This window comes from Molossus molossus, unplaced genomic scaffold (genome assembly GCF_014108415.1).
Source record: "Molossus molossus isolate mMolMol1 unplaced genomic scaffold, mMolMol1.p scaffold_m16_p_8, whole genome shotgun sequence".
Taxonomy (NCBI): Eukaryota; Metazoa; Chordata; class Mammalia; order Chiroptera; family Molossidae; genus Molossus; species Molossus molossus.
The window spans coordinates 14,064,140-14,315,950 of NW_023425402.1; the positions used below are offsets into that span (position 1 = coordinate 14,064,140).

Genomic DNA, 251,811 nt, shown 5'->3' on the forward strand with positions numbered 1-251,811 from the left:
GCTGGCCTCTGAGAACCCACACGTTCCAGGTGCACAGGTCGCGACAAAGGTGCACCCACGACGCCCCGCCCCAGTTTATCTTGAGTCACAGGCAGACTCAAAGACCAGGTTCCAAACCTACCTCCCCATACATACACACTAGCTGCCAAATGCACCCCCCCCCCCAACTGTCCTCCTGCATTTTCCCTTTTAAAGATAACGTCCCACCCCATTCTTTCCCTGGCCTGGCCTCCTCCCTTCCTTTCTCTTTTCTTGTTTTTAAATTGAGGTAACATTGGTTTTTAACGTTGTATAAGTTTCAGATGTACAACTTTATAATTCAACATCGATATATATTACAACGAGATCATCACCAAAAGTCTAGTTTCCATCCATCACCATAGTATTAATCCCCTTTATCCATTTCACCCACCCTTCACCAACCCCCTTTTCCTCTGGTAACCACCGATCTGTTCTCTGTATCTATGAGTTGGTTTTGTTTGTTTCTTTTTTTTTGTATTTCACATTTGAATGAAATCATGTTATTTTTCTCTGATTTATTTCACTTAACATAATTTCCTCAAGGCCCATCCATGTAGTCTCAAATGTCAACATTTCATTCTTTTTTTTTTAATGGCTGAGTAGTATTCCACTGTATATATCTCATCTTCTTTATCTGTTCATCTGACAAAGGACTCTTAGGTTGTTTCCATTTCTTGGATATTGTAAATAGTGCTGCAGTGAACACAGGGGTTCATATACTTTGAATAAATGTTTGTGTTTTCTTTGGATAAATACCCAGAAATGGAATAACTGGATCATATAGTAGTTTAAGCTAAAGTGTTTTTTTGCAGCCCTGGCCAGTTTGGCTCAGCGGTTAGAGCATCGGTCTGCGGTCCAGAGAGACTCGGGTTCAGTTCCTGCTAAGGGCGCATACCTCGGTTGCAGTTTGTCCCCGGCCCTGGTTGGTCGTGCGGGTGGCAACCACTCGGTGTGTCCCTTTCACATGGATGTTTCTCTCTCTCTCTCTTCCTCTTTCTCCCTCCATCTCTATCTGAGCAAAAAAATGGAAAAATGTCCTCAAGTGAGGATAAAAAAAAAAAAAAAGGTTTTTTTGCAAACATTTGGGGATGAAGAATTTAGTATTTTCAGCCAATTCCAAATAATAAATATTGCATATGTAAAATATTACCTATTCTTTTTTTTTTTTTTTTAATTGATTTTAGAGACAACAGGAAGGGAGAGAGAGGGAGAGAAACATTAATTTGTTGTTGCACTTAATTATGCATTCATTGGTTACTTCTTGTATGTAACCTGACTGGGGATTGACCCCGAAATCTTGGAATATTGGGCTGATGCTGTAACCAACTGAGCTACCCCGCTAGAGCTTAAACTATCACCTTTTCTTACTTTCTGTTAAGTCAAACTGTAAATTGATTTACATTCTGTGACATTTTGTTTCATGGCTCAGGGCCTCAGATTTGGGTTACCTAAAATCCATAGGCCCTAACCAAGTAAAACAAAAGACAGCTTCAATATATATCAATGGCCAGAGGACACGGATAATTTAGAGAAAGGGCTGCAATTATTTGGTACAATGTGTAGTAATTGAAGAAGATTAAGCCTGGCCAGTGTGGCTCAGTGGATTGAGCATCATCCCATGGACTGAGAGGTCCTGGTTCGATTCCCAGGGCACATACCCGGGTTTCAGGCTCAATCCCAAGTAGGCGGTGTGCAGGAGGCAGCAGATCAATGTTTCTATCTCTCCCTTCCTTTCTCTCTTAAAAAAATCGATACAAATATATATTTTAAAATAATTAAATAAAGATGATTAAAAACAATTGGATACTTTTATACCTAGTGGAATATCAAAGAATGACATCTTCATGGAGAGAAGAGTTGAAACAAACATTTTTCTGGGTGACAGTATCAATTTATAAAAAAATTCCATTTGGAAAATGATAATCATCCACATGTTCACTCTCTTGAAAAATTGTGGGAGCATTTTAAATGTTCAGAACTTGGGACATGATTAACAAGTCTCAGCACATCCAGCCAGCCATTTAAAAGATGCTTAAGGATTAAATGAAAGAAAGAAAGAAGTCCATGAAATTTCATGTGCACTATATCTTAAAATTAAACAAACAAACAAAAAATTGCCTCTGGGTGAAAAAAAAAATCAAATAATTATTTACTTGAGAAAAAAAATCTTGGTCTTTGAAATGGAAAGTACATTTAAAAGCTACCCAAATCCTATAATTTTTAATCCAAATGTACCACCAGCATTTGTATTGTTTTTAAAAAACAAATTATGGTTATATGGGTAAAATTTTATATTTCTCAAAAATCTTAAGCATCAATATTTAAATAAAACCAAATATTTAAATAAAATTCCTTATCAGTGTGGCCTTTAGCCTTTTTTATTTTGTTTATTTTTTATTATTTTTATCCTCACTAGAGGACATTTTTGCACTTATCTTCAGATAGAGCAGGAGGGAGAGAGGGAGGATGAGAAAGAGAAAGAAACATCAATATGGGAGAGACATATTGACTGGCTGCCACCCTCATGACTCCAACCGGGACAGGGGACAAACTGCAACTGAGGTACATGCCCCTGGTGGGAACTGAACCCAGGTCTCTCTGGTCCGCGGGCAGACACTCTAACCGTTGAGCCAAACCGGCCAGGGTTATTTATTTATTTATTTATTTATTTATTTATTTATTTATTTATTTATTGACTTTAGAAATAGAGGAAGGGAGAGGGAGAGAAACATCAATGCAAGAGAACATCGATTGGCCGCCTCCTGCATGTCCCCCACTAGGGATTTGGCCCACAACTTGGGCAAGTGCCCTGACCAGGAATCAAACCAATGATCTGTGGGTGCATGAGTGGACGTTCAACCAGTGAGCCACACCAACTGGGCTGGGCTGGACTTTAGCCTTTAAAGGCTGCAAACCAATCACAAAAATACTATCCAAACATTCAGAGGTGTGCATTACACCAAAAATGCAAACAACTTTGTTTTAAAACAGGAAAGAGAGACAAACGAAAAAATAGTTTCTGGACAAGAAAAAGAATTTTCTGGGGAGGGTGTGGGTAATCATGTTACACAAATCAAAAGCAAGATCAATTGTTTACATAATTTTTTCCTTCTGTTTAAGGTAATTTTATTAAAGAGCTCCAGAGTTTAATCTTTGAATGGAAATTTCTAAATGAAAGGGTGGGCAGAAATGTTTAAATTTACAAACCAATGCTCTGCTCTCAGTCTTCTCTATTATATATATGAAGAAGAAAGTATTTAACATCACAAGAGTACTTGTCCTTAAATATTGGAAACCAAAGAGTCTGGTAAACCTGTAAACATGATTATCCTGGTCATTTAAAGGTGATATTCCCGCCCTGGCCAGTTTTGCTCAGCGGTTAGAGCATCAGCCTGTGGTCCAGAGAGACCCGGGGTCGGTTTCTGCTAAGGGCTCTCTCTCTCTCTCTCTCTTCTTCTCTCCCTCCCACTCTATCTGAACAAAAAATGGGAAAATGTCCTAGGGTGAGGATAAAAAAAGAAAAAATAAATAAATAAAGGTGACATTCCTGCTCTAGACCGTTTGCTCAGCGGTTAGAGCCTTGGTCTTCAGACCGGAGAGTTCCAGGTTCGGTTCCCACTAAGGGCAGGTACCTCGGTTGCCCCCACCCCTCTACCTCCCTCTCTCCCTCCCACTCTATCTGAAGGTAAATGCAAAAATGTCCTCGGGGGAGAAAAATAAATAAATAAATAAATAAATAAATAAATAAATAAATAAATAAATAAAGGTGACATTCCCCAACAGCATTTGGAGCCCTGAGGAAGTCCCAGGGCTCAGATTTACTCAGAGACGGTTAAGAGGCAAAAGTAAATAGAAAAGAAAGCAATGGTGCCCTGGCCAGTTTGGCTCAGCGGTTAGAGCATTGGCTCTTGGACCAGAGAGTCCCGAGTTCGGTTCCCGCTAAGGGCATGTACCTCGGTTGCAGTTTGTCCCCGGCCCTCGTTGGTCGTACGGGTGGCAGCCACTCGATGTGTCCCTTTCACATGAATGTTTCTCTCTCTCTCTCTCCCTCCCACTCTATCTGAACAAACAATGGAAAAATGTCCTCGGGTGAGGATAAAAAAAAAAAAAGAAAGAAAAGAAAGCAATGGTAAGGGAAAAAAGAATAAATTGCCCTAGGCCCCTTCTCAAATATTTTATATACAGTCAATCCATTTATACATAATGACAAAGAAATTATTTTGCTACCATTTTGGTTGTTATTCCAATTTAACATCATTTTTCATTTTTCCTCAAATTTCTTAAGTGCATTTTAGCACTCCAATATGCAAAAGTAAATAATTTTGTAGGTCTGTTTTTCCTTAAAGTTTAATTTCTTATGGCCAAATTGTAAGTTAATAGATATCACTTTCAGCTCATCAACTTATAGCCAAACAATTAATTACTTTCCTCCTGATTTGGGTAAAATAAATAACAAGTTTATTTATTTATTTTTCAATCCTCACCGGAGGACTTTTTTTTTTCCAGTATTTTGTTCAGATAGAGTGGGAGGGAGGGAGAGAGAGAGAAACATCGATGTGAAAGGGACACATCGAGTGGTTGCCACCCGCATGACCAACCAGGGCCAGGGATAAACTGCAGCCAAGATACATGCTATTAGCGGGAACCGACCCCGGGTTTCTCTGGACCGCAGGCTGATGCTCTAACCGCTGAGCCAAACCGGCCAGGGCTCAAGTTTATTTTAAATAAAGAATGCATTTTCCTTTAAAAAAAAGGAAAAAAGAGCCCTAGCCTGCATGGCTCAGTGGTTAGAGCATGGGCCCACCAACTGAAGGGTTTCAGGTTCAATTCCTGATCATGGGCACATACCTGGGTTGCAGGTTCGATTCCCAGCCAGGTCAGGGCACATGCAGGAGGCAACCAATTGCTGTGTCTCTCTTACCTCTCTCTCTCTCTCTCTCTCTCTCTCTCTCTCTCTCTCTCCTCCCTTCCTTCCTTCCACTTCCTGTAAAAATCAATGGAAAAAATATCCTAGGGTGAGGATTAAAAAAGGAACAGTTAAAAACAAACAAGCAAAACCCAGAATACATTTTCCTACCCAAAGGAGGAACTCGTTTTTTGTTTTTTTCTTTTTTTGCATTTATCTTCAGATAGAGCAGGAGGGAGGAAGGAAGAGAGAGAGAAACAAACCACAACCGACGAGGAACTGAATCTGGGACTCTCTGGTGCGCGGGCTGACGCCCTAACCACTGAACCAAACAGGCCAGGGCAGAAGTAGTTTTCTTGGAAAGGCTCCATACTTAAAAAGCCACCCCATAGAGAGAAGTGGTTATATACACAGATTGCCAACCACAACTGAGCGGATAATTCTTTTCTTTTTTATTGATTTTTTTTTAGAGAGAGAGGAAAGGAGACATAGAAATATTGATGCAAGAGAGAAACATTGATCGGATGCCTCCCACACACCCACCACTGGGGATCCAGCTCGAAACCTGGGCATCTGCCCTGACTGGGAATCAAATCAGGATCTCAGTCCATGGGATGATGCTCAATCCACTGAGCCACACCGGCTGGGTGAGAGAGGATAATTCTTTTCACCTGAGATTTTCCTCAAAGTCTAGGAGTGGTGGAGTAGATTTCCCCCAGAATATTCTGACAGAAGAAAACTCTGGGTTTACTTGCAACTCCCTAGTACAGGGCCTTTGTAAGGCCATTGCGGAAGACCTGTCTGTAGGGTCACCATAAACACAAGGCTCTATTACTTGGCCATGGACATGCCCATTGGAGGCAGTCTGTGTACTAATATTAAGAATGATTATATGAGCCTGGTCGGGTAGCTCAGTTGGTTAGAGTGTTGTCCAGATTCACCAAGGTTGAGGGTTCCATCCCTGGTCAGGGCACACACAAGAATCAACCAATGAATGCATAAATCAATGTTTCTCTCTCTCTCTCTCTCAAATCAATTTAAACAAATGATTACATAGTCTTTGGGGTTCCTCCAGCTCCTAGATTCTATAGACAATAAAGGATGAGGGGAGGAGAGGATCCTTTGTTCTAAAGTCAGTACCTCTATACCTCACTCTTTCTGCAACCAGCAGACCAAAGTGCAGAAGGCTTTTCTTGCTGTCTTGGGCTTTGATGGATGGAATTATCTTACTGAATCCACCTCAGTCCAGAGTCTTGTCCTAAGTTAAAACCCGCTTTGGGAGGAAGCGTGTATGTATACCCTAACCAAACCAAGATCAATGTATGAAGTGACAATGATAAAAAAAATAGCAAGAGCACCCAGCACTCACCCCCTGACCCTGGACTTCCCACCCTGGGGGCACCTCTGTGGAAAGCAGATGGTCTTTAGAAGGAAGCATACGTGGTTGACAAGGGTTTCTAAGGAAGGACCAGACTCCTTAAGTGGTTCAGGGGAAAAGCTTGATGCTCACCTACAGGACAGAGGAGCCCCTGCCTCCATCCCTTGATCCAGAACTGCTCCTGGACTTGGGTAGCCAGACCAGCATTATCCTCGATGACTCCTCATCCCTTCCTTCCCTAGCTGACCGGGCCTCCTTCAGCTGGACAATCCTTCTGTAGGTACGCTAATACCTTCATTCATGAAGAATGGTCCAGTCCTGGGCGCTCAGCTGTGTGTGGACTGAAGACTGGACGGACACAGCCTTTTTGCCCCACCAACTGCACTGAAGAAATTATTTCCTTTCTTTCCAGTTTGGGATGAGTGTGAAGTGGGCACTCTCACTGCTCCCCAGTCCTGGGTCCTTCTGCCAGCTGGGGAAGTGGGCAGGGGGCTGGGAGTATCCTTCCCTGCCATGGGATTGTCCCGAGGGCTGGATCCTAAGGCGGGCGCGAAAGGTTCCTCCGGGACTTGGAGGCAGCGCCCTCCCCTCGGTGCCGGGCCGCGACCCAGCAGAGGCGGGTCCCCACGCTCACCTGCCATTGGGCAGGTGGGGATCGCCGGGCCTCCCTCAGGGGCCAGACTATAAATGCGGGGCCGGTGGCCGCAGAGCCAGGTGCGTTGCAGGATGGTGGACAGTGTGTACCGAACCCGCTCGCTGGGGGTGGCGGCAGAAGGGCTCCCGGACCAGTACGCAGATGGAGAGGCGGCGCGCGTGTGGCAGCTCTACATCGGGGACACCCGCAGCCGCACGGCCGAGTACAAGGCCTGGCTGCTCGGGCTGCTGCGCCAGCACGGCTGCCAGCGGGTGCTCGACGTGGCCTGCGGCACCGGGTGAGCCTGGCCGGGGGGACGGGGATCCGGGGGAAGGGGCCGCCGGACTGCAGCACCGTGGCCTGGCACGTCGGGGGAGCCTCCGCGTCTGTTTGGCCAGCAGGCAGGGCGAGCGCACGGCGAGGCGGACGCGGGGAGAGCGCCCAGGCCAGGCTGACAGTGAGGGTGTGGGTGCAGCCTGTGGGGAAGGCTGCGGCCCCGGCAGCGCCAGAGCCGGGCTTTGGGCCAGAGCCACAAGACATCGGATCCTGCTCCAGCTTCGTTCCTCGGGTGATGCAGTTGTTAACAACTATCATTTGCTCAGTCTTTGTCCGTGTCAAGCGTTGTGCGAGGGGCTTTTGAAACATGTTTTAAAATCCTCACAAAAGCGGAGGAGGTAAGGTAGTGATATCCCATTTACAGCTGTGGAAATTCGGCCTCAGAGAAGTAAAGATCCCCATCTGGTGGAGAGGAGAGACAGCCCAGGTTGGTTAGGGTCTGGATGTGCTCTAAACCACCACGTAGACTATCTTCTGCGCACTCGTTACTTAACTTTCAGGAGGCTCAGTCTGCACCGCTGTCACATGGGGCACCCCACAGGATTGCCATGCGGATTAATGCACATTTGTAGAATGTCTGACTCTGAATGAGTGCTAAAAACCAAAACCTGGTGATAAGAAAGATTTGGCAGGTCATTGGAGGTCAGTGGGGAGGGCCTAGGGAGAGGAAGCAGAGGAATGGAGTCCGATGGGCCTCCTGATCGCCCCTCTCTGCCTCTCATCCCCTGTCCTGCCCAGGGTGGACTCCATCATGCTGGTGGAAGAGGGCTTCAGCGTGACAAGTGTGGATGCCAGTGACAAGATGCTAAAATATGCGCTTAAAGAGCGCTGGAACCGGCGACATGAGCCCGCCTTCGACAAGTGGGGTACGCGGATCCAGCCAGGCAGGCCCTCCCAGCCTGACCACCAGACCACCAAGGACATGGTTCTCTCTGCCTTGGGCTCCTGGGTGGGGTATTTTGTTTTCCTCAAGGGTACAGCCAAATTACTGTCATTTCCCTGAAAAGGGAGGCTTAGGTACCACAATGAAATATCAGGTATGAGGAATTAGTTTTAATTATGTTTATAATGTCTTGTCCCTCCCCACAAATAAAAACCCATAAGCACGGAGTCCTTCCAAACCATGGCTTCCTTCTCTCTTGACCCCCTTCCCCTTCACCCTCCATGTCCATAATGATCCCCTCCCTCTAACTGGATGTGGAGTCCCTGTGTGTGCCTTAAAGGGGAAACTGAGGCAGACCTGCACTTGGTGGAGATGGGTATTGGTGGTACCATGGTGCCAGCCTGATCTCCCCTTCCTGGCCCCTAGTCATTGAGGAAGCCAACTGGATGACTCTGGACGAAGATGTGCCCCAGCCACCAGAGGGTGGCTTCGATGCTGTCATCTGCCTTGGAAACAGTTTTGCCCACTTGCCAGACTGCAAAGGTGAGAGAGGGTGTGGCCTTGGGCATGGCCCTTGCTTTGAGCTATACCTCCTTTCCACAGACCGCTGGCACCTGCTCTCCTGCCAGAGCAGACTATGCTTTTTGCCTCTCTCCGCCTTGGCACTAGCATCCGGGGGAGTAGAAACATGGGAGGGACACTGGTGCTGGAGTCCTGAGCAGACACAGCCTCTGTGCCCTTTCCGGGAGCTCAGGGGACCAGAGTGAGCACCGTCAGGCACTGAAGAACATTGCGAACATGGTGCGGTCAGGGGGCTTGCTGGTCATCGATCATCGTAACTACGACCACATCCTCAGCACAGGCTGTGCACCCCCAGGAAAGAACATCTACTATAAGGTGGGCCCCTGAGGGAGGGCCCAGAGTGGGAGGTGTGATGCTGGGGTCCAGGCCCCAGAGTGGTTGCAGAGACTAATGCAGCCTGCACCCCCACCTACAGAGTGACTTGACCAAGGACATCACGACATCAGTGCTGACAGTGAACAACAAGGCCCACATGGTGACCCTAGACTACACAGTGCAGGTGCCGGGGACTGGCCACGATGGCGCTGCTGGCTTGAGGTATCCACTTGGCTAGGTGGGGGATGAGTTCGGGGAGGAGGGTGCTGGGGCCACCAGTCCTCATGGTTGGTCAGGGTCTCTGTTGCAGTAAGTTCCGGCTCTCCTACTACCCTCACTGTCTGGCATCCTTCACTGAGTTGCTCCGAGCAGCCTTTGGGGGCAAGTGTCAGCACAGCATCCTGGGCGACTTCAAGCCTTACAAGCCAGGCCAGGCCTACATTCCTTGCTATTTCATCCATGTGCTCAAGAGGACGGACTGAGCATGGCCTCAGCTCCCGCAGCCTTACCTGGGCTGCCAGGCTGTCTGGGGAGCCCTACACCAGCAGCTCCACATGCAGATCCTGGCAGTGTGGGGAGGGGACAACTGCAGCTGGGGTGCGAGGATCTGAGTTCAGGCTAATGGAAGGATGAACAATATAGTCTGTGCCTTTTTCAGTTCCTGCATGTCTTGTGTTTGTCTGTAGGATCAGGCTCCTGTGAAGCCCACCCTGCCCTCCCTTGGGGCTTACTCCTCTCAATCTTGCTCTTCCCCAGTGACCACGCCAATCTTTCTGACCACACTGCCAGCAGAGGGCAGCAAACACTTTATTTTCAGCCATAAACCAGGCTCCCTCAGGGCCTGGTGCCAGAACTCCAGGCCCCCACCCCTCTTCCTGAGCAGATGGGCCTTAGTCTTGGGGCTGACCTGGAAAAATAGACAAGGGGTGCCTCTTGGACTCTCTCTGGCCTCCCCCATTTGGCACCCAGGGGATCTCCTGGAGGCAGGCAGCCTTCAGGTGGGTGGACGGCAGCCCGAGGAGCCCTTTGCTCTCTCAGGTCTCTGTGGGGACACCTAGGTAGCTTAGCCACTTTGGTTGGGCTGGGTCCCAGACTGCAGGAGGCTCCTAGCAGGCAGCAAACTTGCGGTGGATGCGTTTGTAACGGAGCAGTTCCTGCTCACTGACTGAGGGCTCCAGCTGGGTGGCGGCCTGCAGCAGGTCCTCCATGGTGAGCAGTAGTGCTGAGCTCTCGGGCTCCAGCCCTATGGGGAGGACAAGGGGTTGGTGAGGCCAGGGTTCCCCTCCCAGCTGGGGAACTCTGGCTATGCTCAAGCAGGGGAGAGCCCTGGGGGAACATCTTGTCCAGTGTCCCCGAAACGTTTAGAGTCCCTCCTCTGAAATCCAGAACCAGGCCTGGTTTTCCCACTAGCTTTTTGGTTGACCTCTGGAGCTGGCGAGTGGCTCACCTTCCTCCAGGTCCCGAACTCTGCGTTTGAGGGCAGCTGTCATGGCATCAGAGCAGAGGGAGTAGAGGTCTGCACCCGTCAGCTGGGGCGGGCAGTGATCCAGCACGTTCACTAGGCTCACAGAGGGCTCCAACTTGAATCTGTTACGGGGATACAGGAAAGAAAGTTTCACCTGGTGTGCCCTGTACTCCCTCAAAAGGCATCCCTGACCGACATATTCTGCACATTGCACTTATTCCCTAACCAGACCAAGGCCTGTGCCCCCTGGGATCTCCAACAGGGAGGGCATACTTGCGTGTGATGGCGCTCAGAACACGGAGCTGGGAGGCGCGGTCCTCGTTCACCCCCACAAACACCAGCTTGTCAAATCTTTAGGGAGACAGGTGGGCATGTGTGTCAGGGAGCCCAGCATAAGGGTGAATGAAGGAGACACAGGATGGGGTCACAGGGTGCGCACCTGCCAGGCCGCAGAAGGGCAGGGTCCAGGAGGTCTGGTCTGTTGGTGGCTCCGATCACAAACACATCTTGAGTGCTATGAAGGCCATCCAGCTCGGCCAGGAGCTGAGACACCACCCTGCAAAGGAGGAGCGAGGGTGAGAGTCCTTGGCCCATCCTCAGCTTCTGCCCTGCCTGTGGTGCCTCTCCTTGCAGGCCTTTCCCACAGGGCCCCCTGCTTAGTCATGCCCTGCGTACCCCTCCATGCAGGTGCCCATTCTCCTCAAGGTCCCACACCCAAAGCCTCTTAGCTTCATTATACTGTCTCAGAACCGGAAGGGCAGGGACTCTGGGTTCTGAAGATGGCTACAGCCTATGTCACATCCCTGTCCCGGACCCCAGACTCCATTCTGGCTCAAGCTCCCACCTGTCCATCACACCTCCAGAGTCTCCACTCCGCCCCCGGCTTGGGGCCAAGGAGTCCAGTTCATCAAAGAAGATAATGCACGGCGCCGCGGCCCTGGCCCTGGCGAACACTGAGGAGAGGGCCACAGGAGGAGCTCAGGAGGGTGTGAAGCCAGGGTACGAGGGAAGAGAACCTGGGTTTGACCTTTCATTACTAGCGTTCCAGATAGTAGGCCCCAGGGCAGGAATGTAACTGGTGGAAAGGAGGACTAGGAATGACCACGAGCAGCCTGAGGGCTGGGGGTGGCACAGGGGCCATCAGGGTTTGGGAAGGACTGGAAGCCCTGCCCACCCACTCACCTTCCCGAACATTCTCCTCACTTTGGCCCACGTACATGTTGATGAGCTCTGGTCCCTTCACACTGAGGGAGAGGGTGTGGGAGGTAACGCTTGTTAGAGGTACAAACACCATCGGCTCGATCTACCCACCATCCCTCCATGCCCCCTCGCCACCTGAGGAAGGTAAGGCTGCACTCAGTGGCTACCGCCTTGGCCAGGAGGGTCTTGCCAGTGCCAGGGGGCCCATGGAGCAGGAGGCCTGAGCGCCTCAGGCCCAGGCTCAGCAGCTCAGGATGCTCTAGAGGGAGCTGGATGGTCTCTAGAATCTCCTTCTTCACTTCCTGCAGCCCGCCCACATCGTGCCAGGACACAGAGGGGATCTAGGAGACGAAAAGTGCATGGCTGGGATATGTGGGAGGGAGCTCAGGCCCCACCCCAAGGGCTGGAGTCTACCTTGGGGGCTCCGACGGCCTGGGAGTGAGCTGACTGCAGCTGCTCCAGGGCCCGCCCGAAGTCCTCAGCCAGGAGGGGAAAGCCAGCAGCACACAGCTCCACCTCATCCTCCTCACTCAAGCCGCCTGCCAATCTGCAAGCAGAAACCCAGGGACGGGGCTGGAGGACCTACCTGAGGCCTCTCCCCGCGCTCACCAGCCCCCAGCCACCCATATTTCCTCTTGTTGCCTTTGCCTTTTTGTGCCCAGTTTTCTTACCCTGAGTTCCTGATCCTGGTGCAGGCTGCCCGGCTGCTGTGGGTCAAAAGCGCATAGAGATCTCCCACCACAAAGCCCTGGGGAATCACAGGAAAGGACACATGAGTAGGGCACAGTGGGCAGGAAACCCTTGGGCGGAGGGTCCCCCAGCTGGAGCAGAGGCTCAGGGTTGATGCCTCGGGGTTTTCTACCCTTACTGCAGGGCAGCAGGTCTGAGCTCCCACAACAGACATGGGGGACCGGCGCTGCCGTGGTACTCACTGCACACCGCCGAGCCAGCTGTGCCAGGTTCACCTCTTGGCCCAGGGGCAGGTGGGCAGTGAGGGCTCGCAGGATGCTGAGCCGCTGCCCCTCTGACAGCACAGGCACCTCCAGCTCATGTGGAAACGCTGTCTGCACGTCAGCAGGCAGGTCCTGGGCCCGGCTTGTGGTGGCCACAACCATCAGTGGAGGGCAGCTGCCGGCAGGGAGTGGGGACTGAGGGCACGAATCCGCTGCAGCCGAGCGAGCATGAGGCAGGGGCGGGAGGGCGGGAGGGCGGAGAGGTGGGTGGGTGATAAGGTGGGACAGGGGGATCAGCACCCCAAGGCTCCATGGGAACACATTGGGAGTTCACTGAGGGCAGAGGCTGTGCTTTTCCTTCAACCTGCTGTTCCCCAAGAAAAACTAGGGACCATATCCATCTCGCTCTGGATACCCCAAGCTCTTTAGGGCCGTCAGGAGGGCAGTCAAATTGGCAGGAGTCGTTGGAGAAGCCATCGAGGGGTGAGGACTAGAGGACGGAATGCTGAAGAGAAGGAGGAGGGCTGGGCCCAGCTCTGTACAATACCTGGTGAGAGGGTCCTCATGGAGGAGGAGGTGACGCAGCGTGGCCACCACACGGGCGTCCTCACCTAGCCCATCACGGTCCCGGCCCAGAAGGTCCAAGGCCGTCAGCAACAGAACCACCGGCCGGCAGCGCCGGGCTCGGGAGAAGGTGGCCTGCAGTTTTGTCTCCACAGCCCCACTGCTGTCCGCACAGAGGCTGGAGCAGGGTACCTGGGGAGGGGGTCCCGGTGGGCCTGTGAGCAAGGCACAGGTGTGACTGGGGCGGGAGAATGGGGGGAGGAGGCGTCGTCAGAAGGTGCAGGTCAACTCTTTTTGAAGGGCAGCGATGGGGGAAGAGGATAGCTGGCCAGGTCCTACCTCTTCTTTACCCTAACCACATTCCTTGGACTGTCCGTCAGAATCTTGAAACCCACTCCTTGAAAGCATCTCTCAGGAGCTGAGCATCATGGGAATATGGCTGACCCACTGGGCTGAGGTGTTAGGGCCAAGCTAGTGGCCAGAAAGAAGAGGGAAGAAGCCCTGGCCAGTTTGGCTCAGTGGTTGAGCGTCGGCCTGCGGATCAGTGAGTCCCGGGTTCGGTTCCCACTAGGGGCATGTACCATAAGGAAAAAAAAAGGGGAGGGGGGAGAATTTGGGCTGGGGAGGGGAAACAGTTGGGGTTCTACCCTCCAGGTACCCTCACCTTCAGCAAATGGAGCCCGAGGCGGCTGCAGGCAGCAGCCACTGCTGTGGTCTTCCCACTGCCCGGGGGGCCCCGTAGAAGGACACTGCCAGTTCCTGTCAGCAGGGCACCCCTGCAACCAGAGGACAGACACTGTCTCCTCCATTCTGCCCAGACTTCAGAGTCTGCCGTAACAGGACCCTGGATCTAGAGCACAGACACCCTGCTTCTCTCTCCGTGAGGCACCCACCCCCAGTGCTGTCTCCACACCACCTCTGGTGCTCAGGCAGGGGCGTGGAGCACATCCAGCAGCCAAGACTAACTCCCCATGTCACCACTGCGTCTTCAATAAAGCCTGGACTCTTGTGTCTGCTCGGGACTGGATTGGAATTAGGGAAGGGTCTGTGTGCGCTCTTGGGCAGAGGTATGGGGAGCTGTGTCCTTCAGGATCAGGGTGGTGAGCACCGGGATGGCTAGTGGGCTCGCCAAGGGGAGGGTAGTTTCAGAGACAACTGTCCCTGGTGGAGATTCTTCCTCCACAGTCAACCTTGGAGGATGGATATTATCCCAGGAGTCTGGGAATCTGCTCACCGGAAGCACGTGGGCTAGTGGCCTGGGCATACTGGTTGGTGTGAGGGAGGTCCCGCCAACAGCACTTCCACCAGGGCGTGAGGAACTACTTGCCTGGCCTGCTGCCCCTCCAGGGGTACTGTGGGCAGGCTTCCCTCACTGCCCGAGTCTGCAGCCTCACTCACCCCGACTGGAGGCGAGGTTTCAGGGCAGCACACAGCTCGGTCACCAAGGCCTCCAAGCCCGGAGGAGATAAGCTGCTCCAGAGACTGGATTCTCCTGAAGGGACCCTTGGAACAGGGCTCAGGGTAGAACCCACCTGCGAAAGGATGGAGGAAGTTTAGTTTCTAAAAGTTGTTTCTGCTCCTTTCCTTAGGTCTACTCATACCCCCAGGGCCTCACCAAGTACAAGGAGGTATGGGTGGTGTCGGCCAAGTAGGCGCTGGTGGGCCCATCTGGAGCTTCCCCAACTGTTTTCTTCACTTTAAAGAACATCTCCTGCCACCTGCAGGAAAGAGGCCCAATGAGTCCCAGATCTAGATTCACATGTCCCTTCCCAAGGACAAGGTGGCTGTCTCTATCACAGAGGTCCACTGCAGGGACAAACTCGAGAGCAGCACAAATAAGCGCCCCAGACGTGGTAGGGACTGCGGTGGGGGAAGTGAGGAAGGGAAAGCAGGTGGTCTTTCTTATCTCCCTGACTGGATCAAACACATCTTGAGGCCAGGAGCTATACCTGTCCTCCGCTTCCCTGACAGCCATTAGAGAGCCTGGGGCAGGGCGGGGGGGTCTCCAGGTAAATGGCCTATCCATCCATTCCACTGGGAGAAGACACTGCTACACTAAGCAATGGTCATCTGGCCATTTTCAGTGGCTTCATAATACAGTCTCTCCCTCAAATACATACCTACCAAGGTCCCCCCAAACCTCAGAGGGAAGAGTCCCTTGGTTCTTATTCAATAATCTACAAAATCTTATTACAGGCAAATTCCTTAATAATGGCACCTAATGATTAATGACTGTTTGGGCTGCACATAAGAATTATCTGTGAGCCCTGGCCGGTTTGGCTCAGCGGTTAGAGCATCGACCTGCGGTCCTGAGAGACCCAGGTTCGGTTCCCGCTAAGGGCACGTACCTCGGTTGCAGTTTGTCCCCGGCCCTGGTTGGTCGTGCGGGTGGCAGCCACTCGATGTGTTCCTTTCACATCGATGTTTCTCTCTCTCTCTCTGTTCCTCTCTCTCCCTCCCACTCTACCTGAACAAAAAAATGGAAAAATGTCCTCGGGTGAGGATAAAAAAAAAAAAAAGAATTATCTGTGAAATTTTAAAAAATCAACATCTCTCACATATTGTATAATTCCATTCAACAGACTGGTGGTTGCCAGGGGTTGATAAAAGGAGGGAACAGGGAGTGATTGCTAATGGTAGGGGATCATGAAAATGATCTGGAATTAGGTTACACAACCTTGGGAATATACCAAAAACCACTGAGTTGCACATTCTAAAAGCATGAATTTTATGGTATATGAATTATATATCTCAATTTAAAAGTTAACATTTTCCCTTCCTTTGGAAAAAATAGAAAGACTACACAGGCCCCAGCTCCACCTGATCCTGTTCCAATAGGTCTGGGGTGGGCCCAGGCGTTTCATTTTTCAAAAGCTCCTCATCACAAAAAGGGCCATGCAGTCCCTGGCTAGTGTCGTAGTGAATTGGGGTTACTCCACCTGCTGCTACTGCTACTGCAGGTGGCAGTTACTAGCCCAATTTTCCAGGTAAAGAAATGATAAACTATTCCTCTCTTCACTCCTCAGGCAGCAAGGCAATGACAGAGCCAGTCTATAACCTTGGCCTCATTAGGTCCAATCAAGGTGCAAATTCCTTTGCTCAGTGTCCTATAGTCACAAAGCTGCTCCCTGTGGCAGCAAAGGGGGAGTGGTGGGAATGCCTCCAGGTGGCAGGAGGAAGCATATCACGTCAGTATTATGAAATTCTGGTAACTACTGTGGTAGGCAGTGACTATGCAAAAAACTAGAACATAAGGAAAACTTTGCGTCTTACTGTCATTATGAATAAACAATGGCTGGGTCTATAGCATAGAATCTCAATCAAGCCCAACATCCTGAGTCAGAGTGCCTATGGCCAGCACTGATCCAAGGAGGGACAGCTCCAGGGAAGGGTTAGGGAGAGACTCCTCTCTTCCGTGGAGGGTGGTTGGACTATTTCACTGAGCACACGAACTTTGGAACATATCTGGACTCTGCTGGGGAACACTGGATCATGTTCCCAAAAGCCACATGGGAGACAGTGGAGCTGGCTCCTGTCAGCCTGGTTGGGGAAGTGGAATGCAGGGCAGAATCTAAAAAGGTTCCCTACCACAGAAGGCTCCCTGGAGGGTTTCTCTTCTCAGGTCCAGAAGACAGAGCTAAAGCACTCATCCTTATCTGTCCTTGGACCCAAATGCCCTTCCCAACCCTGCTTTCCAGGCCCTTTGGGGGCGGGGGGGGGGGCGGGTATGTGCTGAGGAAGGAGACAGATCTCTATAGGGTTAGAATGGCAGGCACTATGGACGGGACTGGCTTACTGGTCTGTCTCAGGACCTAGCGTGTCTTCCTTTGAAAGTACAAAGGGCAGACATTATGTAGTTTTCCTACAGAAAGCTAGCTCATGCCCTGGTCAGTTTGGCTCAGTGGTTACAGCGTCGGCCACAGACCAGTTGCGAGTTCGATTCCGGTAAAGGGCACGTACCTGGGTTACAGTTCGCCCCGGCCCTGGTTGGGGTTGTGCAGGAGGCAACCAATTGATGTGTCCCTCCCACGTCAATGTTTCTCTCTCCCTCTCTCCTGCTCCCTCCCATTCTACATTAAGATAAATAGAAAAATATCCTGGGGTGAGGATTGAAAAAAAAAAAGAAAGCTAGCTCATAGACATTTGCTGTATTTAGGGTGGAAGACAGCAGTGGGAATTGACTGATACATGCCAGAATGGCATTTTCCACCAAGCCCCAGTTGTAGATGTCATCTGGAAAAGCTCAAGCGGCACCATGGGTTACACAGGGTTCTGCCACAGTCCTAAGATGCAGCAATGACCAGAACTGAGCCCTGAAGGTTGGTCAAGAATAAATCACACACTCCAGACAAGGCATCTCTCTCTGGGCAGAGGACCCAGGCCCAAGACCGTGATCCTGATGGCACTTATACCCAAGTTCCTGCAAGCTGGTCCCGCCACCTCCTTGAGATTTCCCTGAAAGTTGGGTTTGTGTGTGTGTTAGTTGGGTTCTCCTAGTAAATCGCTACTGGAAATCAGTTCTGAATAGAGGGACTGTTTGGGGTATCCACATTCTTCCCCCTTCACTTAAGGCCAAAGCAGTCTCTGAATTCCTTGCCTCACCATTCTATTTATTTATTTGTCTGTCTGTTTTTATCCTCACCCGAGGACATTTTTGCATTTATCTTCAGATAGAGCAGGAGGGAGAGAGGGAAGAAAAGAGAGAAACATTGATGTGAGGGAGACACATCAACTGGTAGCCACTCACACGACCCCAATGGGGGCTGGAGACAAAATGCAACTGAGGTACATGCCCTTAGTGGGAATCGAACTCAGGACTCTGGTTCGCGGGCCGATGTTCTAACCACTGAACCAAACTGGCCAGGGCTTGCCTCGCCATTTTAAAGAACCTCTGTGGTCAACAGTCAACCTGTTTTTTTAATTTTTTTTTTTTTTATCTTCACCTGAGGACATTTTTCCATTTTTTGTTCAGATAGAGTGGGAGGGAGAGAGAGGAAGAGAAAGAGAGAGAGAAACATCGACATGAAAGGAACATCGACATGAAAGGGACACATTGAGTGGCTGCCACCCACACAACCCAACCAGGGCCGGGGACAAACTGCAACCAAGGTACATGCCCTTAGCGGGAACCGAACCCGGGTCTCTCCGAACCGCAGGCTGACACTCTAACCGTTGAGCCAAACTGGCCAGGGCTACAGTCAACCTGTTTTAAAGTACTTGGCTTGGTTATGCTCTATTTCTCATTCTCTTGAGGATAAGGAAAGAGAGGGCCTTTTAAGGATAGGATAGAAGCAATCCCTCTCTTCCCCTTTCGGGACATAAGACAGAAAAGCATCAGGTGCACACTCCATCAATTAGGATAGAAATCAGAGCCTGGGTCTCCTTATGCTGAGTATGTGGGATGTATGGCCCAAACAGCATCATGGTTGAGAATGGAAAACAAAGAATTTCACTTGGGTCTAGGCCAGTAAGTTATTTTTTTGTTTTGTTTTGTTAATCCTTACCCAGGATATTTTTCCATTGCTTTTTAGAGAGAGTGTAAGGGAAGACAGGAGGGAGGTGGGAGGAAGGGAGGGGGAGAGGGAGAGAGAGAACCATCAATGTAAGAGACACATTGATTGGTTGCCTCCTGCACTGTCTTGACTGGTGCCAGGGATTGCACCTGCAACCCAAGTGTGCCCTTGACTAGAATTGAACCCGAGACTCTTCGGTCCACAAGCTGACGCTCTAACTACTGAGCAAAACTTGCCAGGGCCATGAAGTTATTTTGCATGCATTCCTTTACCAAAGACCACCATCCAGTTTGAGAATAAAAGCTAGCAGGCAGTGATTCTTAATTTTTTCTCTTATGTCCAGAAAAACATTGAACAACAGAATGTTCTTATGCACAAAATTATTCCATACCACTTGGGAAGAGGGGGTTGTAGAACTCTTGCACCCAGATTAAGAATCTCAGGTGTGAGGTAGGAGGCAGCTGCATACCTGGGCAGTTTCTCAGGGCTTCCTTCCAGGATCTCTATTTGCCCCATTGTTGGCACACACAGAACATCCCCTTCCTGGACTGCCCTGTAACACAGCAGTGGCCCTGGTCAGCTCACAGCGGAAGTCAAGAGCATGTGCCTGACATGTTTGCCACCCTCCCATTCCCACCATCAATATGAAGACTACTTCCCAAAGGCTTACTGCCCACCCAGAGACCCCAAGCAACTTGTCCAGAGAGCAAGTCTGACCTAGAATGAGCTAGAGGAAATGGTGGGAAGGCTAGAAAGGGGAATCAAAAACCAGGGAGGGGTGAAGCAGGATTCTGGTTCTCTTGGAGCCCTCTCAAATCAAAGCAGTTTCTCCATTTAGAATGTCCAGATTTCTCTTCTATTGTCTACCTGATACTCCAAGAGGCGTCCAGCCACAATATTGCTTAAAATGTGGCTTTTTAAAATCAGAAGCTCCATGGTGCCTCTAGGTATGATGGAATAGGATAGCTATGAGAGTGAGAAGCTATCCTCCTAAAAGGGGTAGTCAGCTAACCTGGGTGTCTGAAAGTGCCGGTAAAGAACATGGTCATAATTCCCATTAGTGCTGTAGTGGGGAGAGGACACAATTTCGATGTGCAACTCTTTGGCAAACGGAGGCCCAGGCAGCACTGAGCAGCTTCCTTTGTCTTCAAGGGCACTGGAGCCTTCCAAGTATCTCTATGAAAGAAATAACCACCACCTTATAATCTTCTCCCAAAGAATCAGGCTCTACCTTCTCTCTCAGCAGCCAATATTTCTACTTGTATCCTCTTTCATTCCCATTACCATAAAGCTTGTGGGAGGGTAGCAGAGCTGAACACCTATATCTTCCCTAGAAAACAGAAACTTCTTCCTCTAATGAGCACCAGGAAGAGATTTCTGACTCTGACTTTTCTAATGTTAACTCCCAAAAGTTCCCCAATAAAGATAATCCTTCTGTGATACCTTTAAGTTGGGCCACAGCCATGCAAATGGTAGACATTTAATTCCCACAGTCCTTTGAATGGCACCAGGAAGCCATTAGGATTGATATTAAGTGGACATATATTAAGTGGGGATACTCAGAATTCAGGCAGTGGGAAGAGCATATGAGCTCACTGAAGCTTAAAGGGTTGGTTTATCAGAATGAGCTCCAGTCTGAGTACTCCAGTAGTTTTTCCTCCATTCAGAAGGGAACCCACTTCTGGATCCCATTCATGCTTATCTTATATATATATATTTTTTGTGTGGTATGTGCCCCTAGCGGGAACCAAACCCGGGACTCTCTGATCCGCAGGTCGACACTCAACTGCTGAGCCAAACTGGCCAGGGCCTATTATCTCTTCTTGACATCCCGTGGCCCTAATTGGCTTTGCCAGCATCATCTAACAGGACTTTCTACAGTGATAGAAATGTTCTATATGTACATGTGCCTGATGAGCACTTGAAATGTGACTAACACAACTGAAGAACTGAATTTTTAACTTTATTTACTTTTAATTAAAGAATCACAAAATGGCTAGTGGCTTTCATTCTGGACAGTGCAGGCCCAACCATACATCCAGGTGCTTAATCAAACATTAGAGACTATATTTGTCCCCCCAAATGCAATTATCTTCTTGAAGTAAGCTCCTTAAAGGCAGAAATCAAAAACTTCACTTGGATATATTTAATAAAATATTAAAATTAAAAACCAGGCACCAAAGATAATAAAGAGCCCTCATTTGAAGAAACTTATAGTATATAATAGGAGATCAGACAGATTACATAAACATAACAAAGCAGAACAAAATAAATGCTGCAAAAAAAGACACAAAATGCTATAGGAGGATGTCAGGTTACACTTTTCATGGTGAGATTATGAAAGGATGGTGGCATCTTTAGATGGGCCTTGTAGGAAAGGATGATAGGATTTTAACAGGTAAAGATGAAAATAGGAATTTGAAGCCAAGGATAAGCATGAGCAAAAGCATTGAAGTATCATACTCCATACTACCCAGCGAAATACTGGATACACTACAATTTCGGCAAACACCTGATTAGATTGAGCAGATTAACGTGTGCCCCTGGTAATTTGACTGTGCATCTCACATTTCACCTGAATAGAAGAAAGCCCTTCTCCTGGCCACCACACTATGGAGGATAATGATACTTTGATTGTAGAGAATGAATAAATAAGGATGAGACATGAAGCGAAAAGTCCAAGATCTCCTTAATTTTACAGCTCTGGTTTTCCAATTTGGTTAAAACAAAGACAGGATAAGGAGCATAAGCATTCCTGAGACTGGTCCTATATCCTACCTGAATTCTGAGCTCTCCCACTTCTAGGAGATCACAGCCGAGATTAAAAGCCAGAGTGGCAGGCACGAGGGCCAGTCCGTCAGCGAGGGGCTCTCCCACCTGCCCAGAGCCGGGTCCCAGCCTTTCAGAGAGGTCCCAGTGAGGCTCTAGGACCTGCACCGTGGCCAAGTGTGGCTGGAAAGTGATGGATGACTCTCCGGCCTTGGTCACCCAAACCCATTCGCCCTGGAAGAGGCCGAGGCTACGGAGACAACTCCGGCTCACCCCCAGTGAATCTTCAGTCCCTCCTAGAACTCCCCGGAGTCGCCGGACTGTACCGGAAACGGCGAAGGAGGACACCAAAGGCGGGGGCGGGGGCCGGCTGCTGTCCCCAGTCTCTGGGCCCAGTTTGACCCGCCCACGGAGCTCAGTCACAGCCAGCCGCGTCCCTGGGCCAAGCAGTCCTTGCAACGCCGGCCGCGTCTCCAGCACGCGCGGTCCGGGCACTGGTAGAGCCTCTCCGCGCCTCACCAGCAGCGGCCCGATTCGCGGTCCGAGCCCCGGCCCCAGCGAGGTGCCAAGCAACGCCCAGCCCAGCGCTGGGGGCCGCCGCACGGGCCGCGCCCGCACCCACGCCCCGGAGCCCAGGGCTAGAAGCCGCAACAGCATGCGGCTAACCAGCAGCTGCGGAGGCCCGGGACCCTGCTCTTCAGTTCCCGCTCCCGTTCTCTCCAGGGCCGCCACTAGCAGCGCCGGCCCTGCTGGGCTCTCCCCTGCAGGCCGCAGAGCCAGCACCAGGCCATGCCCCGCCGCAGGCCACGGGCCCCCAGGCGGCAGCAGCACGGCCAACGGGGGTGTCTCGTTCGGGAAGGGTTCCAGGACCCGCAAGACTGCCAGCACCATGGTGACAGGAGACCAAGGAAGAAAGTGGAGGACGCCTTCCGGAGCCCGAGAGCCGTACAGCACGGCGGCGCGCACGCCGTTTCCGCTTCCGTCAGGGGAGGAGCGAGGCAAGTGGGTGGGGCGTCGGGTGCAGCGCGCTTGCTCTGAGGGGGTGAGTTGCGCCTTGGCTTGATCAGAAAGGTACCTAGATGGCAGTGACACAATTACTGCGGTTGCTTAGCCTTTACTCATGCATCCTTTGACATGGTTTCCAGAGATTTGCCCTCCGCGCCTGCTAGGGGTGTAACGTCCTCTCAACTACGTTGCCCCATGGCATGTACTTAACAATTTACTGAATGATCAATGAACAGTCAGCATACTCCGGCCCAACTCGGCCCGCGGCTGGAGCTGTGGGTGGAGTGTTTAGGAAGGAGTCCACTCCTCTGTGCAATTCCTACAGTTCCCACTGTGGAAGTGCAGGCACTGAGGTTTGAGGGTTGTGGGAAGGTTGAAGGAGGGAGTGGCAGGATTATAAAACTGTCTCAGACATGCTTATGGATATGTAGTGCCTGCTGGCTGAATTACTGCATATGATTCATGTAGCCCTGGAGTGCTGGGTGCTGCCACACCTGTTCCAACACATCCTACACAAAACCCACGTTCCAGTGTTTCTTGTCCTGCTTCTTCTACTCCCACCGAACTTGAAGCAAAGCAAAGCAGCTTCGATTTTTCATCCCTCCAAAACCAGTTGCAAACTGTAGATCCACTTCGTGTTTCTACCTTGGGGGGAAGGGGCAGAGAGCAGGCAGAAAGCGGGGTAGGGGGTGGCGGGGTGGGGGGTGGGGGGTAGGGGGGTGGTTTGCGGTTCTGGTTCAAGGCTTCAGTCATGAATACCAAACCAACAACTTGCTCCCACCTGTATTATTACTTAGATTCCATACTTGTTTCCATCTCCCTGGTCTGTAGAAGATACTGGACACTAGTAGGCCACACTTCCAGTTATTAACAATATATTTGTATTTAGGATCCGTGGATTGGTTGGTGGCAATCTACTCTTTCTGGACCTTGCATGCTCTTCCAGCTAACCCCTAACTTCCTCCTTTCCTTCACAGTGAGCACCTTAAGGCAGTCTTCTACTCTGCATATTATGCATTCCTGAAAATGTGAAAGTTGAATATTAGATTTACATATTATAAGGCATTTCCGTCCCTAAAGCGATAAGAAAATATTTTTTAAATATCCGATTATAGTTCCTGGAGGTACCTCTAGTCCTAAACCTGAGCTTGCCCAGCTCCACATCTTTACAACAGCATGCAAGAATGTAGTAGGTAACTGAATTCTCATGGATGAAAATTCCTATTTAGTAATTATAAACTTCTATGTGCCTCTGTCCCCTGCCTCCAAGAGGGACCAAGGACTGGGATGATGGGGGGGGGGGTCCAAAGAGGATATGCCTGCTTTACACAATAGAAGGCAAGCTCTAGGCCTTAGGTGCTCCTTGAGTCCTTAGGAATGGTATCCGGTATCCTGTCTCATTCAGCACCCATACCAACACAAGTATCCATCCACAAATAAATGTCCTTTCCTCCCAGGCTTTCCCCCCAGCAAATAATGGCTGGCATGCAGACCACTCTGTATTACTATGAAATTGTAATTAGTCACTGAGAGCCAAATACTACTTTTGTAAGATAGCCAGAAGCCTTCACTTATTGCTTTTACTTCCACACCTCTTGGGGCTCTTCAACCCACTGTAAGCTTCCTTCTACTCCTCTGAAACTTCCTGCAAAGATCACCCTAACCTCTCAACTATAGAATCAAGGTGATGCTGTTTGATCTTTATCTTATTCAGTCTTTCTTTGGAATTTGATACTATTGACTAATTTTTTTACTTTCGTTGCCATTATGACACTACTTTTCCTCCTACATCTGATAGCTTCCCGGAGTCACTCCTCCCTTTCCCTTACCATCCTCTCCACAATCCAGTGAATCACCAAATCCTCTTGATTCTACACACTTCCCAATTCTGTCCTTTCTTCTACATGCCCATGGCCATTGTCTTAAAATATTGCTCTCCTGAGCAAGGACCACTGGCTCATTCGTGAGCCTTCTCCAGTTTCTTATTTATTTATTTTTTTATCCTCATCCGAGGACATTTTTGCATTTTTTGTTCAGACAGAGCGGGAGGGAGAGAGAGGAAGAGAGAGAGAAACATCGATGTGAAGGGACACATCGAGTGGTTGCCACTCGCACGACCAACCAGGGCGACAAACTGCAACTGAGGTACGTGCCCTTAGCGGGAACCGAACCCGGGTCTCTCTGTACTGCAGGCCGACGCTCCAACCGCTGAGCCAAACCGGCCAGGGCTCCAGTTTCTTCATATAGTCAATCTGCTACTGGAGTCAACTTTCTGAAACACATTTCTCCAGCTGCCTCTAGGTTTGTGTAATTTATTACACTGTATCTTAATAATCTGTTTATACTTGTTTGTGAACTTCACCTGACTGGAGCTCCTTGAGGGCAGGAACTGATCTTATCCATTAGGACATTGGCTTGGGCAGGGTGGGGAGCAAGGAATGTATTTCCCGAGACACTAAACACTGTGTTCCCAAGTATGAAAATCTAGCTGGTTCCCCAATCTCAGGAGGCTTGCAGGAGGAACAGGAACCCTCTTCCCAAATTAGCAACAAACCCGGGATTCTCATCTCATCTCACCCATGCCCCAGCCTGCCAGGTTTCCCTTTTCATTCTTTGCAAGCCCAGTCTAGGAAACGGATGCCCTCCAGTACTCTTGGGAGCTCTCTCCACCAATTTTGCGTATGCAATTAGTGCTACGTTACCCTGAAGAAGAAAGGTACCCTTCATTTTAGGGCTTCTTTCCTTAGGATTGGGCGGGAGTAGCAGAATGGAGAAAGAGTGAGAGCCACTTTAGAATGGAACTGGTTGCAAAGAAAGGACGAGGCCGACGTACCACAGACGCCGGAGTGCGGCACTGGGTCCTAAGCTTGGGCTTCCCCTTACCCCCGCCTCCTTCTCTAAGCTCGACCCACTTTAGGGCGGGACCTCCCACTTTAGCCAATTCTTGGAGCCGAACCCTGGCGGTTTGTACTCTTCCTTTCCAATGAGAAAAAAAGGAAGCAGCTTGGCTTCAATGACCAATCCGACCAGGCGGCGCCTGGTTGTCAGGCAGGTTTGTAAGAGTTCGGGCCAATTGGAGGCGCAGAAACCGATCAACCCGGGCGCAGCGCGCAGGCGGTGGCGAAGAGACGCCAAGCGGGCCGAGTGCGGCCGAGCAAAGCCGGAGCCGGAGCGGGGCCGCAGGAGCTGGGCCGGGTCCGGACGGGCCGAGATGCCCTATAAACTGAAGAAAGAGAAGGTGAGCGTGGCCCTTTTCCTTGCGCCTCCGCCTTGGGGCCTGCGCGGAGCTCTGGGAGGGGCTCGAGCCAGGCCCGGGACAGCCCCATACTGACCCTCCCGTCCGGCCCCCGCAGGACTCCCTGGGCCCCCCTCTGTCCCCGCTGCTGGTCGCACCCCCAGCCTGTGCGGCAGCTGGGAAAGCGCCTTCACCTTGCGCTAGATAGAGTCCCCCCACTTACATCTCCCGACCTACCCCTGGCTCATGGTAACCCCCTCCCTCCAGATCTGCCCCACTCACAGGTCACTCCCCTGCTTCTTCTCCCCCCACCACTCACTTCTCCCATCCCCCACCCGTTTGCTCGTTTGGGACAGCCAGTCATTTGAGGTAGTCCCTCCAGAACTACCCACCCTCCCAGCCCCTTCCCTCCTCTTCTGACCCGCCTGCCTGGGCCTGCACCGGCCTTCCCCACCATTCCCTATAGCCCCTTCTCCCGCCCTGCCAAGCTCCCTGACCTAGAACAGCTCTGCTTTCTCTTCTCCACCAAATCTGGCCTAGGCCCCTCCCTCTAGTTTGTTCTTCACACACAAACTTGTGAGCGAGAACTGAACCTTTTCTTCTGTCCATGGAACCTCAGAATGTCAGTGCTGGACGGGACCTCTGAGTGCTTTCATTGCAATCCAGAGTGGTACAGATGAGGAGACTGAGGCCTGGACAGGGTAAGGGACTTGGCCAAGGTCACACAACCTGCTGGAGGCCCAGCTGCAGTATCAGGACTCCTGACTTAAAGGCCTCTTCTGTACCAAAGTACCCTCTAACAGGCATCAACCAACTCCCAGGTTCATCCAGTCACCTTTCCTTATCTGAGCAGGCTCCTTCCCTTAATCCTACATAACCTTTGCATTTTTCTCTTTTGCACCAGTGCTGAACTCTGTCTTTCCTGGGCCATACTGTCTGCAAATCCAGAATTTACCCTCTCAGATTAGTTTTCCTTCTTACCCCACGGGCTAACCACTCCTGAACACCCTTGCCTTTGTCATGGTGTCCTGATACAGGCTGTTTCTTTCTCTCTCTCTCTTTTTTTAAAACATTTTTAAAAATTGATTTATTTTAGAGAGATAGAGGAAGGGAGAGAGAGAAGGATAATTTGATTTATTGTTCCACTTATTTATGCATTTCCTGATTGATTCTTGTATGTGCCCTGACCGGGATCGAACCCACAACATTGGCATATAAGGGTGACACTCTGACCAACTGAGCTACCTGGCCAGGGCCAGGCTGTTTCATGATACTGCCTTCTTTCACCTTCCTTGTCTACCTCCATACTGCTTTCCCTTGTTCTTCATCCCTGTCTTTCTCTACCCTCTACTTTCTGCTATTGCTGAGATCTGACTCAGAGGTGTGGTTCCTTTGAGGTACATACTCACACAGAGGATGCTAGAATCCAGGTCTAGCCTCCCCCAGCTTCTTCTCTCCTGGGTTGGTTCCTCATGGTGGAGGACAGCTCTAGCCTGGTGTTCTGCACCAACATAAAGCAATCCATTTTACCACCCCAGAGGTGTCATGCTTTCATTTGCCCTCTGATTGGCTGGGTTGCTGGGCTGCCATCTCTGACCTTATTGGTTAAACTATTTATCCTGGCGCTCCTTGAGATCTGCCAGGGTTGTCCCCATAACGTCTCAGGTCCTGATGTTCTGAGAGTAGGGTTGGTGATGGTATACTAGGCACTGAACCTTGTGGGGTACTGAGCTGGTCAGGGTTGTGTGCCCCACCCAGACCCTGTCCTTGGATAGTGGGCATTCTATGGTGCTTTGGGCAGCTTAGCTTTTGATGATACACACACAGTCAGCCACACCAGGGGCTAAAGGGCTCCTTCAAAGAGTATGGAGGGGCATGGAATTCAGAGGAAGCTGGTGAGGTCTCTACCTATCTGTAGTTTTTAGTCCAATGGAACAGATACTGTCTCATCCATTGAAAGCCTTTCTCTACTAGATGATTGAGAAGAAGAAGAAAAAATTTTTATATGTTTAGTGATTTGAGAGAGAGAGACATCTATTGGTTGCCTCCTGCATGCATTCTGACCGGGGAGCGAACCTGCAACCTTTTGGTGTAGAGGATGATGCTCCAACTAACTGAGCCACCTTGACAGTACAGAAGCAGAAATTTTTATTAGACTTGCTAGAATCACCGGTATAAGTATTTGGTTGGAAAAAGTATTGGAATGATCTAGGTACATGGGACCAGGCATTCTGATCCTCTTTGAGGTTTAACATTCTGCTTTTGATTTCCAATTGCACTTGGCCTCCTTCAATGGTTGGCAAGTCTTGAGGAGAAGGGAGCTGACATATGACTGAGGTTTGCCTGGATGGGGTAGGAACAAAAAGGTGTGAGAAGAGGATCTTTATTGCTCATCCATCACTTTACCCCTTTTTCCTTCATCTCTGTTGGCCCCAGTCCTGGTCATCCTTCACAGCTTCTTCCCTGAAGCCTTTCCTGAATCCTCAGTTGGGAGTGAGCTCTCCCTCCTCCCCTGGATTCACATTACATTGGTAGGTCACTTACACCTTTTTTGTGTTTTCTTGGACTGGAATTAATTATGGACAAGTCTTTTTTTCCCCTTGGGATAATAACTAAGTTCCATTTTGGTTTGGCATCTCCCTTGCACAAAGTAGGTGCTTAATGAATGGGTGCTGAGTCAATCCCTCCTCTTCCCTCCTGTTCTGATTTGGGACTTCCACCTTTTAGGTCCTGAGTCAAGTGCCCCTGCTCCCTCCCACTTTCTTCTTGTTCATAATGATAGTAATAACATTGAGCAACATTAAGGTTTTAATGTAAAGACACTGTGCTAAGGGAATTAGGAACCATGATTGTCATCACTTAGTAGATGAGGAGACTGAGGCTCAGAGAGGCTAGTTAACTTGTGTATGATTATGAAACTGGTAAGAGTTGGGCCTGGAGCACAGGGCTGGCTCCGTAGTGCTGCGCACGCTGGACTGCTGGGCTGGGCTGGGCTGGGCTGCAGTGTGTGACATCCCCTGTTCTGCAGGAGCCAGGGAGCGAGAGTGGTGGGCCTGGTCTTCCCACACCCACAGACACTTGGGCAGCTGGGATCTCTCTTAGGTGCATTCCCTGAGAAATATGAGTGAGTGCTATAGGATAGGTGGAGGGGCACAAAAAAGTACCAGGAGCTTATGATCAAGTAGAGAGATGAGACGTGTACAAAGAGGGGTCACCTTTGTCCAAGGGGCCCACATCTGGGGGTCAGTGCAGACAGTCACCTCAGTGTTGTGTCCTTTTCCTCTCCACCCCATGATCTGAGCCACTGCCTGGCCCCTTGATGAGGGGCAGAGTGCCCAACGGGGTCAGTAGGCTGTGGGAGAGTACTCAGCCCAAAGATGGAGCTCCTGCCTGTCAGTGTGACTGCTTGGAGCTGCTCCACACCTGGGAATGGCTTCCTTCCTCCCTGCCCCCACAAAGCCTTCCCCCTACTGCAGCCCACACAGAGCTTTCTTCTCCCTGAAATCCTTTTGCCCCCATAGTCACATCACTTGATTTAACGCTTCTCACTGAAGGGGCTGGGATGCCATGGAGTCACAGAATCTCAGAGCTGGAAGTGATTTCCAAGGCCCTGCAGTCCAGTCTTCATCTAAGGCTCGAAACCCCTTCTGCAGCATGCCTTGGAGGAGGCCTGGATGCTCCCCTGCTTGAATGCTCTTGGGGTTGGGGAGCTTGCAGCCTCATGAGGCAGCCAGTTTCTGTGGAGCTGCTCTGCTCCAGAAGAAAATTCTTCCTTGTTTGGAGCCTCATCCTGTCTTCCTGCCACTTCAGCCTGTGGCTCTTGAGCCTCTGGAGTCACATAGAACAAGCTGCATCTTTTGTCCACCGGGCAGCCCTTTAGTTATTTGTAAAGATCTCTTGCTCCCCCTCCAGCCAGGACTCCTCCCTTCCATTGTTACCTCTCCCAGTTCCTGCAACTGTTGCTTTCTGGACACTGCCAATGTGGGTTGTATTCCCCCAAAGACAACCTAGAATTTGTCTCTCCCAAAGTCTGTTGCTCACAGTTGAACCAGATTTTCCAGAATGGCCCCGTCAGTGCCAAGGACAGGGGTGCTTCCGCGTCCCCCGCCAGCACTCCACACAGGTCTGTTGACTGGATGGAAGGTCAAGAGAGCTGCCGGGGCATCCAGGGCACACAGATGATTTGTTTTGTGCTTACAGTCAGAACTAAATCCCCAAGTCTTTTTCACATTTTTCCCATCTTGTCCCTGTGCAGTTGCTTTTTTTGGCCCGGAGCATAGGAAGAGATGCTGGGCAGGCCAGGGCTCTGAGCCAGTGGCCAGGTTCCCAAGGGAGACTTGGGACTAGTGCTCATTCTTTGTAGTAATTCAGGGCCTTACCCCACCTCTGTCTCTGTCTTGTCCACTGAATAATTCCTGTACCTGTTAGCATTCCTGGGCCCCACTGATTGTGCCAGTATCGCCCTCTCGTCTGGGTGCTATTTATGACATAAAAAAAAAAAGCCTCCAGCTCTTTCCAGATGGCCTCGGGGGGAGAGTGGTGACTCTTCCCCTCCAGCAGGAGAGCCTCAGGCACCCTCTGCCCACTTCAGCCAGAGCAAGTCTGAGCAGCTTGTTCCATCATGCTTTTCCCTTAAGACTTTTCACCCTGGTTGTTGGCAGAGGTACTCCCAGGCCCTAACTCGTACACCGGCCCTGGGAGGTGACAGGGCATTATCATGCTCAATCACTGTGTGTTGGAGATTTCTTCCCAACCAGATTCTAAACTCCTTGGAGGGACTGAATTTCCCTTTGTGTACCCCAACCCCTCCTCCCCTGGGCTAGGTACAAGGTAGGTGCTCAGTGGTTCTGATTGATCGATTGAACTGGACAAAGGATAATTACAGCAAAGACCTAAAGGGTCCAGACAAGGCCTCTCCCTTCCCCTGGCATATACTAACTCTTCCTCCATCTTCTTCCTTCAGGAGCCCCCCAAGCTTGCCAAAGGCACGGCCAAGCCCAGCAGCTCGGGCAAGGATGGTGGAGGCGAGAGTGCTGAGGAGGTAATGAATGTGGGTGCAGCCCTAGTCATGCTGCAGGCACCAGCTCCAGCTGCTGGCTGGCTGGGGGGGTGAGGGCTCCCGGGGGGCAGAAGTTATCTGGACAGCAGGGAAGGAGGCTCCACAGCCTGGGAGACACCTGGACAGCCCATCCAGTCTGCCCTCAGGCCGATTTCCCTTTGGTTGGTATAAACCAAATAAGCTCTCCCATTCTTCAGACTCCCCAGTGACTCCTGTGAAAGTTGTTTCTCTGTCTACCAACTTTGAGTATTGAGAGTTCCTTTTTCCCTTAGAGCAAAGAGCTAAGGGTACCAGGTCCTGGGGAGAAGGGAGGAAGTACACGGGTGCTCAGTGGGGTGGCAAGTGACTTCAGCATGGCTCTGGGTGGGGTAGGGGGTGGGGAATGGCTGGCGTTCCTGTGTTGGGCCTGGCTGGGCCCACTGCCCTTAGTCCCGATTAAATGAGAGCTACTGAAGGACAGTCATGAGCAGAGGTCAGCACAGCCCAGTAATCTAGGGCTATAAAGTAATAAATGGCAATTGGGGAGAGCACTGGAGGGTGGAGAGCCTTAAGGAAGTCCAGAGTGTGTCCATGCAGGTTTGTGAATGTGTTCAGTGGGATGCTCAGGATGGTGGATAGATCTTTTGAAGTCATTGAGCAAGTGCTCGTATTACCCCGGAGCTGGTGATCCTGATTCCTCTGCCTCCTGCTCTATAAACTGTTCAGAGGGATGGAGGAGAACAGGAAACAGGAGCAGGTCTTGTGTGTTTTGGGGAGAAGAGATCAATTAACAAGTGTCTGGGGTTAACTCTGGACTTAGATTTTTCTGGGTATTTCTGATCCCTGTCACCTTTAAAGGAATTCAAGCATTTTTCACACCTGTGGCCTTTGTTTTAGGCCTCCCTTGAGTACTCGGAAGAAGCAGGGTCGGTTTCCCACATTTTACAGACGTGAGAATTAAGGACCACAGACGATAAATTACTCCTTCCTCTGCACAGACACAGTAATCTGATCAGGTCTCTAGAATAGTCCTCATCACTGGGTGTTGTGACTGTTCTCACATGTGTTTCCCCAGCAGACTGAGCTCTGAGGGAAGGAGCTGGCTTCCTCCCCCCTACCTGCGTGCTTGTGCGCGGGGTTCACAGTAGAACAGTAAATACTTCTGGAGAGCACTCCCTCTGGGCTCAGTCTCCCCTTTAGGAATGATGACATCTGTGGAGCCCATGGGGAAGGTAGTTGGGAACTGGCAACTGATATTCAAAGCAGCAAGAGAGACTTAGAAGCAGGATTTAAAGGGACAGAAAAGAATAGTTAGGGGGCTGTTCCCACCTTTTGCCTAATTAATTCTTGTTCAGTTATGAGCTTGATGTCATTTCCTGAAAGTGGCCTTCCTTGATGCCCCCACCCCCACCCTCTCAGGACACGGTCAAGGCTCCTGCTATTTGTACTTGCTCCCCTGGCACCCAGTACCACCCACAGCAGCTCTTAACCGCGGCCGTAATGAACAATTCCGTATGAATTCATTGTTTATGAGTTGGCTCCTTTGTTAGCCTGTGAGCTCCGTGAGGTTCTTGCTTGGTCAGTGCCGAAGGGCCTGGCACACCGGAGGCGCCAGCATTTGAATGCCTTAGTGAGTGAAGACTGGATGAGCAAACAAGCCATTTTCAAATTAGAGCTGGAAGGACCCTTAGAGTCTAACCCTCTCCTTTCATAGGTGGGAAAATGAAGGCTCCAACAGGTTAAGAGATATGCCAAGACCAGCTGCTAGGATTTCCCCACTACCTTTCTGGGCAAATCTGATAAAGGTAGTAGGTCAATATCAAGCCCTCTGGGAAAGGAGTGTTGAGTTCACCTTTGGCTCTGGTTTGTGAAATGCTGCTCAGGGCTTACCTGTAAGGCAGTTGCAGGAATTCTGCCCCATGCTTTCCTAGAAACGTATTCATGTGACCCAGACAGAGGGACAGTGGAAAAGTTGGTGGCCAGGCTGTGAGACCCGTCATCAAGAGCTGTTTGGCACAGTCTGTTCCTTGCCCTTCGTCTAATCCATAATGTTGGGCTCTTACAGCCAAATTTACCCTGTGTTAAACATTGGCTAGTCTTTCCAATGCATCCTAATAATTATAGCAGCCAACATTGATTTTATTGAACAGTGCCTTGTGAATTGGTGTCCTCGGGCAGCCATAACAAATCACCACAAACTGGGTGGATTGTAATAACAAAGGTTTATTTTTTCCCAGTTCTGGAGGTCAGAAGTCTGAAATCAAGGTGTCAGCAGGCCGTTTCCCTCTGAGGTTCTAGGGAAGAGTCTGCGTCAGGCCTCTCTTCTAGCTTCTGGTGGCTGTCCACAATCCTGGTGGTCCTTGGCTTGTAGATGCAGCACTCCAATCCCTACCTCCGTCTTCACATGGCCTTCTCCCTGTGTGTGTGCATCTGTGTCTCTGTCCAAATTTCCCTCTTCTTTTTTTTTTTTTTTTATCCTCACCCGAGGATATTTTTCCATTTTTTGTACAGATAGAGTGGGAAGGAAAGAGAGGAAGGGAGAGAGAGAGAGAAACATCGACGTGAAGGGACACATCGAGTGGCTGCCACCTGCACGACCAACCAGGGCCGGGGACAAACTGCAACCGAAGTACGTGCCCTTAGTGGGAACCGAACCCAGGTCTCTCCGGACCGCAGGCTGACGCTCTAACCGCTGAGCCAAACTGGCCAGGGCCAAATTTCCCTCTTCTTATAAGGACACCGGTCCTATTGGATTTAGGGCCCACCCTAATCCAATATGATCTCATTTTAACTTGATTACTTCTGCAAAGACCCTATTTCCAAAGAGGATCACAGTCACAGATGTTGGGTTGATGTGAATTTGGGGGACACTGTTGTATTCGCTATACTCTACACCAAGCACTGTGCTGAGTACTTTGCATGTATCTAATCTGATAACCTTCTCATTTATTTTCACAACACTCCCATGAGGTCATTCCGTTATCATTATCCCCATTTTACAGATGAAGCTGAGGCTTACCAATGTTAAGAAACATTTACTTGACCGTAAAACAGCAGAACTGGCTTGGGAGCCAGTTCCCCTGTGTCCTTGATGACATGCTACACTGGCTCTGAGATTCCAGAAGACTCTTAGACTGCAAAGAAACCCTAAGAGATTAGGTCAGACTTACTCTGACCTGCTGCTGCAGGCAGGGGTCTTTCTTGGGCTGTCTTTGGAGAAAGCAGTGCAGTGCTGTGGACTTTTCTGTGTGCTGTGCCCTGAGTTCTGGAGGTGGGGACAGAGGGAAGAAATTATTCTTTTCTTCTCCCCCACTTCAGCCTCACCTTCCTGCAGCCAGAGTTGTGACCCTAAAAACACTTTTGGTCTTATCAGTCCTCTACTTAAAAACTTCTGTTGTAGCCCCACCCGGGTGGCTCACTTGGTTGGAGTGTCATCTGTACACCAAAAGGTTTTGGGTTCCATTCCCAGTCAGGGCACATACCTAGGCTGCAGGTTTCATCCCTGGTCAGAGTTCGTGCAGGAGGCAGCTGATCAATGTTTCTCTCTCATATCGAAGTTTCTCTCCCTCTCTCACACACTCTTCCTCTCTCTCCCTCTCGCTCTCTCTACAAATCAATAAATATATCCTCAGGTGAGGATAAAGCAACAAAACACCTCTGTTGGCACTTCATTGTTCACAAATTCAAGTTCACACCACCTATTCTTTTAGCTCCCATCCTGGTTTCGTGTCACGACTCAGGGCCCCTACTGATGTGATTCCATTGACCTGGACTGCTTTATTTCTCTTTCTTCCTTTGCCTAAACTCATGTGTCCCCTCTTCAGGGACATCTTCCCTAATCCTTCAGGCAGAGTTTGTAGCGCAGCCCTCTGGGTGCCCCTGTCCTTTGCTGCCATCTCTGCCTCTGCATTTACCTTGTACGATAGCTGCTTTTCCGGCTGTCTCGCCTCCTGGGCTGAGCTCTTTGAGGGCAAGGCCCATGTCTTATTCACTTTTTTTTTTTTAGTCCTCACCTGAGGACATTTTTCTGTTTATCTTCAGATAGAGTGGGAGGGAGGGAGAGAGGGAGAGAAGAGACATAGATGTGAGAGAGACCCATTGACTAGTAGCCCCGGGCACGAACCTGACCAGGACCGGGGATGAACCACAACTGAGGTATGTGCCCTTGACTGGAATCGAACCCACAACTCATTGGTTCGCTGGCTGACACTCTAACCGCTGAGCCAAACCAGCCAGGTCAAGTCTTATTCACTTTTTAACCTAATGCTTAGCATGATGTTTATTGAATAAATGAAGGAAAGAATTAAGTACAACTAAATAGAGCTCTCGATGTCAGGATAGGAGAGAATGCCTCTGATTTTCAGGGTTTAACTAAAATGATGTTTGGATAGTTAATTCATTATATAAAAGCTATAACATTGCCCTGGCCAGTTTGGCTCAGCAGTTAGAGCATTGGCCTGCAGACCAAAGGGTCGCAGGTTCGATTTCAGTCAAGGACACATACCTCGGTTGCAGGTTTGATCCCTGGCCCTGGTTGGGGTCGTGCAGGAGGCAACCCATTGGTGTGCCTCTCTCATATCAATGTTTCTCTCTCGCTCTCTTTCCCCCGCTCCCACACTGTCTGAAAATAAATGGGAAAAATGTCCTCTAGTGAGGATTTAAAAAAAAAAGCTATGACATTAGTTTTTGCATTTTTCACTGTTTATCTTTCACCTTTCTGTTACAATACTTTCTATGGTGCTTAAGTAATATTTCTATCTCCTACTTTATTTATGTTTAAATATGTGGGTTGAATTATTAACGGTGGCTGTGTTAGGATCCAGCTGGACCAGCATTGGTTCAGAAGGAGAAGTATAGTTGGCAGTACCCTGAGTGTGAGAGTGGTGTGTAAATTCAAAGTGCCACTTGATTGCCGGAGGCCTGAATCTAGGAAGCTTCTTGGAGTTTGGATCCTGTTGAGAATGTAGAGGTAGGAGGAGAAGGTATTTCAGGCAGAGGATGGCCACTATAGAGTCTCAGAAGTGGGAGCAGGCAGGACATGGTAGGGGATAGAGAGCAGGTTGGCCACACTGGCTTTGGTCAGCGTCTAATCATGCTCTGATAGCAGCAGAAGGTTCTCCAAGGGACTCACTTGCCTCCCACTTCTGCCCAGGTCAGTGGAGAAGTCAGAAGCTGGAGCTTTTAGGAGAAAGTGTTGAACATGAAGTGAGTCGCTGGCGTATCCCCATACTCCTCTGGCAAGCGTGTTTCCGAGCAAAGGAAGCTCAGACCGGGGACGCCTCATCGAGTCTTGGCAGCCGGGAGCATTGCTGGCTGGACCAGCTGTCTCTCAGATGCGTCTTGTGTCTGAGGCCTCGGAGCCAGTGGTCCTGATAAAATTGGGGTGGTTTTTAAACTTTGACTTTTTTTTGCCATGTAACCCTCTCTTCTCTTGAAACCTATGTGGAAAATGGTTGGGAAACCACTGATCTAGCCCAACCCTCTCCTCGTTAGCAGAGAAAATTGAGGCCTTGCTTTTCCCTTGCTGGGAGGAGTGCCTCCTTCCTCTGGATGTCCCCTTGGTATGAGGTTCGGGGTGTCTGCATCTATCTAGGAGGATGGAGAGAGACGCGTTTTTCCTGAATTCTGTTCCTTTGCTGCCACGAAGCCCCTCACCTTAGTATCACTGTTTCTTCCTCCCACTCTGCTTCTGCCACTGTCCGGGGCTCTGTTCTGAGGGTTCCCTAGTCAGGACGGGAAGAGCTGTGGGGAGGGGCCTGGGTTTGGTCCCCAGTCAGTCAACCAACCAGACATTTGCTGAATGCCTGTTAGTTGCCAGTGCTGAGGGGATCCATAGTGGTGCAAAGTGGGGTCCAGGCTTTTGAGGGACTAGCCTTCTAGTAAGGAATGACACTTGAACAGACCAAGGAAGAGGTGTTACAGGGGATGATCACAGAGCCAGTGGAACAGACAAGTAGTGTCAGGAGGTTGGGGATGGGGTAGATACCCAAGGCCTGGGGTCATCTGAGAAGGCCTTTTGGAAAAAGGTGCAACTTAAGCTGCAATGCCTTTTTGTGTCCCCGTGTGTGTGTGTGTGTGTGTGTGTATTTTTAATTGGTTTTAGAGAGAGAAGAAGGGAGAGGGAGAGAGAGATAGAAACATCAATGAGAGAGAACATCGATCGGCCACCTCCTGCACACCTGCCACCGGGGATTGGCCTGCAGCCTGCCCTGACCAGAAATCTAACTGATAACGTCTTGGTGCGTGAGTCAATGCTCAACCACTGAGCCACACCGGCCGGGCTTGTTTCCCCATTTTATTTATATTTATTTTTTATCCTCACCTGAGGACATTTTTGCATTTATCTTCAGAGCGGGAGGGAGAGAGGGAGGAAGAGAGAGAGAGACATCGATGTGAGAAAGACACATCAACTGGTTGCCACCCACATGACCCCCAACCGGGTTTGGGGATGTGTCCCCATTTTAAAACAAGGAAGATAATGGACTCTAAGGAACATTTGAGGTGTGCTAATTTTAGGAATTTCCAGACTGCATTCCTAAGATCCAGGGGATGGGAAGTAATTAATAATAGGTACTGTTGTCCTGGCCTGGTTGCTTAGTTGGTTAGAGCCTTGTCCTGCTATCCCAAGGTTGTTTGTTCTATCCCCAGTCAGGCACATAATCAGTGTTTCTCTTTCTCTCTCTTGCAAATCTATATATCTATATCTATATCTATCTATCTATCTATCTATCTATCTATCATATATATATAAAATATATATATATTTTTTAAAGCCCCAGCCAGTGTTTCTCAGTGGTTAGAGCATTGACCCATGCACTGAAGGGTCACAGGTTCAATTCTCAGTCAAGGGCACATACATAGGTTGCAGGTTCAATCCCTGGCCCCATCTGGGGTGTGTGCAGGAGGCAACTGGTCTATGTGTCTCTCTCATATCAATGTTCCTCTCTCTCTCCCTCCTCCCTCCATCCCTCTCTCTCTAAAAAAATCAATAGAAAAAATATCCTCCAGTGAAAATTAACAAAAGTAAAATAAAATGTAATAGGTACTGTTGTCATCCCTATTTTACAGGTGAGGAAACTGAGGCACAGAGAGACTGTATGACTTTCTGCTAATTAATGGCAGGGTCAGGTGTCAAACCCAGGTAGTCAGGCTCAAGTCTGCTGGTCATGGCAGGAGAGGTGTGTGATGGCTGTTTTTGCCCCATTTCCTTCTAGTCTCCTCATTCAGTTGGTGTCTGGGACTGTCACTTCAGGCAAAGGAGAGGGCCAAAGGGCAAAGCTACACTGGACCCAAGGGCTGCCCTGGGCTGGACCCCTGCCCCCTTCCTGTTCTCTGATCCCCAGAGAGGTCACAAGCTCCACATAATTGTCTCTACATAAATTTCAGAGCTTATGCCCTGGCTGGGTAGCTTGGTTGGTTAGAGCATTGTCCCAACACGCCAGGGTTGTGGGTTCGATCCCCAGTCAGGGCACATACAAGAATCAACCTATAAATGCATAAATAAATGGAACAAATCAATGTTTCTTTCTCTCTTCCTTTTTTTCTCTCTCAAAAATCAATCAATAAAATTTTTTTAAAAATTTAGAGCTTACAAAGCATAACCTTTTTGTCTTCCTCCCTTCCCCCTACCCCAGAGGATTTCAGATGTTCCCATTCTTACTGTATGAAGTAAGAGTCTGTGGCCTGGTCGGTGTGGCTCAGTGGACTGACTGAGTGTCGTCCCATGGACTGGGAGGTCCTAGTTCGATTCCCCGTCAGGGCACATGCCCGGGTTGCGGGCTTGATCCCCAGTAGGGGGTGTGCAGGAGGCAGCTGATCGATGTTTCTCTCTCTCTCTCTAAAAAAATCAATAAAAACATAAATAAAAAAAGAGTTTGTGGAGGGCTGGAGAGGAGGTGGGGATGGCAGGTATAAGGACAGGAGGACAGCGTGTCTGTGGTGTGGGTACCCAGCTGGATGTGGCCTCACTCCTCTGGTCCTACTGCAGTCTCTGGTTGGTCAGCCTCTCTCCTCTCCCAACAGGGGTCCCTGGACAGTACCTGTGGGTGGACAGCCCAGCAAATGTCTGTGTGTAGGCTTCTGAAAATGGGCTTCGTGTTCACTTCGGCAGCACATATACTAAAATTGGAACGATACAGAGAAGATGGATGACACGCAAATCCGTGAAGCATTCCATCTTTAAAAAAAGGAAAGAAATGGGCTTTGTGGGGCTCTGACACACATCTGGGAGGAAGTAAAGAAATAGCTTTTAAAAATTAGCTGTATTGCCCTGGCCGGTTTGGCTCAGCGGTTAGAGCATTGGCCTGCGGTCCAGAGGGACCAGGGTTTGGTTCCCACTAAGGGCACGTACCTTGGTTGCAGTTTGTCCCCGGCCCTGGTTGGGTTGTGCAGGTGGCAGCCACTCGATGTGTCCCTTTCACATCGATGTTTCTCTCTCTCTCATCCTCTCCCTCCCTCCCATTCTGTCTGAACAAAAAAATGGGAAAATGTCCTCAGGTGAGGATAAAAAAAAATTAGCTGTATTTAAAAAATATAGGAAAGCAGAAAAAAGTCATCTTATCCTCCTGCTTCCATAGGAGATAGGCTAGACCACAGTGGTGGGCTTGCTCCTGCTGTTTCCTCCCTACCTGGCTTCAGGGTCCAGGTGCTGCAGTATGGGGAGCACATGTATGTACACTTTGTATCACCCTTATTTCACTTAGATAGCAAGCAGTTTTCTGTCATTACATAGTTTAAGGATTTTTGCTTTACCTTAACTTTTTATCACCGTGATAAGCATGAACATGTACATCATTCGGAAAATCAGAGAGTACCTGGGCTACAATGAAAAGGGCAGCCCTGCCTCGGCCACTCTTCCCCCACTGCTCTGTGGCAGCTGCTTTCACCCCTAACTCTCCTTGGAGAGTGACTTCTGTGTTTCCAAATAGGATTCTTTTACTGTTTTTTTTTTTTTTTTTTTAATGATTCTTTTTTTTTAAATACATATTTATTGATTAAAAAAATTTTTTTTTCTTTACTGATTTGAGAGAGACAGGAAGGGAGAGGGAGAGAGAGATAGAAGCGTCGATGAGGGAGAACATCGAATGGCCGCCTCCTGCATGCCCCCCACTGGGGATTTGGCCCACAACCTGGGCAGGTGTCCTGACTGGGAATCGAGCTGGCAACTTTTTGGTGCCTGGGTCAATGCTCAACCACTGAGCCACACCGGTCGGGCAGTTTTTTTAGAGAGAGAGATAGAAATATTGATGCAAGAGAAAAACATGAATTGGCTGCCTCCTGCACGTCCCCTGCTGGGGATCAAGCTCACAACCGGGGCATGTGCCCTGCCTAGAAATCGAACTGGGATCTCCCAGTCCATGGGACGACAGTCAGTCCACTGAGCCACACTGGCCAGGCATTTTTTAAATTTAATTTTTGAGATTTTGATATTACCTATTGACTTAACTGTGGAAAATTCAAATCTCAGTGTCTTATACCTCTGCACAGACATTTCTCCTCCTTTCAGAATGCTTATCACCAATTTTGGGCAAATGACTATGACTGAGTAAATATTTTTCACGGCTGAACCATGTATGATTACATTCAGCACATAGTTTTCATAAACATGCTTTTAACTCCATGACATCCCATTTATTTATTTATTTGCTGTTATAAATAAGGCTGTAAAAAGTACAAACTGTTTTTTTTTAAGTATTATTGATTTTTTTTTGTTTTTTGTTTTAGAGAGAGAGAGAGAGAGAAGCATCCATCTACCTCCTGCATGCCTCCTGCCAACACCACCACCAGGGATTGAGCCCATAACCTGGGCATGTGTCCTCACTGGGAATCAAACCGGCAACCTTTTGGTGCATGGGACAATGCCCAAACAACTGAGACACACCAGCCAGGGCCAAAGCCTTTTTTTATATTTAGGATTTTTCTAAAGCTGTATGTTTAGGAGTTAAACTACTGAGACATGGGGATGAATTTCTTTTTTTTTTTATTCCTTACCTGAAGATATTCTTCCATTTTATTTTCAGACAGAGTGAGAGAGAGAGAGAGAGAAACATCAATGTGAGAGAGACACATCTGGTTGCCTCCTGCATGACCCCGACTGGGGCGGGGATGAACCACAACTGAGGTACGTGCCCTTGGCCGGAATTAAACCCGCAACTTTTCGGTCCGTGGGCCAGTGATGTAACCACTGAGCCAAATCAGCCAGGGCAGGAAATGAATTTTTTTTAACTTTTTTTTTTTTTTAATCCTCACCCAAGGACATTTTCCCATTTATCTTCAGAGTGGGGTGGGGCTGGGGAGAGAAACGTAGATGTGAGAGAGACACATCGATTGGTTGCTTCCCGCACTAACCCGACCAGGGCTGGGGACCAAACAGCAACCAAGGCATGTGCCCTTGACTGGAATTGAACCTGTGACTCTGGTTCACGGGCTGACTCTCTAACCACTGAGCAAAACCGGCCAGAGCTCTTTTAACTTTTAATGGAAGAATGTCACACATTCAGTAAAGTACAGAACTGTAATCTGAGGTGTCTGCTCAATGACTTTTTACATAAAGTATATGTCTCCCAGATATAGTCAAGTTATAAAATGTTGTCATTACTCAGAAGGTTCCTCATGCCTTTTCTCAGTCAGTCAATGTTCACGCACCACCGTTCACCACCCCAGCCAGGCCCTGGAAAGAGAGCCACTTTTCTGACTTCTGTCACCATCAATCCATGCTTTAGTCTTGCCCGTTCATGAACCGGAGTGAACATCTGGTGTGCAGGCAGGCAGTGGGCATCACTCTGGGAGATAGGACATCGTGAGCACTCCCTTCCAGGGAGAACCCGTAGTTATCTCTGACCCTGGCCTTAACTCCTTCAGGGGAGGACATAAATGGACTGGGGATGGGGTGGCCCAGTCTGGGGTGGTAAACGTAGCTTTGGGAGTAGACTTAAACAATTCTCATATTTGACTAGGCCCAGCCCCAGCCGCAGCCACAGCCCCAGCCCCAGCCGCAGCCCCAGTCTCAGCCACCATCATCCAACAAGCGCCCCAGCAACAGCACGCCACCCCCTACGCAGCTCAGCAAAATCAAGTACTCAGGAGGCCCCCAGATTGTCAAGAAAGAGCGACGGCAAAGCTCCTCCCGCTTCAATCTCAGCAAGAACCGGGAGCTGCAGAAGCTTCCTGCCCTGAAAGGTACTTGGAGAAGGTCAAGGGGGCTGGTGTTCCAGGTCTAGGGGACACTGGTCAGTTTGGGGTATTTTGAGGGGATGGGAGTTCTAGCAAATGTGAGGGGAGTGCCACTGGGGCTGAGGCTGCCAGGGGAGCAGGTAGGGGAAAGTCCTGTAAAGCAAGTAGGGCATGGCAGTGAAGGGCTGGGGAGGGGAACCTGACTATTGGGTCCACCTCTAGATTCGCCAACCCAGGAGCGGGAGGAGCTGTTTATCCAGAAGCTACGCCAGTGCTGTGTCCTCTTTGACTTTGTGTCGGACCCACTCAGTGACCTCAAATTCAAGGAGGTGAAGCGGGCAGGACTCAATGAAATGGTGGAGTACATCACCCACAGCCGCGATGTTGTCACCGAGGCCATTTACCCTGAAGCTGTTACCATGGTGGGCACGGGGAAAGGGGGAAGCGGGCAGGGCAGTGGCCCTGGAGAAGCCCAGAGCTCTCACCTGGGCTCTACCCCTCAGTTTTCAGTGAACCTCTTCCGGACACTGCCACCTTCATCAAATCCCACTGGGGCTGAGTTTGACCCAGAGGAAGACGAGCCCACCCTGGAAGCCGCCTGGCCACATCTCCAGGTACCAGGGCAAGGGGCAGGTTGGCCTTGGCTGCAGGGACTGGGGCACTCTGAGACCTGTAGCCGGGGGTATCTCCCAGTCCTTGGGGAATACCCCCTGAGTGGATGCTCCTCTCCCTCCACAGCTCGTGTACGAGTTTTTCTTACGTTTCCTTGAGTCTCCTGATTTCCAGCCAAACATAGCCAAGAAGTACATTGACCAGAAGTTTGTCCTTGCTGTGAGTCCCTGAAGTTGCTGTCCTTCCCCTGCCTCCAGTGCATGGAGTCTGGCCCCACATCCCTCATTCCATTCCCAGCTGCTTTTTCTCCTTCTGCGAATACATTGGGTTTCAGCTATTTCTGTACAGGAGACATGGGGGTTAAACAAACCTAATCTGCCCTTAAGGAGCTTCAGCATAATGGAAGAAAACAAAAGAGCAATAGTTACCTGCCCCACTCAGTGGGGGAATGCAGGCATGCATACTCAGGTATCATCTTGGGAAGAGCAGTGTAATAGAATCACTCTTTCCAGAGACTTGTCCCCATGCCCCCCTCCCAGCCAGGACCCACTGTCACCCCAGCCTCGCCTTCCTCTGCTCTTGCCTCATGTGCCGCCGCTTCCTGCCTGCTTCCAGCTCCTGGACCTGTTTGACAGTGAGGATCCTCGAGAGCGGGACTTCCTCAAGACCATCTTGCATCGAATCTATGGCAAATTTTTGGGGCTCCGGGCTTATATCCGTAGGCAGATCAACCACATCTTCTACAGGTGAGGCCAGGAGCCCAGGCTTAGGAGCAAAGCAAGCACCGCTAAGGTGGGGGAGAAGGGAGGTGGGGGGTACTTCGGAAGGGCATCAGGGTTATCAAGAGACTCGTTTTTCTTCCCTCAGGTTCATCTATGAGACGGAGCATCACAATGGGATTGCCGAGCTCCTGGAGATCCTGGGCAGGTGAGAGGTGGGGGTAGGGGCACACATGCCTGAAAAAGGTCGGGAGGGTTGGTGCACTGAGCTTGGACCAGGCCCTTTGGTCCTAACAAACCTTCCTTAACTCCTAGCATCATCAACGGCTTTGCCTTGCCCCTTAAGGAAGAGCACAAGATGTTCCTTATCCGTGTCCTGCTTCCCCTTCACAAGGTCAAGTCCCTGAGTGTCTACCACCCTCAGGTAGGCTGCCTGCCTTCTGATGATCCTTAACCCTGGCAGCAGAGAAAAGAGGGAGGGGAGGTATTCCAGCTGGGATGGGAAAGCAGAGGGAGTGGGTGGAATAATTCCTGCCTGTGCCTTCCCTTCCATTTTGGGGTCTTGTTTCTGTCACTGACCTCCGTGAAACCTGGGCCCTGCACCTCACCTCCTTTCTACCTCCACCTTTTGCAGCTGGCATACTGTGTGGTGCAATTCCTGGAGAAGGAGAGCAGCCTCACCGAGCCGGTAATGCCCTTTCCAAGCCGCAGCGCCTACCTCCTCTGTCAGCAGCACTTGCCGGTCTCTCAGCGAGTAGTGCTGTAAGCAGGTGCTCAGGAGGGACGTAGTCCAAGTGACATGGCTTCCTCTCTGAAGTAGAAACCTGTGTACACCTAGGAAACAGATCTAAGCCAGAGAAATATGAGCAGTTAGCTGAGGCCATCCAAGCTATGACCACCATGGGCAGAGGGATTGGAGAGGGTGTAAGACTTCCTGGAGAACCAGGCAGGTGTTGAGTTTGAATTTTATCCCTGTGTCCTCCTCATCTCACAGGTGATTGTGGGACTTCTCAAGTTCTGGCCAAAGACCCACAGCCCCAAGGAGGTGATGTTCCTGAACGAGCTGGAGGAAATTCTGGACGTCATCGAACCTTCAGAGTTCAGCAAAGTGATGGAACCCCTCTTCCGCCAGCTTGCCAAGTGTGTCTCCAGCCCCCATTTCCAGGTGAGATCCAGACCAGCATATCCCAGCCCGTCTCCCAGAAACAGGAGGGTCTTTTTTTTCCTCCCCTTGAGAGGGAGAGAGAGATAGAAACATAGATGAGAGAGAACATCAATTGGCCGCCTCCTGCATGCCCCACACTGGGGACTTGGCCCACAACCTGGGCATGTGCCCTGACCAGGAATCGAACCAGCGACCTTTTGGTGCATGGGTTGATGCTCAGTCACTGAGCCACACTGTCAGCTGGGCAGAAACCGGGGTCTTGACCAAAGCAAGCTATATCCCCACTGAGTCCTGCCTGTCCCCACCAGGTGGCAGAGCGAGCTCTCTATTACTGGAACAATGAGTACATCATGAGCCTGATAAGTGACAATGCTGCCCGAGTTCTCCCCATCATGTTTCCTGCACTCTACAGGAACTCCAAGAGCCACTGGAACAAGTAAGGGGCTGTGAGGTGGGGAGGGCGGTGGGGCTCTGGTTTTGGAACCTGTGAGGGTGTGGAAGACCTAAAGGGTCAAGGGTCTCATGTAGTCACTGCAAGTGGGGGTGGTACCCACTGTATGTTGATAGGACCTTGAGGGACTGACTGGGGAGAAAAAGATACCTGTGTGAGAGATCTGTGATACTAAACAGCAGAGCAGTGGCCTGTATTACACCTCTTCTTGCAGTCAGACATTCTGCAACTTTAGAGACTTAACTCCGTGCTGTGAGAAGCTGATGTGATCTTAGTATGAGTTGAATCCTAGTGCTGTAAAAGGCTTTCCCACAGACACAAGCACGCAGTGGTGCAGATGCACATCATGCCACTCGGAGGCCAGCATGTGGGCTAGCGTAGGAAGTAGTGGGAAGAAGGTAGGTCTTGGAGCAGGGGGTGAGGGGAAGGATGGACAGGCAGACCAGTATTTGTAAAGAGCCTGAAATGCCAATCTCAAGTCACTTGATTTGGCCAGAGAGAGGAGCTTGCACTGTATAGAGGTTTGTGAAATGGGAGTAGTAAATGAGAAAGCTTTTAGCAGAGACACCTCCTAGGAGAGAGCAAATCGGGTCCTGGCACTAAGGGTGGGCTCTGGCCTCTTATACCTCATCTTCTGGTTGCAGGACAATCCATGGACTAATCTACAATGCCCTGAAGCTGTTTATGGAGATGAATCAGAAGCTGTTTGATGACTGTACTCAACAATACAAGGCAGAGAAGCAGAAGTGAGTGTCTCTCTACTTGGAGGTCTCGATCATTCAGCACCAGACCACTTTACTTCTCTTTTAAACTCAACCCCCATCCTGTCTTTGCTACCTCAGGGGTCGGTTCCGAATGAAGGAGAGAGAAGAGATGTGGCAAAAGATCGAGGAGCTGGCCCGACTTAATCCCCAGGTGAGGGTTTTCTGCCATTACCCTGAACTTAGGGCCCATCTTAGGTTGGGGGAGGGTTTGTTTGAGGAGGAATAGAGTCAAACCGGTCCAGACTTCTGAAGTGGCTCTCCCCACTTGTCCATGCCTCCTTTCCTCTCAGTATCCCATGTTCCGAGCTCCACCACCACTGCCCCCTGTGTACTCGATGGAGACGGAGACCCCCACGGCAGAGGACATCCAGCTTCTGAAGAGGACAGTGGAGACAGAGGCCGTGCAGGTGGCAGGGCACAGAGGGAGGGGGGAGTAGACATAAAGACAGCTTTAGAAGAGGGAGGAGACAGGAACAGCAGAGCCAAGCAATGGGGGAAACAATGGAATACACTGGGAATTGGTCACCATTCCTCACCTTCTCTCTATCCATACAGATGCTAAAGGACATCAAGAAGGAGAAAGTGCTGCTTCGGAGGAAGTCAGAGCTACCCCAGGATGTGTACACCATTAAGGCGCTAGAGGCTCACAAGCGGGCGGAAGAATTCTTAACTGCCAGCCAGGAGGCTCTCTGATGCGGCTCACCTTCCTTCCACAGGGCCACAGTCCACTCAGCCCTGGGACGCTGCCCTAGCCCTCCACCCTCTGCTCCCCACTGGCTGACTTGGGGCAAGGCAGTGCCTCTCTAGCTACTCTAGGGAGGGTGATGCGGCACTTGAAGCAGGGACGCCCACAGAGTGTTCCCTCTTCTCCCCAAAATGTGTTCGTGCCTCCTGGTGGCTAGTACAGACAGGCTGAGCACCAAGATGCTTAGTGCTCAACTGGGGATGCCTATCCCCCTCCTGCTCCTAACCCCACAGCTACCTGAGGCTGCTCTGAGAAATACACACAGGAATACTATGCTCCTCTCCTCTTCCCTTCATCCTCATTTGAACTCCAGGGGTCTCTCCTCCTCTCCCTCCCCTGCAAAGGCACACAGGGAGCAGCTGGAGATTATTCTCACCAAAGCTATGTCAAGCCCCATTGACCCCTGAAGTCAGTAGCTGGAGGGGTGCCAACCCCCAACAGCACAATGAGGCCCCTAGCCCCAGCAGTGTACAGGCTGAGGGGGCTATATTATTTCCTCTTACCCCCTGCCTGACCAAGACCATGAGGGAGCTCAAAAGGAGAATGGCATAGGCTATGGACAACAGGTAATGAATAAAGGGTCCAGATGGATCAAGAGAAAGGGATGAATGAACACCCTACCCTGTGCCCCCTCTGGTGAGCAGCAGCCCTGGGATCACAGACATGGAAGGGACCACCTGGGGCTGACTGCTTTCCTGTGCTGTTGGTTCCCAAATCTGAGGAAGGAAGCAGGGAGCAGTGTCTTAAGCATGGCTCCCCCCAACACCTATTTATTTCCTTGTTTGTGCTAATGCTGGGCAGGCCCTCACTTGTCCCTTTCAGGCACCATGGAGGGGCAAGGGGCTGAGGAGAGCCACACCCGGGTTCCAGGGGCACAGGCAATGCAGCTTTTGGCTGTGTACATAGGGTGCTTTATTCTCCAGAATGATACATGCTGCGGTGGGTTGGGCTTGGGCCGATGTCCCCATATGTACAGAACTGAATAAAGTGGGTCTCTGAGAAGTCTGATTTGCTTTGATGTGGAAAGGGAGATGGGCGTTACAACCAGGGATGTGCTCAGTCCTATGCTGGTTCCAGTGGAATGCAGGAAAATAAGGCAGCTCTCAAGGTGGTTACTTCCAGGCAGGGGATGCCTGCCGGGCTTGGAGAGCCTTCTGTACCACGTCTTCCCATTGGGCATCTGATATTTCCTGAGCCCAGGCAGGAACCCCTGGTGCAGGCAGGCTTACTCCAGCCATAGTCCTCTTCACCAGCTCTACATGTTCTGAAATCACAGGCAGAAAACAATTAGAGGATAGAAACAATGGCACCAGCTCCCCTTCCCAGTCCTTGAATTAACCCATTGGGTTAGCAGTCACCAAATCTATCTGTTATTTCTAGGCAAGCCTGCCCATTCTCCAAGTCTAGCAGAATAGCATTTCACCTGGATTCTGAAGTCTGCAAAATATTAGATTACACTATCACTTTAGGAACAGGGTGTTGCTCTGTGACTTATATTGGCTCTTGCCAGTCCCTTTCCCCCATAATTATTTCAGAATGAAATAAATTATCTCTTTTACCTGGGTCCATGGGAATAGAGCTGTGATTGCTCAGTGCTGTAGCTCCCTCTTCATCTTCATCCTCACTCTCTAATGGTGGGTCTGGCAAATGAAGCCCCAGGGCCTGAACAGCCAGAGATAAGACAGTTCAGGGCCAGTCCTTCAAAGATCCCAACTTCACCTGCTCAGGAACAATGCCTCTTCCACCATACCTGGATCCGGTCCTGGATATCAGCAACTACATCTTCTCCATGCCCTACTGGTGCCAGCTCCACCTCCTCTGGTTCAGGATCTTGGTTCAGGGGCTGGTAGGAGTAGCCAGCTGGGCCTGCCCCGGTTTCCTCCTGCTCTTCCTCAGGCTCCTCACTGCTCCAATCCCCAGTGCCTTCTGTAGGGCCCTGGTGCGGCCCTAGTTCCTCAGTCTGGTTGGGGAAGATACGCTCGGGGCCCATGGTGTCTCCCCCTAGAACTACTGCTGCCATCCGGGCAGGGGCTGCAAGAACAGGAAGGCAGGATAGGGATCTGATGAAATAAGGTGTACATTCACCCTCCCTCTCATCCAGCTCCTTGTGCTCTTCTGTGTCCACAAAACATTTAAACGCCCCAACCTTCTGCACCCCAGCATCTCCTGGGCCCTCCACTTTTTAAGTCGGCTCTTATCTCGAACCGAGGCCATCGCATTGCTCGGCCATTTCTTAAATAACAGCCCAACCGGAGGATAAGCCCTCTCCCAAAACACACTCCTTCCAGAACCCCGCCTTCCCAGCCCCACTTCTGACTTGATAACTCTGGGGTCGCCAAACAAGCTCCCCCAGACATGGCGTACCCGTTCCTTTCTCCCCTCTCAATGGGGTTCCCCTCTGTACCACCTGACAGACGCCCTTCAGGCCCCGGGAACTGCCCTTAAATGACACCAGCTGCAGCGTTCCCCAGCCACCCCCACCGACTGTGGACGCCGGTGTCTCCGCGAGCCTCACCCGCTCAGAACCCGCGGCCGAACCCGCACCTTCACTTCCGGTGGGGCAGGACGTGCGGGGCGGCCTAGTCCTCCAGCCCCGCCCCGTGCTCATGATTGACGCGAGAGAGGACAACCACTCCGCCCCTTCCCTCCTCCGTCTTCCCCGCCCCAGACAACAAAGAACTACATCGTCCAGCGAGCCCCGCGGTTTCTTTTGACACATCTGCACCTGCGTAGAACCCCCGTGAGCCCCGGTCTACTCCCCAGCACCTCGCGTCCCTCCGAAAACCGGTGGACTACAAGTCCCGGTAGGCTTCCGGAACTGAACTCTGACGGCACGTGCGCACACAGCTGCCCGCCGGAAGAATCGAGCCTGGCTGTGTTTATCTCGTTGGGGACCGAGTCGTCGGTTGGCGCGCAACGGGTTCCAGGCTGCCCGCGGCCCCGCCCCGGCCCGGCCTGGCAAGGTAGCCCGGGATGGGTGGATGTTACAAGGAAAATTGGAGGTGCTGAGGACGTCCTTGCCTGCAGCTGGAGTCGTGAGGGAGGGGCCTGAGAGTGATGAGGTGGGGGTGGGGAGGCAACTAAAGGGATGATGGGAAAGGAGAGTGTTAATGGGGAAGGGCCGCGGGAGGATGGCGAGATGACGGCTGCAAGGGAACTGGTGGCTGGAGGAGGCATTGAGGGAGTTGGAAGGAAGGCTGGGTTATGAAAGGAACGGGGAAGCCAAGGAAAATGGAAGGGGGCTGTCTGGTGCTGTGGGGGAGGGGAGGTTGGGATGACTGGAAGAATCCAGAAGTAGTGTCATGTACAGGGAGGACTATCTCTAGTGGAAAGGGGTCAATGACTGTTAGCTTTTTTCCCCTTAGTCTTAGTGGAAGAGGGAGAAGGGAGGACTGTCGGGTGGTGCTTGGAGTGATGGAAACGAAAAAGGAGAAAACTGCAAAACTCTCAGATTTTAAAAAAAGAGGGCCAGAAATGGGGAGTGAAAATAGCAAGAGACCAAGGAGTGGGTAGGCACACGAAGGCAACTGAAGAAGCGGAGAATGCGACAGTGATGGAGTACGGGGAAAACTCCAAGATAACAGAGGCCCTGAGACTTTGGGGGCTTGTTTTCCATGAGCTTGAGTTGTCCTTCTAAAGAGAAGCTAAGATTCTCTCTCCACCTTTACATGGACTTGTTTCTCTTTGCTCCTATGAATTATTTTCTTTTCTTTTTTTTTGGTAAGTCCTCACCAGAGGATATTTTTTTTTCCGTTGAATTTTAGAGAGAGTGGAAGGAGAGGGGGGGAGCAAGAGAGAGAAAGAAACATGGATGTGAGAGAGACACATCGATGGTTGCCTCCTAAACATGCCTTGATCGACAGGGGCCAGGGATTGAACCTGCAACTCAGGTGTGTGCCTTTGACTGGGAATTGAACCTGCGACCCTTCTGTCCTTTGGCGGACGCTCTAACCACTGGGCGAAACTGGCTAAGGTAGCCCTTATGAATTCTTTACCTTGATGTAGCCCAAGGGGAATAGAAGCTAGGAGGGAAGACAAAGGACTTCTCTTCTTAAGCCCTTCAACCTTCCTATCTATCCACACAAGCCCAGAGCTGAGATATTTTGGATGGAGGACAGGAGTAATGAAGTGAGACTAGTTTCCTGCTGGGGCTCTTTCAGGTTTGGTATGGTGGCTATTTAAAGCCTAACGTGGGCTCTGCTGGTGTGGCTCAGTGGTTGAGCATCAACCCCGTGCCGTGCACCAAGAGATCACCCGGTTCCATTCTGGGTCAGGACACATGCCCAGGTTGTGGGCCAGATCCCCGGTGTGGGGCATGCAGGAGGTGGCCAGTCGATGTTCTCGCTCGTCAGTGTTTCCATCTCACTCTCCCTCTCCCTTCCTCTCTGTCTAAAATCAATAAAGAAGAAATATTTTTAAAAATAAATAAATAAAAATAAAGCCTGGGGTGGGGATTGAGGGAAGTTGGTTGGTGGTTAGGGGACTTTCCAGCCAGCTGAAAGCCATGTGTCTTTTTTTTTGAGGGGCCTCCCTTGAGCTTCTTTTTATTAAAAATTTTTTTTTCTTTATTGATTTTAGAGAGCAAGGAAGGGAGAGGGAGAGAGAGATAGAAACATCAGTGAGAAAGAACATTGATTGGCCACCTCCTGCATGCTCCCCACTGGGGATCGAGCCCACAATCTGGGCCCTGAATGGGAATTGATTCAATGACTTCTGGGTTCATGGGTCAAAGCTCAACAACTGAGCCACATGGGCTGGGCCCCTGAGCTTTTTTTGTGCCTGAAGTTCTGCCTTGAACAGGGAGAAGATGATCCATCCAAATCCAGCAGGTGCCTGCCAGCAAAGGCAGTGCCAATGGCAGGAGGCTTTGCCTGACAGAGCCTTCAAATGTACCCATTATCACTAGGTTGGCAGATTGTTTTAAAGAGATCATGATCTCTTGTACTTGAGTCTTTTTCTTGTCCTGCCCAAGGGCGTGTTTGCTTCCCTTCCTTCCAGTGCACACTCCCACCATCACCTCTTTCAAGGGACCCCTGTGGGAGAACAGCTGCTGGAAATAACTTGTCTCTACCACAACAGCAGGATTGGGGAAGTGGCAGGAGGAGAAAACCCCTCCTGCCCATCCCCACTCCCTTAATCTACAGCAGACACATACCTTCCTGGGTTAAGTTCCTAGTTTTGGCAGCATACCAGGCCCAGCTGTCAAAGGAACTCCTCATGCCTGTGAGGGGCCCTTGGTGACCCTGATGACAACAGCTCAGCTTGACAAGAGCTTCCTATGAGGGGCTAACCATCCATGGTAACATGGAGGTCCCTGTCCTGGATCCCACCCTGTCTTGGATAGGGGGACTTAATCCACTCTAAAAGCCTAAAAGCTTTTCTGCTTGGAAGTACCTATGCCAGCTTTCAATGGACTGTCTGGGGCTGGCTGGGCTATTAATAGCTCTGAGTATTTTGAGATCCCTCTCCCCACCTTAAAGAGCACAGAGATTCTTAGAGAGGTGGCAGTAAGCAGAGCAGAGCCTGAGATACAGGAGAACCCATTAGCCTGGGAAGGGGGCTTGGAGCCTGTGCCAGGCCACAGACAGGGTGGAGCCTCCATGAGTAGGGGGTGATCATACTGAGCCCTTGATCAGCAGACTCTGAGCTGGCAATTGGGTCAGAGTGGCCCCACCCTTTGCTTTTGGAGAACACAGGGCCAGGGCTAGCTTCTTGACCTCAGCAGCTCCTCTGGCGCAGGGCCAGCCACCTGAGCTGTGGAGGGGTGGTGTGGGAGGAACACCAGGGTGACACTTAGAGGCAAGGGTTGGTCCCAGGCAGAATCCTGGTGAGCCAGGCAAAGGCCTTTGTGGGTCTAATTTGTGTGCAGGTAGCAGAGGCAGCAGGCCGTGCCGGGGGGGCATGTTGCTGTAACCTGTGGCCCAGGGGATGTTACGGTGGACAGTGCACCTGGAGGGCGGGCCCCGCAGGGTGAACCATGCTGCAGTGGCTGTTGGGCACCGGGTATTCTCCTTCGGGGGTTACTGCTCTGGTGAAGACTATGAAACACTGCGTCAGATTGATGTGCACATTTTCAATGCAGGTAAGCTAATACTGGGAATATCCCTGGGTGCCCACATTAGGGAGGGGAACAGGTGGTTGAATGAGTTTTGGTGGTGGTCCCTGTGGCCACAGGGGATGAAGGAATGAATATCTGGTTTGGGAAAAGATGGGCAGCTTGGAATGAGGTTCCCAGGGCTGAGCTGAGCTGTTCCCACAGTGTCCTTGCGCTGGACAAAGCTGCCCCCGGTGAGACCCACCATCCGAGGGCAGCCTCCTGTGGTACCATATATGCGGTATGGACACTCAACCGTCCTCATTGATGACACGGTCTTCCTTTGGGGCGGGCGGAATGACACAGAAGGGGCCTGCAATGTGCTCTACGCCTTTGATGTCAGTGAGTATAGGGCTATATTCCTCCAAATGGTGCCTCATGGGACTGGGAAGGTGTCGGCTGGGCTGGGAATAGGGCACCCGGTGTCTAGGAGGAGTGTCATTTACCTGACCTGTCCTCTCGTCTCCTTCAGATACTCACAAGTGGTCCACACCCCGAGTGTTAGGAACAATTCCTGGGGCCAGGGACGGACATTCAGCTTGTGTCTTGGGCAAAACCATGTACATTTTCGGAGGCTACGAGCAGCTGGTAGGTCTGGGAAGAAAGTAGAAGTTTAGTGTGGAAATGAGAAGGAGGAAGGGGAATTGAAGATGGAATGGGAGGCTTTGGCTTGTTTTGCAGGGTTTTTTTTGTTTGTTTGTTTTTTAATATTTTTTCTTTATTGATTTCGGAGAGAGAGGAAGGGAGAGGGAGAGAGAGAGATAGAAACATTGATGAGAGAGAACATCGATCGGCCGCCTCCTGCATGCCCCCCAACTGGGGATTGGGCCCATAACCCGGGCATGTGCCCTGACCGGGAATTGAACCGGCAACCTCTTGGTGCATGGGTCGACACTCAACCAGTGAGCCACACCCGCCAATCTGTTTTACAGGTTTTGAGGGGAGGGATAGAGGGTCAGAGAGTGACTGCTGACCCCATCTTACGTGCCTTCCTTCACTTCCTTTCTCTTCCCACTCAGGCGGACTGCTTTTCCAATGACATTCACAAGCTGGATACCAGCACCATGACATGGACCCTTATCTGTACAAAGGTCTGCACTTTTTCTTTCTCCCAGATCCCCACCCTAAATTGAAGAAACCATAGGAAGCTCAGATAGTGAGAGCAGATCCTCTCCCAGCCTTCAAGCTCACCCTCATCTTTCTACTCCTGCCCAGGGCAATCCTGCGCGCTGGAGGGACTTCCACTCTGCCACAATGCTGGGCAGTCACATGTATGTGTTTGGGGGTCGCGCTGACCGCTTTGGGCCGTTCCACTCCAACAATGAGATTTACTGCAACCGCATCCGAGTCTTTGACACCAGGACTGAGGCCTGGCTGGATTGTCCAGCCACTCCGGTATTGCCCGAGGGGCGCCGGAGCCACTCAGCCTGTGAGTGTCAATGTCCCTGTGGAGTCCCCCCTGCCTATCTGTTGTCCTCACACTCTTGACATTCCTCTGTCTTTCCAGTTGGCTACAATGGGGAGCTGTACATCTTTGGTGGCTATAATGCAAGGCTGAACCGGCACTTCCATGACCTGTGGAAGTTTAATCCTGGTAAAGAACAATGCCTTAAAGGGAAAAACAAGGAGCAATTGAGGGGGGAGGAAAAGAGAAATGATCCTGAGTAGGTGAGCGGTTGAGGCTGGAGAAGTTCATCTGGATTGGGCAGGTATTGAATCTCCATATAAACTTCTCTTTAGTGTCCTTTACCTGGAAAAAGATTGAACCGAAGGGAAAGGGGCCATGTCCACGGCGGCGACAGTGCTGCTGTATTGTTGGTGACAAAATTGTCCTCTTTGGGGGTACCAGGTTAGTAGGAGAGGGGGGAGGGCACAGGGAAGGGCCTGAGTCTGTGACTAACATGGGAGGCATTAGAGCATGAAGGGTCTCATGAGTATTTCCTCCTTCCTTTATCTCTATTTTGATCCCTGTAGTCCATCTCCTGAGGAAGGCCTGGGAGATGAGTTTGACCTCATAGATCATTCTGACTTACACATTTTGGACTTTAGTAAGTATGCTTATTCCAAAAGTACTACTGCCATCAGGGTCCCTGTCTGTGGGTGGTGACATCCAGAACTGAATCCTTTCCTTGGCTTTGACCATCTCCCTCTCTCCCATTCCTCCTCTAAAGGCCCTAGTCTGAAGACTCTGTGCAAACTGGCTGTGATTCAGTATAACCTGGACCAGTCCTGTTTGCCCCATGACATCAGGTACAGTGAGTGGTTGGAAAGGAGGGATGGGTTCAGGGTAAGTGGCAGCACAAACATGACCTCATTGTGGAGGGGATGTTTTTGTTCTGCTGGAGATGTAGCGCACTTGTGGATAATGAAATGGAAGGAGGTGTAGACTGTCGACTGGGTAAATTACATTAAAAAAATTGTTTTCCAAATCAAGCTCAGGGCAGCTAGGCTGCATCACTTCCTGAGATCTGAGCCTATACAGTTGTTTTTGTTAATATGCTGAAAAACTTTGATTAAATCTTAGACCCTAACTGCAAAGTAAAGACATGTTTAGGAGCCTTTGTATCACCTTAGTTCCAGAATTAAGGGAGGTTCTTCCTAGCTACTTCCCTTTTCATTTCATTCTTAGGTCCAAATCAAGCACTGAAAGTACTTGTGTATAGTTATGTTCCTCTGGATCATTTTGTGACATGTCCCTTTCTTTGTATCAGTTCAGTTTAACTCTTATTTGCTGAGGTTCTGTGTGTTCAGTATGTGGTGACACAGTGTACAAGGCTGAACTGGTGGCTCATAGGCTGGCCCAGAATGACATATATGCAAGTACCTAATTCCAAGTACACTATAGTGAGGGTCTTGGCATAAGAAGGCTCTTGGTTGATCTTTGTAGAATGATAGAATTGCCAAAAAAGTGAGGGATTTAATTTTAATATGATAGGATGAGTGGGGAAAAAACCTCAGGTGGGATAGGAGAGCTGAGTCAGGCTTCCTAAAAGGGATAGTAGTTGAGAGCAAAAATGGGCATTCCTGATGTGGGGAGGAAGAGGAGCTGCCTGGTTGGATCTGAACAGAGAGAAGGTAGATTGGGAAATTTATTGAGATGTGTACACCCATGCTTTTCCCCAGGTGTTGGACACAATGTATATATAAACATAAACAGGAAGTCCACCTGAGCTTGCAGGTGAAGTTGTGGGTGGTATTGGATTTGGTGGTGGGTGGGGCCTTGATTTTTAAATTTAGTAGGGCTGAAAGGAAGAGGTGACTGTGAGTAGTTAAGTTTGGTAATTCAGGGGTTGGGGGTGGAGGCTCCTCCTGTTCTTTATGCCTGTCATTGTTGGCCTTCCAGGTGGGAGCTGAATGCCATGACCACCAACAGTAATATCAGTCGCCCAATTGTCTCCTCTCATGGGTAGAAGGAAGTTTTTGCTGCCACCCCTCCTGAGCCGGCTGTTGTCTTCACTGCCCCTGCCTGTCTCTCACCCGCCTGCCCCTTTGGACCCTGGTATACCTCCACATGGAGTTGTTGGACTAGAGGTGTTTTCTGTGCTGTGAACTCAGTGGGGAACTGTGTGGGGAGGGCTAGGTTTCCTCCCTCCTTGGGCCGAGGGCCCCTTCCCTTGGTGCTCTGTCCCATCCACCTCCTTCCAACTGCTCTTGGGCCTCTCCTCTGCCCCAGGCCAGCTAGGCTGTGCTAAGAAGTGAAAGGAATGAGGAGAAGGGAGAAGCTAGCAGTGTCTGGTCCTCAAAAGCTTCCCTCCAGCTCTATTTTCATCCCCTGCCCCTGCTTGAGCCATGAAAATTGATTGGGAGCTGAGAGACTGCAGATGTCGCTATGAAACCTCCTTCTCCCTGCCCTGGGGAAGGCGAGGACCAGCAGATAATCCCGCCCCCCCCCCCCTTCCTTGAGCTGTTGCTGTAACCCTGACGCTGTCAGCCAGCTCAGATTTTATAAAAATGAATTAAAAACCTCCAAACGTATTATCTGTTTCTGTGGAATAAATGGGGATGGCAGGAATTTGCCATGGGGGCAGGGTGCTGAGGCTCTGGCTTCTGGGCCGGGAGCATTCGCAAATCAAATACCAGCGCGGCCTGGCCCTAGTTTCTCGTCGGCGCGGAGTCCAGGGTCCTGCGACAAAAGCGGCCACGTTACCTCGAGTGGGCGTCCCCTTTGGCCCAGGGCTCCCGGGCCGCCCGCCTAGCCCTCCCTGGCCCTGCCGCCCTGCTCTTCATCATCAGGGGTGGGCCCGGGCCCGCCCCCGCCCTCGCCCTCCGGAGTTACCGGAAGGGGTGGGGCAGCACCACCGGTGCGGAAGTAACGCCATTTGTCCGCGCCGCGCCGAGTGAGCCAATGCCGGGAGCGAGCTCCCGTGCCCGGGAGGCCGCGGGCCCTTCCCGCGGGGCCCCGGACGGCGGGGGCCTGGGGCCCAGGGACCTGCAGAAGGGTGAGGACGCGGCGCCTGGCCGCGGGGCGGGGCGGAGGGCCAGATCCGGGCTCCCCGTCTGGCGCGGTCTCTGAGCCTGCTAAATACTCTGAAAGGCCAACACGAGGAGCGTCCCCAACGCAGTGGGAAGTAGCGAGTGAGGGGATGCTTCCTGGGTTGGGATGCTTCCTGAGCAGTTTATTAAGGGAGGATGAAGGACTTCCGCAGGGAGAAGACGCATGCGCGGAAACACTGCGTCAGGAAAGGTATTGGTTGCTGCGGCAGGGTTAGTAGACCAAGATGAAAGAAATTTAGCAAACATTTACTGAGTATCTGTATGCAGGCACAGTTTAGATGCTGAAGATGCTGTAGTCAATAAAGCAGTCAAAAACTTCTGTCCTTGCCTGCTGATGTGGCCCAGTGGATTGAGTACTGTCCCATGGACTGAGAAGTCCCAGTTCGATTCCTGCCCGGGTTGCAGCCTCGATCCCCAGTAGGGGGCGTGCAGGAGGCAGCCCATTGATGTATACCTCACTGGCTGTTTCTATCTCTCCCTTCCTCTCTAAAATCAGTAAAAACATTCTTAAAAAAAAAAGACACGTAAATTAATCTATTAAAAGGCAGTAAAGCGCCCTGGCCAGTTTGGCTCAGCGGTTAGAGCGTCGGCCTGCGGTCCTGAGAGACCCAGGTTCGGTTCCCGCTAAGGGCACGTACTTTGGTTGCAGTTTGTCCCCGGCCCTGGTTGGTTGTGCGGGTGGCAGCCACTAGATGTGTCCCTTCACGTCGATGTTTCTCACTCTCTCTCCCTTCCTCTCTCTCCCTCCCACTCTATCTGTACAAAAAATGGAAAAATATCCTCGGGTGAGGATAAAAAAAGGCAGTAAAGCACAAAACTGTATATTATAAAAGGTTGAATCTTATGGTAAGTGAATTATATCTCAATTTTCCAAAAAGATGATAAGGGCTATGGAGAGAAATGAAGCAAGGGAGGGGTTGCAATTATAAGCAATCAGAGGAGGCCTCACTGAGTAGGTGACATTTGAACAATGGTTGAAGGAAGTGAGGGAGCAAGTGGTAAATGTAGAAAGTGCTCCAAGCAGAGGCAACATCAAGGGCAAAGGAACTGAGGTGGGAGCATACCTTCCTGCTCAGGAACTGTGAGGAGGCCAGTTGATGAGAGGAACGGGAAGGAAGAGATTAAGTACAAAGTCGGGGCGAGGTCTCCTGAGGGATTTCAGGCCATTGTTTACTCTGGGCAAGATGGAAGGCATTGGGGAGTTTTGCATTCTGGAGACATGATCTGAAGTATATTTGCGTGTGGGAGTGATAAGATCAGATTTGCATGTTAGATATCTCAGACTGAAGTGGAAAGCATAGCTTTAAGAGGAGTGAGAAGAGGTTGGGAGACCAGTTAGGAGGCTAATGCACTGACTGAGGTGAGGTGCTGAGAGTATGAACCAGAACATTGGAAACAGTTACTGGACAAGGAAGACAGAGCCCCTTCTGGGGAAACCTGTGAAGGAATCATTTAAAAGGGTGAAAAAGAAGGGACTGTGGCTTGGTCCACCACTGGCCTTACCTATGCATCTTCCTTAGCAGGGTGAGACCCCAAGGTAGCTGGAACAGTTGGGAAGTTAGCTGTCAGTAGAGCACCATGACACCCTGTGCTGCCCAGGACCTGTAGTGATTGGTTGGATGGGGATATTGGAAAGAGTCAGTTACTAAAGGAATGAGGATGGGATGTCTTTCTAGCAGCGGGAGATGCTGAGCTGAGTTGTGCGCCCCCCAATCCTTCACCCCTTTCACAGACACATCTAACATGTCATTTGAGGAACTGTTGGAATTGCAGAGCCAACTGGGGACTAAGACATACAAACGTTTGGTAGCTGGAAACAGCACTAAGCAGCAAGGTTCTAGACCACTCGTCCAAGGTGCATGTGTTGCAGATAAGCACAGGTGAGGAGCAAGGCCTGCCCCAGGAGTTGGAGGATACCTGGGACCTTAAGTAGGTGTCTGCTTTCTTAGCTGGCAGGTGGGAGGCCTTTGACCAAGATTGGAGTCCCCTTGACCTGCCCTTTAATTTCTTTATAGGCCTCTGGAAATGTCAGCCAAGGTCCGGGTACCATTTTTGCGTCAAGTTGTCCCCATCAGTAAGAAGGTGAGAAAGAGGCAGGAAGTACTTTTTCGTGAAAGGAAACTGAACTGTTTTCTTATATTCTTTCTGTTCTCTTCAAAGGTAGCCCGGGACCCCCGCTTTGACGATTTGTCAGGGGAATATAATCCTGAAGTGTTTGACAAAACATATCAATTCTTAAATGACATCCGAGCCAAAGAGAAAGAGGTGTGCTGCATGAGACTGGTTCATGGGTTCCGAGGGGTAGGAAACTAGGGCACAGCTTAGAGTGTCAGGCAGAGGGAACCAGGAGTATAGTGATGGGCAGATTTAATTCTCTCTAATTTGGTTCTTATATTCAAATCCTGGCTCCTCGGTTTATTGGCTGACCATTGGCAAGTTACTTAACCTGGCTTTGCTTTAGTTTTCTAATCATAAGAGAGTAATGCCCGGCCAGTGTGGCTCAGTGGTTGAGCGTCGATCCGTGCACCAAGAGGTTGCCAGTTCGATTCCCAGTCAGGGCACATGTCCAGGTTGTGGGCCCCATCCCCAGTGGGGGGCATGCAGGAGGTGGCCATTCGATGTTCTCTCTCATTCATGTTTCTATTTCTCTCTCCCTTCCCCTTCCTCTCTAAAACAAATAAAAACTTTTTTTTTTTTTTAAAGATAGTAATAATTCTCATCTCATAGTGTTTCTGAGTTAGCATATGCAAACTTCTTAGAGTAATGCTTGGCACAGAATTTCAGCTAATGTTTACAGAATGCTGACCATAATATTCATTTCCCACTCTGGAGCTTGTGAAAAAGCAGTTGAAGAAGCACCGTTCAGGGCAGGAGCATGAGAAACTGCAGCAGCTGCTTCAGCGAATGGTGAGTAGGTAGGAATTATGGGTGGGTGGTAAAAGTAGTTCAAGGCAGGAGGTTATTCATAGTCCCTCCTATTTACCCATCTCACCTTTGCTCCTCAGGAACAGCAAGAAATGGCACAGCAGGAACGAAAGCGGCAGCAAGAGCTGTGCCTGGCTTTGAAGCAGGAACGGCGGGCTCAGGCCCAGCAGGGCCATCGTCCATACTTCCTGAAGAAATGTGAGTGGGGCAAAGCTATTACAGACTAGTTACAGGGACAGGGGTCCATGAGCTCCCTAAGGAAGATGTGAAGGCTGAATCCCATGGTAAATTGGAGGAAAATAGAGATATAGTAGGGAAGAGTTATATTGTAACCATTCTTATTTCCCTTATGGGCAGGGTGTCGCTTTTCTTTTTTTTTTTTTAATGATACAGCAAGGGGAGTGTGTGTGTGTGTGTGTGTGTGTGTGTGTGTGTGTCTACGTACATGCCCCTAGTGGGAACCGAACCCGAGACTCTCTGGTCCACAGGCCGATGCTCCAACCACTGAGCCAAACTGGCCAGGGCTGTGTGTATATTATTTAATTGACCTTTTAGAGGGAGAGGAAGGGAGAGAGAGAGAGTGAAACATCAATTTGTTGTTTCACTAATTTATGCATTCATCAGTTGTTGTATGTGCCCTGACCAGGGATAGAACCTACCACCTTGGCATATCTGGACAACCATCTAACAAACTGAGTTACCTGGCAAGGGCAGGTGTCTTTTTTTATTTCTGCCTACCCCACCACATATGCTGCGCTGGGCACATAGGAGCTCACAGTTGGTTGAATTGAGAAAGAAGAGAATAGTAGAAAAAGTCAGCTTGCTTATACACACTAAAGAACTCTAAACAAGTCATATATCCCAGCATAGTGGTTGAGAATTACTGACTCTATGAATGGGAAAGAGCGGTGCTTCTGCTTTTGCTTACCAGCTTGTTTCCTCCCTGTCCTCTAGCTGAACAGCGCCAGTTGGTCCTAGCTGAGAAGTTCAAGGAGCTGAAACGTAGCAGGAAGCTAGACAGCTTTTTGAGTCGAAAAAGACGCCGAAACGCAGGCAAGGACAGGAGACATCTCCCTTTGAACAAAGACTAATAAGGAACTGTCCTCAGCTTTGCCACTGCCCCAGTGAGAAATGGATCTGTGGGGACAGACTTGGGCTTGGCCTGTTCTGGATCTTTCCCATTCAAGGACAAGGATCACAGCTGCCCTTGAACTATATTGGCTCAGAGATGACTAGAGGGTTCTTAAATAGCTCCAGAGCTGGACAAGAGCAGCTCAGCCTTCTGCCATGCCACACTGCCTCTGCTTGGATCTGATTCATCATGTCCACGTGTCCTCCCATCCTTGCCTTAAACCAGTGATTCTGATACAGAATAAAAAGGGTCAGTGACCTTAAGGCTGGTGGAGGCCATGGAATCTGTTGATAGTTCCCAGGACTGGGACTTTATGTCGGAGCCTGTTAATAAACGTTCTTGTCACTCATCTATTTCTTCTGTTTTTGTGTGGGGGGTGTTTGTAGGCAGCCTAGAACTACTGTCTTAATGAACCAGAACCTAAGGCTCCTACAAAGTGGGAGGTCAGATCAGAGACTCCTATTTAAACCCAAAAGATGAGGCAACCAATCGATGTGTCCCTCTCACATCAATGTTTCTCTCTCTCTCCCTCTCCCATTCTGTCTGAAAATAAATGGAAAGAAATATCCTCAAGTGGGGATTAAAAAAAAAAAAAATCATTACTCCTGGAACTCTGCCACACCTTCTTATTCTAATTTTTTCCAACCCCTTTTCCTTATATGCCTGTGCTCCATCTATGTAACTTCTTCAGATCTACTTCTGGGTCATTATCCCAACTTGGTGATTTACCATGAAGTTCCTAAATTTGTATGGCATATTTTTTCATTTTTAAGCTTTAGTTTAATCAAACCAATCTGGTCCTTTTTGATATTTTCATGAATCATACTTTTCCTTTAAAAGTACAATATGTATATATATTTTTTATCCTCACCCAAGGACATTTTTCCATTGTTTTGTTCAGAGTGGGAGGGAGAGAGAGGAAGAGAGAGAGAAACATTGACATGAAAGGAAACCGAGGTACGTGCCCTTAGGGGGAGCTGAACCCGGGTCTCTCTGGACCACAGGCCGACACTATAACCGCTGAGCCAAACCGGCCGGGGCAAAATACGATATTTTATACTTTGTATTTACTTTTATCATCTGTCTTTGCTGGTTAGATTCTGTTCCTATTGTTCCTCATGACTCTTGCTCATGGTGGTTTATTTCCTGGTGTGCTTTGTGTTTCATTGTAAACTCATAGTCTTGAAATTTTATCTTAAGGAACTCCTTGAGGCCTGGGTTTAAAGTAGTCAAGAAAGAACTGCATTTGCTTCTGCTGGGTGCCTGGAGGCACTGCCAACCTAAGGCCATTTTAAACTGAACTTCAGCTTGAGGATTTTCTAGTCCACATGGGTGGTATGAATTCTAGACCCGAACAGTATTGAGAGCCAGCTATGCTGACATTATTGGGGAAGCTTTTTGTCCGTCTCCTACCTACCCTTGCATCCAAAACAAAAGCTAAGTAGGTGAGTTGAGGGATTGGTTCACTCTTTAAATGATCACCTTTCCCCCCCTGCATGACCTTGACCAGGGTCAGGGACTGAACCATAACTGAGGTATGTGCCCTTGATTGGAATTGAACGCATGGCTCTTTGGTCTGTGGGCTAACACTCTTAACTGCTGGGCCAAACTGGTCAGGGCCAGAAGGGGTGAAGATTTCTAAAGAGGCTGAGAGTTTTCTCAAATTGACATTTATAAACCCTAAGAATTGGGAAGGTCAGGAAATTCCAAGCAGGATTGGAAAAAAATATTAGGTAAATCATAAGACATTAACAGGACACTAGGAAGACTAACATGTAAAAATAATGAAAAGGAAGAGAGGCAGAATCAGAAACTAGGAGGTCTATTGTTTGCTTGATGCTTCTAGGATGAGGTAAAAGGTATTCTGATGCCGAAATGTGAGGTGAAGCATACAGTGGTCTGCCCCTGGCGGCTGTAGCAGAGGGCTGTAGCTATCAGGATGTTTGCCTTGCCCAGAGGGAGTGAGGGATCTAGTGTTGTAGGGTCCCCATGACTCGTGCCAATACTACTTTAAAGCCAAAGAACAGATTTTGGCCCATAAAAGCAGAAAAAGACCATTGAACTATTAGGCTCACAGAAACTGAGGAGGTTGGAGAGGAGCTCAAAAAAGTGTGTGTGGTGCTCCCTTCGGCACACGTATACTAAAATTGGAACGATACAGAGATTAGCATGGCCCCTGCGCAAGGATGACATGCAAATTCATGAAGCGTTCCATATTTTTTAAGTATGTAAATTTATTGAAAAGTAAATAAAATGGATTTGTTCTCGTGTTTTTGTTAAAAAAAAAGTGTGTGTGTGTGCAGGGAAGGGGGGCTGAGCAGTGAAAAGCACTCTAAATTCTACCTTGAGACCAGTGTTGTGAAGATGTCTGCTGCCACCAAAAGTACTCCCCACTTTCTAAAGAAATTCCTGGCAGAGACAACTGATTAGCCAAGCCTTGGTCCCATGGCTGCAAGGGGATGTTGGGAAAGCAAGTATCTGATCTTTTATATGGTAGGAGGTGGGGTCTATCTTACATCTAGATTAATGATAGAGAATTTCCAAGCATGAGAAGAGGGTTCAGATGAAGGGTTGTCAAGAAAACCTATGTCCACTACAAGTTTGTATGGGCTCCCCAAGCCTTCAAGTTGCTCCTTTTCCCTTCAAGGTTGCAGAGGAGACAGTGGAAAGAGCACTGAACTTCAGCTATGCATTTGTTTGGGTGGGTGTTTTTCCATTTGTTCTGTTTTTTATTGGTAACAGACTTAATGAGATACAATTCACATATACCATACAATTTACCCATTTAAAAATGTACAATTCAGCCCTGGCCAGTTTGGCTCAGTGGCCTGTGGTCCAGAGAGACCCGAGTTCAGTTCCCGTTAAGGGCATGTGCCTCGGTTGCAGTTTGTCTCCAGCCCTGGTTGGGTCGTGCGGGTGGTAACCACTCAATGTGTCCCTTTCACGTTGATGTTTCTCTCTCTCTCTCTCTCTCCCTCCCCACTCTATCTGAACAAAAAATGGAAAAACGTCCTAAAAATGTACAATTCGCCCTAGCCAGTTTGGCTCAGAGGTTAGAGCATCGGCCCGTGGACCAGAGTCCCGGGTTCGGTTCCTGCCAAGGGCACATACCTTGGAGGCAGTTTGTCCCCAACCCAGGCTGTGGTCGTGCGGGTGGCAACCAGTTGATGTGTCTCTCACATCAATGTTTCTTTCTCTCTCTTCCTCCCTCCCTCCCATTCTATCTGAAAATAAATGCAAAAATGTCCTCAGGTGAGGATAAAAAAAAAAGTACAATTCAATAGTTTTTAGTATATTCACAGAATCATGCAATCATCACTGACACAATCAACTTTGTAACATTTTCAACACCCCCTAAAGAAACCCCATACCTTCTGTCACTTCCAATTCCTTCCCAGTTCCCCCAGCTCTAGGCAACCACTAAACCACTTTGTCTTTAATTTGGGACATTTCATATAAATGGAATCAATATGAGGTTCTTAGTGTACAAACCAGCTGTAGGGATATAAGGAACTGAGGCTGTGGGGATAGACAGGAGGTCAGGGTAGCAAACTTTCAAGGTTTGTCCTCAGGGATGGAAAGTCCTGACAGCAGACAAAGCCTCAGGTCTTCATTGGTGCTGGCGAGAGAAGGGCAAAGTCTAGACTGCTCACTGGATGGCTGAACTTGGGCAAATCAACCAGGCCAGAGTCTGGGGATGGGGTTAGAGTGTGTGCTAAGGACAGTGGGCAACACAGAAGCTGGGCTGCAGATGAGAACATGCAAAATTTTGAGGACACAGATAGTGTGTTCTTCCCTTAAGAATTGCTGGAGACTTATCCATTGCAGATGAGCAGGTAAGTCCCTGGGAGACTGAGGGGCAGGGTGACTGAGGATGAACAGGGGTTGAAGGAGTGCAGTGAGGAAGACTAGTGGTGTGGAGCTCGGCCCACACAGGAGCCCAGGGGGCAGCAGGAGCACAGGGGTGGAGAAAGACCCATTTTGTTCCATAATTGCAGTGCATGCTGGCCTGGCTATTAGAGCCCAGGAGGCTCTCTGGGTTTCTGGTGGGGAAGGATAGGCTCATAAAGGGCATGAAAAGGGCAAAAAGCTCTGGGCTCTAAAGACTACCTTAAGAATGGGCATGGCCTGGACCAATACAAGAGAGTAGGCCATGATCTCTGGCATGGAGGTGGCCCACTATAGCCCGAGTCTTCTGCCTCATGGAACTGGGTGGACCAACAGGATGGTTCTACTCAGAACCACCAACAGACAGCACACGGGGCCACCCTACTGCAGGGCAAAGCAAGTACAAGCCTTCTGTGTCCACCCTGTTAGTCCTCTGGTTTGTTGCCTTGTCATGGACCCCGATTCTCCCAAGCCCTGACCTCTTTTCCCTTACAGATTCTATTCTAAATCCCCATTTCTCTTTGTCTGACTGCTGTGCCCTCTCTAATCACCTGACTTACCCCTTCACCCAACTCCTTTTTTTTTTTTCTTTTTTATTCCTCACCCGAGGATATTTTTCTAATTATCAGAGTGGGAGGGAGGGAGAGATAGAGACAAACATCGATGTGATAGAGCTGCATCAATTGGTTGCCTCCCACACGACCCAACCAGGGCTGGGGATGGACCGCAACTGAGGTACCTGCCCTTGACTGGAATTGAACCTGTGACTCATTGGTCCGCAGGCTGATGCTCTAACTGCTGAGCCAAACCAGCCAGGGCAACAATTCCTTTCTTTTGTAGCTTTTTTCTAGTCACTTTCTGGCTGCAAAAAACATGGACTCAGGATGCCTTGGTCACTCCTCTCCCCACTAATGGGCCTGCCAAGAGGCAGAGTCCCAACCCTGGCACTGGGTCTCCTAGCCTGACCCACCCTGCCTCACTGTGGGTGGTACCAGCAGAGCCAATCACAGCAGCACAGGCCTGCCTATGGGGCTAGTTGGCATCTGGCTTTGGTGACAGTGGGCAGCTCTGCATGAAGAGGAGCTCGTGGGAGGTGCAGGTCCATCTAGATCTGCTTCCAACCCAGGGCACACATTCAGGCTCCTGGGTGCCTGCAAGGGTCTTTGATCTCACCTTCACTTTGTCTGCCTTACCCAGGGAAGGTGCACTCACTGCTTGGTGTAGTGGCCACAGGCAAAGTCTTCACCATGTCAAACACTCCCGCACCTGGTGCTCGTCAGAATCCCACAGTGACTGGTCCAATTCCACAAAGAGGGAAAATGGAGTCCTGCTTGATAATCTGCCCAAGTTACATGCCATCCAGTGTGTGGCAAGATGGGCTTGTGGCTCCAGCCTGCCAGGTGAAAGCAATTTTGACCACATACCCTCTGAGAGGGGTGGAGACCCATCTGTCCACTTAATCTCTTGCGAGAGGCGGGTGCTAAGTTACACCCTGTTCCCTCCACCTTTGTCCCCACACTGTCATCCTCACCCTAGGAGTGACTCCTGGCGGGGCATGAGAGCCTCGACACCAGAGAGCTCTTCTTCCCTTTAGACAGCAAAGCCGCCCTCCTGCCCCTGCCAGATGCCTAGCAGTCACCACACAGGCCACATACTCCAACTCCTGCATTTTATTTCTGCAGAAAGCCCCAGCCTTGCCTGGCCCTGATCCCATCTGCAGGGCTACCGAAAGGTGGAGAAGCTCTGGGTGACGGTGCAGGAGGCATAGGGCACACCCCGAGATCGAATCTGCAGGGTGTGGAAGGTGAGGGGTGGGTTGGGGCCTGAGGAGCCCGGGTTCAGGGACTCAGTGTGAGGCTCCATCACAGTCACAGGGACTGCATAAGACAGCATCTGGGGCCGGTCATCGTGGCGTCTCACTGTGCCCTTGCTTAAGAGGTGCAAGATGCAGGACAGGACATCAGTGCTGCTGCAGGCAGACCCCCTGCCAAGGCCACTGACCAAACTCCTGGGAGGACATGGGCCCTTCTGCCAAGCCTCCAGCACCTGGTACGGAGAAGGAAGGGGGAACAATAGGTCAGAGACACCCTGCTCACCCATCTAGCTTCCACTCCAAGCACAAACTACCAGGCCAGTAAGCTCTAAGGACACCAGGTGCACCCCAACCTCAATCCTCACACCTACAGGCACCACAGTAAACAAGGCTTCAGATGCGGATCCACCTCCCTCTGTGGACTGCGCCCCCGACCCCAAGCGTCCTCACCTACTGCCCACCCCCACCCACCAGGCAGACGAGCTGGTCAATGTGCAGCCCCTCATCTCCATGGGCCTTGAGGACACGGAGAATGAGGCAGTTCAGAAGGTTTCGTCTCTTCTCCAGGCTCCTACCCTCTTCACCCTCAACTTTCAGGTAAGTCTGAGGTGGGAGGAGCCACACGTTGCCCCTCCTTGGCCTGGGCTCCTCGCTGTCATCTCGAACCTTGAGCACACCTGAAATGAGCACTCGTCAACTTGATGGGCAACCCCTGACCAGGCTGGTGGGGCTCAGGCCCCCCTGCCATGAGTACATACCTCCTGGGACATCCTTTTGCTCGTGAAGGTCCAGGGGGCCTCTTGAAGAGGTGAGAAGCCCGATCGCCTGGTTCAGCATGTCTGCAGAGAGCCCCGAGAGTGCCCGCAGACTCTCCACAGAGACTGCCTTAGAGAAGGGGAGGGAACATTCAGGGCTTCCCCAAGGGGCGGAGCAGAGAGGGTGGAGGGAAGGAGGACAGAAGTAAAAGTTTAGGAAGAAAGGGGAGAGAGAAGGGAGGAACAGACAGCTGGGCCACCTTCAGGTCGTTGAGATACAGCAGCAGCCACATCTGCACGGTGGATACATGCAGGGTCTGGTCCCCAAACTGCAGCTCAGCCCGGCCCAGCCACGTCCACTGCAGCCGCCGTGGGCCCTGCTCCAGGGCAGGGTAGCTCTGACCTGAGAGGGATCAGGGAGGAGGAGGGAGACGAAGAGCAGGGAAAGGAGGGAGTCGGGCTGGTGAGGACACTCCACTGGTTGAGCTTCGGCCCCACTAGCCCCAGCATTTGAGGACACTGGTTCCTGGCCTGAGCCTGCCAGAGCTCAGCCTTCTCTGCTGCCTCCCAGGCATCTGGGAGCCAACCATGTGCATAGCTCTGTACCAGGCAGGCTCTGATTAGTGCCTTTGAGTGTTCCCCATTTTTTTTTTAATCCTCACCTGAGGACATTTTTCCATTTTTTGTTCAGATAGAGCGGGAGGGAGAGAGAGGAAGAGAGAGAGAGAGAGAGAAACATCGACGTGAAAGGGACACGAGTGGCTGCCACCCGCATGACCCAGCCAGAGCCGGGGACAAACCGCAACTGAGGTACATGCCCTTAGCGGGAACCGAACCCGGGTCTCTCTGGAGTGCAGGCCGATGCTCTAACCGCTGAGCCAAACCGGCCAGGGCGAGTTTCCCAGTTTTTAGGGAGACAAAACCATAAAGGAAGGAAGGACAGGGGCTCTTCCTCAGCTGGAGTATCCCTGAGAGAGAAGACAAGGTCTCCTCCATTAGTCTGGAACTCCACGGGTAGGTCCGATTCTCTTCCCCTCCTTTGTGGCTGCCTAGCTCAGGATCAGCCCTGCCGTGGGGAGCTGAGGTTACAGTGACCAACCAGGAGCCAGACACCTACACTGAGGGAGACAGAGCCCTTTCTGGTGGCTTCAGGTGCCTCCTGCCTCCATCCTCCTCACCACCCACAAAGAGAGTCCAGGGTCTTATTTTAAGGACAGAAAAAGCAATAGTCTGGCGATCTGGTGCCTGATGGCCCCACCCTCCACCCCAAGCCTAAATTCTTACCCTTTCTCCTCAGATCCACCCCATCAAAGATCCCAACCTCAGGATCCACCCCAACCCCAGCTTCCTCAGAATCCCAACCTCTTCCCAGCCCCCAGTTCCTTTTGCTCTGCTCCTCACTCTTATTGTAGAAGTTGGAGTATCGATTCAAAGTGCCCCTCAGGTAGGATGGCAGGCAGGTTCTGGGGTTCAGTGTGTGGCAGATGGAGTCAATGGGCCAGCAACGTGATGACAAGACTAGCACAGACACTTCCGGTATTGCCCCTTCATAGTAGAGGTCCTCGTTCTCCTCCTCCTCTCCCTCCCCCTCTTCTGCCACATCTGCAGCTGCTGCTGCCCCAGCTTCCTCGGCTTCCTCTTTGCGTTCTCTCTCATGCTCCTTGCCCCTGGCCTCATGGCCCACCTGAAGAAGGAACACAGGGTTCCCAAAAGCCAGTGGGCCTCCTCTGTTCTGCTCCATGCTGCCCTTCTTTCCTGTTCTCCCATTTGCTAATCCCTTCCCTGGCACCCACCTGTATTTTCTTCTCTGTGTCCTCCAGCCTCAGGAGTTCCTGATCGAGCTGCTGGAGCTGGTAGACATGGAACTGGCGCTGCAGCTCCTCGGAGGTACTCAGGCTCTGCAGCATCTGCTGGGGGAGGCGGTTGGGGAAGCACGAACCGATCTGCTCCAACACGGCCCCCTCCAGCCAGCTGGAGCCCAGGCTCAGGAGACGGTCCGCCATGTAGTGCCTGCAGCACACACAATCCAGGCCTGGCCTCAGTGTAGGCATGTGGCATGGCTTAGCCTCCAGGTAGGACCTGCAAGCTAGCCCTGCCCCTGTCATCTGCCTCCCCCTACCTCCCACTCCCTAGGTCCACACTCACTGGTAGTAATGCTCAAGGGTGGTGGCTACTTCCAGGCCGGAGAAAATCAGAACGGTTTCTAGGCATCGCTGCAATTGCGCCAGCATCTCCATCCCCCGGGCCCCACCAATCCGGCTGCCCTGGATCCGCTGGTCAATGTGCCGGGCAAACTGCTCGCTCACCTGGGCAGTGCGAGGAGCACAGGAAAACCATGAGTGGTGAGTGGGAGCAGTGAAGAGGGTCTGACACAGTAGACAGGAATGGCTCAAAGCTTCATAAATTGGTCAACACTTTCATAAAACTTTTATAAAGTTATTAACAATTGTGCAAATCAATGTTAACAATCAATATTAATATGAAGTGTTTTTTCGTGTCAAGCATGTCTAAAAGTCAAACTAATGAGAAAAATTTATTTTTTAAAGTATTTTTTATCGAGTTTTAGAGAGGAAGCGAGAGGGAGAGAGAAAGAAACATTAATGTGAGAGCGAAACACTCATCAGCTGTCTCCTGCACATCCCCTACTGGAGATCGAGCCCATAACCTGGGCATGTGCCCTAACCAGGAATAGAACTGGTAATCTTTCCATGCACAAGATGATGTCACACCTGCCAGGACTAACATCAATAATTTAATATGAGGAAATAAGCTATGTGAACAAAGATGGTCACATTGCAGCCTTATTCATGACACAGAACAATCGGAGGCAGCTTCTGCCTCATGCTCCCACTCCACCATTCTCTGCTTACCAGGGAGCTTGTCACATTTTATTCTTTATCATTTGCTTAACTCTGTGTCTGAACTACACCAGCCAGGGCAATCTTCAACTCTTATCACAGTGCCTAACACATTTTAAGTGCTTGTTCAATATTTATGGAATAATGGGAATGGAGGAGTAAATTATAGTATACCCATTAGATGGAATTTATGCACAAAGAAAATATGAAGGCAAATAGCAATACTGGAAGAGGCTTTTAATGCAATGATCAAGGAAAACAGGATAAAGCAGTTGAGCTACTCATGAGTAAATTGTTAGAGCATGCATTCAAATAGGAGAAAATATATCAAGATATATTAGAACAGCATGCTACAGGTCACTATTTTTCTTTTTGAATTAAAAAAAATATTGCCCGGCCCTGGCCAGTTTTGCTCAGTGGTTAGAGCGTCGGCCTGCGGTCCGGAGAGACCCGGGTTCGGTTCCCGCTAAGGGCACGTACTTCAGTTGCAGTTTGTCCCCGGCCCTGGTTGGTCGTGCGGGTGGCAGCCACTCGATGTGTCCCTTCACATCGATGTTTCTCTCTCTCTCTCTCCCTTCCTCTCTCTCCCTCCCACGCTATCTGTACAAAAAATGGAAAAATATCCTCGGGTGAGGATAAAAAAAAATAAAAATAAAAAAAATAAAAAATAAAAAAAATATTGCCCGGTCAGTGTGGCTCAGTGGTTGAGCGTCAACCCATGCCCCAAGAGGTCACCGGTTTGGTTCCCGGTCAGGGCACATGCCCAGGTTGTGGGCCCGATCCCCATTGGGGGGCATGCAGAAGGTGGCCAATCGATGTTCTCTCTCATCGATGTTTCTACTTCTCTCTCTCCCTCTCACTTCCTCTCTCTCTCTAATATCAATAAAGAAAAAATTAAAAATACGTTTATTGATTTAAGAGAGAAGAATACGGGGAAGAGAGAGACACATCAACCAGTTGCCTTCCGCATGCTCCCCGACCAGAGATCAAATCCATAACGTGGGTATATGCCCCGACCAGAAATTGAACCCACGACCTTTTGGTCTATGCAATGACGCTCCAACCAATTGAGCCACACTAGCCAGGGCTTTTCTTTGATTTTTTGATAACATGGTTATATACCAATACATGTTGCTTGTTGAATGGGACTGGAAGGATGGGCCATTTTGAGGAGGTGGGGAAGGGAGAGTTTGTGGGACGAGGCCCAGGACTACGGTGAGGGTGGGAGGCTTACGTGGGCAGCTTTGAGAAAAGGGAGCTTCAGCAAGGCCCCAGCACAACCATTCCGCAGCGCCAACAAGAAGGCTGCCCGTGGTCCAAACAGCTCAGAGCTCGACTTCTGCAGATTACTAAACTGCTCACAGTAGCGTGGCACAAAGTCATCATCCCGCCAGTGTGAGGTCAGAAAACTGTTCACCTGTGGGGAAGGGGAAGCAGCGTGAGAAGGCAACCCAACACACCACTGCAGGAATACCCTCCCTCCCTGCACCCGCCCCTGCCCACCTGCTCCTCCACCACTGCCTGCCAACAGCGGGTGAGGTTTTTCATGATGCTGCTGGGAAGCCCCCGGGTAGCCAGGGAACTCCAGTCGTGGCTTCTGTTTCTGCCCTCTGTGGAGACAGAGGGAGGGGCAAAGGTGAGGTAGGGGCAGCCCTTCAGCTCCTGGGTCCCCATTCAAGGCTGAGTTCTGGGGCCTTTCCTGACATGTTGCCACCCCAAATGATGCTCTTGAGTGGGGGTGACACACACTTGGAAGATGAATAGGCTGAGCACATAGGGAGGGGTAGGGTGAGAGGGGGCAGAAGCCACAGTATGTGAGTGGGGACACACAAGGCAATGTCCCTAACTGAGCTCCTGTCTGAATCCCAGGTACTCACTGGGCCGAGGATCGGCTACCACCACAGTGGGCACCTCACAGGGCTCCACGTGCACCAGCAGGTGGGTAAGGCGACGCACCCTCGAGGAGAAAGCTGCTGCACGGCTCTGAGGGTTGTGGGCAGCCTCCCGACACTCCAGGTACTGGTCCAGCAGCCAGCCCAGAGGGCTGATGCCATCCTCATCTAGAGGTCAGGAAAAAGGGGCCAAGGGAGGGCATGTCTCCCGGGCAGTGGGAGAGGCTGGCTGGGCTGGAGTATGGAGAAAGAGCAACTAATGGGATGATACAGGGAAGGGAGGTAGCAAGGCTCCTCCTAACCTTATGGTGTCGGCTGGCACCTGAAAGACATGGGAAAGGAGGTGGCCCCTGGGCTGTGAGAAGAGGGGCACTGATGCACATGTCCCCAAACAAACACACACGTCCCCAAAGGGCCAAGAGCATAAACCAGGTGGCTCTAGGGCAGAGCAAGAGGCCAGTTAGTGGGGCCAAAAATGGGATGATAAAGAGGCTGGGGGTCAGACAGTTACCGGGGGAGGTGATGTTCTGCACCAGGGGGCTGACCAGGGCCTCCCAGCAGGTCTTGCCCAGCGCTTGGGCAGCCTCGTCATCAGGGAGGAAGCGATCAGCAAAATTCTGCTCCTGGCGCAGAGCCCCATTGAGTCTAGGGAAGAGGATGGAGGAGGAATGTGTCAGGGGCTCGAGGCATAAGTGACCACAGTGTCCACCCAGACTAAGATTGCCAGCTCACCTCCAGTAACCAGACCAAATCCCCACTCGGTACCTGACAATTCCCCTAACGTTAACGGGCACATCCCACTCCCAGCCCACCAGAGAAATCTCGTCTTTGTTCTTTCCTTCCCTCTCCAAATTGTGGAACACTCCAGCCCCTCCCCAAGCATGTTAACTCTCTTATGCCCTCCACAGAACCTGCCCAGCAGCCACCTGCAACAGTCTCACCTTTTGTGCACACACAGGCACACACACACACTTGCACACACCTAGAACTCAGGTGCAGGAGGCTCCTGCGGTCCTCTGCTATGTCCTGGCTCCAGGCCTGCGCCCGAACCATGTAGAAGAGGCGTGTGTGACGACACAGCTGCTCCCGGAACACTGGCCAGAACGTAGGCTTGGGGCCCAGGACCTCCAACCCCCGAATGCGCGTGTCAATGCCGCCCTGCAAGGTGCACGGGCCTGTTTCACCTGGTGCAGTTCCTCGGGGTGGGCTGGAGTCAGCCACACCCTCATGCTTCACTCCTGGAGCTGCCCACAGCCCAGGTTGGCGCTCTGGCCAAAGATCTACAACAGCTACAGGGTGCAGAGCCCCATGCCTGGGAGCCACACCCCACACCCCTGCTCGACCTGCTGGCAGCGTTTTATGCGGATCTGGATAATGGGCCAGGAGCGGTTCAGATTCTCCAGGAGGATCACTCTGCTGGCGGATGGCATCACATTGACCTGCGGGAGGGCAGAGAGGGCTGTCACCTCCACCTGTGTGAATGAGAGTGCTGAGAGCACTGAGTCTGTTCCTGTCCCCTTTCTGTGTCCCTCTGTTCCCCAGCCCTGGGATGTGTGGGGTCCTGATGAAAGGGTGCTAATGTCACCCTCACTGTGCAGGGCTTGATGCCATCACATAGGCTAGGGGATAAAGGACTCTACTTTCTATGGGGGGCAAGACAGGGAAGAATGTAGGAGTCTGGGCAGGAGGGTTGATCCTGTGAGGGGTAGTCTAATGACACAGGGGTCCCCTACCGAGTTGAGTTCTGTGTTAAGAGAGCTGGTGCTGTCGCCCCCAAACACCACCACCCTGGCCGGCATGTAGCTCGAGTCTTCACCAGCCACCAGCAGAGTCAGCTGCCTGGGAGCAGGGAAGAGGAGCCAATTGGAACTGGAACCAGTCATATCCTTGTAGACAGAGCCGAGGGGACCCTTTGGTCACGTTCATGGGGGTGGTGCTTCCCCAAAGCCAAACAAGGAAATCATGAGAAAGTGTAGGTGTGGCCAAGCACATGCATGGAGATGTCACCTGATGAGGACGCCCTGGTGCATGTGCACGGTGATGTAGTGGGAGCCGGTGCTGCCGTTGGACTCCCAGTAGGTCTTGGGGTTGCGGTCCGTCAGCTTGTTGGCCCGGTGTGGGTTGGAGGACACCTCCATCTTCTCCCAGCACTTATCCTCCTTCACTTCCACACTGGAGCCTGGAGCAGTGGGAAGGGGTGACAGTCACAGCCTGGTAGGTGTGGAGTGAAAACAGAAGTAGGTGTGGGGACATGGAGTAGTGTGGAGACAGGCACAAACCCTGGCACAGATATCTGAGGAACACGTCAAAGAAGGGGATGTTGATGGGTCGGTGGGATCGTCTATGATCTTCGATCTGGCCCAGCACCATCTGCAGCCGGAACATGAGAGAGAAGGGGCACAAGGAGGAGGGAGGGACAGAGAAACACAGAAACAGGTATGGAGAAAGACCCAGCAGCAAAGGGGCTTCCTCCATAACACTGGCAGAGTAAGTCCAGGTGGGGCAGAGGCACAGAGAACAGCTGCCCCCAGGTTTACTAGACTCACCTGCCTTTTCTAGCCTCAGAGGCACACCCACTGCCTTCCACTGCTCGGGTTTCATGTTCTTACCCAGCTGTGGACCCACAAGCTTCCCTTGTCCTTCCTCCTGACCTGGATACAGCCTCCCAAGATGTTGGTGGTGAGTTTCCTGTAGAGGTGGGCATGCTTCTCACACTTGAACACCATGTCCCGCAGCTCCTGAGCCAGATCCAGCTTCCCCAGGTGCTTTTCCAGGGCCTTGGAGATGGCATCTCGGGCTCCCAGCTGATTCAGCACCACGGCATAGTCCCTGCTCACTGAGGCCAGTTGGTGCAGGAAGGAGATCAGTTCCTGGAGCACCTGGGGGCGCCACGGGAGGTGAATGAAGGGGACAAGGCACAGGCCACAAGGGCATCTGCAGCAGTGTTTACTACACACCCACTGTGGCTGGGTGCTGGGGCTACTGCAGTGAACAAGACAGAGTGAGGAAACAGAGACAGGGATGTGGAGGACATGAGGGCTGGATGGAATGAGAGAACTAAAGACAAACTGAAATAAAAAAGACAGAAGATGCCCTGCCCCCCCTGGTGTTCTCGACTGCTGAGTATGTTTGCAATAGGTGCAGAGAGCACCCTAGTTTGTTTCTTTTTAGGCCCAGCTGTCCCAAGAACCAACTGTGGGGCTACATTTTGAGATCCTCAGGCACTAAGCAGACACCTGCTGGCAGGGAGGGGGCCGAGAGGGACCAGATGCGTGTGTGCACACAGTAAGTCCACCTTGGAAACTGAAATCTGGATGATAGCCAAAGGTGTATACTATAGACAGCCACTGCCACCATGGCCCTAGTTCTAACCCCTTACCAAACCTTCCGTGTCCAGGACGTCTTTGTGGCAGGGGACTCTGGGAGGTGACGGTCCCTTCTGCCTCCTTTATTTGCTTATCCCCCACAGGTTCACCCAAATGGGAGCCACTGAAGGTCTTAATGTAATACACACATAAACTTTTGTGTAAAAATGGAGAAGGTGCCCTAGCTGGGTAGCTCAGTTGGTAAGAGTGTTGTCCTGATAAGCTAAGGTTGTGGGTTTGATCCCCAGTCAAGGCACATACAAGAATCAACCAACAAATGCATAAATGAGTGGAACAAATTGATATTTCTCTTTCTCTCTACCTTCCTTGCTCTCTCTCAAATCAATTGAAAAAAAAAAAAAAGGAACCCTAGCCAGGTAGCTCAGTTGGTTAGAGCGGCATCCTGCTACACCCAGGTTGTGGGTTTGATTCCTGGTCAGGGCACATATAAGAAGCAACCAATGAATGCATGAATAAGTGGAACAAGAAATCAATGTTTCTCTTTCTCTCTCTAAAATCAATCAATAAAAAATTTTTTAAAAAGGACATGGCAAATAAGATCATACATTTGGGTTTGTTCATATGTGCATAAGGAAACACAGGAAGGATATATAAATTAATACAAGAGGTTACCATTCCTTAGTGGTATGTGTGTGGGGGCACTGGGAAAACAGGGATTCAGGTGGGAGTGAGAACTCTGTGTATACCTTGTTATATCATTTTGCTTTGTGAACTATGTAAATATATTACCTATTTTTAAAAAATTAAATTCAATTTATAAAACAAAACCCCCAAAAAAGAAAAAACCCACAAAACCCAAACCAAGGGCACAATGCTCCACTGCGCCCTTCAGAGCCCCACCCAGGAGGTGTGCTTTCAGCATCCCCTGGAGCAGGGCAAGGGTACCTCTCGGTCAGTGTCTGGGGACTGCAGGCAGGCCATGCAGGCGTCCATGGCCTCATGCCAGGGGAGCAGCAGCGCCTCAGGGAAGTCCACCAGCCGCATCAGGATTCTGGGGAGCAGAGGTGGGAGGAGAGATGTGTGGCAAGCCTCAGAGACCCCTCTGCCCACCCCACCTCTCACCACCCCATCACCTCAGAACGGCCAGGTGCAGGGCCTTGTTGGCCGCTGGACTGCCGAGGCTCTGCATCAGCAAGAGGAAGGGCTGGGGCTGCCGCTGCAGCAGAAGCAGAGACTTGACCTCACTCTCCTGGGTCCCCTCTGAACTGAGGGCTTGCTCCAGATCCAGGATAATTTTCCCAGCTGGCCCATAACCCTCCACCAGATGCCGCAGGGGACTGCTGGGGCACTGCGTCAGGGATTCTTTTGCTACAGGACGAGGGAAGTCACAAGGGTTGGCTACCGTTATAGATGTAAAGGATCAGAAAAGGACAGATTCCTAACTCTTATAACTCTCAATCTCCCTAAAAGTTAGGTTTCGTGATCTCATAATGTACTTATAAAACAGCTTCATGACAAATATAAAAGGATATTTTATATCCTTAAAATTGCAAAGAAGCTTCCTGTTTACAAAAAGCAGAACATTGCCCGGCCAGTGTGGCTCACTGGTTGAGCATCGACCCATGCACCAAGAGGTTACCAGTTCAATTCCTGTCAGGGCACATGCCCAGGTTGTGGGCCCAGTCCCCAGTGGGGGGCATGCAGGAGGCGGCCAATCGATGTTCTCTCTCATTGATGTTTCTATCTCTCTCTCCCTCTCCCTTCCTCTCTCTCTAAAATCAATCAAGCAAAAAAAAAAAATTAAAAAAAAAAAGCAGAGCATTTCCCTGTATCTACAAGCATGCAATAATCTGTTTTTCTCTGCACTAGGAAAAATTAAATGTGAAAGGTGGACTTTTTAAGGCTTTAAATGCTCTCAATTTTCTACCTTTACATCTTCCTTCATTTTGTGGAGGGAGCACAATGTCTGCTTCTCTCATTCATTGCTCATCTCTAAGTTTGTTTCTCCCCAAGATGCCATCTCTTCCAGACAGGATTGCAAAAAAAATCAGCACAGACCTCTCTCCTGGGTTCATGCCCTCCTAAGAAGCCATTCTGTCTGTTTGGTGCCCTACCTTCTTCTCTGGCTGCATCTGCTGATTCCTGAGGCTGGGCCTGGGCTTCCAGCAGGGATGGGTAAGCCAGCTGCCCTGCCAGGGCCTCGGGCACATATTTCCTGTAGACACGGCAGTTGAGCAGGTCCCTGAGGGCACTGTCATCGAGTCGCTGTGGCAGAGCCAGCAGCAGGTCCTGGGCCAACTCTATGGGCACGGCCAGCTCAGCCAGGATCTCGTCATCCAGAATCTGCCATTGGGGAGAAGCTCTCACTGCGGGCAGCCCGGCCAGCGCAGAGACTCCAGGGGTACCTGGTAGGGGTGGGGGTCTCTGCATATGCCTTCTCCATCCTGAATCTCTCCTGGCTGGCCCTCCCAAACAGCTTGCCAACACCTCTGAACAATTTTAGACACCCCCCCTGCAGCCCCTTACACTGTCAACTTCCACATCCCATCCAGAGTCTTCCAAATGCTCTATCACAATCTATCCCCTGCAGTGGAGCCCCCCAACTTCTGTGTGCCTCTGGGCCAGCTCTACCTCCTCATTCAGGTTCTCCTGGAGGATCTGAAGAACCTCCTGATGGTCAGGTCCATCCAGCTTCCTGATGAAGAAGAGGAGCTCCCACCACTCAGCCTGAGTCAGATGTTCACTCTCCTCTGTGTCTTCGTCCTCAGGCAACACGTAGGGCACAGCATAGAGCTCTGTCATGGGCTTCCATCGCCAGGAGGTCAGGGCTGGGGAAATGGGTCATAGGGCACAAGGATGTCACTGCCTACCCAGCCAGATCATTGCTCCTGTGCTCAAAACTTACTTCCACTTCCTCTTTGGGCTCACCTACACCCTGGGCTCCACTGACCACTGCCCCCTGGTACTCATCAGCCTCAACCATGTCTCCCATGTCTTCCTGAAAACCCAGAATCTCCAGCATGTGCCAGTGTACCCAATAGGTACGGCCAGTTGATTCCCACAGCACCTGGAAGACATGGGAAAAAAAGAGAGGAAAGGGGAATAGAGAGCTCACTTAACGACTGGCTGTGGCCCAATGATGAGGACATATAGCCCTCAGATGACCCCTAGCCAGGTTTGGAAAAACCTCCAGATAGCAAAACACTGGTATAGGGAGAACCAGGACACACACACAGGAAGCTTTCCCCTATTGGCACTGGCTCTCCCTCTCCGCTCACGTATCCTTGATGGCTTATGCCCCACACTTCCTCAAACACCCTGTCTCCTTGACCCTGACCTTTGGAAAGTCTTGCCATATCAGTTTCTTCCTGGGAGTTTTCCTGACCCCATAGCCTCCTAAACCCAGATTTTCTCAGCTCTCCAAATGGTCCCCCTTTGACCATTTCAATTCCCTTGGGGGTTTTCTCCTTGGGTGGCCTGCCAGAGGCCCCTGCATGGAAACCCCAGCTAAGCACCACCCAAAAAGATCCCTAACAGTGTCCCACCGCCACGCGCTGGCTCACCTGCACAGGGGGCACACCGTTGTTGCTCTGCCGGAACTCGCCCTCGTCCCCAGCACTGATCTCCTCGTAATCTTCCAGCATCCGCACTCGCATCCCTGGCTGCAGTGTATCCCGCACATACAAGGCATAGGTATTGCCACTTGTGAACTCAGAGCGAGGGCGAAACCGCCTTGACCTCCTGAGGGAGGGCTGGGCCTGAGTGGATGGTAGCCCTAGGCCTACATCTGCCAGCTGGGGCTGGAAGATGGAACAGGAGGACCGAGCTGAGGGCCCCTGTCTGCTTGAGGCCCAGTCCCAGCGCATGGCCTGCACCAGCTCTGAGATCAGGGTGCCCATGGCCATGCTGAATTCCAGCTCCAGCCTACCCTTCTCCCTACTCAACTCCTCCGGAGCAGAGCTGTTCTGAGCTCCTGGTTCTGCAGCACTGTCATTCAGCTGATCCAGGAGGGAGGTGACATGCAAATAATGCTTCACCAGGGAGAAGAGCAGCCTTCCTGGGACCTGTAGGACACAACTTTGGCTTATGTTTACTTTGTCCCAGCTTTAGCCCCTGTCTCCACACCATCCTCTACGGACAGGTATAAAGGCCTGGTCCCTAGATCTTCATGGCTCCACCTCAATGCCCCCGACAGAATACCTGTGGCAGCTGAATGCCCTCGAAAGACATGGGGTGTTCAGAGAGTGTGGCCTGTGCAAACAGAGCCAGAAGAGCACAACGGCTGTCAAAATCCAGGTGTTTCTCAATGGCCTCTTGCTGGCTCAGTGACAGAAGGATCTGGGTCCGAGTCCCTGTAACCCACATCCCAATCAGTAACTGCTCCCTAGCCTCAACTTTCCCAGGCAACTCTCCTAACACTCCCTACTCCCTCAGTCCAACCCTTTTTCCACCACACACTAGGAATGACATTTGCCGATTTGCTTCATATATATATCCTGCAAGAGTCTCGTCTTCCTTTGTTTAGAAAGCCAATTATGAGGTGCTTGGGGACTCAGTCTTTCTTTCCTCTTTCTGCAGAGGTGCCCACACCTACCTCCTCACCTCCTTTTCTTCCAACTCTGAGAGAAAAAGCCACAGATCACTTATGTACTGATGAGATCAGAGGCTCCTGCTACAGCATCCTGTGAGGCCCTAAACTGATCCAGCCCCTCTCCTACTCTCCCTCCCCACACAGCTCCTCACCAGCATCATGGGAGGCCAGGGCTTGTATCATCCGGCCTGCGCTCCAGCGAACCTGATAATCGGGACTACTCAACATGTGCATGAGCAAGTCCAGGACCCTTGGGTCTTTGAAGACCCCAGTGAGGGGCTCAATGCTGGCATAGGCGCTGAGCACGTGGACAGTGTGAAGCAGAGGAGCAGGAGGGATGGTGCCCACACACTCCTCCAGTTGCCGAAGGGCCCTCTGAATCAGGGACTTCACATCGGTTTCCATCTCCCCCAGCACAGATTTGTCCAGGGTCCCAGCCTCCCCTGCAGTCTCCTGGGAAGGCCAGATAACTTGGCCATCCTCGCCCAGCATCTTGTGGCAGTTGGCATAGATCTCGTCATTGGACATCCATAGCAGGATGTGCTCAGCCTTGCAGTCCACTTGGTTAGAGCCCCCTTCCCCGTCCTCCCCACGCCTGAGGATGAGCCAGCGGATCTGGTACTCAGGATGCCCATCGTGGCCCACTCGCTGGCGGATCAGCTCATCAGGATAGGCATGCAGGCCGGGCCCCAAGGGCACTCTGAATTCCCTGTAGCGGAGTTCCCCCACCATCCTGGCACCTGGGACAAACAAGGAAAGGGAACAGGTAAGCGAGAATGAGAGGGGAGGTCAGAAAATCAAGGACATCCAGGAGAGGGGAAGCACATGTGGTACCAGCTGTTGGGCTGGGTGGGGTAAAACAGGGCCCAGGAGTTGCCTGCTGCAGGCTGGGTGGGACCAAGCCTAAGTAGAGAAACACTGGGGTGCTTGTTATGAGAGAACACAAAATTTGGGGCCAAAAGGGGGGGTCTAAGGCCCTGCAGCCTAGAGTGGGTTGGTTTGGAGCAGTGTGGTAAGGGGAGTGGAGGCTGGACAGCCATAGAGTTACAAGGGAACCCCAAGGCCCTAGGAGATAGGTGGAGGCAGCCCTGGGAAGGGAGTATGTACAGCCCAGAGCTGGGTGTGTTGCGTGGGGGCTGAGTAGTGAGACCGGAGTGTGATGGGAATTGGTGCTAGCTCCAATGCTTGAAGCACAGGAGCGTGAGTCGCAAAGGAAACGGAACTGGTGGTGGAGCAGGGCGCAAGGCGTGATGGGCTCGGAGGAGGGGCTGGTGGGCTGCAGGGACCATGACTGGAGGCAGTGGAGCAGCAAAGCCGAGGGGGCCCACGAGCAGCACTGGACAAAGTGCAGAGGAGACCCGGTGCATGAGGGACGCAAGGCTTGGTGACCAGGGTCGCAGACCTGAGAAGCCAGGGGTTGAGGAGGGAAAGGGGCGCACAAGGTGGGGGTGAGTGGCTGGGCAGGATAAACCAGAATCCTGAGTCACAGTGGAACAGGGGGACGCGAGGTTAGGTAGGAGTAAGGTTCGGTGGGCTAGTGGGGGGAGGAAAACCCGGGGTAGGGGCAGGCCACCTCAGAAGTAGATGGGAGTCCTGGTGCGAGGCCTGTCCTTCGCTGAGCTAGGGCCGCAGCGCAGATGATGGCGGCGACGCTGGCTGGCGGAGATTTGGGCCGGGCCTGGGTCCCCCAAGGGGGTCGAGGTGGAGAGGCGGGAGGGGGCGTGCCTCCGCAGGACAAGCGTGGCGTTTGGGCAGGGGGCGTGGCGTGCAAGGACGGGGGCCAGGCCACAGCCGCCACCAAGCGCTCAGCTCTGCAGTGGCTGGGGCGGGGCGGGGCGGGGCGGGGCGGGTCCCAGCCCATGGTGCCACTCCCCCAGATCTGGGGGCTCTGCCACCCGCCCAGAATCTGGGCTCATTTCCGCTGCACCCAGCGGAAAGCTAGGGGCCCTGGGAAAGAGCTGGGGCGGAGCCGAGGTTGCCACCTTGGCGATGCACGGCACCTCCTCCTTCGTGCCCCCCTTTCCTCTTCCTTTTCGTCCTTCCTCCTGCCACCGGAAGTACATTCCCTGTTTCCCCTAGTTATAACTGTATAAGACCTTGGAGGTCATTTATTACTCTTCCATTACCTATGAAGGGACTGACAGAAGGGGGGTGGCTGGAAATGAGGGAGTTGCAGGCTTAGTCTTTGCCATATTGTCCTTCCGGATCTCCTCCCCACACATTGGTTTGCTCTTGTGGTTCCCCAGGTCCAGCATGTACCATCTCCCCTCCCAAAACACCAATAACAGATAAAAATGGGGGTCATTTTATTAGAGTTCAGGGATATCAGCTTTGGGCAGCAGCTGAGGGTAGCTTCACATAACTCTTCATTGGGGGCAGTGGCCGAATCTTTCGGCCAGCCCAGCCCCCCTTTCGGTGCCACAGCCCGCTGGAAGGCCTCTTGCCCAGCCAGCGGTTCCGCCCAGCCTTGCCAATGACCCGTTTGTTATGATTGACGTTGGATACTCGGCCTACCGTTGCTATGCACGTTTCCAGCACCTGACAGAGAAAGCAGATGGGAAGAGAATGCACTGTGGGGATAAAGAGCCTGACAATATTGAGGTCAGGACTCTTGGGAAGGTTCTTAACACTCAATGAGAGAAGGGAGAGGACAGGGGAAAAGCACAACATAACAACCTGCGTGCAGGTCCTAAAGGAGTTGAAAACAAAAGATACTGTTCTCTGCCCTGGCTGGTTTGGCTCCGCAGTTAGAGAGTCAGCCCGAGGACCAAAGAGTCTCAGGTTTGATTCCGGTCAAGGGCACAAACCTGGGTTGCTGTTCTACCCAGGCCCTGGTCAGGTCGTGTGGGAGGCAACCAGTCTATGTGATAGATCAATGTTTCTCTCTGTCTCTCTCTCTCACCCTCCCTTCCACTCTACCTAATGATAAATAGAAAAATATCCTTGGGTGAGGAATAAAAAAAAAAAAAAAAGACACTGTTCTCTATTGCATTATGATCCCAGCCTGACTAAGCATTCCTAGTTACGCAGCAGAAAACGACAGACCCAGCTGGGGGCAGTTCCTAACATAAAACACCTGGGAGCTATGTAGACCAGGAAAAGTACATTCCAAAAATTCCTCCTTTGCTGATCCCTCCCACATGTACCCACACACACACCTGCATCTGCCTCTTAGAGGGCAGCTGGATGATGGCTGTCCCATTCACTTTCCGTAGTAGCACACCGCATGTCCCTGGGGAAGGAGAAGCAGCTTTGCCATCCTCCACAAAGGAGGAGGTGGGGGGCAGACTTACAGGGGCCACACCCCACACACTGCCCTTGCTTTGCCCTTTAGGAGCATACACACTGGAATGGGATGCATGCAATGTTTTAAGTCAAAACATAACCAACTCTTCATTCTCATTTTCCTTTTCTTCTTTTCCTCTGCCAGTGGATCAGATGTGGGCCCATGGTTCAGAGAATTGTGACCTGGACTTCCAAATTGTAAGAACCCCCAAGAAGCTCCTTTTTTCATACCTGCAGCTCGGATATATTGGGCCCCCCGGCCTGGCTCACTCTCCACATTGTTGATGAGGGTCCCCACAGGCAAGGCCCCAAGAGGATGTGCATCCCCTTCCCGAGGAGCAACTAAAAGAGAATTTCATCAGCAACAGAACACTTGCGGCCTCCCAGCCCATACACATCCAGTGGCCATCTCTCACCTGCCATTCGGCCTATGTGGTCAGAATTCAGGATTATATCTCCTGCCTGCATGTTTTCTGTGGCAACGATCCAGCGTTTCCGGCTTCCCCCAGCAACCAGAGCTATGTCTGCTGACCTGTTCAGGGTGAACGACAGGTGAGCAGACCATCTAGGCAGCCCCACATCTTCTGAAAAGCCACAGAGCAGTCATTCAGTCATGCCATCATCACCCCACATCCTGAACTTGCCTACAGGGATCATAGCGGACATGGATGACCTTCTCCTCAAAGGGTCCTGGCTTGGTTTCCTGCTCCGGCCGGAACCGAAGAAAGTCAATCATGCGATAACGTTGCTTATGGCCCCCACCAATACCATGCACTCGGATTCGGCCTGTGATCAGGACAGTGAGGGGACATAACTCTGGTCAGATGAACAGGCCTGTACTGGGCAGAGAACAGTGTTTCTAAACATTATGACTCAAAAAGAAAATCATAAAAAAATCTCACAGCACAATGGGGTAGATGGGGATGGGGAAACACATCGACCTTGGTGAAAACATAATTATAAAATCATTAAAATTGTATAAAACTTCCAGATAGCCCTAGCTGGTTTGGCTCAGTGGTTGGAGCATTGGCCTGCGGACCAGCGTCCCAGGTTCGGTTCCCGCTAGGGGCACATACCAAAAAAACAAAAGAGCAAAAAAACTTCCAGATAAATTCTCTTCAAATTACTAAATTCAGTAAGTTTACTGAGGGCCAGGTAAATAGTGCCCAATTTCAACTGTTACCAATTTTTGAAGGGTGTGAAGAAAAATGTCATGAAACTTGCTGTGTGTGCCGTTTTCAATTATGTAGATTGTCTTTAGGAGCACAGACCACTTGTTTGTTGCTTTGTATTCTACTCTTGTTCTTATACACATACTACATGTAGAAGGAGTCCAATAAGTGTATTTTAATTACATTCTGGTGTCTATCAATATACAGAACTAGGGTCCTACTATGTTGTTTTCCTTTACTGTTTAAATCCTCTTGCCCTTGCTCCCACCTGTGTGGTCTCGGCCCCCAGACTTCCTCATCTTCAATGGTACGGTGGTGTACTTGGTACGACTTTTCCAGGACACAAACTTGGCACTAAGGGCCACAGAGGTAAGGAATGGGCGGCAGGGGAGCAACGTCAAGGCAGAGGGCAGGTGGAGGAGGGCATTGTTTGTCACCTGGAGGTAAACATAAATTTCTTTCATTTCAAAGCTAACTGAAGGAAAAGCATCATAGAACCAAGAGAGAAGGCAGAGATCAAGCTTAGCTTGTAGCCCACTTCCTTCTGGAAGTGTCCCACACTAGATGTCCAAAAACTCTATTCTTCACAGTTCGCGCAAATTCCAGTGTGGAATGTTTATCCAGGTGTATGAGTGTTGATTACCTCTCCTCATTTGATCCTTTCACCACTGAAGTATTTCTATAATGGAATGTTCTCCCCTTGATGCATCTACTAAATCTGGCTCAATTCTCCTTCTCCAGGAAACTCTTCCTTCCCTAAACAATTCCCTTCTCCAGAGCTGGTAACTTCCACATATCCATGTATCATCAGCAGCACCAATGCCTTTTGCCCATTTACATTATGTTTCTCTATTAGAATTGTTTCCTTCTTGTATTCCCAGACTTTCAGAGTAGGTTCTGAATTTTAAGTATGCATCTTCCAAATGTCATTAGCAGGACAGGTCCAGAGCGACTTACAACTTTTCTTTTCTGTGATTCACAAATCACCCACTAGGGACCTTGTAATACCTTTACCTTAGACTCCTATTCTTGGTATTTTGCCCTGCATTCTCTAACCTCATCCTTAATGGTTATAATGGTTATGATACCCATTATTATATAATCTCAGGCTTTGAAGCTGACCACCTAGCTCAAATGGCTTGTGTATGACCTTAAATTGCTTATTAGTTTTCTCATATAAAAAAATGGGAATAGCCCAGTGTGGCTCAGTGGTTGAGCATCCACCCATGCACCAAGAGGCTGCCGGTTCAATTCCGGGTCAGGGCACATGCCCAGGTTGTGGGCCTGATCCCCAGTGGGGGGCATGTAGGAGGCGGCCAATCGATATTCTCCCTCATGAATGTTTCTATCTCTCTCTCTCCCTTCCTCTCTAAAATCAATAAAGAAAAAAATAAAAATAGGAATAATAATATAAGGTATAACTACCTTGCAGAATGGTTGAAAAGAGTTCACTTATTTAAAACCTCTATTACGTAAGCCTGGCTTATGATAGGCACCCAATAAATGTCTATTATTGAAACCTGTACAACCAGCTATACATAAAGCACTTTCACCTTCAACATTTCGTCTGAGGAATCCGGCGGCCCCGTGTGATAGCAACAATTATGGAGGAAGCTCATTAGAGTAACTGATCCAAGGTCATGGGGTCGGTGTGACTAGTGACCAGATTCGCATTCCCGCCTCCCATTCCCGGAGTGCCTTCTCCGGCAGCCCGAACAGAAATAGCCTCATTCCGGGGTAAGGTAGGTTACCTGCGCGGCCGGGAGCATGCTCCGGCCAGGGGCGGCGGCAGCCGGAGGCGCCAGACTCAGAGAGCCTAGAGCACGGGTCAGGGCACGCAGAGCCATGAGGGCGGCCAGGCTCCGCTGGGCTCTTATGCTACCATTACTTTTAGCCAGGCAGCCTGGCGCTCCAGGATGACTTTCAAGACACCCCGCGCCGTCGCTCCCTCATGACGTAAAGGAGGCGGAAGAAGAACCCGAGAGCAAGCTGTATACACACCTTCTGCACGTGGCCAGAGCCAATCCTCTGGCGGCTCTTAGGTCGCGTGACTGGGGGGCAGGCTCCGCCCCTCAGAGCCGTCAAAATAATTGCCTCCAGAGGCAGCCATGATTAATTTAAAGGGGCAGTACCGGCAAGGGCGCAGCGAGATCAACAGACAGCTGGTGAGTCTTTGAGAGTAACTCTGGAGCTGAGGGTTGAGGTCCCGCTACCTCTTATTCCCGCACTCTCGGACAGATTACAAACCCCGCCGACTGACCTCACACATCTACAGATTCAAAAACTCCGCCCTCCGCGTTTCTTCCCGCCCCTCAGGGTCCAGACAGACAGACAGACACTCGGCCTGCCCCGCCCCCTGCGCTAACAACTGACTCAGTGACCTCGGGATTGTCAGGCCGCTGAGTCCTCACCTGTGACGCGCACCTCGGTCGTCCACCTGCATCTCCCCCGTCGCCCCTGCCCACCTCACTCTGTCCCCACCCGGGGCCCCAGGGCAGGTCGACAGCCTGGGGCACTCCAACCGCATTCCAAAGCCTGGGAGAACACCTCCCTGCGCCGCGTTTCCTTGTGACCCCGCAGCCGCTCAGCAAACCTGCCATTCTTCCCTGCATCATCAGGCACCTTGAGGTGACTCTCTCCGAGCCTGTTAGCAGGTGGTCATAACAGAGACAAAACCATGGAAGGAACTGAGCCCGCAGGAGTGACCAGGTCTTGCTCCTTACTCTTAACCAGACACGCCCCTTCTCGCAAATCTCATTCCCTTCTTGAGAGAAAATAGCTCCCCAGGCTTGGGGTGAGAGGTTGGCTTGGGGAAGGAGGAGGGACACTGGTCGTCTTTGAAGACCTTCAGGCAAGAGGGGGGTGGGGTTTGTCCTGGGTGGGGCTCTGTGCCAGGTCCTCTGGGTGGCTGTGAAGTGGTGAGAAGGGGTGAAAATGCTGGACTTCTGGACTTTGGGCAGGGCAGATCCTTCTGAGGGCCTGGCTGCTCAACAGGGTTTCTTCCGGGCTCTGGCTTGAATGCCACAGGCTAGGGCTGTGCTCTGTAAACAGGTAAGAGGACTTCAAAGATGAGAAACATGGCCCTTTTGAAGAAGTAGGAAGACAGCCTGAGACCTGAAAGGTGAGAAATAATAGGTTAAAAGCCAGTGGGGAAAGAGTTAGGGAGATCAGATTTGAAGATGCTGGTCTTAGCTCTGTGGGTGATGCAGCCTGAAGCCCTTGAGCCTTTGGGGCCTTCTCATCTGGGTCCTGCGATGAAAGCTCCTGTTTTCTTTTTTTCTCTCTTCTCACTGATTTAATTTTGAAACTTATTCCTTCCCTTTTCCCAAAACCTCTGCACTATTTTCTGCATATTCTCCTGTATGCTATACCCTGTTCCCTTTGCAACTTTCCCCAAACATCTGTGTTGCTTGTAGTGCTGTTTCTCATCTCCTGATTCCGGTTCCTATCCCAAGCTCTCTCTCCAGTTCCTTTTCTGTTTTGGTCCTAAATTCTAAATTCCTCTGTTAGTTCTCAGGACCTTTGTTCCTTTCCTATTCTTTTTTTGTTTAAGTTACTTCCTCTCCCTTTTTCTTTCCCACAACCTTAAGCATTGTGTTTTTAGTGTTGTAGGCTCCCTCCCCACTCCCTCTCCAATTAAAACACACACAGGGTCTCCCATACTCTCTCTCCTCTCTCTTTTTAAATATGTTTTATTGATTTTTTTTGTTTGTTTTTAGAGAAAAAGGAAGGGAGAGGGAGAGATAGAAACATTGATTGTACGCCTCCTACTGAGGATCAAGCCCCAAACCGGGGCGACCTCTTGGTCCATGGGTCAGTGCTCAACCACGGAGCCACACCAGCAGGGTCTCTCTCTTATCTCTTAACTTGGATCCCCTCCACCCTGTAACCAAGGTGCTCAGCCTCTCTTTCTTACTTTTACCTCACTTGAGCTCTGTTGTTTTTCTAGCCCAGGCAAGGTCCTCCAGGCCAGGATGTCAGGCCTGGTGTTGGGGCAGCGGGATGAATCTGCAGGGCACCGGCTCAGCCAGGAGGAGATCCTGGGAAGCACTCGGCTGGTGAGCCAAGGGCTGGAGGCCCTACACAGTGAACACCAGGCTGTACTGCAAAGCCTGTCCCAAACTATTGAGTGTCTGCAGCAGGGAGGCCATGAAGAAGGACTGGTGCACGAAAAGGCCCGGCAGCTACGCCATTCCATGGAAAACATTGAGCTGGGGCTGAGTGAGGCCCAGGTGAGAAGGAGGATATGGTGCCAAGTAACCCATGGAGGAGCAGTTGTCTGATAGGAGGTTTTGGGTCACTTGCGATCCCCTTGTCCTAGATGCTTACATTCATTCATTCAGTAACTATGTGTTAAGCTCCTGCTGTGTGCCAGGCACTACTCTTCTGGGCACTGGAGACACACCACAGAACACAACACTCAAAAATCCTTGCCAGCTTAGAGCTTACGTCTAGCTGGGGGAGGCAAACAATACACAATTAAATTAGTAAATGATTCAGTATGCGTATGCCAGAGTAATTGCTAAGGATAAAGGAATAAAAATAAATCAGGGAAGGGGATTAGGAAGTATGGAGAGAGCATATGATTTTAGACAGGGTGGTCAAAAAAAGGCTTCTCTGAAATGATGATGTTTGAGCAAAGGTTTGAAGATGAAGGAATGAGTCATGCAATAAATGGGGCAAATGCATCATAAGCAGAGTGGACAGCAAGTACAAAGGCCCTGAACAAGAACCTTTCCAATGAGTTCAGTGAGGGGCCAGTGTGGTTCCAGTAGAGTGAATGAGGAGAAGCAAAATAGAAAATGAAATTCAGAGGTAATGGGGTTGGGGAGAAGGGGACAGATGTTATGGAACTTGTAGGTCATCATAAGGATGAGGAGAGGAGTGATCCTTTTAACATTTTAAAAGGATCATCTGGCTGCTGGGTTGAGAATAGACTAAGGGAACAAGGGCAGAAACAGGGAGGCTATTGTAATAATCCAGGTAGGAATTGATGGTGGCTTGCCCAGGGTGATGACTATAGAGGTGGTGAGAAATTGGATTCAGGGTGCATTTTGAAGGTAGAGCCATTGCTCCCCAACCCCACTTCCTGGCTCCTGCTAGTCTTGCCACCTGCCAGTAGGCTCCCCTCCTGCCTATCCCTGAGCACTCCTAGCCAGTGTCTGGTGCTCATAGGATGTGCCCATCTAGGTAATGCTGGCTTTGGCCAGCCACCTGAGCACAGTAGAGTCGGAGAAACAGAAGCTGCGGGCTCAGGTACGGCGGCTGTGCCAGGAGAACCAGTGGCTCCGGGATGAGCTGGCGGGTACCCAGCAGCGGCTACAGCGCAGTGAGCAGGCTGTGGCTCAGCTGGAGGAGGAAAAGAAGCACCTGGAGTTCTTGGGGCAGTTACGGCAGTATGACGAGGACGGGCACACCATGGTAAGCATGTACAGGCAAGGCTGGCGGGGATGGGGTGGGGTTTGGGTGAGGGTGCTGATAGCTGGGAGTCACCACAGACATGGGGTCATTGCTGCATCATCTGCAGGGGGCAGCAGTGCTGCCTAAACTGCCCCACCTAGCAGAATTCAGGTCCTGACCCTAACTCCAGAGACAACAAGGAGGAAAGAATATTCACTCATTCAATCAACATTTAACTAAATGACAATCACATATGCCAGGCACTGTGTACCCCTCTGGGGATGCAACAGTGAACAAGGCAGACAGAGTTCCTCCTCTCCCAATTACAGATTAGTGCGGGGGGAGGGGGGGATAGATAAGCACTGGGACAGTTCCAGTCTGGAATCCTAAGTGCTACAATTAGGGCAAGCATAACCCAGTTGAGCAAGAACCTCCTAAAATTTGCTCTCAAAATGTATGAAATTGCCCGGCTGGTGTGGCTCAGGACTGAGCTTCGTCTCATGGACTGAGAGGTCCTTGTTCGATTCCTGGTCAGGGCACATGCCTGGAGTTGTGAGCTCAATCCCCAGTAGGGGGCATGCAGGAGGCAGTGGATAGATGTTTCTCACATCTATGTGTCTACCTCTCCCTTTCTCTCTAAAAAGTCAATGAAAACATATTAAAAAAAAATAAATGTATGAAATTTAATCTTCATTTAACAGGCATTTATATATCTTTATGCCTTACGCATAAAGATGTATATAGGGGCCCTGGCCAGTTTGGCTCAGTGGTTGAGCGTCGGCCTGCAGACCAGAGAGTCCCAGGTTCAGTTCCTGCTAGGGGCATGTACAACAACCACAACAACAAAAAAAGATATATATAGGGGACATGAAAGAACAAGAAAAGAGAGTCCCTGTTTTTTTTAAGCTTATAATGTACCTGAAGGACATGACTTAACACATGAGAACGTATGTGACAACACAAAGCAGCAAGTGCTCAGTGCTGGTTGAGTGGTTCAGTTAATGCGGGAGGAATTGCAAGGAGATAGGTTCCTGGGGACTGGAATGGTCTGAAAAAGAGTCACAGAGGAGGCAAGGAACAGGGATGGGAAGATTTAGGTTGGATGTTTTAAAAATATATTTTTATTGATTTTTAGAGAGAAAAGAAGGGAGAGGGAGAAAGAGATAGAAATATCGGATGTTAGAGAGAACTATCCATCAGCTGCCTCCTGCACACCTCCTACTGGGAATTGAGCCTGCAACCTGGGCATATGCCCTGACTGGGAATCGAACCAGTGACTTCTTAGTACATAGAGAGGCATATGATTTTAGACAGGGTGATCAAAAAAAGGCTTCACTGAGCCACCCCGGCTAGGCTTAGGTTAAATTTTTAAATTTAAATGGTTAGGAGTGTAGATGGATTTTGCGGGATGATGAAGGAAAGGGAGGGGCTTTCTAATTTGGGGGGATGGAGGGTGTCATTGATAAGGCTCCAGGGCTGGAAAGTTGGTCTATTCCAGGGAAAGTGGGATGATGGCCCTGACTGGTTTGGCTCAGCGGTTAGAGCATAGGTCTGCGGACCAGAGAGACCTGGGTTTGGTTCCTGCTAAGGGCACGTACCTCAGTTGCAATTTGTCCCTGGCCTTGGTTGGGGTCGTGTGGGGTGGCAGCCAGTCAGTGTTTCTCTCTCACATTGATGTTTTTCTCTCTTTCTCTTCCTCTCTCTCTCCTTCCCGCTGTATCTGAAGATAAATGCAAAAATGTCCTCGGGCGAGGATAAAAAAAGAAAGTGGGATGATGTGCATGGGACACATTGGCGAAGCTGGGCAGGAAGGTTAGAGGTGTTTGTACAGGGCTACAGTATCTTGTGGGCACAGCAAATTTGCCTACTGTGGAAGTTGGTTAGATAGTGAGGGTTGGGCACTAAGTTTAGCATTAGCAGTGGCAGATGATGGGCACAAGGCTGAGGTAGACACTCCGAGTACCTTGTCAGTAAGATAAGACACACTCCCTGCCCTTAGGATAGACAGGCAGACATATAATCAATGTAAGCACATAGGGCTATAATTATAAGAGTTGAGGGGGTGAGAGTTGGGGCTGGAGAATGAGGGTGCTTAGGAAGGAAGCTCTGAATGTGAAGGAAGGGAAAGTCATGAGATCTGCAAACGAGAGGCCTGAGCTTGGCGAGACAAGTGCTGGCCTTCCCGGGGGCAGGGACATGAACAAAGTTCTTCTCCTGGGCCCCACCTGTCAGGAATTTCATGGTTCAGAGGGGCCCTGAAGAGGTTACTGAGAATATCTTTGCTCAGATATGCTGCTGCTTTCTTTCTAGGAGGAGAAGGAAGGCGATGCCACCAAGGACTCCTTGGATGACCTCTTCCCAAACGAGGAGGAGGAAGACCCAAGCAATGGCTGTGAGTTTGTCTCTGGAGTGGGAGGGTGAAGAGGGGCAGCAGGAGCCTGGTCCAGCTGTAACCCCCCAAGTCCCCATACATAGGTTCTCCACATCCTCTGGAGATGGGGCAGAGACGTGGCTAGTACTTTGATTTTCTCAGCCTCCCCATCATTTCTTATTCATCAATGTTTATTGAACTCTTGATATGTGCTAGGCACCAGGGGGACCCAGATGAGAACGGCAGGGTCAGGCCAATAAAGAGTCACAGTTGAGTAGGAGAATGAATGACCCTGGAGGGGAAGAACCTGAGCTCCTTAAGGGAAATAACCAGATCTTTTGCATCTTTGTATCTCTGGCACAGCCCCATGCTCATACTTAATAAATAAATGTTTGTTTAGTGAATGAATTACTGGATGAAAAAGTGGGACTGTGATGGGCACAGGTTCAAGGGAGTGGGCAAAAGAATAGCAGTTGAGGCAGGTCTCCAGAGAGAGAGCCGGGTTGGGGGCAGGTGCAGGCATGGAATAAGACATGGAGTTGGGGTGGGGAGGACAGGTAGCAAAGGAAAGAGGAAGAGTTCCCTGAGGGTCTCCTGTTCATTTTCTGGAATGGTTTAGTGTCACGTGGCCAGGGCACCCAACACAGTGGATATGAGATCCCAGCAAGACTACGGACTCTGCACAACTTGGTGATCCAGTATGCAGCCCAGGGTCGCTATGAGGTGGCCGTGCCGCTCTGTAAGCAGGCACTGGAGGACCTGGAGCGCACATCTGGCCGTGGCCACCCAGATGTTGCTACCATGCTCAACATCCTTGCTTTGGTGTATCGGTGAGCACCGCCCTTCTTCTGGCCACAAATCTGCCTCCAGATTCCCACCTGATCCATCTGTGGCTCCCATTCCTTCTCTCCACTAGATACCTCTTCTCCCTGCTGGCCTCCCAGGTGTATGCCACTTGGAGGCTTTCTCCTGTACCAGAACACTCATTCTCTCCATACCTTAGCCCTTGATCTCAGAGAATACTCATCTCTCAGGCTCTTTGCTTTTTCTAGTCTTTCTTCTGCGGAGGGTCTCTTTCTCTATCTCTTGTGTTCAGTAACTTGTGACCTCCTCTTGACATGGTGGAGTTTTGCATCCAGTATGGGTGTGTGAGTGAACCCCTCTCACTGCTCACACTGGGCTTCGTATCTCCTCATGGTGGGTCCAATCCCTAAATGTATCTGTTACCCCAAAGAAAAGAGGGAAGGAGATGGCTTGGGGGCAGAGTTCAGGGTAAGCCCTTGATACATTTTCCTCTTCTAGGGACCAGAATAAGTATAAGGAAGCTGCCCACCTGCTGAATGATGCCCTCAGTATCCGGGAGAGTACCTTGGGCCGGGACCACCCTGCGGTCAGTATTCCTTGCCCTCCTTCTCTCATGCTCTTTTGGCCTCTCTTAGCTTGTCCATCTGCTGCCCTCAGCTCAGTCACTGGGGATGCTCATGAGCACGTGAGGACTCCTTTCTTCTGGGCACTGTCTGCTAATCCCAGCGGTTCTCAACTCTGATACCCAAATGACTCCTTTTTTAAAAATGTTTTTATTGATTTTAGAGAGAGAGGAAGGGAGAGGGGGGAGAGAGAGAGAAACATCTATGTGAGAGAGAAACATCCATTGGCTGCCTCCTACACACCCGCTACTGGGGATTGAGCCTCCAACCTGGGCATGTGTCCTGACCTGGAATTGAACTGGCGGCCTTTTGGTGCATGAAATGATGCTCAACCAATTGAGCCACACCACCCAGGGCCACATGACTCCTTATAATGAATATTTTCCAGAAATTTAATTCATAGATTATGTAATCTATACATATAACTTTACATATAACTTTACTTTTATATTAATAAAGGTGAAATAAGGAAGTAATTTATAATAAAATAATATACACAAGCCCTGGCCAGTTTGGCTCAGTGGTTGAGTGTCGGCCTTTAGACCAGAGTCCTAGGTTCAGTTCCCACTAGGAGCACGTACCACAAAAAAAAACAAAAAACAAAAACACAATATATTACAGTAAAATAAAAATATAATCTAATGCCCTGGCCGGTTTAGCTCAGCGGTTAGAGCATCGGCCTGCGGACCAGAGAGTCCCGGGTTCAGTTCCCACTAAGGGCACGTACCTCAGTTGCAGTTTGTTCCTGGCACCAGTTGGGGTCATGTGGGTGGCAACCAGTCGATGTGTCTCTCTCACATCAATGTTTCTCTCTCTTCCTCCTTCTCTGCCTCCTGCTCTATCTGAAGATAAATGCAAAAATGTCCTCGGGTGAGGATAAAAAATATACATACATATATATATGTGTATATATATACACATACATATATATGTATATATACGTATATATAATCTAACAGTTATAGTATTGAATATAACTATGCTAAAATATATACTATAGTAGTCTGATATATAGTGAATAACTTTAAATTTACAAGGGGTGAGACCAGGAAACCATTTTATGTAAGAAGTATTTAAAAATGACAGAGCAGAAGGATTGGTAAATACGAAATTAAAATGCAGTGTTAGAATAAGTAACAACAGATTTACTTGTATATGATAAGAGAGAGAGAAATAGGGGTAACATGCTAAGATAAACGATAGGTTATCAAAGTGGAGAAAATTAGAAATAAGATATTTCTGAAAATGAACTAACTGTGAAAATAATTCCCTATGTTATGACATGTAATAGGCAGGGATGATGTACCTTAAATAACATAACTCCTGTCTTGATATCCCACCAAGTGTCAAAGCTTACATTCAGTATTTATTTATTTGTTTAGTTAGTTAGTTGTTGTTGTTAATCCTCACCTAAGGATATTTTTTCATTTATTTTGATTTTTTTGGATAGAGTGCAATGGAGGGAGGGAGAGAGTGAAACATCTATGTGAGAGAGACACATCGATTAGTTGCCTTCCACACAACCCCAACCAGGGCCGGGGATTGAACCTGCAACCAAGGTACATGCCCTTGACCTGGAATCAAACCCCAACCCTTTGGTCCATGCACTAATGCTCAAACCGCTGAGCCAAACTGGCCAGGGCACATTCAGTATTTAAGTATCAGATGTGCTGCTCTGGCCGGTTTGGCTCAGCAGTTAGAGCTTTGGCCTGCGGTCCAGAGAGACCCGGGTTCGGTTTCCACTAAGGGCACGTACCTTGGTTGCAGTTTGTTTCCGGCTCTGATTGGGTTGTGTGGGTGGCAGCCACTTGATGTGTCCCTTTCACGTCGATGTTTCTCTCTCTCTTCCTCTCTCTCCCTCCCACTGTATCTGAACAAAAAGTGGAAAAATGTCCTTGGGTGAGGATAAAAAAAAAATTTAAATATCAGGTGCGCCCTGGCCGATTTTGCTCAGTGGTTGGAGCGTCAGCCTGCAGACCAGAGTCCAGGTTCAGTTCCCACTAGGGGCATATACATACATAATACATACATAAATAAATAAATAAATAAATAAATAAATAAATAAATATCAGGTGGGACATTCAAAATCTGGCAGAGCTATCCCACATATGCAGAACATCTGTATCTTTCTTTCCTCCTCAAAAGTAATAGTGCCCACAATTTTCATGGCAACGAAAAAAACTAACAGAAACCCACCTTCAGAAATGTCAAAAAATGCCCCTAGGGGGCGATACCACCCCCATGGAGAACCCAGAGCCATCCAGTTCAGCAATTTCCCTTCCCCTGACTCTGGTTAGCATGGCAGAGTCCATTTCTTTTGGGGTTGTACAGCGTGGGGGAGGACCTGCAATTCTCAAGGTCTTGGAAACACCAGCATCTGAGGGGACTGGTGTCTTCCTAGGTGGCTGCCACACTCAACAATCTGGCTGTGCTCTATGGCAAGAGGGGCAAATACAAGGAGGCGGAGCCGCTGTGCCAGCGGGCATTGGAGATCCGAGAAAAGGTGCCCACATCTCTCCCCATTCTTCCCTTCTACTGTGACCCTTCTCCACCATCTCTCTTCTGGTCTACCCTCTCTCCTCACTTGTTTGTTTCTTACCTCTCTGTCTCTTCGGTGTCTTCTCTTCTGTCATTCCCTTTCCCCTGTTCCCTGCAGGTGCTTGCGTGTGCACACGTGCACACATGGATACACGTGCTTACAGCCACCTATCACTCCTTTGCTCCGCTTTAGGTCCTGGGCACCAACCACCCAGATGTGGCAAAGCAGCTGAACAACCTGGCCCTGTTGTGCCAAAACCAGGGCAAGTATGAGGCTGTAGAACGCTATTACCAGCGGGCACTGGCCATCTATGAGGGGCAGCTGGGGCCGGACAACCCTAATGTAGCCCGGACCAAGAACAACCTGGTAAAGGAGGAGGGGGCAAAGTGGGTGGAAAGAGGGGAGGGGACAGCTTCATAGTCTGGTCACTAACACCATTGCCTTTGTGCCACCTCTGGGGCTGCCTTTGGGGCTGAGGGATCTGCTTCATTCCAGTGGGAGGGCAGACGCTCCATAGCTTCTTGTTAGTGGAGTGGGAACATTTTTGACCCTGTAGCTAGAAACGGAGGTTTGAGGAGGATCTCTGGGGAAAGTCATAAGAGACCAAGAAGTGGAAGTCCCTGAGCCTGGTTAAGATCTGATCTTCATCTCTTCCTCCTGCATTTTTGCCTTCCTGCCCCCAGGCTTCCTGTTACCTGAAACAGGGCAAATATGTGGAGGCTGAGACTCTCTACAAAGAGATCCTGACGCGTGCCCATGTGCAGGAGTTTGGGTCTGTGGATGGTGAGTGGTGAGGGTCTTGGGGGGAACTATAGAGGGGAACAGAAATGCAGACCAAAGGTGGGGGGTTAAGCCACAGGGGCTCCCAGGGGGAGCCAGATCCCTTTAGTCCAGCCATGTGGGCCTCTGGGTTCTGGCTCCCCTGTATTGTCCAGCTCAGTTCTCTGACCTCACCACTCCATGCCATGTATCACCCCCAGATAACCACAAGCCCATCTGGATGCATGCAGAGGAGCGGGAGGAAATGAGCAAAGTGAGTGGGGGGACTCCAGTCTTGGGAGCCTGAGGCTAACAGGGCCTCTGTCTTACTCTTTGCACTAGCCCAGTTCTTCACTCCTCAGCCAAACACCAGCCCCAGATGCATGGTGCCTTCCCCAACCCAGCCTACACCCTAGCCCAGCTTCAGCTTGCACCCCAGCATCTGTACCCACGTTTCTGGCTTCCCCTCCCCCTCTGCTCTCCTGCAGACCCAGCACCGTGAGGGCAGCACACCCTATGCTGAGTATGGAGGCTGGTACAAGGCCTGCAAAGTGAGCAGGTGAGCTACAGTGAGAAGGTGGCTTGACCTCTGATATCCTCCATTCAAGTCCTGATCCTGGTGTCCTGGATCCCTTTGACCTTTCCTTGGCCATAGCTTTGCTCCCTCCTTCTCCTGTTTCTTTTTAGAATCCATCCTCACTTCCTTCCCTGGTCTCACCCCCAACAGCCCTACAGTGAACACCACTCTGAAAAACCTAGGAGCTCTGTACAGGCGCCAGGGAAAGTTGGAGGCAGCTGAGACCCTGGAGGAATGTGCTCTGCGTTCCCGGAAACAGGTCAGAGACTGGATGGGGAAGGGTATTCAGAAGGTAGTGCCCTAGGGACAGGACCACTGAGGCTTCTTCTGAGTCTCCGAAGAATAAGAGGAGGGACCGAAGAGGATGCCCTAGAGAGGAAGGTGAGACACCCTTGTGGTTGTGGTTGTTTTTAAGTGTTCTTACCCCCACCTGCCCTTTGTGGTCAGGACTCCAAGTTTACTAAATGAGATTATTAAAAACTACCTTGCCCTTTCACAATTTGAAGAATCTATTAAAGAGGGGCATGACTGGTGTGGATGAGGGAGTTGAGGTTGAGGGGAGGCCAATGTCAGAGTTTCTCAAATTGTGAATGTTAGCTCATATGTGGGTCATGAATCAATTCAGTATGGGCCATGGCTAAAAATATATATGCATCTATATGTAGGAATGCATTGAGAATAGAAAAGATGGGTATTGTTCCAGTGTGTGTGTACTGGGACATCACAAGGAAAAATGTCTTCCTGTGGCTGATGGCAAAAAAAATGTTTGAACGCCCCACCCTGAAGAGTAAGGAATGAGAAGTCCCAGCTTCTTCCTCTTTCTTCCAGGGCACTGACCCTGTCAGCCAGACCAAGGTGGCTGAGCTGCTTGGGGAGGGTGACAGTGGAAGGACCTCCCAGGAGGGTCCTGGGAGCAGTGTGAAGTATGAAGGAGGTGAAGATGCCTCTGTGGCTGTGGAGTGGTCAGGGGTAAGTCTGATGGTTGCCCCTTGATCTCTCCTGCCCCCTCCTGCTGGGGTTAGTGAGAGGCTCTGAGCCTGTCCATGAAGGATATGAGAACATGTCCCCACTCCTGTTCAGTCAGCCCCTCCCTCTCAGAGTATCTCTGCCAGCCAGCTAGTGACAAGGCTCTGGTCTTCATTCACTGGGCTTTTAAGGGAAGGGGGATGTGTTCAGAATAAATGGCAGGAGTAGACTCAGAAGCAAGTCTTCATGGGGTCCCCTTAGCTTTTGTTCCCCATCCCTCTCCACCAGGATGGCAGTGGGACCCTGCAGAGGAGTGGCTCTCTGGGCAAGATCCGGGAAATGCTTCGTAGAAGCAGCGAACTTCTGGTGAGGAGGCTCCAGGGGACCGAACCTCGGTCTTCCAGGTACACAGTGAGACTGAGATATGGCAAAGCAGGCAAGTACACCCTGGCCTCCAAATCCTCTTGGCCCCTCAACTCTGGAGGAGAAGTGTCTTGGAGAGAATCTTGGAAGTCAATGGGGTGTCCATGGAGAGGAAAAATGGGTGCCCAAGTTGCGGGGGGGAGACACCTGAGGAGATGCTATTTACCCATGAAGATAAGAGAGTGTGTGTGTAGTGGGAGTGGTGGGGATGGTGAGGAGGCAGTGATTTGGTTTCTTGTGGCAGGCCCACAGGTTTAGGAACACTCAAAAGGAAGAGAAGAAGCCTCAATTCTTTCTTTTCCATTGTAGCACCAACATGAAGCGGGCAGCCTCCTTAAACTATCTGAACCAGCCCAGTGCAGCACCCCTCCAGGTGAGAGCAGTCCTGGTGAGCTTACTGGTGGGTGAGAAAGGACAACCATAGAGCAAGCCTAGCGGGAGTTAGGGAAGCGGGAGAGTCATCTGGGATGAAGGCTCCGGCTAAGGAACTGGAGTTGGCAGACGAAACTGGGTAGACAGCTTGGTGATGGTGGTGGTGACTAGGAAGGGACAGTTTCAGGCCAGAGATAATAGCAAAGAAATTCATCAGGAGGGGAACAGGAATCGATGTTCTCTAAACTGGTACTTTGTAATTAGTAATAATTCAAGAAAGATTTGGGGATTCTAATTGCTCTTCCTCCTGTAGTCACCATACACCTTACCTTGGAGACTGAGTAATCAGTAGTGAAGAAGAAGGGAAAAAGCAAAAAGTATTCAATCATCTCCATTTGAAAAAACAGTAATAGCCTGGCTGGTGTGGCTCGGTGGTTGAGCATCAACCCATGCACCAAGAGGCCACCGGTTTGATTCCCAGTCAGGGCACATGCCCAGGTTGTGGGCCCGATCCCCAGTGGGGAGCATGCAGGAGGCGCGTAATTGATGTTTCTATCTCTCTCTCCCTCTCCCTTCCTCTCTCTAAAAATAAATAAAGAAAAAAAATTAAAAGAAAAGAAAAGAAAAGAAAAAACAGTAATAACGTTCTAATGGGAAATGACCACTTGTATCAACACATTCAAAGTATATGCCAATATTCATGTGGCTCTTCCAGGTATTTTCTCCACTAGACTGTGGTCTTCTGGAAAATCCTAGCAAAGCCTCAGAGCTTGGAGTTGAGGTTACAGGCTCCATCCTGGGTCCAGAGATAAGATTACAGCCATGAGATGGACAGTCTCCAGTGGACAGTCTTCAGGAGCCTGAGGCCCCAGGGCTGATGGTATATGTTGTCTGTTTCAGGTCTCCAGAGGCCTCAGTGCCAGCACTATGGACCTCTCTTCAAGAAGCTGACATTCAACTCACCCCCCAGGTCTGCTGGGTCCCCCCACAGCCCTCACAGCATTCCCTATTGCTCCTGGCCCTTCCAACCCCATGGTGGGACAGTGAAGGGGGAGCAGTTAACCAGAAGATTGCTGCTGCCCTTAGGGTCTCAGCTCTCTCCTCAGGAATCCCCCTCAAGAAGGACCCTCAGGACATCCTCTCCTCACCCTGTGGTCCTCTAGAGTAGTTAGCTCTGAGGCTCCCAGGGCAAGGAGCAGGTATGCACCTCAGAAACGCAGCCTGCTGCTGGCTCTTCTGTCAGAAGGTTTGGGGCTGGCCAAGCAAGCTGCCTTGCCCTGGCATCTCGTTCCCTCTGCTGCCTCACTTCAGGTCCATGTATTTCACTTTTCTTAAATAAAAGAATCAGGTAATCATTCTGCCACTCGAGCCCTGATTGAAGAGGGTAGGAAGCAAGGGTTGTTGTTGGGGCCCTTCACAGAAGGGTGAAGGGCAATGATGGATGGGGCAACAGGAGTGTTGATTCTTGGATTTCTCCTCTCTTCCTTCCCCTGTTTGTATCCTCTCCAGCAGGGCCTGCAGGAAGGCATCTGGGGGATGGGGGAGGAGGTCCACAACCCAAGGAGAAGGTGCTGTGGACTGGGTTGTCAGGGACATGTGGTGGCCATGTGGCAGGACCCTGGAGTCCTGGCGCCACTGCTCCCGGGCTGTGAGGCCCTCTGTGGCTGCCCCTCCTCCTCCCAGCTGCTTGGGGGAAGGGAGGTCTAAGCAGGCCTGGGGGGCCCTCCGGAGCCAGAGGGGAAGGAGGCACTCACTATCCATCCCCTCTCAGCATATCCTGGAGGCCTGAGCAGCAGCTGGGGCCCATCTTCTAAAGCTTGACTCCTCCTGACCCGCCTCCTACACCCCTTGCTGCTTTCACAACAAAGAAAGAATGTGGGGGTGGTGGCGCTGGGGTAGGGGGGGTGCCTGGAACAAGGGCTGTGCTGGGCCTCCCCACAGCTGGAGACTTGGCCATGCCCTGACACAGCCCAGACTGCCTGGAGATGGACTTGGGATGAATTTGTCAGTTTAACAGCCTTCAGTCTGGCACTCTGAGCCCAACTAGTTAGTTTCTACCTTTGGGTTCAAGTTGGTCCAAAGCTAAATAAACTAGATCCCAGCCATGCACTGGTCCCTCACTTCTCCAGACTACATCTCTCCTGGGACTACACAGTATCTCCAGGCCACCTTGCTTGGGGACACCAACGACAGCCTTCTGTTCTAGGTCTCCCTAAGGATTTCAGGTTGCAAAGTCCTCTCACCCAGAGACTTTGGGGAAATTGCTGGTTTGAGTCCTCAGGAATGCCCAGAACTGACCGTCCTCCCCAGGGGCCACGGAATCACAAGTGTCACTGGGGTTCTTCTGAGTCTCTGCTGATTAAGCGGTAGGCACAGCCTACCTCCCCCTACCTCCTTAGGTCCCCGGCACTTCCCCGGGCCTCCCTCTGTCCCGGATCCATCTCCAGACCCCTCCCCCAACTGCGAGCTCCTCCCCGCCGCGGCGGGGAGGGGGCGTCGAGGGGGCGGGGCGCCGCGAGGCAGCCCGAGGGGAGGGGGCGTCGTGGGGCGGGGCTTAGCGGCGGCGGCGGCGGCGCGCGAGGACTCTGAGGTACCGGGCGCGCGCGGCTCCGGCTAGGGACGCCTCAGGCTCCGGCTGCTGCAGCGGCGCCCGCGCTTCGGTGCGCTCGGCCTCCTGGGCCCGCCGCGGAGCGCAGTCCGCGCGTCCGCCGTGCGCCCGCCCGCTGCCTTCCTCGAACCCGCAGTGATGGGAGCTGCGCGGGGAGCCCCGAGCAGCCCCCGCCGGCTGCCTCTGCTCAGCGTCCTGCTGCTGCCGCTGCTGGGCGGTGAGTCCCGGCGAGCTGGGGGAGCGGGGCTCGGGGAGCGCGGGAGCCCCGCTGGCACGAGGGGGCACCCGGGAAGTGGGTTTGGGCAGCTGGAGCGGAGAAGACACCCTGGAGGGGTGGAGAGACTGGTGGGGGTGCAAGGTCCCGGCGGCTGGGAGGTGGCCAAGCCCTCAGCGGACTCGGTCGGTTGGGGACCCTCTGCCACCCACGCTCGCGAAGTCGCGTTTCCAGCTCCACAGAGTTTTCCCGGTCAGAGCGGAGAGTTTGGCTCGGGAGCTGCCGGGAGTTGCTGGCGCCTGGGCCTTAGTGGGGAGTTTATTTTCCGGAGAAAAACGACCAACCCCCACTAAGGGGGGGTGCAGTGAGGTGGCTGGCGGTGGGGGAGACGGGGTGCCCTGGGCGGGCTCAGCCCAGGTGAGGGAGGCCGGCCTGGGCCAGATACGGCACCGACCTGCGGCGCGCTGTAGCTTTGTTACCTACGCCGGCCCGACGCTCCCGGCTTCCCTCCTCCAAGTTCCAGGGCCAAGCTGGGACCCCTGATGGCCCTGCTGGCCCTGCTGGCGAGGGCGGAAGAAGGGAAGAATTAGGGGCCGCCCCATCTCCTCCAGCTCCTGGGCCCGAGCCCACTCCCAGCCAGGGTCGAATCTGGGGAGCGGAGTCTCAGGCTGTCGCGGTGACTAATGTGTGAAGGCCGCTGCCAAAATCGGGCATGGCCGGCCAGCAAAGGTGCGGACGGGGTTTGTTCTGTTCCTTCCTGGATTTCCATCCTGTGTCTCCTCGCTGAGGAAAGCCAATCTCACTTTCTACGGGCCAGGAAGGCAAAAAGAGTTCAATCTGTCTTTTCTTCAAGCGCCTCAGCATTTTGATGAGGGTGTGGCCCGTATCTCCAGGACGGACTGGACCCGGACCCCCCCCCCCCCCGCCCCGCCTTTATTTCCTGTCTTGGTCACACCTGAGAGTCGCCACCGAGGTGTTGAAGTGCTTTATAGGGAAGCACCAACCTACCCACACAGCCTGGACTGGAAACAACCCCCCATCTTTCTCCCTTCAAAAGAGCACAAAAATCTTGGGTGATGATGGTGGCAGCAAGCCTTTCTGGAGAACTCAGCTCAGGGGACCTGGTCCTAGTTTATCACTTTCCTTCTTTGAAGAGTGGCCATAGGGAGGGTGGAGACCGAGAATTGCCTTTTTTGCCGTCTTCCTGGCCTGCCAGCTGTTGAGGGGTTTGGGGGCTGATGGAATCACATCTCCCCCACCCCTAGTTGTAAAAGGAGAGATAATTATAACCCAGACCCAGAGGTAAGGACAGGCTCCAGGGATTCGTAGGAGGTGTTTCTGGAGCTGCCCTGTGTTTCTGGTGATGTGTGGGGTGGTTATTGCTCATGGCAGAACCCACATCTGCTCCTAGAGGACGTATGGAAGTTTTTTTGCGCAGCCAGGATCCGGGGGCCCAGCCATATGGGCGAGCCGCCTGGGCTCAAAGGCTTCCTAGGTCAGCCAGCTGTTTGGGTTTTGGTGTGCCGGTCGGCAGATACGGCAGCCATCATTGCTGATGTTTAGAGTTCTGGAGTCAAGGGGAGATTCTGATGGAGACGGAGCTGTTGTTCAACAAATGTTCAGTTCTTTCCGTGAGAAGACAACCCTGATGTTAATGAAGTTAATCTGGTGACTGGTGTTTAGTGGAGGGGGCTTCTGTGGGGGAAGTTAGGGCAGGGAGAGGGCTTGGGACTCGAGGTCTGGAATCTCCTCTGGGGGTGGGGAGATGTCTTGTGCTCAACAAAGGAACATTTTAATGAGAGCCTTAAATCAGTTCCACCAAATGTGCCTTGGTGTGGAACCTGTCCATGTGCTGTAAACAATTTCAGTCAAGGCTGAGGCGCCTGCTGTCTTCTCGTGAAATCGAGGACCCAGTCCACCCCTGGCCTGCATGACTTTAGGGAGGCAATGATTTTTAAATAGATTACAGCAGGTTTTTCCATCTCATTGTTTGTGTAATTAACTGGAGTTGTAGTGAGACCCTGCTGTTAATAAGGTTGGAATAAGGGACTTAGGGTTGGCTAGGTTTGTGGATTAGACCATTCTGAAGTTTGGTTAATTATGCTGCAAATGACTTGAGTAACTTTCCACATTTTGAGATCCCTGTTGTGATTAATATGGTGGAGGAGGAGGAGAGGGCTTGACATTTGCAACCTGGGATTCTGAGCCCCAACTGCTCGGTCAGTTGTGGTCATTCTTCATCCCCCCCCACCCCTGATCTTTACTCCAGGCTCTTGTTTCTTTGGGGAAATAAAATTGTCACGTTCTGAGAGAGGCTGTTCAGACTCCTCGAGGCTCTACAGCCTGTAATTCAGGTTTAGGAGTTGTTGTTTTTTTTATCAGTGATGGGCTTCCTTAGATGTTGGGAAGTACAGTGGGAGGGCACAGGTAATCTCTGCACATCTCTTGCCAAAGGATGTAGTTAAACTCCAAGCGTTCAGAGGAAGGCTGAGTGGTGGGGAGAGCTCAGGCTGTGGAGATGAAGTGCTTGGCAAAACAGTAACTCCAACTCTGACGGGCTCTGTGTCCCTGGGCAAATTTCTTGACCTCACAGTTGGCCTCCTCTGTAAAGGGACTTACTTCCTGGAGTTGTGCTGAGGATTAAATGTAATGAAGTATATAAAGGGCCCCTTTCTTGTTCTTCCTCTCCTGGGGTGTGCTTCCAACATACCTTTGCAGCTTTATAGTCATCTTCAACAATAAACATTTTCCACCTTCTGGAGCCCTCCACTCCGGACCCATAGTCTCATTCCCATCGCCTAAAACACACGTGGTTTCTCAGACCTTTCATTCCTCTCTGGCCAGGCCTTGGTCATGTACTGCCTCCCCATCTTGCTTTTGCCCAGTTCCACCTCTGCTTTCTCCCCCAAACTGTCCTCTCTCTCCTGCCAGAAAGTGTAAAACTTCTGGACTTTTAGGACATCTTCCATATTTTTGCCCAGTTGGGTTTTAATTTACTGAAAGGCTCCCCCTTTAGAATTCAGTGCAGTGTCTTATTTATAATGGGTCCTTATCTAGGTTTATTAAAAAGGTCGGTGAATCTTTTGGGTGGAGGGCAGAGTAACCAAGGACAAATGTAAACAGCCCCTTTGTCTCCTAGGCATTGGGGTCTTTTGTGCCCTTTTCAGCTTTTCTGGGTTAGGGTGGCCTGTTGTTCTTCCCTGTGCCTGCTTTATCATGGCCCAATCTAGTGACCAGCTCTTCCCTCTCTGTTTCCAGGCTGTCTGTTCTTTGTGGTGCTTTCTGAGTTTTAATGTGGCTACTGGCTTTCTCCAAGAGTTGCTGGGTGTGAGCAACTACCTCTACATATGAAGCTGACCTGCCTGGAAAGGCCACAGCTTAAAAACCACAAACTGGGTAGGGACCTCGATGATCTACAACTTTGCCCTCGAAGTATGGTCCAAAGACAAGTGGCATCAGCTTTCCCTGGGAGCATCAGAATCCCAAACTGCATTTCAACAATCTCCCCAGCTGACTGCACCCAGAGTTCCCGAAGTCCTGCTCTAAGCATCTCTCCTTATACAGAAACTCCTGTTGCAACAGCACAAATTAGGGGCCCCAGGTCTTGCACAGTATTTGGGGACTGACTTTAAATAACTTTTTGTTCATGTGCACACTCTTCGGTGTGATGTGTGCATTTGAAAATGACCTCACTTTGGGTTGAATTTGAATGAGATTTCGTCAGGAAGCTTATCCATTAAATGTGTGACTCTAGCCCCTAGCGCCGGCTAGGTGGCTCGGTTGGGTGGAACATTGTCCCCTACACCAAAGGGTGGCAGGTTTGATTCCCAGTCAGGGCACATATCTAGGTTGTGGGTTTGATTCCTGATGGGGGCACATGTAGGTGGCACCTGATCATTGTTTCTCTCTTACATCCACGTTTCTCCCTCTCTCTTTCTAAAAATCAATAAACAGCCTTGGGTGAAGTTGTTGTTTTTTTTTTAATTTTAAAAATAACGTGTGACTCTAGAAGGTTTGCAACATAAGTGTGATGTTCTGTTCTTCTTGGAGTCTCAGCTTTTCTCAGGGGAGCATGTGTATTTGTTTTATTATGAAAGCCAGTGGAGAAATTGGATTTGTTAGGCGGAAATTTGGTCAGTGGATGACTTTTCAGGAATACATTTGGTTCCTAAAGAGAGGTGACGTCTTCACTGGGCTTTGACAGTTTGTTGTTAAGTCTTTGGAGTATTTAATATTTTGGAGTGAAGGGGTTTGTGTGAGTTTGTGTTTAAGCCAGTGCAGCTTCTGTGAGATTCTCCCGGGATGGAGATTGGTCGGTTCAGACTTAATTTTTGAGCCAACAGTAGGTTGGGGCCAGGGATTCAGTCTTTTGTATTTTCCTAATGGAAGAAAGGGTCATTAAACACAGTTGGGTATCCTTGGCCTGTGTCCCCTGGCCTCCCTCTGCTCTCCCTAACCTCAGTATGCCTCTCTACTCCTGTGCTCCTGGTAGAGCCACGTGGTGGGGTTACAGGCTCAGGGCCATGGCTGCCTGTATGGCTGTAGCCTTGCCCTCCAGCTGCTGGCCTGCCTGCCTCTTTCCTCATTTCCTGCTCTGGCTCCCCACCGCCTGGTCCTTTTTTGGGGGTGTGGAAGTTCTGCCTTGGTGGCTGGGTTAGAACCTGTCTTGGGGTTCTCTGAGTTCACTGCTGGTTGTACACGGGGCCCTGCCGAGCCCCTGGTGCTTTGGTGGAGCTGGCGCAGGAGCTGCTACAGCTAATCAGAGGTTTGAGGAAACCCTCTGTGGTGTGTCACTTTTTCCATCCTCTTCTCTGGATTTGGGCTATTTTCCTCCCAGCAGCAGTGGGACAGGGAGGAAGCTTTGTTGGGAGGGTGGACATACGTAGGCGCCTTTCCCCTCTTGCTGTTTGGGTTCTCCAGGCTCTCGCGTCCCTGGACAGAATGAACGTGCCGGTGAGTAGAGTGCAGTCCACCTGGGATCCTGCAGGTCCCAAGTTCCTGCCAGAAGCTTCGATCCACTGTGATGAGCAGGATATGGACTTTCTGGTTTAGGTGTGTATGTAAGTGGGTCGGGTAGGGGATATGAGTTGTATGTGAGGAAGGTGTAGATTTGTTGTTTCTCAAAAATGTGGTCCAGAAATCATCTGGGAATATAGTGGAAGGCAGGTAACCATGGGTACCGGTTAAAATTTGGGTTGCCTAGGCCTTACTGCAGACCTGCTCATCAGAATTGTTTGCGGGAGGAGCCAGGAAATGGATTTTAGTTCCTTTAGATTATATTGTATTTTTAAAATAGCCAATCCAGTGCAAATCTCAAAAGGAAACTGCATGTTATTTTATTTGTATTATTTATTTATTTATACATGATGAAACCAATTAGATCTTCAAGTTTGCTCAGTTGAACTTTTTTTTTATCCTCACCCAAGGACACTTTTGCACTTATCTTCAGATAGAGTGGGAAGAAGAGAGAGGGGAAGAGATACCTGTGACACCTGCTTTTCTGTGTTCTGGTCCTGACTCAGTTGATGCCTACCCACATAACCCTGAGCCCATTCAGTAACCTCTCCCAGCCTTAGGTTCCTCATCTGAAAATGCTAATGCTGCTGATCCTGGCCTGGCTGAGGGCTGTGGAGATGGTGGCCCCAGGGAAGTAGCTCCTCTGGCCAATCCTGCCGTTTCTTCCCAGAGACTGTCCTGACCCTTCGTGTCCGTTGACTGGTGTCAGCTCTTCTTTCCAGTCCTCAGTCTGAGAGTGGTTTTCAGGGGCTCAACAAAGTCGTTCTTGACTGGCAGCTTTAGAAATGGTTTCCTCATTCTAAAGCACAGATTTTCTCAATGGGTCTCAGTATTCTAACAGCAGCTCAGAAATGTGGGCACAGCCACTGTGCATTTTTTAAAATTGATTTTAGAGAGAGAAAGGGAGAGGGAGAGGGACATAGAAACATTGATGAGAGAGAACATCGATTGGCTGCCTCCTGCATGCCCCCCATTGGGGATTGGGCCCACGACCTGGGCGTATGCCCTGACTGGGAATCGAACCAGCAACCTCTTGGTGCATGGGTCGACTCAACCACTGAGTCACACTGGCCGGGAGCCACTGTGCATTTCCAGGTGGGAATTCTTCCTCCGAGGATCCCAACAGCAGCTTCTCTCCAGGGTAGTCAGTGCTGGCGCAAGACCACCATCTCCCCGGCACACTTCCATTCTTCCAGGGAGCGGGAGTCAACTGCTTTTGCAGCCTAGGCAGACTTGCATTACCTGAGGGAGGGGCTTCTGTTTTCACAGGATGGCTGTAGGGGTCCCCCCCCCCCCCCGTCAGTCACTCTGTGTAATTTGTGGCATCTTCTGTCAGCATCATGGGAGGTTCCTGAGGTGCTGTGTGGTCTCCCTATGGGTGGGTAAGGTGGTCAGAGTGGGCACTAGCATACACTGGCTCTCTTTTGTCTGCTTCTTGGGTTGGTGGGGCAGTGAAGAGAATGATGGTCTGCTTTGGGGACGGCTGAGGTGTTCTAGCAGCTAGCTCATATGGTGCCTTTGTGCAAATTAGAAATAGGCGCCCTTCTTCCAAGTGAGCGCAGCCCTGCCCCAGGACATGGGGCTTAGGCTAGGGAGTGTTTCGATTGGCCGGGCATCTTGAGCAGTGCACAGCCTGTGCGGTCACACGTGGCTGTCCTGTTGGCAATGAGGGCCTTGCAGCCGGTGACTCTTTGCTTCCCAGTGGATGGGCCAAGGTGATTTTGGTGACTTCTAATGTTTCAGGTGAAGCCTTTTCACTACCGTGGATGGGGGCACTCTCTGATCATACAAAGGGAGAAGGCTGGGGGCTGCACCCGCTCTGAAGTATATGTCTGTGGCTGCTGAGGTCTCAGCCTGTTTCTGTGCTCTTCTCCCCGCCAGAGGACTTTGCTGCCTTGCAGATGTAGTTTTTTAGCCTGTGTGATAATTGATAGAGAAGGCTGGCTGAGTCTTCAGGGAAGAGGGGCTGGGTAGCTCAGCCTTTACGTCACCCTTAAGAAGCTTCAGGTTTGCCTCTCTGCCTGGGCACACCGGGACCTCCTGTGGCCCCACGTAAAGTGTGTGGGCATTCCTGATTTAGAGGAAGCCCTGTAATAGAAGTGGTATCACTTCAGTTGCAAAGATGGGGCCTTGGTCTTGATGGGCTCTTGTTCTGGGTACCCTGGAGGTGTACATCCCTCTTAGCCTGAGGAGGCACCGAAGGAACAGTGACCAGGCTGGGGGTTGGGAGACATGGACCCTGCTCCCACATTTGCCCCAGAGTGCTTGTATGATGTTGGACAAATCCCACCCGCCACTGGGCCTCAACTTGAGGGCAGAAGACCTTGGAGGACCCTTTACTGTGACCTTTGAGACTGACCTGACCCAGAATTGCCATATACATTCTCCAGCTGTGTTTCTGCCACACTTACAGCCTCTCCTCGCCTTTGGTTTTGGGGAGAGCACTTTAATCTGAGGGCTGCATTTTATTCTGGAATCTGTAGTGCATGGGCACAGATGCGTTTAGACTCGATCAACTGGTGATGTGGGTGTGTGTAATTCCCTGGGTGCAAAGGGGCACGGAAAGGTTTGAGTAAATTTAGGGAAGGTTTGGAGGGAGTTCTTATGAGAGAGAGAGAGAGAAGAAAGAGAGAGAGAGTTTTTATTTGAGTAAGAGAAGGCAGAAATACTTACTGGTTAGTCCTCAAGTATTTGAGGGACTAGTGCCTGGGTGGGGAACTCGTTTGTTTCTTTTGCACAGACAGGAGACAACTGAAGGGAGGCTTAGCGGTGGGAAGAAGGGATTGAGGGTGCTTTGGGAGCGCCTCCTCTGTAATAACCAACAACTGTACCCAGCTTTGCAGTTTACAAAATGCTTTTACTCACAGTGACATTTGATCCTATCAAAAAGACTCAGAGGATGGCAGGATAAGGATGCTGGGGTTCTTTCATTTTTTGGAAGGGGAAGAGGTGGGAGGCATTTGACAGGTACAGAAACTGAGGCACAGAGTATGATCGGCTCAGGATGGAAGAGCTGATAATAGAGCTGATTCTGTGTTCTCCTATGTCCTTGTATGCACGTCCTCACTAGAAGCTATGGAATGTTATACACACATGCTTTGGAGCTGGGTAATCTTTGGGGAGTGGATTTTGCACATGAGCTAATTCTCTGGGTAGGTTTAGAAGCAGTCCTGCTGTAGTCAGGGTGGGGTAACTATTGTTCTTTCTATGTAAGGAGTGTATCAATAACTTATATTTGGAGAGATTTTTAGGGCCACAACCAATTTTTTCCCCCCTGTTTTTGTTACAAAACAGTCAGGTCATGGTTTTCAGTGACCCATTCTGAGGCTTGTTGTATACATCTTAACATTGTTAGAGTTATGGTCAGACTATATATAATCTAGAAGTCCAGAATACTGTGCCTGGATCCCCAGGATTTGAGCTTTTCTCATGAACCCGTGGGTTCTTAAACTCTTCCGCCTGGTGCTTCTAGAAGGTCACGGGCAGTTACAGGCCCCAGCTTGCAGGTGTGCTCCACATTCCAGACCGGTGTGCCTGCTGGGAGCTGTGCACTGGGTGATGCTGTGGTGCAGACCACGTGGGTGGTGATAGAGTCATCCCTGCTGTGGTTAATAGTTTGCCGTCTCTAACTGCTTTTGTATGGATAGAGGTGCCCGTGTTTGGTGATACAGACCCTGCCACATAGTAGGGGTATGATGGATGTAGTTTTCCCTTTCATTTCTGACTTTGGAGGTGAAGAATTTTAATTCTCAAGAGATTTCAGAAGAAGTTGGACAGTGACCTCTGACATTTGGGAGATGTAAGCTTTTTTTTTTTTGTACCAGGTTTGTGTCCCTTTAGCCCAGCTGTCGACTGCTCTCGGCAGTCCTGCTGAGTTTGTTCTTCTGCCCCTGACCGTCTCAGATTCCAACATGGGAACTTATGTTCTATCATGGAAGGGTGCAAAGTGACACTTCGGTGTTCTGATTCTGTTTAGCTCATCTATTAAAAAATACAAAGCGGAGCTGTTTCCTGGCTGGATCAAGAGTGAGAGGCACCTTTCAGACCAGTAGGTCCTTAGAAAGGTGATGTTGGCATTTGAGATCCCAAGTTCATTTCCAGCCACCTGAAAAACAAAACAAATCACAAAGGAAACTGTTGTCTGCAGCCTGGGGGTGAGGGTGGGGTGGGAAGGGGAGGAAATGCTGTTGGTCTTGGAGCTCCAGCTACAAAGAGCAAATCATTCTATCTGGTCACTTATTTCAGCAGGTTAAAGTAATTGTTAAACTGACCGATTTAAAATATGCTCAACCGGCCCAGCCGGTGTGGCTCAGTGGATTGAGCATCATCCCATGGACTTCAAGGTCCCAATTCAATTCCTGGTCAGGGCACATGCCCGGGTTGCTGGCTCCATCCCTAGTAGGGGGGGCCTGCAGGAGGCAGTGGATTGATGTTTCTCTCGCACATCGATGTTTCTATCTCTCTATCCCTTCCTCTCTCTCTAAAAAATCAATAAAAAACATGTTTTTAAATATACTTTGAGGGAAAGGGGGAGATGCTGGGTCCTGGAACAGCCCTGTCTCGCCCTACCTCCCACCCCCTGCAGGAGAATCTCTGTCTTCTATTTCCCCCCAACCCCTAGTTTCTAAAAACTCCTTAAAATACTTTTTTATTTAGTTGACATGTGCTCCCTGCCTTGATAAAAGTATCCTGAGCCCTGGCTAGTTTGGCTCAGCGGTTAGAGCGTCGGCCTGCGGTCCGGAGAGACCCGGGTTCGGTTCCCGCTAAGGGCACGTACTTCGGTTGCAGTTTGTCCCCGGCCCTGGTTGGTCGTGCGGGTGGCAGCCACTCGATGTATCCCTTCACGTCGATGTTTCTCACTCTCTCTCCCTTCCTCTCTCTCCCTCCCACTCTATCTGTACAAAAAAAATGGAAAAATATCCTCGGGTGAGGATAAAAAAAAAAAAAAAAAAGTATCCTGAGTTGCTTGGTGCAGAGCATATGTATGGTACTTGTCTTTTCTCTTCTCTTCTTTTTTCTTTTCCTTCCCTCCTTCCCTCCCTCCTTCCCTGATTTGAGAGAGAGAAACATCGATTTGTTGTTCCACTTATTTATGCATTTATTGGTTGCTTCTTGTGTGTTCCCTGACTAGGGATCGAACCAGAAACCTTGGTGTATTAGGAAGATGCTCCAACCAAGTGAACTACCCAGCTGGGGCTTATTGTCCCTTTATTTCTGTGTAAGAGCCTGGGATGCTGTCTCTTTACCTTTGTTTCAAGGACTTTTTGAAGATGGTCTGAGAGGTACTGTCAGGCTGGCCTGCTGTCTCTGGCAGTAATTTTAGGCGAGTCTCTACTTGAGCCTCCCCATGAGACTCACTTTCCCAGGCCCCCTGAAGCTGCTGCCAGAGACCCAGAAAGGGGACAGAGAGCCTGGCCTGGGCTTGGGTGGCACCTCTCTCTGTCCCCTTCCCACCGCTCGGATCAAAGGAGCCTCCTCAGGGAGCTGGGAAATACCTCTCCCAATAGCCCCACCAGTGAGTAAACAGCCAGGGCCTCTTGCAGCTTTTGAAGCGTGGTGCTTCAGGCCTGGAGGAATGCAGAACATTTCATTTTAGGAGTGGACTTAGGTTTCCACTGCCTTCGGTATTTGCAAATTTGAAACAAATGCCCTCATTTAGCAGCAGGCAGGCTGGGCAGTAAACGGGGGCTGCTTAAGGGCATTTATGGCAGTCACAGGTATTTGTGGGAAGAGAGACCCCAGCAGGTTTGGGAAAGGACAGAGGGTTTATGGTTAGGTGGGTTGTACAAAGACCCTAGCCAGGTCTCTGGTGGAGGGTTGTTGTTAGGTGGGCTTTGTCATAAAAAGTATTGCTACCTCCTGCCCCCCAGGAAGTATCTCCTGCCAGACAAAGGGTTTGGGATGGTGTTTATCCCCCAGGGCTGATGCAAAGGGCCTTGTCCATCTCGCCTGGCTGCCAAAGTATCAGATTTCCAATGAACCCTTCCTTGTCCCACTCCCAGGCTTGAGAGGCTCGTTAAATGTGCTTTATATGTAACAAGTTGGCCGAGAGGTTCCCCCCTCACTTCCAGCCAGTTTTGTGAGGAAGGAGCTAGGGAAACCTGTTTTCCTTTTGTTGTCGTTTCTGGAAGTAGGATCTGGGGAGGTACAGTTGCAAAAAAGACCATGATTTTAGAATCAGCCAGGCAAGTGTTAGGTGCCTTTGATGGGGCAGCTAAACCAAGGAGGGTTTGTCTGAGGCCTGGCCACACCCCTCTTAAACCCCAGGGAAATTTAGAAATCTGTTTAGGAACGGAGCCCTCTGGCTTCACAGTTTGCTTCACTTCACCTCTCTGAGCCTCAGTACCCTCTTTTGTAAGATGGGTTAATAATACCAATTCCATTAGAGATCTTGTGAGAATTAAGTGAGATAGTACTATATTTCATTTACTCCATACCAGCAATGTTCGACTGGTGGGCTGCAGGAATGTTTAAAATGTGCAGTACCTGACTATTTAGTCAGGGGTACTAACCTCTTTACCCTCAGACTGTCAAATAAAACAGTGACAACAGCCAATACAACATACCCATCCAGTGTGAATGAATCAGATTGATACCTATTTTTTTTTTAGTCAGATCAGCAAAAAATATATATTTTTGGTGTGCCACTGAATTTTAGTAATTAGTTTACCTGTGCCATGAGATGAAGAAGGTTGAAAATCATTGCTTCATAAGATGGTCTTTTTTTTCTCAGTTTTACGTCTTTGAAAGCAGGTTGTGACATCAGTTATGTAGTATTGATTTTAGTTTTACTGGTAACCATTCCTTTTATTTTTTAAATCCTTACCTGAGGATATTTTTCTATTTATCTTCGGATAGAGTGGGAGGGAGGGAGGAAGAGAGAGAGAAACACGGATGAGAGAAAGACTCATCAACTGGTTGGCTCCCGCTTGACACCAATCAGGGCCAGGGATGAACTGCAACCGAGGTTCGTGCCCTTGGCCGGAATCGAACCTGCGACTCATTGGTCCGCAGGCCAACGCTCCAACCGCTGAGCCAAACCAGCCAGGGAGGTAACATTCCTTTTAGTGGAGCATCAGTAATGCCTCAAGTCAACGACATCTTTGAAATTTAGTGTATGTGAAGGACTTAGTCTGTTGTATAGTGAATGCTATAGTAATAATGTGATGAGCGTGATTTATTTATAGGTCTGCTTTTGTTTCCCATCCACCAGTACTTTTGAAGAGAAACTGTTTTCCTTTTAGTCTGGCACATAAATAACAAATGATGCTTAAGGCACGAGGCATCGTGATGTGTATAGGTGTGTGTGTGGGAGCATGGTGGGGAACTTTTAAGTCTTTTTTTTTTTTTTTCCTTGGTATGTGCTCTTAGCGGAAACCGAACCTGGGACTCTCTGGTCTGCAGGCCAACACTCCAACCACTGAGCCAAACCGGCCAGGGTGTTTTTGTTTGTTTGTTTGTTTTTTTACATTTATCTTTAGACAGTGGGAGGAAGGGAAAGAGAAAGAAACATCGATGTGAGAGGGACACATCAATTGGTTGCCTTTCACATGACCCCAAGCGGGGCCGGGGACGAACCGCAACCAAGGTACATGCCCTTGGCCAGAATCGAACCTGGGACTCTTTGGTCCGCAGGCCGACGCTCTAACGGCCGATCCAAACTGGCCAGGGCAGGGACTTTTAAGTCTTTATAAGGCAAGAGATGTCCAGAAGAGGAGGTAGATGTCCCTAAAAGAGTAGAATCGATTGTGGAAATAAAATTCTCTGATAGTAGAGTCTCCATTTAAAAAGGCTGGGCTATTCCTCGGGAACTCTGGAGACTCACTCCAAGAATGGATTGTCTGGTAGGCAAATGAAGACAGAACCAGAAGAGAGTAATTAACAAGGACGCAGAGAAGCCCCAAAGGACACTGCATGCCAGAGGATGGAGGCCTGAGTGGGGCAGGCAGGAGACAGGAGATGGTAGCCTTTTCCTCTCTCCCAGGCAGCATAGTTGATTCAGTCCTTGTGGAGACAAGTGGTGCTGTCCATTCTGCTTTGTGCTGCCCAAGACTTTGCTGCTGAATGGCACCTTTTCCTCCTCGGGGCTTACATGGCCCAAAAGGCCAAGGAGTTCTTCATTTGGTTGAGTTTTGATTCATGTGATGGTGGAATGGATTGGCTCTGGGGTTGGGCTTTCGATGTTAGATGTATGTATTAGTAAATGTCAAGAGCAAAGCTTTTTCCCCCCTATTTTAATAGATTTGTTTCAAACCTTCCAGATGTTCACTTTTGTAGGCTTAGGCACCACTCCACCTTATAGGGGTTTCAGAATGCAGGATTCGTTTTGTGTTCTTGCCCAGAATTTTAACTTGCAGTATCCAGCCAGGAAAGGGGCTGATTAATGGGTCACTTGGAAGGTGAGCACTCTGGTCCAAGGTCTAGGAGACCCATCCCTTCCGTGGAGTGAGTGCCCTCTTGGCTTCCTTGGGCAGTGTTTTGAAGAGTAAGGTGTTGTAGATGATGGGCCTTGAGCATCAGGAAGAGTACAGTTGAGGTGTTTAGGTAATTCCAGTGCTCTTTTTCCTGAAAGCCTTTCCTATCCTGGGAGGAACATTTTTGATGATATAAAACTTACTTTTGGAGGCCCTCTGAAATTCATTGTGACATTTCCTTTTGGAGTACCTGAACTTCCCATCTTCTCTACCCTGAGGGTTGAAGGAGGTAGTGGTTCACCCTGGCTGGGTGGCTCAGTTTGTTGGAGCGTCATCTTGTACACCAAAAACGGTGTGAGTTTGATTCCTGGTCTGGGCACATACCTAGGTTGTTGGTTCAATCCCCGGTTGGGGAGAATACGGGAGGCACCCGATTGATGTTTCTCACATCGATGTTTCTTTCTCTATAAAAATCAATAAAAATATACCTTCGGATGAGGATAAAAAAAAAAAAAAGAGGCCATGACTTTTTCCAGACCAGGTCATCAAATACTTTAAAGCCCTTTTTATGTCTCAGATGCCCAAAGTGATACCTGTGGGTCCTCAGTTGTCCTCAGGTTAGCCAGGCAGTTGCCCAGTTTGGGTCTAAGCCTCCTGATTCTTTCTTTACATTCATGACCAGAAAAGCCTAGAGAGGACTTCCAAGGACCTCCATGGGTCTCCTGCCAGCTGCTGGCCTTGGAGGTGACAACCGTGGCAGCTGGGTTTACAGCTGCCTGTTCTGGACCAGGTTATGGCTTCAGCCCTAGGGAGAGGTGTTGATCAGGCTGCTGGTCAGCAAATCCCCCCTGACCCCTAGGTTGGAAGTAAGCTTGTTTAAAGTTGCTCTTAGACTCCTGACAAATTGCTTTCAGTTTTCACTGCCAAAGAGAACTCTGAAAACAGGGTGTAAATTGGGTTATTTATACTGTCTCAGTTTTTGTTGCTTCCATGAAATTGGTGAAGGAGGGCACAGGTCCAAGGGAGCTTTTCAGGTTCTGGTTGCTCAGCTCCTCAGGTACCTGGCATCAGGTGAAGAGGAGGTGGGATGGGTGTTGTTGGGGTGAAGTGCCCTTGAATGCAGGATGTGTGGTGACCGGACAGGCCTTTGAGGTCCCTGGGACCAGCCCCTTTCATTAGATCAAAGAAATACCTTTTGTTTTCTCTCTCACACTTTCCTCTGCCCTGGAGCCAGAGTCTTAAAGAGGTGGAGTTGTGAGGGTCTGCATCTGGGGGCTGGGGTGTGGGATAATGGGGGGTGGAAGGGGGCGGGGGTCTTCTCTGGTGCTCAGCACTTCCTGTAGTCTGCTTCTGCTGCTGGGGGGTCTGCCTGGGCTAGCCTCGGCACCCTGGGCTCTGCTGGGCCTTGTACTAGCTGGTGAAACCAGCCACACAAAGACGGATTTCACTCCAGGCTAAGTGTTTTGTTGCTGAATCATTTGCATTCATTAAAAGTAGTGAAGGGTGAGTGATATTTAAGGCAACTAGACGGGTTTGCTGGAGGCCGCTGCCTTAAGACCTCATTAAGAATTCTTGGGGCTGGGGAGAGGATAGGCGCAGCTCATTCAGAGCTTACTTAACTTCTGACTGCCTTGGGCATAGGCCAGCTACTAAAATATGAAAAATGTTTGCCCAGCAGCCCCCAGAGCTTGGTCAGATGGCCCTGGCCAAAGAAAACACACACTTACAATTCATTATTTAGCCTCCTCCTGTGCGCTTGCTCCTGTCTCTTCCTCCTCTGGGACCTGCAGAGTTGGGGGGGGGGGAGGACAGGAAGGCCCCTTCATATTTTAAAAGGAAGGTTGGCCTAAAGCAAGTGCTGTCTGCCTTCACCCCACCCCACCTCCACCTCTCTTCCTGGGTTATTTCACAGGATCCTTGCTGAGAGACTTCAGGGTGTTTTTGAGGGTTTTCTATTTTAAACAGAGCCACCGCAAATGTCCTTGTACCTAGCTTTGCCCTTGTACTTATATGTCTGTAGGATAAATTCAGACATACAGAAGTGAAGCTGCTCTATCAAAAGACATGACCATATCAGAACTGTGTACAAAGATTTATATTTAAATTTTTTCTGGGGAGGTTATAGCTTTCATCAAATTTCTGAATCACTGCTGTACAGTGGGCTTGTGAAAATCACATGGGGTGAGTGTGAAAACTGGTAAGCATGTCTCAAATGTGGGGCATTGCATGGGGAACCAGAGAATTTGTCATCTGGACTGGGATACTGTTTATTGTTATGCCCAGACAACCAGCACAGGCCAGGGTTGTTCCAGGTAACTTGGGGTGTGGAAGCCCAGTGCCCACCAAGGGTCTTATTCCAGGATCTCTGAGATCATATATGTTTTCCCTTCCATACCATGAAGCCCTGAAATACCTCCTCCATTTTATTTTCCATTCTGTCACATGTGTTCTTTTTATTGCCACCTCCACCCCCATGCGTTGATGATGAGCTTGGTAGGGTGGGTCAAGTTCTGCTCCTCTTTTCTCACAAAGCCTAACCCGCTCCCAGATGCTCAGTGGTTGCTCAGGAAGGTCTTGGATTCCCAAGACCAGAATTCGAGTCCTGGAAGCAGTTTAACTTTCCTGAACTCCATTTCTTCATGAAAATGATAAAGATAAAAATGGTAATGTCCACCTCTTATGGCTGTGGTGGTCTAATCAAGTAAAGCGTGGGCTGGGAGTGTTGTTGGTGTTGCCCTGTTCAAGGGGAGGTGAGCTTCAGGGACATTCACATTGACATATATTGTCACTCATCATTGACATATACTTGGAAGCCCTTAAGGCACTGCCAGCTGTACCTTTGTTACTGTCCCTTCATTGCGCAGGAATCTCTACCCTCCCCCTTATATCCCATTGTCATGGCTCCATTCAGATCTTGTCATTTCTCTCTTGGAATACTGCTAGAAAAAAGAAGTGAACTTTAAGGCATTATCTATCTCCCCATCCACTTCAGAAACGTTAACAAGACATGTACTTTATGAAATCTGAGACTTTTTAAAAAATCAGATGAAAAGGAAGCTGACTGAGAAGGGTGAAGAAATAAAAAGGGGACTGGCTGAGAAATGCAACAGCAGAATTAAGTTTCCAGTATAATCTTTAAAGGGCCGAATCAGCACTGCAATTAATCTCATCAGTGCCATGAGGCTGTAGAGCTCTCAGAATCCAGAAGAAAATGCAGTGAGATGAAAATGATGAAAAAATGATAATTAGAGAAATAGATTCAAGATTTTTTTTAATCCTCACCCAAGGATATTTTTTCCATCTATTTTCAGATAGAGTAGGAGGGAGGGAGGAAGGGAGAGAGAGAGAAAGAAACATCGATGCCAGAGAGATACATCGATTCACTGCCTCCTGCACAATCCCAACCACGGCTGTGGACCGAACCAAAACCGAGGTATGTGCCCTTGGTTGGAATCAAACCTGTGACTCTGGTCCACGGGCCAACGCTCTAATTGCTGAGCCAAACTGGCCAGGGCAATTCAAGATTTTGAAAGTAATAAAGGGTATACTAGTAGAATTAAAAAGCAAGATGTCTACCTTGTGGATCCTAAAAGGCGATGAAAGCTACCTGGCCAGGTAGCTCAATTGGTTGGAGTGTGATCCCAAAATACCAAGGCTTTGGGTTTGATCTCCGGTCAGGGCATATACAAGAGACAACCAATGAATGCATGGATTAGTGGAACAACAGATTGGTGTTTCTCTCTCTCTAAAAATCAATAACATTAAAAAAAGAAGAAGAAGAAAAAGAAAACAAATGAAACATAGTCCATACAACAAAGAAAGAAGCATTATCGTATTAGAACATAAAATAAACGAAAACAAAGAAGTAAAACAGTTGTGATTTTAAGTTTCAGTGGAATAAGAAGTCTCCCTCTGAGTTAAGATAAAATTGAGATTGAGTAAAAAAGTTTCATGCTCTTGCCCTGGCCAGTTTGGCTCAGCGGTTAGTGTTCCTCGGACCAATGAGTCGGGTTCGATTCTGGTCTAGGGCATGTACCTTGGTTGCTGTTTGTCCCCGGCCTTGGTCGGGGTCATGCGGGAGGCAACCAGTCGATGAGTGGTCCCTCTTATGTGGATGATTCTCTCTCCTTCCCTCCCACTCTATCTGAAGATAAATACAAAAATATATTCAGGTGAGGATTAAAAAAAAAAGTTCATGCTCTTTACATGAGACAAACCTAAAATAATTACAAAGTTTGTTTTATTGTTCTTTGTCTAACTTTAGGCCAGTAGCCTAATTTCTTTCACTTATTGTTTAGGAGATAATTTAAGATTATTAATTTTCTTCTGAATATAGCTTTGAAATTAATAAATTTGAAATGAAATATATAGAATTGATAAGTTTCATTGCTTTAAAAGAAAAGAAATAAAACTTTGGCAAGTCCAATCAAGAAAAAGAGAGAAAAGGTCAAAAAGAAAGAAAGGAAAAAAGAGGCTTCAACCTCATTTTTGGCTTTACAACAATTTCTTTTTAAAAAAAATTATTATTATTATTTAAAGTTAAATCCTCACTTGAGGATACTTTTCTATTTATCTTCAGATAGAGTGGGAGGGAAGGAGAGAGAGAAACATCTATGTGAGAGGAGAGACACATCAACTGTTTGCCTCCCATACGACCCAATCAGGGCCAGGGACTGAACCTCAACCAAGGTACATGCTATTGGCTGGAATCAAACCCCGAGACTCTTTGGTCCTTGGGCTGATGCTTTAACTGCTGAGCCAGACCAGCCAGGGCTTTTCCATTGATTTTTAGAGAGAGTGGGAGGGAAAAAGGAAGGGGGAGAGAGAGAAACATCAATGTGAGAGAGATACGTGTTGATTAGTTGCCTCCCACATGTGCCTGGACTGGGGCCAGGGATTGAACCTGCAACCCAGGTACCCTTGACTGGGAATCAAACCTGTGACCCTTTGGTGCATGGGCCAACGCTCTGATCATTCAGCCACACAATTTCTTGAACCAGGGCCACAACAATTTCTTGTGCGTATACTAGGCACCTGGTGGATACTGGAGCCATAAAGCAGGGAATGAGATAGAATCTGCTCTTTAAGAAGTAGGGCTTAGGCCCTGGCCAGTTTGGCTCAGCAGTTAGAGCATCAGCCTGCAGTCCAGAGAGACCCAGGTTTGGTCCCCCCTAAGGGCGCGTACCTCGGTTGCAGTTTGTCCCCAGCCCTGGTTGGTCGTGCAGGTGGCAACCACTCGATGTGTCCCTTTCACGTTGATGTTTCTCTCTCTCTCTCTCTCTCTCTCTCTCTTCCTCTCTCTCCCTCCCACTCTATCTGAACAAAAAAATGGAAAAATGCCCTTGGTTGAGGATAAAAAAAAAAAAAAAAAAGAAGTAGGGCTTAGGAAAATGTTTACTTATACAGTAATTATAGTTGTGATAATTATGATGGAAAATACTTTTTTTAAATTATCAAGGGTTATGTTCAGTGTTATGCTAAGAAATCTATACTGGGAAAATATAAATTACTGAAATTCATTCAAGAGCCATTAGATTGACTAAATAGATGAATAATAATGAAACACGATTGCAAGATAGTTTAAAAACCAACCAACCAAATTGTTGTATTAGAGGGCTTTGAGGGGAAATTTCGAAAAATGTTGAGGAGCCCAGCCGGTGTGGCTCAGTGGTTGAGCATTGACCCATGCACCAAGAGGTTGCCGGTTTGATTTCCGGTGAGGGCACATGCCCAGGTTGTGGGCCAAATGCCCAGCGGGGGGCATGCAGGAGGCGGCCAGTGGATGTTCTCTCTCATCAATGTTTCTATCTCTCCCTCTCCCTTCCTCTCTCTCTCAAGTCAATAAAGAAAAAAAAATTAAAAAAGAAAAATGTTGAGAAAATAGAATCTTATAAATGCTTTATAGATTGTCACAACTAAGGAATAGGATGGCCACCCTGTGCATGTCACAAAATTGATATAACCTTACTCCTAAATATTGACAGTACAGAAAAAAAAACACACTTCTTAGAAATATTGGTGTAAAGGTCTAATACATGGAAGGGGCCAGATGCTACTTATTTATTTATTTATTTATTTATTTATTTATTTATTTAAAAGGGCTGAGATGAAGTGAAACAGCATGCTAGTTTCAGAAGTTGGGGCACAGGGAATTACTATCAAGTGTTTTAAGGATCAGGTTGGCAGCTTTATTTTATTATTATTATTTTTAATCCTCACCTGAGGATATTTTTCTTTTTTTTAAATTTTTCTATTTTATCTCAGATAGAGTGGAAGGGAGGAAGGGAGGGAGGGAAGTGAAGAGAGAGAGAGAGAAGAAGAAAGAGAAACATCGATGTGAGAGAAACACATCTACTGGTTGCCTCCCTCATGACCCCGACCAGGGCTGGGGACGAACTGTAACCAAGGTACATACCCTTGATCAGAATTGAACACAGGACTCTGGTCCGCAGGCCAGTGCTGAGCCAAAGCGGCCAGGGCCAGATGCTACTTTTATTTAATTTTTTTTTTTTCTTCACTGGTTTTAGAGAAGAAAAGGAGAGGGAGAGAGAGAGAGAGATAGAAACATCGATGAGAGAGAACTTCGATTGGCCGCCTCCTGCATGGCCCCCACTGGGGATCGGGCCCACAACCTGGGCATGCACCCTGACTGGAATAGAACCAGTGACTTCCTGGCTCATGGATTGACACTCAACCACTGAACCACATCGGCAGGGCCAGATGCTACTTTTTTAATCCTCCCCCGAGGACATTTTCACACTTTTTGTTCAGACAGAGTGGGAGGAGAGAGAGGAAGAGAGAGAGAGAAACATCGATGTGAAAGGGGCACATCGAGTGGCTGCCACCCACACGACCAACCAGGGCCGGGGACAAACTGCAACCGAGGTGCATGCCCTTAGTGGGAACCGAACCCGGGTCTCTCTGGACCTCAGGCCAATGCTCTAACTGCTGAGCCAAACCGGCCAGGGCCAGATGCTACTTTTTTTATGTTGTGCCATGGGAGGTCTTGAAAGTGATGCTTAGTCAAATTGGTGATAGGATGTGGCTGGGCCTGGGGGCCTTCTCACACTCTACTTCTGGAGATGTCTCTGAATGATAGTCTCCTGGTCCAGACAGTGGCAGAGCACCAAAGGACAGCATTTCGTTGGTCACAGTTTCTCCAAATATATACTGATCTTGCTACTTTAGTATTCATATATTTTACTCAGAACTGAATTTCCCTGAATACTTACTTATTAAACTAAGTAAAGATACTTCTTTTACTTTCTAAACCTAGGCTAGGTATGTTTTAAGCTATAGCTCTAGTTCATTGTGATATTTATAATGGAAAGCTATGAGAATAGGTTTGTGGGTGAAGCCATAGAACACATTTGCTTGGAATTTTTGAGCAGGGATCTTATAAAGGGCCAGAAATAAGATGTTTGGTTTACATAGACAGTGAGCATAACATCTGTACTAAACGTAGGAGAGAAGTTTATGAGGGGCATTGGAAGTAAACTCTTTGTTGCAGCTGTTTTACAAGTAATGTAAACACTCTTTCCTGTGATTATGTATAGCCTTGGAATGGCATCTTTTAACCCATTAGGTTTTTGAATTTTTTTTTTATATTCAGATATATATATGGTGTTCACTTTAGGATCAGTAGTGTTGACCATTTATGCTGCATAGCTGTATTATAGCCATGTTAGTTTTGTGTGGTTGGTTGACCCTCTGGTATACAGATGTGAGTCTGAGTGGCGTCCTACTCATTTACTCCTAAGTGAATGATTGTGCATGTGTCGTATGTCATAATAAGTTTTTCCATAAAAGGGAGGGAGCAGATAACCATTACACTAAGATAATATTGGACCCAACTACTTAATTGCTCTAAACAGTTCTTGTACCCCTTAACCTGTCTTCAGAAGTTGCAGTTACAGTAGTATGTAAATTAAGTATTGTGGACAATTAGTCTTGTATTTTTCTGTGTGTGTGTGTGTGTGTATTCCATCTGTATTTTTTTTTATCCTCACCTGAGGACATTTTTTTGCATTTATCTTCAGATAGAGCGAGAGGGAGTGAGGGAGGAAGAGAGAGAAACATTGATGTGAGAGAGACACATCGAGTGGTTGCCACCCACACGACCCCAACTGGAGGCAGGGACAAACTGCAACCATGGTACATGCCCTTAGTGAGAACCAAACCCAGGACTCTCTGGTCCGTGGGCCGACGCTCTAACTGCTGAGCCAAACTGGCCAGGAGTCCGTCTGCATTTAAAGATGTGACAATCTTGACACCGATTTTAAGAATAGCCGTGAGACTGAATAAAATTAAAGATATTCCTGTCAATTAAGAGTTGACCTGTGTTAAGAGGGTATAGAATTATCAGCGGATTTGGTCAGTTGATTCCACTGCTGGTTGATTTTCCTCATTGTGTAAACATGTGACAAATGGGAAAAATTCAAGTGATAAGGTGGCACATTGGTGTTCAGCAATAAAAGTCTAATATAAAATACTGGTAAATTAAATCTAATACAATGTTAAAGATAATGTACTATAAACAATTAGAGGATTTATTTTAAAATGCACAGCGGGTTTAATCATATAATTCATCAAAATAATTCAGTGGAGTCTCACAGTTATTTCAGTAGATGCAAGCAATAACGTTAGATACAAGTTAACATCTTGATTTTTAAAATATGTGAAACCATACCTAATATTATACTTAAAAATGAAATTATACTGTTCTCATTAAAATAAGTTAGCCCTGGAAGGTGTTGTTCAGTGGTTAGAGTGTTGCCACGCTACAAAGGGTCGTGGGTTTGATTCCTGGTCATAGGCACTTACCTTAGTTGCAGGTTTCTTCCTGCCCCAGTTGGGGTGTGTGCAGGAGGCAACCAATTGATGTGTCTCTCTCACATCAAAGTTTGTCTCTCTCTCCCCATCCCTCCCTTGCGCTCTGCTAAAAATCAATGGAAAAAAATATCCTGGGGTGAGGATTAACAACAACAAAATAATAATAAGTCACTATTAGTTAACATTCTCAAAATTGTAGCTGAAATAATACTATAGGAAACAAAAGTAAAAATAAAATTATTCTTTGCTGGTGGATATTGTTTTATTTAAATATATATACATGTAAAGCCCAAGTATCAACCGAAAACACTAGAATCAATAAGGCAGTGGAGTGAGTCGTTTGGCTAAATACAAAACTATACAAAACCCAGAAGGATCAATGTGTATCAGAAATGAACCTTTTAGAAAATACAGTGGAAACATTTATCCCCTTCACAAAATCAACAAAAACCCATAAAATACTCAGGTGTAATGCAATATCATGGAAACTATATGTTGAAGGAGCCAGTAAATATAACCCTTCTTCACTCTGGATTTGAAACCAATGGAGGCAGAGAGGAAAGAAAAACACACAGGAATTGGACAGATGAAGATTAGTGTGTCACCTTTATTATTAATAAAGACTAGGTTGAGGAACAAAGTTTTTTGTTTTGTTTTTTATCCTCACTCGACATTTTTGCATGTATCTTCATCTTCAGATACAGTGGGAGGGAGAAAGGGAGGAAGAGAGAGAGAGAAACATTGATGTGAGAGAGACGCATCGATTGGTTGCCACCCACACCACTCCAACCAGGGCTGGGGACACACCGCAACCAGGTTACATGCCCTTAGCGGGAACCGAACCCCGGCCTCTCTGGTCCGCGGGCCGACCCTCTAACCGCTGAGCCAAACTGGCCAGGGTGGGGAACAAGGTTTTAATGTGAAGAGGATAAGCTGATCCGATTCATCTGTGTGCGTGCGCTACCTCTACAAATGTGTTCCATCTGCACCCTAAGTAGTTGGGGGAGGAAGGGTCGGAGTGAAACATGTCCAGTCAGACCTCACCCCCCCCTGGGGCTTGTGGGAGGAGGTGGAGTGAGGCTCCATGGTACCTCCTCTGCTGGAATGGGCAGTAGTTATTGCTTCTTAAAATTTCCTTTGCTCTCTGAACTGAAGGGATTGAAGACCCTGGACCCCTGAGGGTGTGGCTCTTCCCTTCAGGGAAAGGGAGCAAGCTGCTTGTTAGCTACTCCTGTTTCCACCTTCACTAACCACACTGCTCCTTTGTAGATGCTTCCAGGGAAGCTGGAGAACAGAGTAGGTTTTTCTCCAGAAGACTCCCAAATGAGTCAAAACAGGACAGTGTTTACATTAATTTCAAGGCAATTCTGCACCCAAGGGCGAAATTTGCTTTCTCTCTACTGCCCAGCCCAACTCATGTGCAAGCAATCACATTTTCTTGTGAGAAGTTAAATAACTGCTGAGAACAGGAACCTTCTCTGCCTCATTCATGGCTATGTTCCAGCACTTAGAACCATGCCTAGCACATAGTAGACATTCAGTAACTTAATGACCATTCTTGGGAGAAAGTGCAACATGTAATGCAGAAAAGGCCTTATATTCCTGATCTTGTTGATTATAAATTAATAAGAGATAAGCAGTACAAAAACAAACAAGTAAATAATAGGCAAAGAAATTGGATAGAAAACAGGGATAATAAGGAATTCTACTAACCAGTGAAAATATGAAAGATTGCTTTATTTTGTTAAAGGACAGACTAAATGTCTCAAACAAATTGCACATTCAAACAATGTGTTATTTTATGTCTTTCAGATTGACAAAGGTTAATAAGTATCAGTGTTGGTAAGGAAGCATAATTGGCACAACCTTTCTAAAGAGCAGTTTATCATTTTTCAAAAACTTGAAATTGTATTCTCTGTGGTCCAGGGGGAATTCCGTTTCTAGGAAGTCATCCTACAGAAACACCGATTACCTGTGTGCATAATAAGTTCCTGTACAGAGAGGTTCAGTTAGAGCATTATTTGTGATGGCAAAATATTTAAAACCATCTGACTGTCCATTTGGGTGTTTGACAAATGATACAGTGAAATAATGCACAGCAGTTGAAATGAATGTGCTACAGACACGGAAAGATATCTGCAATTAACTGTACTGTGAAAAAAGCAAGTTGTAGAATGGCAGGTGTTAAGTGTTGAACGGTGTCCCCCAAAAGGGTATGTTGAAGCCCCTAAGTCCTGGTACCAGTGAATTTGGCATTTGGAAATAGAGTCTTTGCAGATATGACCATTAAGAGAGGTCATTAAGGCGGGCTCTAATTGTGTATGATTGGTGGATGCTGTCCTTACAAGAAGAGATACAGACGTGCACAGAGAGAAGATGGCCATATGAGGATGGAGGCAGAGATTGAAGTGATAACATCTACAAGCCAAGGAACACCAAGGATTGTTGGCAACCACCAGGATCGAGGAGAGAGGCATGGAATAGACTCTCTCAGAGCCTTCATAAGGAACCAAGCTTGCCGACACCTCGATTTCCAGCTTCCGGCCTCTAGAACTGTGAGAGAATAAACTTCTGTTGTTTTAATCCCACCCAGTTATGCTAATTTGTTTTATCCTCACCTGAGGACTTTTTTTTTTTGCATTTATGAGAGAGGGGGGAAGAGAGAGAGAGAAACATCAATGTGAGAGAGACACATTGACTGGCTGCCACCCACATGACCCCATCTGGGGCTGGGGACAAACAGCAACTAAGGTACATGCCCTTAGCGGAAACTGAACCCGGGACTCTGGTCCGCATGTCAGTGCTCTAACCGCTGAGCCAAACCGGCCAGGGCTATGCTAATTTGTTGTAGTAGCCCTTGGAAACTAATAAAACAGGTACATCAATATCCCATAATAATGCCTCCTGTGACTGTGCCTGCTGCTCTCTGCGTGACAAAGAGTTTTAGTCCATTTTCTACCCTGTCAACCACCTCCTGGGAAACAGGGACTCACTGTGGTGGTTATTTATTTTTTTTGTCAGGGGACAGCCTAAGTGGGGTAAATTTGTATCTAACCCCCTTTGTCTCCCCCACCAACAAGCTGTGTTCCCCCTCATCATCCCTTAAACTCCGAGCATCCTGAATTACCTGGCATTTTCTGACTGTGCTTTGTCTTTGTGCATCTATCTTGTTCTAGTTGGAAGCCCCATTCCTTCTTTTTAAAAAAAATTTTTTTCCCTTTATTGATTTTAGAGAGAGAGGAAGTGAGAGGGAGAGAGAGATAGAAACATCGATGAGAGAGAACATTGATTGTCTGCCTTCTGCGTACCCCCCACTGGTGATTGGGCCCACCACCTGGGCATGTGCCTTGACCGGGAATCGAACTGGTGACCTCTTGGTGCATTGGTCGACGCTCAACCAGTGAGCCAAGCCACACCAGCTGGACCCCATTCCTTCCTAAACCCTTGTTCTGAAGAGCCTTCTTCCTTGCCCTACCCCCCAGCCTGGAGCTTGTCTTGTGCACCCACAAGCACGCTGAATGATAATGTGTTAAAGCCTAGTGATTGTGATAGTTTTCCTCTGGAGCCAGGTGACCAGGGGTTTGAGTCCTGCATTTGTCTCTTACTAGTTGTGTGACCTTGAGCAAGTGGCTGTATCTCCCTGTGCCTCGGTTTCCTCATCCTCATACTAGGGATCATGGTACCTATCTAACTGGGTGATTATATGCATTCCCAGGCTAATATGGTTACAGCTCTTGGAGTAGTGCCTGGTGAATAGTAAGTGGTCAGTAAGTATTAAGTATTATTGTAATTATATGTTTATTTATCTAACTCCCTCACTAAAAGGAGATAACTTAAAGATAATAATTGTGTGCTTTTCTCCATCCCCAGTGTCTTGCAGAATACTTGGCAGTAGTAGGTTCTAAATAAATGTTTGTTGAATTAATAATGACAATTAATGTAATTACCTACCGGGATCCCATATTGGGCATTGACCCTCTGCTGATTCCACATCTTGCAGGGGTTATGGGGCCAATTATCTGGCTCAGTAAAAGCACTACAGACCTGCTAATTTTTCTGAGCACCTGCTGGGGTGGATGAGTGTAAGACCAGCCCTGTCCTTAGGGAGCTTAGAATCTGGTTGGGAAGACAGGTTGTAAGTACATGAAATGTGAAACAACATTAGGTTTTACTAACTGTTTGTAGGAGCAATGGAAGACACAGGACGAGCATTCACAGTTGTTTTAGTTGTTGGCACATTGTTATCTACCTTCTTCCTTGCTTTCTAGATTTGTTTTAGAAGGCTTTTTAAACTTTTTAGTAATGAAACTTAGCTCTAGAGACATTATGAGATTCCCTGCCCCTGCTCCCCATGTGTGTGTCTCTTAGTAGACACAACATCTGGTTCTCTCTGGAATTAGCAGCCATCACCAATCATTGTAGCCCTGGCCAGTTTTGCTCAGTGGTTAGAACGTTGGCCTGTGGTCCAGAGAGACCCGGGTTCGGTTCCCGCTGAGGGCACGTACCTCGGTTGCAGTTTGTCCCCGACCCTGGTTGGTCGTGCGGGTGGCAGCCACTTGATGTGTCCCCTTCACGTTGATGTTTCTGCCCCCCCCCCACCTGAACAAAAAATGGAAAAATGTCCTCGGTTGAGGATTAAAAAACAAACAAAAACCAATCATTGTAAAATGGTGATACTCTGTTTATCAGTGGGAGACTTCTGTAAAGACAAGCCTCCCTTCATGAACTGTTCGGTTACTGTGAGGTATAGCTGTGCAAGAAAAGGAAAATAGTGCTTGAGTCTTTACCAGTTTTAAAAATAATGAGTAGGGCCTGGCTGGTGTGGCTCAGTGATTGAGCATTGACCTATACACGAAGAGGTTACTGGCTTGATTCCTGGTCAGGGCACATGCCTGGGTTTCGGGCTGGATCTCCAGTAGAGGGTATGCAGGAGGCAGCCAGTTGATGTTGATGCTTCTCTCACCGATGTTTCTCTCTCTCTCTCCCTCTCTCTACAGAATCAATAAAAACATTAATAATAATAATAACAATAATAATAATGAGTTGGTTTTCTAGCAACCTTCAAAGGTGACCAATGGACGGTTTTAGGCTTTTTTTTTTTTTTAAACTTCATTGCCCCGGCCGGGGGGCTTAGGTGGTTGGAGCGTCATCTAGTACACCAAAAGGTTGTGGGTTTGATCTAGTCGTGGCACTTATGGGAGGCAGCCATTGATGTTTCTCTCTCACATCCATGTTTCTCTTTCTCTATCCCTGTTCCTTCTTTTCTCTAAAATCAATAAACATATCTTCGGGTGAGGATTAAAAAACAAAACAAAACACATCATTATGAACTCATGAATTTTAAACTTATTTGATGTGTTTAAATCGGTCCTTATGGATGCTTAAGTGGCCCTGTTTTTGGTCCATGGGTGCCTCTTCAAGCTGGCCCTGAACCTTTGATATGACCCTGCTAGTCTTTGCTTGTTTCCCTGTAGGATAAGATGTCCTGGGCTCATCTTCCACACTTCCTGCCACAGACCGGGAATCAGGCACTTCTCCAAGGAGGAAGGGCATGCATTTTTTAAGATATTGGTACAGTTTTACCAAACCACTTTCCAGAAGGGAATTATTAGAATTTACATTCCCATCAGCAAAGCATGAGGACCATTTTTTCCACAGATTTGCCAATGTTGAGTGTTACTTTTAAATTCTTGGGAGTTCATCTGATGGGGAGAATAGCTTGTTCTAATTTGCATTTCTTGTGTTATTAATGTATTAGAACATTTTCTTTTCTGTTTTTTTTGTTGTTGTTGTTAATCCTCACCTGAGGATATTTTTCCATTGATTTTTTTTTCTTTTTTTTTAAAAAAATAGAGTGGAAGGGAGGGAGGGAGGCAGAGAGAAAAACATCAATGTGAGAGAGACATCTTACATTGATTGGTTGCCTTCTGCACAACCCCTACTGGGCCAGGGATTGAACCTGCAACCCAGGTACGTGCCTTTGCTGGGAATCAAACCCATGATCCCTTTGGTCCTCAGGCCAACACTCTGACCGCTGAGCCAAACTGGCCAGGGTTCTTATATTTAATAATCATTTACATTTTTAAGATATTGGTACAGTTTTTGTTTTGAGAACTCTTCATGCTGTTTTGATCATGTTCCTATTAAAATTTAGTTGTTATTGTGATTGATTTGTAACTGTAGATCAAGGCCAGCAACCCCACTTCTGTCCATTGCTGGAAATAATTTTCCTAAGTGTCTGCTGTTGAGAGTTGTTTACAACTTTTGTGTAGTCAGGTGTTCTTTACAAAGCATAGACTCTTTCAGTCCACTCTTGTTGGGGCCTAAAGAGATCAGAAAGCTGAAGTCTAATGGTTATCCCCAGACATGAGATGGTACATAAACATCCATTGTACTCTCTTCACCCGCCTATAGTTGTGTTCCTGAGGCCAGAGGCCTGCCTCTTACCAGGATGGTCTGGGTCCATTGTCACCCAGACAGACTCGCTCTGACTCTTGTTCATATTGAAGGTGCCTCTGATCTGAGAAGCTTTTGGAGGGGAGTGAATGGAACTGTGAGCAACTGCTAATCTGGGCACTGCCTAGGGGCCCCTAGGGCAGTGGGCAGCAACATGCAAAGCTCCCAGCCATTGGTAGCTACCCTGCAGAGTTTCACCAATACGGGGCAGCAACCCTTGAACCGTGGAGCCCACTTTAGGTATGTCCAGTGACCTGGTGGCCCCAAGGTTCTGTCAGGCAGCAGTGGGACAGTTTCAGACCTCAGGGTCTGTTCATAGAGAACCACTACACCCAGGTGGCAGCGAATGGGTGAGTGTCAGATTAAACAGGGCTCTTTGCTGGTCTGAATGGCCTGCATGAGAGGAATGGCAGCAAAAGCCTTCGCTGGGTAAGAGATGGTTGTGATGGGATGTAGTTCATAAAAGATTGGGGAAAAAAAATCTCCAATGTAGCAGTGACAATAAATAATGGCTAAGAGCCCAAACTCACATAGTCCTTAATATCTGCCAGGCCCTGTTCCAAACATGCTACATTTGTTAACTTGTGTATTTACTTTTCACAAGCCTACGGGGCAGATACTGTTATAGTACGATTTTACAAATACAGAAATGGAGGTGCCGAAAGGATAAACAACTTGCCCAGGTTCATACACTGGGCAGGTGGGAGAGGAGAATTTGTGTGCAGGCAGTCTGACTCATCTCTGAGCTCTTATCCCGTCTCCATCCTGCCTGGATGTTATAGGCCGGGGCCTTAATGTTGTGTAGCTCTGCAAACCTCCCAGAGGCAGGCAGCCGATTTTACGTATGGGGAAAGGAAGGCTTAGAGAACAAGTGCCTTGCGAATGCTTTGCGCAGAGCCAGGATACAGCTATTCCTGCTTTTGGTAGCTGTCACTCAATTGGCATCCAAGTCAAACTCTTTGAACCTTCTAGGGACAGAATTGCCTTCAGACAGGTACAAAGTGGTTGCCCTTTCTCATTGAGAGGGCCAGAACCTCAGGGTTTGGTGCCCATGGGGTTTTTGCTCAGGATTTTTCTGGGCACAGCTCTGACCCGGCTCTGGGCTCTTAAAGGCTGTGGGGGGCCTGCTTGCGGATCTCACAGTCTGAACCCAGGCCTGGCCCTTTCTGGAAGTCGAATGCTTTGCCCTTGTGTGAGGAGCAGCAGACTGGGTTCCAAAAGTAACAGGACTGCTGGGTCAGGGGTTCTGGAAAAGTTGGGTGAAAATTGCCCCACTGTCTTCTTGTTCCTGGCCTAATGGCTCAGACGATTTTTAGATGTCAGGAAGTATAACAATATGGTACATTTATCTTGGTGAATAATGGATGAGCCCAGGGAAGGTATTATACTCTTCCTGGTGAATTATTTACCAGGAGCCTCTAATTTGAGGGCTCTCCATTACAGATGGTCTGAATCTGGTATCTATAGAGCCCCCTCCCCTTTCCTCTTGCTCCCCCAGATCTCCCACCTGCAGGCTAGCTCTAACCTTTTGTTTCTGGTGTTATACTGGGTAGCTCTGTGGCCTGTGTCCAGGGGATGTCTGAATTTTGAGACCCTGTGGCTGCTGGAGAGGGTGGCAGGAGGGGTTTGGGAGGACCTCCTTACTGGAGACACAGGGACAGACCTGCTAGGGAAGCTGGGACCAGTGTGGGCCTGGGGTGGCTGCTCTACAGGCCTGGGGAGTCTTATGTGTACATACACTTGTGTTCTGTCATTGTCTTTAAAAAAAAAAATCTTTTTTTATTGATTTCAGAGAGAGGAAGGGAGAGGGAGAGAGAGAGAGAAACATTGATGATGGGGAAGATGTTGATTGGCTGCTTTCTGCACACCCCCTACTGGGGACTGAGCCTGCAGCCCACTAGGAATAGAACCAGGAACCTCCTGGTGCATAGGTTGATGCTCAACCCCTGAGCCACACTGGCTGGGCTGTCACTGTCTTCCTTAACCCTTTCTCTGAGTCTCTGTGACTCTGTGTTGTTCTATCTCTGTCTCTCAGTTTGTCTCTATGTCTCTGCCTATTGATCTCTTACCTTCTCTCTCTGTCCGTCAGGTCTGAGTCTCTCTGCCAGTATCTCATTCTTTCTTTGTGGATCTTCCTCTGCCTCTGTCTGTCAGCTGTTAGTCTTCCTCTGGCTTTCTGTAGATCTGTCTCTCTGTTGGTCATGCAGTCAGTCACTCAGTCTCTGTCTCCGTCCGGCTGCCTTTATCTCCACTTCCTATCTCCCTCTGTCTCTCTCCATCAGTGTCTGCTTGTCTGTGTCCTCCCCCCGACCCCCACTTCCGGGCTTTAAAGGTCTGTAAGAGGCATCTCTTGGAATGGAGGGACATCCAGTTCCAGACTTAAGTGCAGTCAGATCTTGGTGCCTTTCAGATCCTGACTTAAAGATCGACAGAGTAGGCATGAAATAAACTTTAGGTCTTTGTCTCTTTTTTTTTTTTTTTTGACTACTCACTTCAGTATTGCATCATCCACTCTTAGGGGCTTTTTTTCCCCTGCAGCTGTTTGTGTGTGCTTTATGTTTTATAACGTCGAACTGCCCCAGAGTCGGGTATCCCTGGGCTTTGAGCATCTGGTGATGAGTTGCAAATTTTTGGTACTTTTAAAAATAACTTACAAGAAATTCTTTGTTATTCATCAGCTTGTATTTTTCTCATCTGTTGTTATTGATTTGGAGGTTGAGATACTTATTTTGCCATCTTTAGCCAGAGTGCTTTATCTAAACAGCTGATTTTTGAGGAAAAAAACAAAAAACACATAACTCTTTTTTGATTATTTTCCTTAAAAACCTAGAGGAACAAATCATTAGTAATGCAATTAAAAGATTAAACAAAAGAATAAAATTAATTTTGCCTTATTAGGAAGTTTATATTTTAAGCTGTAACATGAGGTTTATAAGGATCTAGTAAGTATCTGATGGTTTGACTCAAAGTAAATGTCTGGCCTGCTTTCCACCTCCCCCTCTGTCCACTGGTGTCCCCTTCACTCATTGACCCAGGGTCAGACTCCATGCATCTGAGTGAAGTTTGAGCAGTGGCTGTGGCTGCAGTAGTGGATGTCCACCACAAGATCTCTCTTTCTCTTACATCCCTCGCCCCAGCAGACGAGAGTTCAGGAGGGCACCTTGTTTCTTTTTTTTAATCCTCAACCGAGGATATTTTGCCATTTATCTTCAGATAGAGTGGGAGGGAAAGAAAGGGAGAGAGAAACATCTCTGTGAGAGAGACACATCGACTGGTTGTCTCCCACACGACCCCAACCAGGGCTGGGGACTAACTGCAACCGAGGTGCGTGCCCTTGGTTGGAATTGAACGCGCGACTCATTGGTTCGTGGGCCGCTGCTCTACCGTTGAGCCAAACCGGCCAAACCAGCCAGGTCAGCACTTTGTCTCTTTAAGCCAGTGGCTCTTCCAAACCTCCTCCCTCAGCCTAGATTCTTATCTTTGTGTCTCAGGTTGAGGCCTAAAGCCTGGAGCATCACTTTCTAAGACCCCTCCCTGGAGAGAGAAGGGTTGGTTTCCAGAAGCAGCTGTTGGTCAGACAGGTGGAGAAGGAAAGAAAGGAAGGCTGGGGGTGGGGCACTTTGAGGATGGTGTCTAGTTCTGACTTCTGGGCCGCCTCATTTCTGGCCCCAAAGTGGGTGGGCAGCCAGGCAGTTGAGCATGTTGTCCGAGGGGGTCTCCTTCAGGCTGCCTAGGGGCATGTTGGTCTCCTGCACATGTGTTAAGCATCACTACGTGTCACTGGGTATGTGGCTGCCACAGGCCCTGAGTGGCTCGTGTTTCCCACATCACACATAGCAAAGTGATTTCCTCACATTCCCCACTCTTGTCTGCTCCAGGAAGTGGTTTGCAGAGCTCTTCTAAATATAAAAGTATGAGACTGACTTTTTCTCTCATCCCTTTGAAACCAGCTGAGGTCCAGCCTCTTTGGTGACTTTTTGGGTTTGTGGGGAGAAGGAAGGGGAACAGGAGAGGCTGGTGTGTGTGTGTGTGTGTGTGTGTGTGTGTGTGTGTGTGTGTTGCCAGGTTCTGACGATACCCAGAAGAGTGGGGAAACAGACAGTGTGGGGCTGGGTGCTATGATAGAGGCCAGGGCAGGGCGCTGGGGGCACACAAAGAGGAGGCTGGTGGCTCAAAGACTGATTTTCAAATGAGACAGCTGTGTTCAGGCACATCCTTGTTCTATTTATTTATTTTTTAAAAAAATGTGTTTATTGATTAGAGAGGGAGAGGGATAGAGAGAGATAGAACCATCAATGAGAGAGAACATCGATTAGCTACCTCCTGCATGCTCCCCACTGAGGAACAGCCCCACAACCTGGGCATGTGCTCTGACCAGGAATCGAACCAGTGACCTTTTGATGTAGGGGTTGAAGCTCAACCACTGAGCTGTATCAGTCAGGCGGTAGTGCATCCTTGTTTTAAAAAGATTCATTTGCTCCTCTCCCAATCCCCCCAAACCCAACAGTACGTTCATCTTTTGAGGAGAGCAGCAGGTTGTAGGTGATGGCCACAGGGAAGGATCTTCACAATATAGAGCTAAATGGGTAAAAATAAAAAGCAGAGGGAGAGATCATACAAGACTATTTATATAAGTCAAAATACCTGCAGGTGAAACAACAATCACATTTTGCCAGGCACATACAGAGAAAAGGTTTTACATTAAACACACAAAACTGTTGTGGGGGAATCAGTGAAAGCAATGAAAAGCAGCCACAGGAGCCAGACATACCCAGGGGCAGTTCCTGGCCCTGCCGTGTACTTGGATGGCCTTGAGTCTGATGTCCTCCTCTGTACTGTGGCTGACACATGCTGAGGGTTGGATTAGCACTCACTGCCTGTGCACAGGGTCACAAGAACTGGCAGGGGAGTGAAGGCAGCCTGTCGGTAGGGCCTTTTGCAGGCGTGGAAACTGTTCTGTTTCTGCACCGTTCAGTACAGTGGTCACTAGCCATATGCAGCGCTCCTGAGCACTTGAAATGTGGATAGTATGACTGAGATGAATTTTCAATTTTGTTTCATTTTAATTAAGTTAACATTTAAATAGCCCCATGTGGCTAGTGGCTACCATATGGGACAAGACAGGTCTAAGGGAGGACTTTCCTCATTAAATGTAGTTGAGGCTGCTCCACCTAAAGGGCAGGGAGTCATGTTCTCCCTTCCACAGGTCATTTGGGGTGAACTGCTGTGACCATCCTGGTGTCTATGCTCACTGCCTTATCAGTCTCCCGGGGGTGATGCAAAGATGGGTAAAAAGAGCTCAGAAAACAGCCTCACAGAGTTTTCTGAGCCTGTCTTGAAAATTAATGAACTAAGACTTGGTCCAACCACCACTGGTTGGACCAAGGCAGTGGGCCCGGGCTGTCATTTAGTTTCTCCCTGCCTCCACAGGAAGGACCGTGAGAAGCTCACTCCTGTCGTGAGCCTGCTGCTGTTCTCCCTGTGGTCTCCCAGAGCCCCCACCACAGCCCCTGGTAGTCAGACCTGGTTGGGCCTTGGGTCTGGACTCCCATAATGAAAGGCAGGGGAGCCTCCCTTTCCATCGTTTCCTTAAGGTGAGGGGCCAGCCTCTTTGCCCTGCTCTGAGATCCCTGAGCGCACCAGCTGAGCGTCCCTGAGGTCTTCCTGGGGTTGAGCTGCTGGCTCATTTCCCAGTCTCCTAGCCCAGCAGCCCGGTGGCTTTCTCTGCAATGTATTGGTGTCATCAGGAGACAGCTGACTGCCGTCTGTCTCTCTCCCTCCCGCCGTCTGTCTCTCTCCCTCCTGCCCACCCTCTCCTTGGGGCTGAGAATGGATCTGTCCCAAGGCATAGTGTGGGGAAGATACCTAGTTCTTCCTGGCAGTTCCCCCCTTCTCACCCCCGCGCCCTTCACCAGGCCTTTGGATACCTCAGGGATCACCCTATCAAAGGACATTTTATTTATTTATTTATTTAACATAAAAAAATTTTTTTTAAATCCTCACTCGAGGATTTTTTTCCCATTTATCCTTAGATAGAGTAGAGGGGAGAGAGGGAAGGAGGGAGGAAGGGAGGAAGAGAGAGAGAGAGAGAGAGGGAGGGAGGGAGGGAGAAAAAGAGAGGGAAACATCTATGTGAGATACAGCAACTGGTTGCCTCCTGCATAACCCTGACTAGGGCCGGACGAACCACAGCCGAGGTAAGTGCCCTTGACCAGAATCAAACCCGCGACTCTTTGGTCCACAGGCTGATGCTCTAACCACTGAGCAGCCGGCCAGGGAGATAACATAAAATTTTTTAATGCATAAATTAATCATTCTAGTGTATATAAATCTAAAAATAAAAATGTTTTGCAATTATTAAGCAAAGACGACCAACTTCTCTTCAAAGTTACCTGCCATCAGAGTTCATGGAAGTATTGTGAGGTTTTTGAATATGCAGGTATAAGAAGTACCCGTAGTAAGGATAAGCCAGAATCTATCAGAGATGTATTTGAAATCATTTAGGACTGAGACCAATCTAATTTTAAGAAAATTTATATAGAAAATGTCATTACAAAATAAGATACATAATTTTTTGTTTAGCACAAATACCTACCTAATCCTTAAGTAATAAGCTAGCTGGTACATTAAAAATATGATTAATATTTTTAAATGTACTATTGGTTTCACCATGTACTTCAAAATGAAATCTAAAAGGAATATGAGGGAAAGAAATCTTCAAAGTTGCTACAACCTGGATACTTTTAGAACAACTGATTTCAAGGCATAATTTTTGCAAGTAATTTCTAAGTGATGAGTAAGTGATACTCAATACTTACAATAAATGATATTCAGAATAGTAGTTCAAAGGACATTTTAATCTGGGGTCCACTGTTCCTAGAACTCTGGGGTGGTCTGTATCAAATGTGTATTTCATTTAAATATCCTAGGGGCCAGAAAAAGAATGAGTAAAATCCATTTCAAGGCTGCCCCTTTCCAGGGGCAGAAACTGAGACCCAGAGAGGAAAATTAAGTTGGCTAAGACTGGATAAATGATGCAGAACAAGTTTTCAGACCACATAGACTCTTAAGTGACTTTATTGCCCCTAACAGCTTATGGGGCATTTGCTGTGTGGCTCTGGCATTGGGCACGGATATCTGTTCTCCCCTCAAGCTTACAGTCTAGCTTGGGGGACACAGTGCTTAGTCGCAGTACAGGTAGGAATATTCTGGGTGTCAGAGTGAACTGTCAGTGCAAGTATGTAGTCAGGGCAGAGGCAGGATCTCCCAGGGAGGCAGGACACAAGCTGAGCCACAGGAATGGGAGCGGCTTGTCAGAAGTGGTGCTGGATCCCTGTCTGCAACCCCCAGCTGCCTCCAACCTGCACACCTGCCATTTATAGCATCAGTCTTAATCCCTTCCAGGGCTGGGCCTACCAAGGCTGGCTGCTTGGGCTCTTGGGACTGGCTGTGCAGCTTCGGGGCAGGGAGGGGACTCTGGGGAGTAAACCCTTTGTTTTTGTAACTGCCTCTGGAGATCTTTGCAGTGAACCCACTATTAGGTCTTGGTGGCTGCCCACTCACATCCTCTTATTTCTCTAACTTTACAGATAACAAAACTGCCTGGTGGTGGGGTGCTGGTGATTGGCCAGGGTCTCTCCATTTGTTAGTGGTTGTATCGACACTGGAATCAGGTCTCCCTGCCCCATGTTCCTTCTGCATGCTTGCACACCCTCACCCTGGTGGGGTTTTAATTCATTGCTGCTTTCTCGGAGACATTGCAGCCAGGCAAGGGTTCCTGAGGGTGAGAGGTGTGTCCCAGGTATGGCCCTCTCGCCCGAGTGGAAGACAGGCTGGCTCTAGCTGGGGTCGGATAGTGTGGCTGCTGGCTTGGGAGCATGTGAAGCTACATCTCCTGCTGACATATGTGTCCCCCTGGGCTTGGGTGCCATGTGATGCTGTGGGTACAAGACCATGCTCCTGCCTTAGAGGTTGTCTCCCTCTCCAGGGCCTCCCAGGAGAGAGCAGGGCTGGTCTGAGTTGTGGTTTTCATTGAAGGTACAAGAGCTGTCCCACCAGCTTGTTTCTGCCCTAATCTCTGGTGATTTTGTTCTGTTCCTCTAATCCGGATGTGGGAACCTCTCCAGATATTTACAGTTAAATCCCAGGACAGGAAAACTCAGCTGGGCCCCTGGCTCTGCTCCCTCCTGCATCGCTCAGAGCCAGGGCTGTGATGGCGTGTGGAGGGCTGCGGAGCTCCTGTCAGCAGACCTGGGGCCTTTTGTAGACACTGGGAAGACAGAAGGGGGACAGAACTTTGTGCTCTGTCTCTGGATCGTGGGGCCAGCTGTGGTCAGTTTTCAGCAACTCTCTGAAGCTGATGTTCTGGGCTTATCAGTTCGGTTGCAGGTGCCCAGACCCACCAATCCCATTCAGCATTTTGTGTTTCTGCTGACCTGGGAGAACTTGGCGGAAAACTGGACTTGTCCATCCAAGCAGCTTGTTCCTGCAGTGGTTGAGATTTGTTCCTCCAAAAACTTCCAAATGTCTGTGGGCCGTGGGCCTTTGCAAAGAGTGTCTCTGGAGCAGCTGCGAGTGTGCTGGTTAAACCCCTGAAGGCCCAGGGTCTCTGGTACAGTGCATTGGTCCCTTGGGGAGGAGTGTGGGTGGGGCCCTGGTACTCCTGGGCCTCTCTCTTGATGCCCCTCGAGTTTCCAGATGGAGGAGTATTGTGAGGAGCTGTCTTTGTATGGGTGAGGGTCCTAAGGGCCACTCTCTCTACTGGAGTGTTTGTGCCTCTCTGGCTGAGGGCAGCCTCCCCTGGCCTGTGTCCTGAAGTTTTGCGCCAGACAGGGCACTGGAAGTTGGCCAACCTCTGCTTTGGGGGTCTGTGTGCCCCAACAGGAGCCACCTAGGCACGGGGCTCTCGGGGTCCCCTGGGCATCAGGATGTTCCTCACAGGGCCCTGAGCCCTGGGGCCAGGGCTGAGCTATAGGTGTGAAGGTGTTGGCCACTTTTCTGTGGTTGGCTGGCCTCATGTGGGAGAGGTCACGGTCACTCACCTGATCACACAATCTACAAAACGCCCATTCTGGGGCCAACCAGGGTCATCTTGGTGTATCATTCTGGTCCTAAGGCATCTACTCAAAGCATGGGATTTCTTTCATAAAAGGGAAAAAGGGTAGATACAATGAACTGGGCAAGTTGGCAGGGGGCCCTTGGAGTGTCCTGGGGGTGTTTTTTTCTGGACTAGGAGGACTGGCTCCTGAGACATGGGTAGTTGAGTGGCCCAGATGGATACTTGGACTGAAGCAGCTGAAATTACTTCAGAGCAGAAAAACTTCCTGCTGCTCTCTGCTCTCTATAAAATCATGTTTACACATATGTGTGTGTGCACATGCACACGTATACACACGTGGGTGGACTGGGCCTGGAGCCCAGAGAGCAGCAAGGAGGGCAGGCACCAGACCAGATGCGTGCTTGGGGGTGGGGAGCCGGAGTTGGGCTGCTGCCCACACAGCCCTTTCTCAGGGGCTGGGGCCAGGGCTCAGGCAGAGTGAGTGTCTGCATATAGATAGATGGTGTTGGGGAGCTGAGAAAAAGGTTTGGAAAATGTCCTTATTGGGTATTTGCCACTCTAGCTTTGTTGGGGTCAGCGCCACGTGTGGACAGATGGCTGTGCCTGTCCGTCATTGAGGAGGGGCTTCTTGAGCTCACTGTGCTCAGCGGGGCAGCCCCCTACCCTCTGTGTGCTCTGTGCTGTGGGCTTTGTGTGAATCCACTTAGCCTGGCACAGCCTGAGTGGTAGGAGTGGGGTCCCTATTTCATGGCAGGGGAGAGGCTGGACTGGGTTGGCACTTTGAGGGAGTGGAGGGCCGTTGGGCAGCATTGAAGCTGCTGCCCTGAGCGAGCTGCCTCAAGGAGCATGTCGGCTGTGTGTTCTGTGAGGTCCTGTGTGTAGAAGGCAGGATGCACATGGTCAGACCATGAAAGAGGGCTGCTTTGGGGAGCTCATGGGCGTTCCACCAAAGAAGGTCTTCCCTCGACCACAGCCCTGGGGGCATCATCAAGTCAGAGACAGTACAGAGCCTGGCATTTGCTGGTGACTGTACCACCTTGAGCAGGTCCCACCTCGGTCCCCCAAGGCCTTTCTCCTGCACTGTCATTGCTGCCCTTCAGTATTTGGTGGTTGTGTTAGCCGAAGCTTCTGAAGACTTCCTCACTTCCAGTCCTGCTTTTTCGGGAGTCTGGTGTTTCTGCCACGGACTCCTTGGTCTGCTTCTTAGTCTCCTGCCTATTTCCCTCAAAAAAGCAACTGACCTCTCCTGCAAACCATGCAGGTGGCCAGGCTGAGCATACCTCACACAGTCAGCAAATGTGGATGGTGCAGCACTGGGCCAGCCTCCCGCTGTGGGCTCAGAGCAGGCCCTGGGGGCTTGGAGAAGGCCTGGTGGCTGCGCTCCCTGCTTTTTGTAACATCTAAAGTCTGCCCCAGCCAAGCACTAACCAGGACCTGCTGTGAGCTGACGTCAGGACAGAGGGCCCCGCAGGGCCGGCTTTGATGTTTCCCAGGCCCTATCGTGGGGGCGTGGGGGCTCTGAGTGGCAGTCTGGGAATGCAGCATCTCTCACCACAGCCACGGGGCAGCCTCAGCCCCAGGAGGGATGCTGGAGGCCAGGCTGGGCCCCCTCTGAGTCATGCCATTTCTTCTCCCAGCTCAGGTTTCTGTGGCCACTGGTCTGTGGTTCCTGCAACCCCGTGGCCCCTTTCCCTCCATGCCACCCATCAGACTTCTCTTCAGTGGCAGCTCCGGCCCATTCAGGGTCTGGGAGTGGTCCTGGGCCTTGTAAGGGGTGGAGGTGGAGGGCTTTCCAATGTTCTAAAAATATGAGTTCTTGGGCAGGAAGGGTGATCATGGTAATAGTAACAGTAGCTGCCATTTACCAAAGTAGCTCTGTCCGAGGCACTTCTGCACAGGGTCAGACACACCAGGTGTGAGGGTCAGAATTTGAGCTGCACTTGTCTGATTCCAAACCTTAACTAGTGCTCCTCTGTTCCTCTGTGTGGGTGACACGACTCCGGGCTCCCCACTGTCTGGAGCAGCTGAGCAGGGAATTAGGAGTTCACCTCTGCTTTGAGGCAAGTCATCTCTCTCTGGCCTTTGACGAACATCCTGGAGTTCTGGGTCTGTGGTCTCAGGATTTTAGTGAGTCACACTCAGAGTCACACTTCACTCACGGCTGTCCACTGTGTCATGATGGATTGCAGGCACCTCGTGTTGGCTGCCTCTTGCCCCACACTTTATCTGAGGTTACAGTAGTTCAGCCAGCAGTCAGCTGAGTACCTTTGTGTGCCTGGCATGTGTCTGCAAGAGGTGTGTCTACCTCTCCCTGGCTGTGGGGACTGAGACCTGTTGTGGGATCAGATACTTCCAGGTTGGTTTTGAGTTCCTGGGCGGGGCTGGGAAAAGCGTGGGGCTATGGTCTTGGTCCTGGCTCCGCCACAAATTATCTGTTTGATCTTGGGTAAATGCCTTCATCTCTCTTGACCTCAGTTTACCTATCTGTACTACAAAGGGATTGTACCAAGTTGCCTACCAGGGAAGGGCCACACTCCTATGGCGTTTTGGAAGTGAGTGGGGGTGTTTAGGTTGTGAGGGTGACTGGGGGTGCTTAGCAGTGCCAAGGGGGCCAGTTTGTTAACTTGCATAGTGGGTGAGATAGCCCAGCATGGTGTAGGGTTGTCCCATCCAGACAGCCACCAGTACCCTATTGAGAAGTTATGGGGGTACTCAGCCGTTTTCAGCTCCGTGTATCATGTGGGCTGCCCTTCTAAGACAGTTGGGAGAAGCACCAATCCAGTCCTGTGGGGTCCTGAAATCCACTTGCAGTGGTTTGGAAGGGAATGGGCAGGACCCATTAGCCTCTTTACAAAGGCGCTTAATTGCCTTTGCTGAGCCCAGTTTGGCCAGAAGTGGAGTCTGCTGTCTCACGTGGCAGCCCCAGGTGGTCTGTTTCTACTTCCTGGAAAGGCCGCATGTCCCTCCCTGTGCTGTCACCACCCCTGGCCGGTCTTCCAGGAGGCTGGTCTTCCAGGCCCAGCAGCTTTGGGGCTCTTCAGGGTACTCACGTGGGCCAGGAACAAAGCCCAGTGTGTTACTCCTGCTGCTGTAACCATGCCACCTGCCTGGCCCTGCCCTCCGCCTCCCTGACCCATCTGCTGCTCAACACAGGCTTCTCACTCTTCCCTTTGTTCTCCCTGGCTGTGGTTCTACCTTTGGTTGCAGGGGCCCCTTCTCTGAGGGGCCCTCTGGCCAGAGCTGAACTGTAGCCGTACAGAAAGGGGAATGGATTCAGGTGAAAACCTGGAACCACTTGGCCCTTCTCTCAGCTTAGCACAGAAAAGCCATGTGGATTCTTAGGGATAGAGAGTGGGAACATGGGGGTGGCCCTGGCGTGTCTTTGGGAAGAGCCCTAGTTCTAGAGAATATTAGCTTCTCCTGTAATGGGGTGGGTTCTCCCAAAAAAGCCCCTGGGGAACACTGGGCGGCAGAGTTCCTGTGGGTGGGATTCAGAGTTTCCTCCCTGACCTGTTGACCCTCTGTGGGTGTGTGCCCATAATAATCCTTGAAAGATGCTCTTTGGATCATGATTTAATTTTTATTTTGCTGAGTACCCTGAATCTGAAAAGGTGGGGAGGGTTGCCTGCTTATGTCTCCTGTTTACCAGCCCAGCACGAAGACCTCTTATGATCTGGTCCCACAGGTCTGAGGCCCTCTTCCTCTGGGTAGCCTCCTCTGTGCCGTCAGCACCCCTCTCCCCAACCCTTGGGACTTCCTCGCTTTCTGTGCTCTGGAGGTACTGGCTGCCCACATTGTTCATTTGTCATGAATTTTGCCATAGCCTGTAGAATTGTCCTGCCCTCTTCAGACTGGCATCTGTGGAGCACCCAGCACAGTTAAAAAGTGGCTCATAGCCCTGGCCGGTTTGGCTCAGCGGTTAGAGCGTCAGCCTGCGGTCCAAAGAGACCCGGGTTCAGTTCCCACTGAGGGCATGTACCTCAGTTGCAGTTTGTCCCCAGCCCTGGTTGGGTTGTGCGGGTGGCAGCCACTCGATGTGTCCCTTTTACGTCGATGTTTCTCTCTCTCTCTCTTTTTCTCTCTCTCCCTCTCTCTCTCTCTCCCTCTCCCCCTCCCTCCCACTCTAAAAAAAAAGTAGCTCATTGCCCTGGTTGGTTTTCTCAGTGGTTAGAGCGTCAGCCTGTGGACCAGAGAGTCCTGGGATTGGTTCCCGCTAAGGGCACGTACCTCGGTTGCAGTTTGTCCCCGGCCCTGGTAGGGGTCATGTGGGTGGCAACGATCTCGCATCGATGTTTTTCTCTCTTCCTCCCTCTTTCCCTCCCACTTTATTTGAAAATAAATGCAAAAATGTCCTTGGGTGAGGATTAAAAAAATAAATAAAATAAAAGTGGCTCATTGGACCCTTGGCAGTTGTGGTCTCATGAGCCTTCCCACCTGCATTGGACGCCTGGGCGCCTCCTGTGTACACGGCCCCTCTTCTCCTCCTGTGCATGGGGGATGGGTGATCTGTGTTAGCACAGTGGCTGCAGCACTTCTTGACCCTTCCTGTCCCTTGTCCCCATCTGCAGGTGCCCAGACAGCCATCGTCTTCATCAAGGAGCCGTCCTCCCAGGATGCTCTGCAGGGGCGCCGGGCTCTGCTCCGCTGTGAGGTCGAGGCTTCAGGCTCTGTCCATGTGTACTGGCTGCTGGACGGGACCCCCGTCCAGGACACCGATCGACGTTTCGCCCAGGGGAGCAGCCTGAGCTTCGCGGCTGTGGACCGGCTGCAGGACTCGGGAGCCTTCCAGTGTGTGGCTCAGGATAAGGTTACTGGAGAGGAGGCCCGCAGTACCAACGCCTCCTTCAACATCAAATGTGAGAGCTGAGGCTGTGCCTGACCCCCGCCAGACCCTCAGCTCCTAGCCCCGCATGACCCCTCCTTTCCCTCAGGGTCTCCCATTTCCATGCAGAGTGCAGTGTGGTCAGCTCTCTGCTGTGTGGATCAGAGGAAGTTAAACATTTTAATTTCCCAAAAATGTTTCCCCTAAGTCTTGAACTGTTTATCCGGTGGATGGATGCTTTTGCCAATGGCAAGAGCAGTGAGACAGCATGCCCAAGTGTCAGGCCTGACCTGACAGGGGCTAGGCACCAGGTGGTCTCTGGTGGCCTGTCTGCAACCCGGCCTTAGCTTCACTGGGCTTCCCTGCACTTCGAGCCTCCAGGTCCCATCGTTTCCTGCTTGTCCTTCCCCGCTTGCCCTGCCCCTCACTGTGCACCCATGGCCTCTGCTGCAGGGATTGAGACTGGCCCTGTGGTCCTGAAGCATCCAGCCTCGGAAGCTGAGATCCAGCCACAGACTCAGGTCACTCTGCGATGTCACATTGATGGGCACCCTCGGTAAGGAGCCGACTTTGAGGATGGGGGTGGAAAGGGTTATTCTAGACAGGCAGGGATGTTTCCCCAGATCCTGGACTCTGTTCAGATGCATTTCGCTTCATTCTGGAACAACCCCTGTCCCTATGCTGCTCCACACCAGCTCCTGGTGACCTGAAGGGCAGCACCGTGCTACGGAGTGATCTGAGAGACCTAGAATCTCAACCTGACTCTATCCCTGAATTGCCATGTGCCCTTGTGCAAGTCACTTTCCCTCCCCAGGTCTCTGTTTCCCCGTTTGTAAACTGAGGCGTCTAGCTCTGATTCTCTGATTCTGGATCCAATCCACTGGCCACCTGAGTACACCTGCCTCCCTGTTGCTGACCCCTCACCCCACAGGCCTACCTACCAGTGGTTCCGAGATGGGAGCCCCCTCTCTGAGGGTCAGAGCAACCACACCGTCAGCAGCAAGGAGCGGAACCTGATCCTCCGGCCGGCCGGCCCTGAGCATAGTGGTGTCTACTCCTGCTGTGCCCACAATGCCTTTGGCCAGACCTGCAGCAGCCAGAACTTTACCTTGAGCATTGCTGGTGAGCCTGGGATGGGGATGGAGAAGGTGTAGGGCAGGGATGGGGGTGTCTGCTCACTCTGCCTGTTCATGTGCCTGTGCTCCTCTCTCCCAAGATGAGAGCTTTGCCAGGGTGGTGCTGGCGCCCCAGGATGTGGTCGTGGCAAGGAACGAGGAGGCCATGTTCCACTGTCAGTTTTCAGCCCAGCCACCCCCAAGCCTGCAGTGGGTCTTCGAGGATGACACTCCCATCACTAACCGCAGTCGGTAAGGCATCTGGCAGGGACCTTTCAAGAAGGGTGGTACATATGGTGTACTGCACAGTGCATCCTCTAAAAGGGAATGGGAATCATCACAGACATCATAGATCTGTACATGTGTTACTTCAGAATTCCAGCAGGTGGCAGTACAATGTCTTGTAGTTATTCCTAATGGAGTCTAACAAAGAGAAGTCTCTGGGAAGGGCATTTTTCTCCAGTTCCCACAGGGCAGGGTATGAGCTAGCAGTGGCTCTACTTCTTTCCCCTGTTCCCTTCTGCTCTGTGGGTCTTTTGACATTGGGGGGGTAGAGACCCAGGCATGGAGGGACACAGGGAACCTGGGTGATCACAGTCTGGATAGGATGGCAAAGACACCTTACATACTCACATACATATAGGCATACACTTCTAGAAGGTGCTGGGAGGTGCCACCTCCTCTGGAGGGACTTTTGTCCTCGCCCAGGTCCTGTGGAAGCAGGAAGCACCTTTGTGGTGCCAGGTGTGACTCTCTAGGCTAGAGGCTTGGATACCACCTGGTATGCCCTGAGGACATCATCAGTAGGTCATCTGGTGTGGCCAAGGGGCCTCTGACTGCTGGAGCTGGGTGCCTTACCAGCAGGCTTGTCTTGACCCCGCAGGAAGGTGGCCCCTCTGTCCCTATTGTTGCACACTGTCGATTACTCTGTTTCTCACTTAAATGCTACTGCTCACATCGCCACCCCAAAAGCCAAGTTTTGTAGTTGGAGCACCGCCTGCACAGGCACGTGAATGAGTGCACACATGCACTTGTACAGATACGTGTGTATACACACAATATTAGCATGGCATGTTGGCGTCCTTCTCTTTGCCCTGTTCCTGGCTAATACCTTCCTATATCTCCGACCATCACATTCCCCTCCAGAAGGAGGCGTGCAGGCCACCCTTCCGGTCAGCACTTTCTCCCCTCTGCAGGCCCCCACATCTCCGCAGAGCCACGGTGTTTGCCAATGGGTCCCTGCTGCTGACCCAGGTCCGGCCGCGCAATGCTGGGGTCTACCGCTGCCTAGGCCAGGGCCAGAGGGGCCCTCCTGTCATCCTGGAGGCCACCCTTCACCTGGCAGGTGGGTCTCTGTCTGGGATGCCAAGGTGGGGCTGTCTTCAACGTTGTTGGCATGTAGAGAGTTAGGTTCCTGTTTCCACTCAGAAAAGCTTGGAGGATAGAGGGAGGACAAGGATGCTGGGTAGGAAGAGGAAAGGCCAAAGGTTATAGGGAGAGTTTGTGTGGGAAAGGGCCAAAGCTTATGGTGGGAGAACATCAAGTACCCTGAGACACACAGTAATCAGTGTTTCCCTGTCACTCACGTCCCTGCAGAGATTGAAGACATGTTGCCATTTGAACCCCGGGTGTTCACAGCTGGCAGTGAGGAGCGTGTGGCCTGCCTGCCCCCCCCGGGTCTGCCGGAGCCTAGCATGTGGTGGGAGCACGCAGGAGTCCGGCTGCCCACCCATGGCAGAGTCTACCAGAAGGGCCATGAGTTGGTGTTTGCCAGCATTGCTGAGAGTGATACCGGTGTCTACACCTGCCACGCAGCCAACCTGGCTGGTCAGCGGCGACAGGATGTCAATGTCACTGTGGCCAGTGAGCACCCATGCCTTGAGGGTTGAGGGGAAGTTGGGGGGGGCAAGCCTCAGGAGATCTTGGGCTCTGGCTGTGATGGAGGCTTCCTTGATGCTCACCTGAGGCTCTCTTATTCTGGGCCCTGCGGACTTGGAAATCAGGCAGCTGCTGGGAGGTGATGTTGGAGCCGAGCATGAGGTTGGGGTGACAGCCCTCTCAGACACATGGTCCTCTGGCTTCATAAGAAAGAGCAATGGAATGGAGTCTAGAGCCCCAGGTCCCACTCTTGTCTCAGTCACCCACCTTGCTAGGTCTATCTCCTCATCCATAAAATGAGGCTAATAACTCACTTACCCTACAAGATTGTCGAAAAAAGAATTTCTCTTTTGGGGGAAGATGATAGTAAACAAACTTACATGATAATTATTTATAGTTATACTTTCTAAATTTCTACAATGAACATACTATTTGTGAACTAAGGGGGTAAAGTATTAAATATGACATTGCAGCCCTGGCCAGTTTGGCTCAGCGGTTAGAGCATTGGCCTGTGGTCCAGAGAGACCCGGGTTTGGTTCCTGCTGAGGGCACGTACCTCGGTTGTAGTTTGTCCCCGGCCCTGGTTGGTCGTGCGGGTGGCAGCCACTCGATGTGTCCCTTCACATCGATGTTTCTCTCTCTCTCTCTTCCTCTCTCTCCCTTCCACTCTATCTGAACAAAAAATGTAAAAATGTCCTCGGGTGAGGATAAAAAAACCAAAAAAAAAACAACCAAATGACATTGAATAGACTGAAAGTGCGTGTGATAAAGACCTGTGTACCCTTCCTATAGACAGAGAGGCTTATTTACTTTTTTCTTTACACTGGGCCTATTCCCAACCTTTATGATAATGTAAAAGAATACACAGGAAAAACTCATGCACACACACACAATTTTGCAACCTGCTTCTTCCACTTATCTCTACATCTTTTTAAGTAGGTAAATTTCAGAAAATTCAAAAAGATTTTGAATATTGAAAGGGCTTTGTCACCTTGAAGCTGTACCAACACTAATCCAATTAAGATGCTGAAATTTCGAGGCCTGCTCTCCCATGCTCAGGTACCTGGTTTATGGGGGATGCCGCAGCACACAGGTAAGGTGCGCAGCACGCAGGGTGCTCAGGATACTTTCCCAGCGACATGCAGACACATGCAAGTAATGACAGGCAGCCTTTCTCCAGTCTGGGTCTGTAGACCACCTTTTTCTTTGGGGGTACTTTTAAAAGTGCAGCCCATGTGGCTTGGTTGAGCATCATCCTATGCACCAAAAGGTCACTGGTTTGATTCCAGGTCAGGGCACATGCCCAGTTCTGCGGCTTGATCCCCAGTAGGGGGCATCAGGAGGCAGCTGATTGATGTTTCTTCTCTCTCTAAAATCAATAAAAACATTAAAAAATAAAACAAAACTGCAGAATGTGGGACCCCACTCCAGATCTCCTGACCCAGGCTCTCTGGTAGTGGGACCCAGGTGGAGAGTGTGTAACAAGTGCTCCAGGTGATGCTGAAAGTGGAGAATCCAGTTTCGGTCAGTCGTTCGGCAGGCGCCACGTGAGCCATGCCTTGTGCCCTGCACTCTGAGAAGGAGGCCTGTGAAGTTAGAGAGTGCATGATGCTCGCAGGGCTGGATGAGGTGCGGAGAGGTGGGGGCTAGAGCTGGGAGGAAGGAGAGCTCCGTGACTGCATTCCATCAACGGATTTATTGAGTGCGTTCATTGTGCTAGGCATTGTTCCCATTCCTGGGAATGCAGCAATGAACAAAGCAGAAAAAAGTCCCTCTCCTTGTGGAGCTCATAGTCTAGTAGTAGTGACAAAGCAAACAAGAAAAACAGTTGAATCAACAAATATATAACTTTAGGTGGCAATGGAGCCATGAAGAAAAATTAAATAGGGTAAGTGGCAGAGAGAGACATGAGGGCCCGGGCGAGTTTATGGAAAAAAACTCCAGAGGGTAGTATGTGAGCTGAGATTTAAATTGAGGAGGGAGCCATGTAGTTAGACCCTGAGACAGGAGTGGGTTTGCATGTCGGAGGGACAGCAAGAGCCTGAGTGGCTTGAGTTGAATAAGTTGTGGTGACTGTGGCTGAGATTGAGAGATGGAGACTAGAGATCATGTGGGGCTGGGTCAGGATATAGGCTTGTATTCCAAGTCTCTCAGTTGTCTGTTGCTGCACAGTATGACTCCAGAACAAGTGGCTTGAAACAAATCCCTGTTCACTTAGTTTCTCTGGGCAGGGTTCAAGTTCAACTGGGACAGCTCCTCAGCCCCATGTGCTGTTGGCTGGGCTCGTGCATTTGCAGCCAGCTGATAGGTCAGTTGGTGGCTAGCTCTTCCCTGATGGCCTTGGTCACATGTCTGGCAGTTGGTATTGTGGAGGGCATCTCGGTTCTCTTCCCCTTGGGTACTCCAGCAGTCTAGCTCAGGCTTCCTCACAGGGAGGCTGGGTTCAGAAGCTGCAAGGCTTCTAAAGGCCTTGGCTTAGAAGTTACACAGTGTCACTTCACCTGTTGGACAAGGCAAGCCACCCAGATTCCAGGCAGTAGGGAAACAGACTTCACCTTTGATGGGGAAATGCCAACATCACATTACAAAGAGACTGATGGGATGGGAGGGCCATTTACAACCATCTTTAGTCTCTCACACCAAATTAGAAGATGGAATTCCTTGCAGGGTTTTGAGTTGGAGAGGGACATTTTCAAAAGGTCACTGGCTGTTTTGAGAAGACCAGAATGTTAGGGACAAGAGTCAAAACAGGGAGATCAGTTAGTAGATGACTGTAATAGTCCAGGGGAGAAGGGGCTAGAACAGAGGTGGTAGAGGTGAGAGATGGTCAAAGTCAGGTTCTGTTTGGGAGCTAAGGTAGATGAGGTTTGTATAGAATAAGAGTGAGGGAGTGGGAGTATAGAGAAGGCAAGATTAGGTTTTTTACTTCTGCAGTTGCTGGATAGTGGCTTTATTTACTGAGATGGGAAAACTGGGATGAGCGGGTTTAGGGGGAAATCAGGTGTTTTGCACACGTCAAGTTTGGGATGCCTGTTAGGGAGCCAGTTAGAGATGTCAGTAGGCAGTTGGCTTTGCAAGTCTGAAGCTCATGAGGGAGGTCAGGAGTCAGGGTACATGTATGAGAATCATCCATTCATATGGTGTGGAAGGCTGTGAATTGGATGAGATCAATCAGGGAGTGAGTATAGTTAAACTAGAACAGAGATCTGAGGTCCGAGCCGTGGGCCATTATGGTATAATAAAAAGAGCAAGGCTTTTGGCGTCATACAGACAAGAGTTTTCAATCCTGTCTCTCATATTTTAGCAAATCATTACTGCCCTGAACCTCTGTCTTCTTAGCCATAAATGGGTAAGAAATACGTACCTTGGGCGTTTATTGTGACCATTAACCAGGACGATGTTCAGAAGGTGCTGGCATATAGGCCATCACTAAGAGTGACTGCTGCAGCCCAGTGGGTGTAGCTCAGTGGTTGACCCATGCACCAAGAGGCCAAATCCCCAGTGGGGGAGCATGCAGGAGGCGGCCAATTGATGTTCTCTCTCACTGATGTTTCTATCTATGTCTCCCTCCCTTCCTCTCTCCCTAAAATCAATAAAGAAAAATAAAATTAATAAAATGAAAAAAAAAAAAAAAAAAGAGTGACTGCTACAGTTTCCACCGGACTTCAGATGGGGTTCTGAACTCAGGAACTAATGGGATATTAGAATTTCTTGGGCTTGGATCCTTTGGTTTTGCAGACATGTTGATCAGCCTTCTTTGTTTCCTCCCTGTCCCTCTAGCTGTGCCCACGTGGCTGAAGAAGCCTGAAGACAGCCAGCTGGAGGAGGGCAAACCAGGCTACTTGCATTGCCTGACCCAGGCCACACCAAAACCCACAGTCATCTGGTACAGAAACCAGATGCTCATCTCGGAGGTGAGAGTGAGGATTACTGCGATGGGTGTGTGTGTGTGTGGACTCCCCTTCCGCTGCACCCTTTCCTAAGGGTGATGCTGGTGAGGATTCAGGTGAAGACCTCTTGTGCGTTGCAGGACTCGCGGTTCGAGGTCTCCAAGAATGGGACCTTGCGCATCAACAGTGTGGAGGTGTACGACGGGACATGGTACCGCTGCGTGAGCAGCACCCCAGCTGGCAGCGTTGAGGCCCAAGCCCGTGTGCAAGTACTGGGTGAGCTGGTGTGCGTGGGGAGAGCACCTTGCCTGGTGGGCAGGAGAGGAAAGGGGAAGGAGCAGCAGGGGCCAGGATCTTCAGGCCTGTCCCAGCCTGTTTAGCTGCCTCAATTCCTCCTCTTTCCACCCCCCTGCCCTCTCTCTACTGAAACAGAAAAGCTCAAGTTCACCCCGCCGCCCCGGCCGCAGCAATGCATGGAGTTTGACAAGGAGGCCACCGTGCCCTGCTCAGCCACAGGCCGAGAAAAGCCCACTATTAAGTGGGTACGAGCAGGTCAGTACCACGTGAGCAGGAGGAGGGGAGCAGGCAGGACTGTCCACTGGTTAGATGTGTGCACGCCTGAGGACCAGCTGAGTGCCCAGCACCATGTCGGGAACTGTGGGGACAGACAAGAAGTGTTGGGCAGATTTGTAGTCCAGTTAGGAAGGAAAAAGCGAAACACAAAAGAGGTCCGATTATAGTGTTAGACAACATAAGACACAACTCGGGACAACTGATTAAATTGAGCCGGACAGCACTGTAATACCCTCCCTTGTCCCTTTTCAATATAGTCATCCTTTTACAGATGAAAGTAACCTAGGCTCCTTTAGAAAATTTCAGGGGTAAGAAAATTTGTAATCCCACCATCCATTATCTCTGGGTGTGTGCCCTTTTCTTTTTCTGTGCATATCTTTTTTTACAAAGTGATTTTATTATACATTTTTACTTATTAAACTTACATGAGTAAGTCATGCTTACTATAAAAAAAGAAGATGCGGATAACTATGTAATTTTATATTCTTTTTCACCTAACATTGTTAAGTATTACCCCATGCTTTTATACATAAACATTGGCTTTGATGATTACAATAATATTCCAGTGATTGAGTTTACTTTAATTTACTTAAATATTCCCTAAATGTTGGAGATTTGGGTTGCTAATCGTCTTCCCTCTCTCCCCCTCTTTCCTTCTCTGTCTTTCTCTTTCTCTTTCTCTTTTTATTGCTGCAATAAACATCTTTAAGCCAAAGTTTTTTCTGGATTTGGGTTTATTTCCTTTGGGAAAGATTCCCAGAAATGGAATAATTATGTATAAAAGGGTATGCACATTTTACAACTTTTGATGCAGATTGCCAAATTGTTGTTTAAAGGGCTGGACCAGTTTTTGCATTCCCAGGAACAGTGAGTGCTGGAGAGGAGGCAAGGTTTTGAGGAGGAAGCGGGCTCTCTGCTCAGGTGGTCTGGGAGTGTTCTGTGGGACGTGCGGCTCACAGTGGGCCTGAAGCCGGTGGCAGAGCAGGAATGGGTTCTAGGGTGAGGACTGACAGGCAGTGAAGTGAGAACAAGGCAGATTCGTGGCCCAGTCAGAAGTGCAGTTTGGCAGAAGTGGAATGTGACACAGGGCAGTAGAAGGAGGTGAGACTGAGAAATTGGAAAGGGATAAATAACCAGATTCTCAGTGTCTGGCTCAAGAGTTTGGGCTTTGTCCATGGGTACTCAGGAGTAATGACATGTTTTTGAGTAGCTTTGAGTGACTGATGTCACTGCCAGCCAGCCACCCACGTAACTCTGGTTAAGCTCATCATTTCCCTGTGTTGTCCCTGCAGATGGGAGCAGCCTTCCAGAGTGGGTGACAGACAACGCTGGGACCTTGCACTTCTCCAGGGTGACCCGCAATGATGCTGGCAACTACACTTGCATCGCCTCCAATGGGCTGCAGGGCCAGATCCGTGCCCATGTCCAGCTTACTGTGGCAGGTGCGACTGTGGCAGGGCCCTGGGGCCGGGGCTGGCAGGCCTGTGGGCAGCAGCCTGTCAGCCCCATTGCTCACTGTCCCCTGCCCCTCTCTGGGCTCTTCCCATCCAGTTTTCATCACCTTCAAGGTAGAGCCAGAGCGCACCACTGTGTATCAGGGCCACACAGCTCTGCTGCGGTGCGAGGCCCAGGGGGACCCCACGCCACTCATTCAGTGGAAGGGCAAAGACCGCATCTTGGACCCCACCAAGCTGGGACCAAGGTATGACCATCTCCCTCCCACACTAACCCCTCTCCTGCAGCCTGGTCTCCCCAGGAGCCGGGGAGGCAGGTAGTGCTGTGGCTTCTCTCCTGGCAGGATGCGCATCTTCCAGAATGGCTCCCTGGTGATCCATGATGTGGCCCCTGAAGACTCGGGGCGCTATACCTGCATCGCGGGCAACAGCTGCAACATCAAGCACACGGAAGCCCCCCTCTTCGTCGTGGGTATGGGCTGGGGACAGGAAGCGATGGGGCCAGACTTTTCTTGTCTTTGTACTCATTGGCCCCTTGTACACAGAAGGCACTTACAACCATGTTTGTGGTGGTGGGGGTCAGTTGGTTCCCTCTGCTGTGCATGGCACAGTCTCAGTTTTCTTGCTTGGATCTAGGTGTCCTTTACTTAACGTTCCACAGCTGGGGGTTGGGGTGTGCGTTGGGGGATGCACTTGTCCTGTAATGCTTTCTCTCAGGTCTCCTACAGCGGCCACCTCTCCCTGGGTGGGCAGGGAGGGTATCAGGTCAGAAGCATCAAGATGAGGTTCCTTTGTTCTGGAGGCCCAGAGAGGATGATAGGTCAGGTAGAAGGCCCTGACTAGGGTCAGGGACTTGTAGTTTGGGTCTGGCTGCTCCTGCTGTATGTCCTTAGAGGTAGGTGTTATTTCCTCCTCAGGGCTTGTTTCTGCATCTGCAAAATGGGGGTGGCTTAAATGAGGAGTTCTCACATATTTTTGGTTTAGCAGCAGAATTGATTTTCTAGATAAAGTATGGTATGGAACTTGAACTGGATAACAGTGAAGTGACAGGCCCCTTGGAGCCATTGGGAATGTGTGAGATTTGGGGATTCTGTGTTATGTCCTCTTGGGTCTCTCTCCCTCAGTTTCCCTAACCTCCATGAGACCGTGGGCCGTTGAAAGACCCGCTAGACCAGAAGAGTCCTTCTGCACATGTTTCTTGAAGAACCTGCTCTGTTCTGGGCATTGTCTGGGATTATAAACCATAAGTTCTCACATGCTGTTCTTCAGGGCGTCACTCACAGTATCAAGTCACTTAAGCTTGTTAACTGGGTTTGTGGTACCCCAACATGTGTGGTTTTTATGTGGGCCCCAGCCTGGTGTTCTGATGCACAGGTAGCCAGGGAATCACTGACCTCAGCTCCTTTAGAGCTCCTTGGGACCTCGGTGGGGCCTGAAGACCTGGCCCTGGTTCAAACCAGTGACGGTGGTGACCCTCCCCGGGTCTCTCTGGCTTGACCAGGCCATCGAATAGCCGAGAGATTGTCTCATGTGGGGAGTGTGGAGGGGCTGGTGGAGAAGTAAGGCTGGGTTTGCTTCAGCAGCCCTTGCCCAAATCTCTGTTTCTCAGACAAGCCTGTGTTGGAGGAGTCGGAGGGCCCAGGCAGCCCTCCCCCCTACAAGATGATCCAGACCATTGGGCTGTCCGTCGGCGCTGCCGTGGCCTATATCATTGCCGTCCTGGGCCTCATGTTCTACTGCAAGAAGCGTTGCAAGGCCAAGCGGCTTCAAAAGCAGCCAGAGGGCGAGGAGCCAGAGATGGAGTGCCTCAACGGTGAGGGGCCCCCTGGAGGAGGGAGGTGGTGCCGTATGCAGGTGCTGAGCGCCCTCTCGCGGCCATGGTGGACAGCTGCGGTGCTGGAGAATGCAGCAACCGCGGGGCTGGGGCTTGCCGCTATGGCTGAGCAGAACTTCCCATACCAGCTGGAAGCCTGGAATTGGCCTATTCCCAGGGCTTTGGCTTCTGAGTAACCTGGCTTCAGACTTCCTTATTGGAGCCTCTTGTGCCAGCTTCCCATGTTTCCCTGCCTTCTCCTTCGGCACTGAGCCACAGATATAATTAGTGTATGTGTTTCTGGTATACATCTTGTCTGCCCCCCATTAGCCTTTGAGTTCTTCCAAGGGCAGTCTGTTTCACTCCTCCTACCTTCCCTCTCCTCCAGCTGGGAGCTCCCTAGGGGCATTTCTGGGTTTTCCCTATAACTTGAGGTGTTCAGACACAGGGCCTGGGTCTCCCTTGTGATTTCCCCTTTGTGTCTATTCAGGGCTCTGCACATAGATGGCCCTATGGAAACAGAAACCCTGTTTCTGTATGGTATCCAGGGGCCGGTGATTCACAGACTTTTACAATTTGTTCCATGTCAGAAGTTTTCATCAACTGCATCAATACATGGTCATACCCTATAGGATGCCTCGCCCTAACCCCTTCAGTTCATCCGTTGGATTGGCCCTTTGGTGTGGAACTTGGGTATTGAACCCATTTGGTAGAAGTAGGGGTTTAGGGGAGAAAACAGGTTCCCATGATGACCTGAGTGACAGGTCTCACCTTGACACTCCCCTCTGCCTCTTTTCCCAGGCGGGCCTTTGCAGAATGGGCAGCCCTCAGCGGAGATCCAGGAGGAAGTGGCCTTGACCAGCTTGGGCTCTGGCCCTGCAGCCACCAACAAACGCCACAGTACGAGTGATAAGATGCACTTCCCGAGGGCCAGCCTGCAACCCATCACCACTCTGGGTATGTTGCCTTGGCCACAACGCCCCTGCTTAACTATAAGTCACCGATTCTGTCTTGAGTCTAGGGCATGGCTGTGGCTCTGAGGTCCCTGAAACCTAGAACCTTAGAGATGGGGGGGAGCACAGAGGAGGTCTAGTTCAGTGTGTCCCCATTGCCTGTCGTTCACATCCCACATCCACACCTTTTGTCACTTCTGTGTCACCGACGTGGTGTTTTCTGTAGATTGACTCCTTTTTTAAAAAAATTAAGTTAGTTTCGTTCTAGGAAAAAATATGAGAAATTAGGGATTTGTGCCAGTTAATATCTTTTTGAGCACACATTAAACATATAACTATTAGGATGTGTTCATCACGAGCCACCTAAAATTCTCATACAAACCACCCTTTGGGAAACCCTGACTATTAATCCCACCCCTTTATTTCACTGTTGGGGACTTGAAGCCCAGGGTGGGAGGGGGAAAGGTTTACTCAGGGTCACACAGCTGAACTAGGCCACTGCCCAGTGCAGGTAGGTGGGGAGTGGCAAAGACTCCCCATTGTGTGACAGCGAGGCAGGGCAGCTTCCCGCGCGTCAGGGGCTTCCTCTGCTCCAGCGCAGGCAGCTGGTTGGCTGACTCAGATCTGTATCTCCAGGGAAGAGTGAGTTTGGAGAGGTGTTCCTGGCAAAGGCGCAGGGCTTGGAGGAGGGGGTGGCAGAGACCCTGGTGCTTGTGAAGAGCCTGCAGAGCCGGGATGAGCAGCAGCAGCTGGACTTCCGGAGGGAGTTCGAGATGTTTGGGAAGCTGAACCACGCCAATGTGGTGCGGCTCCTGGGGCTGTGCCGGGAGGCTGAGCCCCACTACATGGTGCTGGAGTATGTGGACCTGGTATGCTGCTGGCAGGGACCCGGGGATCTTGGGCAGGGCAGTATCCTAATGGGGTTGGGGGGGCACCGTGGGAACCTTGTCTCTTGTGGTCTCAGCTTGCCTGCTGTTGCCACCTTGAGATGCTCCGCCATCTCCCCCCCCCCCCCCCGCCCCGCTCCCACCAGCTCTCTGACACCTGTCTTCCTTTGACTAACAACTCCTCTGCCAGCCTTGTGTCTGGGGTCCCAAGTTCTTCCCAGCCGCTCACTCTGCACACTGCATGGATACCTTCCAGATCTTCTTCCCTGACTCTGGTTTTCTGTGGTTTGTTATTTTTCTTTTTCCCTAGAGCTTGTCACCCCTGGAGAATAAACTTATTAGAACCTGGCTTTCCCTCCTTCCCCGCATCCCCATGACAGGCACCAGTGTTAGTCTAGTCACCAGCCTTTTCTTTCCACCCCACCTGTCATGCCAAGATCTGCCCCCTGCTCTTCATTTTCCAACTGACCTAGGCCTAATTCCCCCTGGTCCTCAGAAGTCTGCTTATTAGCCCCCCAGTTCTGAGGCAGGAAGGGGAGGAGTGACCGTTCATGTGCCTGTCAGAAGTGTTGATGAGTGCTTTGTGTATATTTCTGCTGCTGGTGTTCCCTCTACTGGTTTATGTCTGTTAGATAACAAACCCCTGGAGGACAGGGTCAGCAGGGGGTGCTCTTTTTCTTCTTGGCTTCTGAAGGGCAGGGGCTTTGACTTTGCCTGGCCGGGGGATCCTCTGAGGATAGATATGGTAGTTCTCCTTTGCCTCCTGCACATCCCCTACTGGGGATCGAGCCCTCAACCCAGGCATGTACCCTGACTGGAATCAAACCAGGACCTTCTTAGTCCATGGGACGACACTCAATCCACTGAGCCACACCGGGCTCATGTGTATTTCTTAATTCCCACTGGACTTCCCCTGTGATGGGGTGGAGGCTGGGGCATTCAGGTCAGGGTTTCTCAGCATCTGCCAGGCGGGCAGCCTGTGAGCACCTGCTTGCTTTGTTGCTTGGGATATAACAGCTGGACTCTGATCTGACAGGGATGTTTGCTTTGTCCTCAGGGAGACCTCAAGCAGTTCCTGAGGATTTCCAAGAGCAAGGATGAAAAACTGAAGTCACAGCCCCTCAGCACTAAGCAGAAGGTGAGGTCAAGGAGGGAGAAGGGAGAGGCCCCCAAGGGTGGGCCAGGAGCAAGGTCAGTCCTCGGGCCAGGCACTGCTGATTGAGTGCTCCCTCTGGGCCAGGCCCTGGGGTAACACTTACGTGTGGTATGTCAGTGATTGCAGTAATCATCTTAATGTGTCACTATCCCCTTTTTGTGGGTGAAGAAACTGAGGTTTAAGAGCTTAAGTGACTTGTCCAGAGCAGTTAGCCCGAACGTGGCTTTGTGTTGCCATGTTGCCTTCATTTAGAAGAGCTGCACCTTGCCCTTGCTCTGGAGCAGGACCCAGGCTCCCTGCAGGGAGCATTTAACTGGAGGAGCAGGAGGGAGCAGTGAGGTAGAGGAGCAGCGGGAGCAGTGAGGTGGAGGAGCAGCGGGAGCAGTGAGGTGGAGGAGCGGGAGAGAGCAGTGAGGTGGAGGAGCAGCGGGAGCAGTGAGGTGGAGGAGCGGGAGGGAGCAGTGAGGTGGAGGAGCAGCGGGAGCAGTGAGGTGGAGGAGCAGCGGGAGCAGTGAGGTGGAGGAGCAGCGGGAGCAGTGAGGTGGAGGAGCGGGAGGGAGCAGTGAGGTGGAGGAGCAGCGGGAGCAGTGAGGTGGAGGAGCGGGAGGGAGCAGGTGAGGCGGTGAGCAGTGAGGTGGAGCAGCGGGAGCAGTGAGGTGGAGGAGCAGCGGGAGCAGTGAGGTGGAGGAGCGGGAGGGAGCAGTGAGGTGGAGGAGCAGCGGGAGCAGTGAGGTGGAGGAGCAGCGGGAGCAGTGAGGTGGAGGAGCGGGAGGAGCAGTGAGGTGGAGGAGCAGCGGGAGCAGTGAGGTGGAGGAGCAGCGGGAGCAGTGAGGTAGAGGAGCGGGAGGGAGCAGTGAGGTGGAGGAGCAGCGGGAGCAGTGAGGTGGAGGAGCAGCGGGAGCAGTGAGGAGGAGCAGCGGGAGCAGTGAGGTGGAGGAGCAGCGGGAGCAGTGAGGTGGAGGAGCAGCGGGAGCAGTGAGGTGGAGGAGAGCAGCGGGAGCAGTGAGGTGGAGGAGCGGGAGGGAGCAGTGAGGTGGAGGAGCAGCGGGAGCAGTGAGGTGGAGGAGCGGGAGGGAGCAGTGAGGTGGAGGAGCAGCGGGAGCAGTGAGGTGGAGGAGCAGCGGGAGCAGTGAGGTGGAGGAGCAGCGGGAGCAGTGAGGAGGAGCGGGAGGGAGCAGTGAGGTGGAGGAGCAGCGGGAGCAGTGAGGTGGAGGAGCAGCGGGAGCAGTGAGGTGGAGGAGCGGGAGGGAGCAGTGAGGTGGAGGAGCAGCGGGAGCAGTGAGGTGGAGGAGCAGCGGGAGCAGTGAGGTGGAGGAGCGGGAGGGAGCAGCCTGAATTTTGGGGCCTGCTCAGCTGGGAGTGTCCCTGAGTATGATTCTTTAGGCTCTGTGTATGGAAAGTGCTGTGAGTGGGCTGTTCGTGTTTCACCCACTGTGGTTTTCACACTTTCACTCTCACTTCGGTGGTAGCTGCGCAGCCTCTCTTTTCTGTCCTGCCTTCAGGGCAGAGGGCTGTTCTGCTGTGGAGCCCTGGCTGAGCCCATGGTGGAGCAGACCTGGGCTGAAGCATTGAAGGGCAAGCTTGCCTGCTCCCCCTGCCCACCTCAGATGGTCCCTTCTGCAGCCCAGCTGTTCCTGTCCACAGCCTTCTCCCTTTCCTCTGACTTGGATCCACCTCCCTCCACGGGACTGGGTACTCTGCTTCCAAGCTGACAGCGAAGTCACCTCATAAATCAATCAAAGCTCAGGGCAGGTAGGCAGACACTGACTGCGGGGCCCTTCCAGGTGACCATTCCCTGCCCTGTAGGCTGACTCAGCTCACAGACACAGGGCAGGGCAGAGAGGTGTGGCTGGTTGATCAGTCAGGTGAGTGGGACCTTAGCTGCCCCTGATCTCTCTGGGGACATGGCTCAGTGCCCTTCAGGCTGGCCTCCTCCCTTTACAGGGGAATTTACGAAGGCCTAGGCAGGGCAGGTGACCTGGCCCCAGGTCAGTCAGAGCTGGCCTCTTGACACTGTGCCCTTATTCATCTCTGAGAAGCCCCAGGACAGGCCATGCTGCTCCAGCTTGGTGGGACATCTGGACTCCAGAGCTCATGAATCAGGACATGCCTGGAGCCAGGGAATCTTTACTGAGGCAGCCTTGGCCCTGAGGGCCTGGGGGATGCAGAATGGAAACTGCCAGACATTGTTGGGGCACTTAGGATTTAGTGGGGGAGCTTAGGTAAGTGGGTGTGTGTGTGCCATACAGACTTCAGGTACAGCACAAAGCAAGTGAGAGGCCTAAATGAAGAGATGTTGAAGACACACACTTCCTTCGGGTGGACAGACAGTGTGGTCAACAAAGGAGGTTTCCTGGTAGAGAAAGCCGTCTGAGTTCAGTTCTCAAGGACAGGAAGTAGTTGAATGGCAGGAAGGGGATAGATTCAGGAGAGAGGGGACCTAAGGTAGGTTTCTGTGGCTGGAAACAGGGACATAGGCTGGCAGGAAGTCATTTACCTCGTCACATGACCCGAGGGACTGTATGTGACTTAAAGTCATCACCACCGTTGCTGAAGGTCTCTCCCACACTGTTTTGACAGAACATCTTAGATTTGATGGCTGAGCGTCAGTAAGTTGGGCTCCACATTCTTAAGGACAGTGTTCTGCATCTGATGGGGGTGGGGCAGGGGAGGGATTCCTTACAAACAAAAGTGGATTTCTGGACCATACCGCACTCAGACTGAGGGAGTTGGAGCATCTGAAAGTGGGGTCTGAGGACCTGCATTTTTTCAAACTTTTCAGCTGATTCGAGGAGTCCTTGTCAGTAGTTTTGAAATGTTAACCCACGGAATTCGTTTTGAGACCTGTGTGGATCTCAGCCAGTAGTTCAAAAAATACTGCTTTTTGGGGATTCCATGAAAATGACAATTCTTAGGAAACGTGTACTAAAACTTGTAGATACTTTCTTGTGTTACTTTATATGCCTGAGGGTTCTGGGGAAATGGAAGGAGGAAGAGTTAAGTGTTTAAAGGGAGGTGGAGCTGTAGGCAGGGTGCTCCCTGGCCAGCTAGAGGTGAAACTAGGGTGCCATACATGCTGTGGGTGGTTGTGGGGAGCCCCAGGAGGATTTCAGGATAGCATTGGGGTAGTGATAGAAATCAGACACCAGCCCTGGGTAGTGGCATACTTGTAGGTAATGCTTGTTAGAGTAGCTGATAAGATGATGGAGATTTTTAAGTGGGAGAACTGTGACCTGTGTTTTCTCCATGGATCACCTGCAGGCTAATGAGAGGATGAGAAGCAAGGTCAGCTTAACTCACCTGGTAGACAGTGCTCTATGCAGCAGGTGCTGGGCATGTGGAGGACACAGAAAGCCTGTTGTGAGAAGTGGGTTAGCTGGAACCTGGGCAAGCCCTTAGAGTGCTCACATTGGAAAGGAAGGAGTGGGACTGGTCTTTGTAACAGTATTTGGAAATTAATTCTGTGGCCCTCTCATGGCGGCTTGCCCAGCAGTAAGGAAATGATGGGCTTGGATCTAACAGAATTCCCTTTTACTGTCCTCATGTAGCCAATATTCCCTGGAGAGAGAGCAAGTTAGACACCATGCCAAGTCCACTCTGTCCTGTTTCCCTTGACTAGTAGCAGATTGAGAGCAGACTGGGGGGAATGGCATGTGTGATGAGGGCACATTACAGAAGTGTGTGTCTGTCCCTTACAGATAACCAAGCAAGGCTGAGCAATACCCTGGGGTTTTAAAGCCTAAGTAGTCTGTTCACTTACAATGCCCACTTCAGTGGTCATCTGACCCTCTTACCACCAGTGGCACTCGGGTTATTCTGAGGATGGCAGTCTGGGGACCATTTTGGGAGTGTGGCCTCTAGTTTTCCTTGGAGACACAGGGCAGGGCACCCAGGAAGAGCTCAGAATCCTGCTGGACCTCTCCACCCGACCTCTTCTCTAACCCTCCTCACTGGTTATACGTGTTTGGTTGGAAGCTATCCAGAGATTTTGTGTCTTCGCTTTTAATGAAGAAAATGTACCAAGAAGATGAGATTTTTTTCCAGCTCTTGATGGTGTCCTTGTTTAGCAAGCCCCTCAGTGTGTGCAGCGTCCGCCCACACGCTGGCTATGTAGATGGTCTGGTTTGGTGGTGGTGGTCTGGACCAGTGCTGTCTGATGGAACGTCCTACAGTGATGGTCATGCCCTGTGTCTGCTGCTGTCCAAGGCACTGGTCAGTAGCCCCATGTGGCTGCTGAGCACTTAGCATGTGGCTAGAGCCACGGAGAAATGGAATTCTTTATTTTATTAAGTTTAGTTAATTTAAACAGCCACAGGGGTCTAGGGGACTACTGTTTTTGGACAGCATAGGTTTTTTAGACCTTTTTTTTTTTTTTTTTAATTTTTTTTTACTGAGCCCCACAGCAGCAAAAGGCACATTTTATACCACAACCCAACAATATTGGTTATGTATTTGAAAAATGAAAAATGGGCCCTAGCCGGTTTGGCTCAGCGGTTAGAGCGTCAGCCTGTGGTCGCGAGAGACCCAGGTTCGGTTCCTGCTAAGGGCATGTACCTTGGTTGCAGTTTGTCCCGGCCCTGGTTGGGTCGTGTGGGTGGCAGCCACTCCATGTGTCCCTTTCACGTTGATGTTTCTCTCTCTCTTCCTCACTCTCCCTCCCACTCTATCTGAACAAAAGAATGGAAAATTGTCCTCTGGTGAGGACTAAAAAAATAAAAAATGTTATGAATGATACCCTTACTAAGTAATGCACTCTGATATTTTCTATTCCATTTTTTTAATGCTGGTTAAGATTTACCAAATTGGTTTCCTGACATACTAATAGGTTGTGACTACAGTTAGCAACCACCATGGGAGGCAGGGGGCCCGCAGGGACGTTGCTGGCCAGTGCACACAGGCTGCGAAGAACTCTTTGGAGGGATCCCTCTCCCAGTGTTCGGCTCAGTTCCTCTGTTGGCCTTCCTGGGACCCTGGCAGCCAGGCTGGTGAAGCTGCTCAGAACCAGCCAGTCATGCTTAAGGGCCAGGCTGAAGCCAGCACCCCACCTCTGGGCTCACTGATGAGCAGACAGCCGTTCCTGTGCCCCCAACACCAGTGATGTGACCCAGGAGAGGCAGTGATAATGAAGAAAGATCAGACTTGGGTATCAGGCTGGTACAAAGCCTTGGATGGGATCATGAGTAGGGCTGAGGATGAGCCCCACCTTACAGAGTACAAATAAAAGAGGCAGCTGGCCTCGCGCAGGGGCCAGCACACAGTGGGTATTCAAGTGTCCCTGTCCCCTTTTCTCAGATTGGGTGGTCTTGTACTAGGTAACTTGGCAGCAGCCCCTCTACCACTCCCATTCACTTTTATTACTCTTTGAACTTTAGGAACATAGAGTTACATTAACCATAATCTTTGAATAATCTATAACATACTTATTAGTGGTCCCCACATGGGTTGCTTTTACTTAGTTTTTTTCCCCTTGGATTAAAAAAAAAATATGTTTTTATTGATTTCAGAGAAGGGAAGGGAAAGAGAGAGAAATGTCCATGAAAGAGAAACATTGATCAGCTGCCTCCAGCACGCCCCCTACTGGGGATCGAGGTAGCAACCCAGGCATCTACCCTGACCAGGAATAGAACAGTGACCTGCTGGTACATGGGACAATGCTCAACCAACTGAGTCGTAATACTGGCTAGGTAGTGTTATTTTTAAATGCGCTTGTTAATCATGTACGTGTGTGGTAAGTTTTTATTTTGATATTCTGACTTTTTTAAGAGTATAAGAAAAGTTGAAGGAACGCCTACAAACTGTTATCCAGATTCAGTTGTTCATATTTGCTTTCTCATTCTCTTAATGTGTATGCGTGTTATTTTTTATGTATTTTTTTTTAACCATTAGAGATGAGTTGGAGGCAGACTTTTGACCTTTTGCCATCAGACGTGTGAAACGACACCTCATTGGGTCTTGGCTTATATTACCTTGATCACCAATGATACTGGTTTTGGGCCCCTTTCTTATCTTCATCCCTCCATGACTGCATTTATGTGATGGGTGACTGCCCCTTTATGGATCCTGAGAATAAATCTATGGCAGAAGCAGCAGACAGCTGGCCTGTAGCTTGTTAAATAATCTTCCCAGGCCATAGGTATCTCTTTGCCTTTCTGTTTGCCTTGTTTTTATTTTATTTATTTATTTATTTATTTATTTTTTTATCCTCACCCGAGGACATTTTTCCATTTTTTGTTCAGATAGAGCGGGAGGGAGAGAGAGGAACAGAGAGAGAGAAACATCGATGTGAAAGGAACACGTCGAGTGGCTGCCACCCGCACGACCAACCAGGGCCGTGGACAAACTGCAACCGAGGTACGTGCCCTTAACGGGAACCGAACCCGGGTCTCTCAGAACCGCAGGCCGACGCTCCAACCGCTGTGCCAAACCGGCCAGGGCTGTTTGCCTTGTTTTTAAATGCAAAGAAACACTACAGGGCCCACTGTTCCTCAGTGTTTGCTCCCAAGGTTTGGAGAAGGTGACAGAGCCATAGTGGCCACGGCCTTTACAAGCACTGTCCTGGTGCTCCGATTTTACCTGTTTAGCATGGGGCAGCCTTCTGCAGGTATAATTCTTGTCTCCCTTCTAGATTGTCCTCTCTCTAGATCTGTCTTGCCATTCCTGTTGATATTTCATTAGCCCAGATGTGTATGGTTTACAGTAGAAGCTCAGTTAATATTTGTTCAGTGCATTGATATATACTTTAAAAATGTTAATATAATCTTTGTTGTTGTTAATCCTCACCTGAGGATATTTTTCCCTTGATCTTTTTGTTTGTTTGTTTTCTGAAGAGAGTGGAAGGGAGGGAGGTGGGGGGAAAGAGATATGAGGGAGACACATCAGTTGGTTGCCTCCTGCATGACCCTGACCGGGGCTGGGGATCAAACCTGCAACCCAGGTTCGTGTCCTTGACTGGAATTGAACCCGCGACCCTTTTGGTCTGTGGTCCAACGCTCTGACCACTGAGCCAAGTGGGACAGGGCAAAATGTTAATGTAATTTAATTGTAATTACATTGAATATATTCTGTAAGGTATTCTCTATAATACATTCACATGGCTCAAAAATTTAAAAAAGGAATCAGTGAAATATATTTTTAACTCCTACACTTTGGAAAATAGTTTGTCTTTATTGTGTAGAGCTAGAGATACTCATGGTCCATGATCCACACCTAGGTATCTTAAAGAAGTTCATGCATGTGTACACAGATAAAAATGGTCATGGCACTGTTCTTCATAGTCCAAAGCTGAAAAAAATATCCAAATATCCACTGGCTTTAAAATGAATAAATTAGGTGTATTCAGGATGAAAATTCAGTACAGTGATCTCCCCTCCCCCCAAAGGGTGAATCTCATAGTGCTGAGTGAAAAATCAGGCACAAAAATGTATACATTTTGGGTGGGAATGCAGACTGGTGCAGCCACTATGGAAAACAATATGGTGTTACCTCAAAAAATTAAAAATTGAACTTCCATTTGACCCAGTGATCCCACTTCTAGGAATATACCCTAAGAAGCCTGAAACACCAATCAGGAAGAATATATGTACCCCAATGTTCATAGCAGTACTATTTACAATAGCTAAGATCTGGAAACAGCCCAAGTGTCCATCAGTAGACGAATGGATAAAAAAGCTGTGGTACATATATACAATGGAGTACTATGCAGCTGTAAGAAAGAAAGATCTCTTATCCTTTGAGACGACATGGAGGGACCTGGAAAGTATTATCCTAAGTGAAATAAGCCAAGCAGAAAAAGAAAAATACCACATGATCTCACTTATATACGGAATATAATGAACATAATAGTCTGAGGAATACGGTAGACCCAGAACATGGAAGTAGGGCACAGACTGACATCCCTCAGAAGAGGGGGAGAGGGGTGGGAAGAGATAAACCACAGAACTTATATGCATGTATGCATAACCAATGGACATGGACGACAAAGCTGGGGACGAGGCGGGGGGGGAGGATGGAGAGGAAGGTGCCAATGGGGTAAAAAAGGAGAAACATCTGTAACAAAAAAAAAAAATTAAAAATTAAAAAAAATAATAATAAATAAATAAATGGGGGGAAAATGTATACATTTTGTATGTTTGCAGCCTTATTTGGTTCCAAAACAGGCACAACTGAATTATATTGTTTAGAAATATACCTGTAATGGTAAAACCAGAAAGAACAGCCAAGAAAGTATTACTATAAAGTGAGGATAGTGGTTACCTTTGGAGGGGAGGGAGAATGTATGAGGAGGAAGGAGCCCTTAGGGGTTTCTGGGGTGCTAGCATTATTGGTTTTATTTTTTTAACTTGGCGATTGTTACCTGAGCGTGAAAGTGCACATATATTTGATTTTTTCTATATGTAGTTTACCACTTAAACGATATAAACCAAAACATTTTCCTACCTTCTTTCTAGCCCCCAGCTCCCCTCCTTGGTGGCAATCAGATGTGTGCGTGCATGTGTGTGTGTGTGCATGTGCGCATGTGTGTGTGCACACATGCACACGCATACACAACACACATTTTACATATACTTTTGTTTTTTTATATATAACTAATAGAAAACACGTAATTTTGGAGTGAACAGGAAAAGGAACAACCCATAAAGATGTAAACTGTGATTACTACCCAGTTATTTTTCACTAGTGGTATGTGTTCTCCCCACCCACCTGCCACTCACCTATCTAGCACCTTCTGTGTGTCCAAGTGGTTCCAAGAACTTAATGTCATTTCATTCCATTCCAACAACCCAATGAGGCAGGCACTGTTGTCCCCATTTAACAGAAAGAAACGGAACCTGTTGTCCCTTTGCTTCTGGGCTTCCTAGGCATCACACTGATGGCATTGAGACCCCACCAAGGGTTGTGTGGGGGGTGCGCACTTTGATCCCCTCGACATGGGTGCTTGAACAAGCCCCTTTCTTGCTCCAGGTGGCCGTGTGCACCCAGGTGGCCCTGGGCATGGAGCACCTGTCCAACAATCGCTTTGTGCACAAGGACCTGGCTGCTCGAAACTGCCTAGTCAGCGCCCAGAGACAGGTGAAGGTGTCGGCCCTGGGGCTCAGCAAGGACGTGTACAACAGGTAGAAGGACACGGTGGGGGTGGGGTATGGGTTAGAGGGCAGATGTGGGAGGTGTGGGGAAGGGATTCGTGTCTGCTTAGTCTAAAGTTGGAGGGCCGAGGAAGGGGCAGAGGCTTCCTAGCCTCTCCAAAGGTCAGCAGGTGCCCAAGCCACGGGCACAGGTCCCTGCGACTCATAAATTTTCTCTAGTGACAAAAAATTGTAAACCGTTTTTTAGTAACTTGTTAAATTTTATAACAGTTTATATATAATTCAACTATTCGTATGGTTCCTCTGTAACTTCCTGAGTTCAGTAGTAATTATTTTGAAGCCTAAGATTTGATGCTCAGCACCACGCTGGGAACTTCCCCTCAGTCACCCCAGTGCTGACTCACCCCAGTTCATCTGATTGTTGCTTTAGTCATGATTGATTTAAAGCTGTTTAAATTTCCTTTCCATTTAATGTGTTCTTCTTTCTCACATTAAAAAAAATATTTTTTTTCCTTTACTGATTTTTAGAGAGAGAGGAAGGGAGAGGGGGAGAGAGAAACATCAGTGAGAAAGAACATGGATTGGCCGCCTCCTGCATGCCCCCCACTGGGGATCAGGCCCACAACCTGGGCATGTGCCTTGACCGGGAATTGAACCAGTGACCTCTTGGTGCATGGGTCGATGCTGAACCACTGAGCCACACCAGCCGGGCTCTTTATGGAATTTTTAACAACAGACCCCATGTGGATGCCTCCAAATTTCATCCAGTTATACCCCTGTGCTCAGCATAAATTACAATTTTCCTTGAGTGCCTTGAGGTAGAAAAGTTGGGTTCTAGCTTGGGTATGAGACCCAGACTTGGGATGAGGGATCTGTGTCCCTCACCCCAACTCCCCCCTATGCCCATCTGTGGTTTTCTTCTGCAGTGAGTACTACCACTTCCGCCAGGCTTGGGTGCCTCTGCGCTGGATGTCCCCCGAGGCCATCCTGGAGGGTGACTTCTCCACCAAGTCCGATGTCTGGGCCTTCGGTGTGCTGATGTGGGAGGTGTTCACCCATGGAGAGATGCCCCATGGTGGGCAGGCCGATGATGAGGTGCTGGCAGGTAGGCAGCTATGTTTCCAAGGGACTGTTCTCCCATGTTTTCCAGGTGGAGAGTTTGTTCAAGGTCCTGGGGCTGGCTCAGCCTGCCTTCCCTCAGGACTGGTTTGAGCAGGTACACAGATGTGACCACTCCAGTTGTTGAAATACTGAAATACTTTTATACTGGTTGGTAAATAGCCCTTGTCCCCAGTGCCCACTCTAGCCACTGACACCTGCCCATTTGACCCCACTACAGCCATGCATTGGTTGTCTCCTGTGCTGTGTGGACCCTGCCCCCACCAGCCCAACAGAGCTGGGGCCAGGGGGCTTTTCCCCTTTGGTTGCAAATGCTTCCAGTGTACTCCTTGAGTCAGTTCCTGCCCACCCACCACTGGCTGCTGACCCCCATCCCGCGTTGCCCTCCAGTGGCTGCTTGTGGGAACTGCAGGCTCCACAGAGTGCTGGACTGGTAGTTACAAGTTTGACTAACACTCCTACCATTTTCCTGCAGACTTGCAGGCTGGGAAGGCCAGACTCCCACAGCCTGAGGGCTGTCCTTCCAAACTCTACCGGCTGATGCAGCGCTGCTGGGCCCTCAGCCCCAAGGACAGGCCCTCCTTCAGCGAGATTGCCAACACCCTGGGAGACAGCCCTGCAGACAGCAAGCCATGAAGAGAGCCCAGGCAGGCTGTGTCAGGATGGCGGGGGCAGGGAAGGACCTCTTGACGGGTGCCTGCAGCATGATGGGCAAGATCCCTGTCCCCCTTGGCCCTATGAGCCCCGCCCTGGCACCATAGGCACTGCTGAGGTTTGGGCAGGGCCTGGGATTTCCTCCTCTTTCTTACCCCTCAGCCTTTGGGGAGGCTGATTCGTACCCGGACTGGTGACTAGGGCCTTGGGCTGGGCAGCTTTTTCTGCCACCCCTTCCCCCATCAGGGACAGTGTGGGTGCCTCAGACAACCCCAATTTCTGACCAGGCCCAGTTCTGCCACTCACCTGTCAACTTTGCCCAAGGAGGGCTAGGCTGCAGATGAGCTGGGCTTGAGGGGTGTTTCTTAATATTCTCAAATCCCTGGGTAGTTCTGGCCCATGGGGCCCACCTTGGGGTCTGCGCCAGGATCTCGGAAGACACAGCTAGTGCGTCCTTCCCGCATGGACTTGTGCACGCTGACCCAGACCCGTGCCTCCTCCCCACCCTTCTCTCCTTTTCTCATCCTAAGTGCCTGGCAGATGAAGGAGTTTTCAGGAGCTTTTGACACTATATAACCCGCCCTTTTTGTATGCACCATGGGCGGCTTTTGTATGTACTTGCAGCGTGGGGTGGGTGGGCATGGGAGGGAGGGGTGTGCCCTGGAGGAGATGGGGGCAGGGGGGCCACCCCTGCCTCACACCTTTATTGTTGTTGTTTGTTTGTTTGTTTGTTTTGATTTTTTTTTTTTACACTCGCTGCTCTCAATAAATAAGCCTTTTTTACAACCTGCTTCTGATGTTCATTCTCTGCCATTGCCCATGAATCATGTCTCGTCTTCCCTTGCTTATCGGAAGGGCCACGTGCCTTCGTGGAGTCTGGTGAGGCTTGGATGGAAACAACTGGCAGACACTGGTCCTTCTCTCTGGTTTGTGGAGCAGTTGAGAATGTGTGCTCTGGGGGCTAGGCCACCTCTTGTCCATGGGACCCTGTGTTCTCTGACTACCAACTACTTATTCTCTGCTGGCTGGCCTAGTGCTCATGCTCAGGTGGGGAGGGTGGAAGTGTGAGGGGGGACAAGTTAGGGTTAGGGTTAGTTAGAGGAGTAGTTAGTGACAGATTCAGGTCTCTGGATCCCTATAAGACTAGATGGAGTGGATAGTAGTGAGCAAAGAGGATGCTTGATGCCTCATTGCTCCAGGGCCCTCAGCTGATTCGATTCCTGCCTCTTCTTTACATAGATCTCAGTCATCAGTTATAGTGTTCTTTATTCTGGTAATCTCAGCCTGGTTCCCCCTCCTAAAGAAGTGGGTCCTTAACTCTGAAATTGCTCTAGTCCATTCTGTTCTCACCACACTTCTCAGTAATGAAAATAACAGCTAGCATTTATTGACTACTTGCTCTGTACCAGTCACTTTGCTAAGCACAGCATGCATTATCTCATTTAATCTCTGTGACTACTCTGTTAGCCAGATGCTATTGTTCCCATTTCACAGATTAGAAAACAGGCTTAGTGAGGCTAGATAGTTTCTCCAAGGTCACACAGCTAATAATTGAGCCACTTGCTTGTTGATATGCAGTGTGTTATATCCCACAGTTGTGTTGGAGTGAAAAAAAAAACCAAACCCAAGAACAATTTCTCTAGAGCAGTGTTTATCAAACTGTGGGTTGCAACCATTATCTTATTTTATTTTACTTTTTTATTATTTTTTTGTATTTATCTTCAGATAGAGTGGGAGGAAGAGAGAGAAACATTAATGTAAGAGAGACACATTGACTGGTTGCCACCCACATGACCCCAACCGGGGCTGGGAACAAACTGCAATTGAGGTACGTGCCCTTAGCAGGAACCAAACCTGGGACTCTGGTCTGTAGGCCAACGCTTTAACTGCTGAGCCAAACCAGCCAGGCCTGCAACCATTATTTTAAAAACATGAGTCCAGCCCTGGCCGGTTTGGTTCAGCGGTTAGAGCGTCGGCCTGCGGTCCTGAGAGACCCGGGTTCGGTTCCCGCTAAGGGCGCGTACCTCGGTTGCAGTTTGTCCCCGGCCCTGGTCAGTTGTGCGGGTGGCAGCCACTCGATGTGTTCCTTTCACATCGATGTTTCTCTCTCTCTGTTCCTCTCTCTCCCTCCCACTCTACCTGTAAAATAAAATAAAAAACAAAAACAAAAAAAAAACCATGAGTCCAGCCTGGCTGGTGTGGCTTAGTGGTTGAGCGTCGACCCATGCACCAAGAGGTCGCTGGTTCAATTCCCAGTCAGGGCACATGCCCAGGTTGTGGGCCTGATCCCCAGAGGGGTCGTGTAGGAGGTGGCCAATCGATGTTTTTTCTCACTGATGTTCCTATCTATCTCTCCTTCTACCTTCTTCTCTCTCTAAAAATCAATAAAGGAAAAAAAATTAAAAAACAAAAAACCATGAGTCTGGCTGGTGTGGCTCAGTGGTTGCGCGTCAACCTGTGCACCAAGAGGTTGCCAGTTTGATTCCCGGTCAGGACAGATGCCCAGGTTGTGGGCCATATCTCCTGTAGGAGGCATGCAGGAGGCAGCCAATAGATGTTTTTTTTTTGTACGTGCCCCTAGTGGGAACCAAACCCGGGACTCTCTGGTCCACAGGCTGACGTTCCAACCACTGAGCCAAACCGGCCAGGGCTCTCTTCATTGTTTCTATCTCCCTCTCTCTAAAATCAATAAAGAAAAAAACAATTAAAAATTTTATAGAAAGACACATGATAGAAACTTATCTTTTACAAAGTTTTGTTAGTAATACTTGATACAGGTTTGTGTATACTGGGTTATGTTATTAGTTATTGGGTGGTGATTCTGCTTAATAACCCCCAAATCTCAGGCACAATAATTTATTTTTCTCCCTCATGGATCTGAAGGTTGGTAAGGCTCAGCTGATCTTGGTTGGATCTAGCTGAGTTCAGCTGGGCTTGGCTCTAGGCTGTAGGACTGGTTTGGGTCTACCCTGCTGGTCTCAGAGCATGCTCTCATGTACTAGTAGAACTACAGGAGATCAAGCCAGATCATGCAAGCATATTTAAAACCACAAATCTGGCTTTGGCTGGCGTAGCTCAGTGGTTGGTTCTAACACCAGAGGGTCAAGGGTTTGAGTCCTGATGAAAGGCATGTACCTGGGTTGCAAGTTTAATCCCCAGCCTCGGGGCACTTGAAGGAGGCAACCAATCAATGTGTTTCTCTCACAATGATGTTTCTCTCTTCCTCCCCCTTCCCTTCCACTCTAAAAACCAATGGAGCCCTGGCCGACTTGGCTCAGCAGTTTGAGTGTTGGCCTGTGGACCAGAGAGTGCCGGGTTTGGTTCCCACTAAGGGCAAGTATCTCGGTTGCAGTTTTGTCTCCACCCCAGTTGGGGTCATGTGGGTGGCAACCAGTCGATGTGTCTCTCTCACATCGATGTTTCTCTCTCTCTTCCCCCTGCTCTCCCTCCTGCTCTATCTGAAGATAAATGCAAAAATATCCTCAGGTGTGGATTAAAAATAAAATAAAATGAAAACCAATGGAAACAATATCCTCAGGTGAGAATTAACAAAAAATAAAAATAAAATATAATAAAACCACAAGTCTGATAACATTTTATTGGCCAAAACACAGTACATGTCAAAACCCAACAGCAGCCCTGGCCGGTTTGGCTCAGCGGTTGGAGCGTCGACCTGCGGTCCCGGGGGGGCCCGGGTTTGGTTCCCGCTAAGGGCGCGTACCTCGGTTGCAGTTTGTCCCCGGCCCTGGTTGGTTGTGCGGGTGGCAGCCACTCGATGTGTCCCTTTCACATTGATGTTTCTCTCTCTCTCTCTCTCTCTGTTCCTGTCTCTCCCTCCCACTCTACCAGAACAAAGAAGGAAAAATGTTCTCGGGTGAGGATAAAAAAAAAAGACAAAAAAAAACCCCAACAGCAGTCGTAGGTTCTTCAGTCACATGGCAAAGGATGTGGATGTCTAATTCCAACATAGGGTATGAAGAATTGGGAGCAAAAGTCTAATGCACCACTGATTGCACGTAAAAATGCTTTCCTAACAAGTTGCACTCGAGTATTGGGAAGGCACTACTCTTAAAGGTCATTCATTAATCACTAGTCTTTCAGCAGTGGTTAACATTGCTGGCCACATCTGTCTTTTCAAACTTTCTTCTCTTGAAATTGGTGATGGTATGCCATATACACCTTCCTGACTAGGCCTTCTCCAGCTTCCTTCTTCAGCCTGCTGTTCTGAATTCTGTCCTTGGCCTTCCTCTCTCTCGTTCTTCCCGGCAGGCTTCTCGTCTTACCTCATGTGGCTTTAATTGGCCCTTTAGTGTGGACAGCTCTCAAAGCATTAGCTGCAATTCCAGCCTCTACCTTAAGCTCCAGAAACACACTCCCCGTTTCTTTTTTTAAATTTTGTATTCCTCACTGGAGGATATTTTTCTATTTCTCACTAGATAAAGTGGGAGAGAGGGAGAGAGAGAGACAGAGAGAAACATTGATGTGATAGAGCCACATCAACTGGTTGCCTCCCAGACCTGATGAGGGCTGGGATGAACCGAAACCGAGGTACGTGCAACTCATCGTTCTGTGAGCTGACGCACCACTAACCACTGAGCAAAACCAGCCAGGGCACACTCCTCATTTCTTTCTTCTTCTTCTTCTTTTTTTTTTATCCTCACCCGAAGACATTTTTCCATTTTTTGTACAGATAGAGTGGGAGGGAGACAGAGGAAGAGAGAGAGAGAGAGAAAAATCGATGTGAAAGGGACACATCGAGTGGCTGCCACCCACACGACCAACCAGGGCTGGGGACAAACTGCATCCGAGGTACATGCCCTTAGTGGGAACCGAACCAGGGTCTCTCCAGACCGCAGGCCAATGCTCTAACCGTTGAGCAAAACTGGCCAGGGCCTTCTTTTTTTTTTTTTTAAGCGAGAGAGGAAGGGAGAGATAGAAACATTGATGTGAGAGAGAACCATGGATGGGTTGCCTCCTACACGCCCCTCACTGGGGATTGAGCTGGCAACCAGGGCACGTGCCCTGATCAGGAATCGAACCAGGACCTCTCCGTCCATGGGACCACGCTCAATCCAGTGAGCCACACAGGCTGGGCCACTCCCCATTTCTTATAGGACATTTTCCTCTGCTTGTTTCCCTGGGCCCAAACTGAATTTCTCTCTCCCAAACCTGTTCCTTCAGCCAAGTTTTCTCTTTCCATTAATGGTACCACTGTTTGGAGGATAGTCGTCTTTATTCAGAATCTCAATCCATCATGAGTCCTCTCTGTGTATCCCCTCCCTGTGCAGCCTGTCACCCAGATACATTTATTCTACCTTTTCCCTGTTTCTATCTTTGCTTAATTTTAAGGGGAAAATAATTGTGTAACAGTAATACTGATTATGGAAAAAGTCAAATGGTACAGACTTGTGTAAAGCAAAGGACACATTCCACTAGTCCCTCTCGTCCTCTCATCCTCTCTGGTGGTAAACTTTATTAGTGTTTGGAGCATGGCTTTCCAGACCTTTCCTAGGCACACTGATTCATGAACTCTTTTCCATTCCCTCAAATGCTGCCATCACAGTTGAGACCTCTTTTCTTCTATGTGGAGAATATACATGTGAAGGTTAACTCCAAATGAAAAGTTTTAGAGTGTTAGTAATTTTTTGTGTGTCGGTAATTTTTTAAAAGCACATTAAATTTTCGTTCTGATATTTGAGTGATAAAAATCAGGAGAGCCCTGGCCAGTTTGGCTCAGAAGTTGAGCGTCGGCCTGCAGACCAGAGAGTCCCGGGTTCAGTTTCTGCTAGGGGCACGTACCACAAAAAAAAAAAAAAAAAAAAATCAGGAGAAAGAAATAAAGAGTGGGGTGGGAATGGTGTGGTATGAGGGGATCTGGCTAGAATTCTGGTGCCCTTCTGGAGGTGCTTCATGGTCTGGGGTGGATGTGAGTTCCCATCTTCCAGGGACTACTATGATGTTGGCCTTACCAGAGAAGCATCAAACTCACATTCCAGAGAGGCCAGACGGTACTTATCTGAGCTCAGTGTGCTCTGTGGAGTCTATAGTGAACCTGAGAGCAGATGCCTCTTCCATGACTACCATTCAACTCAGCTCTAGGTGTAGTGCTCCTGTGAGCACATCAGCCTGGAGTTCCTAAAAATTCCAGTCTTTTTTTCAAGGGAGGCTGGATATTAAGATTTTTATGTAAAACCTGATTTTAAAAGATTATGTAGTCCAAACAAAACACATCTATTCAGGAGGACCACTAAAGTATATCATTGTTTAACCACTGTCTGTACACCTGAAACTAACACAAAATAATATTGAATGTAAACTTTAATTGAAAAATAAAACACATGTATGAGCCAGTTTTTTATTTTGACTTCATCCACATCAACAGTTTTAGCTTCTGAACCTACAGTAATCCAACGTAGTGTGGTGTAGGTGCCCCCTGTCCAGTGGTGGCAAAGGTCTGTGAAGATGAAACCATCCCAAGCAGGTAAAGGAGCTGTGGTACTAACATTGCTGTGCAATGGCCCAAGGGTTGGGTGAAATCAGAGAGAGGGCAGCCTGTTTAAAGGGAAACAGAACTGTTCACTACCCAGTGGATGTGGCAGGCAGTAGTTGTCTTCTGGTGTGACACTGCTGAGAGTGTCTAAACTAGGGGTCTCACACAGAAAAGTCTTTAGAAGCCAGGCAGGAATGGATCATAGGGCTGTGGGTGAAAAACCGGTGCTGCTCAGGCAAATCGCAGTCCTAAGCACCATCTGTGGCCTTGAAGCCCTTCTGGAACCTATTTATCTGTTTGACCTGTTCTTCCTCTTGAACTAACACATTCCATATGTTTAACTACCTGTTGTGTAGACTAAATTAGGAAAAGGAAAAAATTCTAAAATTATTGGGAAATGGGGAACAGGAGGGCAATTCCTTTATTTAGGGTTTTGATGGATGAGTACATGTTTTCAATATAGGTATGTACATATATATACACACATCTCACAAAAACACTTGAACATACTTTATTTCAGTATTTCTTAGTTGTGATTCACAGTAAGATATGCAGTTAACATTATCATCTAGTACACACACATTGAACCATGTGAATTACACTATCCCACCTTCTTGATCTATAAAAAGGGCAACTTTTTATGGTTCAGCCCCAAAATAATGCGAACAAAAGTTTTATGCAACAGTATTTACCCTTGCTTCTTGTGATCCTCATTTATTTTAAATGCTGGTTGCAGTACACGGAATTGATTTCACTAGTACTTAGTCTTCACAACAACTATTTTATTTTATTTTATTTTATTTACTTTATGAGAGGGAGATGGAGAGGCAGAGGCGGAGGCGGAGGCGGAGGGGGAGGGGGAGGCGGAGGGGGAGGGGGAGGCGGAGGGGGAGGGGGAGGCGGAGGGGGAGAGGGAGAGGGAGAGGGAGAGGGAGAGAGAATAGGGTATTGGGCCCACAACCTGGGCAGGTCCCTGACCAGGAATCAAACCGGCAACCTCTTGGTGCATTGGTCAATGCTCAACAATTGAGCCACAACAGCCGGGCCACAACAACTTTTTAAGTTAGGAATTATCACCCTTTCCCATCGTATAAAACACAAGAGGATGTTATCCCAGGGATGAGGTGATGGCCCCAGGCAGTTCCTATTAACTACCGCGTACTCTGCCATTAAGAAACTCATGGGATGAGCATCAACAATGAGGAATATGAAGTTTGGAGAGACCAGACACTTGTTTCCGGCACATGGGTAAGAAGAGAAAGATTTCAGATTTGCATAATTTCTGTAACTGCAAAGCCCAAGCTATTTTCACTGCCTCGGAGCTAAGGCCCAGAACCAGACCCTGAACCTGGCCTTTGCAGCACCCTAGTTCTAACTTTTTCTTCTTTTATGGGTTTTCCAGAGAAGGGCGTGTGTGTGCGCTTGCTTGTTCAACTTTCTGAGGGCTACACTTTTTCCCAGGCCTCTGCACTGGCTGAGAGGTGGGCTTTATCCCTGGGACCCCCCTCCCCCATTCCAGCCCGCAGCTGGAAGTCTTCACTGATCTCCATCTCTCCTCCCTACCCCCATCTGGGACGGAGAGGCCGACTGTCTCCCTGGTCTTTTCCAGATGTACTTCTGCCAAAGACCTCCCCCAGTATAGAAGATGATGAATGAGGACCGGAGAGCCGGCCTGGTGGGAAAGTGTGGTCGCCTTGAAAAGAGAGAAAGGAAGTCGGGGGGAGGGGAAGGGTTGGAGCAGAGTGGCGAGGGGGTGACAAGTTTGGATACCAGGGACCCAAGCCCCCGCTACCCGGCCAGTAACTTTGCTTCCCTTAGGAAGGCGTGGGTAAATGCTCCAATCCCTGCACTCCCATGTAATTTGGACTGTATTATATCATTTACTGCAACCCGCACAATGCACTCAGGCACTACCCCAGTGCTGGTTTCCAGTTCTTCCAAGGCCGGACTCCCAGTCCTGCTCTCCTCCACAAGATTGCGCTCCAGTCCCCTCCTAGGTTTCCTCTCCGCAGGTCCCTCCCAATTCTTTCTACCACTCTCTGGTTAGGAGAGTGCAGTCGTACCTCCTCTCTCGTTCCTTTAAGAGGTGTCGGCCCCTCCCCTTTCGGAGTCGCCTTCTGACGCCGCATGACTGCAGCGAGTTCGGGATGTTTATGCAAATAAGCGCCCCTGTGGGCCAATGGGGAGCGGAGGTGCAAAAACAGTGGACCAATGGGGCGGGGGCGCAGGGGCTCACCATATAAGGAGCGGCCTCGCCATAAAAGGAAACATTGTATCTCTTTATATGGGGGGGAAGGGTCGGGGGATCCCTCGCCGCCTGCGCGTGGTCCCGGCCCCCTCCACCCGCCGTCCCCGCGGCGGCCAGCAGCCTCTGCCCCCGGGGGGACGCTGACGGCCGCCGGGCGCGCCGCCGTAGCATACGGATAGGGGGCGCTCCGTGCGGCCTGGGGCAACCCGGGCCACAGGGGCAGGAAAGTGAGGGCCCAGGTCGGCCCGGGCGTGCAGGGGCCCCGGGTTCGCAGCGGCGGCGGCGGCAGCGATAGAGGCATCAGCAACAGCGAGAGCGCCGGGTTGAGCCGGGAAGCCGATGGCGGCGGCGGCGGCTCCAATTCTTCGCTGACTGCCTGTCCGTTCTCCTGCATTGAGCGCCATGTTACCGACCCAAGCTGGGGCCGCGGCGGCGCTCGGGCCCGGCGCTGGGGCCCGGGGCTCGGCCCTGGGGGGCAGCCTGAACCGGACCCCGACGGGACGGCCGGGCGGTGGAGGTGGCGGCGGCGGCGGGACTCGCGGGGCTAACGGGGGCCGGGTCCCCGGGAACGGCGCGGGGCTCGGGCCGGGTCGCCTCGAGCGGGAGGCTGCAGCAGCAGCGACAACCACCCCGGCGCCCACCGCCGGGGCCCTCTACAGCGGCAGCGAGGGCGACTCGGAGTCGGGCGAGGAGGAGGAGCTGGGAGCGGAGCGGCGCGGCCTGAAGCGAAGCCTAAGTGAGATGGAGATCGGCATGGTGGTCGGTGGGCCCGAGGCGGCGGCGGCGGCCACCGGGGGCTACGGGCCGGTGAGCGGCGCGGTGAGCGGGGCCAAGCCGGGTAAGAAGACTCGGGGCCGCGTGAAGATCAAGATGGAGTTCATCGACAACAAGCTGCGGCGCTACACGACCTTCAGCAAGAGGAAGACGGGCATCATGAAGAAGGTACCGGACCGGGAGGCTGGCCGGCCACGGGGAACCGGGAGGGTGGGGACGCGCCGGGGGAGCCGGGGAGGAAGGCAGGGCACAGCAGAGGCGGAGGTGAGAGGCGGCGAGTCCGCAGGAGGTTTGTGGGAGGGGATGGTTATTACCACGGGAGGGTATAAGGGGAGGGGCCGCCAGGGAAATGTAGGTAGAGGGGAGTAGCGGCGAACGTCCGGAAAAGAGGCGAAAGGCGCCAAGGTGGGAGTGACGGGCGCGAGAGAGGAACAGGGCCCTTGCGGAGTGAAGGGGTGAGCAGTGGTAATGGGAGGCTGCAGGGAGGTGTTTAACGAAACCCAGGAATCAGTAGGTCCAGTGCACTCTGGTGTTTGGGGAAGGGCGCCGAAAATCAGGGAGCGGAAGATAAGGTATGTAGGTAAGGAGACTGGAGCAGTATAACAATGAAGGGATCAAGTGTGGAAGAAAGGTGGGCACCACTGAAGTAGTACTAGCTGGAAGGACAGGCAAGGCTGATGATGGAATGGGGCTCAAGAGCTCCAGGTAAGGGAGCAAGGCAGAACTGATGCTGCCCTGAACAGCAGGGACCAAATCAAGTCCTGCAATGGCCATGTGTCTTCCATGCATCCACTGGAAGCCCACACACTCCCTGTACGATAGGCTTCAGAATCATGTCTTTTAGACAAGTGGGATTTCCAGCCATAGGAAGAATCTTTGCAGATGTACCTAGAAATCCCTTTTCTTCTATCGGATTATTCAGTGAAAAGGGGTGAGGAAAGGAGTTGTCTTGGGGTTTACAAGATATGGGACAGGATGGAAGCAGAGGAACAGAGAAACAAGAGGCTGGAATCCTGGAAACATTGGCTGGGGTTTATATCTGTCCCATATAAAAGTCTGAGCTGCTTCCAAGGTGGGTTTGTGGAATTTTGTTGGGAGTGAGGATACCATCTATGGGGCCATTCTTGAAGGTCCCCTTCCTGGGCTCATGGCACAGTAGTAGCTGCTAAACTAGTCCCCATCTCCCATCACTCCAGAAGTTGTTGTATCAAAAGAAGAAAAGACGGGTAACAGACTATTATAGGGCAGGAGGACAAATGGCAACAGGTTAGTGCCTGTGCAGTTTCTGGGAAGAAACATGGGACATTTTAGAGTTTAGGTGGTTCCTAAACTCTAAACATTATCCCTAATGTCTTATGTGACTTCTAGTGTAGTAGTGAGTTCATCCTAATCCTTGTGACCGTGAGAAGGAGATGGGAGCCATCCCTGTGAGGCTGGGCACCAAGCTGTAGTGAGGATCAGCTACCTGGGCCCCTCTGTGTCCACTGAGGTGATATGTTCTGTCACAAGGGGGTTGTAACTGTTTGCTTGGGATATCTGCAGGTCAGTAGGGCTGCTCAAAGAAAGGGGCATGGAGTTTTTCTGCTCTCCCCCTCATCTCAGATATTCTGATAGGACTTCCCCCTAGAGTCATTGGAGAGGAAGGTCATTATGGGAGTCAGGGCTTGAGGTCACTGTATACTACCTCTCTTTCCTACTTTCCAAGGCAGGTAGAGATAAAAAGTTGTGCTGACCTACCCATCTCTTCCCCATATCCCCAGGCCTATGAGCTGTCCACGCTGACAGGGACACAGGTGCTGTTGCTGGTGGCCAGTGAGACAGGCCATGTGTATACTTTTGCCACTCGAAAACTGCAGCCCATGATCACCAGTGAGACTGGCAAGGCACTGATTCAGACCTGCCTCAACTCGCCAGACTCTCCACCCCGCTCAGACCCCACCACTGACCAGAGAATGAGTGCCACCGGCTTTGAAGAGACAGACCTCACCTACCAGGTGTCTGAGTCCGACAGCAGTGGGGAGACCAAGGTGTGTTTGGGTCCCCTATCTGAGGGAAAGGAAGGGGAGGGACTTGACCGGCAGAGGGGGGGGGGGGAGTCCCTCTCACCCCCTCAAGGACAGGTGGTAGGTGCCCACCGATGAGGAGTGGAGCAGGGTTAGTACCCCTCATCTGAGGGGACAGGTGTCCATCCTCGCTATCCTGACAGGAGGCCGGCCCACTAGATAAGCGGGCGGCCTCCGTGCCCATATAAGGCCGGCTCCGGCTCCACGCCGGCCTCCCGCCTGCAGCCCGCCTGCCTGGCAGGGCCCTTGCATTCCTCCCGCCAGCTGTCTCCCGCTAGGGGTGGGGGCATAGTTTAGCCCTGCCCTCCCGACGGGCTGGGTCACTGGGGAGTAGGAAGTGAGCACTCATGCGTTCCAGGATCCTGGGAACCCAGCACTGTTCGCAGGTGGGCGGGCTGACTGGGCTGGAGACTACCTTACCAGCCAGCCACCTACCTCTTCAGGATGTCCGGACCTGGGCACGTTAGGGAGTGTATTCCGGCTGCTAGGGATGCCGGCGCTAGTTACGCCCCCCCCTTCCTTTTCCCGGTAAGGAGAGGGGGCGGGGCTTCCTTCCTAGTTCCTCTGGGGAACTCCACCTTCCGGGTGGCTCTTCACTAACTAGCCAATTGGAGGAAGCGGCACTGTTTGCCTTAGCAACGCCTCCACCAATCACGGGCTTGAGCTCGTCTGCTAAGCAAAAGTCCCGCGCTGACCCACCTCCAGTGTTTGAACCCCCTCAGTTCTCTGGGCTTGGCTCTCTGCTACTGGCTTCCTCCTTCCCTTTCTAAAAACAAAGGTTCCCTGAGGGGAAAGTCAATGCTGTAGACTACCCCCTCACTTGGTGGCATCTGTGATAATTTTCAAACTCTTAGCAGTAGGGCTCATTTATTCCCAGGAAATTTTGCTGGATGAATAAGTTATTCAGGTAATTTAAATCTTAAGTATTTGTCATAAAGTGCAACCCCCCCTAAGATCTCTCTCAAACCCTAAGTTCCCTGAAAAATTCTCGGTCCCTTTCTCAGAAGCCTGGCAAATCTGAGCTGAAAGGACCCTTTTAAAGAGGGTATGGGTGCCCAGCCCCTTCATATTCACAGAAAAGGAAAACCGAGGCTCAGAAAAAGTAAGTAATTTTCCCAGGGTCACACAAATGGTCATTGCCAAAGCTGGGAACAGACTCCGGGTGTCCTGATTCTCCAGCCATTGTGATGGCTACGGTCCATTGGGGCAGAGAACTCAGGGAATGATGATAGTTACATTATCATCATCCTTCTCATAAGAACAGCAAATACTTACTGCTCTTTTTATGTGCCAGGCAGGGTTCTAAGTGCTTTATGTATGTTAACCTATTTATTCTTCACAACAGTATGGGGTAGGTATTATCCTCCTTTTACAGACAGGAAACTGGAGCTTAGCAGCTCAATAACTTGCCCAAGGGCCAGGCAGCAGGTAAATGACAGAGCTGGGATTTGAACCCAAGCACACTGGTTCAAGTCTGGGCTGTCTATCCACACTAAGCTTCTACAGAGCAGGGTCTGATAGAGGCTCACTGCTCCATCTCTACTCTGGGTATAGGACTCACTGAAACCGGTGTTCACAGTCACCAACCTGCCGGGTACCACCTCCACCATCCAAACAGCGCCCAGCACCTCTACCACCATGCAAGTGAGCAGTGGCCCCTCCTTCCCTATCACCAACTACCTGGCACCAGTGTCTGCTAGTGTCAGCCCCAGTGCTGTCAGCAGTGCCAACGGGACTGTGCTGAAGAGTACAGGCAGTGGCCCCGTCTCCTCTGGGGGCCTCATGCAGCTGCCTACCAGCTTCACCCTCATGCCTGGTGAGTCACAGGGGCAAATTGAGCATGGGAAGAGTAGATTTAGGGCTGGTACAAGGAGAACCTCTTCCCTTGTTCAGGAGAGTGAACGGGGGGCCAGGGCCTGAGAGAAGCCTATTCTGTTACATTGGCAAGCATGCCCCTCCCCACTGGAACCCCTACTATCCTTGTTAGTAAGTTTCAACCATATACTCTGGCCTTGTCTAGCTAGTCCAGCCCTGTCCCCATTGACATAGCGACAGTAGACAGTTTGTCACTTCCCTACCTTGACTGGAGAGCAGATCATGTCCTTGATGGGTCAATGCCAGCTCCCTGAAGAGGGCAGAGGCAAGGCCTGGGGCGGGAGGGGGAAGGAAGGGCAAGAGCAGAGTATAGAAGCCCCTGGAGACCAAGATTCAGGACAGGAAGGGCCTCTTTAGCTCCCACAAAAGATAGTGATGGGAGTTGGGGAGCAGTGTGCCAGGCCCTGGGCATATGGGTGTTTGAGGGTGCTTGGCATAGATGGTGCTGAGTAGGACAGGGCAGGAGTAAGTCTCTGTGTCTTATAGGTGGGGCAGTGGCCCAGCAAGTTCCAGTGCAGGCCATCCAGGTGCACCAGGCCCCACAGCAAGCGTCTCCCTCTCGCGACAGCAGCACAGACCTCACGCAGACCTCCTCCAGCGGGACAGGTATAGCTCTAAGCTCTGTCATCTCCCTGCCCTACCTCTTTCATGAGGCCTAGCAGGAGGTGCTGAGCAGTATCCCTTTTATAATTAAGGTCAGAGAATTTCTTAATGTGGAGACTGAGGCTTTTGGCCTAATCCTTATCCTAATCCTTAAGAGAAAGTTAAGTGGGGGTGGCTGGGTTTTGTATCCTGCCCTGCATTAGGGCTGTGGATTCAAGGAAGAAATTAGGGACCATGAAACCACCTTCTTCCTCATTCAGATGAGAAGCCTGAGGCCCAGAAAGGAGAAGTTACTTGCCCAAAGACTCAAATTTGCTTAATTACCAGGAAGGATTTATAGAGCAATTGTCTCCTTGTAGGAGGGTGTCTTAGGTTCAGAGTAGCCATAATTTCCCTCAGTGTCTCTAGTCATTTCAGAAATGATGAGGCACTTTCAAAATAAAATTACTTTTAAGTTCTTGTTATTTACAACCTTGTTATACCAAGTGTGATCTATGGAGGACCAGCATCACCCTGGAGCTTGACAGAAACGCAGACTTTTTTTTTTAACGAATGGGAAGAGTTTTATTTTATTTTATTTTATCCTCACCCGAGGACATTTTTCCATTTTTTGTTCAGATAGAGTGGGAGGGAGGGAGAGGAAGAGAGAGAGAGAGAGAAACATCGACGTGAAAGGGACACATCGAGTGACTGCCACCCGCATGACCAACCAGGGCCGGGGACAAACTGCAACCGAGGTACGTGCCCTTAGCGGGAACCGAACCTGGGTCTCTCTGGACCGCAGGCTGACGCTCTAACCGCTGAGCCAAACCGGCCAGGGCCAGAAACGCAGACTTTTAAACCTTATCCCAAACCCACTGAATGAGAATGCATTTTTAACAAGAATCCCAGGTGACTGTATGCACATTAACATTTGAGAAGTGCTTGTTTAAAAAATGCATTTGTTGCCCTGACCGGTTTGGCTCAGCGGTTGGAGCATCGGCCTGCGGGGACCAGAGAGTCCTAGGTTCAGTTCCCGCTAGGGGCACGTACCAAAAAAAAAAAAAAACCTCAAAAAAAAAAAAAGATGCATTTGATAGTCCTGGTCAATTTGGCTCAGTGTTTCAGGTCTCAGCCCACAGACCAAAGAGTTGCAGGTTTGATTCCGGTCAAGGGCACATACCTCAGTTTTGGTTCAGTCCCTGGCCCTGGTTGGGGTTGTGGAGGAGGCAACCAATCGGTGTATCTCTCTCACATTGATGTCTGTCTGTCTGTCTCTCTCTCTGTCTCCTTCTCACCCTCCCTCCCACCCTGTCTGAGGATAAACGGAAAAATATCCTCTGGTGAGGGTTTAAAAAAAAAAGCATTTGTTAGCCACAAATTTAGGAAGAGTGAGGAGTGAGAACAAATAAAAATGGGATAATGGAGTTCCCTTAAAAGGGAGGAATATTTGAGTTTCCTTAGGTTGGGTCAATCACTGTAGTCTTTGTTTTTCCCAGGGTCTTAGGGTCTTGGAATACAGAATTCAGCAGGTAATAAGATGTGATAGGATACAATTAATGGCTGGTGCTGTTGTGTTCAAGAAAAATAAGGCTTTTCTTAGTCGATGACAGGGAGCAGAAGAATGGGTCTTATCTAGCTTCTGACCTGGGAAATGGCAAGAGGGCTCTGGCGGCTTGGAATTCCTGGGGGTGGGATGGGAGATATCGGTAGGGACCGGTGTCAGCCTCACTGACATGTGTTTGTATTTGCCAGTGACATTGCCCGCCACCATCATGACGTCATCTGTGCCCACAACTGTGGGCGGCCACATGATGTACCCTAGCCCCCATGCGGTGATGTATGCACCCACCTCGGGCCTGGCTGATGGCAGCCTCACCGTGCTCAATGCCTTCTCCCAGGCACCATCCACCATGCAGGTGTCCCACAGCCAGGTCCAGGAGCAAGGTGAGTTGGGGGGCAGGGCTGAGGAAAGGAGGACCATTGCTTCACACGCATACACACACTGAACCCACCCCCCCACCCCAATATGTATGCCCACACACACACCAACTAGGATGCCCACACATGTTCCTACACATACACACACAGGGATACTTGCACATACACTTTGGTACCCATGCTTGTCCACTTGGACACTCATGCACACTTGAACACTCACATTCACACCCATACACACTTGGACACTCACCCTAGGACACTTTTCTGAGACTCATTCGGTCATTTGTGCATTTATCAGCCTTGTTCCAATAGCTGGAAGTTTCTCTTGAGCAAGCAGTTTGAGTATCTCCTGTTTTCCAACGCAGGTGGTGTACCCCAGGTGTTCCTGACAGCTCCATCTGGGACAGTGCAGATCCCTGTTTCTGCAGTTCAGCTTCACCAGGTAGGTGGCAGCCCCTTTCATCCCATCCCACCCAGCCAGCTACTTCTTTATCTTGACCTTGGGGATTCCATTACCGTCTGGTCAAAGCTCAGATCCCTAGCCAGGAGCCCTATCTGTTTTCCTGGTCAGACCTGTGGTGGGCAGGCAGGCAAGCAGGAGGAGCCTGAGCTGGCTGGTGAGTTCCTGCCCTGTTTCCTTACGCACCCACTTCCCTCCAGATGGCTGTGATAGGGCAGCAGGCCGGGAGCAGCAGCAACCTCACCGAGTTACAGGTGGTGAACCTGGATGCCACCCACAGCACCAAGAGTGACTGATCCGCCCTGCCGCCCTGGACAGATGGCCCAAGGGACGGCACCACTTATTTATTGTTGCCTTTTCACGTTTTCTTTACACACATGTTGACGGGCCGCAGGAGGGAGGAGGGGAGGAGCAGTGGGCAGCCACAGGACTGAGCCCTCTCACTCCAGCCAAAGAAATGGGCCAGCCTACCCTCCACCCCGTCCTCCCTCACTCTCCCCTCCTTCTGGCTCCACCTCCCATTTCTGTTGAGGGTGAGGCCCTCCCTTCTCAGACTTCCCTTGCCAGCTTGGCTCCATGTTTGCCATGAGTATTAGCTTTCCCAGTGGGACCGTGCCCCACCTTCCCACAACAGATCTCTGTGGGACTAGGCACCATGTTCCGCCCCCCAACCCTGAGGAAGCAGTTGGAGTCCTCTGCCCAGCCTGCATGCTGACCCTATGTCAGCACTGTGTCTGCCACAGGTTGGGTCAGTAGGGCCCTCAGTCTGCCCCTCAGGGAGCCAGCTGGGGAGATGGGGCTTCTTCCCTCACGCTGCCAGCCTGCAGCCCCTACAGCTCTGAGTAGCTGGGCCTGTGCAGGGAGCAGGTTCCTGGGGACGCCTGCACCGCCTTGCCGCTCCTTTGGGAACTACAGGGGTTCCTGGGTTGGAGGGAACCATCACTGTTCCCTCTCCCTGTCTTCCCCCCCTCTCCTCCCAGCTGCTTTACTTAAAGTTGATTTTGAACTTTTTATTTGAGGAGACGAAGTGAAAACAAATCTATAAATATATATTTTTAAAATATTTAACTTTTTTTTATGGCGTTTTTCTCATCCCCCTCCCTGCCCAAACTCCCCTTCCCTGGGGAGCCCTGGGGCTCCCCAGAACTGGTTGGGCCTCTGGGGACAGAGCCACCCCCTGATCTTGGGGCCCACCAGTGTGTAGGGGAGATTCTGGGATTGCCCGGTCCTGGGTTGTTTCCAGGAGAAAACCGGGGGAGGGGCCCTCAGGCCATGCCACAATGGAATGGGGAGGGTGACCCACAGCTCTAGGCCTCTTTTTGCCCTCTAGGGCTGTTGCTAGGGAGAGGGAAGAGGGAAACCAAATGTGAGGGTGTCAGATAAAGGAAACTGACTTCATTTGTGCCACACACATGGGCATTGCAGCCTTGTGCTCCTCAGGCCTGCAGCTGCCTGGGGCCCAAGTTGCAGTGAGCAGGGTGGGATCTGGGAGGGGGTGAGAGGCAGGAAAGGGGGTCAGAAAAAATGGGAGCAGCTCTTGGGCTGAGTGCAGTGATGGGGAGCCAGAAGTGGGCAGCTCTCCCAGGGAGTGAGCAGCTACTGTAACTTTTTAAAATTAAGACAAAAAGCCTTGAAGAAAATGACTTTATTTTTCTAAGTGTAACCTCAGTATTTATGTAATTTGTACAGGGGCCGTGCCCCACCCCCTTCTGCTCCCTTTGGGGTAGACCTTCAGGGTGGACCAACACGGGGAGGGTCTTTTACCCTGTGTCAGAGCCCACCTTCACCACCCATATCCAGAAAGGAAGCTTTTTCAGAACAGGGCAGCAGTTGGGGTGGAGTTTTATTAACCCCATGACTGCCTTCAGTAGAAACAAGCCTGCTTCTGTGATTAGGTGAAGGGGTGGGGGGAGATTTTACGCACAGCCTAGTTATCAAGGAGATGATTTGCCGACATTTTTTAGTATCCCCTAACTCTAACCCCTATTGCTGTCTTGCCCCAATTTTGGGTGCCAAGATGGAAGTCACCTTTTTGGACTTTCTCCTGGAGACAGCTGGGGCTTATGAGTGGCTTACAAGGCTGGGGCATGGCAAATCAGGGGCCAGAGAGTGGGGGGGCTTGGGACTCAGGTCTGTAACTGCCCAGCCCTTTTCTCTGCTCTTGTTTCACTCCACCCTCACTCACTCACTCCCCAACTCCCCCACCCAGGGGAGGAGACCTTGATGAATTCCTCCTCCCCTTCCCACAAAAGACAGACCCAGTGAGTGAATCCGGCAAAGTGCTTATAATGTGTGTCGTGTGAGCATGGCCTTGGGAGAACATGCGTGCATCAGGGATAAGGTGGCATTTATATGTGCAGCAACCCTTGGTGTTTCCCTTCCTTGGTGGCTCTGGGGTGCGTGTGTGTGTGTGTGTGCTTGAGTGAATGTGTGTGTGTGAATGTGGGGTGTGTATGTCAGTGGTTTCTACTTCCCCTGGGATGCTGACCCAGGAATAGTGGACATGGTCACAGTCCTATGTACAGAGCTTTCTTTTGTATTAAAAAAAATACTCTTTCAATAAATGTATCATTTTTGTGCACAGACTGTGGGGTCTTTGCCTCAGTTTTTCCATCTAGGCAAGGACAGAGTTATGAACACGAATTAAACCCCAAAAGTTACTGCTCTGAGAAGGAAGTCTGGCTGCTTGATGAAAACAGCAGCAATGCTTAGGGGTGTTTTGTGCTGTTAAACTCTGTATGATTTAAGAAACACCCCTGGCCAGTTTGCTCAGTGGTTAGAGCGTCAGCCTGCGGTCCAATGAGATCTGGGTTCGGTTCCTGCTAAGAGCATGTGCCTCAGTTGCAGTTTGTCTCCGGCCCTGGTTGGGTCTTGTGGGAGGCAGCCACTTGATGTGTCCCTTTCACTTCGATGTTTCTCTCTCTCTTCCTCTCTCTCCCTCCCACTCTATCTGAACAAAAAAACGGGAAAAATATCCTCCGGTGAGGATTAAAAAAAAATTTAAGAAACATTTCAGGGGGTTGGGGGCTTACGTAAATTTATTTGCTAGGTTCTTAGGTCAACACAGAGATAAGCAATTTTAATTTATAGAAAGTGACTCAACTAATCCAAAGCATTGCTGAAGGGTTTGGGAAACTCATGTCCACGTGACCTAGTGAAATCTCAAAGGACAGCCCTAGGGTAGGAGTGTGGGTTACCAGGTTTCAGGGGCATGAATACCTAGAGAAGGGGAGGGGCAGTCTTCCAAATTGATTGCGGAGGGAAAGGGCTGCCTACTGCTGCAAAGACGTGGAACAACGTGACCGCGATCGCGGGCTCCGCCTGCCGCGCGTCGCCTCCCTCCCCCGGCGGATCGTGGGTACTGCGCATGCTCCACTTGCGCGCGGTTCGCCGCGCTGGGACCCGTAGAGGCCTGGCGGGGCGTGCTCTCGCTGTGTGACCCGGAAGGGAGCTGCTGAGGAGGCGGGGCCAGGACGGCGGGACCGGCCGCGGGGTTCCAGCGAGGGCCGAACCGGGCGGTGGGAGGTGAGAGGAGAGTTCTGCGTGGATCCGATCCTTGCCCTGACCCTCTCCGGTCCCTACCCACTTTCTGTGGGGCTGACAACGGGAGACAGATCTTGCTCCCTGAGGTTCACCGGGTCCTGTCAGCCTCCTCGGACCTAGTCCTCCCCCCAACCCCTTCCCCGAGCCCCAAACCTGTTCCCACCTCCGTTTTGGCCTCCTGCACCGCCCCTCCTGGGCTGCAAGCTTGGGCCTGACCTTGCTACCTGCACCTACCTGCTGTCTCATCCCCGCGTCCAGACCTCACCTTTACATCACAGTTTATTGCTCTTTATAGTTACCCCAGCCCCCCAAATTTAGGCCTATCCAATTGTTCTACATCTCCACCCTGCTCATCAGTTGTTCATCAGCATATCACTGCGGTCCAATGAGATCTGGGTTCGGTTCCTGCTAAGAGCATGTGCCCCCTGGTAACTACACCCCTGCTTCCATGGAGGTCCACAACCTGTATTTCCCCTCCTCTTCACACCTTTTTTCTACTCTAATTTTCTATCCCTGTACCCCAACATGACCCCTGTCTGATCACCATTTCTTCATCTGGGTTTACCTTACATTCTTATTCTCACCATTCCCCGCTGCCCCCACACTGCTTTGTGTTACACCTGTCGTTTCCTGATCACTAGCATAGCCATCACCCTGCTCCCGGTATAATCTCTGGCTTAATAACATTCCATTTATCTGAGGATTACCCCTTCCTTATCCATCTGAGAATAATAATATTAGATCATCTTTATTGAGCACTCACTATGTGCTAGAGGCTGTTCTAGGTGCTTTACATAGGTGATCTTTAGTTTTTACTTCATGAGTTGGGTATGAATATTATTAACATTTTGCAGAGGAGGAAACCGAGGTAAAGTAACTTGTTCAAAACTGTGCATATAATCAACGAACCAGAATTCTGAGACACATTTATCTGAAATCTGCACTATATTATATTGCAATCTAATACCTCCACCATCTCCTGACCTCATTCCCTAGCCTCAGTTGCATGATTACCACCTCCATCTATATCTACCGGATTTAGACTCTCACCATACATATAGAGTAAGTGGAGGACAGGGTCCGGTCTTTTCCTCCCATTATTTTGTCTGGTTCTCTAGACCCCTCCTTCTTTCACAGTACCCATATGCTTTTCCAATCCAGCCATCTGGATGTGGGGGTCCACAGCCCAACCTCCTTTCATCTCTATTTTCTGTACCTGCCATGGCTACTCCTTTATGTCCACATTCCAGCTTTACCCTGTCATTTATACCCCCTGACTTTCCCCTCCCCCACTCTGACTTTCCTCACTTGTTCTAGCCCCACTGTTTCCCATGCTGCTGTCCTTCCTGCTCATTCATGTCATTCTCCTGATTTGTATCCCTCAGACACTCTGCTATTCTGCTCAGACTGCCCTGCTTAACTGTCCACTCTTTTTGTTACCTTGCCTATTCTCATCTCTCTCATAACCTCTTCCATATCTTAAACCTCTTCGTTTCATCCTTAGCTGATTTCACTCCTTTCCCCTTCCCTTATAAATCCCAAAGTATGTCCAAGTTATTTATTTCATCATATTCTTGGCCTTTCGACTTGGTCTCTAAATTCCATCATGTAACTTACCAATCACCACCCACCCTATCTGTGTTTCAAGATTCCACCCCCTCCATGTAGTCTGTTCCCTTTTCCATATTGCCTTTATCTTTCTGCTTGTGTGTCCCAGGAGGTCAGGATGGTGGGGGAACGACGCACTGGGAACCTCATGGTGCCCTTGGGGCCCTGGCTGCAGGCATATCCCGAAGAACTTATTCGACAGCGTCTTGGGCACGATGGGCGTCCTGAATACCTGATCCGATGGAGTGTCCTGAAGTGTGGGGAAGTGGGTAGAGTGGGTGTAGAAGAGGGCAAGGCAGAGCACATCCTCATGTGGCTGTCAGCCCCCGAGGTCTACGCCAACTGCCCTATGCTGTTAGGTGAGTGGGCACTATCTAAGGGACCTCAGTGCAAACCAGCTGGGGGTTCAGGAAGCTTTCCCCGAGATCCAGGAGGCCTGGATGATGTGGCAATGGGAGAGATGGAGGCCGATGTACGGGTGCTAGTACGGAGGGCTGCAAGGCAGCTGGAAGAAGGTGGGACCTCGAGCCTCACAGCTTCTGTGCTCCACACCATTCACGTGCTCAGTGCCTACGCCAACATCGGGCCCCTCACTGGGGTCTTCAGGGAGACAGGAGCCCTGGACCTGCTCATGCACATGTTGTGCAACCCTGAGCCTCAGATCCGTCGGAGTGCGGGCAAGTTGCTGCAGGCTCTGGCAGCCCACGATGCTGGTAAGAGACAGTCAGGGGAGGAAGACAAGCACTGGAGAGAATGGGGCCATAAGGATTAAGAACAGAAGGAGGAAGGATTTCCTAACTCTGTAATACCAATTCAATGCAAAGGAAAAAATAGATTAATAGACTACTTATTAATTTATATAGGATAAAATGATAGGACCTGGTTTATTTGTCTATTCTTAGTGTAGTGACAGAGAAGAGAATAGGGTAGGTTTATATTTTTAAACTGTGGGTTGAGACTCATTAGTTGGTTGTAAAACCAGTTTGATGAGTTATAACCAATGTTTTTTTAAAAATGTAAAATATTAGCATGTGGCACTACAAAAGGTACATTTTGTGGCATGAAATATATGTTCCAGTTATATATGTAAACATTCATATCAGGTTACCATGTAAAATGTATATCTTACTGTGAGTCTCAGTTACAAAGAAGTGAAAGCCTCGGGTAGGGGATGGAGAATCTAGGAAAGGCAGAGGGAAAGTATCGGGGATTGAGGAGAAGATATGGATTGGGTGTGGATTACAGGGAGTCGGGCTCACGTCCTTCTGTCACTGAGCCAGCAAGATGGCATCGAGGAGCACATGGATTTTGACAGCCGCTATACTTTGCTGGAGCTGTTTGCAGAGACCACATCCTCTGAGGAGCACTGCATGGCCTTTGAGGGCATTCATCTGCCTCAGGTACTCTGGTGGCTGTGGGACAAATGCTGGTCTAGGCTTTGGGCTTTATTTCTGAGGTGTGGTTCAGGACTGCATCAGCACCAGAGCCACCTGGGGAGATTGTTCAAATGAAGGTTTATGCCCCCCTCCCCACTCAGAACTTCTGAGATTAGTACCCAGGAATGTGTGTTTTAAGACACTTCTTGTGCGTTTCTTATATAAATCACAGTTTGACAACTGCAGGTATGTGGATGAGGCCTTTACATTTTTCTGTGGAGAATGATATAGAGGGGAAAGAAGGGCTGAAGCTGGGAGATGAACCTACACCACAGACTGTGTCCTACAGATCCCAGGAAAGCTGCTCTTCTCCCTGGTGAAACGCTACCTATGTGTCACTTCCTTGCTGGATCAGCTGAATAACAGTCCAGAGCCAGGGGCTGGAGACCAAGGCTCCCTGTCCCCAAGGGAGGAGTTCGCCTGGGAGAAAAGCCGGGGGCAGCGGGAGCTGGAGTTCAGTATGGCTGTGGGACACCTCATCTCAGAGTTGGTGCGGAGCATGGGCTGGGCCCAGAACCTCAGCGAAAAGAGCATGTCGCCTCCCCGGCCATCCCGGTCCATCTTTCAGCCCTGCATTTCAGGCCCCGGCCGTTTACTCCACACCGTTGTTACCACCCCCAGAAAGCGAGAGCGGGCCTTCCGCCAGCGTCATGAATTCTCTAGCCGTAGTGGCTATGGTGAGTATGTGGAGCAGACACTGCAGCCCGGGATGCGAGTGCGGATGCTGGATGACTATGAGGAGGTCAGTGCCGGGGACGAGGGCGAGTTCCGGCAGAGCAATAACGGCGTGCCCCCTGTGCAGGTGAGCCAGCGCGTGGCGGTGGTTCACTGTGGTAGTGGGACACTGTTGGACATCTTTTTGGATGGCACATAGCTGGGACTTCCATGCAGGGGACTCTGACAGGCTGCCCAAGGAGAAAACTCTCAAGAGAACTAGACTGGTTAAAGGGCAATCAGTAGTTGAAGGGGGGCATTTGGGGGAGCTGAGAAAATCTGACAGGAGTAGGTGGGCTGTGAAGTCAATGAGATTCATGCCCTGATATATCCAGACACTGCTGCCCCCTACTGGTGGAGTTGGCTAGGAGGAGTAAGAAGCAGAAGCCATCAGGGTTAGGAAGAGATGAGAGGCAGGGCCTCCCCTAGCAGGAGAAGGGAGCCTTTTTCTGTATGGAGGTTACCCGAGCCTAGCCAGGTGTGCATCCGAGGGCTGTATGCCCCAGCTCTTGGCCCAGCATGTCCTCTCAAGCCTGCACAACCCAGGGCTCAGATGGTGAACTCTGTATTCTTCTTCCCTTTGTCTTCCTCCATACCAGGTCTTCTGGCAGTCAACGGGTCACACCTACTGGGTGCACTGGCACATGCTAGAGATCATGGACCCTGAAGAAGCTGCTGAGGATACAGATTCAGCAGCTGTGGAGAAGGGGGCAGGGGCCACTATATTGGGCACAGGTGAGCCTTGGAGGGGACATTGACAGTATTTCTCTGCGCAGAGGATGAGTGGCTTGGATGAAGCCACTCCTGACCAGGAGCTGCCCCAGAAATTCAGAAATCCAGAAATCCACTCTATTTCTGGTGGATGCTGAGACCCCTGTGCCTGTATTTTTAGCACTTCCCTGCTGGGACTGGAAACCTGTGGATGGGCTCTACTCTTTGCCATATCTCCAGCCTGAGCCTCAGAAGAATGAGAAATTGGGATACCTGACCCAGGCTGAGTGGTGGGAGCTGCTCTTCTTCATCAAGAAGTTGGACACATGTGAGCAGCAGCCGATTTTTCAGAATCTTCGGGAGAACCTGGATGAGGTATTATGGGCCTGAGACACCTAGGGTTTTGTAGAGGGGTTAGAGGTGGGATTGCCCAAGGGAATTCTAGATACAGGAGTGCTTAGGAAGAGGCTGGTACTATAGGTTGGAGAGTATGAGGGGTCTTTCTGGGGGAGGAAACAAAATGCTGTGAGGGTATGGTATGTGGAGGGTGTGCAGGAAATGGCGAGAGGTGGCCACCCTTCCATTTACTGTCCCCAGGACCTTTGTGTCTGCTTGTTCCTGAAATGCATACCCCTTTCTGTTAACAGACCCTGGATGAAAAGGCCCTAGGTGAAATCTCCGTGCCCAGAGCAGTGGCTGAGGATGTGCTGCAGGTTCTCAGTAATCGGTTCGAGGGAAGCACCCTCAGTGACCTGCTCAACTCCCAAATCTACACCAAGTACGGGCTGCGACCTGATGAACTAAGCATCTCTTCACGAAGTCACTCCTGTACCCCAGATCCAGAAGAGGAGTCCAGGTCGGAGGCCAGGTTCTCAGAGGAAGAGACTGAGTCCCCCAAAGCAAAGACTGAGCCCCATAAAGCAGAGGCAGAACCTGCCAAGGGAAAAACTGAGCCTCCCATGGCACAGAGTGATTCACAGCTGTTTAACCAGCTTCTGGTGACTGAGGGGATGGCTCTGCCCCCCGAAATAAAGGAGGCAGCCAGTGGTGAGTTAGATGCTGGGAGGGGAGGGCAAAGAAGTTGGAAAAAGTCCTGGATAGTCCCCAGAAAAATGGGTAGTCAGGGTAGAGGGAAAGCTGTGGAGTAAGGTCACATTCGCTCAGGAAATGCTTTGGAAACATATATCCATCTTCCTTCCTTTGGCCTTGATTATATCTAATCAGTCATAGCTCCTTTTCTTCAGTATCCCTGGAAAAGGAGGGTCCATCCTTCAAAGTATCTTCGTCTTTGTTGTTTGAGTATTAAATACTTTTCATAGAATTGGATAAGTTCTGAATGTAAGCTATGGTAATGAGTATATTGAAAGGTCAATAGGATAACTAGGCCTGACTTAAGGACTTCCAATTTGGAGGTGCCACTTTTTTTAAGCCACTGCCTTTCCCTCATCGATTTCAGAAATGGCTAGAGCCTTGCGGGGTCCAGGTCCACGCAGCTCTCTGGATCAGCAGGTGGCGGCTGTTGTGGCTACTGTGCAGATATCCAGCTTGGACACAAACCTGCAGCTCTCAGGGCTCTATGCCCTCTCTCAGGCTGTGGAGGAGGTCACGGAGCGGGACCACCCTCTGGTCCGTCCTGACAGATCCTTGAGGTTGGAATGGTGGAGAGGGAAGCGGTTTTGGTTTAAGCTGGGGGTGAGGTGGAGGGTGGGGAGTAGTAGGGTGGGAAGGAGCTATGAGATCAAGAATCAGAAAGGCTAGGGATGAAAGAAGGGTCAGTCTGAGGAGCAGCAGAGCAGGAGGGTGAAATATTATCATGGCTAATACTGTTGGAGCATTTATTCTCTGCTAGGCTCTGTGCTTAAAATTTTACTTGCATTCTCTCATTAAGTTCTCCTATCACCTAAGAAAGATTCACTCCTATTATTCCATTGTATGAGTGAGGAGACCGAGGCTTAGAGAATTTAATTAACTTGCCGGTAGTTTGACAGAAAGCAGAGTTAGGATTCAAACTTAGGTCCTTTGGCTCTAGAACTTGAGTGTTTTTTCTTTTCTTTTCCCTTCTTTTTTCTTCCCTCCCTTCTTTCTTTTTATTTTTAAAGTTTTTTTTACTACTTAATTATTGTCATTTTAAAAGATCTGAAGACCATAAAACATAGCATGAAAAGCTCTAGTTTCTTTTCACCACTGTCATTCTGGTGTGCATCTTTTAGACCTTCCCTAGGTTTACACTTGTTAGCGTGTTTGGATATAGAACATTTTCCGAGTTTGTGTTTTAATGTATGTAGTCACACTCTACATGTTTCTGCAACTTTCCCCCACACCCAGTATGTCTAAGAGAGCACTCCATGTCCGTCCGCATAGAGCTGCCTCATTATTTTCATTCTGCACAGTATTCTGCAATATGATCATGTCCAAGTTCAAATACAGTGTTCTAATGGATCTGTTTCCTTCTGCCAACACCAGATATTAGCATTTTTTAAAAACTTACCAGATTGGCAAAATTTAAAGTGATTGATATCTCCTTGTTTTAATTTCTTAGGTCTAGTGAGGTTGGACATATTTGCATAAATTTGTTGTGTTTCTTCTAGAAATATTCTGTTTTTACCCTTTGCACACTTTCTTACTGGGTCTTTCTTACTGGGTCTTTGTCTTTCTTACTGGGTCTTTGTCTTTTTCTTATTGGCTTATGGGCATTCTGTATATTAATTTGTTATTGATGTTTCAAATATCTTGCTTGCCTTCTTTTTCCAAAATTATATTAACTATTTTCTAAATATAAAATGATTCATGCTCACTGTAAAAAAATTAGAAAATTATGAAGGTAAAAATCATCTGAAAACCCGTTATACAGACATAGTCACTGTTAACATTTTCGTAAACATACTTATATTTCTATATCTATTCATACGTAGTACCTATGTATATTAACTTGTTTGTAAGAAACCATGAAGGGGATATATATTTAAAGCATATTTGACTCACATTGAAGTCATCATAAAGCACATGAAAAAAGACAGATTAAAACCAAATTTCCCAGTACTTTTATTTGCCTTCTTTCCCAGAATTTCTCCTTTTTGTTCCTTTACTCCATAGTTCACAGGCGCCTCCTCAGTGCGCAGCTCTGTCCCTCTGGAGAAAGATGTCAGTCTGTTGTGTTTTTCCTCTTGTGGCGCTCACTGTGATCTAGGGACTGTGGAGGTACTTCCTCCTTCCCTTCTAGTCACCATTTGCACTGGACCCTCTCTCTGACTCATGTTGCTTATCTCTTAATTTGGTCGATAGTGCCTTTCATTGTGCTCAAGTTTTAGATTTTAATGTTGCCATGTTTTTCAGCTTTTTGTTGTTGTTGTTAATCCTCACCCGAGGATATTTTTCTCCATTGATTTTTTTTTTTTTCTTTTTTTTAGAGAGTGGAAGAGAGGGAGGGAGGAGGAGGAGAGAGAGAAACATTGATGTCAGAGAGAGACATCAATCCGATCTGCTGCTCCCTTCATGCCTCTACTGGGGATTGAGACCACAACCCTGGCATGTACCCTGATGGGGTATCGAACTGGCAGCCTTTCAGTGCCTGGGATGATGCCCAACCAACTAAGCCACACTGGCCAGGGCTGTTTTTCAACTTTTTTATGGCTTCTAGATTTTGTGTCCTACTTAAGAGGGTATGGTATTCCAGGATTACAAAAATATTTCCCTATAGTTTCTAAAAGTATCGATTATTTTGTTTTTTTACATTTATTAAAAAATGTTTGCAATTTGCCCTGGCCGGTTTGGCTCAGCGGTTAAAGCGTCCACCTGTGGTCCGGAGAGACCCGGGTTCGGTTCCCACTAAGGGCACGTACCTCGGTTGCAGTTTGTCCCCGGCCCTGGTTGGTCGTGCGGGTGGCAGCCACTCGATGTATCCCTTTCACATCGATGTTTCCCTCTCTCTCTCTCTCTTCCTCTCTCTCCCTCCCACTCTGTCTGTACAAAAAATGGAAAAATGTCCTCGGATGAGGATAAAAAAAAAAAAAAAATGTTTGCAACTTATTTTCAAATGAAGTAGAGTTCTAGCTTTATTTTTTTCGGATGGATAGCCAGGTGTCTTCACGTCACGTTTTGCATGGTCCTTCCTATCCTTTGCGGCTGAGCTGCTGCCCTTGTCTCTCTTCTCCTCTATTGATCTGTTTGGCTACCCTGTATTATTTAATTTTTAGTTATTATAATTTTTTTTTTTTAAAGAAAGACAGTCTCTGTAGTTTTCATTTTTATTATTATTTTTAATCCTCACCCAAGGATATTTTTTCATTGATTTTTAGATAGTGTGGAAGGGAGAGAGAGACACATACACATCGATTGGTTGCCTCCTACACGACCTTGACCAGGGCTGGGGATAAAACCTGTAACCTAGGTACATGCCCTTGACCAGGAATTGAACCCGAGACCCTTCAGTCCGTGGGCTGACACTCTCACTGCTGAGCCAAACTGGCCCGGGCAATTATTACAAGTTTATATTTTTTTTTTTTTTTAATCCTCACCCGAGGACATTTTTCCATTTTTTTTTTTGTTCAGGTAGAGCGGGAGGGAGATAGAGGAACAGAGAGAGAGAGAGAGAAACATCGACGTGAAAGGGACACATCGAGTGGCTGCCACCCGCACGACCAACCAGGGCCGGGGACAAACTGCAACCGAGGCACGCGCCCTTAGCGGGAACCGAACCTGGGTCTCTCAGGACCGCAGGCCGACGCTCTAACCGCTGAGCCAAACCGGCCAGGGCTACAAGTTTATATTTTGATAACTAGTAGGCAAGTGCACCATTATTTCTTTTCAAATATTTTAAAATATGTTTTTTATTGATTTTAGAGAGAGAGGGAGAGAAATATCTATGTGAGAGAAACATCGATTAGTTGCCTCCCGCACGCCCCATACAGGATCAAACTCCCAACCCAGGCATGTGTTCTGACCAGAAATCAAACTGGTGACCTTTTGGTGCTTGGGATGACACCCAACCAACTGAGCCACACCAGCCAGGGCACCTTTTCAAACTTTTTTGACTGTTCTTGCATGTTTTCTCTTCCTGGGCTTGAATCTGCTTGTCATATTTTTTAAAAAACCATTTAGGCATTTTGATTAGAGTGACATTGAATTTATAGACTTAATTGAAAGGATGAGCCAGAGTTTGCAACCATTTTGTTCTTCTGAGTCCTTCCGGAAGTGAGGAGCCAGAGGCAGTGAGGCTGCAGAGGAGAGGGGATCAGGAGTGAGACTGAGGCAAGAAGAGCAGGTTGGAAGGAGGTGAGGGGTGATCTGGAACTTGGTGTATACAGTCAGGTGGGGAACCAGGCAGGACCCTTGAGGTGGGAAACTTCGATTTCTCTCCTCCAGAGAGAAGCTAGTGAAGACACTGGTGGAGCTGCTGACCAACCAGGTGGGAGAGAAGATGGTGGTGGTGCTGGCCCTGCGCCTCCTCTACCTGCTCATGACCATGCAGGAGTGGCTCCCACTCTTTGCCAGGGAGGGTGGCATCTACGCTGTGCTGGTTTGCATGCAAGAACACAAGACATCTGTGTTGGTGCAGCAGGCAGGGCTGGCGGTGAGTGGACTGGGCCTGGCGGGAGTGAACGATGGGCAAAGTGGGCAGGTTGGGGGGCTGCTAACCTTGGGAGGTGCTCTGGTGATTTAGACCAAGGAGGAGACTTTGGGACCGAAAGATGCAGATGGATATGAGACTTCCAGCTGGACAGATTGAGTGATGTTTGGAGAGAGGGAGAAAGATGTCTTTCAGAATGACTCCAGGTTTAAAATTGAGCAGCAGGGTGGATGAGATGGCCATTTACTAGGTGGGAGAATGTTAGAGGAGGAAGAGGTATGGGTAGAAGGCCAGGAGTTGAGTTTTTAGGTATGTTGAATTTCCCATGCCCTTTTAGTTACAATTAGGTGGCTGTTAAAGACTAATTTTCTAGATATGACAGGGTAGATTTTTTTACCCTTTAATCTGAGTGGTACTCTTTCATAGAAAATAACCCCCTTCCAGATGTGTGTGTAAAACAAAGCCAACATTGCCATTGTCTTGTCACCCTGGGGTCAGAGAATGGGGGAGGGAGACCCTCGTCCAGGAGAGCTTAACAGAATTGGCTTCCTGACTTATCCAGACATAAGTGCTGGCTGGCAGATGTGGGCAACGTGTGCTGTATATAGCCTGAGGGCCCTTGGGGGGACAGGTAGGCCTCAGTCCTGAGAGTGTTTTCCAGCAGTGTAAATGCAGCAGTGTGCACAGGAGCACATGTCCTCTTAGCGCCGGTTGTCTTAGGGAGAGGCTGGGAGGTTCTTTCCTACATGACCTGTTAGATGCTGCTGCTCCTATGAGCAGCTAAAAATTCATAGTCCAGGCCATGTCTGCTTATGGAGTTCCTTGACCCTTTCAAATTGCAAGACCAAAATACAGCATTCAAACTCTTGCCCTGTAACAAAATTGCATCATTTTATTTATAACTAAAGGTCTACAGAATTCAGCTAATTGGGGGAGAGTGGGATAGCCAAAGGGAGAAAGTCTCATTATGAGGCGGCATTTGTTTCAGGGGTCCAGATCTCAGAAGGGGGATTATCCTGAGAATTATTTCTAGTTCCCAGAGGGTTTCTTCTTAAGAGTCAACTCTTTGACCAGGAGAGACATTCTCCACTCAAATGGTATAGTGTTCATCTTAAGTATTTTTTTCTATAGTACCAGCAAACAAGTTGGCACGTTACAAATATTTCTTCCTGTGATTTCAATCAGTCTGTCAGTGAGACAGCCCAAGTAGCGCTGAGGAGGGCGGGATACTGGCTGTGGAAGCCAGGGGACATAGGTTTGGGAGTGTTGGCATGTAAGTGGTACCTGAAGCTATGGGAGTGGCCAAGGTGGCCTAGGGAGGGAGTGCAGAGTGAGAAGAGAGGGGGACAGGACTTCCATATTTAAGGATCAGGCAGAGAGGGACAATAACCAGGAGGACGTGAAGTTATGGAAGTCAAGAGAAGCGAGGTTTTGCAAAAGGAGTGGTCAAGCAAGAAGGAAGACAATTTCAAAGAAAGCTTTTGCAGACAACTAGATGCTGTGAAAAGGCCCCATCCTGAGGGGAAACTATGGGAGGGGGCAGCCATCCCAATCAGTTAGCCTTGGTGCTGGTAGAGAGAAACTGTGAGCTGATATTACCACCACTGAGCCTTAAGATTTTTTTCCTTTTTTTTTTTGGCATTTAATGTCTTGTCACTACATTTTCCATTTCCGTCTATTTCTTGACCTGTTTGCAAACAGCTCAGCTTCCCCAAAGCTTGAGGTCTAGAATGATGGCCTGGCTGTCCCCTTTCTCTGCATGGTGGTTCTGCCCACTCCTAACTCTGCTTCCACATCCCCCTTGCAGGCACTGAAGATGCTGGCTGTTGCTAGTTCCCCGGAGATCCCCACTTTTGTTACTGGTGGAGATTCTATTCATCCACTGTTTGATGTGCAGATGACCAGAGAGATCTTCGCCAGCATTGACTCAGCCACCCGCCCAGGCTCTGAGAGCCTGCTCCTTACTGTCCCTGCAGCTGTGATCTTGATGCTGAACACTGAGGGGTCAGGACATCACCCTCCAAATTCAAACTCCTGCTAAGACCCAGTTGCCATTGCTCCTCTGCCCAAGTCTCATGCTCCATAGAAATTCCCTTTATGTTGTTACCTCTGGGCAAAACTTTCGGGGCCCTCTCTGATGGTGGTTGAAAGAGAGGCCAAGTGGTTGGGGATAGGGTGACTCCCAGACAGCAGAGACACCCTGACCTTCCTTCCTGGGATTGGGAGGAGTGCCCTGAGGTTAAGGACCCCTGGAGCCCATTTCTCCCCAGCTGCAGGGCTTCTCCTTGTGTACTTACTTCCTGTTTCCATTGTATTCACTCTCTGTCAATTTCTTCCCCGTCACCTCCCTCCTCCCAGATGTTCCTCTGCAGTGAGAAATGGTCTGATCCTGCTCAGCCTGCTTTTGTGCAACCACCACACTCTGGGAGACCAGATTATAACCCAAGAGCTGAGAGACACCTTATTTAGGCACTCAGGGATAGCAGTGGGTACAGAACCCATGCCCACCACACGCACCATCCTCATGATGCTTCTCAATCGCTACTCAGAGCCGCCGGGCAGTCCTGAGCACACAGGTACCATTGTGAAGGGGGTGGTTCTGCTGAGGAGTCAGACATTGCTAGCCTGTGGCTGCTGTTTACATCCTTATACCTTACTGGAAGGACACACTGAACCTTCAGGAAATGAATGAAGGTGTTGGTGCTCAAGTTAGGTCTTAGAACTTCCTCACCAAGATGAGAGGGAGACTCTAGAATAGGTGCAAAGAAATTGCCTTCTCTTAATGGCTTTAAACGTGAGGATTGCCATCTGTGTATGGTCTGGGTTTGGTCCAGTCTTATTGGATGCCAAAAGGTGGGTTGAAGTAACTTATAGGAGAGGCCTTCTTGAGTGGAGTTGTAATTTACAGTACAGAAAGTTGATGACTAGAAACATGAAATGTTGATATCATGGGGAGGAAACCCTTTGCATTTAATAAACAAGTGAAAACCCAGAAGTATGGGGGGAAATTGAAATGAGTAGTATGTGTCTTTTAGTTTGTATAGCTAAAGTCCCCAGGCTGGTAGTGCAGGGGTGTGATTTTAACAGCTGACATTTACTGGCGTGTGTAACAGCATAGTTCACATTTAATAATAAAATATAATTGTATGACCATAGGAGATTAAAAATGCATAAATGTGACAGTGTTTGCCATACTAGACATTGTTTTCAGATGTATATATAGATATATATTTGGGGCCAGAAAAGAAAATCCTCTATAGTTTTGTAAAAACTAGGCATTCTCTGAATGGGAGGAGAATGGGTGCAGGGGGTGATTTTCAGGAACTGCCCATTTCTCAGTTTGACCCATCTGTATTTATCCTCTTTATACGTATTTTCTTCTTCCCCTGTGTCTGGGCAGCAACACTGGAGACGCGCGGTACCCAGGGCCAGGATAGGTCCCCTGAGCTGCTGATCCGGTCCCTGGTTGGGGGCCCATCTGCAGAACTCCTCCTGGACTTGGAGCAGGTGCTGTGCCGTGAGGGCGGCCCCAGGGGTGCCGTGAGGCCCCTGCTCCAGCGTCTCCAGAAGGAGAGCCAGCCCTTTCTCCTGTTGCTGCGGACTCTGGATGCCCCCGGACCCAACAAAACTCTGCTGCTGACGGCGCTGAGGTGAGGGGCCTGTTCGGGCATCCACACTGAGGGCGAGGGGAGCTGGCAGACTGTAGGCACTTCACTTGTTCCCATCCCCTCACCAGGGTCATGACCCGGTTGCTGGATTACTCTGAGACAATGGTCCTCCCCTGGCATGAGGTCTTGGAGCCCTGCCTCAACTGCCTGAGTGGCCCCAGTAGTGACTCTGAGGTACCAGAGCCCTGGCAAGGGTGGGTCTGGACACTGGGAGGAGTGGGTGTGAAGGAGGCTAATGTCGTCTAAGAGTCTCCAGAACTGGGCCTTTGAAGTACAGGCGCACGTCCCAGATATTGTGGGTTCAGCACTAGATCACTGCAGTGAAGCGAGTATCACAGTTGAGCGAGTTGTAATCTTTTTGCTGGTGTAGGGCCTTTAAAAAATGCAACATCTGTAAAGCCCCATAAAGCTAAATGTAGTAAAATGAGTTGTGCCTATATAAGCCTTTTGGCTGCACCTGGATTTTATTTATTTTATTATTATTTTTTTAATCCTCATCCAAGGATATTTTTCCATTTATCCTCAGATAGAGTGGGAGGGAGGGAGGGAGAGAGAGAGGGAAACATCGATGTGAGAGAGGCACATCGACTGGTTGCCTCCCACGCGACCCTGACCAGGGCTGGGGACTGAATCGCAACCAAGGTTTGTGCCCTTGACCAGAATCGAACCCAAGACTCTCTGGTTCACAGGCCAATACTCCAACCACTGAGTCAAACCGGTCAGGGCTGCACCTGGATTTTAGATTCTGGGTTAAGGAGAAGCCCATATTTAGCAATCCAAATGTTCCTTGCTCTCCACCCTTCATGGGTTGAGGCTCAGGCACTGAGGTTGGCTCTTGAGATAGCTTGGCCCTGGCAGGAAGAAGCCTGGGAAGCTGTGCCTAGCTCCTGCCAACTCAGTGTGGAGTCCCAGCACCCCAGCATTCTGTTCCTGTCTTTGGTATTTTCCTTTCCCCGGGCTTCTGAGTTTCTCCAAAATATCAGCCACCGCCTTCCCTTTACTAAGCCCACCCCTCAGCCTTCAGCCCTTACGGGGCCTGCCCTTATTTCCCACGCATTACTCTGTGGCTCCGGGCTCAGACTGTGCAGGAGCTGCTCCGCTTCCTTCATCGCCTGGCCTCGGTGCACAAGGACTATGCAGTGGTGCTCTGCTGCCTGGGAGCCAAAGAAGCCCTCTCCAAAGTCCTGGACAAGCACTCGGCTCTGCTTCTGGCCTGCGAGCTACGGGACCTGGTGACAGACTGTGAAAAGCACGCCCAGCTCTGTAGTAGCCTCACCTCTAGCATCCTGGCTGGTTGCATTCAGGTAAGGAGGCTCGTGGATACAGAGCCAGGGGCGATGTAAGCCAGAGCGGGGGGCGGGGGGGATTTAGTGTGTGTCTCCATTTGGTAACCCTGTTTGACATGAGTAGTAGCAAATCTGGGGTATTTGTTTCTAGATCTTTACCCCACATGCTCCTGTTCTTCCAAAATTTGGGGAGGAGTGAGTTGAGTGTTCCATTGCCCCTTGACTCTTTCTCCATATATGTCTTTTATTTTGTTTGTTTTTCTGTGTTTTCCCCTCTTCCCCTTCCCCTTCTCTCTCATGTTCCGGCTGCAGATGGTGCTGGGCCAGATCGAAGACCACAGACGAACCCACCAGCCTATCAACATCCCCTTCTTTGACGTGTTCCTCAGATATCTGTGTCAGGGTTCGTGCCCCCATCTGCTTTCTCCTGATTCCCGCTCCAGCATCTGTTGTCCTCTTCTCTTCCTGCTCTCCAGTCTCTTTCCACTTTTCTCTCAACTAACCAGGCTGTGACTGTCACCCCTTCCCACTGCTCCAGGCTCCAGTGTGGAAGTGAAGGAGGACAAGTGCTGGGAGAAGGTGGAGGTGTCCTCCAACCCGCACAGGGCCAACAAGCTGACGGACCGCAACCCCAAGACCTACTGGGAGTCCAACGGCAGCACTGGCTCCCACTACATCACCGTGCACATGCACCGCGGTGTACTTGTTAGGTGTGCACACACCCACATACACAACCCCATCTGTAATCCCCAAGGGACACACTCAAACCCATTTCATGTAGTGTTTAGATGGACATATAGACCTGTGCTAGCTGTAGACATCCCCTCACCCCCTGAGCCTGGTGACATGCTTCCCAGCTGGTACAAATACTCCCTGTGCTTGGTGTTGAAGGAGTTCAACAACGCACTTAGTCTTTCTGTGGGCATTTGTTTTTGTTTGTTTGTTTATCTTCACCCGAGGACATTTTTCCATTTTTTGTTCAGATAGAGTGGGAGGGAAAGAGAGAGAGAGAAACATGGATGTGAAAGGGACACATCAAGTGGTTGCCACCTGCACAACCCAACCTGGGCCGGGGACAAACCGCAACCGAGGTACATGCCCTTAGCGGAAACCGAACCCAGGTCTCTCTGGACTGCAGGCCGACACTCTAACCGCTGAGCCAAACTGGCCAGGGCTGTGGGCATTTGTTTAACGTATATTCGGTGCCAGGCACTGAGCAATGGTCTGGAGATGCAAGGACGATAAGATATGGGACTTGACATCAGGGCACATGTGGTTGGGGAACCAGGCTGGAAAATCAGTTAGAGCATAGAGTCAGGAAAAGCATGGTTGACATGCACTGGATCATGAGGCCAACTGAGAGGTCAGAGAAGGCTTAGAGAAGGAGGAGTACACTGAGCTGTTTTAAAGTCGGAAATAGCAAGATAGAGAGGACTGGATATTCCAGGCAGAGGAGCAGCACATGAGCGGAATGGCAGTAAGAAGCACAGTGGTGTATTTGGGGAGCTGGAAGTAAATGTACTGGGTTGGAATGGAGGGCATGTGTAATGAAGCAGCAGGAGATGAAGCCAGAAAAGGAGGCTGAGCCAGGTCACAGAGAGTTCTGTGCATAAGAGGTATGAGCTTTATTCTGAAACGCGGGGGAGCCACTGAAGAACTTCAAGAAGGGAAGAGACAAAACTAGATTTTTAAATTTAGATTTTTTAATTTAGAAAAACTCACTGTGGCATTGTGGGAGTTGGGTTGGAGGCCAGGAAACAAGTTGAAAGGTTTATGCAGTGGTCCAGTTGATGAATGATGACTGTCTTCAGTTAGGCAGAGGGAACGGGAATAGCCAGGAGGTGATGGACTGGGAGATCTTAGGAGGTGGGGTCTACAGGACTTGCCGTTGACCTGGTGAGGGAAGCCAGGAGAGGGAGACGTTGCAGGGACAGTGTTCCAGTGCTTGTCCTGGGTGGATGGCAGTTTTCTTTCCTAGGGGAGAGAAGTAGGAAGAGGAGCAGGATTCTGTGGACAGATGATGATTCCATTCGGGCATTTTGACTTTGAGGTGCCTGTGGAGCATGGCATGGAAATGTCTCTGGGCCACACAGCATGAAACCTCAGGAGAGGAGTCTAGGGTAGACATGTGAATTTGGAGCCATTAGGGTATTGATTTTCAGTTGAAAGAATGAGTTTAAATGAAGTCACTTGGGGAAGATAAAGGCAAGAGCAGAGGGTCTAGGGAAGACTGATGCTTAAACAGAGGGACAGGAGTCTGAAGAGGAAGTGGTGGGTTGAAGTCATTTTGAATGAAGATCAGGGTCCTGTTTCTGACTGATTCCTTTCTCCTCTCCCAGGCAGCTGACTCTGCTGGTGGCCAGTGAGGACTCCAGTTACATGCCGGCCAGGGTGGTGGTATATGGGGGCGACAGCACCAGCTGCATCAGCACTGAGCTCAACACGGTGGGGACCCTCCTGATCCCCTTCACCTTACTGTGCATCCTTCTGTTTGTCCCAGGGCCTTCTCAGAAGGACCCAACCCCTGGGGAACGCCCATGTCCCTTCCTCCTTGTAAGCGGTGGGTGGCATTGGGGATGTGGAGCCGTGTAGATCGTGGGCTCAGTGCAGGAGCAGTGACGGGCACACACCATCACAAACTTGGTTGCTGTCAGCAGTCCTTCCGGCCCCACCTTTGGAGGTGACAGCTCTCCCTCTTCTCCTCTGCCCTGCCAGGTGAATGTGATGCCCTCAGCCAGCCGAGTGATCCTCCTGGAGAACTTGAACCGCTTCTGGCCCATCATCCAGATCCGCATAAAGCGCTGCCAGCAGGTCCGGCAGGGCAGGGGCGGGGCCCTAGGGATCAGGAGGTAGCACAGGGTCTCCATAGTGACTGGGTTCCCCAAGATTTGGGGGCCAGGCCAAGACTCCTCCTTGGTCAGCTTGGGGATGGCCCAGGAACCTGCCAAGTCCCAGAGTAGTAGGACTGTCTTGAGTAGCTCTGGGTAACTTAGGGTGTGAGGCCAGGCTTTGGTAGTGCTTGGTGGCTGGGTGGCTCAGGTGACAGATAAGTCTGTGCATGTTACAGGGCGGCATTGACACCCGGGTTCGAGGTGTGGAGGTCCTGGGCCCCAAGCCCACTTTCTGGCCACTGTTTCGAGAGCAGCTGTGTCGCCGTACGTGTCTCTTCTACACAATTCGGGCCCAAGCCTGGAGCCGGGACATAGCAGAGGACCGCAGGCGCCTCCTCCAGCTCTGTCCCAGGTGGGTGGGGCAGGAGGCGGGCCGGGTTGAAGGCAGGAGGGAGGTGGTTAAGGGAGCGGGACCCTGTGAAGGAGGTGCGCTCCCATGGGGGTCTGAAAGGCAAAGCAGCGGGAATGTGGGCACAGGAGCACAGGGGAGAAGTGTGTGCTGCTGGGGAAGAACTGGGGGAGGGACTAAGCCTGGGGTGATTAAGAGTTGACTGCACTGGTGTGGAGGCCTCAAGGGAATCTGTGCCTTTAACCCTTGACCACACACTATTTATCCCCAGACTGAACAAGGTTTTGCGCCATGAGCAGAATTTTGCTGATCGCTTTCTCCCTGATGACGAGGCTGCCCAAGCGCTGGGCAAGACCTGCTGGGAGGCCCTGGTCAGCCCCCTGGTGCAGAACATCACCTCCCCTGGTAACCATCCTGACCCATGGCCCCACTAACCAGCTCCTTGTCGCTATTCCCAGGGACCACCTGGGATAATGCTCTTAGTTCTGTAGGTTCCTGTCTTTATCCCTGGAGGCCTGTCACTTTAGTGTTTCTTTCCTTCCTCCAGAGACTGCTCTCTGAGACTCTGGTATTTGAATCTTCCTTCCGCCCCACCCACAGCCTGTTACCATATCCCCAGACTTCAGCTTAAGCAAACCTTGGGGATGGGGGAGGTGGTGGTGGCTAGGGCCATGCTGCCTCCCAAACCTTTACGTACAATTGCTCCTTCTCTCTCCTCCTCCTGGGCCATGTGTTCCCCTAGTTCCCTTGGAGACCTGTTCCTGACATGTCTTCTTTTAGATGCAGAAGGTGTGAGCTCCCTGGGATGGCTGCTGGGTCAGTACTTAGAGCAGAGGGAGAGCTCTCGGAACCCCCTGAGTCGAGCAGCATCCTTTGGCTCTCGAGTTCGTCGCCTTTGTCACTTGCTGGTGCATGTGGAGCCTCCTCCTGGGCTTTCTACTGAGCCGTCCACTCAACCCTGTAAGTCCCAGCCGTGGTGGTGGAGCTAAGAATCTGGGCAGTGGTATTATCTGGCCCCTTTCCTCCTGAATTTTACTCTTCCTTGTGGTTTTGCTATGGGCATTTCCAGGGGTCAGTACCCAAGACCCCAGGACTCACCCAGGGGCTGAGATGAAACTGCTTTGCCCTCTGTCTCCACAGTCAGTAAGAACAGTAAGGGACGGGATCGGAGCCCTGGGCCTTCACCAGTTCTTCCAAGAAGTAGCCTGAGGAATATAACGCAGTGCTGGCTGAACGTGGTGCAGGAGCAGGTGGGCAGAAGGAAGCTGAGTTCGGGGTAGGGGGTGGTCTGCTCGGCTGGCTACATACTGGGTCTTTCCTTTTTCATATTTTCTTTTAAAATACGTCTTTTATTGATTTTTAGATAGAAAGGAAGGGAGTAGGAGAGAGAAATATTGATTGGCTGCCTCCTGCACGCTCCCTACTGGGGATCAAGCCGATAACTTGGGCACGTGCCCTGACTGGGAATCGAACCCATGACCTCTTGGTGCATGGGACGACGTTCAATCCACTGAGCCACACCAGCCAGCTTCTTTTACATTTCTCGCTCTTTCTCCTTAGGTCAGCAGGTTCCTGGCTGCAGCCTGGAGGGCCCCAGACTTCGTGCCTCGTTACTGTGCACTCTATGAGCACTTGCAGAGAGCAGGCTCAGAGCTCTTTGGGCCTCGGGCAGCCTTCACATTGGCTCTGCACAGTGGCTTCTCGGGCGCCTTGCTGCAGCAGTCCTTCCTCACCACCGCTCATGTGAGTACCAGCAGCCTGCAGGCAGCAGGGCAGTAAGCTCGTGCTGAGGCTCAGCTCTCTCTGCCCTTTCATTTCCTTTCACTCCCCACTCTCCTCCACTCCCTCTTCACGGTTCACCTGTGCCCTTTCCGTTGCCCCAGATGAGTGAGCAGTTTGCCAGGCACATTGACCAGCAGATCCAGGGCCGCCTGGTTGGTGGAGCCCCTGGAGCAGATCTGCTGGGGCAACTTCAACGGCACCTGGAGCCCATCATGGTCCTTTCCGGCCTGGAGCTGGCCACTACTTTTGAGCACTTCTACCAGTGAGTGAAGGTCTGCAGAGCAGGGGATGGGAGGCATAGAGTTTAGAGAGGGTGAAAATTTGAGTCTTAGAGGGAAGACGAGGGAGGACGCAGTGGGGAGAAGAGATTCAGATCCAGAGATGGCCATGGCATTCATGGGAAGGGGGTGGGGAGTGGGAAGGAAGAGGTGAGGGAGGGCTGTGACCCAGATTGGCTGTAACAGCGGGAACTACGTCTGGACGGGAAGGCCATGCCATGCCAAGTGCTCACACTGAGGCCAGGCCTGGATTGTGTGTGCTGCAGGCACTACATGGCGGACCGTCTCCTGAGCCTGGGCTCCAGCTGGCTGGAGGGGGCTGTGCTGGAGCAGATCGGTTCGTGCTTCCCCAACCGCCTCCCCCAGCAGATGCTGCAGAGCCTGAGCTCCTCTGAGCAGCTGCAGCGCCAGTTTCACCTCTTCCAGCTCCAGCGGCTTGACAAGCTGCTCTTGGAGCAGGAGGATGAGGAAGAACAGGGCCTGGAAGAAGAGGAGGTAAGAGCAAGGGAAAAGAGCGGGAGAATAGGAGTCCAAAGAAGGGAGCCCAAGAGCCCTTGAAATCCTTCTATCTCTCAGGAGGAAGAGGAGGCTGAGAAAGAACTATTTATCGAAGATCCAAGTCCAACAGTGTCTATACTGGTCCTGTCACCACGCTGCTGGCCGGTCTCCCCACTCTGCTACCTGTACCATCCCAGAAAGTGCCTTCCCACAGAATTCTGTGATGCCCTTGACCGATTCTCCAATTTCTACAGCCAGAGTGAGGAGATAGGGACAGGCAATGGAGATTGGGGTGAGATTCGGGGTGGCAAGAGAGGAAGAGGAGAGGAGGACCTTTGGACAAGAATACATAGATATCGCCCTGGCCGGTTTGGCTCAGCGGTTGGAGTATCCACCTACGGATCAGAGAGTTCTGAGTTCTGGGTTCGGTTCCCACTAGGGGCATGTACAAAAAAAAAAAAAAAGAATACATAGATATGAAGAAACAATCTCTAGGGACAGCAGTCTCCTAGAGAAGGGTGAAGAAGTTTGGGTTAGATTTTCATTAATTTCTCATCCTTTCCTTCAACTTTGTATGAATTGGTTCTATTGTTTTTTCCTAACGTCAGGTTGCATGCTTAGTCTTTTCAGACTTCTTTTTAAATAAAAGTAGTTAAGGCTATTTTCCTCTCAATATTGCTTTAGCTGCATTCTGTAAGATTTGTTTTTGGTATATTTTTTATTAAGGTATAATTAATATTCAGTAAAGTGCACACATCTTAATTATGACTTAATGAATTTTATATCCATATGTATTCTCTTAACCACCCCTACATCAAGATGCAGAACACTTCCAGCACGCAGAAAAACATCCTCCTTTATGTCTCCTTTCTAGTCAGTATCTTCTAAGAAAAACTGTTATTCTTGCCTTTGTCACCATAGGTTTTTGCCTGTATTTGAACATCTTATAAAGGGAATCAGAGAGTATATATTCTGCTGTAATCTGATATCCTTCACTCAACTTAATGTCTGTGGGAGTGATCCAGGTTGTCAGTTGTATCATTGCTTTGTTCTTTTGTACTGCTGAGCCCTGTTCCACTGGAGGAATGTATTTACCCTTTCTGCTGCTGATGGACATTTGGGATGTTGAATGAGTTTTTATTATGTAGTATTCTTATTGTTTAGTTGAGAGAATTTTCTAATTTTCATTCTTATTTCTTCTTTGACTTATTAGTTTTCTATGAGTTGGTATAAAAATTCCCAAGCAGATTTTCTTTGTTTTGTTTGTTTAGTATTCTTTTGGTTTTAGATTTTAACGTTCATTCCATTGTGGCCAAAGAACATGGTTTCTGTGAGATGGACTCTTTGCCATTTATTGAGACTTACTTTATGGCCAAGTAGATAGTCAAATTTTATAAGTGTTCCATGTGTGATTAAGAAGAGTGTGTGGCCCTGGCCAGTTTGGCTCAGTGGTTAGAGCGTCGGCCTGCAGTCCAGAGAGACCCGGGTTCGGTTCCCACTAAGGGCATGTACCTTGGTTGCGGTTTGTCCTTGGCCCTTGATGGTCATGTGGGTGACAGCCACTCAATATGTCTCTTTCACATTGATGTTTCTCTCTCTCTCTCTCTCTCTCTCTCTCTCTCTCTCTCTCTCTCTCTCTCTTCCTTTCTCTCCCTCCCACTCTATCTGAACAAAAAATGGAAAAATGTCTTCAGGTGAGGATAAAAAAAAAAAAAAAGAAGTGTGTTTTTTAGCTGCTGGATACAAGATTATACATCTTTCACTAACTTGACCTTGCTACTTGTATTGTTTAAATTTTCTGTAACCTCGCCCTGGCCAGTTTGGCTCAGCGGTTAGTGCATTGGCCTGCGGTCCTGAGAGACCCGGGTTTGGTTCCCGCTAAGGGCGCGTACCTTGGTTGCAGTTTGTCCCCGGCCCTGGTCGGTCGTGCGGGTGGCAGCCACTCGATGTGTTCCTTTCACATCGATGTTTCTCTCTCTCTCTCTGTTCCTCTCTCTCCCTCCCACTCTACCTGAACAAAAAATGGAAAAATGTCCTCGGGTGAGGATTAAAAATAAATAAATAAATAAATAAATAAAATTAAATTTTCTGTAACCTTACTTATTTTTGTCTACTTGATCTATTACTGAGAGAAGTGTACTCTAATCTACCATTATGATAGTGAATTTTTTAAAAATTATTTTTAAATCTTTGTTGAATGTATTAGAGATGTTCCTCATTTTTCCCCTATTGACCCCCTCCTCTCCACTTCTGCCCCCCTCCTGCCTTTTCCCACACTGTTGTCTGTGTCCATTGGTTATGCATGTAAGTTCTTTGGTTTATTTCTTCCCACCCCCCAACCCCCTTCTCTTTGAGGTTTATCATTCTAGCAACCAATTTGTTCTTCTTAATCCCTTCACCTTTTTCACCCATTCCCCCAACCCCCCTCCCATCTGGCAACCAACAAAATGTTCTCTGTATCTACGAGAATGTTTCTGTTCTGCCTGTTCATTTTGTTTGTAGATTCCATTGTCGATAGATATGTATTTATTGCCATTTTGTTTGTTCATATATTTTATCTTTTTCTTCAAAAAGACCCTTCATCATTTCATATAATAATGGTTTGGTGGTGATGAACTCCTTTAACTTTTTCTTGTCTGGGAAAGTCTTTATATGGCCATCGATTCTAAATGACAGCTTTGCAGGATAGAGTAATCTTGGTTGTAGGTTCTTGCTTTTCATCACTCTGAATATTTCTTGCCACTCCCTTCTGGCCTGCAAAGTTTCTTTTGAGAAATCAGCTGACAGCCTTATGGGAACTCCCTTGTAGGTAACTAACTGCTTTTCTCTTGCTGCTTTTAAGATTCTCTCTTTGTCTTGAACCTTTTGCATTTTGATGATGATGTGTCTTGGTGTGGACCTCTTGGGGTTCATCTTGTTTGGAACTCTCTGTGCTTCCTGGACTTGTATGTCTGTTTCCTTCACCAAATTAGGGAAGTTTTCTGTCATTATTGTTTCAAATAGGTTTTCAACTTCTTGTTCTCTCTCTTCTCCTTCTGGCACCCCCAAGATGCGAATGTTGGCACGCTTAAAGTTGTCCAAGAGGCTCCTTACACTATCCTCATTTTTTTGGATTCTGTTTTCTTTTTGCTGTTCTAATTGGGTGTTTTTTGCTTCCTTAGATTCCAAATCGATGGTTTGCTTCTTGGCTTTACCTACTCCACTATTGAATCTGTGTAAATTATTCTTTATTTCAGTTAGTGCCTCCTTCATTTCTGACTGGTTCTTTTTTATGCTCTTGAGGCCCTCACTAAGTTCGCTGAGGTTCTCACTAAGTTCGCTAAGCATCCTTATAAGCAGTATTTTGAACTCAGCATCTGTTAGGTTGCTTATCCCCATTTCGTTTAGTTCTTTTCCTGGAGATTTTTTCTGTTCTTTCATATGGGACCTGTTTCTTTGTCTCCTCATTTTGGCTGCCTCCCTGTGTTTGTTTCTATGTATTACTTAACGACAGGTATGGGGCTAGCTGCAACCAGATGCTGCTTGTTTGGAAGAATTTAGGAAAACCTGAAGCAGGATCCAAGACAGGCCAATCCTATGGTTAAGCAACTGGCAACAGCTTGGGTGGGCCTGAAAGTTGGGTGGGGCAGGGCCTCAGGGAGTCACCAGGGCGGAGCTACCAGTGTGAGCCAGGTTGCTGGAGTCCCAGATATGGCTTCTGTCTGCCACCCCAGCGAAGGGCTCACCAAAGGAACAAAGACCTCTGACAGCACGTTTGTCCCGGAGAAAGCCCCCTCTCCAGCCCTCGCTCCAGTGCCAAACAGCTCAGTTCTTCCCTGTATGTCTCTGGTGCGCCTCGAGCTGCCTCCCCTCCAAGCTTAGAGGGAGAGAGTCCGTGTAAGTCCATGCACTGGCCCTTTAAGGAGCTGCCTGGGGCGCCAGCCGCCTCAGCCTCCCTGAGCCTCAGTTCCCACTGATTTTTCCAGCCAGAAGTGATGGGGATTTCTCTTCCTGGAACTGGAACCCTGAGCAGGGCGTCTGGTGTGGGACCGGGACCCCTAAGTCCTCAGGGAGGACCTTCCCAGCCGAGGTGTCCTACTAATTTTTATCCGCCACACGTGGTTGTGGGATCAGCCCATCTACCTCCGCCCCTCGCGCCTCCGCCCCTCCTACCAGTCTGGATGTGGCTGCTGCTTTAATTCCCTAGTTGTAGGACTGCCATTCAGCTTGATTTCAGGCGGTTTTGAATGATGGTTGTTCTGTAGTTTAGTTGTAACTTTGATGTGGTTGTGGGAGGACGCGATACCGCGGTTACCTACGCCACCATCTCCACCGGAAGTCCGATAGTGAATTTTTAGACTGTAAATTTTGCTTTATATATTTTGAGTATGTTATTACATACAACTTTAAAATTATTTAACAGTGCTACTAATAGAACTTTCTGCAATGTTGGAAAAAGTGTGCACTGTTCAACATGACAGACATTCGTGGCTGTTGAGTACTTGAAATGTTACTAGTTCGGCTGGGGAAGTAAATATTTAATTTTATTTACTTTAATCAGTTTACAAATATATTTTTATTGACTTTTTCTTTTAAGATAGAGAGGAAGGGAGAGGAGAAGAGAGATAGAAACATTGATGAGAGAGAAACAACAATTGGGTGCCCATAACTAGGTATCGAGCCCAAAACCTGGGCATGTTCCCTGGCCGGGAATTGAACCAGCAGCCTCTCAGTGCATGGGATGATGCTCAATCCCTGAGCCACACCGGCCGGGCTACTTCAACCAGTTTAAATTTAAGTAGGCACATGTAGCTATTGGCTATCACAACGGACTATGCAGATTTAGAATCTATATGGTTAATTTAACTTTGTTATTATGGAGTTTCTTTCTAGTAAAGCTCTTAAAGTCTGTTTTTATCTGGTATTAATACTATACCAGCTTTCATCGGTTAGTATCTTTCTAGTACATCTTTTTCTATCCTTTTACTTTTTGTTTGATTGATAATTCTTTCTTTTTTATTGTGGTAAAATATGCATCACATAAAATTTGCCTTTTTAACCATTCTAAGTGTACAATTTAGTTACCCTTTTACTTAAAAATTTTTTATTTAGAAATAATTTGTAATTTACAAAAAAAATGTAAGATTAATACAAAGAACACCTACATACTCTATCCAAGTTTACCTTTGGTTAACATTTTGCCCATTTTGCTTTTATCATTTCCTCTTTGTCTATATATTCATATATATAAATGTGTATATATGGATATGTATATTTGTGTGTTTATGTGTACATATACACATATATATATGTATGTGTGTATGTGTATATGTGTGTGTGTGTATATATAGTATATATGCTAGTTTTTTGCCCATAAATACTTTCATATATATTTCCTAAGAATAAAGGTATTTTCTTACATAACCATAATTCATTTATCAATTTCAAAAATTTGACATTGGGATAATACTTGAATCTACTTACCATATTCCAATTTTGTCAATTGATTCCATATGTCTTTTCTTTCAGTTTTTTTTTTTTTTGCATTTTATCTTGAGATATAGAGTGGGAGGGAGAGAAGGAGGAAGAGAGAGAGAGAAACATCGATGCGATAGAGACACATCAAGTGGCTGCCACCCACACGAACCCAGGGAAAAACTGCAACCGAGGTACATGCTCTTAGCGGTAACCAAACCCGGGCCTCTCTGGTCCCCGGGCTGACGCTCTAACCGCTGAGCCAAACCGGCCAGGGCTCTTTCAGTTTTTTTAGACTCCTTTAATCTGGAACAATTCCTCAGTGTTTCCTTGTTCTTTATGACATTGATATATATTTGGAGAATACAGTCCTTTTAAATTTTCTGAATAGTTTCTCATTTTAAATGTGTATGGTATTTCCTCATGATTAGATTCAGGTTATGCATTCCTGGCCAGAATACTAAGTAATTAAGTGACAGTATATGCTTCTCAGAGTATCACATTTGGAAGCACACAGTGTTCATCTGTTCCTCTTTTGGGATGTTAATTTTGACAACTTGGTCAAGAGGTTGTGTGAGTTCTCCACTGTATAGTTAATATCCTCTCCCCCCCTCCTTGCTGCTATTAATAAGCAGTGTGTTGGGGGAGATACTTTAAAACTATGCCAATATTCTACTATCATCAGAATTTCCCCCAGTATCATTTTACTTTTAACTTTGCCATACTCTTGTATTTTAGGTGTATGTCTTGTAAATACCTAGAATTTGTTTTGTATTCAACTAATGATCTTTTTGAGTTATCAATTTTAGACTATAATTACTGTGAGTAACCATATATTGGGTTTTTATTCTTAACCTCTTATTTTGTGTTTTAGTTTATCCTTTTCATATTTTAAAATTTCAGTTATTTCATATACAAAACAGAATATGGGTTGGCAAAAGTAGGTTTACAGTTGTGAGTCTGCACAACAGTTTATTTTTGTATTATTATTTATTAATTATTATGTGTTTATATTATAACTGTAAACCTACTTTGCCAACCCCTGTATATAAAACATATAGTTAACGGAAGAATAATAAATTGAACGCCTTTATAGATATGATTATACACTGAGTTTTTTTCTTTTTCTGGATTGATTTTATTATTATTATTATTATTATTATTATTATTATTTTTATTCTCACCTGAGGACGTTTTTCCATTTTTTGTTCAGAGAGAGAGAGAGAGAAACATAGACGTGAAAGGGACACATCGAGTGGCTGCCACCCGCACAACCAACCAGGGCTGGGGACTAACTGCAACTGGGGTACGGGCCCTTAGCGGGAACCGAACCCAGGTCTCTCTGGACCACAGGCCGACACTCTAACCGCTGAGCCAAATCGGCCAGGGCTGGATTGATTTTTTTTTAAAAACTCCTTTTCTGTTTCTATCAGTTTTAGAAGTTCTGCATTCTATTTCTATAGTTGTTTACTCTTATATTTTAACCTGTATGTTTGACTTGTTGATAATATCACTTCCCACCTTCTTGAATAATGAAAGGACCATAGAAAAATCTTAACTCCAATGCTATCATCCTTCTCGCTTGTTACTGTTGTTTGGTATTTTAGAATTGTCTATTTTTAGTCATTATTATTATTGTTTTATTCAGTTAATGTTTAGATATGCCATCATACCAACTGCTTTAGTCACCTTTCCTTTTGCATCTTGATTCTTGTTTTGAGTTCAGTTTTTCCCCTAAAGTTTATCCTTTTTTTTCTCAATTCTCACCTGGGGATATTTTTCTATTTATCATTAGATAGAGTGGGAGAGAGGGAGAGAGAGAAACATTGATGTGAGAGAGACACATCAACTGGTTGCCTCCCACATGACCCAACCAGAACCAGGACGAACTGCAACTGAGGCACGTGCCCTTGACCAGAATCCAACCCTGGACTCATTGGTCTGTGGTCCAATGCTCTAACCACTGAGCTGAGCAAAACCGGCCAGGGCTAAAGTCTGTCCTTTATGTTTCCTGGTTGAGGGAGTATTTGTGGGAAACTATCAGTTTTTATTTGAAAATGGTTTATTATCAGCCCTCACTTGAGGATATATTTCCATTTTTATCTTCAGATAGAGTGGAAAGGAGGAAGAGATAGAGAGAGAAACATTGATGTGAGAGAAACACTGACTGGTTGCCTCCCACACGACGCCAACCGGGGCCGGGGACAAACTGCAACCGAGGTACATGCCCCTGGCTGGAATCGAACCCGCAACTCTTTGGTCTGCGGCTGACACTTCAACTGCTGAGCCAAACTGGCCAGGGCAGGACTGTCTTTTTAAAGTCAAGGATACTATAGTGATTAAACCTTTAGAAGTTAATAATTCCGAATATCATCAAATAGACATTTAGTGTTCGTGTTTCCCTGATTGTCTGGAGTTTTTCAAGTTAGTTTATTTTGTTGTTGTTGTTTATTGAGGATCTAAACAAAGCCCACATGCTGCATTTGATTTAGTTCTGTTTTTCATCTCCTACTCGCCATGGACTCCCTTTTCACCTCCCTCCCTTTTGCGATTGTCTGTGGAGGAAATTGGGTTGTCTGCCAAATAGAGTTGTTGACACGCTGGATTTTGCTGAATGGTGTCCTCTAGCATGTTCCTCTGTCTCCTTTATTTCCTGAACACTGATAATTAGCCGTAGAAGTTCATTTAGATTTGGGTTTGATTTCTTGGGCAGACACACTGCGTAGGTGGTATGGCGTACTTCTCCCAGGAGGTGTGTTACATCTAGCTGTCTCTCTGTAAGACGTATCAGTGGGTTTCAGTGTTGTTAGTCTGATGTACACATTACATATAGTTTCCCATCAACTTTTCACTGGACATTCATTGTCATTGTGTAGGTCTATTATTTCATTAGGGGTTTGAACTAGTGATACTCTAGTTTTGTCATTCCTTCTTCGTGTATTAGCTGGAATGTTTTTTCTGTAAAGAGAAACTTTTCTCATCAACATTTTAGTTCCCTTGAAGTACAGGAAAGGCTTGATTCTTTCCTCCTCCCCTTTAGTTTGAACCAATTTTCAAAATAATGTGTTGGTTCTCTAGTATCCTCCAAAGATGACCAATGAGGTCTTCTAAAAGAATATCATCATTGTGAAGTCATGGATTAAAAAAGAATTTCATGTGCTGCAATCCATCACAGGTGTTATTTTTTTGATGTTCAAATGGTCCCATCTTTGGCCAGAGAGCACCTCCCAGATTGGCCCCTTTTGATACGCTCCCTTTGACAGTGTCCTTGCTTTCTAGTATGAGCAAGCATCCCAGGCGCCCCTTGCCCACGATGAGGAAGAGACCAGCCTAGTGGTCTGTGTAGCTGGCAGCTCCTTAAGGGCAGAACCCACATCTCGTGTTTCTTCCATGGGGCCTGCCTGATGCAGGGCTAGGCCCAGGGCAGGCTCCCAGATGCCTGAGGCTTGCCGGGAGGCAGCCTAGAGGAGGCTGTGCTCTGGAAGCTGTAAATGCTGGGGCCTGGGAGACTACAGGAGCAAACCTTAACTAATAGCACACCCTCGCCTCAACCCCTGACCCTTATTTCCCCTGTTCTCTGTCTCCACCCTTCTCGACACTTTCCCAGGTCAGAACCATCCAGTCCGGGGACCACATCGGCGGCTGCAGTGGACATGGCTGGGCCGGGCCGAGCTGCAGTTTGGGGACCAGACCCTGCATGTATCCACCGTGCAGATGTGGCTGCTGTTGAATTTCAATCAGACAGAGGTGCCTCAGCTCCTCAGCCTCTCTCTGCCTTCTCTTCCCCCTTGGCTGCCACTGTTCTCCTAAACGGTTCTTTCTCCCATTCTTTCTTCCCACTTCTGACTGGCCCTGTTTCTCCTCACCAGGAGGTGTCAGTAGAAACCTTGCTGAAGAATTCTGACCTCACCCCGCAGCTCCTGCTCCAGGCACTTCTGCCCCTCACCTCTGAGAATGGCCCTTTGACCATGCATGAGGGTCAGGACTTTCCACATGGAGGTGGGTCAGTGGGGCTGGCCCGAGACTCTGCTCATAGGGGGTGGGGGGTAGTGTAGTAGGGAATGAGAATGGGGTCCCCTTTCTGTCCCTGCCCCTCCTCGGTCACTAACTGGGAGTGAGTTCCAGGTGTGCTGCGGATTCATGAGCCCGGGCTCCAGCCCTGTGGGGATGCCCTGTGGCTCATACCTCCCCAGAAGTACCTGGATGTAGAGAAGGATAAGGGCCGGACCCTGGAACAGAAGAGGAACCTCTTAAGCTGTCTTCTTGTCCGCATCCTCAAAGCCCATGGGGAGAAGGGCCTCCACATTGATCAGCTGGTTTGTCTGGTAGGCATAGAGGGGGCCATGAAGTTAGGGGAGGGAGGGAGCTGTGCTTGGGGTTGGAGTTAGAGCCAGGGGTCACCATAAGGGAAGCTCAGCTCTTAGTGTCAGACCTTATAGGTTGACATTTCTGTCTGGGTTTTCTGTTCCTGACAGGGGAGTTAGACCAAAAGTAGAGACAAGACATGAGTGTTTACCCTGTGCCAGGTCCTAAATCTAAGAGTTTGCATTATTAAGTCATTTAATCTGCACAACAATTCTGTGAGACAGGTGGTATTATTATTATTATTATTATTCCCATTTGACAGCTGGGCACCGAACCTAGGCAGGCAGGCTGCTCCAGGTAAAAGTGGCCTGCCAGTTTCCTCTCCTCCTGTCCAGGTGCTGGAGGCCTGGCGGAAGGGCCCAAATCCTCCTGGGAGCCTGGGCCGCACTGTTGCTGGGGGCGTGGCCTGTACCAGTACAGATGTCTTCTCTTGCATCCTGCACCTCCTGGGCCAGGGCTATGTGAAACAGCGTGACGACTGGCCCCAGATCCTGGTGTATGCCACCCCAGAGCCCATGGGGCCCTGCCGGGGTCAGGCAGAGATCCCCTTCTGTGGCAACCAAACCATGGAGACCACCAAGCCTAGGTAGCCAGCCCCAACCCCAGCCCCCTGCTGCAGGGACTCCAAGCCAGCAGAGAGAGATGGGCTCCCCATGACAGATGGCACCTTAATAACTTGGGAGGGCCCAGGTTCCCTTGTGGAAAAACACTTCATTTCTTTCCTTCTAACTCCATTTTCTCTTTCCCTGTATTTCCCCCAATTTGGTTGTCCTCGTTCCTCCTCCCAGTACTGTCACCCCTTCTTTTACTTTCTAATCAAGGGCCTTGCTGTCCCCATCCTCTCAGAGTCAGCCCTTAGCCAGGGACCTAGACGTGTAAGCTCCTTTATATTTGTCTCTCATTCTGAGCGAATATGAAATATGCAATGTGCATTGAGTGCTAACTATGTACTCTGCTCAGCGAAATATACAAACTAGTTTTGGGAAGCCTGTTCTGCAGAGGAATTTGCCATAGATGTCCCCTAATTAGCTAAAACTTTTCACATTGGGTCCAGTTCACCAGAAGTTTTTACAGCACCACTTGACGCCTGTCGATTGCAGTGGGTGTACAGTGAGTTCTCTAGTAAGCTGCTCCGACTTGCACATGCGTACACATCACCTGGGATCTGGTTAAACTGCAGATCCTGGTGCAGCTGAGCTGCCTCTGATACCTATGTTGCTGGTTCACAGACCACCCTCTTTCTCACCACATCTGCTGGTAGCATTTTGGGCAGGACTATCCCATCTACTGTAAGTCAGTTAGCATCCTGACCCCTGCGCACTAGGTTCCTGTAGTGCCCTGCAGTCATTGTGACAGCCAGCCCCCTCCCCCCCCCATGCTACTGTGGAGGGCCCTGCTGTGACAGTTTGTGCGGGTGGTTAAGGAAGCATGAGCAGGAGTGTGTGAGCAGGGAGCTGGGGAACAAGGTGGGTTCAGTTAGTAGATTGCGTGAGCAGGGCCGGGAGACTGACCGCTGACTCTTCTCTGCCCCCAAGCCCAGAAGCTGTGGCCGCCCTGGCATCTCTTCAACTGCCTGCAGGCCGTACCATGAGCCCCCAGGAGGTAGAAGGGTTGATGCAGCAGACAGTGCGGCAGGTGCAGGAGACGCTGAACCTGGAGCCAGAGGTGGCTCAGCACCTTCTGGCTCATTCCCACTGGGGTGCTGAACAGCTGCTGCAGAGCTACAGTGATAACCCCCAGCCGCTGCTGCTGGCGGCAGGGCTGCGGGTGCCCCAGTCCCAGGCTGCCCCTGCACGCCCCGATCAGTGCCCTGTCTGTGTCAGTCCCCTGGAGCCCGACGAGGACTTGCCCTCTCTCTGCTGCATGCACTCCTGCTGCAAGGTGAGGCCCCGCAGCTCTCTGCGGCCCCTGGCTTCCTACTGCACACGGTTCCTTGGGACCCACCGGTTCTAGCCCCAGTGCCACCATTGCCTAGCCTGGAATGTGGGACAAGCCTCTCAGACCCTCTTACACAAGTTTTGTCATCTGCCTTGACATTCGGTAGGGTGCTTGTTAGGATCCAGCGTTGTGCATCAGTGGCTCTCACACTGCTGCGTATTATAATCTCTGGGCTTTTAAAGATCCTGATGCTCTGCTGTACCCAGGCCAGTTACACCAGAATCTGTGCAGGGAAACCCGGGCATATGGAGCTTTAAAAGCTCCTCAGGTGATTTCAGTGTCAGCCAAGTTTGAGGACTGCACACACGCACACGCACACGCATACTTCACACACAGTAGACATTAAAGCACTTTGTAAATGAGAAGTGTTACTAAATGGGTGGTGACGATAGTTTATGGTTTCCTTTTCACCATTCAAGTCTTTTTATCTTACAACATCATTACTTCTTTTATATGGGTGAGGCAAAAGTAGGGTTACTGTTCATATGGAAAATAATACACTAATTAATAAATAATAATACAGGAATAGACTGTCTTTTGTGTGCTCACAACTATAAACCTGCTTTTGCCCCACCCTGGTATGCACTCTCATTTAATACAAAAATAATAAGCAGTGTTGCAAACCAGAAAATAGCACAAAAGTCGAAGGGAGTTAGGGGAAGGCAGGGTTTGCAGCGGTAGCGCCAAGCCCAGAAGGCCGAGGCTGGGGAGTGAGCACTTAGCTTCAGAGGTGGGGAGGAGGGGCTGAGGCCAGGGAGGCAGTGCTGAGGGTCTGATATTCCCTGCCTCACAGCTCTTAGCGGGAGCCACGCCCACATACCTCAGCTTAACAGGATGGGCGCCCTTGTTGCCAGGAATTGTCGCCACGCCCACATACCTCAGCTTAACAGGATGGGCGCCCTTGTTGCCAGGAATTGTCGCTGCCTCTCCCAACAGCATCTGCAGTGGTGTGTGATCTGGGACAGGTGCATTGCATGTGTGTGTACTAGCACTTTTTCTCCTTCCCCTTTGCTCGGCTTCCAGGTACTCTTCTCACACAGGTGACTGTGCTCGCTGTTTTCCAGGTTCTTACTGCCTTTCTTGACACTTCTGTTTTTTCATTCAACTAATACGTGTTATGGATTTACTGTGTGTATAGCACTGGGTACTGAATGTGGGAGTGGGAAAGTCCAAGCAAGAAGTGGTAATAACAGCAGCTAGTGGTTATGGGGACTTGCTCTGGGCCCTCGTGCTGTCTCACGTGCGTTCTCTGGCTTGGTTCCCAGCCTAGTTCTCTGCGAGGCAGGGATTTACGGTCCCCATTTTACAGACTGTGGACGAGGCACCGGGAGGAGAAGGAATTGGCCCAGGGTCAAGACTGGATTTGGGCAGTCTCACTCCAGGGCCCTCCCTCCACACACTCTTTGGATAAGTGCAGGGAAGAGCCTACAGTGGGGTGATGTTGGAAGTAACGGGCTAGGAGTGGGCTGCGGGCCTTAGGGACGTTGGACTGGGGAGGTCGGGAAGGCCAGCTGAGGAGGTGATCTCTGGGGGAGAGGGTGGGGGGCAGAGGGAACACGCAGTGAAGCGGTGGGGCGCTGGTAGGAGAGGAGGTTCGGCAGGTGCACGGGGCCTCATTGGGTGGGGATTGGCACACAGTGGGTTTCACTGTAGAGGAAGCCATGGTGGGTTTAAGCAGGGGAGTGATATGATCTGATTTACATTTTTGAAAGGATCACTTTGTGTGGAGAAAATGCTTGGACAGAACAAGAGTGGAAGCAGGGACACCTGCTTGGAGACTTGTACAAACAGGCAAGAGAAGGTGGTGGTTTGGCCTAGGGGCAGAGGGGAAGAGCGGAGTGGGTGGGCTGGGCTGCATTTGGAGGTAGAGCAGGTAGGGCTTGGGGAGTGGATGTGGGGCCTTAGGCCAAGGGAATCAAGGATGATTCCTGGGTTTTTGACCTGAGCATCTGGGTGGATGGGATGTGTCATCTTTTACTGAGTTGTGGGGAATGGCGGGCCTGGGACTGGGGATGGAGAACAGGTTTTTGAGGGGAAATGCAGATTGGAGATTGGCGTGGGGCTGGCAAGTGGACAGTAGGTTTTCGAATTCAGAATTCAGTTGAGAGGCCTGGCTGGTATCACCCAGGGAGAGAGAGGCAGACCCAGGACGTTGAACTTGGGGCACCCCCACCCTATAGAGATGCGGAGACAAGGAGCCTGAAACCACCACTGAGAAACAGGCTGATGGAAGAAGTCCCAGCGGAGGAGGAGCTTATGACTAAGTCACAGCCGCAGGGCACAAATAAAATGTAGAACCCAAGGCAGGGAAATCCTGGGGTCTGGAGCAGTTGGAGGTGGCTTCCCAGGGTGAGCCTTGAGTGGCAGGTGGGATTGTCAGAGGGTGGGAGACCCAGTTCCAGTTGGGCTGGACAGCGGGGACAGCGTGAGCCATGAGCAAGCCCCAAGCAGAGGGGCTCCCGTCAGCCAGGCTGAGTCTGTGGCTGGGAGGGGTCCTGTCGCCTCTGCCTGCAAGTGAGCCATCTGAGTTTGGAGAAATGTTCTGCTTTATCTTGGCAATACAGGAATTTTGCATTCAACATCCCAATTTATCTGGGTTTCTTTAACTATATAAAAAGAGGTTGGTTTTGTTTCATTGAGTACTTTCCTCTGAGTAAAATAGTCCGGTACAGTGCTTCCCATTTATCCTGCAGCTTTGATGCCACGAATACATGTCCTCTCGGGGGGTCAGGCGCGTCATTTTGGAGAGTTCGGCTGGCTGTTGGCAGTGTGAGGGAAGGGGTTGCTCATAGAGTATTTTAGGAGGCTCAGGCTGCTGATCACATGTAAACCAAGTGAATTTGATGGGGAGAAGTGAATTTGAAGGGTGGGAAGGTTATTGAGACCGGCTCCTGCAGCAGTTTAGGAGAAGCCTGGTTTAGTGTGGGGTAGTGACATGGGTGCAAGACAAGTTCAAGAGAAGTGCTGGTTCTGACCCTGGGACTGCAGGGGAGCGCTGGTGCCCTTGATCAGGATTTGGGAGATGCAGTGGGCAAGTCTGTTTTGTGGAGAAGAGGCTGGGTCTGGGGGGATGGAGCCTCCAGACAGGCATTCAGGTGAGCAGATGGAGCCGGGAGGAGAGGCCACCCAGGGGGGAAGGGATCCACCTCCCAGCTTCCTTCCTCTCTAACCTTGCTCTCTCCAATTCTTTCTTAGAACTGAAATCTTTCTTTTAAAAATTCTCTTTACCCACTCCCTCCACGCCCATCCCAACAGGAATTATAATTAGGCTGCTATCCTGGCCTAGATACTCTCAAAGACAACTGTACTTTGGGCCAATCCCAGGAAAATCAATGGAAGCCAGAAAAATTAGGGTCAGTTTTGAGATTGACCTAGAAGCAGGCTCATCTCTGGCCTCTCTGTCATTGGGGAGAGGTGCTAGATGAGTGACCAGGACACCATGTCCTCATGCCGCTCCCCCACTGTCCCTGAGCGCCCCTCCTTTCCCTCCCAGTCTTGCTGGAATGAGTATCTGACAACACGAATCGAGCAGAACCTTGTGATGAATTGCACCTGCCCCATTGCCGACTGCCCTGCCCAGCCCACGGGAGCCTTCATTCGTGCCATCGTCTCCTCGCCAGAGGTCATCTCCAAGGTACCCCCTCCTCTGAAACAGGCTCCGGTGCGCAGCCAGAGGAGTCCCCAGGGAATGGGCTGACATGCAGGGTGCTGAGGGGCCTGGAAGCGCGGCATCCTGGAGAGCCAGGCCCTCACCTGGTGGCACTGTGTCCCCACAGTACGAGAAGGCCCTCCTGCGTGGCTACGTGGAGAGCTGCTCCAACCTGACCTGGTGCACCAACCCTCAGGGCTGTGACCGCATCCTGTGTCGCCAGGGCCTGGGCTGCGGGACCACCTGCTCCAAGTGTGGCTGGGCCTCCTGCTTCAACTGTAGCTTCCCTGAGGTGGGTGCCCACCCTGCCCTGATGCTGAGCAAGGACCCACACCCCTCCCTGCTCAGCACCCCTCGCTGCCACACACACAGATTCTGCCTTGTCTTCATCCTCCGCCACCAAGTTGAGCTCTGTTCCTCCTCCTGTAGACCTCCAGGTGGGACCTCCCTCCCTCTCCCACGCACACCAGCAGAACTGCCACCCTCAGTAAGGGCTGGGCTTCCCCCCCTCTAGGCACACTACCCTGCCAGCTGCGGCCACATGTCTCAGTGGGTTGATGATGGCGGCTACTACGATGGCATGAGTGTGGAGGCCCAGAGCAAGCACCTGGCCAAGCTCATCTCTAAGCGCTGTCCTAGCTGTCAGACTCCCATCGAGAAGAACGAGGGGTGTCTGCAGTAAGCAGGGGTACTGTGGACGCTGGGGGAGTCGGCAGGCAGGGAGAGGGTGGGAGAGGGTAGTGGGAAAGGGCAGTGGGGCTTACCGAAGAGCTGAGCGAGGGCAGTTACTCAGCCACCCTCTCGGCGCCTCCAGAGTGATTCCTGAACCTCATGTTCCTCCTCCACTTTAGTCCACTCTGGATGGGGGGTTCAGAAGCAAGGGTGCATTCAGTAGGAACTGGTACGGCGGGGGACTGAGGGCAGGGAGGGACAGCGTCAGTGGTGCGTCTAGGCCCTGGTGTGGCCCTGGCCAGAGGCAGGATTCCCCTGACCAGCAGCTTCTTCCATAGCATGACCTGTGCCAAATGCAACCATGGATTCTGCTGGCGCTGCCTCAAGTCCTGGAAGCCAAATCACAAAGACTATTACAACTGCTCTGCCATGGTAAGGGCTGGGCACCAAGAGGACGGGGGAGGCCCAAGGGTGGGTGGGGAGGGCCCGCTGCCTGGCCCTGGGCAGAGAGGGCTCTGTGTGCAGAGCAGCGGACAGTTGTTGGGAAAATGGCTCAGTGGGAGAAGACGGAAGCCACCTAGGCCTGCAGGTGCTGGGAGGTCTGTGCACAAGGACCAGAGACCCCAGAGCGGGACTCCTCACACCCAGGTGTCTGTAGGACTGGGGCAGGCTGGCGTTCTCGGGACAGCAGGGAGAAGAGCAAGGACTCTGAGTCAGAGCCTGGCTGCACCACCTAGTGTGCCTTTGGGTCAGTTTACTTGTCCACACCTCAGCCTTCTCATCTGTAGAAGCGGGTAATAATGCGACTTACCACACAGACTTCTGAGGATTAAATGAAAAACTCTGGGCGCCGTGTTGGAAGGCCTCTGAGAATGGTAGCTAGGCTGATGAGCCTCCTGTGTCCTTGCAGGTAAGCAAGGCGGCTCGCCAAGAGAAACGGTTCCAGGACTACAACGAGAGGTGTACTTTCCATCATCAGGCCCGGGTGAGGAGGGCGGAGAGTTGGTTGGTGAGGTCAGGGGCTGGGAGGGCCCAGAGGTCCGAATGGGATGGGTGCCCTTCTGATGGGACGTTGTGCCCGCGCTGGCGCTGACCGCCTTCCCCTGCACAGGAGTTTGCTGTGAGCTTGTGGAACCGAGTATCAGCCATCCACGAAGTGCCCCCGGCCAAATCCTTCACCTTCCTCAGCGATGCCTGCCGGGGACTTGAGCAGGCTCGAAAGGTTGTGGTGGTGGGGGAGGGGAGGGCTATGCCAAGGGCAGCTGGTGGGCTGGGCAGCTGTCCTCTAACCTGTTTGGGTGGAGGGAGCGAGGAGGAAGCAGGTGGGAGGCAGATGCCTGGTCTCAGCTGGGAGAGGCCTGACTCGGACTCCCCCAGGTGCTGGCCTACGCCTGCGTGTACAGCTTCTACAACCAGGACACGGAGCAGATGGATGTAGTGGAGCAGCAGACCGAGAACCTGGAGCTGCACACCAACGCCCTGCAGATCCTTCTCGGTGCGGCCCCCAGCAGCCTGCTCAGTCCTCTCTCCTGCCCCCCTTCCCTCTGAGCATCCTGTCCCATCAAGCGTGTGGGTGAAACGGTGCCCCCACCCCAGCTTCCCACCTTCACTCTGTCCTCTTCCTCATTTTGCAGTCTCGTCACCAGAGGCCTTTTATTTTCATTTACTTATTGTTGTTAATCCTCACCTGAGGATATATTTTCCATTGATAATTAGAGAGTGGGAGGGAGGGAGAAAGAGAGAGAGAGAGAAACATCAATTGGTTGCCTCCCTAACGACCCTGATCAGGGCTGGGGATGGAACCTGCAACCCAGGTGTGTGCCCTTGATCAGGAATCGAACCCAAGACCTTTGGTCCATAGGCCTCTGCTCTAACTGCTGAGCCAAACGAGTCAGGGCACTGTAGATCTTTTAAATATATTTTTATTGACTTTTTTTTTTTTTTTTTAGAAAGGAAGAGAGAGAGAGAAACATTGATGTGAGGGAGAAACATCAGTTGGCTGCCTCCTGCTCGTCCCCCCACTTGGAATCAAGCCCGCAACCCGGGCATGTATCCAGACTGGGAATCAAACCGGGACCTCTCAGTCCATGGGATGATGCTCAATCCACAGAGCAACACTGGCTGGGCCACTGTAGGCCTTTTGACATTCTGCTGTGAAGGTATACAGTGCAGGCTGTACGTGCCTTAGGGCACAGGTCTGCACCTGACTTTTTATTTGATTATGGCCTGTCCCCACCACTAGTGTAAGCCTCTCGAGAATGGGTGCTTAGAGGTGGGCCTGGCAGATGCTGGCAGAACTTGGTGGATGTTCAGTCGGGGTTTGTTGAAGGGAAGGGAGAGGACAGAAGAAGGGAGGGAGCCCCTGCGCTCTGTACCCTCTGCAGAGGAGCTCCTGCTGCAGTGTAGAGACCTGGCCTCGGCCCTGCGCCTCCTGCGGGCCGACTGCCTCCACATGGGCCTGGAGCTGCTGCGGCGGATCCAGGAAAGGCTGCTGGCTATCCTGCAGCACTCCACCCAGGTACGCTGCCCCATGTGCCCGGCACAGCCCCTGCCTGGGGGCACCCACAGGGAAAGGCAGTGAGGTGAACGGATGCTCAGAGACCCCAGTGTGTCCCAGCTCCTAGGCCAGCCTGCTGGATGCTGTGAACCCTGACACTTACTGCTGGCATTTCCTATGAGATAGAGGAGTGAGCCCAGATTCCTGCTCAGCGGAATCACTGGGGAACTTCTTCAGACGTACTTCCCAGGATTGGGGGGTACACTGGAGTCAGGGGTCCCTGAGATTCTTTCCAGCTGTGATATGTTGATGTTGAGCCTGAACTAGGAGTCCTGCCTTCAGGGAGCGTACAGACTGTCACTTGGGCAGAGAAGACATGAACGTACACTGTGAGCTCCTGAAGCACAGGCTGGCGTGCCTGACCGTCGTGTCCCGTGTCCCTGGGGGCACCTCTGAGTTCAGTCCCGCAGACAGTGCTTTGGAGGTGCTGTGGTGAGGGAGGAAGAGCAGTGGGACCGTCCTGCCAGGGGCATGGCACCAGGCAGGCCCTCAGAGGGTGCTGGTGGAAGGGACGCTGGCACACAGGCCAGTGCCTCCACTCCTCCCCGCATCTCCGTCTCCGGCAGGATTTCCGGGTTGGTCTCCAGAGCGCGTCATTGGAGGCCCGGGAGGCCAAAGGGTCCAACATGCCCAGCAGTCAGTGAGTATGGGCCGGCGCAGAGGGGCGTGAGACGTGTCAGGCTTCCTCTGGGCTGAGTGGCGCTCTCTCTCCGTAGGCCCCAGGGCTCCTCCAGGCTGCAGGTGGGTGAGGAGGACGAGGACGAGGACGAGGACGAGGTGCCCGAGTGGCAGCGGGATGAGTTCGATGGGGAGCTGGACAACGACAGCTTCTCCTATGAGGACTACGACGAGGAGTCCGAGAACCTGGACCGAGTCCCTTTCTTCTTTGGTGACGAGGAGGAGGAGGAGGAGGAGGGCTATGACTGAGGGGCAGGATGCGGGAGCGCCTGGAGCCACCTCGGAGCCATGGACCAGGGGCCGGAGTTCACCCTGACCATTGTCGTGGGCGCTCGGAGAGGGTGACTCCCAGCCTCTGCGGCCCCTTCTTCTGTTTACTGAATAAACTGTTCCACATACTTCTCTGAAGCAGGCTGGGCAGCTTCCCCAAAGCCTGCCTCAGCTCCCCCGTGCACCCAGCCCTCCCCCTTCTTTACTTGTCTTTAGACCTCCAGACTCTTCTGTCATCAGAGAAGGCCCAAAGCTGACTCCTCTGACCTAAGCTGATACAGGGACATGAAGGTCCACCCGGTCCAGGGCCAGGTGCAGGCTTGCCCACTTGCCCAGACCCAGCCCAGCGTCAGAGGAGACAGGGAACGGCCACCCCCCACGATCCACCATCCATGATCGGCCTTCCTCTAAGCTCCTGAATGTTTCCGGCAGGGACCTGAGGGCATTAGGAAGTATCCTCCTCTTGGGGCCTACCTACTTTCAAAGGCTTTCTCCACATCCTGAAATGAAGTGGGGTGGGAAGAGGATGTTACTGAGGCCCTGCCCTGCCCACCACACATACAGACATCAAGTTAGAATTTTAAACATACCTTTTAATTTGGTACTGGGGCTTTGGGGCAGGAATGGTATTAGAACAGAGTCTGGAATCAGAAGAGTTGAATAAATGGGGTTGGGTCAGGTGGTTGGGTCAGGGGAGGAAGCCACCTGCTTGGGAGGCTCAGCCTCAGCCTCAAAGTATCGATCCAGCATGGCCTCCACCTCTCCCTCTTCATAGTCCCACACCTGGAACCTCGCGCCATCTGCTGCTCCCCGGATCATGGCCGAAAGCACTGGGAAGGCAGAGGAAGGTGAAGGTGCCTCCCACACTCGCCTCTGTGCTCTTCCCCAGCCCTTGTTGGGGTAGAGCCCCCCAGGAAAGGGAGCTGAAGGCTGGGTCCCCAGAATGCTGAGAAGGGATGAAGGAACCGTCCTGGGCTGGGAGTGCTCACCTCGGCCAGACTGTGGGCGGAACAGGCACAGGATTCGCTTATTGAGGGCGACGGCCCTGCCCAGCTCGTAGCCTACACCCAGGGATGGCTGGGTCACTTCTGCTACAACCACTGGGAAGAAAAATGAGACTGCGCCTCAATATCTGGGCTTGTAGGAGGAAGATGGCAGTGAGTGTGGTGAGGAGGGAGCTCTAGGGAGTCCTAGATGGGGAGGCCAGGCATGCTCAGGGAATCTAGCACCCAGCAGAGCTCACAGGTAGGGGAGAGGGCCACTCACAGTCTGCCTGCTGCAGCCAGGCCAGGTCCTGATCATGGATGAGCCTGTCACCCCCAGCAGCCTCTTCCCCTGTGGTTGAGGAAAAGCTGGTCAAGGCCACGCCCCCACCCTGATCCTCTGCCGGAGCCACCCCCACATCCACCCTGCTTAGGGAGGGAGGGAGACCTGAGGGCCTGCCCAACACCAACAGTCTGTGACAAGGAGTGAGGAAATGGGATAGCCACAAGAAAAACAATCCTGTGCGAGGTGGGATGTGTGATTAGGGCCAGGTGAGTGATACAAATGAGGTGGAGGGAAGAGCTCACTGTGGGGCAGTGATTAGATGGGGAGAGGAAGGAAGAGCATCCCAGGTTGGGGAAATGGCGGGCAGGAGCAAGGACTGGTCCATGCAAAGAAAGGATGCAGGAGGACTGAGGCCTTATGCAGTGGCTCTCAAGCTTTGGTAGGTACCAGAATTGCCTAAGAACTTGATAAAACTACAAAGACCCAGATGTCAGTGGGCCCAGCTGCTTCATGAGCTCTCCAGGTGGTTCATACCCAGCAAAGTTTGAGAACCACTGCCGTAAACGAAGTGACTGTAGGAGGTGGTGGGGACCAACGTAGGAAGGGCATCGTGGGGCAAGAGGTAAGGCTGTGTTCCAGCGTGATTAAGTGTTATTTCGGACTGCGAGGCTCACAGCTACTTGCACCGGAGCAGAATCACTGGAGAACTTGTTAAAAAGAGATTCTAAGGCTTCATCCAAGACCACTCTTAGGAGACTGTATTTTAAACACGCTCCCTCAGACTATGTGCGTACACTAAAGTTTGAGAACCTCCAGGCAGGGGTGGACATACTGTGAAATCAATGACGCATAAGCTTTAGGGTCTCACTCGCACAGGCCCTTTCCAACACCCTAGCAATTTTGTAATTTTTGTCTTTTTAAAGAGTTCTCCCAGGACTGCATTAAGTCCCACAAATCCTGGATCTGCTCCTGGGTAGGGCACGGGGAACCATTTAAAGTTTTCTGAGCAGAACTATAACAGTTTTAGGCATAATTTTCAAACTAGAAGAGTTTGATCAGAACAAATGATCAAAAACATGTTTTAGAAAGATCCAGCACTAACAATGAATTATCTGAAAAAGAAATGAGTGAAATTCCATTTGCAATAGCATCAAAAACAATAAAATACGTCAGAATAAATTTAACCAGAGAGGTGAAAAATCTACACTGAAAACTATGACATCGATAAAAGAAACTGAAGAAGGCACATATAAGTGGAAAGGTATCCCGTGTTCGTGGATTGGAAGAATCAGTATTGTCAAAATATCCATACTACCCAAGGACATCTACTGAGCCAATGTAATCCCTATTAGATTCCGGTGGTATTTCTTACAGAAGTAGAAAAAACAATCCTAAAATTTATGTGGAACCACAAAAGACCCCAAGTAGCCAAAGCATCCTGAGAAAGAACAATTAGGGAGGCATCACACTTCCTGATTTCAAGCTATATTATAAAGCTAAAACAATCAAAACAGCATGATACTGTTATAGGCAGTTAGACATGAGCAGAGCAAGGACGATGGGCCAGGTACAGAAACTCACCAGGGCAGAAAGCCCTGGATACCTAGCCAGGGGCAAAACAGAAAACAAGGACCCCGCCCCCAGGGTAACCTACCTTCATCTAGCATATCACTGACTTCATATCCCTAGTCATGTGGTTTAAACCCTCTGACCTTTTCCTCCCTAAAGATAACATCTAGGCCTCAGTTATATTTCAGTTCCTGGCCCAGAAAAGCAACAAAACCAGACAGGTGACACCATGGTGGCCTCAGGACCAGCTGCATTGACTAAAGAATGACCCCATGCCCTGGCACCGACCAGTCAGTGGACACCACGACCCTGCAAGAGCACACCTGGAAAGCTAATGAATATTCTATTAAGACCCTCCCCTGAGACCTCCCCTAAGATTCCCACCTGCAAGAGAGAGATAAACCCACTCAGGATGAAGGACCCAGTGTGGCTCTCCCCCAGGAAGCACGTCAGCGCCATTCCCTTCCCCCTTCTTCCCTCTAAGGGACCTGGGGAGACTGGCAACCAGGGGAGCAATGGACAGCGGCAGGTCGTCCCAGGATATCCCCCTGAACCTGTCTCCAAGGCCCCCTTTTCTCTGACTTCCCAGTGGGCCGAAGCAGCCCAGCCTTGGCTCTCCTGTTGCTTTCTCTATTCCCTTCCTCTTTTCACTGTCCTAAGCGTGTTTCTGCTGCGGCCAGTAAATTCTTTCTTACTTTGTTACACTTTGTCTCTTGATTGAAATCTTTCCTTCAAGTAGACAAGAACCGAGGTCTCGACACTAACCGTACTGGCATAACAGACGGGTAGACCAATGGAATAGAATGAAGAGCCAGAAATAAAGCCATGCACACACAGTCAACCAACATTTGACAAGGGGGCCAGGAATACTCAATGGAGAAAAGACTCTTCAATAAACGGTGTTGGGAAGACTGGATATTCACATGTGAAATAATGAAACCAGACCCCTATTTTACACCATTCACAAAAATTAACTCGAAGTGGATTAAAGATTTAAAGGTAAGACTGGAAACGATAAAAGTCTTAGACAAAAACACAGGAGAAAGCATCTTGACCTAGATCTTGGAGATAGTTTTTTGGATATGACACCTAAGGCACAAGCAACAAAATAAAAAATAAAACGGGACGACATCAAACTAAAAAGCTTTTTCTGTACATCAAAAGAAATGATCAGCCCTGGTCAGTTTGGCTCAGTGGTAGAGTGTAGGCCCGCGGACCAATGAGTCACGGGTTCGGTTCTGGCCCGGGGCATGTACCTCAGTTGCGATTCATCCGCGGCCCTGGTCGGGTTGTGCGGGAGGCAACCAGTAGATGTGTCCCTCTCACGTCTATGTTTCTCTCTCCCTTTCTCTCCCGCTCTCTCCCTTCCACTCTATCTAAAGATAAATGGAAAAATATCCTCGGGTAAGGATTAAAAAAAAAAAGATTAACAAAACAAAAAGACAACCTACAGAAATGGGGAAAAACATTTGCTAAAGATACCATGTATCTGATAAGGGGTTAATATCCAAAACATAGGGTGGGGCAAAAGTAGGTTTACAGTTGTGAGTACGTGAGTTTATTCTTGTATTATTTATTAATTACTGTATTATTTTCCATACTAACAACTGTAAAATGACTTTTCCCCCACTCTGTGTATTAAACTCATACAACTCAACAGCAAGAACACAAATAATCCAGTTAAAATTGCGGAAGACTTGAATAGACATTTTGCCAAAGAAAATATATGAATGGCCAACAGGTACATAAAAAGGTGCTCAACATCACTAATCATTAGGGAGACACAAATCAAAACAACAATGAGCCCTGGCCATGTAGCTTAGTTGGTTACAGTGTCGGTTCCATATGCCAAGGTTGTGGGTTCAATCCCTAGTCAGAGCACATATAAGAATCAACCAATGAATGCACAAATAAGTGGAACAACAAAGTGATGTTTCTCTCTCTCCCATCCTCTCTCTAAAATCAATACATAAAATAAAAAAATAAAAATAACATTGCCCGGCCGGTGTGGCTCAGTGGTTGAGCATTGACCCGATGCATCAAGAGGTCTTCAGTTTGATTCCCGCTCTGGGCACATGCCCAGGTTGTGGGCCCGATCCCCAGTGGGGGGCATGCAGGAGGCGGCCAATCGATGTTCTCTCTCATCAATATTTCTACCTCTCTCCCTCCCTCTCTCTAAAATCAATAAAGAAAAAAACTTTTTAAGTAAAATAAAAATAACAAATCAAGAAATAAAATATTAATAAACCCACAATAAGATACTACTTCACATCTGTTAGAACGGCTATCAAAAAAAAAAGACAAGAAATAACAAATGCTGGCGAGGAAGTGGTGAAAAGGGAACATTGTGCTTTGTTGGTAGGAATGTAAATTCCACTATGGAGAACAGTATGGAAGTTCCTCAAAAAAATTAAAATTAGAACTACCATATGTTCCAGCAATCCCAATTTTGGAAATATAACTGAAGGAAATAAAGAATCTGGAAGAGATGTCTGCACTCCATGTTCAAAGCAGCATTACTTTGCAATGTTCAAAGCATTACTTACAATAGCCAAGATATGGAAATAACCGAAGTGCCTACGGGTGGGTGAAAAGATAAAGAAGTTGTGGTGTATGTATACAACGGAATACTATTTAGCCACGAGAAAGAAGGAAAGCACCTTTTGGAAAAACAGAGACGGGCTTTCATAGCATTACGCTAAGTGAAATAAGTCAGACGGAGAAAGACAAATAGTGTACCCATTTATATGTGGAATATTAAAAAAAAACAACAACAACCCACAAGCAAACCAGAAAAAAAACAAACTCCTAGCAAAAGAGATCAGATTTGTGGTTACCAGAGGGGGCGGACAGGAGGCGGGACATTGGATGAAGGTAGTCAAAGGGTACCAACTTGCGGTTAGGATGACCATAGTATGGTTATTGGAAAGTTAAGAGAGTAGATCCTAAGCGTTTTTATCACAAGGGAAAACATGTTTTCATGAAGTGATTGATGGATGTTAACTAAACTTATTGGGGCAATCCTTTCACAATATATGAAAGTCAAGTCATTAAGCTGCATACCTTAAACTTATACTGTGCTCTATGTTAATTACAGCTCGATAAAAAGGGGCGGGGGGGCGGGGAGCGGCCGGGAGCAGAGCCGAGTAACAGCCTGACCGGGCGCGCGGGCTCTGAGACCGCGGACACCGGCCGGCCCTGGGGGGCGCAGGTCGGGGAGAAGATGCCAGCGGGGCCCTGGAAGCCCAAGCAGCCCGGCCCGCGCCCATTCTGCCCCTCCGTCCAAACTTCCCTGGAACAAGTGGAGAAAGTTCTCTAAGAAAGAGAGGAACTGCGTGCGGAGCCCGGGCTCACACCGGGCGCTGGCTCGGGCCAACCGCACCGCCCAGGGGAGGGCACTTTCGGTCAAGAAGAGGGGCCGGACCCACCCTCCCGGTCCCGGCAGCCCGCCCCCCGGCCCCCGCGCCCCGCGCCCCGCGGCCTAACCGCACGCGCTCGGGTCCGCGAATGCCACGTGCTCGGTGAGCACGGTGCCGAAGCGCCGCAGCCGCGACACGATCCGCTCGTACAGCGCCCGGTCCTCGCGGCCGCCGCGGATGCTCCCGCAGAAGTACAGGGCCCGGCGGCCCGGCCCGCCCGCCTGCCCCGGGCCCCCGCGCCCCTGCGCGCCCGCCGCCGCCATCCCGCCGCCGCCCTCAGCTTCCCGCGCCAGGGGGCGCTAGCCCGCGCCACGTGACCCCGCCGCCACCTGTGGAGTGGGAGCGAGTGGACGGGATGGGTGACGGCACCCCCGGGTGGGGAAGCCACGGCCTCCTGGACGTCCCTCCAACTTGTCCCGGGGGAACGCTCGATCCTCCCCACCGACGCACTTCTCTCCCCGCTGCCCAGCCAGAAGCAACTCCATCCTCCTCGTTGCTCGGGCCCCAAACCTTATTCTCGACTCTTCTCTTTCTCTCGGACCCTGCGTGCAATCCATCGGCAACCCCTGTGGGCTCTCCCTTCTGACGTTCGCAGCTTCTGACGCCCACCTGCGGCCTCCCGTGCAGCCGCCCTCAGCAGCCTGTCACAGGCTGATGCTCTCGGCAGCCAGAGCGAGCCTGTGAACGCACGGGTTACAGGAGCCTCTGCGCAGACCCTGCTAGCTCCCTTCTCACGTGGGGTAAAAACCAAATCCGCCAGTGGCCCACCAGGCCTGCATGATCGGGTGACTCTCGTCCCTCTGGGGCGGCAGCTCTGATACCCGCACTGACTCTTCCGCAGCCAGGCTGGCCTCCTGGCTTTTCCTCCAGCAGGCAGGCTACTTAGAGCCTTTGCATTTGCTGTTCCCGGGAACCCTTTTGTCCCAGATGTCCCTTTGTCTCTGGATCACGCCCTCACCTTCTCCAAGTCTTTGTTTACCTGCCACCTTCCCTGACCCTCTTCAGTAGGCAGCCTCCTGTCCCCAGGATTCTCTGTCATCCTTCCCTGCCCTGCCTCTTCTCATGTACCATATACTTGATTAATTTTGTTGTATACCTTTCGACACCTGGTAGAATGTAAGTCCCCAGGAGAGCAGGAATTTTTATTCGTTTGGTTCACTGCTATACCCCCAGCTTCTAGATCTGTGCCTGGCACACGGGAAACATTGATCAAATATTTGCTGAATGAAAGAATGGATTAAACAAGTTAACATTTGACAGTACTTTGTAATCTGTTCAGCCTTAGGAAGCTGATCGAAGCGGGATCTTCAGGGAGACAGGCCAACACACCACTGGTCACCAGTAATAATAATGATTGCCCCCTCACAGTATCATAAAAACAACACAAATATAGGACAAACATTTTAAATGGAACAAGAGAGCATGCAATGGGAAGTGAGTCCTGAAACCCCAATCTCATTCCCCAGAGGAAAGCACCGTTGGAGTTTCTTCTAAATGATAAAGATTAAACTATCAAAGTATAGAATTCCAGAGCAGGCATAATAATAATATTTTAAAATGCAAAGACACAAAGAAAAGGCAAAGAGATTTCAGGATATGTCTGTCCACTGATAGGTGCAGCCACAGATACTCGGACCATGGGGCACCCTCACACACATACACCTTTGGGAAGGAAGCCTCATGTGCTAGATGACTTGATGGACAACCTCCTTCACTCTCGTTATCTAAACTCACGCTTCCCCTCCAGTTCCTCCACAGGGGAGGAACACACATGCACACGTGCACACAGAGCATCTTGTGTCTGTCTCTGTGTCTTAAAGAAAATAAGCCAGCTTCCATCGCCTTAGGGCCTACACCTCTGGTGTAGCTCGCATCCATCCCCCTTCCGTCTCAGGCTGAATGAGAAAGAGTAGAAGGGATATTTTGCCTGTTTCTCCAGATGGGAGACAACTCCCTGAGACTGGTTCTATACCCTGTTAGTTGGTGAGGACGCAGAGCTGGCCATGGCTGGCAGCTCAGACCTCTGGGCTCAATGCAGAGAGGCCCGAGTTGGGGCAACGGGGCGCCAAGTGATGCCATGGGGAACTGAGGACAGTGGGCAGTCCAGTGAGGCAGCTGATGGGGGAAAATAGTTCACCCGGTGCCAGGAGGCCAGAATTGAATCCCAATTCAGTTACTAATTAGCTCTGTGACCTGGGTCAGGTCCCTTAAGCCCTCCGAGTCTCAGTTTCCTCATTCACAAAATCGGTGAAAAATGTTATCCCGCCTTACTCACCTGGTGTATGCAAGCACTTTACAAAACACAAAGTGCTACACAAATGTAAGTCATTGTTCAAGTGAACAAAATTGTTTTCATTATGAAAAATGTCAAATGCATACTAAACAGCAAGAATATCAGAAGACTACATATTGTATGATTCCATTTTTTTTAAAACCTTTTTTTTTTAAATTGATTTCAGGGAGAGAGGAAGGGAGAGGGAGAGAAAGATAGAAACATCCATGAAAGAGAACATCGACTGGCTGCCTCCTGCATGCCCCCCACTGGGGATTTGGCCCTCAACCTGGAATTGAACTGGCGACCTCTTAGTGCCTGGGTCGATGCTCAACCTCTGAGCCACTCCAGCAGGGCTATATGATTCCATTTAAAAGAAATGTCCAGCCCTGGCCAGTTTTGCTCAGTGGTTAGAGTGTCAGCCCACGGACCAATGAGTCGCGGGTTCCATTCCGGTCAAGGGCATGTACCTCGGTTGCGGTTCATCCCTGGCCCTGGTCTGGTTGTGTGGGAGACAACCAGTCAATGTGTCTCTCTCACATCAATGTTTCTCCCTCCCCCCCCCTCCCACACACACACTTTATCTGAAGATAAATGAAAATATATCCTCGGGTGAGGGTTAAAAAAAAAAAGAAAAGAAATGTCCAGAACAGACATCTCTATTTAGAGAGACAGAAAGCAGACCAGTAGAGGCTGGGGTGGGAGTGGGCACTGACTGCAGAGGGCTCAAGGAAAACGTCTAAGGGTGATAGAAATGTTCTAAAACTGGATTGTAGTCATGATGCACAAGTCTAGAAATTTACAGAACGTTATTAAATTGTACACTTACAGTTGGTGAATTTTATTGGTAGGTAAGTTATATCTCATAAAGCTGTTTTTAAAGTAGCAAAAATAAAGTACGGAGATTAGTAAATAGTATAATAAGATTCAACAATTTTCAGTTTATGGCCAATCTTGTTTCATCTATATCTGTATTTACTAATAAGATTTTTAAAAAATGTTTTATTTATGATTTTAGAGAACAAGAAAGTGAGGGAAGGAGGAAGAGAGGGAGAGATTTGTTGTCCCATTTATGTATGCATTCATTGGTTGATTCTTGTATGTGCCCTGACTGGGGATTTAACTTGAAAACTTAGTGTATCAGGACAATGTTCTAACCAACTGAGCTACCAGCCAGGACCACTAGCAAGACTTTATTTTGTTGTTGGTTTTTATCCTCATCCAAGGACATTTTCCCATTTTTTGTTCAGATAGAGTGGGAGGGAGAGAGAGGAAGAGAGAGAGAGAGAGAGAGAGAGAGAGAGAGAGAGAGAGAAACATTGACGTGAAAGGGACACATCGAGTGGATGCCGCCCTCACAACCCAACCAGCGCTGGGGACAAACTGCAACTGAGGTATGTGCCCTTAGCGGGAACCGAACCCGGTCTCTCTGGACTGCAGGCCGATGCTCTAACCACTGAGCCAAACCAGCCAGGGCAACAAGACTTTATTTATTTTTATTTTTAATTCGTTTTATCCTCACCCGAGGACATTTTTCCATTTTTTGTTCAGGTGGAGCGGGAGGGAGAGAGAGGAACACAGAGAGAGAGAGAAACATAGACGTGAAAGGGTCACATTGAGTGGCTGCCACCTGCACGACCAACCAGGGCCAGGGCCAAACTGCAACTGAGGTACCCGCCCTTAGTGGGAACCAAACCCCGGTCTCTCTGGACCGCAGGCCGACGCTCTTACCGCTGAGCCAAACCGACCAGGGCAAACAACAAGACTTTTTAACATAATCAAATGTTCCATCAGTGTTCAAATCGCCAATTATTATTTTTTTATTAAAAAAATTTTTTTTCCTTGATTTTTTTAGAGAGAGAGGAAGTGATAGGGACAGAAACATCGATGAGAGAGATCACTGACTGGCCGCCTCCTGCATGCCCCCCACTGGGGATCGGGCCCACAACCTGGGCATGTGCTCTGACCAGGAATCAAACCAGTGAACTTTTGGTACATAGGTCGATGCTCAACCAGTGAGCACCGGCCGGGCTCAAATCGTCAATTGTTTTAGAAATATTATAAATGTTTCTTACAATTTATTTTTTTAAGAAGAGGAATCACAGAAATTCCATGTATTGTGATTGGTGGACATGTCTTTTAACTCCCTTTTTATCGCCATGTTCCCCTGCATGTCCACTCCTCTCCCCTCATTCTTCCTGCAGTTTTCTCCAGTCTGGAGGTGGCTGATTATATATCTATGGTGTCATTTGATGTGCTCCTCTAGATCTAGAGGTTCAATCAGATTCAGGTGCAGTTTTGGGCAAGACTCCTTCACAGGTGGTGGTGTGTGATCCCTTCTTGGGCACAGTGTCTGGCTGCCTCTCTCTTTTGATGTTAACAACCATTGATGCTCAATGCCCAGGTCCATCCATCGTTCATTCAGGGGACATACCAATAACAATATTTTTATTATAAGATAAAATCCATCCGCTGAAAACCACCATAAAGCAAATACATTATCATAAGACAAACACTCTTGTTTTTTTTTTTTTAAATCCTCATCCGAGGACATTTTTCCATTCTTTGTACAGACAGAGTGGGAGGGAGAGAGAGGAAGAGAGAGAGAGGGAAACATCGATGTGAAAGGGACACATCGAGTGGCTGCCACCTGCACACCAACCAGGGCACGACCAACCAGGGCCGGGGACAAACTGCAACCGAGGTAGGTGCCCTTAGTGGGAACCGAACCCGGGTCTCTCCGGACCGCAGGCCGACGCTCTAACCGCTGAGCCAAACCGGCCAGGGCAAGACAAACACTCTTGCAACCACCACTTGTGTTAAGACCTTCAGCCACCCGAAGTTTCCATGTGTCCCATCCCAATCACAGCCCTCTTACGCCCTCCAACAGTAACCACTGCCCTTGCTTTTATAGTAAGGCTAAAAATAACAAACCGACTTCCTTAAGCTGCTCGATGATTTTATTTCTTTGTTATTTATTTATTTTATCCTCACCCGAGGACATTTTTCCATTTTTCGTTCAGATAGAGTGGAAGGGAGAGAGAGAGAGAGAGAGAGAAACATCGACGTGAAAGGGACACATCGAGTGGTTGCCACCTGCACGACCCAACCAGGGCCGGGGACAAACTGCAACTGAGTTCCGTGCCCTTAGCGGGAACCAAACCCGGGTCTCTCTGGACTGCAGGTCAACGCTCTAACCTCTGAGCCAAACCGGCCAGGGCATGATGATTTTATAACGGAAGTGTGCATCCCTGGACATACGGTTTCACCTTCCTCACGTTCGATATGTCTTTTAAGTCTCTTTTAATCTACAGTGTTGAGGATATATGCTTCAAACATATGTGTGTGTGTGTGTGTGTGTGTGTGTGTGTGTGTGTTTTAATTGATTTCAGAGAGAGGGAGAGAGATAGAAACATCAAATCGAACTCATAACCCAGGCATGTGCATTGACCCAGAATCAAACCAATGACCTCCTGGTGCACAGGATGACGCTCTATCTACTGAGCCACAGCAGCCAGGCAGGGATGCATTTTTCAAAGCATTTCTTTTGTGCAGCACAGTCAGTAGGCACTAAAGGAGCTACAAAAAGGAGTAAAGAAGAGTCTGAGACTTTAGCCTCTGTTTGGCTTTGAGCAGGGACAGCCTTATCAAGAATGGGGGAGCCCTGGCCGGTTTGGCTCAGTGGTTGGAGCATTGACCCACGGACCAGAGAGACCCGGGTTCAGTTCCCGCTAAGGGCACATACCTCAGTTGCAGTTTGTCCCCGCCCCCGCTGGGCTCATGTGGGTGGCAACCACTCTATGTCTCTCTCTCTCCTGCTCTATCTGAAGATAAATGCAAAAATGTCCTTGGGTGAGGATAAAAAAAAAAGAATGGGGCAAGTCAGATTACTCCAGGCAGTGACGTGCAGAAGGCTGGGCGATGCAGAGGAAACAAATCAAGCATGTGGAGGATCCCTTCCAGTGTCTCCTCACACCTTCTACTGTTCAACACCCAGATCAGACATCTGCTTCTGACCAAGAAGGAGCAGCAGGGACCAAATTTACCTCCTGGTTTTTGTTTGTTTCAAACGTGACTTTCTTTTCTCAGGTGTGTTGTAGAGGAAACGGTTGAGACTCTGCCTGAGCACACACTAGATCCACCTTACCTGGGTATATTCTCAGTCTGATTTCTTCCTCATCCCAGTGGCTAGGATGTTTTCTTGTTAGTGACATTACTTACGACGGAAATTTTGTGGAAGGGGGACTCATCTGGACTCCTAGATCTCTCTTCTGTGTTAGGCATCTGTAAAGACCAAAACAGAGAATTCAGCCTTAGTGCTCCATTTCAGAGTTTCTTTTGAATGATTATTCATTTTAAAATTTATTACAAAATATATCAAGTGTGAGTAAAGTATGGAGAACAGTATATCAAATATCCTTGTATCTACTACTCAGGTTTATCAAATCTTAAAATTTTGGCCCTGGATGGTGTGGCTTCGTGGTTAGAGCATCGGCCCTTGGACTATAGGGTTGCAGGTTCGATTCTCGGTCAAGGACACGTACCTGGGCTGCAGGTTCAATCTCCAGCCCTAGTTGTGGTTCATGTGGGAGGCAGCCAATCGATGTGCCTCTCTCACATCGATGTCTTTCTCTCTCTCTCTTCCCCACCCCCATTCCCTCCCTCTCTTTCATGCTTTCTAAAAATCAATGGAAAAAATATCCTCAGGTGAGGATTAAAAAAAAAATATATATATATATATATATAAATTTTTGTTATACTCATTTCAGATCTATCTATATTACATATATTATATCTATTATAAATATTATATTACCTATGAGATACATATTATCTATTATGTATATATCTATATCTATGTATAATAGATATCCATGTATATAATAGATCATATATCTAAAATAGCTATAATAGATACAATATAATAGATAATATATTGTCTATATTATATATAATAGATAGTCTATACACACATGCATATACATTAGATAAAGCTTGTTATATTTTTATTTTTCAAATCTTCTATATCCTTATTATTTTTAGAGGTGTGCCATTTTTATCAATTACTGAGGTAATTTTGTTAAAATCTCCCTTTGATGGCGGATTTTTAATTTTTTCCTAGTAATTTCACCTATTTTTTATTTATATTTTGAGACTGCTAGTAAGTGAATACAAGCTTAGAATTGTTATATGTTCTTGCTGGTAAATTTTTTATCCTTATGATGTAATCCACTTTTTTTTCTAATAAATTCTTTTGGATTTATATATTTTTACATCTTTAGTTTCAGTCTTTCTCTAGTCCAAGTGCATCTATAGTTAGCAGCTTATTATACTTGTATTTAAAGAAAGCTGATGCTCACTCTGGCCAGTTTGGCTCAGCGGCTGGAGCGTTGGCCTGTGGACCAGAGAGACCTGGGTTTGGTTCCTGCTAGGGGCACGTACCAAAAAAAAAAAAAAATCTGATGCTCTATTAATCAATGAATTTCACCCATTTATATTTATGATTAATTACACATTTGTATTTTTTTTCTATTATCCTCTTTTGTGCTATACTTTTACCATGGTTTTTCCTTGCTCCTTGTTTTATCATGATTTCTCTCTCTTTTTTTTTTTTATCCTCACCCGAGGACATTTTTCCATTTTTTGTACAGATAGAGTGGGAGGGAGAGAGAGGAAGAGAGAGAGAGAGAGAGGGAAACATCGATGTGAAAGGGACACATCGAGTGGCTGCCACCCGCACGACCAACCAGGGCCGGGGACAAACTGCAACCAAGGTACATGCCCTTAGCGGGAACCGAACTCGGGTCTCTCCGGACCGCAGGCGGACGCTCTAACCGCTGAGCCAAACCGGCCAGGGCTATCATGATTTCTCTTATGTGGATTTTTAAAATTGAGATACAGTGGACATAACATTGTGTCAGTTTAACCATACAGCCTAATGATTCGATATTTGTATATATTGCCAAATGACCACCACCATAAGTCTAGCTAACATCCATCGCCACACATAGTTACACATTATTTTTTCTTGTGTTGAGAACTTTTTTGTTCTCACCCGAGGATGTTTTTTCCACTGATTTTTAGAGAATGGAAGGGATGAGCAGAGGGGGAAGGAAGGAGGAGAGAGAGAGAGAAACATTGATGTGAACGAGAACATTGATTGATCGCTTCCTGCATGACTGAGGCAGGGTCTGGATCGAACCTGCAACCCAGGTACATGCCCTTGACCAGGAATTGAACCCGAGACCCTTTGGTCCACAGGCCAACACTCCAGCCGCTGAGGGTTGTGATGAGAACTTTTAAGATTTCCTGTCTTAGCAACTTTCAAATATATAACAGTATTATTAACTATAGTCACCAGGCTGTACATTATATTCCCAGGACTCATTTATTTTATAACTGGAAGTCTGTACCTTTTGACCATCTTCACTCATTTCGCCACCCTCACCCCCTGTCTCTGGATATGATACAGTATTTGTCTTTCTGTGTCTGATTTATTTCAGTTAGCATAATGCCCTCAAGATCTCTCCAATGTTGCTCAACTGGCAGGATTTTCTTCTTTTATGGGCTGAATAATATACCATATTTTCTTTATCCATTCATCCATCAGTGAACACTTAGGCTATTTTCATGTCTTGGCTATTGTAAAGAATGCTGCAACGAACATGGGGTGCACATATCTTTTCAAGATAGTGATTTCATTTCCTTTGGATAAATGCCCAGATGTGGAATTGCTGGGTCATAAGGTAGTTCTATTTTAATTTTTAAAGGAATCTCCATACTGTTTTCTATAGTGGCTACACCAATTTGCAATCTTACCAACAGTATACAAGGGTTCCCTTTTCTCCACATCCTCACTGACACTCGTTATTTCTCCTGTTTTTGATAGCAGCCGTCCTAACAGTAATCCTGAGACCACTGAAAACAAGCCAGGTGCGCTCGACATAACCCCAGCATGTTGCCTGCAGGGTTTCTGGGCTGAGCCTGGCTGTCTCCTTGCACTGAGAAGGCAGAATGGGGAGTCCAGGGAGACAAGGCAGCTGGTTTGTATAGAGCCAAGGGGAGGAGAGAGCTCTGGAATCTTCCGAGGGTTTCCCAGGACAGTCAGCTGAGGACTGACCAGCACACAGGTGTGAGGGAATGCTCTAAGGTGGGGAAAGAACCATCTAAAAGGAGCAGAGCAAACAATCGTCGGAGCTCACTCAAACCTGGACATAGTGACCGTTCCCTCCAGCTGGCGTGGGAAACCTCATACTTCATGGGGCATTGGATAAATTATACCAAAGGGGTTTGCTTCAGTGGTGGGGAAGAATTAGCCTTAGATCAGAGGCTGCTCTGGTCCCACATAACAAAGACTTAAAGTGTAAGCCTTGGAAAGATCCAACTGTTTATAAGGAAATAAATTGCATCCCAGAACAGAGCTCAAGAATATTCACTGAAATAGAAAAATATCCGGGATCCAGCAAGGTAAAATTCACAATATTTGGCATCCAATAAAAATGTACAATATGGAAAGGAGCAAGAAAATATGAACCATAGTGAGAAGAAAAATGAAAAGTAATCCAGAAATTACTCAGATAATAAATTAGTAGGCAAGTGCATTAAAAGAATTGTTATAGCCCTGGCTGGGTTTGCTCAGTGGTTAGAGTGTTGGCCCACTCACCAAAGGGTCGTGGGTTCAATTCCTGGTCAAGGCCCTGGTTGGGGTCATGCAGGAAGCAACTAATCGATGTGTCTTTCTCACATCAATGTTTCTCTTTCTCTCCCCGACCCCTCCCTTTCCCTCTCTCTAAAAAGTCAATGGAAAAAATATCCTTGGGTGAGGATTAACAACAACAACAAAAAGATTTGTTATAACCATTCAATGTATTGAAGAAGTTAGAAGAAAAATTGAACTTGGGAGATTTTAAAAGACCCAGATTTAATTTCTAGAGATGTAAGCTACAATAAAAATACAGTGGATGGGATTATTACCAGATCAGATACTATAACAGAAGAGATGAATAAACTTGAATGCAATAGCAGTAGAAACTATTTGCAGTAAAATATAGTGAGTAAAAAGATGGGAACATTTCACCAAGTATAAGTGGGACAACTTCAAGCAGTCTGATATATAGGGTAACTGGAGTTCCTGAAAGAAAGCAGAAAGCAGAATGAATATTTGAGAAAATAATGGCTGAAAAAAATGTCTAACTTGATGAAAAATATAAATCCACAGATACAAGAAGCTCAACAGCCCTGGCCGGTTTGGCTCAGCGGTTAGAGCGTTGGCCTGCGGTACAGAGAGACCTGGGTTCGGTTCCCGCTAAGGGCACGTACCTCGGTTGCAGTTTGTCCCCGGCCCTGGTTGGTCGTGTGGGTGGCAGCCACTCGATGTGTCCCTTTCACGTCGATGTTTCTCTCTCTCTCTCTCTCTCTCTCTCTCTCTCTCTCTCTTCCTCTCTCTCCCTCCCACTCTACCTGAACAAAAAAAAAAAAAAAAAAAAAAGGAAAAAAATGTCCTCCGGTGAGGATAAAAAAAAACAAAACAAAACTCAGTAACCAAGAAGCTCAACAAACCCCAAACACACAAAAAAATGAATACAACTATAGCAAGTCACATCATAATGCAATAGCTTAAAACCAGTGGTAAAGAGAAAATATGAAGAGTAGTCAGAAGAGAAAAAGACACATTGCATGAAGAGAAACAAAGATAAGGACACTTGCAGACTTCTCGTCAGAAACAATGCAAGCTCGAATACCGTGGAGCAACATTTTTAAAGTACTAAAAAAAAAAAAGTCAATCTAGAATTCTAACCCAATACTCAGATCAGACTGTGTCTTATTTCTGCTCAGAATTCTTCAGTGATTTTCTGTCTAAATGTCTGATTGCCATGCCCACTGAGTCGGAGACAGAGATGATCATGCGGTAGGCCTATTGGGAAGTGTTCTGAGGACCGACTATGGAGGAGTAAAGAAAGCACCATTGAGCAGAGGGGAAGTTGTCCTTTGATGCAGTCTCAATAGAAGCCTCAGCTGACCCTATCAGGAATTTTGAAAAAATGGATGTCCATTCAGAGTTGTCCCTAGTTGAGGGAGGAAGTGAAGCCTTTGTACTCATAGCTTGATCATGGATCAGATATGAGATACCCTAGGAAGGGCAAATGGTCATGGATGAGGCATCTCCCTAGGCCAAGGGAAATTCCCAGGGAGGGAATCAGCCTGGGGAATGAGTACCTAGATTCTGAAGGGGCCTCTGGATGGCTCACCACACTATCCACTACACTTTCTAAAATGAAGTGGAGAAAATCCAATCTTTTTAGTGCAGCACAAAAGGCTCTGCATGAGCTTGCGCATGCCTGCCCCCAGCTCAGCCCAGGCTGTCCCCTCAGCCTGCAAATCTCTCCCACCCTCTACCCGGGGCCCCACTTGTCTGTTGGAAAACTCCTTCTAATCCTTCAAATTACAGTTGAATGCACCTCCCCTGAGCTGCCTCCTCTGACTATCCTTGTAGACTCAATGACACTTCCTCCCAGCAGAGTGGTTAGGAGCAGGACTCTGGAGTCAGGGTTTGAATCCCAGCTCTGCCACTTGCTAGCTTTATAACCTAAGGCAAATCACTCAAATCCCTGTATCTTAGTTTCTTCATCTATAAAATGGGTACATTGGTACTGCTACCTCATAGGGCTGTCATGAGAATTAAATGAGTTAATATGTGTAAAGTTAGAATAGTGACCGGCAGGAGTAAATAGTTGCTATTATTATTGCAGTTGCTATTGAAGGTGCTCAGTATGCATTTATCAAAAGTATGAAGATGGAAGGAAGGACCCGAAAGAGACAAAGTGCAAAGTATGTTCAGTGACTGTTGAGCAATCCAATCTGTCAGAAGGGTAGTAATAGCCTCGGTGGCCCATGTGGGAAGAATTTTTGATGTCACAGTAAAGAGTGTGCATCTCATTTAGTAAACGGTAAGAGACAACAGCAGAGTTTGTCAATAGATGGGAGAAAGGGCCAATGAAAGAGAGAGTCGGGTTGAGCCAGGAGGTAAGGTGTGTATGTGGTGAGGTGAGGGGTGGTGTTAGAAGAAATGCGGGTGGGGAGGTATGGCAGGTGAGGGGAAATGAGTTTAGAGGAAAATAATATGAGGATGGAGTGGGGGAATCGGCTGTGCTGACAGGGACAGGCGAAGAGTGACAGTAACATGCTGGGAGTGGAGAGGATGACGAGTGATGGAGACAGGTGGTTTATGGGGACAGGTAAGGAGTGATGGGGTCCTGCTGGGGATGGGGATCAAGTGAATGGTTGAGACCAGTGAGGAGATCCTAAGAGCTAGCACAGGACCAGGCGTGCGAGAGAGTCCTAGAGCTGCAGGAGTGGACAGAGGAGCGGAGTATAATGTGATGTCAGAGAAAGGGCGGTGATGTAAGAGCCGGGGCGGTGGGGCGGTGATGTCAGGGCTGGTGCTGATGCTGGCGGCGCAGTGCATTGTGGGCAGCTCCCCGCTCTGCCGCTGCCGCCGTCGCCCGAAGAGGATCGGGGCCGGGCCGGGCCGGGCCGGGATGGTCCCGGTCGGGAGGCCGCCGCCGCCGCCGCCGCCGCCGCCGGAGGGAGCGGGCCTCCCAGCGCCGCACTGAGCCGCCCCCGCCCCCGCTCCGCCCCGGCCCCGGGGGATGCGCCGCCCCAAGCCGCTGCCTCCGCCGCCGCAGCCTCAGCCGCAGCGGGCACAGAGCAGGTGAGGCGGGGCGGGGCGGGGCCGGGCGGGGGTCGGGGAGGGGGTCCCTTCTGTGGACTCGTCGGGACTCGGGCCTGGCTCACCTCCCAGAGCAGCCTTCTCCAGCGCCCCCTCCCTGCTGCCGTCTCCGCCCGAGCTGGGACGCTGGCCTACACAGCCTGGGCCGCATCCGAGGCCTGGACCAGCTCCCTGCCCCCAGTACACATACCCACCCTTTCCCGCCTGCCGTCCGGGGTTTGGCTCCTCACTGCTCACCTCTGTCCCTGTCCCTATGGCTTCAGTCTCCTGTCACCCCTGACAAGTCATTTCCAGCTGTCTCCATAACCTCTCTCCCTTGTCCTCAGTCCCTCCATTCCTCCACTCGCCTTCTTACCAACCCCCTCACCCTTCAGCTGTGCCCAGAGACCCCTCTCATGGTTCTATGGCTTCCTCACCTTCCATCATGACCTCTCATCTGTCTCTATCTTATCCAATACCCTCCTCTGATCCTGTCACTCTGGTCCCTTCCATCCTCTCTGTCCCCTCCCACACATCTTTTCATCTGGTTCCATTACCCATCACTGGTCTCCTTTCTCTCTCCTTACCTGGACTCCCAGATTCCCACACAGACTCGGCTCATACCTTGCATAGTTACACATCAACACCTATATTCCCAAACCATGAGGAGCTCCCGACCACTTAGCTCTCTCTCATCAGCCCCACACTCTCAAACATGCGCTCTCTGACATATGTTCATAAAAACCTCCTCCACAAGCCCTCTCTCACTCCACACCCAGCCTCCACACACCCAAAGGGTTCTGAGGGGGCAGCAATAGGGCAGCCAGTTACTTGTGTTCATGTCATCCAATCCTAGTCTGAGTTGAGTGTAGTCCTCTGAGACAGAGAGTGGGAAGGACGATGAATAGGAAGAAGCAGGGAACCCTCATTTACCCTCCTGCACCTACTCTTCCTTTTCCCACCTCACCTGTTCCTTCTAGGCTTGCCCATCTATAAAATGGGAGCAGGACATAATTTTTTTCTCATCAACCTGTAGAATCCACCATCACAGGTCTGTCACCCTGCTCAACTCCTCAAGGATCCCTCTCTACTGGTTCAGTCGTTTCTTTGATCTTGTCCTCAATCTGTCTCCTCCAAGTGTCCAGACTCCCTCCACCCCTACCTCTCCCTTCTTCCTGCCATTGCCCTCTCTGCTCTGCAAATTCTTGCCCCATATGCCACTTGGCAGAAGGAGGGCAGAGGCCTGTTTTGCTATCCCCACAGATACTCTGAAGTTGTGTGGACTGGAGGAAATAGTAGGCTGGGTCATTTGAAAAAAGTGACAGTGTCCTTCCCCATGAAGATCCCTTCTACACATGTCACTCATGGCACACCATGACCTGTTGAAGGTTGTTTCTAGGCCTTCACCATGCTTCCCTTTGTATCAGGATGGCTAGACACAGGAGCCCTGAGGAATTATTCCATCCCAAGGAAAGACAGGTTTATGGAGTTCCCACCCCATCCATAGATATCTTAGGTACTTTCCTCCTCTCCATCTTCACCCTCAACCCCAGCCTGAGTGACCTCCTTCCATCTGTGACTCTCCAGGGTCATTGTGAGGGCAGAGCAGTGTGCTTATGAAGTGTAGGAGAAAAGAAAAGAAAAAAAAAAGATCCAGATTCTATTCCTGTACTGGGTTGGCAGAGATCTCAAAAGTTATCTTTTGCAGCCCCTGCCTACACATGCATATCACACACTGAGACACAAGAACACACATAAGCACACACAGACACCACAGACACAGATGTATAGACATAGACACAAAGACACACACACAGGCACATAGACAGGCACACACTCAAATGGGGCGGGTAGTGAAGGGTAAAGGAGGCCAAATATATGGTGACAGGAGATGACTTGACTTTGGGTGGTGGACACACAATGTAATATACAGATCATGTATCATAGAAATGTACACTTGAAACCTATATGATCTTATTAACCAATGTCACCCCAATAAATTTAATAAAAAAGAAAGACAGAATATATACTTACACACTCACACAGAGGCATACATGCTCAGATACACACGCAGAATACATGTGCACACACTTGCATTTCCCTGGGTAGCACTGGCTGGCTCCCAACCCTCACAGTTGGGCACTCTCCCTGATACCCAGCTTCTACCTATCCGAATGCAACAGGAGCTGTGTCCTTTCTTGTTGGTTCCTGAGCAGACACAGAAAGGTGTGGTCAGGCCCTCTCACCCCATGCTCAACCAGACCTGCTGCTCCCTGTCACTCCTCTGTCAGGCTGCTCCCACTTCCCTGCAGTCCCCAGTTCCTCCCAATTCAACCTGCCTTCCTCCCTCTGAGAGGCTATAGAGCTGCTGTCCCTCCAAAATCCATGTGTTCAGTCCATTGCCTTATGTTCACCTCATCACCCCCATCCATGCTTCTCAAGCCCAGGGCTGTGGCGGGTGTTTTGGGCTCACCACTGAGAATGGGGTGTGCCTCTCAGCAGCTGCATCTGCTCACTCAGCACCATGCTCCAGGGGCTGTTGGGTGTCTGCTCCTTCTCTGATTATCACATCTCCATGGCTGGTTAACAGGTCTCTGTGACTCTGGTGTGCATCTCTATGGGTCACCCCTCCATCAGCAGTTCTCCCCTTTCAATAAGCCTCAGACGCACAGCTCCCTGGCATTTTGTGGTACAGGGAAGTTGTGGGTGCGGGGTGGGGGGTCCTTCTTGGCCTAGGTCTCCCCCCTAC

At 49.7% G+C, this 251,811-nt stretch overlaps 12 protein-coding genes, 1 non-coding gene and 1 pseudogene across 24 annotated transcripts; 9 read left to right on the forward strand and 5 right to left on the reverse strand.

Annotated features, from left to right (window-relative positions):
• Positions 1 to 6,992: 6,992 nt before the first annotated feature.
• GNMT (glycine N-methyltransferase) lies at positions 6,993 to 9,721 on the forward strand. Of its 2 annotated transcripts, none has more exons than XM_036248826.1 (6): positions 6,993 to 7,237; positions 8,014 to 8,141; positions 8,585 to 8,701; positions 8,913 to 9,055; positions 9,156 to 9,277; positions 9,366 to 9,721. In XM_036248826.1, the coding sequence occupies exons 1-6, from the start codon at positions 6,993 to 6,995 to the stop codon at positions 9,535 to 9,537; spliced, it is 927 nt and encodes a 308-aa protein (XP_036104719.1). In that variant the 3' UTR covers positions 9,538 to 9,721. The 2 variants fall into 2 exon arrangements, with proteins under 2 accessions (XP_036104719.1, XP_036104720.1); XM_036248827.1 differs by having other exon boundaries at positions 7,024 to 7,237; positions 8,970 to 9,055.
• Positions 9,722 to 9,833: 112 nt separating this feature from the next.
• Positions 9,834 to 22,458, reverse strand: PEX6 (peroxisomal biogenesis factor 6). 2 transcript variants are annotated; one of them, XM_036249030.1, is made up of 17 exons: positions 21,529 to 22,458; positions 19,763 to 19,926; positions 19,220 to 19,303; positions 14,853 to 14,955; positions 14,636 to 14,769; positions 13,902 to 14,013; positions 13,221 to 13,429; positions 12,653 to 12,848; positions 12,392 to 12,468; positions 12,135 to 12,267; positions 11,856 to 12,061; positions 11,703 to 11,764; positions 11,365 to 11,473; positions 10,960 to 11,076; positions 10,794 to 10,871; positions 10,503 to 10,642; positions 9,846 to 10,298 (listed from the first exon to the last, which is right to left on the reverse strand). In XM_036249030.1, the coding sequence occupies exons 1-17, from the start codon at positions 22,408 to 22,410 to the stop codon at positions 10,162 to 10,164; spliced, it is 2,943 nt and encodes a 980-aa protein (XP_036104923.1). In that variant the 5' UTR covers positions 22,411 to 22,458; the 3' UTR covers positions 9,846 to 10,161. The 2 variants fall into 2 exon arrangements, with proteins under 2 accessions (XP_036104924.1, XP_036104923.1); XM_036249031.1 differs by lacking the exons at positions 14,853 to 14,955; positions 19,220 to 19,303; positions 19,763 to 19,926 and having other exon boundaries at positions 9,834 to 10,298; positions 21,529 to 22,454.
• A 3,219-nt stretch (positions 22,459 to 25,677) lies between these two features.
• Positions 25,678 to 47,427, forward strand: PPP2R5D (protein phosphatase 2 regulatory subunit B'delta). Its single transcript, XM_036247832.1, has 16 exons — positions 25,678 to 25,762; positions 30,723 to 30,800; positions 41,753 to 41,975; positions 42,192 to 42,391; positions 42,473 to 42,583; positions 42,708 to 42,800; positions 43,197 to 43,327; positions 43,449 to 43,508; positions 43,616 to 43,724; positions 43,935 to 43,988; positions 44,295 to 44,465; positions 44,774 to 44,901; positions 45,561 to 45,662; positions 45,759 to 45,831; positions 45,971 to 46,087; positions 46,236 to 47,427. Exons 1-16 carry the CDS (start codon positions 25,736 to 25,738, stop codon positions 46,371 to 46,373), a joined length of 1,815 nt encoding a protein of 604 aa, XP_036103725.1. The 5' UTR covers positions 25,678 to 25,735; the 3' UTR covers positions 46,374 to 47,427.
• LOC118622082 lies at positions 38,892 to 38,979 on the forward strand (annotated as a pseudogene).
• MEA1 (male-enhanced antigen 1) lies at positions 47,314 to 49,067 on the reverse strand. Of its 4 annotated transcripts, none has more exons than XM_036247836.1 (4): positions 48,941 to 49,067; positions 48,176 to 48,456; positions 47,985 to 48,087; positions 47,314 to 47,689 (listed from the first exon to the last, which is right to left on the reverse strand). In XM_036247836.1, the coding sequence occupies exons 2-4, from the start codon at positions 48,443 to 48,445 to the stop codon at positions 47,538 to 47,540; spliced, it is 525 nt and encodes a 174-aa protein (XP_036103729.1). In that variant the 5' UTR covers positions 48,446 to 48,456; positions 48,941 to 49,067; the 3' UTR covers positions 47,314 to 47,537. The 4 variants fall into 4 exon arrangements, with proteins under 4 accessions (XP_036103729.1, XP_036103730.1, XP_036103731.1 ...); XM_036247837.1 differs by having other exon boundaries at positions 48,833 to 48,946; XM_036247838.1 differs by lacking the exon at positions 48,941 to 49,067 and adding an exon at positions 48,830 to 48,928.
• A 265-nt stretch (positions 49,068 to 49,332) lies between these two features.
• Positions 49,333 to 61,413, forward strand: KLHDC3 (kelch domain containing 3). 4 transcript variants are annotated; one of them, XM_036247835.1, is made up of 15 exons: positions 49,333 to 49,388; positions 52,295 to 52,507; positions 52,685 to 52,861; positions 52,992 to 53,107; positions 53,539 to 53,610; positions 53,735 to 53,948; positions 54,027 to 54,113; positions 54,260 to 54,368; positions 54,494 to 54,567; positions 58,746 to 58,893; positions 59,029 to 59,095; positions 59,174 to 59,278; positions 59,846 to 59,920; positions 60,019 to 60,136; positions 60,893 to 61,413. In XM_036247835.1, the coding sequence occupies exons 2-15, from the start codon at positions 52,354 to 52,356 to the stop codon at positions 61,027 to 61,029; spliced, it is 1,653 nt and encodes a 550-aa protein (XP_036103728.1). In that variant the 5' UTR covers positions 49,333 to 49,388; positions 52,295 to 52,353; the 3' UTR covers positions 61,030 to 61,413. The 4 variants fall into 4 exon arrangements, 3 of the variants coding, with proteins under 3 accessions (XP_036103728.1, XP_036103726.1, XP_036103727.1); XR_004957540.1 differs by lacking the exons at positions 59,029 to 59,095; positions 59,174 to 59,278; positions 59,846 to 59,920; positions 60,019 to 60,136; positions 60,893 to 61,413 and adding exons at positions 54,691 to 54,769; positions 55,863 to 56,018 and having other exon boundaries at positions 58,746 to 58,854; XM_036247833.1 differs by lacking the exons at positions 58,746 to 58,893; positions 59,029 to 59,095; positions 59,174 to 59,278; ... (1 more) ...; positions 60,019 to 60,136; positions 60,893 to 61,413 and adding exons at positions 54,691 to 54,769; positions 55,863 to 56,494.
• Positions 61,414 to 63,188: 1,775 nt separating this feature from the next.
• On the forward strand, positions 63,189 to 63,291 carry LOC118622049. The gene has a single exon (XR_004957887.1). It is a non-coding gene; the product is annotated as a U6 spliceosomal RNA (small nuclear RNA).
• Positions 63,292 to 66,652: 3,361 nt separating this feature from the next.
• On the reverse strand, positions 66,653 to 81,907 carry CUL7 (cullin 7). Its single transcript, XM_036247963.1, has 26 exons — positions 81,767 to 81,907; positions 80,346 to 80,933; positions 79,803 to 79,954; positions 79,166 to 79,666; positions 78,531 to 78,669; positions 78,234 to 78,430; positions 77,717 to 77,945; positions 76,736 to 76,970; positions 76,548 to 76,653; positions 74,928 to 75,155; positions 74,556 to 74,646; positions 74,284 to 74,455; positions 74,010 to 74,115; positions 73,620 to 73,715; positions 73,259 to 73,434; positions 72,788 to 72,921; positions 72,262 to 72,444; positions 71,888 to 71,994; positions 71,619 to 71,801; positions 69,672 to 69,832; positions 69,320 to 69,536; positions 68,928 to 69,210; positions 67,787 to 67,929; positions 67,530 to 67,656; positions 67,243 to 67,448; positions 66,653 to 67,004 (listed from the first exon to the last, which is right to left on the reverse strand). The coding sequence occupies exons 2-26, from the start codon at positions 80,923 to 80,925 to the stop codon at positions 66,681 to 66,683; spliced, it is 5,076 nt and encodes a 1,691-aa protein (XP_036103856.1). The 5' UTR covers positions 80,926 to 80,933; positions 81,767 to 81,907; the 3' UTR covers positions 66,653 to 66,680.
• Positions 81,908 to 82,477: 570 nt separating this feature from the next.
• On the reverse strand, positions 82,478 to 86,560 carry MRPL2 (mitochondrial ribosomal protein L2). The gene is made up of 7 exons (XM_036247962.1): positions 86,402 to 86,560; positions 84,919 to 85,087; positions 84,123 to 84,264; positions 83,895 to 84,010; positions 83,710 to 83,820; positions 83,352 to 83,425; positions 82,478 to 82,731 (listed from the first exon to the last, which is right to left on the reverse strand). The coding sequence occupies exons 1-7, from the start codon at positions 86,495 to 86,497 to the stop codon at positions 82,519 to 82,521; spliced, it is 921 nt and encodes a 306-aa protein (XP_036103855.1). The 5' UTR covers positions 86,498 to 86,560; the 3' UTR covers positions 82,478 to 82,518.
• Positions 86,561 to 86,770: 210 nt separating this feature from the next.
• KLC4 (kinesin light chain 4) lies at positions 86,771 to 100,842 on the forward strand. 4 transcript variants are annotated; one of them, XM_036247960.1, is made up of 16 exons: positions 86,771 to 86,815; positions 88,600 to 88,882; positions 89,841 to 90,071; positions 92,361 to 92,442; positions 93,041 to 93,251; positions 93,724 to 93,811; positions 96,250 to 96,351; positions 96,580 to 96,753; positions 97,071 to 97,170; positions 97,368 to 97,420; positions 97,635 to 97,705; positions 97,874 to 97,982; positions 98,552 to 98,692; positions 98,978 to 99,093; positions 99,422 to 99,485; positions 100,385 to 100,842. In XM_036247960.1, exons 2-16 carry the CDS (start codon positions 88,625 to 88,627, stop codon positions 100,433 to 100,435), a joined length of 1,851 nt encoding a protein of 616 aa, XP_036103853.1. In that variant the 5' UTR covers positions 86,771 to 86,815; positions 88,600 to 88,624; the 3' UTR covers positions 100,436 to 100,842. The 4 variants fall into 4 exon arrangements, 3 of the variants coding, with proteins under 3 accessions (XP_036103853.1, XP_036103852.1, XP_036103854.1); XM_036247959.1 differs by lacking the exon at positions 86,771 to 86,815 and adding an exon at positions 86,973 to 87,359; XM_036247961.1 differs by lacking the exon at positions 86,771 to 86,815 and adding an exon at positions 87,575 to 87,771.
• Positions 100,843 to 102,223: 1,381 nt separating this feature from the next.
• PTK7 (protein tyrosine kinase 7 (inactive)) lies at positions 102,224 to 170,102 on the forward strand. Its single transcript, XM_036247980.1, has 20 exons — positions 102,224 to 102,309; positions 144,651 to 144,938; positions 145,358 to 145,460; positions 145,836 to 146,026; positions 146,121 to 146,271; positions 147,216 to 147,364; positions 147,616 to 147,882; positions 151,678 to 151,811; positions 151,928 to 152,063; positions 152,220 to 152,339; positions 153,653 to 153,802; positions 153,912 to 154,062; positions 154,159 to 154,286; positions 155,424 to 155,627; positions 156,429 to 156,584; positions 157,217 to 157,449; positions 158,525 to 158,605; positions 167,585 to 167,736; positions 168,633 to 168,811; positions 169,301 to 170,102. The coding sequence occupies exons 1-20, from the start codon at positions 102,231 to 102,233 to the stop codon at positions 169,459 to 169,461; spliced, it is 3,213 nt and encodes a 1,070-aa protein (XP_036103873.1). The 5' UTR covers positions 102,224 to 102,230; the 3' UTR covers positions 169,462 to 170,102.
• An 8,132-nt stretch (positions 170,103 to 178,234) lies between these two features.
• Positions 178,235 to 188,497, forward strand: SRF (serum response factor). Its single transcript, XM_036248921.1, has 7 exons — positions 178,235 to 179,159; positions 180,752 to 181,018; positions 182,609 to 182,870; positions 183,416 to 183,535; positions 185,267 to 185,458; positions 185,818 to 185,894; positions 186,113 to 188,497. The coding sequence occupies exons 1-7, from the start codon at positions 178,620 to 178,622 to the stop codon at positions 186,206 to 186,208; spliced, it is 1,554 nt and encodes a 517-aa protein (XP_036104814.1). The 5' UTR covers positions 178,235 to 178,619; the 3' UTR covers positions 186,209 to 188,497.
• An 896-nt stretch (positions 188,498 to 189,393) lies between these two features.
• Positions 189,394 to 229,997, forward strand: CUL9 (cullin 9). The gene is made up of 41 exons (XM_036248566.1): positions 189,394 to 189,437; positions 191,173 to 191,776; positions 192,309 to 192,463; positions 192,789 to 193,301; positions 193,813 to 193,948; positions 194,106 to 194,299; positions 194,572 to 194,971; positions 195,381 to 195,573; positions 199,286 to 199,493; positions 201,298 to 201,494; positions 201,849 to 202,066; positions 202,891 to 203,140; positions 203,227 to 203,332; positions 204,238 to 204,462; positions 204,757 to 204,847; positions 204,983 to 205,154; positions 206,784 to 206,889; positions 207,160 to 207,255; positions 207,512 to 207,687; positions 207,956 to 208,089; positions 208,465 to 208,644; positions 208,825 to 208,934; positions 209,245 to 209,427; positions 209,568 to 209,728; positions 210,011 to 210,239; positions 210,321 to 210,501; positions 219,304 to 219,443; positions 219,566 to 219,695; positions 219,822 to 220,021; positions 220,397 to 220,647; positions 221,597 to 221,942; positions 225,493 to 225,633; positions 225,776 to 225,940; positions 226,163 to 226,326; positions 226,659 to 226,752; positions 227,231 to 227,305; positions 227,432 to 227,542; positions 227,698 to 227,815; positions 228,705 to 228,838; positions 229,444 to 229,517; positions 229,594 to 229,997. The coding sequence occupies exons 2-41, from the start codon at positions 191,182 to 191,184 to the stop codon at positions 229,802 to 229,804; spliced, it is 7,563 nt and encodes a 2,520-aa protein (XP_036104459.1). The 5' UTR covers positions 189,394 to 189,437; positions 191,173 to 191,181; the 3' UTR covers positions 229,805 to 229,997.
• A 400-nt stretch (positions 229,998 to 230,397) lies between these two features.
• Positions 230,398 to 236,345, reverse strand: DNPH1 (2'-deoxynucleoside 5'-phosphate N-hydrolase 1). Its single transcript, XM_036249317.1, has 4 exons — positions 236,150 to 236,345; positions 231,092 to 231,160; positions 230,815 to 230,925; positions 230,398 to 230,655 (listed from the first exon to the last, which is right to left on the reverse strand). Exons 1-4 carry the CDS (start codon positions 236,343 to 236,345, stop codon positions 230,501 to 230,503), a joined length of 531 nt encoding a protein of 176 aa, XP_036105210.1. The 3' UTR covers positions 230,398 to 230,500.
• Between the last annotated feature and the right edge of the window lie 15,466 nt (positions 236,346 to 251,811).

Excerpts from the sequence above, each read along its gene's own strand:
- KLC4 (XM_036247959.1), top strand. The coding sequence starts at position 87,328 with ATGGAAGGAACTGAGCCCGCAGGAGTGACCAG. Across the intron at positions 87,360-88,599 it reads GAGCCCGCAGGAGTGACCAG|CCCAGGCAAGGTCCTCCAGG; the intron begins GTCTTGCTCCTT and ends TTGTTTTTCTAG. Across the intron at positions 97,983-98,551 it reads CTCTGCGTTCCCGGAAACAG|GGCACTGACCCTGTCAGCCA; the intron begins GTCAGAGACTGG and ends TCTTTCTTCCAG.
- SRF (XM_036248921.1), top strand. The coding sequence starts at position 178,620 with ATGTTACCGACCCAAGCTGGGGCCGCGGCGGCGCTCGGGCCCGGCGCT. Across the intron at positions 182,871-183,415 it reads CAGCTTCACCCTCATGCCTG|GTGGGGCAGTGGCCCAGCAA; the intron begins GTGAGTCACAGG and ends TGTGTCTTATAG. Across the intron at positions 185,459-185,817 it reads CAGCCAGGTCCAGGAGCAAG|GTGGTGTACCCCAGGTGTTC; the intron begins GTGAGTTGGGGG and ends TTTCCAACGCAG.
- CUL7 (XM_036247963.1), bottom strand. The coding sequence starts at position 80,925 with ATGGTGGGGGAACTCCGCTACAGGGAATTCAGAGTGCCCTTGGGGCCC. Across the intron at positions 79,667-79,802 it reads AGGGCATTCAGCTGCCACAG|GTCCCAGGAAGGCTGCTCTT; the intron begins GTATTCTGTCGG and ends TGTGTCCTACAG. Across the intron at positions 76,971-77,716 it reads AGATGCAGCCAGAGAAGAAG|CAAAAGAATCCCTGACGCAG; the intron begins GTAGGGCACCAA and ends CTCGTCCTGTAG.
- MEA1 (XM_036247836.1), bottom strand. The coding sequence starts at position 48,445 with ATGGCAGCAGTAGTTCTAGGGGGAGACACCATGGGCCCCGAGCGTATC. Across the intron at positions 48,088-48,175 it reads ATATCCAGGACCGGATCCAG|GCCCTGGGGCTTCATTTGCC; the intron begins GTATGGTGGAAG and ends CTGGCTGTTCAG. Across the intron at positions 47,690-47,984 it reads CTCTATTCCCATGGACCCAG|AACATGTAGAGCTGGTGAAG; the intron begins GTAAAAGAGATA and ends CTGTGATTTCAG.
- MRPL2 (XM_036247962.1), bottom strand. The coding sequence starts at position 86,497 with ATGGCTCTGCGTGCCCTGACCCGTGCTCTAGGCTCTCTGAGTCTGGCG. Across the intron at positions 84,265-84,918 it reads TGGGGGCCGAGACCACACAG|GCCGAATCCGAGTGCATGGT; the intron begins GTGGGAGCAAGG and ends TCCTGATCACAG. Across the intron at positions 83,821-83,894 it reads CCACATAGGCCGAATGGCAG|TTGCTCCTCGGGAAGGGGAT; the intron begins GTGAGAGATGGC and ends ATTCTCTTTTAG.
- PEX6 (XM_036249030.1), bottom strand. The coding sequence starts at position 22,410 with ATGGTGCTGGCAGTCTTGCGGGTCCTGGAACCCTTCCCGAACGAGACA. Across the intron at positions 11,474-11,702 it reads TGAGGAGAATGTTCGGGAAG|TGTTCGCCAGGGCCAGGGCC; the intron begins GTGAGTGGGTGG and ends CCCTCTCCTCAG. Across the intron at positions 10,643-10,793 it reads CTGAGCGCCATCACACGCAA|ATTCAAGTTGGAGCCCTCTG; the intron begins GTATGCCCTCCC and ends TCCCCGTAACAG.
- CUL9 (XM_036248566.1), top strand. The coding sequence starts at position 191,182 with ATGGTGGGGGAACGACGCACTGGGAACCTCATGGTGCCCTTGGGGCCC. Across the intron at positions 227,816-228,704 it reads CGCCCTGCAGATCCTTCTCG|AGGAGCTCCTGCTGCAGTGT; the intron begins GTGCGGCCCCCA and ends TACCCTCTGCAG. Across the intron at positions 229,518-229,593 it reads TCCAACATGCCCAGCAGTCA|GCCCCAGGGCTCCTCCAGGC; the intron begins GTGAGTATGGGC and ends CTCTCTCCGTAG.
- PTK7 (XM_036247980.1), top strand. The coding sequence starts at position 102,231 with ATGGGAGCTGCGCGGGGAGCCCCGAGCAGCCCCCGCCGGCTGCCTCTG. Across the intron at positions 154,063-154,158 it reads CCCACCAAGCTGGGACCAAG|GATGCGCATCTTCCAGAATG; the intron begins GTATGACCATCT and ends CTCTCCTGGCAG. Across the intron at positions 167,737-168,632 it reads AGCAAGGACGTGTACAACAG|TGAGTACTACCACTTCCGCC; the intron begins GTAGAAGGACAC and ends TTTCTTCTGCAG.
- DNPH1 (XM_036249317.1), bottom strand. The coding sequence starts at position 236,345 with ATGGCGGCGGCGGGCGCGCAGGGGCGCGGGGGCCCGGGGCAGGCGGGC. Across the intron at positions 230,926-231,091 it reads CTGGCTGCAGCAGGCAGACT|TGGTTGTAGCAGAAGTGACC; the intron begins GTGAGTGGCCCT and ends TTTTCTTCCCAG. Across the intron at positions 230,656-230,814 it reads CCGCCCACAGTCTGGCCGAG|TGCTTTCGGCCATGATCCGG; the intron begins GTGAGCACTCCC and ends CTGCCTTCCCAG.
- GNMT (XM_036248826.1), top strand. The coding sequence starts at position 6,993 with ATGCGGGGCCGGTGGCCGCAGAGCCAGGTGCGTTGCAGGATGGTGGAC. Across the intron at positions 7,238-8,013 it reads GACGTGGCCTGCGGCACCGG|GGTGGACTCCATCATGCTGG; the intron begins GTGAGCCTGGCC and ends TGTCCTGCCCAG. Across the intron at positions 8,142-8,584 it reads GCCCGCCTTCGACAAGTGGG|TCATTGAGGAAGCCAACTGG; the intron begins GTACGCGGATCC and ends CCTGGCCCCTAG.
- KLHDC3 (XM_036247835.1), top strand. The coding sequence starts at position 52,354 with ATGTTACGGTGGACAGTGCACCTGGAGGGCGGGCCCCGCAGGGTGAAC. Across the intron at positions 52,508-52,684 it reads TGTGCACATTTTCAATGCAG|TGTCCTTGCGCTGGACAAAG; the intron begins GTAAGCTAATAC and ends CTGTTCCCACAG. Across the intron at positions 52,862-52,991 it reads GCTCTACGCCTTTGATGTCA|ATACTCACAAGTGGTCCACA; the intron begins GTGAGTATAGGG and ends CGTCTCCTTCAG.
- PPP2R5D (XM_036247832.1), top strand. The coding sequence starts at position 25,736 with ATGCCCTATAAACTGAAGAAAGAGAAG. Across the intron at positions 25,763-30,722 it reads ATAAACTGAAGAAAGAGAAG|GAGCCCCCCAAGCTTGCCAA; the intron begins GTGAGCGTGGCC and ends TTCTTCCTTCAG. Across the intron at positions 42,801-43,196 it reads ACCAGAAGTTTGTCCTTGCT|CTCCTGGACCTGTTTGACAG; the intron begins GTGAGTCCCTGA and ends GCCTGCTTCCAG.